General features: G+C 56.0%; 21 protein-coding genes across 26 annotated transcripts in view; 10 read left to right on the forward strand and 11 right to left on the reverse strand.

Annotated features, from left to right (window-relative positions):
- Positions 1 to 3,547: 3,547 nt before the first annotated feature.
- DDX49 (DEAD-box helicase 49) lies at positions 3,548 to 8,306 on the reverse strand. The gene is made up of 13 exons (XM_088535703.1): positions 8,170 to 8,306; positions 7,932 to 8,055; positions 7,392 to 7,477; positions 6,895 to 7,016; positions 6,634 to 6,821; positions 6,361 to 6,501; positions 6,031 to 6,106; positions 5,855 to 5,931; positions 5,397 to 5,494; positions 4,934 to 5,008; positions 4,291 to 4,379; positions 4,012 to 4,083; positions 3,548 to 3,729 (listed from the first exon to the last, which is right to left on the reverse strand). The coding sequence occupies exons 1-13, from the start codon at positions 8,282 to 8,284 to the stop codon at positions 3,553 to 3,555; spliced, it is 1,440 nt and encodes a 479-aa protein (XP_088391829.1). The 5' UTR covers positions 8,285 to 8,306; the 3' UTR covers positions 3,548 to 3,552.
- Positions 8,307 to 8,576: 270 nt separating this feature from the next.
- Positions 8,577 to 12,290, forward strand: COPE (coat protein complex I subunit epsilon). Its single transcript, XM_088535754.1, has 10 exons — positions 8,577 to 8,681; positions 8,788 to 8,850; positions 9,085 to 9,185; positions 9,403 to 9,555; positions 9,973 to 10,026; positions 10,541 to 10,622; positions 10,820 to 10,975; positions 11,229 to 11,297; positions 11,657 to 11,731; positions 12,225 to 12,290. Exons 1-10 carry the CDS (start codon positions 8,577 to 8,579, stop codon positions 12,270 to 12,272), a joined length of 906 nt encoding a protein of 301 aa, XP_088391880.1. The 3' UTR covers positions 12,273 to 12,290.
- Positions 12,291 to 14,454: 2,164 nt separating this feature from the next.
- On the forward strand, positions 14,455 to 23,176 carry CERS1 (ceramide synthase 1). The gene is made up of 7 exons (XM_088535755.1): positions 14,455 to 14,691; positions 19,682 to 19,841; positions 20,283 to 20,463; positions 20,751 to 20,912; positions 21,700 to 21,847; positions 22,633 to 22,778; positions 23,134 to 23,176. The coding sequence occupies exons 1-7, from the start codon at positions 14,470 to 14,472 to the stop codon at positions 23,174 to 23,176; spliced, it is 1,062 nt and encodes a 353-aa protein (XP_088391881.1). The 5' UTR covers positions 14,455 to 14,469.
- A 1,779-nt stretch (positions 23,177 to 24,955) lies between these two features.
- Positions 24,956 to 26,714, forward strand: GDF1 (growth differentiation factor 1). The gene is made up of 2 exons (XM_010214738.2): positions 24,956 to 25,264; positions 25,904 to 26,714. The coding sequence occupies exons 1-2, from the start codon at positions 24,979 to 24,981 to the stop codon at positions 26,695 to 26,697; spliced, it is 1,080 nt and encodes a 359-aa protein (XP_010213040.2). The 5' UTR covers positions 24,956 to 24,978; the 3' UTR covers positions 26,698 to 26,714.
- A 4,030-nt stretch (positions 26,715 to 30,744) lies between these two features.
- On the reverse strand, positions 30,745 to 46,915 carry UPF1 (UPF1 RNA helicase and ATPase). Of its 2 annotated transcripts, none has more exons than XM_088535716.1 (24): positions 46,660 to 46,915; positions 41,355 to 41,497; positions 40,816 to 40,905; positions 40,470 to 40,637; positions 39,807 to 39,987; positions 39,009 to 39,170; positions 38,691 to 38,775; positions 38,437 to 38,535; positions 37,906 to 38,023; positions 37,572 to 37,731; positions 37,336 to 37,454; positions 36,865 to 37,029; positions 36,492 to 36,606; positions 36,177 to 36,320; positions 35,589 to 35,802; positions 35,325 to 35,442; positions 34,872 to 35,028; positions 34,057 to 34,199; positions 33,193 to 33,367; positions 32,521 to 32,602; positions 32,000 to 32,161; positions 31,480 to 31,697; positions 31,094 to 31,216; positions 30,745 to 30,975 (listed from the first exon to the last, which is right to left on the reverse strand). In XM_088535716.1, exons 1-23 carry the CDS (start codon positions 46,882 to 46,884, stop codon positions 31,097 to 31,099), a joined length of 3,363 nt encoding a protein of 1,120 aa, XP_088391842.1. In that variant the 5' UTR covers positions 46,885 to 46,915; the 3' UTR covers positions 30,745 to 30,975; positions 31,094 to 31,096. The 2 variants fall into 2 exon arrangements, with proteins under 2 accessions (XP_088391842.1, XP_088391843.1); XM_088535717.1 differs by having other exon boundaries at positions 37,906 to 38,014; positions 46,660 to 46,914.
- A 15,126-nt stretch (positions 46,916 to 62,041) lies between these two features.
- On the forward strand, positions 62,042 to 151,852 carry COMP (cartilage oligomeric matrix protein). The gene is made up of 20 exons (XM_088535709.1): positions 62,042 to 62,670; positions 64,031 to 64,116; positions 66,034 to 66,085; positions 67,017 to 67,189; positions 68,057 to 68,194; positions 68,692 to 68,769; positions 68,917 to 69,075; positions 69,584 to 69,688; positions 69,811 to 69,918; positions 70,234 to 70,393; positions 71,524 to 71,642; positions 72,408 to 72,460; positions 72,881 to 73,074; positions 73,363 to 73,541; positions 73,757 to 73,805; positions 74,058 to 74,254; positions 74,393 to 74,565; positions 74,732 to 74,871; positions 75,015 to 75,106; positions 151,838 to 151,852. The coding sequence occupies exons 1-19, from the start codon at positions 62,595 to 62,597 to the stop codon at positions 75,071 to 75,073; spliced, it is 2,298 nt and encodes a 765-aa protein (XP_088391835.1). The 5' UTR covers positions 62,042 to 62,594; the 3' UTR covers positions 75,074 to 75,106; positions 151,838 to 151,852.
- Positions 86,103 to 120,420, reverse strand: CRTC1 (CREB regulated transcription coactivator 1). The gene is given in 17 exon segments (XM_088535715.1): positions 86,103 to 86,129; positions 86,131 to 86,256; positions 86,258 to 86,316; positions 86,775 to 86,955; positions 87,744 to 87,830; positions 92,525 to 92,626; positions 95,048 to 95,299; positions 95,925 to 96,058; positions 97,616 to 97,836; positions 97,940 to 97,983; positions 98,308 to 98,393; positions 99,645 to 99,739; positions 100,456 to 100,517; positions 101,472 to 101,609; positions 105,082 to 105,129; positions 106,494 to 106,610; positions 120,253 to 120,420. Coding segments are annotated over 17 exon segments (1,905 nt in total). The 5' UTR covers positions 120,379 to 120,420.
- On the reverse strand, positions 126,158 to 143,221 carry KLHL26 (kelch like family member 26). Of its 3 annotated transcripts, none has more exons than XM_088535711.1 (4): positions 143,174 to 143,221; positions 135,136 to 135,318; positions 130,655 to 132,218; positions 126,158 to 126,322 (listed from the first exon to the last, which is right to left on the reverse strand). In XM_088535711.1, the coding sequence occupies exons 1-4, from the start codon at positions 143,218 to 143,220 to the stop codon at positions 126,275 to 126,277; spliced, it is 1,842 nt and encodes a 613-aa protein (XP_088391837.1). In that variant the 5' UTR covers position 143,221; the 3' UTR covers positions 126,158 to 126,274. The 3 variants fall into 3 exon arrangements, with proteins under 3 accessions (XP_088391837.1, XP_088391836.1, XP_088391839.1); XM_088535710.1 differs by having other exon boundaries at positions 130,641 to 132,218; XM_088535713.1 differs by lacking the exon at positions 126,158 to 126,322 and having other exon boundaries at positions 130,635 to 132,218.
- TMEM59L (transmembrane protein 59 like) lies at positions 148,268 to 151,226 on the reverse strand. Its single transcript, XM_088535757.1, has 8 exons — positions 151,080 to 151,226; positions 150,529 to 150,634; positions 150,338 to 150,432; positions 149,383 to 149,529; positions 149,156 to 149,249; positions 148,691 to 148,781; positions 148,474 to 148,591; positions 148,268 to 148,389 (listed from the first exon to the last, which is right to left on the reverse strand). The coding sequence occupies exons 1-8, from the start codon at positions 151,224 to 151,226 to the stop codon at positions 148,270 to 148,272; spliced, it is 918 nt and encodes a 305-aa protein (XP_088391883.1). The 3' UTR covers positions 148,268 to 148,269.
- A 2,902-nt stretch (positions 151,853 to 154,754) lies between the features above and the next one.
- CRLF1 (cytokine receptor like factor 1) lies at positions 154,755 to 160,553 on the forward strand. 2 transcript variants are annotated; one of them, XM_088535707.1, is made up of 8 exons: positions 154,755 to 155,032; positions 157,807 to 158,085; positions 158,575 to 158,704; positions 159,083 to 159,252; positions 159,334 to 159,491; positions 159,566 to 159,734; positions 159,809 to 159,987; positions 160,516 to 160,553. In XM_088535707.1, exons 1-8 carry the CDS (start codon positions 154,969 to 154,971, stop codon positions 160,537 to 160,539), a joined length of 1,173 nt encoding a protein of 390 aa, XP_088391833.1. In that variant the 5' UTR covers positions 154,755 to 154,968; the 3' UTR covers positions 160,540 to 160,553. The 2 variants fall into 2 exon arrangements, with proteins under 2 accessions (XP_088391833.1, XP_088391832.1); XM_088535706.1 differs by having other exon boundaries at positions 154,845 to 155,032; positions 159,809 to 159,991.
- Positions 160,554 to 161,184: 631 nt separating this feature from the next.
- REX1BD (required for excision 1-B domain containing) lies at positions 161,185 to 163,819 on the reverse strand. The gene is made up of 5 exons (XM_088535701.1): positions 163,779 to 163,819; positions 163,201 to 163,277; positions 161,895 to 162,099; positions 161,595 to 161,683; positions 161,185 to 161,311 (listed from the first exon to the last, which is right to left on the reverse strand). The coding sequence occupies exons 1-5, from the start codon at positions 163,779 to 163,781 to the stop codon at positions 161,239 to 161,241; spliced, it is 447 nt and encodes a 148-aa protein (XP_088391827.1). The 5' UTR covers positions 163,782 to 163,819; the 3' UTR covers positions 161,185 to 161,238.
- Positions 163,820 to 164,322: 503 nt separating this feature from the next.
- On the reverse strand, positions 164,323 to 166,028 carry UBA52 (ubiquitin A-52 residue ribosomal protein fusion product 1). Its single transcript, XM_088535760.1, has 4 exons — positions 165,910 to 166,028; positions 165,753 to 165,839; positions 164,609 to 164,711; positions 164,323 to 164,420 (listed from the first exon to the last, which is right to left on the reverse strand). The coding sequence occupies exons 1-4, from the start codon at positions 166,010 to 166,012 to the stop codon at positions 164,327 to 164,329; spliced, it is 387 nt and encodes a 128-aa protein (XP_088391886.1). The 5' UTR covers positions 166,013 to 166,028; the 3' UTR covers positions 164,323 to 164,326.
- Positions 166,029 to 167,476: 1,448 nt separating this feature from the next.
- On the reverse strand, positions 167,477 to 169,829 carry KXD1 (KxDL motif containing 1). Its single transcript, XM_088535692.1, has 4 exons — positions 169,708 to 169,829; positions 169,451 to 169,603; positions 168,145 to 168,191; positions 167,477 to 167,725 (listed from the first exon to the last, which is right to left on the reverse strand). Exons 1-4 carry the CDS (start codon positions 169,800 to 169,802, stop codon positions 167,490 to 167,492), a joined length of 531 nt encoding a protein of 176 aa, XP_088391818.1. The 5' UTR covers positions 169,803 to 169,829; the 3' UTR covers positions 167,477 to 167,489.
- Positions 169,830 to 170,256: 427 nt separating this feature from the next.
- On the forward strand, positions 170,257 to 174,583 carry FKBP8 (FKBP prolyl isomerase 8). Its single transcript, XM_088535691.1, has 9 exons — positions 170,257 to 170,355; positions 171,006 to 171,305; positions 171,617 to 171,786; positions 171,910 to 171,998; positions 172,092 to 172,309; positions 172,390 to 172,562; positions 172,640 to 172,717; positions 174,142 to 174,273; positions 174,497 to 174,583. The coding sequence occupies exons 2-9, from the start codon at positions 171,032 to 171,034 to the stop codon at positions 174,581 to 174,583; spliced, it is 1,221 nt and encodes a 406-aa protein (XP_088391817.1). The 5' UTR covers positions 170,257 to 170,355; positions 171,006 to 171,031.
- Positions 174,584 to 175,478: 895 nt separating this feature from the next.
- On the forward strand, positions 175,479 to 215,962 carry ELL (elongation factor for RNA polymerase II). The gene is made up of 12 exons (XM_088535690.1): positions 175,479 to 175,617; positions 192,489 to 192,536; positions 197,439 to 197,560; positions 197,853 to 198,016; positions 200,314 to 200,567; positions 203,417 to 203,541; positions 205,615 to 205,711; positions 208,721 to 209,207; positions 211,937 to 212,003; positions 213,601 to 213,772; positions 214,628 to 214,672; positions 215,500 to 215,962. The coding sequence occupies exons 1-12, from the start codon at positions 175,483 to 175,485 to the stop codon at positions 215,602 to 215,604; spliced, it is 1,821 nt and encodes a 606-aa protein (XP_088391816.1). The 5' UTR covers positions 175,479 to 175,482; the 3' UTR covers positions 215,605 to 215,962.
- Positions 215,963 to 219,736: 3,774 nt separating this feature from the next.
- On the forward strand, positions 219,737 to 225,378 carry ISYNA1 (inositol-3-phosphate synthase 1). 2 transcript variants are annotated; one of them, XM_088535698.1, is made up of 11 exons: positions 219,737 to 219,779; positions 220,946 to 221,070; positions 221,142 to 221,303; positions 221,382 to 221,511; positions 221,595 to 221,788; positions 221,872 to 222,021; positions 222,089 to 222,304; positions 222,374 to 222,538; positions 222,607 to 222,720; positions 222,801 to 223,018; positions 225,158 to 225,378. In XM_088535698.1, exons 2-11 carry the CDS (start codon positions 220,957 to 220,959, stop codon positions 225,366 to 225,368), a joined length of 1,674 nt encoding a protein of 557 aa, XP_088391824.1. In that variant the 5' UTR covers positions 219,737 to 219,779; positions 220,946 to 220,956; the 3' UTR covers positions 225,369 to 225,378. The 2 variants fall into 2 exon arrangements, with proteins under 2 accessions (XP_088391824.1, XP_088391823.1); XM_088535697.1 differs by lacking the exon at positions 219,737 to 219,779 and having other exon boundaries at positions 220,919 to 221,070.
- Positions 225,379 to 226,617: 1,239 nt separating this feature from the next.
- SSBP4 (single stranded DNA binding protein 4) lies at positions 226,618 to 236,992 on the reverse strand. Its single transcript, XM_088535740.1, is given in 19 exon segments — positions 226,618 to 226,647; positions 226,870 to 226,968; positions 227,055 to 227,083; positions 227,902 to 227,980; positions 228,284 to 228,354; positions 228,440 to 228,494; positions 228,577 to 228,612; positions 228,688 to 228,733; positions 228,846 to 228,913; positions 229,008 to 229,078; positions 229,192 to 229,252; positions 229,368 to 229,427; positions 229,513 to 229,596; positions 230,423 to 230,512; positions 234,267 to 234,307; positions 234,310 to 234,350; positions 235,017 to 235,078; positions 235,209 to 235,281; positions 236,867 to 236,992. Coding segments are annotated over 19 exon segments (1,152 nt in total). The 5' UTR covers positions 236,923 to 236,992.
- Positions 236,993 to 239,114: 2,122 nt separating this feature from the next.
- On the forward strand, positions 239,115 to 240,773 carry LRRC25 (leucine rich repeat containing 25). Its single transcript, XM_088535758.1, has 2 exons — positions 239,115 to 240,031; positions 240,575 to 240,773. Exons 1-2 carry the CDS (start codon positions 239,115 to 239,117, stop codon positions 240,771 to 240,773), a joined length of 1,116 nt encoding a protein of 371 aa, XP_088391884.1.
- A 1,674-nt stretch (positions 240,774 to 242,447) lies between these two features.
- On the reverse strand, positions 242,448 to 243,383 carry GDF15 (growth differentiation factor 15). Its single transcript, XM_088535759.1, has 2 exons — positions 243,071 to 243,383; positions 242,448 to 242,869 (listed from the first exon to the last, which is right to left on the reverse strand). Exons 1-2 carry the CDS (start codon positions 243,372 to 243,374, stop codon positions 242,448 to 242,450), a joined length of 726 nt encoding a protein of 241 aa, XP_088391885.1. The 5' UTR covers positions 243,375 to 243,383.
- Positions 243,384 to 255,173: 11,790 nt separating this feature from the next.
- Positions 255,174 to 265,132, reverse strand: PGPEP1 (pyroglutamyl-peptidase I). The gene is made up of 5 exons (XM_088535704.1): positions 265,056 to 265,132; positions 262,355 to 262,407; positions 256,815 to 256,931; positions 256,089 to 256,321; positions 255,174 to 255,746 (listed from the first exon to the last, which is right to left on the reverse strand). Exons 1-5 carry the CDS (start codon positions 265,087 to 265,089, stop codon positions 255,554 to 255,556), a joined length of 630 nt encoding a protein of 209 aa, XP_088391830.1. The 5' UTR covers positions 265,090 to 265,132; the 3' UTR covers positions 255,174 to 255,553.
- A 553-nt stretch (positions 265,133 to 265,685) lies between these two features.
- LSM4 (LSM4 homolog, U6 small nuclear RNA and mRNA degradation associated) overlaps positions 265,686 to 270,051 on the forward strand; it is a 5,875-nt gene continuing 1,509 nt past the window's right edge. The window contains exons 1-4 of the mRNA XM_088535718.1: positions 265,686 to 265,705; positions 265,785 to 265,826; positions 265,902 to 266,000; positions 268,448 to 268,631. Of these exons, the coding sequence (XP_088391844.1) occupies positions 265,703 to 265,705; positions 265,785 to 265,826; positions 265,902 to 266,000; positions 268,448 to 268,631 (328 nt within the window). The 5' untranslated portion in view covers positions 265,686 to 265,702. The remainder of the gene's footprint in view (positions 265,706 to 265,784; positions 265,827 to 265,901; positions 266,001 to 268,447; positions 268,632 to 270,051) is intronic.

Here is a 270,051-nt window from a genome sequence, read left to right on the forward strand (position 1 = left end):
CGTGCTCTTCCTCGTGCCTTCCTTGTTTATGCTCCTTGTGCTTGAAAAGGGAAAAACGCCGTGTCACAGAAGCCATCGCTGAACAGCAAAGCTGCAGTTTTGTGTTTGCTTCTGCCTCCCAGTAACAATTAGTGTCAGCAGCTAAATAACAGCGGCTTCCTCGCCGGGGGAGAGAGGCTGCTGCCTGCAGGTACCTTGAGAGACCTAATTCTTTTGGCAAATGAGGGTCTTTATTAATGTTCTGCCCATGAATAATTAAGAGAACACGGAGGGAAATGGTTCGCGGCAGGGAGCGGGATGAGCAAACAGCCCCGGTTCGGAGCAGCGCGGGAGAGTCCTGGCCCTCCGGGCCGAGGCCCTTTGGAGCGGCGCAGCAGGAGGAGACGAGCTCTGCTATTGCCAGGAATAGAGCCTCGGAAAAAGGATGTGTCTAATGCAGACGGCACGGGGCAGATGCCAAGAGGCTGAACAGGGATGTAAATGGGAGCCGGAGCGAGCGCAGTCGGAGCGGCTGAGCACGACGCGCTGCAGCCTCCGGCACCGCTCCAGCTTGGATCCTCCTCCTCCCCAAAGGCCATAACGCCCCTTCCGAAGGGCTGGAATTACCAGCGCTAGAAGGTGCCTGGAGAGCCAAGGAAAGGGAAGCGCAGGTCAGAGCAGTTAATGCGCTAAGTCCATGGGTGCTTTTAAACTAAAATCTTTGTTTAAGAGGTCCTTCCTTTTAAACAACAAAGTACCCTAACAGATTGACTTTGATGTCTGTATTTTGTGAGAGGCACCATCGTGGATGGAGCAAGACCTTAGCGGAGTGGGAAGCAGCAAGGCTCTTCATGCTAAGTAGCAGAATGTTCCAACTTAGGGGAATTAGTAATTAAATGGCACCAATAAGAGAAAATAGGTGCCTTAACCTGGGTGAGCTCCCGCCTCAGGCCTGGGGAGATCAGCTGCTCCGTTACTCCCAGGACAGGTTATTTTTAGGTCAGAAATGGCCTGTTTGCACTTGGCAGCGCAGGCGAGCGGCCGGGGGTGCGTAACCCCTCGCATGCACGTGCTTTCTGCGCAATTAAACGTGTGCTGTGGAAGGGGGCCCATAAACTCAAGCAAAGCCCCGAGCTGCAGGGAGGTTTGCAAGCCCCTCTCCAGAGCAAAGGGGAATTATTCCTGGTGTTAGGCCGGGGTGTGGAGAAGCAGGTCCTGCTCCCAGGGAGCCCTGCACAAGCTCTCGCCTCCTCCAGCAGCTTCCTGCCACCGTAGCAAAAAAGGAGCCACCAGAATAAGGCTGGAAATGAAACACTTGAAATGAGGCAGGGGGAAAATCCCCGCTGTTTCTTCACTGTCTCCGTTTTGCGGTCTGGGCAGCGGCAGGGAGGAGACAGGGCTCCAGCATCACCTGCATCAAAGCTCCACGTGTCCAGACAGCTGCAGGCGAGCCGGGAACGAGGGAGCGCCGCAGAGGAGCTGGATTAATCAGCAAACCCTGGCAAAGAGGTGAAGGTGCAGCAGGGAAAGGGCCGGAGCGCGGGGGAGCCAGGCAAGGCTGGAGCGCCGCAGGGATGCGGGATGCTCTGCTGCGCGCGGGGCTGCGGCTCCCACATCTCCCTGCTCTTCCAAGGGGATCCGGGGGGCTCCGCTCGGAAGCGAGGACGGAGCCGCAGGGAGAGCGGCCGGAGCTGCCACCTGCCGGCTGAGCAGCCGGGAAGCCCGGGCTCCCGCCAGCCGCTCCGAGGAAGGCTGGTCCTGGCGGGAAGGTGGGTTTTTTTTTAAGGCTTTCCATACAGCTAAGCGCTCCCACACACAGAGCTGGCAGCGGGAGACAGGGAGAACTCCCCGGGAAGCGCAGCCGGGGCCGCGTTATCCGGCCCGCTCCGCGCTCCCGCTGCTCCGGCTCTGCGGAGCGCCCGCGCTGGGGAGGCCTCGGCGGGCAGGATCCTCCCCTGCAGGTATGGAGCAGGCGGCATCGCCCTGCCCCAGCAGGCCCCAAAATGTCCCCGTTCTTCCCCAAAGCGAAGACAGGAGGGGGCGGCTGCGGGAAGTAGCGGATCTTTCCCAGCAGGAGCTGGATGGGGGCCCGGCTGGTCGTTGCCCCCGGGGCTGTGGCCGTCCCTGAGCGAGGGCAGGGGGTGAGGAGGTGACCGAGGTGTCACGGGTCGGGCAGGACGGTCCCCTCTCCCGCGCCCCAGCACAACGAGAGCGGCAGCCGAGATGCCTGGAAAGGGTTTCCATAGGCAAAGGTTTCCATAGCGACGCAGCCAGGGACCCCCTCCCAGCCGCTCGGAAGGAGCAGCTGGAGCGTGCGGAGCACCAGGAAGGACACAGCTCCCGCACAGGGCACAGGGAAGGACACGGCTCACGTACAGGGAAGGACACGGCTCCCGCAGCCCCGCGCTGCAGCCATGAGGGAATCCCAAGGGTTTGCGGGACCGCCTGGAAGCCCCGGGCTGGCACATCCTGCTGCTGGACTGTACCAAGAGCACGGACAGAAACGTCACCAGCCCTCGGCAAGATGTAAATTCCTAAGGTGGGAATAAAAGGTGCTTTTCTCATCTCAGCTAACCCAGCAGCTTCCTTTCCGCCTGCAGAGCTGTTGCTTCCAGCGCGTGGCACCGAGGCAGCACGAGGGATGGAGTAAAAGGAATTCCGAATAAAGCTTCAGGACAAGGGCCTTGCTCAAGCCCTGCGTGTCCCACTGCGCCAGGAGGAGCGAGCGGAGCCCCCAGGTGAAGCAGAGCAGCCGGCTGGGGAGACCCGGGGCTTGCGGGTGACACCAGCCCCTCCTGACCCTGCTGTGGCTGCTGCAAACAGGGGCAAACACGGGCACGTGCAGGGGCTGCACATGGGCAAACACGGGCTGCACATGGGCACGCGCAGGGATGCACATGGGCTGCACACGGGCATGCACAGGGGGGGCTGCACTCAATCCCCCAGCCCAGGTACCATCCCGCTCCCCAACAACCCCTCCACGGTGGCAGAGAAGGTCAAACATCCCCTCCTTTTCTGCAATATTTATTTGGGGCCTGACCACAGAAACTATTTTTGCAAATCAGAGAACAGAAATAACATTTTAGAGTCCAAAGAGAGTCCAAACCAAGGCAGGGAGCCACAGGGGCCACGTAAATGTATAAAAAGCAGCATTATGACAGGTGAGCCCCCAGGTCCAGCCTCCCTCTGTTCCAGGAAATTCTTCTCTCAGAAAACCCCGGGCTCTGCCGGGCCAAGGGGCTGAGCTTATCTTGACAGAGTATTTTTAGACTCTGGCTCAGGGGAGAATCTGTTGATATAAACAAGTGTCGAGCACCACCCCTTGAAAGGGAAAGAGCAACAACTGAAGGCAGGACAGCTCCTGTTTCCCTTCACATCACCCACAGCCCCTGGGGAAGCACTGGGCTTTTGAAGGACACTTCCAGGAGACGGATGCAGCCTTTCAGGATGGCCTCAACCAAGCAGCATTGCACATGGAATGGTTTTTCCAGAGGCTCCCATCCTCCCTCACCCACTCCCCAACAGAGATGGATCAGCAGGACACACAAGCTGCCCCGGAGGAGCCCCAGGACGTTATTTCTCTTCCTTTGCACGCCGCCTCTCCTGCCGCTCTATCCTCTTCTGCACTTTCTTCTTCAGCTGCAGTTGCTTTTTATCCTCCAGCGTTTGCTGGATCTTCTCACGGAATTGCTTGTTTTTCTTCTTGATCTTGGCCAGTTCTGCCTTCCTTTTGGCCTCCAGATCTGGATCCTGCAATGGCAAATGCCAGGGTATTAGTCACAGGCACAGGGACAGTACCAGCCCCTTGCCAGGTGCCCACTCTACTCCCTTGCCCTTCACTGAATAGGCTGCAGAAGTCAGGCACTAACCCAGATTATTTTTTCCGTATCAGTCGCCCTTTAAGATAAATTTTACCTCCAAAAGGGAGGCAGACAAACTCGAGCAGTGAAGAAAGAACTGTCATTCCCTTCCCACATCAATGGTGTTATATCAGCTACTGATCAAAGCAGTTTACACAGCAGCAGTTCTCACCTTCCCTTCAAGGATCAGTTGTTTCCGCTTATTTATTTCTTTCTTTTCATCAAAATCCATCCCCTCCAGTTTCTGTCAAAGCAAAAATACAGCGGGGCAATCAGCAATCGAGCACCGCGAGCGATGCAGAACAGCAGGACTGCTCGGAGGATGAGCAGAGCCCCCCTCGCTCCCCCAGGCGCCCCGGCAGCCTGCAGCCCTTCTCCCCAAGGCAGCGCTCAAGGGAAAGAAGCCTCCGATTTCCAGGGCTCCGACCACAGGGCTTGCATTTGCACTTACTATTTCACAGTCCCTCCTGGTGATGTACACCTGGGTGAGGATGTCCAGCACAAAGCGCTCCTCCACGGAGAACTCCTGCAGCTTCAGCTCTAAACATTTACAGAACATGGTTCGCTACAAAACACAACTGCAGATCCTGCTGCAAACCAGCACAGTTCCACTGGCTGTCAGTGGCACTGTTGTCACTTGCTCTGATCCCTGTGGCTTCTACAGCCCTGCAACGCAGGATCAAACCCTTCCCTCTGCCCACAGTTCCCAAGAGCACAAGGTGCTGCACTTGTATTTCCAAAAAACAGATGAAATCTGAATCTCCACCAAACATCCACAGCACTGTGCCAGGCAGGAAGGAAAGCAGGAGCTGGTTGTCACAGAGCGAGCTCTCCAGACTGTTTCTCCTGCACTAGAAACAGCAGGGAGACAAACCTGCCCCTGCCTGGCACACACTGCAGCAAACCCAGAGCTCACAGACCCAAGAGCTTCTGCTCTTCTCCAAGCCTCGGCCACACAAACAGGGAACAGAGACCCTTTTTATATCAATGTTCCGGCTCACACATCCTATCTGTGAAATCAGGGCTGCAAGCACCACCGGTACAGAGGAGTGTGCATCACCCCTTTTTCAGCAGCACCAACGCTCCCTACTCACTGATTTCGTCCTCGATAGCGTGTACCAGATGGATGTCGTACTGCGTCACCATCGTAATAGCCAGTCCGTGCCGACCTGCAGGATGACAACGCTGATGTATGAATCTCGACAAGCAGAGGAGACGAAGCCTGATCCGTGCCAGCTTCCATCCATCCCCTGAGTCAGCCTGGCACGCTGCGGCGACGGGATGCTCTGAAGCAGGACCTTTATTTGCTCTGCAGAATCAATTAACCACTGGTGCAAACCAGCCAGGGCCAAGGTGAACCTAGGGCAGGCTGCTGAGCCAGGGATGTGAGCAGCTCCGACGCCGGCTGAGAGGACTGCACTGCAGCTGCCCCTTCCGTGAGCATCCTCACGCGTTTCGGGACACAGCCCAGCCCCGGGATCCCGTTACCTGGGACCGGGGTAACCCCAGGTTATCCCACAACCTCGCAGCAAACGGCACGTGGGGTTCCTGGCTCACCTGCACGGGCTGTGCGGCCAACCCGGTGAATGTAGATTTTTGGCAAGCCTGGAGTATTGTGGTTGATGACAACTTGTACTGTAGGAATGTCCAAACCTCTAGAATGCAGTAAAGGAGAAGGAAGTTGAAAAACACCATTCTATTACTCTGCTTTCCCCAATATTCTCATGAATATCGCTTTCAGTAGCTCCAGCTTATTCTAGGAAAAACCCTCTCCTCATACTGCCCTTCAACAGCCATAAAAATGGATGGCCTGATGTGCACATCACCCTGTAACCCACTGATGGCCTAACATTCCCTCCTGGGGACAAGCTAAGCCCCACAAAATCATTCCCCTGCTACAATACATGCACATGCTCCTGCTGCAGCAAACAGGCACAATCAGAGCTACTTCACCCACAAATTAGCTCGAGAATACAGCTAAAAAGCGTTCCATAATCACAGCAGTTTTCCATTACCTGGCAGCAACATCAGTGGCAATAAGAATCCTAAAGATGCTGGACTTGAACTTTGCTAAAGCTGCAAATCGCTGCCGCTGTGAAGGGGAAATCCGGATCAGAGACCCTGCTCGGGAGCCGCGTGGCCTGGGGACACAGCCAGACGTGTCCCTCTCCCCAGCCTGCCGGCCACTCACCTGCTTCATCATGGAGTGCAGAGCTACAGAGGGAAAGTTGAACTTCCTGAGCATCATGTTCAAGACCTGGCAGTCCCTAAAGGCAAAAATAGCCCTCAGCAGAAGCAAGGGAAGATCAAAGGGGGCAACGCAGCAGCCCAGAGCACTGCGTTTCTAGTCAGTTCTTCTGAATCCGACTGCCCGAAAGAAAGGGTGCTCATCTGCCACATGTCAGCATAGACTAAGGAAGCAACTGCTGCCCCAGCCTAGCAAGCAATAAACCCGAGGAAGAAACACAAAGCCATTTCTGCTGTCTACAGCAAGAGCATCCCAAGGAGCAGCTCGACTCACTTGCAGGTTTTGGTGAAGACAATAATAGACCAGTCTTCGTGCTCGTCCTGGAAGGTCTGGATCAGATGGACCAGGTACGCGTCCTTGACCATCTCCGGCACGAGCAGGTAGCGCTGGTCCAGCTCATCCACCGTCCGCACCCTGCAGCGAGGGGCACCACAAAAGTCCAGGTTTGACAAGCAAGGGAGGAACGTGAAGGAGACAAAAAACAACCAGGAGACAAGACAAGACAAGAGAGCGGAGGTCCCTGATCCGGGCCAGGTGGAAACTCACTCGGACGTGGCCTCCCAGAAGAAAGGCTCGTTCGTGGCCAGGGTCTTGAGCTCCTTCAGCGTATCGGTGAGCGTGGCGCTGAAGAGCAGCGTCTGCCTCCGGGCCGGCACCGCTGCCAGAATCACCTCCAGGTCCTCGGTGAAGTCGGTGCATTCCTGCTCCAGCAGCCGGTCAGCCTCATCCAGGACCTAGGACACAGAGCGGCCCGTCCGCGCTCGCTCCGAGGAGCCGGCAGCGGAACCGCCCTGAACGGAGCCTCACCAGGAACCGGAGCTTCTTGAGGCTGAACGTGTTGGAGCTGCGCAGGTGATCGGCCAGCCTGCCCGGGGTGGCGATGACAACGTGGGGCTTCCGCGACAGCTCCAGCGCCTGGGCCACCATGTCTGAAACGGGAGCCACGGAGCTTACGGCAGCCCAACGCCCTAGATAACAGCGGGCATCTAAACCGCCCTGCATTTAAAAACCTAAGGATTTTAAATCCATAATGGTGTTTGGGTAGTTTTGTAGCACCTGGCTATAAAAACAGACGCTTGCAAATAGGGGAACGCTCCCAGTTTAGGGATAAGTCACACAGGCTTCTATCCCAGGGCCAAAGAGTGACCCAGGCAGGTTACCCGTCCCCACATGGGTGCCGCAGGGACGGGCAGTTACGGGCGCTCGCTCGGCTGCTCCTGTGCCCGTCCCGGCCCCGGTGGCTCCCCAGCCGCGCGGGGCCCATCGGAGCCCCCGGCCCCATCGGAGCCCCCGGCCCCACTCACCCAGGCCGCCCACCACGACGCAGTCCTTGAGGCCGAGGGGCTTCCCCAGCACGCGGAACTGCTCGGCGATCTGGTAGGCGAGTTCCCTGCGCGGAGAGGAGAGAGGGCATCGGCGAGGGACACGGCGGGGGGACACAGCCGGGGGATGGGACACACCGGGGGGACACAGAGCGGGGACACAGCCACGGGGGGACATGAGGGGGGACGCGGCGGGGGGGGACACGGTGGAGACGTGCAGGAGGGGACACGGCGTGGGGGGGACATGAGCGAGGAAGTGGCAGGGGGGTCACGAGGGGGGACGTGCAGGAGGGGACATGGCGGGGGACGGACGGACATGAGGGGGGACGCAGCGGGGGGGACACGGTGGAGACGTGCAGGAGGGGACACGGCGGCGGGGGGGACACGGCGTGGGGGGGACATGAGCGAGGGAGTGGCAGGGGGGCCACGAGGGGGGACGTGCAGGAGGGGACATGGCGGGGGACGGACGGACATGAGCGGGGACGCAGCGGGGGGACACGGGTCTCCCGGCGCCCCCGGCACCTCGTGGGCGTCAGCACGAGGCAGAAGATGCCGTAGGGGTCCTCGGAGAGCGCCTGCAGCACGGGCAGCACGAAGGCCGCCGTCTTGCCGCTGCCGGTCTTGGCGCAGCCCAGGCAGTCGCGACCTGGGCGGGGGGCAGAGGTGCGGGGAGCCGTTAACGGCCGCTAAACGGCCGCGCGGCGCCGTTACCGGGCCACGCGGAGCCGCTGAGCGGCGCGAGGGCCGCTCCGGGGCTCACCCTGCAGCGCGGGCGGGATGCACGCGGCCTGCACGGGCGTGGGGCGGCCCAGCCCGACCCGCCCCGCCTGCTCCGCCAGCCACGGCGCCAGCCCCAGCGCACGGAACGCCGCCATGCCGCCGCCGCGGCCTTCGCTTCCGCCCGCAGCCCTTCGCTTCCGCCCTCAGCCCCTCGCTTCCGCCCGCAGCCCCTCGCTTCCGCCCGCAGCCCTTCGCTTCCGCCCGCAGCCCTTCGCTTCCGCCCGCAGCCCTTCGCTTCCGCCCGCAGCCCTTCGCTTCCGCCCGCCCTCACCCGGCGCCGCGCTCTCATTGGCCGCGCCCATGTAGCGTCATCGCCTCCCGGCGCGCTCATTGGCTGTGAGGGGGGCGGTGCCCGGCACTGCCGCTTCCGCAGACGTGTGGTGCGGGATGGCGGCGGCGCAGGGCGGCGGTGTGGACGAGCTCTTCGACGTGCGGAACCTCTTCTACCTCGGCGCCTTCCAGGCCGCCATCAACGAGGCGCAGCGCGCCAAGGTAGCGCGGCCCCGGGGGGAGCCCCGGGGGGAGCTCCGGCCGGGAGCCCCGGCCCGCGGCGGCGGCTCCGTGCGGCTTCGAGTCACATCTCTCGTTCCCCCCTCAGCCGTCCGGCCCGGAGAAGGAGACGGAGCGGGACGTGTTCCTGTTCCGCGCCTACATCGCGCAGGTGAGGCGGGAGGCCGTTACCGGCGGCGCCCGGGCCGGTCCTACCCGAGTCCTCCTCTAGAGGTGCTTCTTTACCTTAAAAAAAAGTGCAGGGAAAATCCTCCTTTATATGGTCTGTGAAATCCTGCTGTGCTTGGGGAGCGTGATGGGAGGTATAAAGTAGCGGTTTCCCTAGTTCTTATAGACCAAACCTTTGTGCCTGTTGTCTGAAACCTCTGCATTTTGTCTGTAATAGAGGAAATATGGCGTTGTTCTGGACGAAATTAAAGCCAATGCTAGCCCTGAGCTCCAAGCAGTGAGAATGTTTGCAGAGTATCTTTCCAACGAGAGTCAAAGGTAAGCGTGGTAATAAGTTACAATGCTCGAATGCTGTCTGTCAGGGAATGTGCTTCCCTGTGGGAAGTTTCCAGGGGGAGTGTGCTGTGTCTGTGCACTCTGCTGTCTCGTTCTGCAGTGAATCACCAAAAGTGGATTTTTAGGGGGTTGAATCTTTTTGCATTTTTTTTTTTTTAGTAATGAAATAACCCCAAATTCATACTGTTGCTCTTCTCAGGGATGCAATTGTTGCCGAGCTGGACAAAAAAATGGCCAAAAGCGTTGACGTGGCTAACACTACGTTCTTGCTGATGGCCGCTTCCATCTACTTCCACGACCAGAATCCCGACGCGGCTCTGCGCACCCTGCACCAAGGGGAGAGCCTGGAGTGGTGAGTGCGGCCGCGCGGCGCCGTTAGCAACGGCCCTGTTATCCAGGCAGGGTCCGGATCGTCTCCAAAACGCTTTGGAGCCCTTGGGAAGCTCTGTGGAGGATTGCCCCCTAAGGAATAAGTGGCTTGGAGCTTGTCCTATAAAGGGTATCAATCTCTAGCAATACTTAAGAATAGTGCGTATTCAGGGTTGCTGAACGAGCATTATGACCCTACAGCAATGGAATATTTAGGAAGCAGGAGCGAGCTTCCCTGTTCTTTGTCCTAGTGATTGTTCTTCCTGCTTTGTTGGTTTTCCTGCTGCAGGAAGACGTGTCCGTAGTGACTGCTGACATGTCCCTCTGCTATGCAGCAGGTTCCCCAGCAAAGCGTGGGGAGCAGTAAAGCCCCCAGCTGAGTCTGCCTTTGTTCTTGCAGCATGGCAATGATGATACAGATTCTCCTGAAGCTCGACAGGCTGGACCTGGCCCGGTAAGTGTGTCCCTTGGGTGCACCCCTTTGTTTCTAAGCAGTGTTCTTGCAGTGGGTTTTTAAAAAAGAAATAGTAATAACAGCCCTTGATAAGGGAATTTTGGTCACCTAGCAAAGCTTTAGCACCTGCAGCGGGTGGAATAAGCTGTGTGTGGCTGTGGATGCTCTGTGCAATATCCTTGTTCTCCATGATGCAGGAGCTTTGGGGGTGATAAAGCTAGATACAGGTAAAGGAAGAACCTCTCCCAGGCCTAAGTTCATGTGTTCTACATTGTGGTTCGAAGCCCCAGCCCTGGATTATTGTCTTCATTAAACAAGGTTAAATGGGGAGGGAACACTGTTCCACTGGTTGTTATTTCATCAAAATATAAAAGCTTTGGGCCACGTTACCAGGTTTCTGTGGCCGTTGTGCTACAAGGATAGACAGAGGACACTGCAGCCTTTTGTGTGTACCTGAAAGAACTCTAGAGGATCCGGTGTGTTTCTGCTACCCCTCCTGCTTTTGCCTCTGCAGCAAGGAGCTTAAGAAGATGCAGGAGCAAGATGAAGATGCGACTCTCACTCAGCTGGCCACTGCCTGGGTGAATATAGCCTTGGTGAGTGTCCTGGGGAGGGATCCCCAGCGCACAACAGCTCAGGAAACACTGTCCGCTTTGGAACCTACTTTTTGGTGGAAACATCAACCTTTTGATGGTTTAAGTGACTCTTGTTGCATCCTGTTCCTTTCACCCGCAGTCTCAGAGTGATCTCCTGTGTGTAGCAGAGCAGTAGCTCATTTGTCTCCTCTCTGCAGGGTGGTGAGAAGCTGCAAGATGCCTATTACATCTTCCAAGAGATGGCAGATAAATGCTCCTCCACCCTCCTCCTGCTGAATGGACAGGCAGCCTGCTATATGGCCCAGGGCAAGTGGGATGATGCAGAGGGGGTCCTTCAGGAGGCCCTGGACAAGGTATCTTCTGTTTTGTAGGCAGGCTGGTTTGATTTCAAACACCTTCTATAGGCACGTGGAGCAAAATAACATGAACCTGCTTCATGAAAGCCTTGCCAAAGCTTGTACTGTTACTGCCTATCTTCTCTTCTGCTTTGCCTTCTCCAATAAAGTGAGTTAGGAATTTGGTGTTTTTTGCAGCACTGTGCAAGCCCTTAAAACTAATCACAGTAGAGGTTAAGTCCAATAAGCAGGTGATTATTTTGTTTTTCAGGACAGTGGCCATCCTGAGACGCTGATTAACCTTGTTGTCCTGTCACAGCATTTGGGCAAGCCACCAGAGGTGAGACTTCCCTGATGACCTCGGGGAGCAGAGTCTGGTGAACCTGTCCCTGCTGTGGAAGTACATGGGGGTACATTGTGGAAGTAAATTTCTGTACTTGAGAGGAAGGTCTGGATGGAAAATTAGCTCCCGCAGTGTGTGTCCTGTTTTCACTGACTGTTATTTTTGTCTTGCTATTTAAGGTCTGCTTTAAAGTGTGGGGTTTCCACAGTTTCACTGCTTTTACTTAGGGCTATGAGCATTGCAAATCATGTGAAAATTAGATCATAACCCCTGAAACTGGGTTTACTCGAGTGTCTTGTTTTAAACCTTGACTTTTTTCATCTTAATACTTACATTTCCCTATCTCATCCCTTCAGGTAACAAATCGCTACTTGTCACAGTTGAAAGATGCACATAAAAATCATCCATTCATAAAGGAGTATCAGGCAAAGGTACTAGTCGCTTCTAAACATAAAAATGGATTTATTGTGGTGCTGTCCTGGTGTCTGATGGAACAAGGAGATTCTTGGTTAAACATGATTACAGTTTTGAGAGGGGCAAGTCTGTTCTTCCTCTGGTGTCATGAGAGATGTTGGGAGATGCTGGCCAGAGGTGAGACAAGGAGAGATGTGTCTGAACCTAGTGACATCTTGAAATAATAGTTCTGTGATTGGAATTCTTACCATCAGGTACACTTAAATAGGAGGGACATCGTTCTAAAAGACAACTTGGAGAGGAAACAGGAGGGTAAGGATAATAGGAAAGGGGAATAGAACAAATAAAAAAAAATGAGAACAACTTGATAGAGACAGTTGAGCTTTTTAGAATTTTTTATGCCTTAATAAAATGGGATCGTGTCTCTGGAGCTCAGTGGTGGTGCAGAGCTCATTAAATTTACAGCTGAGCTCCAGCTTTGTTCCTTTTGTTTCTGTTTTTGCCTTGAAGGAGAATGACTTTGAGCGGCTGGTGGTGCAGTACGCGCCCAGCGCCTGAGAGCAGCGCCGGGGCCTGGGAACGGGGCGATGCACGCGGAAAAACTCCCTCTGCGAGTCGGGCTGGCTCATCTCGGCGCAGTCCTGCGCTGCAGGGTGCTCATCTTGTAAATAACTTGTAGCCATTTGAATTTGGTATCTGAGAAGCCTGTGTTCTGACTTGGTTGCGTGTCTTGAACTCGGTTTAAATTACAGTGCGGATCCACAGTTTGCAACACTGTACCTTAAACATTCCTAATAAAGCCTTTTCTGGATCTGTGTGGAATCCAAGCAGTCCCTCTCTGAGCTCGGTCACACGTACTGAGGATGTGTTTGTAGGAAGAATATGAAGGCTTATTTTTTAAGCCTCTGCCTTCAGTACATGGGTGATTCCTGAATTATGGCTGTTGTTTCAGTCTCCAGTATCCCCTGAAGAAAGGATGCTGTTGGCAAGAGGAAAACGCTTCCCTAAAACAGGATCAGCTGTGAACTTAAGGTGGTAAAATCCAGAAGTTCATGTCTAAAACACTAGTTCTTCCCTTAACAAAGAACATCCTGCAGTTGCAGTTGTTGAAGCTGGCCCGTGTTGGAACACAGTGATTCAACATCACGTAAATGTGGTTTTCTGTAGCCTTTGACTTGTGTATGGTGTTTTAGCCAAGTGGCTGTGGTGAGTGAGGGTGTTATATGAGAAATGCAAAGAGCAGATGTCCAAGCGGAGCCCTCAGCTGAGACCTGCCCAGCTCTAATATTAATCTTTGGAGTTGTGCTTGGGGAGGGGAGGGGGTTTATGCTGCACTGTGTGTCTAACTGGCGTTTCCTTTGTGCCCACCTCCCCCGAGGGCTGTGAAAGGGCTCATTGTCCCTCTCCTTGGCTTGTTTAGTAAGCAGCTCCTTCCAGTGAGGGGTTATTCATGGTCCAGCCTTGAATGAATGTTTCCTTTGTAGAGCTGGCCGAGGGAGATGTGAAAGGGGCTTGTGTTTCCCCTGCAGCCATTACCCACTTGATGGGCCATGATAAATTGACTTAAAAATGTAAACAATAAAAGCAAGTGCCATAGTAGGAGCCAGGGCTGTCAGGGTGAGAATAGGGGAACATGTTGTTCAGGCCTCCACCAGGAATGAGCTTGTGTTTCTCACTGATGGCCCAGACCAATTAGAGAAGATGCAGAGAACCTGATGGCAAAAGGGCTCTCCCCAAAGCAGCTGAGATCAGAGCAGTGACTTGTAGCGGGCACAGAGAAAGAGAAAACAGGAATGGACTCTATCACCTTGGGTCAAGGTAGTTCCACAGGTGAGTTTTCCTGAGTGCCTTATGATTCTTTTTCTGTCCCTGCTGCTCCAGAGCTGCCATCCAGTTGCCCTGGGGCACAACCTGACACCCTTTGCCCCTCATGGTCAACGCTCAACTCTCCTCTGCTCCATGGTTCCTGTTGGGCCCTAGCATAACAAAACTTGGAGTTCCAGTATGTGAAGAGGATCTTCATGTTATGCTCGTGCTACTCCTCGCCGAGGCAACGTCCATGTTGGAGTTTTGACTCTGTGTGTGACTATGGGTGTATTGCATTTCATTTTAAAAATAGCCGGAGTGTGCTTTGTGTTCCCTCCTGCCAGGAGCGCAAACCGCCTGACCGGGGAGAGGGCGTCACGTCGTGCTCAGCTGGGGCTACCCCCTTCCCGCGCCGCTCTTTGCCTTCCCGCAGGTGCAGGGGACCCGCTCCGGTTCCTTGAGCCTTTCATCACTTACCGGGAGCAGGTGCCCAAGTTCAGCAGCGGGATGAAGGCAAAACAGCCCCTTTCTCTGCACACAGCTGCCCCTTGGCCCCCACATCAGCAAGACAGAAATCTCCCTGCCCTGCTGAGCTCTGGGGGAGGTTTCTTTCAGTTTTTAACCCCGAACTGCTACAGGGCACAGGGTGTTGAGACGCACAAACCCCTGTCCCACCTTCCTGCCCGTGGGTCCCTCGCGGCGCCGGGAGCGGCTGCACCGGGGCAGGCACCGCCGGTTTCCGCCGTTGTCTCCGCTCGATAGTGAAACCCCGGGCCTGGCCCCCCTCGCGGGGCCGGGCCGGGGGCGGCCCCTCCGCCCGGTGCCGCCGCGGGGAGGGGGTGGCGCGTCGCGTCGCGCCGCGTCGGTGGCGCCCGCCCCGCGCGGAGCCTGCGCGGTGCCCGCGGGGCCGTGGGCGGCCGGCGGGGCGAGCGCGGCGGGACGAGCGGCCATGCGCGGCCCCGAGCCCATGCCGGGCTACGGGCAGCTGCTGCGCCGGGGCTACGGCAGCCTCGCGGCGGCCGCGCGGGGCTGCGGCGACTGCGGCTGGGAGCTGGCGCGGAGGACGTGGGCCGAGAACGCGCAGCTCGGCTGGCGGGAGCTGCTGCTGGGCGCGCTCTGCGCGCTCGGCTGGACCGCGCTGCGCCGCCTCGCCACGCGGAGCATCCTCGCGGTCAGTGCGCGGCGCGGGGGGGGCGCGGGAGGTTCCGCCGCGTGGGAAACGCTGCTCCCGTTGCCGCATCCCGGGAGGGCTCCCGGTGCCCGGGGGAGCCCCCTCCGCTTCCCCGCGCTGCGTCCCGGGGTTGTTTCTCGCGTGGGGCCGCATTGCTGCGGGAGCATCGTCCGCAGCACACGCGGTGCGGGGAGCGCGGGTCGCGGTGCCGCAGTGCCGGCCGGGCTGCGGGGCCGCCGCTCCGGCAGCGTGAGCGGCCCTTCCGTGCGGTGCGGAGCCGCTGCGCTTCATTTCCTGCAGCGAAGAGCCTTGCAGTGAAACGAAACCTTCCTTCTCGTCCTGGCGGCACCGCCGCGGCAGGGAGGCTTCTCCCACGTTGCCTTTCCCGCGAGCTGCCGCAGACCTTGCGATCTTCCTTGGCCTTGCGAGGCCAACGCACAGAGGGGCTGTGTTCTGGGCCAGGTGACAATCCTGCAGACCCACGTACGGTGGCCCATGGCCCCGAGCAGCGCGCGTGGCTCCCTGCGGCTCTGCGGGATGATCTTGTTCCCTGGAGACGCTGCTCCCTTCAGAGGCTTGGAAAAAAAGCCACCAGGAGCTTCCCCTTGCCCACCGTAGTAATGAAGCTGTCAGAAATTGCTGCTTCCCTTTCTCTGCCCCGTCAGCTGCTGAAAATGGCTCTGCCTTGGCTGGTGCCAGGTTAGCAAGGACAAATCTGGGCCCCAGGTGATGCTTGTCCTGCGCAAAGGTCCAGTCCGAGGCCTCCGGAGCCATCTGAAGCTGCTAAAATGGCACGTGGGAAAGGAGCCAACATGACATGTTTTATATGGGACTGAATGGCCCTTAGTACCTGCATGGGCAGTGCCGAGTGCCTGGAAATGCCTCCGAATGAGCCTGGAGGCGCCTCCAGTTGCCCCTGGCGCGGGACGGGGCTCGGCTTCGCGGAGCGCTGGCGATCGGAGGCTGAAAGCAGCTCCCGGGAGGCCGCTCGGCGCCTGCGGGGGCTCTGCCAGCCCCGGTGTACGATTCCCCAGGGAAATGGGTCACAATTGGAATTGCAGAAGAACGAGGCGAGGTGGTGGGAGCCGGTGGCTGCGGCTGAACCCGAGCGCGCCGTGATGAGATTCCGTGACGGGCGATAGCATCGGGTTCCTCCCAGCGCGTCGGCGGAGGGGTAGCAGCAGCGAGAGGAGGCTACTTCATTGTTAGTATCATTAAACATCTGAAAATTTCCATTTATTCTGCTGACTTGCTATAGGAAAATTTGGAAGTTGTGGCTTTCCCCTAAAAGCTCTAGTGTTTTTTAAGAGATCGGTTTTTTTTTATTGCATGACTGCTGTTGCAGGTAGGAGAGGAGTGGGTCGTTCGGCAGCAAAGTTTCCATCACCCAGGGAGGAGGGAAATGGAAAGAAAAACCTCACGTTAAACCTCAGAACAGACTTTGTGCAAGAGAACAGACTCAGGTGCAAAGAGGGTCCTTCCTCATGTCACATCCTTGATGTTCTTGGCAAAACTGAGGCACTCGCGCTCACAAAATGAATTCATTCAGTGTCCTGCGAATGCCACCTTCCTGCGTGTTAGTTATAAATAATAGATCTTGCCGCTTGGATTGTAATTCTCTGCATCTGAAGAGGAAGTGAGTCTCACCACAAGACCTTGAAGTGCACCTTACCTCTCTGTAAAACAAGTGCCTTAAAGCAATATACGTCTTCCTGTGTCACCTGAATCATCCCATTTTCTTGGAGGGGGTGCAAGGACAGAGTTTAGGTTGATCACTCTTTTTTCTTAGGACCCTGCTGCAACGTCTCTGTCAAAAACCGCCTCACATCTGGGTAGAAATGGCAGAGCCTGTGGGTGCAATGGGAGCGTTTTGGGCAGGATTTGAAATGTGGACTTAGGAGCGCTGGGCTCGTATGTGGCTCCTGCAGGCGGGGATGGCTCCTGTGCAGGAAAGATCCCGGTTGGGCCCAGCGAGGGGCTGGCTGGGGAACGGCCCTGAGGGCAGCGGTGCTGCGGGCACGGACGTCCCTGCGCGGGTCCGAGGACACGGCGGCGCTCTGGGGCCTTCCCTTTGTGCCGCTGCTCCTGGTCCCGCTGCCTCCGCGCGCTCCACGTCCCCGGAGCAGCCGCGCAGGCGCCTCGGAGCCCTGCGCTGGGGGACACCCTGCGGGCAGCTGGATCTGCGCTGGAGCAGGACCGGGCATCTCCTTGGGAGCGAGCCGGGGAGCTGGAGCTCAGCAAGCCCGTGCTGGCCGGCTGCCTTCCGAGCGGGGCCGGAGCCGTCAACCTGAATGGGTAAAACTGGGAGCGCGCCCAGGAGACCCTGTGGCCCTCGGCGGCCCCGGGCCAGCTCTGCAGGTCAGGTCCTCGTGGTGGGCACTTCTGCCTCTCACCTTGATGGTGTTTGCCGGGTGCCACCTCTGTCTTTCGGGGCTGTGTTTCCTGCAAGGAAAGATGCAGTGAGAACTGGAATGTGAAGGACTCTCTGCACAGGGTTCTAGGCACAGAAATGTGCTGAGGCTGCAAAGCCCTCGGCCCTGTCGCCCCTTCCAGCGACCTGCCCAGGTTGGCTCCATCCTACGGTATTGTCAGGGCCCATTTTTCCAGGTTTAAGCGTGTCCCCAGGACCCAGCGCCCTGAGACCTGACCCGTCTCCTCCGCTGCAGCGAGCGGCTCCGAAGGCTCCGGCCCCGGCCCTGCTCCGCTGGCCCTCGTGGCACGAGCCCTGCCTGTGCACGGGGACAGAGCCGCAACAAGGGGCCCTTTCTGCTCCCGGGAATGAGGCTGCCGCGTCCCGGAGCGGGGGCCGCTGTCCCTGCGCCCGCGCGTTGCCCTTCAGGCACGACAAGGTCCTTGAGCCCCCGCAGCGCCGCGTCGGCTCCGCTCTGCCAGGGGTGAATCCGAGCTCCGAGACAGCCAGGAAGGGCGAACGCAAGTTTGTAGCGAGCGTCGGGATGTCCTGTTTGCTGTGTGGTTATCTGGAAACTTCCCCGGAGCCTAACGGGGCCGAGCTGCAGCGCGGGTGGCGAACGGAGGCAGCGGGAGGCTCCGTGCCCGGCGCAGGGATGGAGCCGTGATGGAGCTGGGGGTGTCGTGGTGTGCTCAGCTCGCTGCTGTTCCCCGTAAGGGTGACAGCTCCTGTCCTGGGCCCGGGCGCCTCTTCCCTTTGGGTTTAGAGCAGGTGGCGTTTGCCTGGACCTGCCCTTCCCCAGCCAGGGCTGGATGCGGAGGGGCTGCAGCCGCTCACGGTGCAGGAGCTGCAGCGCTGCCGGGCTGCATTAGAGCTCTGCTTGCTCGTCCTCATCCTCCGCACGGAGGAAAAGCTCCTGTGAAGCTGCCGCTCCGGCGCTGCGGGCGCCGCGCTCCAGCCGCTCCGCCGGGGAGGTCGGACACCGCTCGGCTGCTCCCGCGCTGGGCAGGTGGCCAAAGGGACGACCCGGGGGACACGAGTGCCTCAATTCGCACCCTGTCATGCCGGGCGCAGCAAGGACGCGCGGGTCGGGGCGGGCGGGCGGCCTCCCCGCAGTGCCGCAGGCTGCAGGGAGGGAGCGGGCGCCGCCGCGGGCGCTTTCCTGGCGCTCGAGCAGGGCTGCGGGCAGCGGCCGTTTCCATCTGGTTTCTCTTTCTGGAGCATCTCTTGTGGCGAATGCGCAGCCACCGCCTGCCCTGTTCCCTCGGCCGCCTTCCCCGGGAATTCCGAAGGGGAATCGGAAGAGGCCTGTGCACAAGGGCAGGGGAAGGCGCCGGGCCCTTTAAGCGCAGCCCCGTTACATCACTCGCCAGCAGCCCTGGGCTCCGCTGCTCCCGCGCAGCCCCCGTCACCCTTGGCAACAGGCATCTCCGCACCGTTGCCATGGGAACGCAGCTGGGTAGCGGGAGGACATCCCCGTCACCGCATCCTCCACCGCGGGGACAGGGAGGTGCCTGGGAGCCCTCCCAGTGCCCCCCGGCCACGCAGAGAGGGCCTAAATTCCTGGCACGTTTAGTGGCCACCCATGAGAATGGAGTAGCCCTCGCTGGGTGACCTGCCCTGCGGGTGACCATGGGGACGATCACGGTGTCCTTCTCCTTTACGCCCAGGGAGCTGCGGCACAGAGGGGTGACAAGTGCCTCGGCTGCTGACGTGCGCTGGGCTGAGCTCAGCATCCTAAAGCCAGCCCAACCGCAGGCACCAAAGGGACTGAATGAGTCGCCTCTTGGTGGCCCTGGGGCTCTCCAGCTTGCTCTCATGTGGGAGCTCTTCCCATATCCGAGCTGCTTCTGTGCTCCGCTTTATGGAGGCGGGAATAATTCATGGCCCTGGGGACTTAGTGCCTCTGCATTATTCATTCACCCTTGGCGCTTCCTCCCGTTTTTCCTGCTGGAGCCAGCCTTGCCAGCAGCGTTCCCAGGCAGGGCCGCGCGGCGGGGGGAGCCCTCGCTCCCGCAGGAGCCTTCGGCGCTTGGCAGGACTTGACGGGGGAAGCTCCAAGCTGGGAACAAGGCGCTCCCAGGCTGGGACAGCTCCGGCAGGGGAGCCCTTTGCAACTGCGACACGGAGAGGAGCTAAAAGCCGGGCCAGCCGCAGCCTGGGGACAGCTGGGGCCTTAATATAGCCCGGGGGTGCCGGGCGCTGCTCCCTGGAGGCCTTTAGTCTGCACCCTGCGCTGCGCCGGTCCCTAGGGAGCTACATGTAACCCCGGGGCGCTGCGTCTGCCGTGTCCCGAGGGCATCTCTGGCCTTGGCGGCCCCTCTTTCCTGCCGTTCCCGCGCGAGTGCTGGGAGCTGCGGGTTATTCGGGAGCGCAGGAGTTGGGCGAGGAAGGTTTGGTGTCAGTGCGGGCAGGCTGCAGCGGCGCCGGCCTCCCTCTGCTCCTCCAGCCGTATCCGAGGCGGCTTTGCCCCTCGCTCCTGGGATTACCCTGATTCCTGGAATACCCTGATTCCTGCGGGGCCTTTGAACCTCCCTGGGCTCCTCCCTGGCTGACGGTTCCTCTCCCTTCTCCTCGCAGCCCTTTGCAGAGTGGTGCAACCTGCAGCCCAAGGATGCTGCCAAGATGCCCGAGAGCGCCTGGAAGCTGTTTTTCTACACCTTGTCCTGGTCCTACGGCATCTACCTGCTCTTCTTCACGGACTATACCTTCTTCTATGACCCTCCCTCTGTCTTTTACGGTACAGTGAGGACGAGGGGCAAGGGGCTGGGGATGCCCGGGGCTGAAGGAGGGGACGGGGCAGAGCAGCCTGCCCGTCCCCATGGGCGCAGGAGCCACCCGCAGTCACGTCCCTGCAGGGAGGGTGTCACCTAGCGGCTGGTGCGGGCAGGGGACACCTGGCACTGCCTGGCGCTGCAGAGGGGACCCGCGCGGAGCAGCCCGGGGAGGGAGCCCGAGCCAAGGTTCCCACATGCAGGAGCGGGCCTGGCGCCAAGGGCAGGGAGGGAGCCAGGACTCCCGCTTCTCTCCCTGCTTTCGCCTCCTTTCTGTGTGCGAGGGCTGAGCCCCGGCTGCTGGCGGCAGCGCTGGTGCCGCCTGCCCGGCGCTCTCGGCTCTCCGGGGCCGCGGAGGCTCCGTGTTTGCGGCTCTGTCCTCACCGGGGCGCCCTGTCCCACCGCAGGCTGGAAGAAGGGCATGGAGGTGCCCACGGACATCGCCATCGCCTACCTGCTGCAGGGCAGCTTCTACGGACACTCCATCTACGCCACCGCCTACATGGACACGTGGCGCAAGGACTCGGTGGTCATGCTGCTCCACCACGTGGTCACGCTGACCCTCATCGCCTTCTCCTATGCGTTCAGGTGAGGCCGCAGCCCCTCCGTGCCCACGTCCTGGCCTTTGCCGGGGGGATTCCTGCCAGGCTGGAGCAGCTCCCCCCTGCTCCGGGCTCACCCGGGCTCAGTGGCAGCTCTGGAGCTGCTGCACGGCGCGAGAGCCGCCCTGCAGCGCATTGCACGCTGCGCCACGCAGGCCTGTCCGTCACAGCTGCGTTATCCGGAGCCTGTCCGTCCCCGACGCGATCCGTGCGCCCCGGCTGCCAACACTGACCCTGTCTCACGCATCTCCCTCCCCGGCCTCTTTCCCGCAGGTACCACAACGTGGGCATCCTCGTGCTCTTCCTGCACGACGTCAACGACGTGCAGCTGGAATTCACCAAGCTCAACGTCTACTTCAAGCACCGCGGCGGGGTTTATCACCGGCTCAACGACGTCATCTCCAACATTGGCTGCCTCACCTTCAGCGTCAGCTGGTGAGTTTGTCCACCGGCCTGACCCTCATCCCGCTTCCAACCGTCCCTGCCAGCTTTTGCAATTCCCCTGGTGCCCCAGGGTACAGCCTGCTGGTTTTGTGTGCATGGGAACAAGCCGTTTCTATAAACTGTTTGGGAAGAGGTTCCTGCCGAGCCTGACCCCATGCTGGGCTTGGAATCCTTCTGTAGTCACTTTGCCGTCTGTCACCACAGAAGTGCCTGTGAAATCTCACTTGCAGCATGACAAATGACCCCCGGGGAGGAGGAGCTCTTGCCATTTTCCCACTCGTTTGATTTTAGCAGCAAGAGGCATTTCTGCAAGAAGGAAAGAGGACAGGGTTCTGTCCCAGATTCCAGCCTGGGTGTCCCTCCTGGGGCAAGGCAGGAGAGACAATGAAGAGCAGGGCTGCGTTCCTCGCGGGCTGTCCCTTTTCCTTCCTCTCCTCAGCCTGCTCTGAAACGCAGGGGTGGCAACAAGACCCTGGCTCTGAGGGGGGACAGCAGGGATGGATGGGACACGCGGGGGCCACGTTCCTGCCCCGTCCCTCCTCCAGCTGAGTGGATCCCTGCATTGTGAAGCTGCCTCACTACCCCGAGAAGGTCCCTTCTCTGTCCTGCCGTGTCTGCCCATTAGTGTTTTCCCTTCATTAACCCCTTTCATGGCCCTGGATGGAGCCCTGTGTAGGACCAGGCGTTCACTGAGCCAGGAGCGGGGGCTGCCGGCCGGGAGGAGCGGGCGAAGCCGCCCCGGGCCCCCGGTCCCACCGCGCTCCCTCTGCCCTGGCAGGTTCTGGTTCCGTCTCTACTGGTTCCCCCTCAAGGTGCTCTACGCCACCTGCCACTCCAGCCTGCAGGTGGTCCCCAACATCCCCTTCTACTTCTTCTTCAACGCTCTGCTCCTCATCCTCACTCTGATGAACATCTACTGGTTTCTGGTGAGTGCGGAGGTGCTCGGCAGCCCCGGCACCAACCGCAGCCCCACTCGGCTGCTCCCGCGTTATCCCTGCTGCCTTCCCGCCTGGGGAGGCTGTGCCCGGACGGGAGCTCTGGCAGGATGGGGCAGCCAGGGCCTCCGTGCCGGAATTCCGGCCGTCTGGCACCCGGGGATCCGCGAGCAGGGAGCGGCGCTCGGGAATGCCGTCCCCGCGGGGGATCCTTGGCAGTCGGCAGAGGCTGCAACCTGATAAGGGCGTCAATGCCTTGGCATCCCCCGAAGGCTGGAGGAAGGCGAGGAGGAGGAAGGCGAGGAGGAGGAAGGCGAGGAGGAGGAAGGCGAGGAGGCTGCGTGTGGCCACGAGCGGCCTCCCTCTGTGCCCCTACATCTTGTAGGACCCTCTGCCTCCCACTGAAGTGGGGACGTTTTGCTGGAAAGAAAAGCTGCTGCTCTAGGAAAAAGAGATTGGGGATAAAGAGTCCTAGAAGGGCTAAGAGGGAACTCTTCCTCCGGGTAAATAGAGGTGGAATAGCTGTAATCCTGCTAGCGGCCCTGCCTTGCCCTCCGGGATGTATCTTCTCTGCCGGGATGTCAGCTCCATCCCAGGGGAGCAGGTGACATCTCTTTGCACCTATGGGTGCCAAAGATGGGCAATCCGTATTCCAAAGATTGCCCTTCTGGGGGCTGAAGCACAGAAAGGCTCTGACTAGCAAATGGGAGTGAGCAGGGGGGTTCCAACAGCTCTGGCGCTTGGGGCTTGTGACCGCTGTTCCTCTCGCTCCGCAGTACATCGTCCTGTTCGTGGCCAAGGTGCTGATGGGGCAGATGCAAGAGGTGAACGACGTGCGCGAGTACGACGTGGTGGACAGCAAGACGAGCCGGGCCAAGAAGAGAGCGGGGGCCCTGCAGCTGCCGCGGGCGCTGAAGGACGGGTGAGTGCGGGGGGAGGCAGCGCCGGCGGCAGCCGCGGGGCTCCCGGGCCCTGCACCCGCACTGGGAAACGGCAGGATCCTTCACACAGGGTGCAAACCCTTGGTGCGGGGCTCAGGAAGAGCTTTGTGTCTCAGCATCCTGCTGTGTCCTTCTTCACATCCCCTGAGTCCTTATCCATCCCATCCCCGGCTCCCGTGCACAGCTGGGTGCTGCTCTCTCCGGGCAGCACCCACGGTCCATGCGACGGGTGATGCTGGATCCCGCAGGCAGCCGGGATGTGGCCGGCAGGGGACCAGGCTCAGATTGTCTTCCTGAACCTGCCGGGGTGACGTTTGGCTGCGCTCTCTCCCGCAGGACACACCTGAGGAACGGCCTCGTGAAGGACAAGCGGTTGTAGGGGCAGCGTCGCTGCTGCAGCCTGGCTGGATGTGGGGCCTGAGCCGGACCCGACACCCCCACCCCGCACATGAAGGGCACGAGGAGACCGTGTCCTGCCCCTCCGTGCCACTGAAGATGCCACTGGCAGGGCCAGGCCTCGCTTGGGGCCTGCCCGTGGCCAGGCTTCACCTGATGCCCATGGGCTTCTGCCACCACTCGCTGCGGGTTCCCCTGGGAGGCCGGCGGCTTTGCTAGCGCGGCCCAGGTAGGATTTGGAGCTGGCGTTAGGTCCCCTGGCCTTCCCTCTGCCCGCCGTCCCTCGGCTCTTCCCCGTCCCCTGTGGTATCCCCCATCTTTGTTGGATTTCCCCATGGACCCTGTCCGAGCAGTCCTGGGGGGTCCTTTGACCCCACTGTCAAACTGGGGGGAAACGGCCTCTCCTCTGTGGGCAAGGGGAGCCCAAAGCCGGCTCTGCTCCCGCTGCGCGGCTGGGACCCTGGGACGGGATCAGCTCACCGGAGCCGCGCGGCCCAGGAGGGGACACGGCCACGGAGCTGCCACGTGCGGGCCCTGCCTGGAAACCCATTCCCGGAGCGTTATTCCAGCCGCTTGCCCTCCAGGATGAGGGCTGGGACATCCACTCGCTTCTGCTGCTTCTGAGTCTTCTAGTTGCTTGGAAAGCCAATCCTAGGGACGAGCCCTGCAGGTCCCTGCTGAGGGGGCATCCGAGTGTCGCTCAGCAATTTCTGCGCTCCAAGTAGAGGACAGAAGGGTCTCGGGGGTTGGTTTTCCAGGCCCTGCACCCCGTGAGGGCCCCGGGATGCTGCAGCCCCACAGACTGCGCTCGCCCCACGTCGCTCCGTGTGGGGTCAGCGCCCGCAGCCCCCCGGGAAGCGGAGGAAGCAGCCAGGAGCGGGGATTGATTCGGAGCATCAGAGCGCGGGTGGCTGTTCTGCTCTGCGGTCTCTCATGCTGATGTGACCCTGGGAACCGTAGGGGAAGTTTCTTGGTAAACAACAATCAAAGTGTCGCTTTGGCTGATGGAAATGGCCCCAAACTGTGACAGGATCTGTCACCTCCTCACTCCTCACCCCACAGCGGGTGTCACCAGGGGCCCGGTGATGTTCGGCCAGCTCCGGCCTTCGGTTTCTCGACTCTCCAGCTGGGTTTGAGGCGGGTCGAGGCCGGTCACCCACGCTCTTTTGGTGCCGTGGGAGGCATTTTGGTGGGGTTGGGGCCAGCAGCCCCTCGCTGTGTCCGCGGGTACCTGCACTGCCCGCCCAGCCCGTGTGCGTCGGTGCCACCGCCGGCCTTGCTGCCCCGGGCGGGATGGGACACGTGGGACGGAGCTGGAGAGCAGCGTTTGGAGACGGGACGAGCTGGAAGGCGACAGCGCCAGGAGGAGTGTCCGAGGCCGGGCACGAAGAGCAGGATGGAAGCGCCGCGAGGCCGCTCACCATCTCGGTGACACATGCACGACGTCCCCGTGGGCCCAGCTTGCTGGCGGCTCTGCAAAGGGGAGGGAAGGAGCCGCCTTTTTCCCAGCGTTGGACCTCAGTGGAGATGCTGGAGACAGGGAGAGCTCGGCAGGAGGAGGGGACCTGCCCTCCGCGGCCTCAAAGGGTTAACGGGCGCCTGGAAGGGCAGTTCGCACCCCCGGCCCAATCCTGGGAATCCCTCTGTGCTAATTGAGCACTAACCTGATCAAAGGCTCCAATCAGGCAATCAACACCCCCGGCCTGGCCTCCATCCTCCGAGTGTCCTCCGAGTGTCCGGTCCCCAGCGCGGCCCTGCTCTTTGTGTGCGGAGGGGAGCGGAGCGATGCGGCCCCGCTCCGTCCGCGCCGCCGTCCGCGCCGCCCTGGCCTGCTCTCTCCTCGGTGCCCTCCTGGCCACGGAGCTGAGTCCGCAGGAGCGTCTGCTGCTGAAATCGCTGGGTCTGAGCGCCAAGCCCAGCCCCAAACGCCCCGGGCCGGTGCCGTCCGTGCTCTGGAGGATCTTCCAGAGGAGAAGGACGGCCCCTTCGAGCAGCGGCGGCCCGGAGGATGCGTGTAGGGTGGAGGAATTCAATGTCCCTGGCAACATCATCCGCGTCTTCACTGACCAAGGTACGGCAATGCCATGGCCCTGGTCCTGCCCTGGCAGCCCCTCGTTTCCCGTCCGCGGGGTGGCAGGAGGAGCGAAGCTGGGGGGGGTCCCCAATAGCTGCTGCTGCTCTGTTACCTCCAGCCCTTGGAGTGAGGAGAACCGGGACCTCCTGGGCCCCGGCTTGGCACAGGGACGGGGGGGGCTGCTCACCTGGGCCCCTCCTGGTCCTTTGGGTCCTCTTCCAAGCAGCCCTTCCAGCCGGCGGCATCTCTAAGCTGTCCCCGGTAATAGGGGTCCTGTTTGCTCAGTGCCCCCCGTGTCTCGAGTCACGGCCGGGCTCACCCCGCTCGTGTTTTGTTGTGTCCGAAGGAACTCGAGGGCTGGCTCCGAAGGGCGGCTCCCCCTTGTTTCAGTTTGCTGCTCTTTGCCCTCGGTCCCCCCACAGCACCTCCCTGTCCTGGGAACGATGTTTTGGGGAGCGGGTTAGAGCCCAGCAGAGCAGTGGGGCCCGTGGGCACTCGCAGCCCCCCCTGCACCGCAGCCAGCGGCTCCCGTGGCTGCTCCGGCCGGTCCCGCCGTCCTCCAGCCGGGCCCTGCGGGTTGTTCCCGCTCCGTGCGCGGCTCCGGCACCTCCGCCTCTCTTTTCCCTTCCCCATCAGGGCACTTTGTTCCCCGCGCGCCCGAGCTCTGCCTGCAGAAGCGGCTCTTCTTCAACCTCTCCGCGCTGGAGGAGGGCGAGCGCCTGACCATGGCGCAGCTGGAGCTGCGGTTCAGCCACAACGCGTACCCCGCGCCGGGCCGGGGCGCCGCGCTGCAGCTGCGGCTGTCCCGCAGCACCGCGCTGGCGCTGCGCGAGGGCCCGCGGCCCGCCCGGGCGCTGCTGCTGCAGCAGTCCCTGGCGCAGCTGCACAAGTCGCTGCTCTTCAACCTCAGCGCGGTGGCCCGCGAGTGGCGAACGCCCAGCAAGAACCTGGGCCTGATGCTGGAGATGGCGGCGGGCGGCGGCGCCGGGGGGCGGCCGGGCCCCTGCGATGCCTTCGTGGATGCGTCGCTGCTCGTGGTGAGCCTGGCGCGGCGGCCGTGCGGGCGCCCCGCGAGGAGCCGGCGCGGCGCGGCGCCCGCCCCGGTGACGCCGAGCAGCCTGTGCAAGCCCCGGCGCCTCTACATCAGCTTCAGCGACGTGGGCTGGGAGAACTGGATCATCGCGCCCCAGGGCTACCTGGCCAACTACTGCCTGGGCGAGTGCCCCTTCCCGCTGACCGCGGAGCTCAACAGCACCAACCACGCCATCCTGCAGACCATGGTGCACTCGCTGGACCCCGAGGGCACCCCGCAGCCCTGCTGCGTCCCCGTCCGCCTCTCGCCCATCTCCATCCTCTACTACGACAACAACGACAACGTGGTGCTGCGGCACTACGAGGACATGGTGGTGGACGAGTGCGGCTGCCGCTAGCGGAGGCTCGGGGCGTCCGTGTGAGGGGCCAGGTCGGTGCGGAACGCCAATGGAATAAACCCCACCGTGCTGTGTCCCCTCCGCGCTGCTCTCCAGGGACTCTGCTCCCCGTGCGGATCCCCCCGTCTCCACGCTGCCCCCTGCACCCGCAGCACTGGGGCGTCCCTCCCGCCATCGCTCGGTCCATGGGGGCTGGAGGCCGTGGCCAGCGCGGCCGTGTCGGGGTTATGACCAAGGCGGCTGCCGCGGAGGCGACGGCGGCAGCGCTTTGCGAGCCCCGACCCGCGCCGCTGCGGGGAGCAAGGCCCCACGGCCCGGTTGCAGCCTGGTTGTGGCCTACTCCACATCCTGGTTGTGGCCTGCTCCATGGCCTGGTTGTGACCTGCTTCACGGCCCGGTTGCGGCCTGCTCTGCGGCCCAGTTGCGGCCTGCTCCATGGCCTGGTTGCAGCCCAGTTGCAGCCTGGTTGTGGCCTGCTCCACGGCCTAGTTGCGGCCTGGTTGCGGCCTGCTCTGTGGCCTGGTTGCAGCCTGCTCCACGGCCTAGTTGCAGCCTGGTTCTGACCTGCTCCATGGCCCGGTTGTGGCCTGCTCCATGGCCCGGTTGCAGCCTGGCTGTGACCTGCTCTGCGGCCCAGTTGCAGCCTGCTCCATGGCCCGGTTGCAGCCCGGTTGCGGCCTGCTCCATGGCCCGGTTGTGGCCTGCTCCACGGCCTAGTTGCAGCCCAGTTGCAGCCTGGTTGTGACCTGCTCCATGGCCTGGTTGCAGCCTGCTCCATGGCCCGCTTGCAGCCCGCTTGCAGCCCGCTCCGCTTTCTGGCTCAGCCCTGCTGCTCCTGCCGCCGGGGGGCCGCGCTGGGACAGGGACGATGCTCGCGGGGGCCCGTGCGCTGCCGGGGACGCGGCCTGCGCTCACCCCCGTGCGCGGTGACACCCGTCTCCCTCCTGCGCCGCCGGGGCCGTGGGGGTCCCCGTCCCTCGGTCGCGACGCGGCCAGGCCCGGGGCGCCCTGCGGCAGCTGGACCCGTGACACTGCGTTCACGGGGCTCTGCAGCTCCGCAGGGCCGCTCGTAGGTATTACTCTTTTGTGGATCTTGTTGACTTTTCCTTTTTTTGGGTATTTTTTCAGCCCCAAGGTCGAGCCTGCAGCTGGTGGCGGTTCCCCAGCCCAGGGCCACGCTCGCACCTGGGCTGGCGCTGGGGACCCGCCAGCAGCTCCTGAATCCCGGGGCTGCAGCCCAGGATCCCTGGGAGCGGCAGCAGCTGCGGAGCCACCTGGTTCCTTCCACCTTCCCGTCCCGAGCTGGGGCCGGGGGGCGACACGGGGGCGGCCCCGGTACCCGAGGGCTGATGCAGAGCCCCGGGGCGGCCGAGCGCGTTCCCGGGGCACGGAGGAGCCGGGAGCGCTGGATTCGCGGAGACGGGACCTGCCCTCCGGCCCACGAGCAGGAAGGGGTGTGGGGGGAGCACAGGGGTCACTGTCCCCTCCGCTTACAGGGGACAACGAGCTAGGCCAGGAGAGCAGCTTTGGCCAGCATCAAATCAAAGGCAGCAGCAGCCTGAACCCTCCCGCGCTCCTTACTGCTCCCCGGGCCCGCGGGCTAGTGCCAAAAGCAGCCCCGTAGCCCAGCACTGGCTGCAGCAGCCGAGCTTGAAGGCCCCTTTGGGCCGCACAGAGGGACCTCGGGCCCAGGTACCACCCGACAAAGGGCAAAGGCAGGATCAGAGTTTGCAGGGAGCCCGTCCAGGCCGCCCCTGCAGCTCACGAGGCCACAGAGGGGACATGGGGACGGTGGCACCGGGCACTCGCTGCACCAGGGCTGCCCTGCACACACCACTTTTGTACTAGGCTGTGTTTAAAAAAGTAATAAACTTGAAGTTTACACAACGAGACGACGCTTTAATGGATGCTTCACGGGGTCGGCATTGAAAGGGAGGGGCCACCTTGAATGCAAGAGCTGTTTATTAATATTTTATTGATGACAAACAGGTTTAAAACAAACTGAGACAAAATCAAAAAAGAGTAACACCGTGCTAGCACTGATGTCTGGATTTATAAAACTCAGAGTAACTGCTACAAAGGAAAAGAAAACAGCACGAAGCAGAGGCAAGCATGCCGATCCGTGAAATCAAGGGGTGGGGAGAGCAGGGGGACGGGACTCCATGGATTGCCTTGCACAAGGGGGCTACAGCTTAAACCTATCTCAAAACTATGCAACTACGCAGCCTAACCAGAAGGAAAAAAAATTAAAAAGCCCTTCGGCAATGTTAATAAATAAAACAGTCCATCTTACAAGGAAGGAAGGTGGCCTGTGTCTCCATTCTTTCACATTTTGGAAGTCTAAACTCTGGAGGCTTTTTCTGAAACAAGAATGGGTTTTTTCTTTGTGGAAAGTTTAGTTTCGGGTGCAGTTCTTGAACTACGTTCACTGCAGGACTGGGAAAAATATCCAAACAGCTGCTCCGTTGTACGCGCACGCGACATCGCGGCCGTGCTGGGGGAGAGACACTCCGAAGAACTACAGCAAATACAGGGTATGAAAGCGGGTCAACAATCTACAAGGACAGTAATGAAAGGGTTTTCCCCCCCAGTTACAAAAAGTGGGGTTTACATCATTTTAAGTACATTCATATGAGAGGTATTTTTGAGTTCCCCCCCAAAAAAAGACTAGAAACACTTGGAGCCCTTTGAGTATAAAGCTAACTTAATTCAAACTTTAAAAACATCTAGGTTAGTAATTCACACTCTACTGATCTTAGCCAATTAGGAAGGAAGAGGTTAGACTAATTTAGGGGTCTGATAAAAATGGGTTTGTAGGAATTTAAGTTCTCTGCGCTGTTTCTAAAAAGGTTTAGACACAAATAAAATGCTCCCAGTGTTCCCATATGACTTAAGACATGGGTACAACTTCGAAATTGGATGGCTTCTTTTCTGTGCTGTTCTCAGTTTTGACTTCCAGCTCTTTCTCAAGCCAGCATTGATGGCACAGCCGCGTCTACTACCTGACAAATAGGCTCCGGGTTCGTTTTCCAACACCTGAATCTTTCAGCTCTCTGCATTAACCACTGAAGAAGCCACACAAAAGCCTAACCCATTATCTCTAATTATACCCGTCTATCAGAGGCCACCTTCCAACAACTGCCTGCTTTTTCCATTTTTTTTCCAACCTGCTTCGGTAACATTGTAGAGTCTTTACTTCAGAACCAATATAATCCCCAGTTTCCACTACTTCTTCCCCGGACGTGGGAGTGAACAAAGCAGGCCTAGTAGCATCGTTTCCTCCAGGGCCGAAGGGCACAGGAACCCATCCCCTTTGAAGCGCACAGTTCATCTTACAGAAAGGCTTGTTTTTCAGAGTAGAGTCCAGACAGTAGCCAATTAAAGCATACAGAAAACACTTTGAAACCCTCCTCCTGCTCAAGCGCGCAGGCTCCTTTCACTCTAACTGCTATCCAATGTAGGAAGAAGAGGCTGATTGCTGCAACTTTAAATCACACAAAGTTCTCAAGGTTGGTGCTCTAATTTGGTTTGGTTTTAAACTTTAAGCTTCTCAGAACAAGGATCTCCCAGGTCCACCACTAAGGATTCAGAGGCAAACTTCTAAAAATTCAGTGCTCCTTTGAAAGCATCTCTTTAAAACCACCTTGTCACAAAGACCCGTTCAGAATGTGGGCGACACGATGACACTAGGATTTCAGAGCCAGTGCTGGACAACAAAACCTGCATCTCAGAGTTGAGCATCAGCTGGGACCTGCTGGATTTCTGCTTGGCTTGCTGTCGCTTAGTCAGGAACTCTGTCTCAGATACTCTGCTTCTAACGTGTAAACAGTTACTGCTAAAATATAGTACCCCTTTTAAACGAGAACAACTCTGAGATGAGGGTTTTCCTCTCCCCGCCTGCTCTGAAAAGTAATGCCCTGCTCGCAAAGAGAAGGATGGAATGAGGTGCCACCTGCCAGGGCCCTTCTCTGGAGCGTGCTGGCCTGGGGGAGCAGGGACGCAGCCGGGCGCGCTGCGCGGTGGCCGGGCCGCCGGCGCTCGCTCTCCTCTCCGGTCAGTCTCCTTGTCTCAGTGAGCTAGCAGTGGGCTCTCTCGCGCGCTCCCTTCTCTCTCTCTCTCCTCTCCGTTGGTTGGTTTCTTTCTCCTGTTGCTCTCACACAGTGGTGCTTCAGTTTTAGCAGTGGAAAACAGGTATCCATTTTATTTTATTTTTTTTATTACCCAGAATAAAATGCTGATGAACTAAGCTCCACACAAGCTTAGCTCTTCTTCCTCAACCTGAAAAGGCAAGAAGGCAAAAGAGCGTTTGCGTTAGGTGCTGCTGGTGGGACAAGCACTGCTTTTTTTGAAGTTAAAGGAGGGAGTGGGAAGCAGGGGACTGAACTCGGGGCCTTACACTCTAATACTGTGACAGTCCCGTCACTCCGCCATGTTGATATGCACGTTCACCCTGGTAAGTAGAGTCCTGTGACAGCGCCACATCGATCTGAGACTTAAACTCATCACCAAGGTAACTGTCCTGCAAATGAGAGCAGTTGTTAGGCCTCCAACGGGTCATCAAGCCCAAGCGCTCCCTTACAGGGCGCAAAGTACCACCTAGCAGCCAAAGTCAAGGATAAAATCCGAGAGCAGCTTTTAAATCTACTTTTCTGCTGCAGAATTTCTACAAATCAAATTGAAATCCATAAGCATTAAGCTTTTTGCAACAACCAGCTGCTGAAGAAGCAAGCAGTCAAACCCCAACATTTCAGAAAGGCAGCGTGTAGATAAAATTCTGCTTACCTGTGATAATTCTGGTTGGGAGAGCCCAGGCTGGCTCATCTGCGACGGCTGACTCATGGAGATATACCCCTGAGTCAGGGGGCCCTGGGAGAACGGCTGGGACACCACATCCTGGCTCGCTTGGCTGTTTGGAAGGTTTGACTGACTAGTTCCAGGAATCGCAAAACGGTTTTTCTGACGCCCACCGCGCCCGGTCTTTCCTTTTGGTGCCCCGCGTCCTGGAAAAGGGTTTATCCCAGCCATCAGAGAGAGCTTTCACACACAGACAAGTGCAGGAATTAACTACTCGCATGAAGACTCGAGCAGTGACTAGCAAGAGGCAATACTTTTATGCATTCAAAGCAGCAAGTGCAGGGAATCGAGAGGCAGGAGCGCCAGGGTAGACAGGGCAAAGCAACTCAGTGCTGTATTTGCATCCAACACAACTAAGACTCGAGCACATCGTCACCTGGCTTCAACCTGCAAGGGGAGCAAAAGCAACTCCAGGGCTTCTGCCCCGCTCCACCCCTGCCCCGTGTACCTGCAGCTGGTCCGTTGGCCTGGCCAAAGTATCCCGGTGGTGGCATGGGTGGCATCACGAGGTTGAAAGGGATGGGAATGTTCATAGCAGTGACGTGGCTGGGGCCAGCACTAATCATCCCGATCTGGTCGTGGGTTTGGAAGTACATGTTGGATGGGCGCCCTAGGGAGGGGAGAGAGGGGAAAAAGGACACAGTGAATCCAGTTCACTATTCATCCTGCACTGCCAGCTTTCAGGGATGTCTGTTTGTCACATATTTGCCTTTTATATACACCCTTTATTCAAAAACACTGAAACACGTGCACACAAAAGTCTCTCATCTTATATTTGCTTTGCAGACATTATGGAAGCCTTTGCAGTCTAATTTAACTAGGCAAGAACCGAGGGATTTTGCTCTCCAATTCTGATTTTTTTCTGTAGCAACTCTTAAAAAACATTCAAAAACTGAAGTCTGCAAGACACCATCCCCCAGGACTAATTGAAAAGTCTATAAAAACGTTGATTTTGAGAGCTGCTTCTACCTTGGCTGCTCCGGTCATAGACAGATCCTGGAATAATGGCCTCACGTGCGTCGTACATGGCAGTAGTCATAAAACGGGCACCCTGGAAGCAACACGGGAAGTTAGACAAAGCCTCTGCACAAAACTAACACCTGCCGTGCAACCCGAATAAGCTTTTTGGATAAGAATACAGTCAAGCTCTGCAGGCAAGATTGCCTACTTCAAAACTGCTGAGAAAAAACAAACTAGTTCCAATACAGTGTGATATTTTCCATTTTCAATGAGACAATGAAATAAACACTTGTGATTTTACAAACAACTCATTTTGCACTGTGAAATATTTGATGAAATTCAGTCTCAATTACTCATGTCTAATAACCTTGCTATTTCCACACAAAACAATGATTTGATGTTTTATTCGCCTCAGATTAGCTCCTACATGAGCTTTTTTTTTTTTTTTTTTTTTTAACTAACTGCAAAATAAAAACAGAAAAGGCTTTTCTAGAGAGCCCTTGACTTAAACAGCTGAAGAAGCAACTTTTACTAGAACCCAGACCAATATCTAAGGAGCAAAATGGAAAGACAGGGGTGTGTGAGGTGGTCGAGCGTGTGCTCCATCCTTTTGGAACTGGTTATCTAGCCCCAAATCTCTGCCTACAACAGGCACCTGCAGGACAGGGAACACCAGCTTACAGGATTGATGGTGTTGACAAGTTTCCGGGGCTTGCTGAACTGCATGAGACTCTCCCGGAGGTTGTTCAGTGGTCCCTCCACCAGAACCTTCTGCTCCTTGTAATAGTTCAGCAGGTGGTTCCAGAGTGGTTGTTTAGACAGCGCTTTTGGGTTCCCAACAATGATTACTCCATACCTGTGGAACAGCAAATAGACAGAGAAACTAAAGTCAATTTTGACTAAAAATAAGTAGTACTGTATATTAGTGTCAGAACAGCCTGATTCAGCAGACTGTTCTGCAGTAAATCAAGGTACTTTAAGAAGTGCATGAGGTCAGTGTGAGACCCTGAGGCAAAGGTTATGTTTACAAGAAAATATTTTTGCAGTATAACGATACTCAAAAGGAGGAGAGTGCTGCAGCTCCTCAGGAGTCACACACTTTCTTCTGCCACTCCTGTCTGGCAGTGAACTCAACCCACCACTTCAGTGACAAAAGCTTGCAGGAGACACGGAAATCCAACACAGTATTGGCTTCATACTACCACTTTCTGTGATCTCAGCATGATTAAATCTGTTTAAAAGCAGCATTGGTAAAGAAGGAAGGGCTAGAAGAACAGTGGAAACAGGAGTTCATCCATCCTACAAACATGGAAAAGGACATGCCTGCTTCCACAGGCTGCTGACACCAAATTAACACTGATAAATCTTAGATTGCTCTCGTACACTGAAGGACATGTGGAAATCATTGAAGGGCCCCTTAAGTAGGGGGGAAAAACAAAACAAAAAATGCAGAAAAAGAGAGATCTCTCATTAGCCAGACAGCATTAACACTTTATCAGCTTAGCTGTCCAAAATATATATGAAATACTCTTAATTTTACTCTACCTTGCTCTTGTAAGAGCCACATTAAGACGCCTAGGGTCATTCAGAAATCCTATTCCTTGGTGTTCGTTGGCCCTTACACAAGAAAGGATAATAAAGTCCTTCTCTCGGCCCTGGAAGGCATCCACGCTCGCGATTTCCACTTCCTGAAATGAAGGAAAAACATGTACACCACGGAAGCACGGTGCAAAACAGTTGTGCTACTAACAAATATTACAAAACACTTTGGCTGCACAGTAATAGAACCCATCATTTAACAAAAATGTTATTTTTTAATCATGTTGAATGATTTGATAATTCCACTAGTCACTAGCTTCCCCTAAGGGAGAACAGGGAGTCACAGTTTCGGACAAATTACTTTTATATTCGCTGCTTTATGATTCTCACATTTCCCCCAGGCTAACATTTGCACCACAGAAAGCATCCTTTTTCTGGGTATGTTGCCAAATGATCCCTGACTCTTCCAAAGCCTTGTAGTAAGGCAGCTCCAAATGAGCACTGCTGCTCCCAGCTGAGAAACCTCAATCAGAAGGACAGATCATTCTTGGCAGAAGCAAGTTATTTCCAAGGTTTTCTTCAGTAAAAACACCAAGTTTTCAATACTGCAAAAGAGACTATATTAAATATAAAATTGTCTGAAGCTCTCTCCCTTGGTCACTTTTAACTGAAATCGGCTAAAACCCACAGAAGTTTGCAGAGAAGCATAAACACACGCACTGCCAGACTCAAACGAGCACACTATGAAGTCTCACAGTATCTGAAATTTCTGGCTTCTTTGTATTCGAGTGTTATCTTAAGCCTGTGCAGCTGCTCCATACCTGGTAAAGTTTTGTATGCAAGGAACCACTGAATTGCATGTACTGCACCAGGTAAGATCGTTGACCTTCATAGGGAGTAATAATGCCAATCTGATCTGGTTTGGCACCAGCCTTCAATAACTTTGTCGTTATCTTCTCCACATTGGCTGCTTCAGTCCTACGAGAAGAGATTTGTTTATCTAAGGAGAATGAACGCATCAGACCTAACACAGCTCTGGCAAGTTACTGGCCCTAATAAAATTAATTCTGTGGTGTAGAGGAATACTTAGATATTTGGTATGCAGCAGAACTGCTATATTCCACTCCCCTTCCACTCTCTTGATTCTGACTTTCTCTCCTAGGGAGGTTCCAGAATCATTAATAGATTCATACAGGAATCTTCCTTACATTTGAGATGCACCAGAATGAGGAATTGCTAAATAAGGCTCTATGTCAGTGCTGAATTTTGTTTACCTGTTTAAATAAGAGGTGCCTGAACTGGCAATTTCCTCTTGTCCTTGTGTAACATAGAAAAACATTGGTTTATCTGGCTGCGGCCACTGGAAGTCAAATCCCTTTTTCACACGGTCAGCTGAAGAACACACAAAACAAACAGTAAGGAAAAAAGTGAAGTGTGCACAGTAAATAGGCACAGCAGGAGTTTTCTTTAAGCGAATTCATTTAAAGATATTCTCCCTACAACCCTTAAATAGCAGAGAAGGCAACTTGTAGGTTTACCTGCAGTAACGCCGTTCTGGAGTGAACCCTCATAGAAGATATTGGATGGGAAGGCGCTGAGCGCGGGATGCATGCGGTACTGCACCTGCAGGCGGATGGGCCGGATCCCCAGCACCACGAGCCTCTCGAAGAGGGACTGCGACAGCCCGGCCTTGGCTGCCTTCTTGCACATCACCACGGGCCCCAGCTGGCAGTGGTCACCCACGAGAATCAGCTGCGAAAAAAGGAAGATTCGTTGTCGATGACGATGTCAATACCTAAGCGCAGGTATTCTAAAATCTGCCCAATAACTGGAAATGATAGCAGTATCTTAATATAAAATAGATTTGCAATTGATTTATCTTGTAATAAACCTCAGATCTAACCTAAGGCTTATCAATCTTAAGTGAACTGCCCACTTGTATTGCTAGTTTTTTAAAAAAAAAAAATTATTCAGTCTCCTGTTTTAGAGGGACTAACAAGATTATACCAAAGAAACAGAAGAGCTGTGTTATGAGAAAGCCTTCCAGAAAGAAAAGGTTTTTGTATTCTACACGTCTATATCGTGAAAAACACTGCTCGACTTTAATGAAACGCAACGGCTCCTACCTGTTTTGCTCCCAGGACCACGGGCACCATGCACTCCGGCTCAGTGGCCTGGGTGCTTTCGTCAATCAAAATGGAGCGGAACTGCATTTTTGCAAGTCTTGGATCGCCAGCTCCCACACACGTGCAACAGATCACGTCTGCATTCTGAGACAGAAATACAACGGATATAATACATCTGCACGGAGAAGTATCTGATACCACTTCAGAAATCCCCCCCAAAGTTAAAGTGTACTCTGAACTTCACCAGTAAATGGTAACTAAGCCTCAGGTGACAAGATGTGAGTGTGTACAATACCAGAACCACGAGAACCCTACCATGAGTAATTCACGCTCTGCCGTTCGTTTCAGTGCCCGGTAACGTTTCTCATCAGCAGATGACAGTTCTCCAGTTTCATCTTTAAGCTGCTGCAGTTTCTGAAGCTCTGGCATACTGCAAAACCAAGGGAATTTGCTTTACAACCCTGTTAAAAATCTGAAGTTCTATATTGTAAAAAGTTATCAGGCTTTTTATTGTGTCACGTCTTCAGAATGCCAGTTCACATGGGAAATCTTTACACATCACCACAGAAACTAAGAGCTTATCTGCAAAGCTGAAAGTGACACACACACACACACATATGGGAGTAAAGAAAAGAAATCCCAAGTCTATTTTGTTCCCCCTCCCTCTCCACTTCCAACATTTTCATACCTATCCATGTTTCTGATTTGGTTGTGTAATGCCAAGAAGGACACAGGAGAGTCAATTGCCTCACGACTTTTAGCACACAGACGAACCACTTTCAGTCCAGTTTGGTGAATCTTCTCAGTCAACTGATCTACAGCTATGTTACTCGGAGCACAGACCAACACAGGCCTTAAAGATTAAAGAAAAAGTGACAGATAAGTCTCAGTGAGTTACAGCCTTTTTTTCCCCCCGAAAGGATTGCAACGACAGCAGAACTGTGTTGGTAAGCACAAAAAAAATAGGTGACTGTCCCCAAAAATAAGTTACTATAGAACCCTTTACAAAAACAAGCACAAGTCTTTCCTGAAGAGTATACTGAAAAGGTTTTCCAGATGTTTGAAGTGTCAACTTACTTTAATGTTCAAGCATAAGTTGACTATCTGACTAAGAATAAAGTAACTTTAATATATAAAAAAATTAGAAAGGAGTTCTTACCCATTGCCCTGTCTAGCCAGATGATAGACAATTGTGGCTGATGTCACTGTTTTTCCTGTACCAGGGGGACCCTGAATGAGACTCAGAGGCCGCTGCAGGACAGTCTTCACAGCATAAACCTGATTCAAAAACAAAAGTTTGCTATTTCATGTGTAGGCAGTTACAAAGTTGCTCAAGCTCTGTTCATAAGTACTTTATCATATTCTTTGTCTGTTGTGGAAGTGGAATGGGATTACCTGAGAATGGTTGAGATCAGGAAGTCCTTGTGCTGTAAAGCGCTTTGGCAATTGGCATTTAATAATTACATCTTCTACCTCATGGCCTAACAGCTTGTGATAGATGTACCCAGACACTGAAGTCTCATCCACAGCAAATGTTTTTAAAGCACTCTGCATTCTGAAATGAGGCAAGGACAGAAAAAAACAGTATGAATTAAAACATAACAATCCAAATTTCCCAACACAAAGGTTAATCAGGCAAAATGCACATCAAGCTTAAAAAACAAAACAAAAAAACCTCATAGCATTCTTTAAGTTAGCACCATAGGGAAGGAAGATGCATTCCAAGTACCTGTCAAATGAAGTAGACTTCCACACAAAATCGACTTGGAAGTTATGAGTAACTTCCACAGGTGCTCCAACGCTGCTTCTTAGCTCGATGGCTATCTCGTCACCATAATCTGTAGAACCTCGTTAAGTAGTAATCTAGAGCAAACATCTGAATTTTATTTTTCCCTATTTTGATTTATTTAGCAGCTCCCTGTTTGGCACAAATTTAAATGGTTTCAAAATGAGGGTTTAGCACTCCCACTGTCAGGAGTACAGATGTGCTTTGTAACTTTTAATAACTTTCCATGGTGAATGTTTAAGTTTCTGTTTCACACATTTTACAGAGAAGAAACTTTTAAGAAGGGGATTTTCCAGTCATGTGTATTTTGCTTACAGTACTGGAAGTAGTAATAAGCAGAACTAGGAGAAATCTGTTTCTTCTGAAGTATTGCTTGTGTGCAGCTGATATTCAAACTGATGAAACTACTTAATTCACAATGTCACTCCCTGTGATCTATTAAACTTCCTTCTTAAAAGCTTAAGTAAAGGATACTATCAGGAACTTTGATAACATGACCAATTCCCTTCCACAAAGGAGCCAGGTCTCCCTTATACCTCAAGCAGATCTCATCTCCTTGCATAAGACGCATATCTACAAAGGAAGAGAAAAATTCTCAGAAAATCCAACGGTGAGATTCCATTTCGGCAGAACTATTTTACACCCCAGGCCAGATCACCACAGTTCTTTAAACACTGAGTGTTTTCATCAAATGAAAAACACACAAAACCTAGAGCTAAGGAAATTACCTGAATCAGTCTTCGGCAAAGTGAAATAAGCAATTCTTTTCTTGTTCAAGCCTAGGTCCCATCTGACTGTGATGTTATCTTGAGTCTAATGGTAAAGACAGACATCTATTAGTTCTTAAAGAACTGCTAACTACCATAGTTCTCAACAGCTTTTTTTTAACCTCCTCCTCTCCCTCACAAAAAAAAAATATCCAGCAGTGGAGAACCACAAAACTCCCACGACTGCCACACGACAGTTAAATATGTGCATTATTCTTGAGCTTCGAGCCCTTAAGGATTTGAGCAGAAATCTCTTCAAACATATTTCAAGGACACTACCTGAGACTCCTTGAGTTTCTTGTCATAGTCCGCCTCAAGCTTGACTAGAGGCCCGAATATATTTTGGTACTGATAAGCATCTTCGTATCTGAGAAGGACATGCTGTGGCTCTTCATCAACACCTGGCTTTTCTAAATCCTCCAGGGTTGCAGACGGATTTTCCTAGAATTTAAAGCATTAGTGTTTTATATTTGTAAGAACAGAAACCAACAAGCCTTCACTGCACAACAGGAATAATAAACCCCATGAAAAACCATTATATATTCGAAAGACTTATTTTCACAAAAAATACAAAAGTAAAAGTGTTGTTCCTCAATTATTTCAGACTCAAGATTTGTTTTTGTCTTTTTAAGCTAGACACTGCCAGTTTTCAAGTTTACATATCACTGCTGCCACAAGGTTATACAAGGCATAATCCTAACCCGTTACAACAAACATCCAGTTGGATTTGTTCTACACTGAAAGATGTAGAGGAAAAGTTCTTTAAAAGTATTAACTGAAAACCAAGTGTGGACATGCAGTTCCTTAGTCACTCAGCCATCCTTTCAAGAACCACAGACTGAAGGACTATTAATATGGAGAAGGAAAGTTGTTTCTGCAAACTGTTGTTTTTCTGCAAATAGTGCAGTTCCAACTGAGCTGAAAAACCTAGGGATGCAGCTTTCCTGATTAGATAAGTGATCCCTTGAATTCTCTGCTAAATTCACAGTTGCTAAAACAATCTTGTCCCCTCCTTCACAAAACCCACAAAATTAGCACTTGGTTAAATGCCGCAGATATGTAAAGAGAAGCTGATACCTTCCAAAGTTCTTCCAGTTTGTTAATCTGCTGAGCTGTAATCTGACGTGCTCTCAGCTGTTCCTGTTCAGATGGAATCTTTACCAGCCACGAAAGGAAACAGCGGTCCTGGATGAGAGGCTGCCACTGGGAACTGTCCCAGTTAATATCCTTTAAACTGCTCTGACTGGCACATGGTTGCCTGCACGACCAAGATTTTGAAAAACAATTATTAAATTAGACAACTCTAGGAACAAGCTTAATGTGTGAAGTACGTAAGATCATGTTTACCACGTTTTTCAACACCACAAACACCTCAGGTATGAATAGGGGGAAAAACCTACACTGTAGCCTGCTGTGCCAACTCAATTACTATTTCTTCTACTCGCATTTCAACACCTACTATCAATTACCTTTGGGGGAATGCATTTATTCCATCAAGAACAGCTTCATTTGTAAGAGATCCTTTTTGTACTACTAAGACATCTGCACAGCATAACAAAACATGTTTTTATTACATTATCTACTTGTGTACAACTCCTTAAGTCTGTACAGTCAACCAAAGAGTAGCAAATTAGAATATAAAATACATTTAGGTACAAAATGAAAGCAGGAATTGCCCACTAGAATTAAGATGACGCAATGGACTCGATAACAGGTGTGCCAATAAAGGCATTCTCTCACCTGCACAGCAAAACCACCACAGAGTCTGCCTTGGCTGGAATAAAGCCCAGGAGAAACACGTTACGACATCCGCAGTTGTAACACTCCAGGACAGTCTCTCCCAGAGGCCCATCCTTATGGAGAGTCACCTCCTTGCACTTCGCTCTCACGAGATGGTTAACGATGTGGCTGAAAGCAGAGAGGATACACATTTTTATGAAGTTAATGCTCAAGTCAGAGTTAGCCCCAATTTAAGAGAATATAGCAGTTAACATTAAAGAGAAAAGCAGAACCTAGAGAGCCGCTTTGAAATGAACACGTTCTAGAGCAAGATTTTGTCACTGTCATTTCCATCACTGATCTTTACCTGCCCGAAGTATTTCCACGTCCATTACAGAACCATTTTTTGCTGGTGTTGCAGTAAACCACACAAGCTGGGTCATGGATCCCACAGTAGCTAGGATTGAGAAATAAAGAAAAAAGAAAACAGGAAGTGATTAGATGACTGCTTCTAGGAAAATTCAAATACAAAATTTCAAGTATCCAGTATTGTACAAAAACAAGGAGAAATTAAAAATTAAAGCACCTGAGTGGTGGCAAAAGCAGCAATTAAACTTTGGTTTTGAGTTATAAATACTTTAACATTTCCCACCATCACCATCCTGAGCTGGCTTTGCCTTATATTCCTCTATAAAGGTCAAAGCTCTATTGGAAGTAGAAGTGCAAGGAACTCAAAGTTCAAGGAACAGCTCACCAGAGGGCACTATTTTCCTGCCAGTACACAGATGTTATTCTCAAATCCCAGAAATCCTCTAATTTTTCACTCATGCAAGCTTGCTATTGAAGTTCAGAGACCTGTGCTCTTGCCCTCTGGAAACACGAGGCTGGGCCAGCCCTGGGTCCTACCTGCAGGCATGCACAGGAAGGTCCTTTGTGTAATAGGTATCTTCCTCATCTTCCTCAAAGTTCAGCTCTGCCAGAAGCTGGCTGGTTTTAGCCACGTTATCATCCACAGCTCCATTCTGCAGAATGCCGTCAGGCCCATTAACCTGAAACGCACAGCCAGTGTTGAAGTTACAAAATCAAAGTGTACTCTGCAAATCATAGAGCTGAGGTCAGTAACTCCCACCCTGCAAAACAAAAACCTGTGTAAGAGCTGGAATACATAACTTAGGCAATCAACGTTTATTGCATTCACTCCTATTTTACTGGAATATTTAAACCCCGAGTGATGAGTAGAAAGAAGTTAGTAACGCAGGCAATTGCTTTTCTGCAGAATACGCTTCTCCCTACGGTCTTACATTACACAAAAAATCCATTCAAACAGTTCTAGCAGTATCAAATATTGCTTTTTCATTACCCTTATTTTACCATAGGAATTGACCTTAAAACACAATCTTTATTGCATAGGACTTCCCTCATCTACTTTTGCTGTTCTTTATCTACCAAACCACCTCTTGTCCCCCCGCAGGGTATCAGGAACACACCTCCAGGCCACAGGGACAAAGAGCAGGTTAACAAGAAGCCTATTCTCACATAAGCCTAGCAGGAAATAACAGAAGCTGTTTCTCAGCAGAGCATTTTTCAAGCCTCCCACAGGTGTCTAAAACATACCTGCACAATACATCAAGTATGACAATTCCTATGTAATATTTTTTCAATTACTATGTAATTTTCTCATATTTAGCTATGATTTCCATTAGAAGGCCTCACAATAAATTATCCAAGAAAACTGCAAAATCATCAAAACTAGTTATTACATCTTACAAGTCCTCAGAGTAAAGCAAAAGTGCAAGGAAGCTGCTGCTCTTTTGACTAATGACACACTAGCTGCCAGGACCATGAGTTATGCAACATCTGGTGCTGTGTCAGCAAACTTTACACAGTTTTAGTCATGTTAAAATATATGTTTTTCCTTGTATGTTGCTTTTCGACACAAGCAAAAAGTATAAAGAAAGCAGGTACCATATAACTACAGTTCCAGAGACATATTGAATTCAACTTTTTAAATACAATACTTTCCAACCAGGAAGAAGCATCACACTTGATTTTAGCATAGCTGAAGCAGCCATTGCCCCTAGGGAATTAGAGGTATTATAATTTAATTCCACCGCTGCCTACTGTATCTCCACACACTAACATCTCAGGGAAGCTTCAGCAAGTCAATATGCTGCTGTCAGGGAAAAGCTCAATTCAATAAGCAATCCAAAACAGGCATTCTCTGAGTCCCATTTAGATTCTATGCTAATTAGTTTCATTTTTGAACATTAAATTTTAACACACAAGTTTAATTTAAAAAGTTTATGATGCTTCACATTTGCCTTCAGCGACAGAGGACCAGACTCAACGATACCAGCTTTGTATTACTGCCTTTAAAAAGGCATGAGATGTTTGTTAAACATGCAACCTAACTGGTAGGACTTTCTATTGCTGTTATTCTTATTAAAAGCAAGTCCTTGGAGATAATCAACCAAGGGGCACCCTCTGCATAGAGGGTAAAGAAAAAAAAAGGGAAAAATAAACTGCAGCAACATAAGAAATACATTAGAATAATAGCCCCAAATCTGATAAACTCATTGCATAACCATCACTGTAGATGTTGGAAGATAAATATCCATTTTAAATATAAAGTGCCACTTCACAATATACTAAGACAATTTATTAACTGCTCACGAAACATGCAGGATACTGAAGCTTTAAGCCAGTTTGAATTTCTTTCAGTCTGAATAGTGAGCATTTACAGGTGCATCTTCCATTTCCTATTCCAAACCACATTCTTGCACACACCAGGGGCCAGGCTTCATCGGTGTCTGGATGCCCACAAGATGCTCAGGTTGCCAGGTGGGCAGTTACATGTCACACAGCTGTACAGACCTTGATAACGGGCCAGGAGACCGGGTCCCCGCCGAGCCGCACGGCGCCGCGCGGGCCTCGGCGCGCAGTGACTGCCCTCGTGTTCGAAACCCCGCTGCGACGCTGCCCTGTGTGCAGATTACCACCAATCTGGCACCATAATCTGGTTTAGGAGGAGAGGGGAGGGCGCACGCTTCCCTGCTTTAAGAGAGACTTTGCCAGGGCTGAAGCTTCTGGCAACACAAGTTTAGCAGCAGCATCGAGCAAGCTCAAAACTCAGGAGCTCAAAGGCACCAGCCCCTCTCTCTGTTTTCAGCCCTAAAAATACAGTCCAGAAGGCAACGATCAGGCAGTGCAGTTCTGTTTTAGAGAGGCACAGCCCAAGATATAGAAGTAAGAATAGTTAAATACATAATTTGCTAGAAGACTTATGAGACTGCGCACCCATCAGTCATGGCAACGCATTGCAACACTGGACAGCAGGCCCTGGGCACCCAGTCATGCCATCCTAACTCAGGTGAATTTCCCCATCAGGTTGATCACTTGTTGTTTGTAATATTCTAGACATTAAAGCTATGGAAAAAAGTATTTTGTCTTGCTATTATCTATTATTTGTTCTCCTTTTCAAAATATGGAAGCATTACTGAGAACATTCAGCCTGCAAAGCCTCCAAAGCAGTGAACAAAAGCTGCATTTGCAGATGGGGAACTGAGCAACAAGCAGAAAGTCATTCTGATACAACAACAGAGTCTTTGGTAGAGCTGGGAGTTAAATCGAGTCCCCAGAACCTGTTCGCTGACCCATCTTCCTGCAACCACTTGCTCAAACAGCTCAGTGCACAGTAGACAAGGTGCCTGGGTCGTCACCAAGCCAGGAACACGTGGCTGCTCCTGACCATCCTAAGTCCTTGCCTAGGAGGGCTGGGGAATAAGGAATAAATCAGAATTTAGCTTAAAAATGCTGAAATCGAACATCTTAATTGGTCTAAATGTTACATGTAAAAAAACTAAAATACTGTTTTCTAAAGAGAAACAGCAGAATTGCTTCCACACTATTAGCCTCTCACTATCTTTTGTCCACTGCACCCTAATCTATTGCAGCAACATCCTCTTACATACATATATATATATATATATGTAACTAATAATTTATGTGTGTGTGTGTAGGTGAAGAAAGCTCTTGTGGAGTAGTTAAGCACATTTTCTTAAGAAAAAACAGGTGCTCTGTCTTGCTTAACTCATCTTTTTAAACTTTGGGGCACTAAGAAACTATCAGAAGATGGAACAGCAGGGCAAGATGACATGCCTCCAATGTTTATCAGCTTTGAATAAGGATTATACATTTAATTAGCTTTAGTTATAATTACAGTAACAAAAATTTACTAAAGAAAAATGGATGTAAACGATTTCCAGGTCTTACAAGTCACATTTTTAACATCTTCGCCGTCAGAAAATACATGGCAAGTTTACATTTTCATTCGAAGTAACAAAGCGCTCCTCAATCTTTAAGAATACATAATTCCTGATCTTATCTCAGATGAGACTGTTGAAATGCACAGGTCTGAACAGATCAAGGGATTTGGTTTCTGGAAGGTACTGTTACAATAGGTCCATTCCCCTCTCCCTAAAATATGATTTCTGGCATCAAGTTGAGCATCAGCAACATTTTGCAAAAAGCACCTGAAAAGTATTCAGTAGAACAAACAAAATACAAAGTCATCTTCATTCCTGCCCCCTTGCCAGGATGGTTACAAACTTCTTCACACCTCAATGAGCTCTCCTACTTCCCCCCACCCCCCCCCTCTACTTCAAAGACTTTTCAAACATGTTTAGACAAAATAAAAAATAATCCTCTAGTCTGGTCTTTCAGCATAAGCTTATTTCAGGGCTAGGTTTTTTGTTCTCTTGGATCAAAGTTCTCTACAATGAGTTCTGGAAAGATCACAACCTACTACAGCATTAAAAGCTAGGATTTTATTAAAGCCACCCTTTTAACCAATTATTGCATACACTGACTGTATGAAGACACATGTTTTATTAAGATTTAATAATTCTGATGCCTAAATAGGCACAAGATTTACCTTGCCAAATCCAAATCTGAGCTGTTAGTGAATATAAAATAAAACAACCAGTGCATGGGGACACATTTGTAACTCCCCCTTTGCCTACAGGCACAAACCCCCTAACCTGAAGCAAGTCACATCACAGCAGCTACTCCCAGGGGGTATAAAAAAGCACCTTAAAGCAGGAGAAAGTTACTCAATTCACCTGGGACACACGTGCTATGGCCGGAACAGCCTAACACCACTTTCAGCCTCATTCTGCACACCTGTAGATTTTCAACACCTGAACAGCTTGGCCCATTTTAATTTTGCTCGTTTGTGTAGCCACAGCAATACCATTTATGGAACCGAATCAGTCAGTCTTTGCAAGTAAGAACTTTTCTGGATTAATAACTTACCTGCAGCATTTCAGCTCATCTTTAAAGTCATATTTTAAAACAGGGGTAATTTACAATCACTCCATTGCTATCAATAGCCCTACACAAGCTTTATTACATCCAGATAAGCAAACGTTATCAGGACATTCCATTGTCTTTTATGGAAGAACCCCATTTCACTTTTTTTTTTCTCCTCTCTTACAAACACATCCAAGATGCAGCACAGAGACAGGCACATTTTCATGTAAAACACTTCCTGCCGTGCAAGTACAACACCCCAATTCCCTCTTTGCTTTCACTTCTATAAAGCCATTTCTATCAAAAAATAGTTTATAATAGTCACTACTCTAACAATCTTCAGAGTTCATTAATAAATAAATAGACACATTTCTTTAAGGTATTGGAAATGCGACCTCCGAAGGGAGCGTAAGGCCACGCTGCTCCCGTACGGGGGGAGTGACTTTGGTCACCCCTGTACCAAACCAAAACAAACCCGCTTAGCGACCGCGCAGGAGGAAAGGGGGCAGAGAATAAGGACAAAAATGCATTAAAAAAAGATAAACCAGACAACAACAATTAATTCTCCTAGTTTCAGAAGGTAAACAAGAAAGGAAAGGAGGCGATAAGCCAGAGGGCGGGATTTCCACGGGCCGCGGCAGCTTTCGGTAAGCGGGTCCCGGCCGCAGCGGGATGCGCAGGGGAGCGGGGCCGCCCGGCCGCATCCCGGGGCTGCGGGGCCGCTCAGAGCGCCCGCCGCGGGCCCGGCCCCTTCCCGGGGCTCCTCGGGCGGCCGAACGGGGCCGGGGCCGCCGCTCCCCCCCGCCCCGCGCGGGCACCACGCGGCCCCGCCGCCCGCCCGCCCCTTCCGGGCCCCCCCGGTGGCGGGGACACCCCCCGCGCCCCGCAGCCGCGCTCTCACCTGGGCCTCGATGGCTCCCGGCGGGCCCTGCCCCGCTCCGGGCGGGCCTTGGCCCTGCCCCGGCGCTGCCTGCCCGGGCCCGGGCGGCGTCTGCGTCTGGCTGGGGAGGGTGAAGTCGGTGAACTCGAACTCGGAGCCCTGCGTGTCGGCGCCGAGCAGCTCGGCCTCCTCGGTGTCCAGGAAGGTGAGCGTCTGCGAGCTGGGCCCGTACGCCTCCACGCTCATGGCGGCGGCGCTTCCCCGCCCCTCCGCGCAGGCCCGAGCCGGCCGGGCCTCACCTCCGTGCGGCGCGGCGCCTACGCGAGCGGCTGGATCCGCGGCGCGCACCAGGCCGCGCCCGCCGACGGAGCCGCCGCCGCCGCCCCGCTCGGCGGCCGAGCCAACGGCGGAAGCGAGCGCGCGAGAGGGGAAAGGAGCGAAGGAGGCGGCCGAGCTCCCGCCGCCGCCTCAGCGAGCCCCGAGTGGAACCGTCCGGCGGCCGCGGCGCGCGCCAGGCCCGGAGCGGTGACGCGCAGCGCACGGAGCGGCGGCGACGCCAGCACGGCGCGTGCGCGCGGGCGGCGTGACGTAGCACGCACACACCTGGGGAGGGGCGGGCGCGGGGCGGGGCCTCCGCGGAAGGCGCGAAGAGGCTCGCGGCGTCCCCGCCCCCCCCCCCCCCAATATGTCACTATATCTGATTTTATCTCATAAATCAAATAAATCAAATATAACCTCACCAGCCGCGCGGGACCGAACGAAACTGGGTTAAGAACCACCTAGAACTGACGCTTCTTATTTGGAAAGCATGCAGGGGGTATTTCCATAAAGCAAACTGGAAATGGACTGTTTTATAGTTCAGCGAAAAGTTTAACTCTGATAAAATAAACTCCACATTTATATGAAACAGAAATGAAGGGGAGATTTATAAAGTCATTTGGAACAGATACTTGTTTATTAATAAACGGAACGTGCATCAGCTTTTGGCTGGTTCACAAAATCCTCAAAATTTTGGACACTGATCAAAGGTTTGATGTGTTGCTAATGGTCGCCTGTTTTTTCTCCCCGTCCTCTGCATATTATGGAAAATGAGAATGTTTTCAAGGGAACGTTAGCTGGAAAACATACGGAGAGCTGCGGGCTCGGCGTGTCACCGGAGCGGAGCAGCGAGGGAGCCCGCGACACGGCCGCGTCCCCGTCCCTGCGCCCCGCGTCCCCGCGTCCCCCCGTTCCCCCGTCCCCGCGTCCCCGTCCCCGCGCCCCCCCGCGTCCCCCCGTCCCCGCTCTCCCGCGTCCCCGTCCCCCCGTCCCCCCGTCCCCCTGTCCCCGCGTCCCCCCGTCCCCGCTTCCCCGGTCCCCGCTCCCCCGCGTCCCCCCGTCCCCGCGTCCCCCCGTCCCCGCTCCCCGCGCCCCCCCGTCCCCGCGCCCCCCCGTCCCCGCGTCCCCCCGTCCCCGTGTCCCCCCGTCCCCGTGTCCCCGCGCCCCCCCGTCCCCGCGTCCCCCCGTCCCCGTGTCCCCCCGTCCCCGCGTCCCCCTGTCCCCGCTCTCCCGCGTCCCCCCGTCCCCGTGTCCCCCCGTCCCCGTGTCCCCGCGCCCCCCCGTCCCCGCGTCCCCCCGTCCCCGTGTCCCCCCGTCCCCGCGTCCCCCTGTCCCCGCTCTCCCGCGTCCCCCCGTCCCCCCGTCCCCCCGTCCCCGCGTCCCCGCGTCCCCCCGTCCCCGCGTTCCCCCGTCCCCCCGTCCCCGCTCCCCCCGTCCCCGCGCCCCCCGTCCCCGCGTTCCCCCGTCCCCGTGTCCCCGCTCCCCCCGTCCCCGCGCCCCCCCGTCCCCCCGCTCCCCCGCGTTCCCCCGTCCCCCCGTCCCCGCTCCCCCCGTCCCCCCGCTCCCCCCGTCCCCCCGCTCCCCCCGTCCCCCCGCTCCCCCGCGTTCCCCCGTCCCCCCGTCCCCACTCCCCCCGTCCCCGCGTCCCCCCGTCCCCGCGTCCCCCCGTCCCCGCGTTCCCCCGTCCCCCCGTCCCCGCTCCCCCCGTCCCCGCGCCCCCCCGTCCCCCTGTCCCCCCGTCCCCCCGTCCCCGCTCCCCGCGCCCCCCCGTCCCCGTGTCCCCCCGTCCCCGCTCCCCCCGTCCCCCTGTCCCCCCGTCCCCGCGTCCCCCCCGTTCCCGCTCCCCGCGCTGCTGTCTGCGGTGCTGAACGCGAGGGCTGCACCGGGGTCTGCGCATCCCCGGCCCCAGGAGGGCCCGTTCCCGCCCACGCAGCTGAAAAGGAAAAACCCCCCTGTGCTGCCGTGGAAAAGCTCCAGTTCACTCTGTTTCGGCAAGGGCAAGCTGGGTTCAACCGGCACCTAGTCACGGCCACCGGGCTCCTGGTTCATGTGTTTATACCAGGGTAGAGGCATGACTTCGAGGGAGGCCCTATCTGTATCTCATAGCGTAATTGTTTAATCACAGTTCTGGAAAATGCCCAAGAGAACAGATATAGAAGCATTTTAAGAGGATGCTTTTGCTTGCTTCCAAGAATAAGAAAGTTTAAACTGTTTATCTTGAAGATTTCCCTATACTGTAAGTGCAGAAATTCTGTGTACTGCAGGTTAGCTGGTAGAAATAATTCAATCCTGTCTCAGAATCATTAGCTGTGCCAAAAGAGTTTCCTTGAAATCCATTTCAATTCCAAGAGAAATTAGTGCTGGGATTTGCTAGCATCATTCAGGAGTGCACAAGAGAAGCGTGAAAAAGCTGCTACAAAACCAGAGCGGAGTGATTGGTCTGTGCACACTCCAAGCCTTGGAGACAGTGTTGGGAAGCGTCGCGGTGACGTGCAGGGGGCAGAGCCAATCAAACTGCACACGAAAAAGCTTTGCGGAGCTGCTGCTTTGCATGGCAGGGTTGGCTAAAACACACAAGTGTTCTTATCCTGGGGTAAAACAGCTCTGGTTAGGGGACAGGAAGTATAAAGCGCGTTTTTGTGTTATCTGGTGTCCATCAAGTGGAGATCGCATGTTCTCGACAAAGAATTCATAAGAAATGCTCACACATTGCAAAACTCTAGACAATCATACAAAACTCTATACGTGATTTTGCAGTGCATTAAAATATTATATGAGTATAAACGTAATCAGTAAACTTATTTTGCATATTTAGTCGCTTGATTGCCTGTTTTGTCACTCCCTCCTGCATTTTAGCACCTGTTTATTTCCTTGTCAAAGCATACTGAGAAATTTTAAATATCAAAGAATCTTGAAAGAGAAAGTCTTTTAATGAAAAAAGCACAAAAATGCTGCAAAAAAGCAAAATTTGGAAGACTGTGGTGTAGCCATTCCATTGCAGATGTTACACTTCTGCTCAGTCACCACAAGAGGGACATAGAAGGAAAGCTAACAGAGTGTTGGAAAAAGAATCCAAACAGCTTTATGCAGATTCATAGCAACATATATTTTTCTTTTGTTTGGGAGGGTCATCTGGGATCATAACATTTCGATAGCTTCCATCATCCCAAATAATCTCTAAAAAGCTTCATGGACTTTATAAAATGTGTTAATAAATATTAAGAGCTAAGATGGATCTTTTCCCAGAACTTCATAATCTTTCCTGACCTTTTCCTATTGGAATGTAGTGGTGTCGGGACACAGAGTGGTTGAGCTGGCTGTATTTTTGTTCCATTGCTAGCTGTTGAACCTACAATATTGGAGCATTTATGAGGCATTTTTGGTTTTGTTCATTTGTATTTGATTTCTACTTGTATTTGGTTTTCAGGAACTAATGGCTGATGCAAATATCATGAGAACAAATCTCCTATAAATGCCTTCATGAAACAAGAGGACCATTTACAAACCCTGTGCAGATGTTGAAAGGTTTATGGGACTCTTGCGGAATTAAAAGACACAATCCTAATCCGCACTAGATCAAAGGTAATGCAACACATATATTTAAGCACATGCAATCTATGAATCCCTAATGTCAGCAGAGCTTTAGCTCCAGTGCTGATGAGACAAAGGCACCTCTAGTTGGGTGAACTGCTTTGTTTAGGAGATCTGCACCAGCCAGAATGCCTAAAAACACCCTTTTTTAATACAGAAGTTGAAATCCTTCCCCTTTGCCCAAATATATTTAAATCTTTCACAGCTCCTTGAAAATAGCTGTGTGAGTTTGAATTTCAGAAGACTCTGTTCATCATAAGCAATACCACAATAACACAGGATCTGAATTCACAGAAATAATGCAGGGCAAAAAACTTCTTAAGAACAGAACTTCTGCCTTTGTGCACAATTTTTGGTAACAAAAATACTAGATGAATTGAGCTAGCTACTTCTCTATAATGGGCCATAAAATTCATGTTGCTAGCAAAAAGGCATCATCTTTAAAATCCAAGATAAAGCACTGGAATTGATGGCTATATTCAAGAGGATACTTGAGAGCAACTGTTGCCTATTAAGACTTTCTTTGTAGGAGTTCTGGAGGCAACAGACTTGTTAAAAATATTCTGTTTGTAAAGGGGCATCAACAGTTCTTTAAACAGGATTTCTTCAAAACAGCTGTTGTTTTATCTCAGCTTAAAAATATAATTTGAAGCTCTTGATTGACTACAAAGACTGTACATCTTTCTTTGTTTTAATTTCTGGCAGTTATCCTAGGCAGATGGAGAAGCAGTGAGGTTATTTTGGTATAATGTAAAATCCAGCACTTCACAAATGGTTTTGATGTGTCTGAATTCTGTGGACTGGTGTGTGTCCCTCTGCTTTAGTGGGTAAAATGTAAGAGTGGTGAATTTTTAGGTTATCTCTGGTATTTTATTTAAGTTTATAAATACTTCAAGTTTTAGCAATATGATTTCCAATGCGATAACAACCTTCTTCTCCAAGCTCTCCTGCTGGACGTGTTTTTAATTTTGGGGAATTAAGTTGAACAGGGTTAAATGTGAGGCTGTTTTTTTGTAAACAGTATCTTAAGAGAACAAATTGTTTGAAAAGCAGTATTTTTTTCAGGCCCACCCCATCTTTTTCCTTGCTAGCTGTTTGAGTGCATAGCATGGCTCCATTCTCAACATATGTTCCAAGTAAATCCTTCCTCCTGCTGTGGGAGAAGTCTGTTAGCTTGGCACTTCTCTTTACTGGATTGCTTGCATTATTTCATTTTTATTAGCTGTGTTACCTTCTGGGTTTTGTTAATAGGTATCTAAAATTTTCTGGAATTACATGTAGGAACATGTAGGAATATGTTTTAAAGCATATAATGTGGCAATATGACATGTGCACCCAAGATGATCCTTGTCCTGAAATACTGACCGTCTAATTTTCTGCTTGCCAGCTCACAAGAATTACTCTCTCTGGCTTTCTCACTGCCATGTCAGCTCCTCTGGTGTGAAACACATAATCTACAGAACCAACTAGTGCTTGTCTTTCCACTGAAAAGTTCAGAAAACACTAAATATATGATGTTCCATCCTGCAGTAACTGCTACAGGTAGGACAAGTAATATTGGAATTTGTTTTTCCTCTCTCCCTTGCCTCAGAAAATGCAGCTCTATAATTGAGGGAGGACAAAGGAATTAGGTGTTGCAGTATCTTTGCCAGCATACAAAAAGCCCTGTATTTGTGACGTCTTGGGGGTGAGTGCAGGGCAAGAAGATCCTGGGGGTCTAAGCCAGACTGGTTTCAGGTTGGAGAGGTTTCCTTGGTGTGGGAGGAATGTTTTCCTTGCAGAATGCTGTGGGTTTGAGGAGGAACCAAGCCAGTACTGAGCACGGGCCGTGAATGGTGACAGTGTCGCTGTTCACAGCTCCCCGCAGCCCCGGGCTCCTCGGGAACGTACCCAGGCGCTGGTGGGATTCCTCAGCAGACCATGTCCAAGAGGACGGCGAGCTGCCGGGTTTGCAGAGCTTTGGGGGTTCATAATGTGTCGGCAGCTACTAAAATGGCCGGGCAGTCCCTCCAATTCCTGTAGGCCCACGGCAAACCTAGGAACCCATCGCGAGGTTCGGACACTGCAATGGGGCTGTGTGTGCCAAACAGGGAAATGCTGCCCTTGATTTATGGTCAAAGGAAAGCTTTCAAACTGCTCCGCAGTTCTGGTCTGGAAATTCCCGAGCCTTACGGCGTTTGGAAGAAGCCAGAACACAGAATTCTTTTAGGCAGTTGTGAGCAAATGTTACTAAGAAAATGAAGTGTTGTTGAACTCCTGTGGCCTTGATTTCAGCTACAGCATGAAGGCAGACAAAAGATGCTATGGGAGGTGAGTTAGTGGCGTGCCAGTCTCAGGCAAGATACTCACATTAGGCCACCTTGCTGGCACCAGACTACTGGATGATCCTACTGGAGGAGATGATGGTAAAAAGGACCTGAAGAAGGTCTGCAGAGCAATAATTCTAAATAGCACTTTGGTAATGATGTCATTTAAACAAAAAGAGTAACATTAAACACTGAACAAAGGACGACTTGGATCAAGAGCAATGCAAGGCCACCAGCCAAATGCAGAAGACCTTCTACAACGGGAGAAGTTGCACAGAGTAATAAACAGCTTGTGGAAAGTCCAAAGCAAGCCAAGATCGAGGATGAAAAACCCAATTAGAACAATTCTGTAGCAGGAGAAATAACACAGTGTTTTCTGTGAATATAAGGGCTTATTAGAAAATGGAGGGGAGCAGGATTGTCATCCTACTCAAATAGTGCGTTCACTTATGATCCATACTGTGGGAGCAGAAATGCTGAAGCAAAACACAGGGCACAGGGGACCTGATAACCCGATAACCATCAGGAAACCTCATAAATGTGGTTAAAGACTGTATTATTGTAGGTCTTTTTCAGTATAGCGGGACCCAGAAGGTCTGTCCGAGTAGCCGAGGGCCTCCTCAGCCCTGCAGGAGGCTGCCCGGGCCTCCCTCCTCTCCCTTTTTCCTCCTGTTCTTCCCATGTTCCGCTAGAGGCCACCACAAACCTCATCTTAAGGAAAAAAAAAAGAGGGGGCACCTGCAGTATTCGGTGGCCAAAGCTCCTGTTTCATAGGGAGATTTAGAAGTCAAACTTGGATCTCCCTAGAACGTTCCTTCCCGCTCTGTGAGTAACTCCCAGATGTGACTTGAAGCCAGCAAATGATCTCAGGCGGTGAGATCAGATTTTGCTGAGTATACAGGGCTAGTTAGACATGTTCATTACTCTTTCCAGAAGGTCTCCTATCCAAGCCATGCATGGAGACTTGACTTCCTTGGGAAACGTAGGCCTGTGCCGTAACCTCTCCTGCATTTTATACAGAGACCCTCACGGTTTCAACATCGGTTCCTGCCTTGCCAGCAGAGCTGCTTTTTTGTGGTTGCTATTTATTCACCTGAGGCGTGGGGTTCCTGGAATTGTGTGCACTTTCCTGGAAGAAGCGCTGGGGTTGTAATGACTTGTGCAGGGAGCACTCAAAGAGCGAGCCGATGTCAAGGAGAGGCAGCGGCGCAGGGAGGGCTCTCGCATTCCGCTCTCATCATGGGTATTTCTCTGGCCGTTGCTGTCTCGGGAACTCGACGTCGCTTACACCCAAAGCGTTCTGGCTTGAGTAAAGGTTAATGGAAGAAACTGCCTGCTCTGCTAGCCAAGAGCAATTGGCCTTCGCTGAAGGAAGCGTTGCAAAAATACAGAGGACCAAACTTCTGGTTTCCATGTGGAATTGAAATTACAGTAATTCTGACTGTTGCAACCAGTCAGAATATGTGTCCTTGCGATCTTTGGATGGGAAGAGCAGTTTAAATGAAATAAGGACTAACTCTGAATCTTTATCCAGTCCATGGCACTGAAAAATATTGTGAAAAAGATCAGTTTTGCTTTTGTGGCTGTTTCTTCAGCTTTGGGTGGGGCCGGGAAAAGGAATTGCCAGAATCTCCAGAGCCAGTTCATTCCTCTGAGATTTCTGGTCTGATATTTTCTTGAAAACTCAGGAGGTTTGGATCAGCCTCCAGACTCCATCTTTCTGGAGCCCTTCCCACCACTTGTGAGCCTGTGTACATCCCTGCCATTTTTCCATTTCTCTAGGGGGGGAAAAAAAACCCCATGGTCTGGATGATGTTGAATTTTCCTCTGAGTTTATACACGATGTACAAAGAAGCACAGATTTCAAATAGAGACATAATCCGTAATGTCTCAAAGGTTATGAAAATAGAATGTGCCTGTGAGGAGAGATGTATGATAAGATAGAGGGACAGTTGGTGTGCCAGGAAAAGCATTACTAAAGCATTTAGTAGCCAGTAGCTCCTTTGCTTCCACAGCCAGTGAAACAAGCGGCGGGTGGAACAAACATTTTCACAAATCCAACTGCTTAAATATGAACAGAGCTTTTGAGATGATTCCTTTGGCTCTTACCTGTTAATAACCTGCGGTCGGTCTTGGCCAGGTAGCACAGACATATCCCTCAGCATGGGGAGAGCTGCAGCTCGGGGGCCGTCTCTGAGCGTTACCCGTCTGCTCCGAGGGCAGTGGGTATTGAACGTCGTTATCTAACGGCGCTGGGCTGCCGGCGCTCCGCTTGGTTCGACGCCTGGCCTTGGCATCACGGGAGATTTCCCTTCCATCACGGGAGATTTCCCTTCCGACACAGGAGATTTCCCTTCCGACAGAGACAAAGTGCTGCTGCTCCAGAGGCCGGGGCTGTCCATCCCACCCGCGGGCCATGAACACTCTGGTCTCTTCATGCCTGTGACAGCCATAATTGTCTTTGACAGAATGCCCATGGAATGCTGCAGGGGAATCCTGGAAGGGACAGCAATGTGGAAGATCCGCTGTGCTACAACGGGGTCTGGAGGGCCCTGGGTTCATCATTCCATGCTCATCCTCAGCCCCGTTGGTGGCCAAGACTCTGGGGGACAAAGGCCCGAAGAAGAGTTTCCAGGAAGGAATTCATTCTTGTTTGCTCAGATTCTAAGAAAAGTCACAAATGATTTGAACTTGGGTGTAAGCTTGAAATTCTGAGAGACCATATTCATGACTAGCACCAACATAAGAGGAAAAATTATTTTTTTTGTGGAATATGAAGGCTCTGCTAAAACAATAAACCTTTTTTTCATGTTCATGATTCTCATTTTATGTATGGATAATGAGATAACTTTAGCGTACAGCCTTGGCAACCTGTCATGCATGTCCACGTTGTTTGCGCCCTCCACGAAACTCCGTCCTCGTGATTTCCTGGCCGCTGAAGGAAGCACCTACACCAGAAGAATTTTCATCGTTAATTCCTAAAGACTTTCCCCCCACTTCCCTTGCGCAAGAAAAGTCATATTTCTGCTTGTAAGTATTAAACCACTCATATTAAAGCTGGATTTAAGTCTGTGTTCTCTTCCTCAAGTATGGAGTATTGCGTCTCGTGATCAGCTGCTTTTCCCTCTTTCCCTCTCCCATCCAGTGTTTTGAAGAATTTAATTTGGAGAAAGCAATGGTTAGATTTCGGACCTGGCCCTTTCAGCATCCCCTCAGCCAGTGGTGATGTGAAAAATATTAAGTTAGTTCAACGTGATCTATCCTTTCTTCTTTGTACAAGATAATTCTCCTTTTCAGCGCTGGAAAAAGGTCCCATCTCTTGTGACAGCTGACTGCAGGCTGTATTTTCACGGAGCACCTCGGCAGCAGTGTCCCGAAAAGACCTGCTAGCTTGGTGCTGCTCTTGCTTATTTCCAGCTGTTAAATCATGGTGGATCTTTTCCTTCTGTTTTATGGTGGGGTTATTCTTAATGTAAGCAGCAGAGCTAACTGATATGGAGAGGTTACGTGAAAATGAGCAAATGGGAAGAAAAATGCCTCCTGTTACAGTCAGTGAGAGCGGAAGCGTCGAGAGAACTATCGTTAATCTTGAGTCAACACTTACTAAAAAGCTACAGCTTTCTGCTGCATGTGTCCAAGAGGCCTGAACTTCTCCAATTAATATAGCTTCTGGCATGGAAAATTTCTCCGTGTTCCCTCGAGATACCTGCAGAAAGGACAGCCTTGTGCTCTGTGGGCAGTTAACAGAACTGCTGCTCCAACGTGTTGGAACGGGTAACTCGCCGCTTCGTAGCTCCGGGGCAGAACAAACGGTGAGGTTCACCCTGCCCTGCGGTCCGGGGAGGTGACAGAGCGGAGCGGTGTCCGCTGCGGGGGCGCTGCCCATCGCCGGGCTGTCCCCATGCGAAGGAGGTTGGCTCTGCAGCCCAAGCAGAACGAGTCCCTCGTCTTGCTGCTCGGGCTCTGCTCGGGGTTTGGCAGCGCGCGCTGTCCCCGAGGGGTCTGTGCTGGTGCTGGGAGGCGTGAATGGACCGTCAGCTTCGGTGGGATCTTCCTTGCTGAAAGGCCCTATGGAAACTCGGATCTTTTTTTGAAGTTGCGTGGAGAAGGACTGACGGCAAGTGCCAGCTTGTGGCTGGAAGGTGGGAATTTGAGGACAGCAAATAGTGGTTTGTGTAATTCTTGTATATACAGTACAGAAATAGAATAATTTATAGACAGTATGTGCATTTATGTGTAGCTACTGAACTAACCATGTGCAGACAGTTCCAGCAACATATCAGGGTAGATATTCAGGGTCCCTTAGGTTCAGTATCCTGCCTAGGAAGGGGTCAATAGCAGACGTTTCTCTTGAGTTCATAGTTTTGTAGATGATCACAAGCACCTCGGTGCTCCCCAGGAGAGGCCCGTCGAGCCTCCACAGCGAACGTGCTGTCTGCCCACCTACACGCTGATCTCAGAGCCCTGAGCACTCCCAGTCCCTCCTGCAATGAGACAATTCCTGTTTACACCATTGCTGGAGACCCCCAGATTGCACAAGAGCAGCTCGGAGCACAGGGATGGATTATATACATCACGGAGGGGAAACAAAACGCCAGCCTGTTCAGAGCGGCCTTTGCTCTAAAGCTTTGCCATCCCTGAGAGTTTTGGGAAGGGACTCAGTTACATTCTGAGCAACGAGTGAAAGCAATCAGTAACACTGTGTTATTGTCATTAGGACTCTGTCTTTTAGGAGCAAAAACCAAAAAGGAGACCACGGCCAAAGCAGTTTTACTGAAAAAAAACCCCTGCATACTCTAAGCATTAATGATACTCCCAACAATAATTCCCAGCGAGACATGATGGCTTAACCATAGCATCAGTTTGCATCTCTCTTGGTCAAAACAGCCTTCAGTCTTCTCCTTTTTTTCCAGTACAATTCAGTTAATTATTCCCAGTTCCCTCAATGAGTCTGAGCTCCCGCTGGCTCCTGGAGCAATAGTAGCTCATTGTTGCAAATGAGTTTAATCCAGTGTTAGAAGTCTTTATTGTCCCTAATAGAAAATGGCATGAATAGTAAGGGAAAAAATGTGAGATGTTTCCTGTAAGGCCTTTAACAACCCTCCTGGGTGTACGATTACAACATGTGCTAGGGAATAGCTCTGAGCAGGGTGGCGATGGCGAGTGGGAGCTCTGGCAGTGTTTTACACCCCCATCTGCAAGCCTCATTACGACGAGAAGCTGCTCTTGAGCTGAGCAGGGCACCGCTTCTCCACCCCTTGGGCTTCTGACTCCTCCCTTTGTCTTTGGCAGTTTAATTGAGAGGCAAAGCAAAACTGAGTGAGGGCTGATAGGAAATTTGGGGGTTTATAAAAGCCCTTTGGCCTCCTGCCTTCCATTTTCTAAATAGAGTTTTAGTCTGAGGTATTCTTCAGACGATGTTGACACCATGTCTGAGGCATTTTGGAAACTGTAGGATTATCAGCGCAAGACCCAGAATTGCAGAACATCTGACAGTGCTGTGATCTTTCCACAGATGACAAAGAAATTGCAGTATCAGAATCCATCAAGGCACTGGAAGCACAAGAACACATTTGAAATGGAGCGCAGCATCCAAGGCAATCTTGTGTTTACCTTCAGATAGATCAGGTTTTATCCCGGGCAGACAGAAGACTCCAGGGCTCCCGGGAGCAGCCGGGGAGGAGGGAATCCAGCCCTTGGTTGCTCTTGGTGTTGGGTGCTGCATCTGGAGCTGCTGGGAAAGGCCCCGCTCAACCGAGGCAGCCCCGAGGATCTGCCCGGCCACAGCTGGGGCCTCCCGTCCCCGACCCGTCAGCCCGGGCTCCGCTGCCCTCAGTCACTCGCAGCGGCTCCGTTCACGGCGCTGTCTCTCGCTCCATCTCCTCTCGTTCCTCGCTTTGTCCCCGGATGGACCCTGGCCCTGATTCGCCACCTCTCCGTCCAGGCTCGCTGATGGAAGCTCTTGGTGCTCCCTGCTCTCCTCCCAGGCGCCGTGAGCCCATCCCGGCGCAGGAGGCCGCTGCCTCCGGCCTTGCCTTCCCCAACGGGGCAGCCCTGCTCTTGCTGCCCCATGGAAACACACGGGAGTTAGAACCGAACTCCTTCACGGATGCGGTATTGCCATAACGCAGCAGAGTTTAAACTTGTGTAAGTGGCTTCGCAGGTATTAGTTAAATTTTGTTAACTGATAGAAAACAACAACAAAAAGGAATGGTCGAGTTCGCACGGTGCACTGCGAAGCCACCAGCGCTCGCTCGGTCTGGCGGGATTGATTCTGTCATTGCAGCCTGCCGCTGGTTAAATGGAAGAAATATTAAAAGTGCTTTTAATAGGTCTTCAGTGACATTGTATCCTGCTTCTTGGAGCGAATTACAGCTGGAGACATGGAGCAGGCTGCGGCAAGCTGCAACTCCTCAAACCCGCGCGCGAGCACGGCCGCCTGCGCTCCGGCATCCCAAAATCCCGGCCGGGGCCGGGATGCCGCTTCCTGCTCCCTGTCGGAGCTCCCAGGCTCCCTGCTCTGCCCCAGGCCCTTCTGCATCTGCCTTCCTCAAAGTGTCAGTGCTGCTGGTCCAAAGTTGTACCTCAACTTTGCTACCTCTGCGTTACAAATAGTTCTAAGTACAGATCATTCAGGAATCCTGTTTGTTAAGACTGTGTTTTAGCAACGGATGAAATAAGTACTGTACATAACCAAGCTGTAAAACCTTGATTTTCAAAATGTTACGAAAATATTAGGGTTTTTTTTGTTTCTCTTGTTTTGGCTGGAAGCCCATACTAGAAAGGTAGGACAAAACTGAAGCGTCTGTTGGCTGTAGGACACCCAGTTTCTCACTGCCCGCTCCTTTGCACAACGGCTATCTTAGGAATTTACAAGTGTTCGTCACTGAGCTGTAAAATTCTGAGGTTTTAGGCTTCTTACTGATCAGCTAGTTGATAATGAGTGGAAAACAGATGGATATTGGGAAAATATGTCAGGTTAGTTCAACTTCAGATGTAGTGCTGCAGTTGAGCAGGACAGGTAAGGTACCTTCTGTGTCACTCTGTGTCTTCTCCCCCATCAGGGGAGGCTTTTAAGAACAGGGCAGAGAAACCCTAGTAAAGAATCATGGAATTCATTGATCCTGCATTGGGAAGAGGTGGAGAAGATGACCTTTGAAGTCTCTTCCAGTCATCTATTGCATGATTTGTTCTGTTATGGCCATAGGTGTGTAAGAAACACTGTAAAACACTTAGCAAACTATTTCAGAGGGTGTAGGTGTTTTCCACTTATTTTTATAATTTGACCTTACAAGATTGAAAAAAATCACTTTTTCCTTCTGACTTTTGTCCTTCGCTTGGCAAACATTAGTTAAAAACAGAGAAATGGAAAATATTTAAACTTTAAATTAGCAGGAGCATTACTTCGTGTTGTCTGTTTGTGTGCTAGTTTCACTTGTGATGTCAACTCCAGGGAAAAAGGTGTAACTATCCTGGCACTGTTGGAGTTCAAAAATATTGTTACACTCAAGCCTAAATAAACACTAGCTACTGCTCGTCTTTTTTTTTTTTCTTTTTTTTTGTATCAGTAATCCTTAAAAAAGTAGTATTAACAAATCTGGAAGATATTTTCCACACCAGATAATAACAAGTTCAAGATATATTAGCTTATTTTTAATTTGACCTTTTTAAACAGTTGCAGGCCCCCAAGACGGCCAAGCTCTGGCTGAACACTTTCTGATCTGCTACTGTGTGCTCAAGAGCAGTGATTTACAGGGATTTCTAGTCCTCACATCTGAATATAGAAAGATGCAGAATGATTCCAAGGAAAATAAGGGTAGGAATGACCTCACCCTGTGGAGACACCGTGTCTTGCTCAGCTCCAGGAGGCTCTGTGGAATCCGCGTGTTTCTTTGTACAGTTATTTTGCTACCATCAATGAGTAGAAGTGATTCCAGAAACTGTTGCAGACCAAAGAGAAATGGTCTTGGGTTTCTGGAAAAAGAGCATGAAGACATACGATCACTGCCTTCATATGCAGAAAACCTAATTGTTCGACTGCTTCTGATTGCTGTAATTCAGACGCAACACGCTCTGCTTGGTTTTGCTCAGATGAAGCGAGCAGCGCGAAGCGTTGCTGCTCCCGGGCAGCCAGCGCAGAGGCCTCGAGCAGAGTGGAGCCGGTTCACAGCAGCACCCTCAACACAAGGTGGGCAGCAAGGACTCGCTCTCTGCACGCCGGGTGCAGCTTTCATTCCTCCCCATTCATTGCTAGAAAGTTATAATTATCAGTAATATTTCCCAGAGCACCAGGAGCAGCATTGCTGTCATATCATTGCTGATTTGTCCAGAAGGACCAGAATCGTCAGGCAGTGTGAAATGCAGCGGTTCTGTGTCCCAGCTAAACCACCTACACTCACCACCAGCACCGAACAGGCACAGCCGGCTGTTACCTTTGGGTTCACAGCAAGAAGCCGCTCACTGTGTGCGACACGGATGATGTGTTCTGGTCAAGCAGAATCACCCAGATAATTAGCTTTAATTTCAGTATAAACATGCTCTGGTGCAAGGAAATGTAAACTCCGCTGCAGCATTCCTGCAATACGAACCCAGTGTTGGTGGCTTTCTCTGGGGACATGCCTGCATGCTGAGCAGTGAGCCCGAGGCTGCACGGTTACCCACAAACCGTGCACGGCCACACGGATGAAAAGTCCTTTTCTGAACATGGGAGGTCTCTGAAGTCAAAGCTAGAAAAAAAGGTTGTATAAATATGCTAGGATCCCGCTGCTCTAACGGCTTAAAGACTGATCTACTGTTTTCTGTGACTTTCCTGTTTATGGTGTCCCCAAGGATGTTGTATGGTCATGGTGCTGGCACATGGCACAATTGAGCAGTGAGAATGAGAATATTTCACGGGTCTTTCTTTCCTCAGACTAACCTTTCTGCAGGTCATGGTTATCCTTGCAGTCTCTTTGATGTACTAGCTTAAGACTCTTGTATGAACAGGTTTGCTTTGGCTGCTCCGAAGGGATTTCTCAATCCGCTCTGTGTCTTCTGCTGGAAGGTGCTGGATTGAGCCTGACTGATGGAAAGTGCTGGATCGAGACTCATTCCTTCAGCCAAGGAACAGCAAAGTCACTGCTGTGCTGCATCCTGCCCCTAGAAACCCCGAGGACAAGAACATCTGTCCTGAGGGCCAGTACCTTTGGCTGGTCCATTTCTGAAATAAGGTGCAATAGTTTCTCTCTGGAGTTAGAAGTTGTTTCAATAATTCTAGCACTGTGCATGAGCTTAAATTGTCTTCTGGGAGTTAAAAGAGCCTTTTCTGAAATTCTAGGGAAGTCCAGATGTCCCATAGCTTCTGTGAGCAGTCTGAGAAGGAAAAGACTGAGAGGGATGGGTCTATGAATCATCTGTCTATCCTATGTCTATGAAGAAGAAATAAAAACTCTGATTCCAAAAGAATCCATTTAATTCTGGAATTTTCTGACCTATTTTGGTGCATGCTGGACTAAAAAAAAAAAAATTAAACTACTGCTGATGACTTTCTCATATTGTTTACTTTTGTAACGTTCTCTGTGGACTAGCAGCCAGAAATGACGTCCACCCCTCGTCCAGCATCAGAGAATAAGAACTTCAGAGGAAGGAATGCAACTTCATAAATAGCAAACCACAGACACTAATGGGGAGCAGAAGCAAACCTGCAGGTTAAAATTCATTGCAAGAGAAGCCCGTGCATCCAGACTGCTTGTAGATGCAAGGATGACTTCAACTCTAGCCTTAGTTTTTCTCCTTTGCCTCTCTTGTCCTTTTTCATCAAGTCAGCAGCGAAGAGCAGGTAAGTGATTTTAATTAGCTCTATGCTTTCTGTACTGCTGTGTAAATTCTGTTTTGCAGCAGGGAAATGAAGATGATAATGTTTCAACTGCATCTGCTGAAGCCTGGGAACAATGCATTCAGATTTGTAGTTTCATCTGAAATTTTAAGCTGAAGTGTGTAAATGTTCACTCTGCTTCCTGCCTTCCAGCTCACCTTCTGAACAGTGAGGATTTTTAATTGGGGAAAAAAAAAGAAGAAAAAAGAGTCAAACGAATGCACATTTTTGTGTCTCTAGCAGGTCATTAGAGAACGTAACTTTATGTTAATCTGCATTTTGCATGTGACTGAGTTAGACACCCAGCAGCTACCGAGTGTCCGGTGGCAGGATCCTTGGCTATTCTATTTGTGTACACAGAGCTTAGGGAAACCCAACTTCTAGGAACTTATTCCCTGCCGGTTCCCTGAGCAGCTCTCCCTTCCCGAGCAGCCTGGCAGGGGGTTGCTCGTGTCCAGGAGGAGCTCCCAGATCCGGCAGCCTCCGCCTTGAGATCCCGGCGCAGCCGTGGGGCTGTGCGAGCACGGGGAGCCCCAGGGAAGGGTGCACAGCAGTGTCTGCAAATGCACAGATTTCTGCTGGAATTTGTTTCTGAGTGGATGACCCATTTTTGTGAATTTGAATACCTAAAAAGAACCACATCCTTTTCTTTTGAAATACATCTTGTTCCTAGGGGTAGAAAATTCTTCCTAGGTATAAGAGAGGCTGCCTGGACCATTCATGCAGAGCTTATGCAAAGTCTCCGTTTGAAGCTAGAAATCATGCGGATGTTCCTCATCTTAAATAAAAAGTCCCTTCATTCATTATTTTTGTCTCAGACTGACACACTGGTGTTGCTTTCAGTTTAGTTCCCAAACTGAGATGTACTGAGAGGCTCCAAACACTCCCCAGGTCCCTTCGGTTCCGTGCAGGAATCCCCAGGCTCCCGGGTCCTGGGGCTGCACTCGGCAGCGAGCTGCCCTTCCCCGGCTGCCGCAGCCCTGAGTTCTTAATTTGCTGCCTTTGGCAGAGGTTTCCTACGTGAGAGCTGCTCGGAGCACGGCCGGGCGCCCTGGCACCTCCCGGGCAGGCACGGCTCATTTTCCTGCTCCATCCTGCCCGGAGCAAATCGCAGCCTCTGTGCAAGACTGTTCCTTCCAGCAACCTTGTAGGAAGTTTGCTTCCTAAAAAACGTTAGGAATTGGGAGGGAGTTTTGGTGTGGAGGATTCTTTATCTCTAGTGTTAAACCGAGGTCATTAATACCAGTTGGTTTGTGCTGCTAACAGCTCTTCTGTCTTTTGGAGCTTTTGTTTTTAATGCCTCCAACCAATGTGTTTTTCACAGGAGTTGAAGTTGGCCCTGAAATGCTGGAAGAGATGAGACAAACTAACCGGGTGCTCATGGAAGTTCGGGAGTTGCTAAAGCAGCAGGTGGGTGAGGAGGGGACCCGCTCCCCTCGTGCAGAGCTCGCCGGGATGCCCAGCACGGAGCCCTCCTCTCTGCGGGAAATTGTGGGTTTTCCTATGACGATGGGGAGCAGGAGATGGTCTTGCAGTCAGATGTGTAATTCCGGGATAAAGTAGATTCATTTGAATGCAAATTTTGTTCCTTAGAAGTATGTCTACTGAAAAACAGCATGAGTGGAGAAAGAACAAAGATGTGAGTACAGCAGGCATATGTTTTGCTGGAAAAACAAGTCACTTTTTCCTTGGTTTTGTGGGCTCATGAAATTGGTAGAGAGAGGCCAAACCTGGGAGATGGAGGAGACCTTTCAGCCGTCTATCAGGGTCCTGGAACGGGAAGCCATACGGAGTCTAAACAAGGTCTGCATTCACTCCGCTCTCTTTTTGCTTTAATCCTAAGCCTGTCTGGCTCCAGTAGTTTATAAGGGATTTTGGAGCTTCTTGGGTGCTTAGATCTTTCCCCGTTCTAACGAGGAGATGGTGGTTTGTCTGGTCAGCTCTTTAAAGCACACAGAAAGGCTCCATTCTCCCTTTATCCGCTGCGGGAGCCGAGGGCAGCGGCTCTGCCTGCCAGATGATGGGAATGGCAGACGGGTCCCTGTGCCAGGGCAAACTGGGCAGCCTCTAATCTGCAAAAACATCTGTTGCATGGAGCTACTCTCACATTTCAGGCTGCTGCATAAATACCCAGTGTTTACTAGGAATCAGGTCAGACATGGTTCCTGGCAGCCTGGAGCAATGATTTCCAGTATTCCCGTCCAGCTTAACAGTGCTTCTCCATACAGGTTTTATATTTGTTCTTGCTCTTGCCACCTATTTTTTTAATCAATGGCCTTTTTCAAGGAAAGTCCCACTCAGAGGAGAAACTCGCATATGTCACTGGAGAGCCAAGGTGGCAGATCATAATTTGTTAATATATGCAAAGATGTTTTAAAACGTGTTTTTTTTTCTTGAATCAGCATTTTGAGATGGCAAAGGAGGCAAAAAGGATGACATTTTTGCCATTAATGGTGCCAAAAAGAGGAGTAATAAAAGGCCAGATCTGTTTTCCTGTTGCACAGGATGACACCAAGCCACGTCGGAGGTTAGAAAGAACCTAAGGTAGAATAAAAGCTTGCTGTTATAGAGCTGGTAGGGAGCCACAGGCAGAGGATTTCATCAGAGCACAAAGTGAAGTGATTCACTGGGGGAAGATGAAGCCCTCAGGTGTGGCAGAGAGCTTGAGTAACCGCTCCGGAGCATCCGGGACACTTTTGCAGGACAGACTCCTGCTGGGATTGCTCTCGGAGCAGCCGGAGGAGCTCCAGCGCTGGCCGGTGGGTGAGGAGCTTCCCCGAGCCCGTCCCGTGCTCCTCACGGCCACGGAACCCATCTCCTCGGGGCTGGTGCTGCAGGTTACCTGTTTGCTGGAGCAAACCCGGAGCAATAGCCTTGAGATGGGGGAAGCCTGGAGAGAGGAGCCCCTGAGAGGGCTCCGACGGATTTGTGTCTCCCTGGCTTCACCTCTGCGGCGCCTGGACTGTGGGCAAGCAGAGCTCCAGGATGCAGCTCAGCATCTTCCAGGGTATAGGACCCAAATACAGCAGATTCCTCATTCTTTGTAGCACTTGTTTTCTATGTTTTTAAATCCAGTGCTTCATGCATCTGCCATAGAATAATATTTACCTAGTTAGGCTATAGAAACACTGCACCAGGAGTGACTTAGGGCAGAACAAGCCATTCCAGCTGCCAGGGAGTCTGTGACACAGACTTGGGATGAGGGTTGATTTGCCTGTAAGTAGCTGTGCAGCTCCAGGGAGCCGGCCCCTTTGGCAGAGGGGCAGTGGGTTTGCGTGGGAGTAAAACTCATCCTTTCGCTAAGTGGCAGTTCTTGTTTGCTTCTAGATTAAGGAGATAACATTCCTGAAGAACACGGTCATGGAGTGCGATGCCTGTGGTGAGTTACTGAGTTGAAATGCCCAGTGTGCAGCTGCCTCGTCCACTGCTTCATACATTGATGTCCAAACAAGTAGTAAATCACAGAATCACACGGAATCCCGGGAGGGTTGAAGTTGGAAGGGGCCTCTGGAGCTCATCCAGTCCAAGCCCCTGCCCCAGCAGGGACACCCGGAGCAGGGGCACGGGGTGGCAGCCCGGTGGGCTTCGAAGAGCTCTAAATCCCTCTTTACTCTCACCCTGCTCCTGCTCAGTAGATATTCAGGGGAATGCATGGCCAAATCACAGTTTGACTTTGTGTGCCTTCTACATATCAAAATACTGCTCGAGAAGAACGTTACAAATACCTAAAACAATTCAAATGTAATTAAAACCAGAAAAATCAAACAGCAGTGCTTTGGATCGCATCCTGGGAGCGATGTGTTAATAACACATGGATTTGCATCTGCCAGGACGAAATGCAGTTTCCTAGCGCAAGGGAGGTGGCAGGTAGCGCGTGGTCCGTGGTGCTGGTCCACAAAGGCCTCGTGACCCACACGCGGAGGGTGTTCTGGCTCCAGACCAAGCTGACCTGCTGGGGACACCCGTCTCCCGCAGCAGAGGCCGAGTCCGGTGCCGTGTTCCCAGCCGGAATTCTGGTGCCTGGCTCCTGCTGCAGCCACATCGCCCAGGGGCTGCAGGAACCAGGGAGAACCGACCCTGTGGAACTCAACACCAAGGGCACGAGGCCAGGAAAGAGGGCAGCATGACAAGGAGTTTGGCCTGGGAGTTAAACCCTGCATTGGTTTGGGTTTTTGTTTGTGTTCTCCGGCTCAGGAATCCGTCAAACTGCTGCTTTGGGCTTCATTTTGCTCCCTTTGCAAAGCAGGGACAGGGCTGCCGAAGCTCCTGCGCGCGGGCCGTGCTGAGGGGACGCTCCTCGTGTCCCCTAGGCATGCACACCGAGGCCACCGGCCCGCTCGTCACCGTCACGCAGTTCAGCAGATGCGTCCCCAATCCCTGCTTCCCGGGAGTGCCCTGCACCGAGACCGCCACCGGCTTCCGCTGCGGACCTTGTCCCCCGGGTTATTCCGGCAACGGCTCCCAGTGCACGGATGTCAATGAGGTAACGACCCGGCGGGCTAGCTCAGAACTCACGGAATTGCCTCTCTGCTCCCGGAGCGCCGTGGGTTTGTCCTGCGGCTGGTGCCAGCGCTGCAGCTCCCTTAGCAGCTGAACAGAACCAGCATTTCACTGGAAGGAGTCTGTGTCCCTCACCTCGCCTCCGGCTCCGTTCCGTGGTGTCTTTAGGTCTGGTCTAGCTAGGTATTTCTTTCCAAACATACAGCGCTTCACACAAAATAAACCCTTTAGTCTGCAACGCACAAGAAGGTGAGTTTGGAGAACCCAACCAGCCCCTTCTGCTCCCACAATCTATTGAGCTTCTAGTTGATGAGTTGTTAGAGATGAGATTTATGATGTGTGGAACAGAATGAAACATTCCACAAATACAGATGTGTGTATACAGTAAATATTACTGTTTAGATTGCTTCATTTGCACCTTTAAATCAAACCTTGCTGGGTAGATCTGGGGGAAGGAGGGTGGTTTTTCCTAGCTCTTTCTCGAAATGCAGTTTTCTCTCAAGTTTGCTCCCTGCATGGTTAAGGCTGTCCGTGGCTCTTGCTTTTGCACGTCCGTGAGATTCCTCAGCTGTGTTGTTCTCAAATCACAGCCTTATGACACTTGGCTAGTCCAGCAGCCTCTTGTGCCTTGCAAAGCCCCATCAGCTCCATAGAGCTGGAGTAAAAAAGAGTGAAGCTAAAGGATCCGTGCGAGATTGTGGGGTTCATGGTAGAACGTTAGCTCCCAAAACATGGAAGCTGCTGCACTAATGCAATGCTCTCCCAGCACAGAGCTCAAGAATTCAGTGAACATGGTGTTTGCTATTCTTATTCTTGCTATTCTTATTCCCTTGCACATCCTTTTTTGCAGTGCAACGCAAACCCCTGCTTCCCGAAGGTCCAGTGCATTAACACCGTCCCCGGCTTCCGCTGTGATCCCTGCCCTCCCGGCTTCACCGGGCAAGCGGTCGAAGGGGTCGGACTCACTTACGCGAGGGCCAACAAACAGGTAAGGCCCAGAAACACCCCTGCTTCCTCCCGAAGCCTTTAACTCTGCTCTGCAATTGTAATCCAGGGATTGCAGAGCCCTCAGAGATATGGGAGGGAGATACGTGACTGTATGTGTTAATGGGAAGGCGGCTATGAAGTGGTAGGAAAAGCTTTTCACAGATATTGGGAAAAAATAAAAAGGAAGAACTGCCTGTGGCCTCTGGTTTTCAGAGAGTCATAGGACTGGTCACAGGACACAGTCTTTTATCTGTTAAGGATGAGCTCAGCTCAGAGCTAAGCTATTTTGCCAGGCTAGAATCACTGCTGACTCTATAGGGGATGAAGAACTTGCCTGGGGCGAGCAGTATTGCTGGGACCCCTGACCTAGGGAAGCTGGTAGATATGGGTCCCAGTAGGGCACGTCGGGGGCTTTACACCTGCAGCTACTTGGGCCCTACAACCCGACAAGGTGGGTACTTACGAAGGAAGTTAATGTCTCTTGTTCTTTCTGGACAGGTTTGCACTGACATCAACGAATGTGAGACAGGAGCTGCCAGAAACTGTGTCCCAAACTCCATCTGCATCAATACACGGGTAAACATTACTGGAAAACCTCGCGTTGGTCTCTCTTTTCCTCCAGGCTGTAAGGAATGCTTCCCTCTGTCAGCTGCTGAGGACAGCTTACAGCAAGGTGTGCTGGGGCTCGCGCTCCTGTTAATTCCTTGTTGCTTTTCCTGGCAGGGATCCTACAAGTGTGGCGCTTGTAAACCTGGCTTCGTTGGGGACCAGAGCACGGGCTGCAGGAGCCAGACAGCAAGACGCTGCCCCAACGGGGAGGCCAGCCCGTGCCACGAGAAGGCGCAGTGCGTGGTGGAGCGCGACGGCTCCGTCTCCTGCGTGGTGAGGCCTGCGCGGCGCCGCGCGCTCCGCTCCCCTGCCCTGTTCCCGCTCTCCCGGGTCTGCCACTGCCCTCTCCTGGAGACGGAGCCTCGGAGCGCGGCTCCGGGGGCAGCTCGCCCGGAGGGGCAGCTCGCATGGAGGGGCAGATCGCCCGGAGGGGCCCAGCGCTCCCGCAGCAGCGGCTGGTGCTGCGCAGGGCACTGCCCGTCCATCCGGAGCCTCCGAGCACTGCACAGCAGCGGAGAAGGGGAAAATCCTGCTGCATCCTGCTGCAGTTTTGCTGCTCTGTCTGTCTGTGTAGGCTCAGGAGCAAGCAGAGAGTTTGTATCTGAGCTGCCTAAAGCACTATTTATGGCACGTTGTCTGTTACGGACAGTGTGTTTCCACGCCGTTGCGCACCCGGCTTTGCGATGCTCCGTGCTGTCCGCACGCAGGACTGCAGGCGGGGAGGCAGCCGCGTGTCGCAGGACGCGGCTGCAGCGCCGCTTTGCTGCTCTCTGTCTTGCAGTGCCTCGTGGGCTGGGCAGGGAACGGCTACATCTGCGGGAAGGACTCGGACATCGATGGCGTCCCCGACGAAAAGCTGCGCTGCTCCGACAAGAAGTGCCGCAAGGTGAGACGCGTTCGGCTGCGATGAGGTTCAGGACTTCACCCTTCCCTGGTGCCACCCAAAGGCTTTGGAACGGGCACGACCTGCCAGCAGGCCCTGGAACTCAACTGTTGCTTTTCTTTCAGGATAACTGCATGACTGTCCCCAACTCCGGCCAGGAAGATGCAGATAGGGATGGGATTGGAGACGCTTGTGATGACGATGCTGATGGAGACGGGATATTAAATGCTGAGGTTGGATTCTAAGGCTTACCCTGACCCCTAAGTGTACCCAGAGGTCCTGCCGATCACTGGCCCACGTTTGGTGAGAACGTGAAGAGCCCGCAGGTCACAGCACACACTGCTCCCTCCTTATCTGAATAGTCTAAGACGCAAAGTTCTGCAGCCTGTGCCTGAGCTCGGGGAGGCCGAGCAGAGGGATCTGGCCGGGCTGCACACGGAGTGCGGGGCTGCCCAGCGCCGCTCTCGCCCGTCGTCCTCATCCCCATCCCGCTCCGTGTCCTGCCCCGTGCCCAGCACCTCCGCTGAGACGCTGCCTCTGTCCCGCAGGACAACTGCGTGTACACGCGCAACGCGGACCAGCGCAACGCGGACAAGGACAACTTCGGGGACGCCTGCGACAACTGCCGCCTCGTGAAGAACGACGATCAGCGCGACATCGACGGCGACGGAAAAGGAGACGAGTGCGACGACGACATGGACGGTGACGGTAAGAGCCGCTCGGCATCTCCTCCAAGGAGGCACCTGCACCGGCGTGAGCGCAGAGAGCTCCCTGGTGTCCAGATGTGGCTCCTAGTGCCAGGGAACCTGCTTATGCTCTGCAAAAATGGAGCTGATTTCAGATAGGATAAAGCAGAGCTCAGTTTTTAGATACCAAGATCAACAGTCAAACCACGGTCAGTCACAGTGCAGCCCTCGCAGGGTTTCAAGGGCTGTCACACGTTATTTCCAGGCTAGTTTTTGCTGGCATGCCCACTGTACGCGCTCAGAAATCAGTGCTCGGTGGCCTTCAGGAAGAAACACGTACCAGACAACCCAGACAGGGACACTACATCATGCTGCAACTTAAACTTGTGAAAAGGACAGGGAAATCCATGTTGTTAGAAGCTACTGGCTCTCAGGGCAGTGTGTGTCAGGGCTGCATTCAGGGTGCGGGGAAGCAGAGGAAACTAGCTGGTTTTAGAAACAGTCTATGTGCTAGTAACGCTTTATTTACACAAAACCCGCTTTCCAAAGCCAGAAATCACAACTGCTGCTGCCCTGACACACGCATATTTATTTACACATTATTTCCAGTGCATCTAGTGCTGTTTGGGTCTTGCTGCTTCCTGCCAAGCAGCTCCCTGCTGGCATGATTTGCTGCTGTAGTAGGTAAATGCAGAAAAGCAGCAAGTGAAGTCATAGAGGTTGCTGATTAGATTGTTCCTGTCTGTCTCAGGCCTTGAAAAGGCACTGTCTAAATCTTCCATGTAAAACAGCCAAAGTTAACCTTGACTTACTTTATAATTATGTAGCAGTCTGCTTTGGAGGAAAAAGACTCTATTATGGTTTGGGGAACTGCAGACAGCTTCATCGTTTTGGCCTCTCATGCCTGCAGGGATATGGTGCCAGTTTGGAGCAACATTCCTTAGTTCCTTAGCTTTCTCTAAGGAAAGCAGTTAGGGTCATTTCCTATTTCAACAGTGTGCTTAGACACCCGTAACGGTGCGGTTTGAAGTATGGTTTTAAGATAAGTTGCTGCTCTCTTCCTCCTCCAAGAGTAGCTAGGATCTAACTAACTTAGATGAAAATCCTAACAGCATTAATGACTTGATGGGTCCATTTTTGTGTGTTCTACAGGAGTCAAAAACCCAACAGACAACTGTAAAAAAGTCCCTAATCCAGATCAGAAGGACGGTGACGGAGACGGCGTGGGCGACGTGTGCGACAGCTGCCCAACAGTCAGTAACCCCGACCAGGTGAGCCGGCGCTTCCCGACGTGCCATCCCAGTGCTTCCCGACGCGCCATCCCAGCGCTTCCCAACGCGCCGCCCCAGCGCTTCCCGACGTGCCGTCCCGGTGCTTCCCGACGTGCCGTCCCAACGCTTCCCAACGCGCCGTCCCAGCGCTTCCCAACGCGCCGTCCCGGCGCTTCCCAACCTGCCGTCCCGGCGCTTCCCGACGCGCCGTCCCGGCGCTTCCCAACGTGCCGTCCCGGCGCTTCCCAACCTGCCGTCCCGGCGCTTCCCAACGTGCCTTCCCAACGCTTCCCAACGCGCTGTCCCAGCGCTTCCCAACGCGCCGTCCCGGCGCTTCCCAACCTGCCGTCCCGGCGCTTCCCGACACGCCGTCCCGGCGCTTCCCAACCTGCCGTCCCAGCGCTTCTCCTGCTGCAGACAGGGCTCACGGTGCTCTGGGTACCCTGTACCCTGCCAAAACTGCCTCTTGCAACTTCTACCTACCATCCTGTAACACTGAAGGCAACACCTAGAAACCAAAACTCTCGTTGTGCAGAGGAATATGACAAAGAGGGAGCTTAGCATTTTGCATCTATCTCGTCCTACCCTGCACACTGGTGTTTTTTGCTGCTTCAGTTCATCTGGGCAACTTGCAAGTGCTTGTGAGGTCTCTTTTTGATCAAAACCCTGTGGCAGTGAGGCTAACCCCTTTATTAGTTCTCCTTTACTCCCAATTATCTAGTTTCATCTATGGTAAATTAAATGCTTACTGCTTTCTTTTGCTAGAAAGACACCGATCATGATCTCGTGGGAGATGTCTGTGACACCAACCAGGACAGGTGAGAGCTTCCTGCAAAAATTCTGCTTGGACTGCATGAACGCTGGGGGAGGGCACGTTCTGTAACTCTGCAATTAAGAGCGGAGTCAAGGCGAAGCCTGAGCCTGTTCCGTTAGCAGACCAGGGAAGAGGGAAGTTTTCCTGGGCCCTCGGAGAACCGTGCAGTGGTGTCATGGGCCAGCTTGCTCACAGCTTTGCTTTGCACTGCCTGTCTCTGCTCCGTTCAGACTGCAGCTGGAGTTCTCATCTATTTTACTGTGACTCTGACAGCTCCAGACTCACTAAGGCTCAAAATCAGCAGCGTTCCCCGTTCGTGCTGCACTCCACTGCTCGGAAGCGGTGACGTGCTTCCCCCCGAAGCACCACCCCAAAGCCTCCTCCTGACCCGTGTAACGCGTTCCCTTGTTTCCCCACGCACCAGTGACGGGGACGGGCACCAGGACACCCGGGACAACTGCCCCTCAGTGCCCAACAGCTCCCAGCTGGACTCGGACAGAGACGGGCTGGGAGATGAGTGTGACGATGACGACGATGACGACGGGATCCCGGACCAGAAACCCCCAGGCCCTGACAACTGTCGGCTTGTCCCCAACCCCGGCCAAGAAGACTCGGACGGTGAGGGGACAAACACGCTGGCTCTGCGCGGGCTGTGACTGAAGCTGCTGCTTCCACTCACAGCGTTTCTGCAAGCAGGAGGGAAGGGGTCGGGGTTTCTTCATCGCCAACTCATAGCAAAGAAAGGGTGCAGGAGCGCAGCCCACGCTGACCACCCCCGAGCCTTGCGTGGACAAAGTCACCTGAAACTGTGGGAGCCAAAAGCTCGCCGAGTAAAACCTGCATGCCAAGGAGATGGGGAAAACAAGGAAAGTTTAACACTTCTTTCATTCCAACGTGTTCTCGCAGGCGATGGTGTGGGAGACCTTTGTGAAGAGGATTTCGACAAGGACATGGTGATCGACAGAATCGATGTGTGCCCAGAGAACGCAGAAGTGACACTAACAGACTTCAGGGCTTTCCAGACAGTTGTTCTGGACCCTGAGGGTGATGCTCAGATTGATCCCAACTGGATTGTCCTCAACCAGGTAGGTGACTGCTCCAGGACTGGACAGTCAGGTGGTGCCAAGGCTGTGCCAAGCGGGATGCAGTTTTCATTAAAACCATTGCAGGTTTAATGCTACTGTACAATAGTGCCCTATTCCTGCAGTCTCACCCCTGGATATCTCTCCCCTGACTGGTTAACAGGAGTGTAAATCATAATGTTTGCAGTATAAACTAAGTCAACGCTCATCTTTCACAGGGCATGGAAATAGTTCAAACCATGAATAGTGATCCTGGTCTGGCTGTAGGTGAGGCTCTTATTTTTGTTCTATTGCAAGATTAAGGCTCATTAATGGGGTATCTTTTTTCTTAGTGCAGCTTTTAAAAGGATTTCAGTCACTACTTAATGATTTCATCCACTTGCCCCATGTTGGAGGGGAGAATATTTTCTGTACAGAGAGCAGAATCCTCAGATTTGCTTAGCACAGTCTCTGCTTTTGGAGGAAGCAATCTGCGTTTTCCCTCCAAATACAGAATATTTGTTTCGCTACCACCTAAAGGTTACACGGCCTTCAACGGAGTGGACTTCGAGGGCACCTTCCACGTGAACACGGCCACGGATGATGATTACGCTGGCCTCATCTTTGGCTACCAGGACAGTTCCAGCTTTTATGTGATCATGTGGAAGCAGATGGAACAAACCTACTGGCAGGCAAACCCCTTCCGAGCGGTGGCAGAACCTGGAATCCAACTGAAGGTAAAGAACGCAGTGCCTGGAAGTCCCTCATGGATCTTGGCCTTTCTCCCAGTTCTGCTGCTTTCCCCGTAGGCCGAGATGGCAGCTCTGCCCGCTCGGGCTGTTGCTCACGATTGCCCCGTCTCTCCTCTCCATCAGGCAGTGAAATCCAAAACAGGCCCAGGGGAATATCTCCGCAACTCCCTGTGGCACACGGGAGACACCACGGACCAGGTCAAGCTGCTCTGGAAAGACCCCCGCAATTCCGGCTGGAAGGACAAGACCTCCTACCGCTGGTTCCTGCAGCACCGGCCTCAAGTGGGATACATCAGGTCAGGGCTCCGCGGGTTCCTCCCTGTGGCCGAGCTGGACGTTTACCACACACATGAAGTACCTTGGCTGCAGCGTGGTGGGACGGCACGGGATCTCTGACACAGGTTGGAGAAACTGCCGCCCTCGGCTCCCGCTCACGCTCCGCGCGTGCCGCTTCTCTTGCAGAGCTCGCTTCTACGAAGGCCCTGAAATGGTGGCAGACACTGGAGTTGTCCTTGATACAACTATGCGCGGGGGCCGGCTTGGAGTCTTCTGCTTCTCCCAGGAGAACATTATTTGGTCGAACCTGCGTTACCGCTGCAATGGTGAGTTGGCTTCGGAGGCCAAGTTCAGAAATTTTGGCCCGTTTGTTTTCCTGGTTAGCGTACGTATAACTGTAACAATCATGCAGCAGCTCATTCTGATTTCCCCTTCTAATCTGTGTGTGCTTTAATCTCATCTTCCCCAGATACCATTCCTGAAGATTATGAAACATATAGAGTTCAGCAAGACGAACCTCTGCCTTAAATGTCTGTCCAACAACAATTGCTTAAAAAAAAAGTGCTCGGCTGCCCCACTCTGGCCCCTGGTATCTGTATAAAGAACTGTAAGTAACGTACCACTGCACTCTGCACACCCGCTGCCTGAGCTGGCATCTCTCCTAAAGCAGCAACTTTCTTTAAATGCTACGAAAACGAAGTGCAATTGCAGAGGTGTAGACACCGAGTGTAAATAGAAGCCTATGCTGCTGTAAACACTAGCTCTCTACACTGCGTGGAACAAGGACGTGCTGAGGAGCTACCAGCAGTAGCTGGGATTGTTGAAGCAAGTTTAGCGTGGATGTTTCCCAGGAATCTGTCCCTTCCTTGGAGGCTCTCAAGAGTGTATATTATTCTTTGCAAGACCTACTGCAAACCAACCCCAGCACTGGTCGGAAAAGCATGTTGCAAGAGCAGCCTATGTCCAAGTTGCTCACAAAAAAAAAGCACTTTAAGGAGAGGATCTTTGTTCTGGAATGTTGAGTAATAAATACTCTAATACACTTGTACTTGGTTGCATGCATTTTGCTCTTTCCTCTTCCAAAACACTTCTTTGTATGACTGTGTAACAAAGAAGTCCTCATAAGCTGAAAGCAGTAGAACTTCTCCAGCAGCCCCAGCTGAATTAGTAACTCTGTAGGCAGTGTGAATGCACAGGATCTTTCATTCAGGAAACTCCCTCTGCCACTACCCTGTTCTGCCAGATCGTGGCAGCTGGTTCAGAATGGTCAATGAAGGCTTCATGGTAGGTTTGTCTTATGACACTGTGCCAGGAATCTGGAAAAAAAAAAAAAAAAAAAAAAAGGGAAAAGGAAAAAAGGAAGACAGGTAAGGAAATGGGGAGCCGAGGGTATCAATCCCAGGCGCTCCCCTGAGCTGGACGCACGGATGTGCCACGAGGGCGTCTGTGCTCAGCACCCCGGGCGCTGCCGGCCTTCCGCAGCCTTCCCTGTGCCCGGGAGAACATCCCGGCGGGAAGGGACCTGGGGCCGCTTCCCTGGAGCTGGCCCAGCCTGTCGCTCCGGAGGCAGCTCCCGAGTGCCCGCAGAACCGCACGGTTCCGAGTGCCCGCAGAACCACCCCGCTCCGAGTGCCCACAGAACCGCACGGTTCCGAGTGCCCGCAGAACCGTCCCGCTCCGAGTGCCCACAGAACCGCACGGTTCCGAGTGCCCGCAGAACCGTCCCGCTCCGAGCGCCCGCAGAACCGCACGGTTCCGAGTGCCCGCAGAACCGTCCCGCTCCGAGTGCCCGCAGAACCGTCCCGCTCCGAGTGCCCGCAGAACCGCCCCGCTCCGAGTGCCCGCAGAACCGTCCCGCTCCGAGTGCCCGTAGAACCGCCCCGCTCCGAGTGCCCGCAGAACCGCCCCGCTCCGAGCGCCCGCAGAACCGTCCCGCTCCGAGTGCCCGTAGAACTGCACGGTTCCGAGTGCCCGTAGAACCGTCCCGCTCCGAGTGCCCGTAGAACTGCACGGTTCCGAGTGCCCGCAGAACCGTCCCGCTCCGAGTGCCCGTAGAACCGCACGGTTCCGAGTGCCCGCAGAACCGTCCCGCTCCGAGTGCCCGTAGAACCGTCCCGCTCCGAGTGCCCGTAGAACTGCACGGTTCCGAGTGCCCGTAGAACCGCCCCGCTCCGAGTGCCCGTAGAACTGCACGGTTCCGAGTGCCCGCAGAACCGTCCCGCTCCGAGTGCCCGTAGAACCGCACGGTTCCGAGTGCCCGCAGAACCGCCCCGCTCCGAGTGCCCGCAGAACCGCCCCGCTCCGAGTGCCCGTAGAACCGCACGGTTCCGAGCGCCCGCAGAACCGTCCCGCTCCGAGTGCCCGCAGAACCGCCCCGCTCCGAGCACCCGCAGAACCGCCCCGCTCCGCTCGCTGCACGGGGCTCCGTGCCGCAGTCCGGACAGGCCGTGGCCAGGCCCTGTCCTCTGTGTCCCCAGGCACTAAGGAGGGGACAGAAGTTCCTGCTCGCAGGTGGCTGCACCTCAGCGGGTCCCTCAGCACCTGCACTGGAGTCTCCCGTGCTGGAGGCAGGGCCCGAGCAAAGACCTGCTGAACTCTTGCTAAGCGGCTCCCTCAGAGCGTCACCTGCAGCTCACAGCCCTCGGGGCAGCTTCAGTTCCAGAACACCCTGAAACAGCCATTGAGCTGATTCCTCCTCAACAGGAAGGACCGCAGAGGGGTCGCTGCAGATGTACAACCCCTCGGACGGGGCTATCGTCCAGCTCGGACTGTGCAGGCCCAGGGCCGTGTCAGGAAGCTGGAAGCAGAGCGGAGCTCCCAGCACCGAGGCAGGCGCTGGCCCCGCTCCGTTTCCCTGGATAGAAACCACAGAACTGGGGGGGCAGCCTCCCCTCAGCCCTGCCCCTCCGCTCGCAATAAGGAGCGGTAAGAAAAAAGGATTAATTCAGCTCCAAAGAGCTGAGCCGGGGGTTACCCTGCCCCGCTGAAGAGAAGCAGCATTTTACTGACCTGGACTCCTGGCTCCGGGGACCTCCTCCTGCCGCTGCCGGGCAGGCCCAGCGCTCACAGGGACCTTCTCTGCTCCAGAAAACAAGTCACAGGTTGGAAGAAACCCCGGAGCTCCAGAACGCTGCAGAACGCCCCAAAACACAACCCACCCGCGGAGCGGAGCGGAGCCTCCTTCCCCTGCCACCGAGAGCCATGAAAACCGAGGGGGCTGCAGGGAAAGAGCTCTCAAGACTCAACACAACCCTTGGCATCGTTCAGGCCACTCTGCATTTCCTCCTAAAGGGGAAAATGGAATCCAATTTAACCAAACTTAACCAAAACCATTCGATTTTGATGTTTCCTTTTAAACACGAGCACTGAAAACATCTTAGTATTTCAGCACTGAAAACCTGCAGTCAAGAGAAACCAAACCCAAAAGCAAACAACAAGCAGAACTAAGAAAAAGCTAAGCAGCCAGAGACAAAAACAGTTGAACTTTTATTACATTTCATTTACAAATAATGCAAAGATACAAAGACAAAAGCCTTCACACAAAAAAGAAAAGATTGAAAAGAATGTACATTTAGTTGAGCTGCTTTTTCACATCATTTCTCAGATTGCAAACACTTAAAGCCAACTTCAGTTTTCCACTTTACCTATAGAAAAGCACAATAAATAGAAGTTTTATGTCGCAGGGACAATTTTTCCAGAGTTCCTGTGCCACCAAAGCTGTAGCTGAATATAGGATTGCATATATCAGTGAAATAATCCACAAATTATTTTAATAGAAAAAGTTTTGCTTGTAAAGGACAGTATACTATACTGTCTCTGAAAATGCATAAATCTGACATGTTTCTGAAGCTCAATGAACTACATAAAGTTGTTTTAGCTGCCAGTCTATGAGAGAAGCTGCCCAAAGCAGCTGTATTTAATTTTATTAAAATCAACCTTTCCTTTCACACACATTAATACATTTTACTTCCACTTCTAAAAGGAATCCTTCCACGGCGGGGGGAAGAGGGAGGGAAGGGGGAAGAAGGTGTCTCCTAAGGTAAAAATACTCCCTAAATTCCTAGTTCCTCCCAAGATACGAGCCCAGCGTGTCCCGTGTTGTTGGTGGGAGCTGGTTGCAATAGGGTGTTTCAGGGGCTGCGCAATGCGCCGAGCAGCGCGGTGCACGGAGCACATCCACACACGGAGCTCTCTCCTCTGCCTCTATCGCTGCTCATGCCATGAATATTCAGGATCCAGGAGGCAAAGAAAGATTTGTTTAAGCTTTGTTATCCCCCCAACACGTTGCCCCATAAATATTATCACATTACTTTTATATTCATCGTTACTCTGCAGGAACAAACATTTCACCTATTCTCAATGTCTCCGAAATTCCCAAATGGAGCCAAGCTTCATCTTGGCCTTTCAAATGGAGGCTTCTATCATCACACTTAAGCAAAGATCCTTGATAACTGCGTGATGTTCCTTCCTGACGAATAGCCAGAGCAGATTCTGTTTAATAAAAAATTGCCCTTTGTATGGTATAATTCAACTCAATTCCTGTAAGTTTAAGCCTGTAAAATTTCTGAAAGAAATACTGACACTTCACTGTTACAGTTGCAGAAATTAGTTCTTAAATTAGGTTTATAAATGGAGGCCTTTTAATCCTTTTCTTCTAAACCACAGTATAAAAATTGGATTGAATAATCCATAGGACATGTACAAATGAACTTTACATTTCACTGTACAAATACAGCAGTTCAAAAGGCAGAGTAAGACGCAGCATTCGGAAAGCAGATGTCTCTAATGAGAACCAACAGCCTGTACAGCATTTTGTTAATATATCACTTTGTACTTTGCTTTTTCAACGCTACTCCATGAGCCTGCCTCCCCAGGCCAGCCCCTGCCCTACTTGCACAGATTTAGCCGAGATTCATTACAAGTGTAAACCTCTTAGCACCAGCTGAAGCCTTATCCGAGACTTCCCTTAGCCATTACTCAATTATGACAATTTAAGCTTATTCAGGGGAGAATTTTTATTGCACGCTTAAGGAAAGAACTGAAGGATGGATGAATCTGCACAGGTCTCAGGATAATCTTGAAATCAAGATTTAGCAAAATTTGAATGGGGGAGAGAATAACATTCCCAGGAGCAGAATATGCACTTTCCCATAACTCTGCATTTTCCTATTTCAAAATCTCCCTGCCCTTAAAATCGTCTCACCTTACTGGCAGAAAAGGGTGCCCTTCAGCACATTTTAAAGCTTTATCTGCACGAGGTTGTAACTATTTGCAATATTAAAAAAAAAAACAGGAAACAGAGCTTACAGCCAGGGGAGTTGGTACCTGCTGCCCGTGTTGTCACAGAGCTGCTCCACCGGGCGCGTTTTCCAGCACGGTAGCCCCAAAGCAACACGACCCGGCCCAGGGTCCCCCTGTCCTGTCCTCCCAGCCCCGGGAATCATCTCCCGCGGGACGCGGTAAAACCGGGACAGCTCCCTGGAGCCATGGGGCAGCGAGCAGAGCCCAAGCCCAGACCCCGAACGTGGCCCTGGATCGGCTCCGTTTAGGCCGAGCGACCCCCAGGCTTTTAGGATCTCTGCTCCCGAGGCTCCGATCCCTCCGGCAGCAGGACCCCCACGTGGGGCTGTCGCAGCAGTGCCGGCTATTTGGGGTTGTGCCTCGTTTGCAGCGGCGCTTTTGCGAGCCGAGAGACTTTGTTCGTTAACGTACGGCCCAAACGCAGCTCCCATTTGGGGAAGGGGAATTCGCAGGGCCGGGGGACGGCGCCGGGTTCTGCCCCGGCTCCTGCTCATCCTCACGCACTCGCTAAGGTCGGAGGCCCGAGGTAGCCGGGAGGTGGAATCTTGATACCAGGATTTGAGGTGTTTTATTTGAAACGGCCTCCCGGGGTTTTGCAAGCGTTTAGCAGAGGAGCAGAGAGGGTCCCGGAGACAGCGAACGTCACCGCTCTCCCCCGCCGCCCCCGGAGCCCGCGGGGCCTCCTGGCCCTGACGCGCCGGCACACGGCGAGGAAAACGCCCTACACGGAAAGCTCGACCCAACGGAGCCGCTGGGCACCGCAGAACCAGCCGCCGCGGAGCAACGGGAGCCCCGCGAGCCCCGGGCGCCCAAACTCACCCCGGACGGCCCGGACGGGGACGCGCGCGAAGGTCGCCCACAAAGAGCAGCTTCAAACCAAGGGCAGAGGCCAAGCCGGGCCCTGCGGCGCCCGCGCCGACCGCTCCGAGCCGCCGGCGCCGCGCGGGGCCGCTCCAGCTCGGGAACGCGACGTCCCTCCCGCACGTGGATAACGGTGGCGGGCAGGGAAGTTGCTTCAAATAGATTAACCCAAGGGTTAACTTTCCCCACGTCTGTATTTCAAGCTACTGCTCAAGTTGTTGCTGAGTTAAGAGCTCAATAAAAAGAGCAGAGCGCTAGGGACAGACGAAAGGTCGACCTGTCCCAGCTCCCAGACAGACTGCTCTAACGTGGCCCCTCTGCAATGACAGAGCCCAGCGCCCCGAAGGAGATGAGGGTGGTGGGAGACCGTGACGGGTCCCTAACCCCGTGCACTCCCCTGCACAGCTCCTGCACACACTAGCATTATTTTGTCTAATGATATTTTTATCAGTTTTATTCCATTAAGCATTAACAGCCATCAAGAGGACAGATTATTTGCAAATTTTAAGAGGTAACAGACGTATCTGGAAGTTCCATAGGCTGAAGACAGGCAGAATCAAGGAATACAGAGCCTGAACTGTGAAAACCCCACGATTAGATCACCACGATTCTGCTCGTGAACAAGCAGAAAACACATACCAGAAAATGCAACACGTGTCGAGCTCTTTATGCTCCTGTAGCTACTTATTAGCAAAATTTAAGTAAAAAGAGTCAAGACCAAACAGAAATGTTCTTTAAGCATTTCCCTGCCTCCTGCTTAGTGACGAGACGTGATGCGTCACCTTGAAGAAGTGGCCCCATCGCTGCCCGAGTCCTGCGGGACGTTGTGTGAAACCCCCCGCTCCTGCCCTCCGAGAGGGGGTACGGAACGGACCCGGGACACCCCGGGAACGGCCCGGCCCAAACGCAGACAGAAACCAGGACGAGCTTCCCGAGCGCGGGACGCTGCCGGAGCGCCAGAGCAACGCGGAACCCGCGCGAACGCGCGGGAGGAGATTCCCATTCCCACCTTTCCAGGCAGGGAACCCCCTGCAGCGCCAAGCGCCTGCTTGTCCTGAAGGAGCAGACATGGATTTACTGTCCTAAGGGAAAAGTGCCGAGCAGGTGCACGGGAAAGGGCTAGACGAGGCTCCTGCTTCCCGTCCCAGCGTCCCTGTCCCCGAATCCCGCTCGGGGCAGCGTTCCTGCTCCCTGGACTTACTGCATCACGCGGCTGCGTTGCCCTTCCTGCAGCTCCTCTGTGGTTCACATTAACCTCCTCTTTCTGCCTCCTACCGGGTGCTTTTCTGCAGCAGCCCCAAGTCCTTTACTGAAGAAAACAGCAAACAGATTTTACCCCGTTAGGCCTTTATTTTGATAAAACTGGTCAAGCCCACATAAGGCAATGTACACCACAGTTAAAACCACCCGCCACCCCCCCACGAAATAATAAAATAAATAACACAAATGAATAGAGTACTTAATGTAGTGCTTTGTTTTGAAGTATAGAAATTCCACACAATGATTCTGTTTAAAAAGGTAAAAATGATTTATAATACACAGTTATCATGTCGTCACGGCGCCCGCATAGAAACCCGACATGCAACCCATGCCTACACTGCGCAGTATAAATAAAACGCAACTAAAAATACAAAGAACAGTAACACTACAAATATATATATATTTTTTGCCTTTTTTGGGTGTTTTTTAGAAAGAACACGCACACGTAACGACCGCTACCTGCGCTTTCACATTGCCATCACAGTGAGGGCTCCGCGCGCACAGGAAGAAGGGCTTTTCCCCGGCACCGCGGCGCCCGCTCCGACCTCGTGCGCGACGAGGGGCCTCTCCTCTTCCTCACTGCACTGAGGGGTCCCCGGGGAGGGCTCGAGCTCGAGGTCCTGGGGTTACGGAAAACGGGAGCTTGGAAAAACCAACAGGAGCAGCCGGGTTTCCGGGAGGGCGAAGGGTTCCCTATGGGACCAGGCGCTGCCAAGGCAGAAGGGCAGTTTTTTCCTGTGCGGGGGAAGCGTTTTTGTGGTTTGCACCGAGGTACTCGGGCACGCTTTGGGAAAATTAACTGCATTTTAAAAGCAGCTGTAAAATGTACAAATGATTAATAACTTTAATTAATTTGAAGCCTCTTTCTGGAAACCTTTTTCCCCTCTTAAAAAATAAAGCTCGAGGTCACTGGCAGAGGACAGCAGGGCCCCCGCGGCCTGTGCAGATTCATGGCGAGGGGACGGGGACGTGGACGCGGGGCCGGCCTCCCGCAGCATCACAGTATTCCACACAGAGAGCCGATTCCTATCATTTCCCCAGGATATTGGCAAATGCAACAGTCTAGCTTGGGAGCATTGTTTGTTTTTGTAATATCTATAAAAACCCATGTTGGAGGGAGAGGAGGGGATTCGCTCGGCAGGTACACGGGGACAGCAACCCTTTGAGACACCAGACAGGTTCAAAAGTCTTTAACCAAAATAAAGTACTTCTACTTTTGCCAAATGGTGCTTTTTCCTTTTGCTCTGCAGTTTCATCCAGCCCTGGAGCCTAAGGGCCAACAGCTCTCGCCCCGCCGTGCAGAGGTGAAAATGCAAACAGCACTGACGGCTTTTACGATAAAACACTTTGCTCCGAAATCACTGCGATTCCCCCCAGGTTTCCATCTGACAATTTAACAGCTTGGTTTGGCTTTCAATTTAGCCGTATGGATATTGAATGAAAAATTAAGCGGGGAGGAGGAGAAATCCCCCCTTGCTGGAGCGGAGCTCGGCCGTGATGCTCCCGCAAAACGCAGGATGTGTGGGAAGAACCGCTCTGATTCCCAAAGGGTTCCTAGGAAAAGCGGGATGAAGCCCCTTCCTCAAACCCACCCCGGCCTCGCTGGAACAAACCCGGTTACTTCTCTCAACGAGATGGTCCCTAAATTTGACAGTTGCATCCAGACGTGTTGTTTTTTTTTTTATTTTTAAATTAAGGCCATTTTAAATGTCTACTTACAAGTCTAATAAACAAGATCTCTTATATACACACGGAGTTTAAAAAAAAAAATCAGCAGGTAGCATTTAGCAACAGCTCCCTGTAAAAGTCTGCAGCGAGGAACGCAATTTCCCACTCGGATGCTTCATTCTGACGTGACTCTGCTTTGAAAAAATAGCCCACAAACAAGAATTTACATGCAGAAAAGTTATCTGAGCGAGAGGGACAGAAAGGCCCCGGGGGACTCACAGTAGTGCCAGGGGAGGAGGTGACCGGCGCAGCACATGCAGCTCGCACCATTGCCAAGCAAAGGAGTCCCAGTCCCTCCTGCTCTGCTAGGGGATCCTCCTGTTTGAAGCTACCTTCTTTCTTGCCTTTTTTTCCTCTTAAATTGAAAAAGCATTAGCAATCTGAAATAAGGAGACATCAGGAGAACATGGAATACTGGCCCCGCATCTGGACAGACGTTTTCCACAAAGACACGGGATGATCTCGCAATCGGAAGGGGTAGGAACAAACGAAAGAGACAAACACAAGCTAAGAGATGGAAAGAAAAACAGTAACGTTTTTAGTGCAAATGGTCAACTAATGGCACAACGTGAGCAAACGCGCGGCCGGCACCCAGAGCGGCTCCGCTCAGCAGCGGCGGCTCGAGGCTCAGGACAGCGGCCTGCAGCTTTCTGGAAGCACACAGAAACCTAGTATAACTCATTAAACCTCGAGGAGCTCGTTAAGCCTCGTCTAACTCATTAAGAGGGGGACTATTGAGGGAGATTGGGAGGGAGGGGAACTGCTGAGAATTTTTCGCTTAAAATCCACCCGAGAGCCAGGGAAGAACTGGCACATCCTGCGCTAGGACACCAAGGCTGGGAGCACCAGCCCGGAGCGGGGGCAGCAACAAAACACAACTCGTCTGCACGAGGAACGAGAACGGCTCTTTTATTCGAGAGAAGAGTTCACAAAAACGTAGCTCGGCGTCCCAGCCCTCCTGCACGGGAATGCTTTCCTCTACAGCAGGGATTCAGTCACCTTACACCCAGGGTATTTGCGTAACGTGACTTGTATTTTGTTAATGAAACGCAAAATAACTCGATAATAAGTTAATTTGTAACTTCTGCATGATAGAAGGGCCGTTGAGGCGGAGGTGCCCCTGCTGTGCAGCCCACGGTGGAACGAGGGGCCGTTCCGGCAGCGCTCCCAGCGCTCCGGCCTCCTCACACCTCCTCAAACGCGGTTTGCCAACCCGACCGAGGCCGAGGGGGCAGATCTGGGGATCACCCCAAACCTCAGCCACGACATTTCAGCGAAAACCCCCATTTGGATTCATTGGACCCTCATCGGGATTCATTCACCCTGCCATTGATAAAGTGTCGTTCATCATCCTGCTACGCTGCAGCACGGAGTATCAACAAGGACTAACAGAAACAGTCTAGTTCAGTCTCGCAGAACCTCCACCTGGCCCAGGATACAGTACTAGGTCACTGCAGAGCAGGCTGCTTCTTCCCCAGGGGGACAGAAGGAATACCGACGTTCCTGCCACCCTACTTTGACTATATAAAAGGAAAACATTTAGACTTGCCTTCGGCTTCCTTACTTCTGCTCAACATCTGTTTAAAATTCCAGTTAGTTAAAAATACCTATATATATAATATATATAATATATTTCTGGAATAAAAACACAAAAAAGATGTACTGTACAAGTATTATGTAGAGTGCTTCAATTGGCGGTATGTAGTTTAGCTACTTGTCTAATATCCAAATACTTAAATTAAAAAAAAAAAGTCATAAATAATGGTAACAGAAAAGTAATGATAAGAATAAAAAATAAAAAATAGTCCTCATGATTTGAGCCAGGCATCGCTGTGCAAATGCCCTTCCTGTTGCCCAGGAATCTCTCACAAAGTAAAGGTTAGAAATGTGCTCTGCAAGTTAGGTCTCCTATATCTCTTAGCTGCTTTAAAAGGTCCTGATCCTTCCTCCACGCTAATCAAGTAATGAATTATATTACTTTTTTGTGTGCTCAGAAATGCTCTCTATATATATGCATACATATATAAATATATATATTACACATATATATAAAAGTTTGGAAATAGTGTTTACAGTTGGTTTTCCTTCTTTTCCCTCTGTTTGCAGTAGCTGCAGAGGCCGCTGGGCTGCCAGGCTGCTTTTCTCTTTCCAGGACACGGGTTTGCTCAGGGCATGAGAACAGGCGGGACGGGAGGAGGGCCGGGAGCGGGGAAGCGCTTTGCTCTGCGGAGCGGGGCCGCTCCGGAGCCGGGAACGGGGCGGGATGGCCCGGGGCTTCCCGCCCGGCCCCGGAGCGCCCCGTTAGTGCAAAGGAGGGCAGGGACGAGCCGGGAGCGCCCGGCCGCGGGCAGGGGCGGCGCGGGGACGGGCAGAGCGACCCGCCGCGCTCGCGCCGGCGCTCCGGGCCTCACAGCCGGTCCATGCGGAACGTGTCCCTCCGTGGCGGGGTCGGCCAGGACCATGTCGGGGTCGTTCAGCATGTGCAGTCCATCCAGGGTTAAGGGGTCAATTTTGAGTTCATCCAGGGGGAACTGGGAATCCGTGTCAAAGCTGACGTCCCCCCACGCCCGCCAACGAGCTCGTCAGTTCCTTGGATAAGCTGGGAGGAGACTCTCCTGTCACTGCAGGGAAGGGGGAGAGAGAGGCCTGAGCACACCCTTCCTCTCGAGGTGGACGTTGAGGCAAAGCGAGAAAACAGCTTGCAAAAACACCTGGAATAAGTTCCCCAAGCTAAGACTGAAGCTCAGAAGAGAAAAACCTAACCCTACACCCATCCGGATGGATTACAGCTTTGTCAGAGATCTCCAAATCATAATAATGACATAAGACAAAGGAAAACTCATATATTTGGGCCTGCGAACTGGTGCCACTACAGGCTCTTCTACCCTGTAAACTCAGCAACAGAAACCCTCGTTTCCATGACCCTCCTCAGCAAGAGGCATCGGCTGAAACATGGACCGAGTGACCTGAGCAGAGGTGGTTGCCCACGTGCAGCCGTGAGCGGATCCGCCACCCTCCGTGACGCCGCGACCCCCTCGGCTGCACCGGCGGCCACGGGGGAGAACGCGGCCGCTCCTACCTGTGAGGATGATGTTGGGGATGTTCCCGTGGCTGGAGTAGTTGAGCTGCTGCGAGTCCTGCAAGCTGCCGTGGCTGCCGGTGAGGCCCATCATCGCCGCCTGCGAGTAGTTGAGCGTGGAGCACGGGCTGTACAGGCTGTTGGAACTAATGGCGTTTTCTATCATATTAAACTGTTCAAGCTGAAGACCAAGGCACAAACGAATTATTACTTCTAGTCACCAGGAAAGAGAGCAAAACAACTTACAGGCCTCGCGTATGGGAAACGACATTGAAAAAGACAGGCAAACAAATTCATCTTTAGGTTTTGTTCATCAAAATATGGTCCGTTTTCCACTTCACTTTCCAGAATAGGTCACTGCCAAATTCAGAGTGCAAGAGAAGGAGGGAAGGGTGGGTGCCAAAACAAAACTGTTGCTTTCAATAGCATAAGAACAAAAGAAAAGATAGCTTTAAAACAGGTGAAAACCAAAACAAAGCAAACAATTCATGCCACTGAAGGAGGTATCTGCCCATAAAGCTTTATCTCTCCAAAAACATCTATTTTTTTTCTGCTACAAGAGCACATTTATCAGTTGAGGGAAGTGGCTGGCCAGACAAGCACAGGCCGGCCTCGCTGGTCACTTTGGGTACAAAACGCAGCTTGTTGGCCAATTTCTGAAGTACATTTTTGTTACCACCTACAATCGAAGCCTTCCCAAAGGGAACAACTGTCAGAAATGGTTTTGTTGTTTGCATGATTTTTAATCCCACAGACTTGGCAGAACACCTTGAAAAACATCTGCTATAATGGCTAGGAGGGAGCAAGAGAAGGGGGGGGAAAAAAGAAAGCAAGAGGAGTACCTGAGTATTGCAAACTGAAAACATGAACAAAACGTGATCCCACATTAAATAATCCCAAATTGAATTATACTATTTTAAGCTGAACGTGGCCAAAATAGAGCCAAAAATTGGAGATGAATTTGCTCACCTGATGGGATAGGGCATTAGCCTGCCTAGCTGTCATCTGCTGATCATAATAGGAGTCACCAAATACACTCCCCAGAATGGAAGAATGCTGAAAACAAAACAGAGTCTTTATGGTGCAAGCGTCCCACGAGAGCCGGCCCCACGGGCAGGTCCCCCCGCCTGGCGGGCACCGCGCGGCGCCGCCGACCTCGTGGCCAGCACGGAGCCCAACAAACTGCCCCGCGGGGGACGGACGACATGGAGAACTTGGGACCATGGATGCAGACAAGGTGCCGGGTGACACGAGGGATCGAGAGCGCGCCGCGGCGCGGACACGGCACGGACAGGGGCTGGGAACGGCGGCGGCTCCGGGGCCGGCAGCGCCGCGGTCTCCACGGCCCCCTCGAGCCCAGCCGGCTGCGCTGGGAATTCTCCACCGCCCGGGCGTTATTCTGACCCGGAATGCGAGGCCAGGCAGAGAAGCCGCACATGTACAACTCCCCAAAACAAGCTCTGAAATTCCAGCTGAAAACAAACAAACAAAAAAAATCTACTCGCAAAGAGCCTCCGGCAAAGCCAGCGTCCATAAAAGCCAATTTCCATGGAAAGTTTGCATCAGTCTTGGGGGAAAAAAAAAAAATGTAAATACCTTGCATAGCATTTTCCAGCTGTTTTGTCTACACATTAAAACACTCAGGCTACAAATTTCCTCCTTAGAAAAGCTAAGCAGCTCATGAGCTTAGAGCCTGGTGAGCGTGAGGACAGAAGACGCTGCGGGGAGACAAGCGCTGCTGGACACGGCCCAACACCCGGCCCAGCCGCGAGCAGCTCCGCGCGGAGCCGGCGGTGCCAGGGTAGGAACAGGCAGCACCGACCTGCGGACCCTCCTAGGGCGGACGGCCTGAGCCAAAACCAGGACTTTATGGATAAAATTAAAAAAATCCTTCACGGGATTCACCTTCCTGTGCATTTCTGAACTGTCGTAACGGTGACCACAGAATAGTGACTGTCTCCCTGCCATTTAACACCCTATTCGATGGCCTCATGAGAAACAGGTAAACTGGAAGATTCTTCTAAAATGGAGCTTATCTTCCAAAACATCCTCCACTGCACAAAGTTATGTGGCTGCTCTGTGCCGAGACAGGACCATGAGGACAGAGCCAAACACGGCACCTGATGGGAGAAAAGCAAAGCGCTACCGCTAATTTGTATTTCAAAAACACCTTTCCTCTCCTTTAAACCACTCACCTCTTGCTTCCTGCATGATTGCGTTTTGATTTACACATTTCATAGCTACTTCGACCTGTTACTTATGTCACTTAAAAAAGGAGGGAGACCGCAGAGCTGCCTTGAGCGAGCAGCGAGGTCTGGGCAGCCCAGTCTGTGGTGGCAGTCGTGTCCCCATCCCCACGGCAGGCAGGGGATGCCCCTCCAAACCTGCTGCTTTGTGGCTTTCCAGTGACAAACATGCCCTCGGGATGTCACACAGCCAGGCCAGGCCAGGGCACACCAGCTCCTCTGCCATCGAGAGCTCCAAACAGGACCGGAGTGGGGTTTTGTCCTTTAATTTGAGCCATTTCATTTTTACGGGAGCTTTCCCAAAGCAGGGTACAAATTAAAGCTGTTGTATTCCACCGCATATTGTTCCCATCCTAAGAAGCTGGGTAACATGGAACATAATGAACAGTAGGCCAAAATCTATTTGTGCAAGTCTGTATTAATAACCCCTAACAAAATGCAGAGGCCTCTCTCTGCTCCTCTGTTCTAAAGCACAGAGGTTATTGCAGTTGTAAGCACTGAAGCTCCCAAAGGAAATCAGCTGGAAACAACATTACTTCAACACTTCGGAGTCCTGGAATAATTTATCAACAACTCTGGGGAAAAACACCTTGCTAACAGCATCGCCTACAAAATACTAGATGAGGTCTGTTTTGTCAACAGTACATCTTCTCGGGTTAATGATGTGGTGACTGGAAGGAAAAAAAACACCCAAACCACAAAATCCCTGGCTTAAATTGCTGGTCTGAAAATACATACCATCTTATCCAGTATTCAGCCATCCTACTAAAAAAGCAAATTTCTATCTAATTGGAACAGCAGGCCAGGTGTTAGAGGAGAAAAGCCAAGTAGTCACCAACAAGCCCCCGGCAATGACAAGCCATGCAAACACAAAGCTGGGAGCTACAGGCAGAGCTTTTCAATCCGTGTTTTCACGGGAAGGCCTTCGTAGAGCAGCAACACAGCTAAAACACAAGAGCAAGGAGATTTGGAGATGGGGAAAGATGAGGAGGGATTCTGGTGAATGAACCGTACGTGATAAAAATCAAACCACAGATTTCTGGTTTTGGAATGCACCGCTCATGTCATATCGATACCCTGCGAAGTGGTTTAACCTAAAATTAATCGGAGAAACAGGAGCAAATGGAAGACGCCTACCCGGTCACACCTACTTTATTTCACTCTTGTCAGCCCGTGCCAGACTGCTCCCCCACGGGTGTATTCTGAGGTTGTAACCAATCTGCCTTTGCTCCTGGCAGATGATGCTGTTGTCTAATGGATCTTGCTATTTGGACGCTGCCCCCATAATCATAACCCAGATTTTTCTTCCAATCTGCTTTTTAATTCCCCCATGGCTTCTCTCCACGCTTAGTATTTACAATCTTAAAAGATCCGCTACGACAGAGAGCTCTCGGCACTGCTACCTTTCGGCTCTCTGATGGAGGTAGAAAAGCTGTATTGCTTTCAATTTAACAAAAAAAAATAGCTATTTTCTGGTGCTTTCCTTCAGCTTTTGCTTAAAGCTTCTTTTCGGAGGGCAGGACACATCTGCGCAGCGCTGCGGCCTGAGCGCTGGCATCGAGTCCGCGGGCAAAAAGGGTCCAGAGGGGGTTCTGGAGAGGCTGGGGGTGAACAGACCAAAACCGAACCCGGGGGGCTGCACGTTGGCAGCAGGGCTGGCGGCCCCTCTGCCCTCCTTGCGGCCCCTCTGCCCTCCTCGCCGCCCCTCTGCCCTCCTCGCGGTCGCTCTGCCCTCCTCGCGGTCGCTCTGCCCTCCTCGCGGCCCCTCTGCCCTCCTCGCCGCCCCCTCTGCCCTCCTCGCCGCCCCTCTGCCCTCCTCGCCGCCCCTCGGCCCTCCTCGCCGCCCCTCGGCCCTCCTCGCGGCACCTCGGCCCTCCTCGCCGCCCCTCGGCCCTCCTCGCCGCCCCTCGGCCCTCCTCGCCGCCCCTCGGCCCTCCTCGCCGCCCCTCGGCCCTCCTCGCCGCCCCTCGGCCCTCCTCGCCGCCCCTCGGCCCTCCTCGCCGCCCCTCTGCCCTCCTCGCGCCCCCTCTGCCCTCCTCGCCGCCCCTCTGCCCTCCTCGCCGCCCCTCTGCCCTCCTCGCCGCCCCTCTGCCCTCCTCGCCGCCCCTCTGCCCTCCTCGCCGCCCCCTCTGCCCTCCTCGCCGCCCCCTCTGCCCTCCTCGCCGCCCCTCGGCCCTCCTCGCCGCCCCTCTGCCCTCCTCGCGGCCCCCTCGGCCCTCCTCGCCGCCCCCTCTGCCCTCCTCGCCGCCCCCTCTGCCCTCCTCGCGGCCCCTCTGCCCTCCTCGCCGCCCCTCTGCCCTCCTCGCCGCCCCTCTGCCCTCCTCGCCGCCCCTCGGCCCTCCTCGCGGCCCCCTCGGCCCTCCTCGCCGCCCGCTCTGCCCTCCTCGCGGCCCCCTCTGCCCTCCTCACAGCCTGCAGCGGGGAGGCCGCTCGCTGCTTCGGCCACGCGCACAACAGGCAGAACCCGCAGAAGCAGCACAGAGGAGTTAAGAAGCCGCTGAGCAAGGGTTAAAAAATCCAGCCAGTCCTGACACTCGGGCTGTTGCTGAGCTTACCAGCGACCTGTCTCTGGCTAATGGCAAGGAGAGACGAAGCTTCTGCTTTGGAACCATGAAGGGGCAGCACTTATTTAGATTGGATCCTCCTTACAGCCTTCGACATCAAATGATGAAACAGAAAATGTATTTTCAGACTCTGTTGTGATGCTCTGTACAAATTCCCTGCACCTTGTCGCTACAGGTGGCATTTGGGAAAAGGGCAGCCCTTGGCTGCCTTCCCACAACATTAGATTTTTGTACTGAAAATGCATTAAGCTCCTTACTTCAGGGGTACCCCCAAAATTTGCCTTGCTGTTTTTTAGCTGTCTTACAACTAGCAGATAAAAATTCCCCTTCACAGCTTTACATACATACCAAATTTGACTCGTATATAGGATTCAAAATTAGCAATTTACATATATATACAGGAAGAAAAAACAGCTAGCATGCAAGAAAGCATGTTTGCTAATCCCTTACTTTCAAGCCACAAGATACGGTTGCTAATTTTAAGAATGTTTGCTGTGTTTTCTTTCAAAGGGCATTTTCCCACATGAAAAAGGCCCCGTTTTGAAGTCACTGGGTCCTGAGCGTGGCCGTCAGTGCAGCAGGAAGCTGCTGGGGGCACTCAGCAAGTTTGCACCTCTCTGCCCCTACCCTCCCAACCTCGTGTGTGCACCCCTAAGCGATGCTGTGATGGAGAGGGACCTACCTGGAGCTTTGGTCCACCCGACTGCCCCCAAAATAACTGGATTTTAACAGCGTTCCAGTAATAGCTTTGATCAATAAAAAAGGCAATTCACCAGCTATTGAAAAACTCTGGCTCTGAATGGAACTGCAAACGAGATGAGACATCAGTGATGCATGAGGCACACACGGTTACAGTGAGACGACTATGGGTCAGTGATGGAGAGACTCGACTGGAAACACACACGAGAAGCGAGGCCTGGGGAAGCAGAGAGTCCCTTACTTGAGGGGAGCTGCCAGGAGAGAAGCCTTGATTGGAGACAGGAGAGGTGGGAGACTGGTTGGCTGGGGAGCCAGCATTACTGCGGTACTGCTGGAGTGAAGCCTACAGAACAACACAGAGTTAAAGACCACGGCATTGATGGACAGCTGGAAAGTCACACGTTTCTGTGAGCAGCTCGAGGAAGGTGGCAGAAACCGTCATCTTCACCAGTCCTGGGCAGCTCTGAGGACACTAGAGCTGTGCAGGAGGCCGCAGGAAGGAAAGGTCCCGGGCTCGACCGCGCATCCAGGAGCGGGGCACTGCTGGTGTGTGAGGAAAAAAGCTTTTCCCCCTCTGTTTTCAGTTGTGTTCAATTAGAAAAAAAAAATCTGGTCGGCCAACAATTTAATGGAAAAGTAGTCTCCAAATCTGGGAATAACTCTAAAGTAATTTACTTTAAATTCAATTGCCATAGCCACATTCTCCACTTCTGTAGAGCTAGCTTAGGAAATCCTTGTTATATTTCACACCCAGGCTAAGGGGAATTATCTGGCATTTTAGCCCAGTACATGAAACAGACACGGTCTGAGAATCTACACTGTCCTGTAGGTTTATTTTAGCTACATTAACACTGTTCTCAGTCTTCCTGAGACTAGATTTTCAAAGATTTTCCTTTGTTTTTTGGCAAAGAACCCCGGATCTGAGCAAATGAATAATCTTACTGGCATCTGAATAGAATGTCACCCTAATTAACATAAATAGGAAATAGAGCTCTTTGTCTGCTATATTGTCTTTAGAAATTAACAGATGATTGAGGAAAACCTGTAATCCGGGGCTTTCTGACACAGAATTCTGCGGATATCAAGAAAATATTTCTTATATATATTACTATCCTTTAAACAGACTTCCAAAGTAGAGGAAAATGCATTTCAATATTGCTTTAAAGAAAAACAGCTGTGTAAAAGTTGTGAGACTGTATCATAGCTCAAGCGGCTTTTCGAAAAATCTGATTTAAGTTTACTCATACACAATTTTAGCTGCTTTAAAAGGTAAGCACAGGACCCTGAAAAGTTAAGGTCACAAAGAAGTTTAGGATGAGGAAAGCAACACAGAAAGCAAAGAATGAAAACTAGAATAAACTGGATTGCTAACTATTAGAATCAAAATATTCAGATACATTTGAATGGGTCAAGCATCTTTTCCACTGCTGGATTTGTCCTTCTTTCCCTTCTATGGAGGGAAAGCAGCTTCTTTCAAGAAGCACAAACTTAAAATCTCACCCCCAGATGAAATTCATGATTCAAGGGCAGATCAATAGAGAAAGAACTCTTCTCACCACCAAACCACTTACTGTCACTACAACACTGCCAGGACAGCACAACAGGTCAGACATCCAAGATCCTTAATGCTGAGCACAATGCCCAGAGAATGAGCCATGGACTTCCTCCCTGGCTAGCCTGTTATCCTCTCCTGCTCTGCATTTGGGATTTTCATATGTGGAAAAAGGCAGAACAATTCACAACAGACCACAATAAACCAAGCAAGCAAAAAAAAAAAAAAAAAATCTGTCCGTAAATCATCCCAATATGTATTACACTCCATTCTTTAGGGGGAATCTAAAAGCAGGCACCACAAATCTAATTTTTGAGGATAACGTATGCTACAAAATTCCTTAAAACGGAAGTGTTCTAAATATAGCAACTCTATCCTGTGTCTGATTTCCTCCAGCTTTTTGAAAACTCGTTAGGTTTACCAAGTCCTGTTAACTCCTTAGCCTGAGTCTGCAGCACTCCACACCCCACACACAGTGTGTTGGAGGTGCCTTGTATTCAGTGCCTTGAAAATTCATCTGTGTAGCAGCAAGGTATGAAAAAGGGGAAAAAAAAAAAGAAAAATGCTGATATCCCAGTCTAATCAAACATAGGAGGTCAGAAGGGGCACAACTTTAAACTATGGCCACCCTAAGAGCACAATAAAACCAGGTTTTATCTTTAAAACCTGGAGAGTGACTCAAATGAACCCCGTTCTAGGTGCACGGGCAGTGTGAGGAGCGCTGACGCTGCACTGCACAGTGTCACAGTGTCACCCTCCCTGGGGAGGGCTGAGGCTGCACAGTGTCACTGTGTCACCCTCCCTGTGGAGTGTCACCCTGTGGAGTGTCACCCTGTGGAGCGTCACCCTCCCTGAGGAGGGCTGAGGCTGCACAGTGACACAGTGTCACCCTCCTTGTGTAGTGTCACCCTGTGGAGCGTCACCCTGCGGAGCGTCACCCTCCCTGAGGAGGGCTGAGATTGCAGTGTCACAGTGTCACCCTCCCCATGCAGTGTCACCCTCCCTGAGGAGGGCTGAGGCTGCACAGTGCCACAGTGTCACCCTCCTTGTGTAGTGTCACCCTGTGGAGTGTCACCCTGTGGAGTGTCACCCTCCCTGAGGAGGGCTGAGGCTGCACAGTGTCACAGTGTCACCCTCCCCATGCAGTGTCACCCTCCCTGAGGAGGGCTGAGGCTGCACAGTGTCACAGCGCTGAGCCAGGCCCCAACCTACCGAGTTGATGTCTATCCCCATGGCCGGCTGGCTCTGGCTCCCCGGCGGCGACTGCGGGATGGTGGACGGGACGGTGACCGCGAGCGGGGGCAGCTGGGCTCCTCGCTGCAGGGCCGAGCTCTGCAGCAGGGGGGTGCTCTGGGGCAGGGAACTGGCCACCTGCGGCTGCTGCTGCTGCTGGGAAGTCGTCTGGGTGAAAAACGGGTACGGGGGAAGCTGCTGTTCCAGAGACAACGCATCCATAGCCACGGCCTTGAAGAGAAGAGACGACACAAGGCATGCTGGCGGGTAACTCCCCTTAATATTCAGTCATTTAAAGGTCTGAAATCAGTTGAACAGGACTAGGCAATTCTAAAAGTTACCAAGTCTTATATTTCAAACAAACATTTTTTTCAATTAAATAAACAACATGCATTTACAAAACATGCTTAAGCGGCCAAGAACATGTTTCAAGGGACTTCGTATCACTTCCAGCATACTATAAACACATACTCTGTCTAAAGGCCCAGCTGAACGCCTGGATCAGGAGCTGACAGCCCAGTCAGTCATGAAATCAAACACAGAAGTTCAACACTCCAGTGAGCTGCTCACTCGAGCTAGAGAAATGCCTTCCAAATTCCATGACTAACTTTGGGGCTGCGTCCCTAGGAGCGTCTTAGTGGCATTTGCCAAGGTTCTGCAACTGTGAAAGCAAAATCCATGTCCTCTACAATCCACTCTCTTTTTGTAAAAGGAAATAAAGACACAAAATTAGTGAATACCTTTAAAGAATTAAGTTACACAGCAAGAAAGACGAAGTTAGAGCTAGCTTCTCCCTAGGCAGAGTGAAACAAAATCAACTATGGTCTATAATTTCATTCTCCAAGCAAGTTCCTACCTGAGTAATTGGTGACAAAGGGGACAGCGTAGGAGACATCTGCTGTGACTGTGGCCGCCTCGAGTCGCTCAACGAGAGGGGGCTGACGGCCGGCGGACGGTGCTGCTGGGACGGGGCTGGCGTCGTTGTCATTCCTGTGGGGAAGGAAGAAACCAGCTCGGATGGGAGAATGGATTATTGAGACCTGTATGGAGGCACTGACATAAACTACGAGAAATGAGTGACTGGAGTCTACAAACTCTTAATGCGAACACTTAGTGCTGAATGTGCCTGTGCTAACGAGGCTCGCACACCCTCTGGGCTGCACACTGCCAAGGAACCTGGGGAACCCGGCTCTGTTTTCCTTCTAAGAGCTCAAACTTCAGGAAGAAGAAAACAGAGCGTGTAACAAGAGTAAGCAAGGGGCACCTGTAACATTAAAAAGTCTATTTAATGTGAAGAAAACTGGTTACACAGGAAATACGCTATTTTGGAAAGCATACTAATGCACAGCGAGGCAGGAAATATTCTTCACACTCCAAAGAGCTGTGACCCAGCACAAACCACGTTTAAGATTAACAAGGGAATTGAGGCAGCAAAGCTCGTATAAGAATTTAAAATCTGTATTTATGACAGCTCAACTAAAGAGCAATTCTTGGAGCCATTCTAAAACGTGTCTCTGCTCATTTCCACTATCATACGGCCCAGAATAGATAAACACAGATGCAGAGTCGACAACACCTGAAAAAACATCTCCTTGAGCTACCTGGCAGCTAAACGTTGTGATGCCTTCAGGAGCTGCAAAGCTTTTGTTCTTAAGCGAAACAGGAAAACAAGCATCACCCAGGAAATAAGTAAAAAATGCTAAAGAAAGAAACAGTCTGGGACCCTACTCAGAGCAAGGGACGTTTCTGATAGGATGCAGATGATGTATCCAACAGGAGTTCATCAGCAGAAGATAGTCCTTCACAGCAAAATTTCTTGGGGTTGATAATTAGAGCATTGTCATTTTGTTTAAATTCAAAACAAAAGTACTGAAGTTTTGAAAGTTGCCATAAAATGTTTCCTATTTTCTCCTTCACCCTCACCAACTGAGACACCCTGGAAAGTGGTTTCAGGACAATCCAGCAAGTGAGCTGTTCTTCTGGAGCTGCCAGAACGGAGGAATTCGCAAGAGCCTGGGAGCTCCTAGGCACTTGGCAGCTGCTCAAGGCTTCCAGGCAGGCTGCCAGGGAGCCAGGAAGTCCAGGCTGCCAAGGAGCCAGCAGGCAAACTGGCTACAATTGAGCAGATTATGAAGGCTGCCTGGTTTCCCGTAGAATGTTTTCAAAATCAACACTGCCTCATGGAACATGTCAGCGAACCAACACGCTCAAATGCACAAACATGTACTCTACATTTTTGGTATTTCTTTAAAACCCAACAGGTGCTTTTCCCCACCTTTTCTTGGGGTTGCTGAGGGCATGTTTGTACAATGCACAGTTCCTGCAAAAGGTTCAAAGCATTTATGCTTTCTGCTAAAGAGTTAGATGCCTTCTAAAGGCTTTATAAAATTGTGATTGCCCAGAAGACAACACTTGGTGAGCCCACTGGTCGATCAGCAGCGAGGTAGGGCACCTGGTAGCTGAAGCAGCAAGACAAACTGCTCCCTGGGTTATCTCAGACAAGTGACACATGATGCACGACCTGCAAACCTCTCCTTCCAGCCTTACCCTGATTGGCAGTGCTGATGCCCAAGTGAGTCAGGTTGGCAGCAAGATTTCCGGTACTGTTGGAGCTACTCAGGGCTGGGAATGTGGATTCCTCAGGATCCAAAGGTGTTGGGAGAGGGGAAGGGAAATGGATGTTTGTCAGGTCTGGCAGGGAGCCGCCCGTGTTATGCGTAGCAGGAATCAGCGTTGTAGTGTTTTCTTGGTCGGCTGATGGAAAGATGCTAAAGAGGGGAGAAAACTCCAAAGTGAGAGGATTTCCAAGCTACAATATACTTTTTAAAGATCACAATGCTCAGAAAAGGGGAAAAAAAGCTGAAAGCTTACTTGATTCCTGGAACTTCACATGATTTAGGTCTTGAAGACCCTGTCTAAAATAGAGAAAATATATTTTAAAGGCAAGGATATTGTTAGAAATTAATGTTTAGGATAAATTTTAATCAGTAAATTTAATACACTTGTACAGAAGGATTCTATGGAGCTCTTCAGACAAGATGTATCATCATTGCTGCTTAAGGCATACACACATTAGATCAGAAAGGCAGTTTGTGTGCAAGTGATTTGCAGCTAAATATAGCATTTAATCTCTAATCCTGGCAAGTAGTTTGTTTTGGTTAGCAATATTTAGAACATTTGTTTACCCAAACGTGTTTAGACAAACAAATTCTCTACGCTTTGAAATACAAAATTTCTACCTTTTTAGTGTCCCATCCTTGTTTAGAGAGGGTTTTGTCTGCCTCAGAGGTGGTTTCCTCCATGCCAGGGACAGTCAGTAATAAAACTAAAAAAAAAAGAGCACGGAAGAAATCATGTCATAATACTAAGCTTTTTGTAAAGAAATCCTCCATGTAGGTACGGAAGCATTACAAATACCTTAAGTAACTCCCTTATCAAATCCACACTTATAGAATCCTACTTCAGATGATCTCCATTCAATGCTATACCGTTCCAGAAGTGTTATGTGGAACACCTAACACCACAGCTACAGCACAGGGCACATGGATCCGACTGCCGTGTGCTCCTCTATCCCTGGGTACACGTTTAAGGATTAAATTTCTCAACGCAGATTTAGGAGCTTTTCAAACATTTCTCAAGCTGACGTCAGAAAGAGGGGCCAGCAGAGGGCACCAAAATTGCTAGTTCCTTGAGGCTCCGCTTCCAAAAGCTTGACCTGAATCCCCAAAAAACAGATGAAATCCTGCTACCATATGGCATTGTATCTTAACTATGCCCAGTTATTTCTGTTGCTTGACACGGTGTTTAGGCAAGAGGTGAGCTCAGGAGGGGAATGTACAGGTAGAATCACAGGTAAATATGAAGAATCTCAAGGGAAATTTGGGGACAGATTTACACTGGTCTGAGGTGGAAAGTCAGGTACATGTTAGGCAGGTTACTAGAAATAAAATTCAGCAGTCCTAAATATCTCAATGTAAAATCGATTTTCAGAATTTAACTTCTGACATTTTAATGGAGTTGCCAATGCGAAACTTGTCCTAAGTCACTACAATAAAACTGACAAATTACTTCCAGCATCTGAAAGAAACTTCTATTATAACAATTTTCCCCATCAGAACTACTGATATTATTAAGGGCCTGGAGCATTAATTAATACCTACAACTATATGAACCATATGCAGGGAAAGAAAAATCTCACTGTTGCCCACAGTATCCAGCTGTTCCTAGACCCACCTGGAATGACAGTGTAGAAGTTACTGCACTCTGGAAACCTCTAGAAGCCCTGAAAAACCCGCCAGGATCCCACCAGGCCCAGATTACTTTTCCCTCTGGGCAAGGCCTTAGAATGACAGGATATGGGATCCAGGACATGCTCTGCCTTTGCTTTTATGAACTTTTCTGCATTGCAGTACCCTTAAGAGAAAATTAGGTCCTTTGTCCCAAATCCCATGTAATTTCATTTCGAAATTTTTTTGCATACATGTGCATACAGAAGAAACAACCATCAATATACAGACATATAAACTAAAGAGAATTCTTTGAATGTTACAATTATTTCACTGTTTTGTCCATTTACCTCTTTTCTGCTGCATGTCTTGAGATCCTCCCGAAAACGATTCTTGTTGAGTTGGAGTCATAGTACTCTGGTGCAGGGCAGAATCAGAATTTGTCCTGAGAGAAACGCAAAAACATATTTTTATTGTCAATTTATCTAAGTAACAGAATGTTTAATTTCAAAGTTAATCAACTCAGGAAAAACTTCATTCACTCTGCACTAAACAATTAAAAACAAAATCTGTCTATGGTCTACACCATAATTCCTTTATGGAGCACAGTTTCCTTACAAAGCAATCAACTCTGAGAACAAATGATCTCATGTTTGAAGAGTAATTGTTTCAATTACGGAGCTTTTATCAGTTTTACCAGCCTAGGAGAAAGCACCCCTGTTTTAAAGGGAGGGAAAACGGCTATTTCAGGGATGCACATATGCTGTGGAGCTGGGAACCACAGGGTCCCATAGCCAACAACTCCCACATGATGAATTGTCCTTCAGCCTGCGGTCGTTGGCCATCACTCTGGCAACTCAGTTTCTGCACAGTGACAAATATCCAAGTCCTTTAGGGTTCAGCAGCTCGGCGGGATGGGGTGCAAGATTTACCTTCACAAAGGTTACTCTAGCTGACACAGCTAAAGTCTAAAAACCAGTCATCTAAAGAATAAGCGTAATAATAATAAAAAAAATCAAGGTCTAAATTCAGTAAATCTTAGCAGTTCAGATGACCAGCTACTATGGGGAACATTCAAATCTGTTTTTGCACATGAAGATGTTAACACAGCATCAGAGAACGCAGAGCAGACACTAACGCACATGCAGTTATGCCACCAACCTTCTCCAGCTCATGTCGGACGGCGGGGACAGGTACACGGTCCCGTAGGGGCAGCTGTCCACGTGACGGCAGCAGTTAAGGGAAGAACGGCACCTTCGCACCGCCAGCCCGCCTGAAATCCTCTCGGAAATAACTCAAATTACCTGCCACAGGCACTAAGCTTAAAAGGGAAAAGCAAAGTAGATTCCCCATGGAGAAGACACGGATTTTACCAGGACCTTCAAAACAAGATACACATGCTTTACAGACGATGTAGAACAAGAGAACGCTCTTCAAAACATCCCACCTGTCAATACAGAGAAAACTTCCACCTCCTAAACCAAAAGGAGCCACCTTAGTGACTCCCTAACTTCTCGGTCCTGGTTCTTGGCCACTTCCCCACTGGTTCTGTTGATCCCACGTTGCGAGGGAGGGCAATCCTCGAGGAGACCCTACAACACGTGTGGTGGGACCCCCTGCCCTGCTCCTCAGCACCCTCCTCGTGCCCCCAGGCAGCTGCTCTCTCCACTCCCCCACTTGCACAAGCCCTTTTGCCCCTCAATCCAGCCCCAGGGCAGCACCATTTAAGCCAGTCAGCAACAAGAACCGAATTCATTTTCACAAGTGACAGGAAGAACAGCGCCTGGCAGATGCTAACTCAGGAATCAAGTGCAGGAAAAATGCACACTGAGCTGCAGGGAATTTTGCTTTGGATTTCCTCAATTCTGAAGGGAAATCCAGTTTTCATCAATACTGTCTTGCATGTTTCATCAAAGGATTTTGATCCCCCTCAGCTTCGTGTCTATCATTACCCCCATTTAGAGCTGAAGAAACCAACACAGAGAAAGGCAAACGCTGACTTTACGGAAGAGCAGATATTTATAGCTGGATCACAGTTCAGGAAAGTAGATGACATGAACTGTTCAGAGACGAGGAGCATCTCTGATGGACGGGCCGGGGGAGCGAACTGCAGCACCCCAGCAGTGCAGGCTGCTCAAGAGGAAGGTTTCAGCGGCACCTCCTGAACCAAAGGATATTTGTCTTCCATGTTTATCCACGGAGAGAGGGCGGCGGTGCGGAGATCCAAGACGGTTTCTGTCACGATATACTCTGTCCACCAGGCCGTGGTGCCGAGTTGTTCTGCTCGTATCCAACCCAGACGACTGAAAAGGAGTCTAAGAGAGATGCACAAAGTTCTAAGCAGCAAAATATGCACGAGCTCTCTGCCCACAAGTTGTCGGTACTGTATGCACAGTTGTGTTATTTTAAGAACTATAACTCAAAAAAAGACATGGACAAACTGCACCATGTGTATTTTTCCGTCACTAATATTTTCCCTATAGCCATGGAAAGGAATTACCAAGGCCATCTCTTGCAGACAGATTAGAGAGCAGGGAGATGGACTCGGCTAGGCCGGCCCTCTGGCAGGGCAGCACTGCTGTCCGGGCTGCGTGTCCCCAACCCGGGGCTGCCGGTGACAAGAGCTGCTGCCAGCTGCCATGCACGTCCCCTCGGTGCAGCATGCACGGGGAGGTGACAAGGAGCTGCTGCCAGCGGCCGCGCACGTCCCCTCGGTGCAGCATGCACGGGGAGGTGACAAGGAGCTGCTGCCAGCGGCCGCGCACGTCCCCTCAGTGCAGCATGCACGGGGAGGTGACAAGAGCTGCTGCCAGCGGCTGCGCACGTCCCCTCGGTGCAGCATGCACGGGGAGGTGACAAGGAGCTGCTGCTGGCCGCTGTGCATGTCCCCTCAGTGCAACATGCAGCATGCACCGGGAGGTGACAAGGAGCTGCTGCCAGCCGCTGCGCACGTCCCCTCGGTGCAGCATGCAGCATGCATGGGGAGGTGACAAGAGCTGCTGCCAGCGGCTGCGCACGTCCCCTCAGTGCAGCATGCATGGGGAGGTGACAAGGAGCTGCTGCCAGCCGCCGTGCATGTCCCCTCGGTGCAGCATGCAGCAGGAGGTGACAAGAGCTGCTGCCAGCGGCTGCCACGTCCCCTCAGTGCAGCATGCATGGGGAGGTGACAAGGAGCTGCTGCCGGCCGCCGCGCACGTCCCCTCGGTGCAGCATGCAGCGGGAGGTGACAAGGAGCTGCTGCCAGCCGCCGCACACAGCATGCTGCTGCCCTCGGTGTGGCATGCAGCATGCACCCAGCAGGAACGCGCCCGCAGCCACCGGGACAGCAGGTGCAGGAGGACGATGCACAGGGACCCTAAAAGCCCCAGCTAGATGTTAGGGAACACTCCACTCTCCCCAGGACAGAGCAGGGGACACTGACAGAATGCGACAAAACAAAAGAAAAAAGGGGAAAAAAAAAGAAAAAAAGAAAAGCGGTTTCCTTCCTCTGTCCAGAAGAAGTTAGAGCATTCAATATTCTTGCAAGCCGTGTTTGCACAGTGAGCCTAGATGGGTCATTTCCACTCTCTGAATCTTATCCTGACAGTGTTTACTTGTCAGCAGCTGACCTCAGAGAATGTGAGGACAACACAGGAAAGATAAGGAAGGTAAATTTCCACTCGAGGCTGGAAAACTTCTGTATTTTCAAGGCGCAACCCAGTGCATAGCTGGAAAAAAAATGACCAGCCTCTCCGCACGCTTCCAAACCGATCCACGGGCATCCAGGGAAAGCAAGCTAAACACTCTGCCGTTCCCTGCCAGCGTGAACAGCTTTGCTGAGTCCCTCGACACCATCTGTTTGGAAACCCAAAATTTGCTCCTCCATTCAGGTGATGCATGTGGCAAATGCACTGTCCTGTCTGCCAAGCCATGAAACCATCTGGCTTCCCTATCAATCTGTAAAAAAATGTCCACTTAGGCTGTTGAAGTGACCATTTCTTAAGAACCTTTTACAGTGAAATGTTCTTCCTGTAATAACTTTTTTAAAGCATCTTTCTAACATTTTAAACTCCATTCTGTCCAGCAAATACTGGCATCTCCCTCCCTGCACGCCCGACCTGAGCACACAGAACGGTGCAACGGGGCCGTGTTGTTCATCCTCCTGCCTAAGGAGCTCCCCTGCATACGCAGCGGGACGCTGCTCAAGTCCACACGTAGGCAGGAAAGGAGCCCAGGAGCTTCTGCCTCTACTCCCTTCGCTGCAATGGGGCCATCCTGCTTCACCCTGCGAACAAGCAGGACTCTGTACGAGGACAGGGGGACCGCAAATCACAGCGTCTTGAATTCAAGTGGTTTCAATTGAGACTTGTTGGTTTAACCTCTGCTGCAAATACTGAACAATGACCTAGTTCTACCGAACCAGCCCTACACAGAAATGAAAAAATATTCCTATTTCCCAAAACACCAAAAAACAGCTCAAACTCTGCTTTGTCCTCTTAGAAGGACCAATTCCACCCCAAACGGCAGCAAGATTTCCAAATGAATGCATGTGTGCTCGGAAGATCAACGGGAGAAGCGGTTTCCCATGTGAGTGGTCCCAACCACAACGTTACTAAAAAAGGCAAAGCCGCTCCGAAGTGCACAGAACGCAGCCCCCACCTGCAATTTAAACACAAGGCCATGCAAACGGGCACACAGGCATAAAGCTGAATGCAAAGATTGTTCTTTCTGCAGTTTCCAAGTAGTTTTATGGCACACCTTCCGTTTAAAAGAAAAATCAGAGCAAAAATCTGATTTGGGTGTAAGAGTGGAAAACGTACACACGGCCCACGGCCCGGTCACAACCAGGGGTTACACTTTATGAGAACCAAACTTGCTTGCAAGGAACTTGGGAATAAGGCAGTTCCCTGCCTTTCCAGGAACCAAGATCCAAGCGAATCCCTAATTTGCTTAGGGAAATCACAAAAGAAGGCAAAACACCTGAGAAAATGGGCACGGCCTCCAAAAGTTCTGGTTTCTCTCAGCAGCCGCTACATGAAACTTGATGGGGCCCAAACCCCAGGCCATCCCCTTCATTAAAAACCCATCCCGGGAAGGCCTGTGATCCTTAACTATCCCGTGAAACTGCGAGGGAATGGAGACAAGGTGTTAGGTGTACCTGGGCTGTGAAGAACAACAACTGCTTCACTGCCCTGACACAACCCGGAGATCCGCGACCACAACCCCACCAACAGCTCCACAAGACACTGAAAGACTGCTAAATACTTACAGACAGGAAGGAAAAAGCTCCATGCTCTGAAGCAGCAGTGTCCCTTTGCGGTCTATGAGGGTGATTTAGGAATAAAACCAAGCAGGGGGGACGAGGGGGAAGGGGACGGAGCGGCACCCGCCCGCGGCTCCCGTCTCGGCGCCCCTTGGTCCCAGCAGAGCTTTGGCCTCCCTTGGCCAGGGGGTCGACATGCAGGCCAAGGGCACATGCTCGGGGACTGCTTAAAGCCCAGGCCAAGCCAGGGCCAAATGAACCACCCCCTGCAGCAGATGAACCCCCCATAGGGCACAGCTAATCGCATGGCAGACCGCAGCAAGTCCGGGGGTCCGTACACGAGTTATTATGCATGTTCCAGACTGGGATGCATGGCAAAACCTGTATTTATATGACAGACCATAACTCCTTCGGAGCTGTAACGGTGAATCAGATAAATACTGTGCATACCAAAACAAGTGTAACGTGCTAAAATACGTATCCACCTGGGCAAAGAGAACGCCACCCCTAAATACGTATTTGCACAAACCTAAATGTTTGTTTACCAAAGAGACAGGAACTGCTCCAAAGGCTTCTGCCAAAGCTCCGTTGTGCTGCAAATGCAAGAACCAAGATTCTCAGGTCACCAACCCGCTAACGAGGGGCACCCGCTAACGAGGGGCCCTGCACGGGCAGCGCCTCATCAACACATTGTGCACACAGTTTTGGGAAGCGCATCGGACCCCAGCTTGTAACAGAAAACGGGAAACCATTCGTATCTGATAGAAACAAGCACATAGTTTGATTTTGTTGCCTGTCACCATTTATCAGCCGTAATGGTATCCTCTTTTTTTTTTTTTTTAACTTTGTTTTTTAGAAGAATGTATAAAGACCCAGAGTTTAAGGACTGGGTTTTTTCCATACCCTCCTCCATTCATCCATGAAGTTTTGAGTACACAGTTTTAGGCACCAAAATAGTTTCAGAACTAAAAAGATTCCATCTAATAACAGAAGTACTCAAATACTACTGCCTATAAAGAACAATAATCATTAACCTCTTCAACAGAAAACTAATGACAAATATCTGTGGATCCTGAAGAGACCTGATGCCCATGGACTAAAGTTAAAGACTTCGTAATATCATAAAACTCCGCATTGCACTAAAACCAACCACATTAAAGCAGCTCTTTGCTTGTCCTCCTGCCCAAAATTCAGGCTCTTAAGAACTTCTGCAAATTCACCTGCCTATGTGTATTGCAAAATGCGCAGTTAGAGGCTGTCATCAATAGTTTCTCTGTATTTATTAAGCCAGCCTTCATCAGAAAAACCACAAACTACCGAATTTCGTTCTAACCACATCCTTGTGAGACAAATTCTAATTGTTACTGTTGTAAAACAAGAAAAAGCGATACGGAAATTTTAATTGCTTTGAATACCCTTGATCACCTAACTATAGAAACCAGCAGTGCCAAGAGCATCGAGCACCCAGCGCTGTCCTCTGCTCAGCACGGCCCGTCCAAACGTGCTCACCCACAGCAACACGGGCAGGCGAGACCCGTTTTCTGGCCACGGGGGGAAAACAAAATAACCACAGCCCCATACTCTCCTTTCAGACCGACCAAATAAAGTATTCTTGTACTAACCTGTGCTCCATTCCCCGTTCCCTTCTCCTCCTAAACCCATGCATGGAGCCTTGGGTTCTCCTCGTCAGGACCCCCATCTACCAGCACTTTCTACAGCACCTCGTGTTATTTAACTCCACTTCTGCTTTCAATCTACAGGGTCTGTGCAGAAGGGTCCATTACAGACTCAAGGCAGGAGAGGGATGTCGCTGCTTGACCCAAAAGCGCCGCGATGGAGCCCGACGCGGCAGAGCTGCGCCCGCTGCAGGAGCGACGGCTGCACCATCCCTGCGAGGAGAAGGGAACACACGCGCTGCAACAAGGAATAAGGGGAAAACGTAGATAACCAAACTCACCTGGAAGGGCAGGTCCATGGCACTGTTTCCAATCTGATTCACATTTGGCAGCGACCCTCCATAGTACTGGCCACGGCTCTGCCCCAGTTGCAAATATTGGGTTTTCTGCAGCTGTAACTAAAAGAAAAGAAGGGGGAAATGTAAGAGCAACTCCTCCTCCTGCAACACTGCTAAGTAACTGTATTCTACAACGTGTCAGGTGGCACTGGAACAGATGCCTTCTACACACAGCACGAATCTACCTTCAGAGAGCGGGTGTCAATCTTCTCCGTTTAAAGTTAGCGACTTTTTTTTTCTCTTATTTAGTAGTACCACTGTTTAAAACTCCTTCTGGTGAGCTCCTGTAACGCTCCTCCTCAGCGCAGCCATGTTTCATGGCACATTGCCCTGCTCCACGCTGCGAAAGCAGAGCCTGGCAGCACTCGTGTACGAGAGCCTTGCTCTGGAGCTGCATCTTCCCGGGATTCAAGGCACACAATTAAACCAGCAGAGAAATGCACTTACATAAGTCCCCTCCCCGCCCACTGTGGAGGAGTAGGTATTTTATAATGTATGTTGTTCCTCGCTAGATGTCAACTGGCTGTTTTTGCACTCTGAAATGCAAGAACATTCCTGGATTGGTAGCAAAGGCCTGTTTAAAGACTAAATGTTCAGATCTTGGACTAGCTGCAGGTTGGTTGCTAAGGTACGGCAATGTGTACATCAACAAATCTGTTGTCGTTTCATTCAAATAGATCTTAAAGCCTTTGCTGCGGAATGCCAGAATTCTGAAGAATAAAGTTTGGAAAAAAATAATAGAAAATGTGGCATCCACGAAACTGGATGTTTGCGTGGTCTGCTCTCCTTACGATTCCTTAGGCCAGGGGAAGCAGCAGGGTGGAAACGGGCGCTCTGCCCTTGGGCTTTAGCACCGAAGCGAAGCTGCTGGGAGCAAAGCAGAGGGAACCCCACAGCAGCGACACCGCGGGCAGGGTGCTGAGCGGAGCCGAGATGAGGGATCCACCACATCACACCCCGAGAGCACCGCGGCGCGCGGAACGGGGAGCAGGCGGCTCCCACTGTGTGTCACCCTTTAATGTGTACTTTAGGACACCCCTAAATACAGCAAGGAAGAAAAACACATATAAATATATGAGACCACCCCACAGAAAGAAGTGCATGCATTCTTAGGACTTCAAAATTATCACCAGGAAAGCAAGTCAAACATCCTTCAATGCCAGGACTTCCCCTAGAAGCCACAAGTTTTCCAAACTTGGAGTTTTCCAAAACCTACTGCTTTATCCGAGGGACGGATCCAGAAGTTACCAGGCAGCTCTTAGAGACGAAACCGCTGCAAACAGGCAGCCTCCAAACAGCTGCGTACAGAATATCAAGTACTAAGTGCCTGATGGTTTGCCTTTTATTATTAAAAGGACATATAAATCCCCTCAGCCCGAAGACGTATGAAATATTCATAGTGTGCAGTGTCAAGAGGTTCAAAAGGAGCCCATCTAAAAAGCGAGAAAGGAGCCTGGTTTTCCGCAGTCTCGCGCCATGCAACGAGGATGCAGCTCCTCGGCAACACGTGAACTTGGGGACCCGCTCGGTGCCGCCGTCGCTGATCGGGTCACCCCTGGATCCGGGAGCGCTGGAAGCAGCACCCAGACCCGGCCGGGCCCTCCGCGGGGTCTCCTTGTTAATGGCAAAAAGGAAGCCCAGGGCCTGCTGGGCCTGCGCCAAACACGGCACAATCCGCTCCACCAGGCGCGGGTAACGGGGACGAGCGGGAGCGTCTGCTTTAGGGTTTTTAGGAAGGATTTGGGTTTTCCTGGTCTATACGAGGTATAATGCAAGGCAAGGGTCGAGAGCATTCAGCCTTACACGGTGGTGAAATGCAGGCACGAAGAAACACTATATATATATATTTATATATACATATGTAAGGGCAATTCAATTCACTACACCAAACTATCCCATCACCTCCGCTTAAAAAAGCCATTTTTGTCTTGTTTTGGAATAGTTTGCAGGGGCTAAATTTGAAGACAAGGTTTTTGTCGGATTTTATCTCGGAAACCAACCAAACAACCTCTTCTTAATAGAGAAATGGAGCCTAATCTTAAACATTTCACACGACAGCTCCAGCTCCAGATTCAATTAGCGGCAGCTTGCTCTCGGGGTGAATTCAGATAGTGCAGGAAGATAATGGATTACTTAGTGCTCACCAGATGCATTAATTTCTTGGGCCACAAGAACTTAATGAATCGACATTACAGCTTTTCCACTTCCATATTACGTGTCCAGGATAATGGCTGCTTGACAGTTGAAAATATTGCTAAATATTCCAGTTCTTTCCTGAAAAAGCTTTTGGTAAGGAAAAAGCTTTTGCTTGTTAAATCATTTCTTTCTCCTTGGCATGCCCGTTGAGAAGGAATGTTTCTCAAACGGATCTGAAATGAATCAGTAATTTCCCTTCCACCAACATTTCTCTTACACGACTTAAAATAATTTTTTAACTTAAAAATATATATACGTATTTGCAAGCATTTGCAAGCCTTACATTCTTAGCTAACGCTGCAGCAAATCTACGTGATCCTGCTCAGGTCACTAGAGCTGCTCTGGACATACACGACTACAGCAGGGAATCAAGAACTGGAGATTTATCCCAATTACTGACGTGCTGTCATCACTAACAATGCCATATTCTTCTCAGTACTCTTTTCTAATGGGAACCCACTTACACAAACTACCTCACTGTTTCCACTTAAATTGGGTTAAAGTTTCAGGCTATACAGCTGTGTTTGCAGGGAGGGAATCAATTGTATAATAAAAAAGGAGAGAAACCTATTCCTAAAAGTATATCCAGTTTTCCTGCACACTTCCTAGAGTGTCCAGAACGTGCCCATGGGAATCAAAGGAAGCATTTATTAAAATTCAACACTTGAACCTCTAAATTCTTTGCCAGAAAAATCTAGGCAAATTAGAAACTTGTGGACGGAACTCAGTTATTGTCAAAACGTGTATTTTACACAGAAATTAACTCATTCAAAAGCCATTATAACTGCTTCTTCAAAAAAGCTCCTTTTACACGCGAAGATTTAATTCCCGCAAGCGTAATAGAAGGGTGGAGTATCCTTTTGATTAAAAAAAAAAAAAGAAAAAAAAAGAAAAAACCCTAAGCTATCTGATGAATACAGGAAGCGAGATCTCACGATAACGGCTCTTTTGCTGCTTTGCAGTTTCCATGCCCAGCTTTCTTCTAAATTCAAGTTTTTCCACTTTAAAAAGCTCTTTCGTGTGTTGAGGCTAGTGTGCAGGAAACTGAGTGCAGATTAAGATGACAAATGCAATATTAAGGCTTTAAATTGGAAGTTAACTTAGGTTTAAAGGACTAACTGCAAGTCTGAGGACCGAAGAGCGGGTAAATCCTGTTGTTCCCATCAGTGCAAAGCTTCCCAGTTGGATACACTGGAAGTTCTCAGGAATGCTTTCTCCTAAAGCAACCGGGGAGAGGCAGGAACCGCCACAGAAAATAAGTTATGGTGGCTTGGGAGCTTTTAAATTGGCTGGGATTGATTCGGCATCCCATTTACATGTCACTGCTATTTGCTAGGAATGAGCTCACAGCCCGATCTCGGTCCCCCTCAATGAAAATCACTGAACCGGCTCTTCTGCTGAGATGAGTCAACCAAAATGACAGAAATGGACAGGGACCGAGCACCGTCTTATCCGGAGCCCCGGACTTTTCCAGAGGGAAGTTTTCCCGGCCCGGCGTGCAGGCTCTGCCGCTCCGTGAGCAAACAGAAGGCAGGAAGACTCCAAAACTGATCTGACTTTTCTCCAGCATGGAATTAAACACTAAATTAAACAAACCCACAAGGCAAGTCAGTTCCTCAAAATCCCAATGGAAGTATTTTCTTCAAAGGGAGATTTCTTCCCATTCACAATCCTCATGTTGATAAGAAAAGCAAATACAGTCTTATACAGAAAGATAAGTTAACATCAATTTAATGATTTACAGTTATTGCATTTAGACTCTGTGGCAATATAGCCAGTAGCTAAAAATCACCTAATTAGTCATCTATTAAATTTCAGTTCTTCACTTTTGTGTCTATGTTGCTGAAAACTACCCAACAATTAACTAAGTGCTCTGACCAACAACACATTTGCCTTCTTCCCACCCTTCATAAAAGCCTTTCAAAATATTTTAACCTTTACAATATGAATTTCAGAATTTTGCCACTTTTAAAGCCCTGCACTTCCTTTCCTAACCTGGCCCTTCTCCTGGCATCTGAACCACGTGCTTGAAGCAGCTGAGCTAGCAAGAGATCTTCGTGCCGTTTGCTCACTGTTTCTGTCTTGCTTTTGCCACCAAAGCTCCTTCCGATACTACATGACTGACTAAAAACATTCTTCAGGAGCAATAACAGCGTGTGTATATGAGAGGAGCTTCTCTTCCATCCAAAATGTGTCCTGATGGACATGAAAAATAAACCATATTATGTAAAAACATTCTGTTTAGACTGTATTTCAGAGCATCTAATGCTATGTTGCAATATGCAATATTAGAAGGGACCATGTTCTTTGATTTAAGGCACTGATTGTCTAGAAAATGGCTTTCCCACAGAACCAGACTATATATACACATCCATATACACACAAAAGTATACAGTTTGCTCTCAGCCTCTTAAAGCTAATTCATGCTGCAGATATAAATGGGAGACTCGGAAAAACCTGTGCTACTCAGAAAGCCCAGGCCACCCGTGAACATCCCTCTGCAGAGCCAGCGACGCCGCCGGAGGATTCCTGCGCACCCAACCGCGTGCGATGGCGGCAGGCGGGCGTGCAAACCGCGCGCACGGCGAACGCACGAGCACAGAATGGCCCCAGCGCGGCGCCGCGCGCCAGGCTGCGCAGCCCCGTTACCCGAGGAAAAGCAAATCCCTGCATTTCTCCCTCACCCGTGCTGTCACGGTCAGGAAGAAAGTCCATCAAGGCAGCTTTTTAAAGTAACTTATTTCCTGCAGTTTCAAGTCCTGATCCAACAGCAGCAGCGGGTCCAACTGCACAGCTGTTGCTCCAGGAAGACTGGTAAAGGAAATGAAGCCTGAAGTTTGGAGGAAAGGTATAATCTGCAGTGATAGCAGCTGCTCTGCCTGGGCCACTGGGGATTTAAAGTATTCCACCACCAGCTTTAGAACAAAATGCTTTGCAATTTTTTTGAGTTTTAGTATGTTTTCATTTTCATAAAAGTGAGGATTTTAACACTGCCTAGAAGCAAGTGTGGACAAGCAGAGCGAAAGTTTCCCTCGTTGCCTCTGCCAATCATCCTTGGCCTCCCAGGGCTATTAGTGTCCTCGCGCAATAGATATTACGGAGAAAAATACTACCAAGCCAAAACAGGAAGCCAAATGTCTACTACAAACTAAGTGAAAATTACCACAAAAAATCCAGACATATGGGATGAACTGGATTTGACCTCCTGCTTTTAGAACTGCTGCATCACTGTTTACTCTTCCATCACTATAACTGTCACTGAAGTCGCTTTCAAGTATTTGTTCCATTAACACATGGGCATGTCGGGATGCACAGGAAAAAAGAACCCTACAATTCAGCCCAAGTATATTCAGTAAGAATAAAAATTAAAGGAGAAAAAGAAAAAAAAAACAGGGACTTGTTGCTTTTTTGCCTTTGGGAAAGAAACCCGGAATTTAGGAGGCACAAAAGAACAACCTTGGTTTGGCCATGCTGCAGCACTTCCAGCCAGGACGCAGGAGGAGGGACAACAACCCACCTACACCTAAGATTTTACAAACCCGATTAAGCGCAAGCGGGAGGAGTGACTGTTCCAAGAGGTGTCTGTATTAGTTACAGCATCCTAAGGATTTTCCCTTAGGAAAGTCATCTTGGGCTCTTGTCTGATTGACGCTGCAAAGAGCAGAGACCAGGAGAAGCAGCAACCCTGGACGCGCCGGGCCCATCCGTGGCCCGGGTGGCTGCACGGAGTTTAGCTGCAAAAGGCACAACTGCAACTCGAACGAAGCTTCCTGTGCTGCTAACTGAAATGCTGCTTTGTTCCAGGCATTACAGCCCAGTAAATAAATTCCATTCACAGACCCAAGATCCGTATTGATCGGCAACACTTAAACAGGAACCATCTGAGTCCCTGCCAAGCAGCGATCGCCGCGCTCTGCCTTCCAGAGCGCCAATCATTACTCATGAGTTCATGATGTTTTCTTCACCTTCCTGTTGAAGAGATTATTTCAGACCTCAAATCACTTAACTGGATTGCTGTGTCCCGTTAGGAGCCAGCTACCAACTCCCCAGCACCGTGAGCGTCCTCCCCGCGCTGAAACCAAATCCCTGCCTTGTCCCAGCGACGGGACGGGGTCCCCAGGCCCAGGAGTCTTCCAGCATTCACTGCCGTTCCCGGTTCACTGCAGCGCTGGGCTAGGAGGGCCAAGGAGCGCCGAGATCACACCTTGCAGCATTTGTAAACGCAATACGAATGTAAAATACAGCGGGATACGCGGGCTCGTATTCCACGCTTAAAAACACTCTGCTATTTCTGGTGAACAAAAGTTTACAGTTTAAAATTTAACAGTCACAACTGAGTAGCAAGTAAAAACAGGATACAGCCCAAGTAGAGACTTAAAATAGTGACTATTCTTCAGAGCTCTGGCTCTATCACTGGGCGTGGAGCCAAGCTAAGCTACAATATGAACCAAACCTGATTTGCACTGTTTTCTAAAAACAAACCAGATCCCGTGTCGGTTCTGCAAGTGCCACCCTTCGGAAAGGGTTTCAAAATAAAGCATGCACGTTACTGATAATTAAATATAACACTCCACAGAGCATGAATACTTGAAGTTTGCTGATTATTTGGTATCAAGAGAGAATTTTTTGCTTCCCTGAAATATTTAAATCTAGTGCTACACTTTCACAGCCCCAAGTATCTTACTGATCTTGATTAGTTAACAGTGGGTTTTAAAGAAAACGCTCATTCTGGGGAGGCCAACACATCCGTTTGCTGGATGATGGGCAGTATTCCGAGTATATACGGAATGAAGTGTCCAGCTGAAAAAAAAAATCGCTCCTAGACCATGCCCGCATCTCCTACAAAAGCGCTTCAGAAAAGATGAAATAAAAGCAGAGATGCCCTCATTAAGCAAGATAAAAATAGCTTTTATGTTCCATTTTTTATTTTTAGCCAAAAAATGAAAATTCGGTTATGTAACCCGAGGAGTTTCATAAAGGCAGACAAACAGAGCACACGGAGTCTCTGGAGCCTGGCAGCGGCCAGGAGCAGCCACCCTGCGCGTGCGGGCGCCGCGAGCGCTCCCGTACAGCACCTCTGCTACGGAGAAAAGGGATTCGGGCACGGCCCGGCATGGCCCTGGGTCCCACACGGCCAAGGTCACTCAGCGCTGACCCCGGGGTAACGCTCCAGGCCCGAGCACCACACGAGGCTTCCCGCAGCCGGCCCTCGGGAAAAACACCTGTCATTAGAGCCCAGATTCGCAGAATGCAGAAAGCTCGTGCGGTGTCATCGCTCCTCTGCAAAGAGAAAAACACCCGATTGCAACAGGAGCTCAGTAGGACACGTGAGTGTGGGTAGGCTCGGGCACACCTGGGCAGCACTGAGGGTGTCTTGACCCTTCCCTCGCTCCGGAGGGATGACACGGAGGCAGGTCCGGGCGGGACGTCTGCATGACACGACACTGTGATTTCCAGGAATGAAGATGGAAACACTTCAACAAGGACAATCATGTCCACGGAATATATGGAGAGTAAAAACAAAAACCTGGTAACAACACACTGGTAATTAACGGCAGGGAAATCACAGGTGTTTTCCCATCACCATGAAAGTGATAGGCTAAAAGCCAAGAAATAAGATACCCATTTTAAGAACACTTGCTATAAAAGACAGGCTTCTCTACTAGGAGCATCAAGTGCTGTAGAAATATATTCATTTGTAAATAACAACAACAAAAAAGGACTCCTCTACTTCATGCTTAAGACCCACTTTTGTTAGTGGGTGGCAGTGTTGTTTTTATTGCAAAACATTGCTCTGGTACCTGCAAAAAAAATTAGGTCCTGGGAAGTAATTTACAAAACAAGATTATCAACACTCAGTTACAAGTTTATAATTTATAAAGCAACAGAGAGATCATACAAAAACATCTTTGGTTGACAAGCACGCTCTTTTGCAATGCTCCTTTGGCTCAAAAACCGCCACTGGAGATCTTGACAAAAACCTCCTTCCCGGGGATCATTTGCACCATGCTAACCACGCTCTGCAAACCATTTAGAACAAATCAAAGCAGCATTTTAAATATTAACTCCCACACGCTGTCAGATACACCGATCTTAGCTAATCACTTAGCAGATACTTACAGTTTAGCTACCACCTCAAGTTCACAACAAAAGCCTTTAGGACAGCACTTGTTTACTGAAACGCAAGTGCTTTAGACCAAGAGAAAACAAGGGAAGCAGCACAAAAATCCCTCCAGGTCTCAACAACTTGAGTCTTCTCCCCGACTTACTCCAAACCCAGCAGCTACCAAACATCCTTGTCTGCAAATCAAGAGCCACCCCACACATGTACAAGAGCAGTGGGGTAAAATCCCAGCCATCACAACCAGAAATGTGCTTTTAAACACAAAACACCTCTTTCTTTTTTAAGGGACAGTATCACATTCGTGGGGAAGTGCACTGAAGTATACTTGAGTTTCAGAATGTGCATTAGGAGCAGAAACATTGATACCAGCATGGACCATACCGTTATAGACAGACGGGTCGATGCTGCCAGCGAGATTGACAAAAACGCCTGTAATTCTGCCCCTTTGCAATCAGAGATAGGTAACAGTAAGCCAAGGCAAATATTTAGCCTTTAAGACATTTTGCTTAAATTTCCGTTGATCTCCCTCGCATCTAGGCCGCGCTGGCTCTACAATGAGTTTCCAACGCGGCGCATTCCTGAGAAATCCTCCCAGGCTCCCGCTGCACGGCCTGGTCCTGCCGCAACGCTCTGCTCGTGCAGAGAGTTCCTCTGTGTGCGTGCTCATGCCAGTCCGGAACGCACCCGCTACGGACTGAGCTCCTGTTCGCCCAATTGTCAGGGCTGCAACTGCTGTGGGAGGGGTGGAACTCACATGTTTTGCAATCAAAGTCACCAGAAATACAGTTTAATTTGCAAACGCAAGGATGAAAAACAAAATCGGTTCCCAAACCTTAATCTTTTCAGCTATAAGCCAAGCTAATTTCCACCAAAATGGCTTTCCAACTCAGTAATTCACTTCAAACAGGCCTCTCCAGCAGCTGGAAGAGCTGACCATACGTAACTTTGAGAAGGCATTCTCTTACAAAATGTGTGATGTTTACACATGCACTACTGCAAACACGTTCCCCCACTGAAGGATCTTCGAAATGCAGCAAAATGAAAATTCCACCTTATTCCTGGGAATTACAAATAGTAAATTGTGTGACTTGGATATATTTTGATATCATTTTTGTGCCCAAAGATCACAGACTTGTCAGCTCCCCAAAGAAGCTGCCACTGGCCAGGAAGAGCCTCTCTCCTAGCAGAAGCAGCTCTAATGCAGGGCTACAGTGGAATAATGAAAAAAGCCATTGTCTCCTCAAAATAAATAATAAAAACCCCACACCTGAGTCAGTTTACAAGAAGAAATATCACGCTGCTAAATAAAGCCCGCACGTTCTCCAGCACGGCATATCAAAAGTGGCCCTGTGCTGTTTACCTTGGACAGCTCAACAAGGTGAGGAAAGCAGAGGGCTGCAGGAGAACAGAGCCTCTTTGTGCCCTGGTGGGCAGTTCATCTTTACATTTCACTGTCTCAATTACAATAATTCTTTCAAAGAATTAATGACAGGGCACCATTATTGCAGGACGCTCGGTTCGCTTGCTCGCCTTAAGCCCGCGGGGATCCAAAGAACAAACAGCCCCTGGGAGAGCAGCAACGTCCCGGCCGGAGCCACCGACCTCCCGAGGGTGACAGGGGAGGCAGCAGCAGCGCCCAAAGGACCAGGCTGGGGCTGTGTCCTGCTTCACCAGGCTGTTTGGGGAAGGGTCACGGCGGAAACCTCAGACACCTCTTCCTTAGGCTGAAAACGTGCAAACACAGGGCACAAACCCTGAATTCCAGAGACGAACCAAACAGGGAACAACAAACACACACCACATAGTGCTAGAAGCCAAAATTCCTATTTCCATTTCGGAGAAACTCACAATACTACTGACTGAACGAAACTACTTCCAGTTGAAGGCATTAACCTCCATGCTCGCAGAGCCTAGCCCCGATTTTGATGTATTTCTTTAATATCTTTTAGGCATACAAAAATACTATTACCTACTTATGATTTTTTTTAAATCAAGTTATTTAATAACACTCTGAATACATTAGGAATCATTGTAACACTGTTATCATTCGTATTCATCATTTTTAAAAGTACAGATTAGCAGTGCTGATTTAACTAAGCTTTTAAATACTGTTTTGCAAAGTATCTCCATCTAACTGCACGATCTGTGAATGTGCCAAGAGACATCCGGATGTTTTCTGCAGCAGGGAGAAGTAAAATAAAGCAGCAGAGCATCATGTGGATTGACAAGGCATTGAATTACTTACTTTGGAACACATAATAAATTACATGACAAGGAGGAACATACCTTATTATTAGAGGTCCCCTAATAGTGCAGTTCTGAGCAGCAAAGCTCACCAAAACACCTCCCGCACGGCAGGTCTGCACGGGGGCTTGGGGGCACGGAAAGGCTGTACGAACGGTGCTGGGATTTTGGGGAATATCTCCAAATACTCCTATGAATCCCGTTTGCTTCCTTCCCCCTCCACGCTCCAGGATCACCCAGCGCAGGAGGGCTCTCCGGGCAGTTTGGAAGCAGGAGGTAACTGGGGCTTCAGCTGTTTTGGGGGTTTTTTTGGGAAGGGGGGGGTATTTCTCTTAGGTTACGCTGCAAAGTCCATAAGAGGGAGCTCAAACACAGCTCTGGCTCAAATCCCTCAAAACCAAGTGATTTTAACAAAATACGAAAGGAAAGCCGAAATCCTGAGAACATTTCCAACAGAGTACGAATCACCTTTAATAACAGCCAGGGTCACAAGCTGTGCCCACATTTCCTTAAAACGCTGGACTTTCCAGCATTTGAAGAGCCATGTTTGGTTACTCAACAGTATTTGTGCTATCCTGTACGTTAGCTTTTTGATAAATATGGTATTAAAGGGCAGCTATTGCCTTGCGTAAGGAAATTCATGCAAAGTAGCAAGAGTAGCTGGGCTCTGCTATAGCAAAAACTGAGAGCAGGCCCTGTAAACAACCTTGAAACCCGCACCAGAAAATGTTCTACAAGTTCATGCCTTAAAAACAAAGAGAGCAGGCCCTTAAGCGCAACATAGGAGTCAATGTCATTGAGGAAAAATAATCCTATTTTCACCTGCTTTGTTACTAGAAGACTCACAGAAATCTCTGGATTATAAACTCAAAGGTCCCACTTGCAAGACAAGTAGCCAGATCCAGTGCTTCGATCAGCCCCCCACCTCCAAGAGAAATAATTTTCAGGGTGTATAGCGAAGGCGAGAGAGAGCAAAGGAATTAATATTGTGCTCTGCTTCACACTGGGCAAGAAAGATGCATCGTAACTTAAACACCTCAGACGGACTGGCCAGTATAAATCGGTGGGAGCTACCGAGCCCGAAGGAAAGCTCAGAAACGATGTGTGTACACAAGAAATGGTGGAACAGTAGTTCTCTGCTGCTGCTGCTATGATCAGTAACTAACAATAAGTCAGACGAGAGGGTAAACACTGCAAAAAGACAATTACTAATAATGAAAAGGCAACAGAAATTTTGGGCTGCTTCCACAAACTGAGTAACGCATTTTCAAATTGACAGCAAAGTGTCGGCTGCGAAATGAGAATGAGAACAAAGTTGTGCTTAACCCCTTTTGCTTTTATACCGCATTTTGAAGGCAGATGAAATCATGGAATTTAAAAGTTTAAAAAAAAAAAAAAGTCTACAAAGGAGACATTTTATTCAGCTATTTGGTCACTATTTCCATCACTTCAGTACCCAGAATCCTCAGAAAACTTCTTCATCTTGGGTCCTTTCTCAACACAAGGTTCCTCAAAATAAGAGCCTTATCTGCCAAACTTAGATTAGGAACACTCGGGCAAACCTGAATTATAATTCTGACTTCTGAACCTCCTTACCTTGAAGAAGGTGAACGCTAAACAGTAAGAGTTAATTAAGGGACAGCCTGTAATTGCAGATTTCAAGGACTCTCTGCCTAAGGACTATCCGCCTCTGGAGCAGCATCCAGGGATGGATCATGAACAGGCTAAAAACGTGGGGCACGCGAGCAGAGCAGGGCCAGGACCAGGAGGGAGCAGCAGCTGCGAGCGTTGGCCACACCGTCCTCACCGTGCTCGCACTGCGCGAGCACCTGCACGCAGCATCCCCTATGAAACAGCAACAAACAGTTTAGCACGAACGAAGCTTCGACCCTGCACCTTGCCCAGCCGCAGCGTGCCTTCGTTTTGCATCTGACCAGCAGCAGCACGAATTCCAATCAAATATTTATTCTATTCTGACACAGAGGAATAAAAGGAAGCATTTTACTGCAAATTCAACCCTCTGCTCTCCTGTGCCCGCTCCTGTTAGCATGCAACCGCAAACAAGCTTGTAAATTTTCTTTAAGCAGTTAAAACAGAAACAAAGAAAATGTTGACACGAGCAGGTGAAACAAGAAGCACACAGAAAAGCTCCGACACATAGAGCTAAACCAGCAAACCCATGTGATGATTGGAAAAACGCCTTCATTGCGCCGCTAATTTCTAGTGATGTGGTTTGCAGAGATGTTGTATGGCAAGGAAGATTTGGGAGCGCAGCAGTTTGCACCGGTGACAAGCGGGGCATAACAGGAACTGGCATCCGCGACACTAAGTGCAGCAGCTCCCCGAACGTCTCCGCACGCCCGGGGCTCCCTGCGTGGGTTCAGCTGCAGGCAGGGCCCGGGCCCCGCGCTGCTCCCTGCGGCACCGGGGGACACGGCGCTGACGTGGGCGGCCCCGCAGCTGGGACATCCCCCCACACAAACAGGGTCTGGCCCAAAAGAGAAGAGTCCCCCTCCGCACACACACACAAAATGCCGTGGGGCTGCAGGCCTCGAGCTGGCCGTCACCCAGGGGAGAAAGGGGGGGCCCTGCCTCGGGACATGCCACCCCCCAACCAGGTCCCGGTCTGGGGGAGCAGGGATGAACCCCCAAAACGCGGGGCCCACCCAGGGCGAACAGGGCTACCCCATCAAGACCTGGGGCCAGGCCTGGGGACCAGGTCTGCCCCTTTTCTCCCCCGCCATAAGCGGGGGACCAGGTCTACCTTATTCCCCCCATAGCCGGGGCCTTCCCCGGGGGACCAGCTCTACCCTCCCCGCACCCACTAACCGAGGGGGGGGCACGGAAGAGGGAGCCCCCCCCCTCTCCCCCCATCCAGGCGCTCTGCGGAGGATGCGGCGGCCCCTCGCCAACCCCCCCCGCCCCCCCGCACCCCGGGCGGGCCGGGCCGGGCCGGGCGGCGGGCGGGGGCGGAGGGCGCGGGCCGCCCCCGCCAGGGGGCGCTACCCCCATCCCGGCCCCCCCCCCCCGGCCGCCGCCGCTGCCCCCGGGCTGAGGGGAGCGGCGGGGGGCGCCGCCCCTCCCCCGCCCGCCTCCTCCGCACGGCGCGGGGGGCGCGCGGCGGCGCCGCGGGCTCACCCGGTGCGCGCGGGTCAGGCTCAGGTCCTTCATGACCTCCTCGAAGGCCGCCGTCTCCTCCGCCTGCTTCTGGTTGTGCAGCGCGATCTTCTCGCTGAATTTCCGCGGGTTGTTCGAGGCCGCCATCTTCCCCCGTCCGCATCCCCCTCCCCGCGCCGGAGGGGGCGAGGCGCATGCGCCGCGCGGCGAGCCCGGGCGGGCGCGGGAGGTGCCCAGGGCGCCTGCGCGCCAGCGGCGCGGGGCGGGCGGAGGGGCGGTGGGGCGCATGCGCGAGGCCGGCGGCGCCGCGGGAGGGGCGGGGCGGAGGGAGACGGGCGCCGCGCGTGCGCAGCAGAGGAGCGCCCCCGCCCGCCGCGTCTGTGGGGTGCGCGTGCGCAGTGCGCGCCGGCGCCGTGAGGCGATTCCCGCGCGCGGCGCAGCGGCCTCCTCTGCTGCGTCTTTCTGCCCCCCAAAATCCCTCGTATTCCATGGAGCTGCCGCACTGTCCTCTCTGTACCACCGGCGGCCAGTCTGGAAGGGAGCGGGCTGGAAAAGGCGGTGCTGGAAGTGTTTTTTTGGGGGAAATGCACGTGTGCCATCCCTCGCCCTGCAAGTCCTGAGGCAGGGAGTAAACCTAAAATCTCAAACAACAAAAGTAAGAAAGTATAGTTTTAAACCAGCATGTTAAAGCCAAGCTTTGGCCGTTTCCTCCTATTTTTCCTGTGTGCTGAGAGATCAGTGGCGTACTTCGGGGGCTGCTTTTCCCTCCTTCTGTAAATGGAGCTGGGAGAATTTTGGGCTCTTCCCTCTGCTCCTCATGCAGACCTGGCCCCTCTCAGGATCCCCATCCTCAGCTCAGTCAGAGTGATAGGGAAAGCAAGATGGAGAAAAGCAATTAATTAGCGAGACATTCGACATAAGCGATAGTTCCTGCTTTCTGCTCGCCGCCTCTCCACACACGGATAGAGATGTGAGGGAAAGTGATGTATGTGGAGCGAAAATCAGTGCCAGGATCCAAGCCAAGGGATACCCAGCAGAGCTTTGGGAATCAGAAGCCCCCGTTTTCCTGGGATGTTCCAGTGCAAGGGGCAGCTACTTCCTGCACCCTTCTGTGTGCTCTCCTGTGCTATTCGGCACGTGCAGCGCTCTCAGGATGGGAATCCAGAGCCTTGAGTTCCCATACGGAGCCGCCAGGACCTTGGATGGGCAGCGACGTCCCTGCAGGGATGCGAAGGGGCAGTTGCAGGGCGCGTTTCCAGCTGGGAGCTTGGGCTGCTCAGCCAGCAATTCCAGCTGCGTTCGCATCGGACTGGTGCAACGGCTCCGGGATGCGCAAGCCACCCTCACCAGACACTAATAAATCCTGACAATGCTGCTTCCCAACACCCACGCACTGGCCTTTACACTTTCCTTTTTTACGAAGCAACAGCGGTAAAATGGGCGTTCTTCTTTTTTCAGCGCGTGACTCTGCCCCTGCACAGTGCTCGCTCCAGTAACCGAATCCTCTAATGGTTGAACTGTCAGAGCAAGGAAATTAGACTCTGCTCTCGCTGCTACTACTGATGGGCTCCGTGGCCTTGTTTTAGTCAGTGTGCCAGGCTTTTACAGGCATTTCCTGCCCACCTAACAGTAAGAGATTACGACTATCTAGCACTGCAAGGCTGTTGGAGATGGATGGATGGAACTCGGCACCATCAGGATTAGCATTCACAACCAAGTCACATCTTACCCTAAGAATCTAGTTGCCGCCTTGCACATAAAGTGTTTATAATCCGCTAAGAGTTACCATCAAAAAGTAGAAAATAAATTGCAAGATCAAGGTCGAGGCCACCCCCTTGCAGGGCCAGCCACATCCGTGTCATCGGCCCGACCTGTCCCTGCACTGCTGACCGGGAGCAAGCGAGCAGCACCAATATCCCGTTGAGGACTCGCTAGCGGCGTACGTGAACAGCGTTTGACCTGCAAAACTGGTCTGTCATGCTAAAAGCATGTAAGTCTTGAGATTTAACACCAAGATATCTACTAAGTACATTGCATTTTGCTTGACAAGTGGGAAGTAGATAAAATAGTTTGTTAAGTTATCCTGGATTTAATGCTCTAGGTGATAATATCAAACATACTGTAGATCCAGCTGTCAGACTGCCTTTTTTTAACCACCAAAAGATTAAGTGCCTAAGATGAGACTTGATAAATTGTCCTCTCTCGCATCTCCGGAGATTGAACAGAGAGTGAAATCTCTCCTCCGACGGCTACTCCTGTTCTTGGTTCACAGGGAAGGAACGCAGATGGCCCCAGGAGGGAGGGGGGTTACAACTTCCTCCTTTTAGAGGACTCCCTTTTCTTATTGTTTTGCCTGCATTGCTTTATCAGATTAAATTCCAGGGTGCAACCTGGATCCCACTTCTGTTCTTCAATTATTTGATTAAAAAAAAATAATGATTTGCTTAATCAACTTCTCTTTAATGCAACGTTCGTGTTGGCTGATCCGCTTCTGGAATTTCTCACCCACTCACGGCTCCGCGTTTTGGGGTGTGGGTGGATCTGAATGGCTGCTGAGTGCATGACCTAGCAGACAATATAAATCTTGACTGCATTAAGGCATTGGCAAGGAGACATTTTAGATTGGTGCCAGGTTTCCTTCTTCCTCCACCGAAGGAGATATGCCATGCCTTTGACAAAATGATGAGCTCATACCCCAAGTATTATTTATGTCTCCTCCTGTTTTCACCTTGAGCACATATGGGGCCATGCGAGAACAACTTGATCTCACTAGAAAGCTGCGATGGGATCCCCTGAGACAGCAGCTCTATCTCCGTCCGCCTTCCAGACATGTGTTAGGAAAAAGTTTCTCTTAACGGAGAATCAGCGCTTTGTTCTGCAGCAAACAAAGGAGGCACTGGAGGAGCAGGGTGTTGTGTTCACATCTGCTTGCGCTGCAAACAAGCCCGCGCCGAGCAACCTGCAGCTTCCTAGCGCAGATGCAGCCGAGAGCAGCGGGCTGCAGGGAGGAGGGTTTGTTTACTTATCCCGTGTTTGTTATCCTTTGGAATCGCTCCGGCACATGAGGTCCAGCTACTTCCCTCTTCTCCCTAGCGACTTCAGGGGAAGGCGTGAGGTTGGAGCACTTACACAACAGCAAACATGAGCTTGTGCCTTGACCAAGAAAGAAGCTGCCACTTTTCACTTACAGACAGGAAGATTTTATCTCCTACCCGTCCTGCTTAATGTTCCCATCAGCCTCCAGAAGGAGCATGTTGTGAAAGCCCCAGAGCCCTCAGCTTCAACTGTATTTTATAGCTAAGCTCCAAAATGTGCTTTCTGTGGGAAAGTTTTCCTTTTTGCAGTTGGAATTTGTGCCCATATCCTTAATTTTAGCTGTCCTTATTTCCCGTAAGCAGATAAAATCCACCCAAATTGCCCTCTCTACACTATTCACCAAGTCTGTGCGTCTCAGCTTCCTCATCACACCAGACAAACTAATTTGCCACCATACAGAGCTCTTGGTTGTGCTTGCTTTGAGAGAGGGAAGAGGTGGTAGAGAGGGAAAGAAAAAGGGGGAAAAAGCTGTATTCCCCAGATTATATCACTGTCATCTTTCCAACTTAGTTTCTTTCCCATTCCCCATAAATGCCAAAATTATGGAAAGAGAGCAAACACAACTCCTAAAAGAAAGTATTCAAATTTCTGCAAGTCTTATCTGCTGGTGCTCTGTAGAGCTTTGGCAGCTACACAAAGGATTCTGTTACGGCTCTTTTTTTTCCCAGATTCGCGGTCTGGATCGCGGCCACGCTGAAGCAAGACGTGCTCCCAGGCCGAGGTGATGCGGGAGCCGCTGGAGCGGGGTGCCCCGCCGGAACGGGGTAAGCAGCGCTCTGCACCGCGGGGAATCACGCACTGCATTGCAGCAAACAGGAAACTGGGAAACACTTCTTAGCACTAACAGATTGCCCCGCTGCAAATCAAATCGTAGATCAGACACTGAAGCACATCAGAAAGCAAGATATTTCCTTCCATAGCCTTCCATCAAATCAAAGCTCAGAAAATATGGTGACATTCAATCATATAAAGGTAGCAAAAAATATTTTGTTTTTAAAACTCGTGGCTCAGCTTGAGGTACACGTGCTAAAGGGGTCGTAAGTAACAGACTTGAAACCAAAGTGTTTTGCAGAAGTTTCCTGAGCGCTCGTTTGTTATAAAATAGCTGTAGGCCAGGCAACAATGATTAGTGTGAAACTCCTCGAGGAGCAGTTCTGGTCCTGCTGGCTCCTGCTGTGCTTCAAGCAGACGTACAAGCAGCAGAAACACCAGATTTCCACTTGCTCCCACCGCTAGAACTTCACACAGTCAACTACCTGGCCCCTTCCACCCCGGGCCGTAAAGCAACCACCACTCTTTCCATGCCGTAGAACAGATGTTTACCTATAGATTAAAGGCTGAAGTTATTAAAAAAAAAAAAAAGAGGGAAGAAGAATTCAGAAACTTTTTGCAGATACCAGTAATTTTTGCACACCCGGGAGCAAGACAGGCAAAAGGAGCCCAGGTTCCAGCACCAGGAGGTCACCTGTATAGGGCAGGATTGCTGGAGGGCTGCTCCACCAAAGCATTTCTTCCGCAGATGCAGCCATGCTCACAAACCTCCTTTGTGCAAGTCAAAGTGCTGCCTTTCTCCTCCCTCTTCCTGCCACCAAAGCAAAACAAGCTGCATTGAGAAACCTGCCTGTCAGGGCAGTTCAATGGGGGGAAAAACAAATTTTTGGCAGTTGGAGGAGAGGACAGACCCCCTTCTCCACTCAGAGTTACCCTGCAAGGTCTAGCACAGACCTGGCTGCTGCCTGTGGCCATTGCAGGCTGCAATTCAGCAAAACCTAGTGCAGAGCAACTTCAGCCACACAGTTATTACCACCATGATTGGTTCAAGAAAACGCCTCAGCGTACATTGAGCAGCAAACTGAACATTGAGCAGCACCAAACGACAGCTCTGAGCACGCTGCAGCACGGGGTGCCTTGCGCCTGAGAGCACGTGCTTGGCAGATGAAGGATCCGTACCTTGAAAAAGCACAATTCTAAGAAACTCATTTCAGGCTCCTTTGATAGCAGCAGCTCATTCACTTGAACGCTCCTCACTGCTTTGCAAAATCCTCAAAAGGAGCAGAACAACTTGTTTTTCGCTGTGCAGCTGACAGGTTCCCTGCTGCAAACTATTACCCTTCAGCTGAAGGCTGCTCAGCATCTGGCCATGGATCAAGGTTTGCTTTTCTGGTCCTCTACAAGGTGCCGTTCCAGCCCTGATGGTGCAACAGGCAGACACATTTCTATGTCAATACTATCAGGAAACGAAGCGCAGGAAGGACAGACTCCCTCCCTTCCTCCTTTATCCCCAGTGTAACCAAACGCAGCCGCTGCAGCCCCAAAGAGCCCACACCTGCCTTTCTGAAAGGCTCGGATACCAAAGGGAACCCTCAAACACGGCAGAGCCCTCAAGTGGAGACTGCCCCCAGCACAGCACAAGTGCCCCAGCCCGCAGCAGGGGGGGCAGACAATACAGCTGATGCCCCCTCGCCCAGGACTGAAGCTGCCCCTCTGCCGTGCTTTCCTCTGCTTTCTAAGGAATGGCAGGCTCACATTTTTGTCATGAGAGAGGTGACACAAATGAAGATAGGGACTCACTACCTGCACCACAGGACAAGCTTCTCTCTTCAAACCTCAGTGAACTTCATACGCTCCTTTCTAAACCCAGTTGCAAACCACTGTCCTTACACACTAACACTTGACGTCTGCATCCAGGAGGAGAATCGCGTGTTCAAACAGGACCCCAGGCCACAGCGAGGGGGAAAAAGTGTGTGTGTTAAAAAAATCATTGCAAACTCGTTGGGAGACACAGCCTAGCAGCCTGAGAAGAAACATCAGACAACCACGTGTCCCGGTACCTTTTCAAAGCAATGTGGCGGGAAGATAGAGATCAAACCCAAATCAGCTGAAAGGATAAATTCTGCTCTAGGTGCTCCAGCGTTAATCTAGTGCAAGTCCAGGGACTTCAAAGGAATTACTCCAGATATAAAGCAGTGTAGCCAGAAGCAGACTGGCTGGTGGCCTGCATAAACAAGAGAAGAAAAAGGAGATTTTTTCATTTTTCTAAGAAGCCATATAAAACACTTTCAGCTAATTACGTGACAGGGGCCTGGGCGTGAAAGAGCGACTGCAAAGCCTCAGGGACCAAGCCAAGAACCCTTGATTTGCTCTCTGCAGCTTATAAAACCTTCCTAGTACCTCTTGCCACAGCAGCTTTTCTATTTTCCACTGCAAGCTGCACACACTAATATAAGCCTCCCCTGCCATTGCTCGGTGCTGAATCTTCAGCCTTAGTTTTACAGCTGAGGGTAATTTCAGGTTGTGCAGCTAGAGCAGAAAGGCCAGGCAGGGTCTGCATCGGTGCACACAGCATTCGGGGCTGGAGCAGCTGATATCGCAACTGTCCCATAAATAAACTTTGAAGACTTCTCCATAAAGCTCCCGACAGTTGAAATACTCAACTCAAAAGCACCAACCTTGCGTTATTGAAATTCAGTTATTAGTTTGGAACGAGAAAAAGGGTTCTGGAGTCTGTGGGATGATCCTGTGCCTACTCAGTGTTCAAATGCATAGCAGAATCCAAGCTGTCTCTGTAAAAAAATAACATTAAGGGAAAGATAGATATATTCATACGCGCTCCCAGGTGAAGTTCAAGATGGCAGAGACTTGGGGGAAGGCAGCGCTAGCGGCTCTGCGTCCTCGCCCGCGCCAGCGCCGAGCTGTAAATCTGCTCCGTCCCGCTAACTTGCCCTGCTCCTCCCGTCACAAGTGATGAAACCTCATTCATTTGTGCAAGCAAGCGAAAGATTGATGGTAAATAAAGTTCTGCACATTACACAACTGGCTAAAAATCATAATTAGAGTTGCGTTGGGGAACACGTTTTATTTATTTTGACAGTAGCCTGGCTTCGATAATTGTAGCATGATGAACGTCCCTGAAGTTTGCAGCATTTCAGCAGCTCGAGTCGTCGCGGCAGCCCGCGCGGCTGCGGAGCCGCTGCAGCGGCGCAGGGGAGCCCGCAGCGTAGCAGAAGGGCTTCCCTTCACCCTAAATCAACGAAACGAGTGTTTCTGCCCCGCTAAACTTCAGAGACAGCCGCGCGGGAGCCTGCAAGAGGCAGGGAGGCTCTCGCGTAGGCAGAAGTGACAGTGCGATGCTGAGCAGCAGACCCCTCGGCAAAGGGTCAGCGACACCATTAATCAGATGCAGCCGTTCCCCATCTCTCGCTAGTCTGCGCCCTGCCAAGAGCTCTAGTGCTCTCCTTCTTTATAGTTTTAAGTACAATTTCAGGCCCATAAAACATCAGAGAAGACAGAAGCTGTTATGCCGGCCGTGACAGGAGTCCCCGAGGGGACACGCATACTCCGCAAATACCAAGAGCTAATGATGCTGGGCTTTTACTGCTCCCCATCTGTTCAAGGGTATTTTAAAATGTACCAAATCAGGTTTACCCCCATAACGTTTATTGCTGCTCTGAGACTAATAAATGACTGCGAGTGCAATCAAACATTTATTCAGCTTTGTTCATTCTTAAAAGCAGAGCGGAGCCCCGGCCGGGGCAGTTCCCGCAGCGCATCCCGCGGAGCGTTTTTCCAGCTGAGCCAGGCAGCGCTGAGAGCGGCCGCTTTGCTCTGCATCCCACCACAGCAAAACAGTGCTCGAGATCACGGCGGCCTTCACGCAGATCCCCCCTCGGCATCGGGTTGGTTCAGGACAAGAAAAGAGTCAGAGCAGTTTATTTTCAGAACAATTCGCAGCCTGTGAACGTAACAGCTCAGAGCCGTGCTTTACAGGAGTAAAACTTTATTATCCATATGGATCACATGCATTTTCACAAATATTTTAGCCAGTCTCTGCTAAACTAAGAACAGCTAGAATATTTCTAGCTAACATTATGAAAAATAATTATTTATATTTCTATAAAAAGCACATTCCTTTAACAAAGGGAGATGGTGCACAGCAGTGCTCTGTCCCAAGTCTCAGGGAGAGAGCCCGGATACCTTCCCCGGCGCCGTCCCGCCGTGCCCGGGAGCGGGAAGGCAGGTTCCGAGCTCGCCGGCATGCAGGCAACACCTGTGTGTTTGTGGAGCTGCACTTCAGAATGGCTTTGGGAATCCTCCTGTCTACACAGCCACCACTCCAAGACAAATCAATACAGAGGTCAAGGCTGTTTTTGCAAGGTTGACATTAAAAGTAAAAACCAAACACAACCTTTCAAGGATTTTTTTCTTTTTTCCCCCTTCACAATCCCCCCGTACACACACATACACATACCTTAGAAGTTTGAAGTGAAAATTAAAACAGTTTCCTTAGGAAGAGCTGCTAACCATGGCCACAGCACAGGTTCAGAATGGCTTGTGAGCACTTCAGAAAATCTCCATTATTAGAGAAGATCCCAAACCATCAGTTGCTGCCATAGAAGGACTATTGGCAGGAAGATTTAAGTAAAAGAGGGAAGAAAACTGAAGAATACTGAGCATTTTTGGGAGGCAACCATGGGGGAATGGCACACTGACAAAAGCTGAATCATATTCTGCAAAAAGGAAAGCAAGTAACCCTCTGTTTGTTATTCACCTTGAAAAAAACAAAAAAAAAACCACTCCTTCCATAAACATAAGCAAGCATTTATATTTAAAAATCCATTATTCTGCAACTTCGGAGCTTGTACCGAGTAACATCTATCCTGTTCAGACTGCATTTGATATCTGCCAGGGCTGTTTTGCAGCATTTCTAACTTCCATGCCAGACCAAATGAACAGAGAATGGGGTAAATTAACCACCTAGAGCTAGCAAGTGTCTTCAGCACACTGCTCAAAACCAAGGACTGGCCGTTCATTCATTATTGGCAAACCAGCCAGTAGAGAGAAACACGGATAAAACTACACACCCCTTTAGCTAAAATGTAGATGCCAAGCTTGACTGAGAAGCGTGTGTCCTCACTCCGTCATGTACAAAGTCACTTCGATTCAATTATCAGAGAAAGATATCTTTAAGTGAATCTGAGGTATGGAGTTCATGCTTTAAATAGACCTGATCAATGATTCATTAGCAAAACAGACATTACATTTTGTCTCTAAAGGTTACAGCACCTTATTTATTTAACAGAGAATGCAACGGTTTGTCTAAAAAAGGGGGCTCAAAATCAGGCTTACAAGGATACAAAACAAAGCCCTTGAAACAGAATACCTGATAAAAAGGAGAAATCTTCAATTCCTTGATCAGCCAAATTAATTAGAAAAAAATGACCTAGAGGAAAGCTTAAGAAAGAGCATAAATGTGCATTCAGCACACAGAACAGTAAACAGGGCTCTAAACAGTAAACACCTCTGCTAATTTGGAGTACTCAACGGCAACAGAAACCATCCCGCCTTCCTTCCATCCTCCCACGGCACCAACTATCCATGGGCCAGGGAGAAGCCTTGAGGACGGTGGCCAAGCAGCACCAGCGCCTTTGCTGCAGGGAGGTTGGGCTGGACACGGGCAGGGGAAGGCCACAACCACCCGGGACAGAGCCCTTATTGCCACCCACAACCACCCGGGACAGAGCCCTTATTGCCACGCAAACGATCGGCAATTATCCAAATCCTACGTGATGAACCTGCCAACACGGCCTTGGTGCTGCCAACTCTGCGGGTCCCAGTGAAGGGAGAGTTTCTAGACTGGACTATCATGCTACTGCCTGGAGGGGATGAGGGAGTGATTTGAAACTGCAAATAATCCAAAGCAGGAGAAGCAACAGCAGGTAAGTACTGCCCTTTCAGGAAAAGAAAAGAAACAAGGAGTGAGAAACAAACCCTTTGAAAAGCAAGCACATGCTTTCAGAAACCAAGCACCTGAGCTCCCCTCGCTCCCATTGTCCCCTTATTGCTTCTGGAGGTCACTGTGTTATACAGATTTTGGTTTTTGTTGGTTGAAAAAGAAATAACAAATTGGCATACAGTGATTCTTGGAACTACTAATTAAAAAAGAAAAAAAAAATCACACCTGAACTCTTTTAAACATACCACAGTACTGAGTTACTCCTGAGCTGTCAAGGCTTGCAATGCGTAATGTTGTTAAAATGATGGAAAGTTGGCAAAAATTCACTCCCCCCATCAAAAAAAAGAATAATAATAATAATAAAAAAGCTTTTTCCAGCTGTAACATCTGTTAAGTCTAACTAGCTGACAAGTGCTTCTGAGGGAGCGCGCGCGCCAGAACACCGCGGAGGAGGAGCGGGGCCGTCGCGGAGGAGGCACCGCCAGCGCCTTGTCCCCCGTGTCCCCGCAGGATGCACAGCCCCACTTGCCAGGAAGGAGGGGACCCGCGTCCCGCTGGCACGGGGCGACCCCGCGGCTACCTCTGCGTTGTCACCTGCGGCAGGATCACGGGAGCGCAGGCGATGCCAGCGAAAGACTCCGGGAAGTGCAGGTCCCTCTCCCATTCGTCAGTCTCCGTGTTGTAGACCTGCACAATGCTCGTGACATTGTTCAGGTGCCAGTTGTAGCCTCCCACAATATAAATCTTTTTCTCGAGCAAGCAGCAGCCGGCTTCCGACTGCCCCGCGCGCATGGGGCTCACGGTTGTCCACTGGTCCGTCTCGGGCACGTAGTACTCCACGGCCAGAACGTCGAAGCAGCGGTCCACGTGGTCCATGCGGCCCCCCAGAGCGTAGATCCTGCTGTTGGCGCTGACCATGGCGTGCAGGACCCTGGGCTCGTTCATCGGCGTCTTAAACTCCCACTGATCCGCTGCGGGGTCGTAGCAGTGCAGGGCTTTCTTGTCCTCCACGGATATCCCGTAGCCGCCCGATATGTAGAGCCTGTCCCCCACGGTGGCTCCGGCGTGCCCCCACGTCCTGCGCTTCAGGGAGCACACGTACGTCCACTCGTTGCTCTTGGGGCAGTACTTCTCCACGGAGGCCAGGCTGCCGGAGCGGTTCCTGCCGCCGGTGGCGTACACCATCCCGCGCAGCACGTTCAGCTGGAACTGGATGCGGCTCTCCTGCATGGCCTGGATGCGCAGCCACTGGTTGAGGTGCGGGTCGTAGCGGTAGCAGATGTCCACGGCGCCCTCGCCGCTGCGGTACTGCAGGTGCTGCCCGCCCACGACGTACACGAAGTTGTCGAGCACGGCCACGCACGAGTGGCTGCTGCCCACCTCCATCTCCGTGAGCTCCTTGAACTGGCGCCCGCCGGCGTCGGGCAGGTAATAGACCTTGCAGCTCACGGTGCGGTCGTTGTCCGTGTAGGGGGTGCCGCCAAAGGTGACGAGGGACAGCACGTCCGAGCGGATGGCAGTGCGAGGCGACTGCATCTCGTGCTGCCGGAAGGGCAGGATCTGGTAGTTGAAGGCCTCCAGCAGGTACTGCCGGCACAGGACGTCCTCCACCATGATGTCCAAGGTCTGCACGCTGTCCACCAGCTCCGAGGACTTCATGAGCGGGAAGCGGATGTGGCACAGCACCTGGCTGGCGCTGGCGCGGCGGCCCGGGTCGTACTGCAGCCAGCGCACGGCGGCGCGGAACAGGTCGATCTCGCTGCAGCTCTTCAGCTTATTGCTCTGCAGGAAGAAAACGAGGCGCTCGAGGGGCAGGTGCAGGAAATCCTCCTCCTCGGAGATCTGCAGGAAGTGCCTGAAGGTGAACGCATCCACCGACTCCTTCAAGGACGCGAGGCTGAAGGTGGTGGCCATCTGCCCGATGTTGAGGCACGTCTCCACGCTCATGGCGGACTTGAGGAACTCCTCGCAGAGCTCCACCACAGGCACCATCTGGAGGAAGACAGCGGCTCCCAGCACGTCCTGAATGCAGTCGAGGTCGAGAGTCACTTCAGCGCTGTAAGCAAAGTCTATGATGTGCTTCAGTCCTTTTGCAGAGACACCTTTCAGTTCGATCACATCTTGGCTGGCTTCTCGCATCCCTCCTGTGAACATTGCCCTGAAGGTCAAGAACACAAACAGAAAAATTTCCCCTCTCTTACACATATGTAAATGATGCATCAGTTCAAGGCGTTTTTCTTATTTTTCAGCATATTGATTCTTTGGGGGAGAATGAGGGAGTGAGAGGGGAAAAAAAATCAAGGTTAAAGCTCCAAAAGCCAAGAGAAATAAGAGTTACTTCTGTAAAGCTTGCACGAACCTTGCATTGGTGAGAACATTCAGAAAGCCAGAAACGTTAAGCTCTTCAATCCTGCAGCTGCTGACAGCATAAGTAAGAGTGGTCCACAGGACAACGCTCCAGGAAACAGGCAGGGCTCTAGCAGCTGGAAGCACAGCGCTCCGGACCAGCGAATCCACAAACCTACCAGCAAACGGCTACGCTGGGATCTGCAGCAGCAACCTGGCAACCCTGGACCTAAACAGCCGAGTTTTAAGCGTGCAGGAGCCGGGAGCACAGGGAGAGGAACGTGCTGGAAGGTCGGCGATGCCGAGCGGGGCCGCGGGCGCTGTGTGAACCGCGGGTGCAGGCAGAGCCGCGCAGGGCTCCGGCAGCCACGGCCAGGCCTCCTCCACGGCTCGCTCCCAGCACCTGGGAAAAACATGGGCCGCAGCCGCTGCGGAAAGCAGCTGGTATGGTGCACAACAACAGCAGGGGGCTAGCAGGCAATTAAAACAATCATAATAAAAAGACTCTCCTCCTGCAGCACAGCTGCAAGCACATCAGTTGACCAGGCCAGGCAGAGCTTAGGTCCTAGATGGCCTCCTTGGGAGGCTCCGAAATTCCACAGGAAGCACATACCAAGCCAAGGGCTGCGCACAGCCAGCCCATAACGCGCTCTCCTGGAGCCATGCTGCTTCCCAGATACAGGGCCTGTGGGTGCGATGGGGATAAAACTGCAGTTTTGGTTTTTAATACGCTTACATTAAATTTCAGCAGTTTTGGTGCATATAGGTAGCTCGGGGCCAAAGGTTTGTGCTGTTTCTGCTGCTCACCAAGTAGCAGCAGAGCGGTTCTGGGGAATGCAAAGTGAGAACAGGTTGCTGGAAGGGCCGGGACAGGCCCCTTCTCCAGGCAGTGCCGCTGCACAGACACCACAGCCAGACTGCAGCACAGAAACCCTTCAGACCGAGCGCTGCTGCTGCGCATCTGGGGCCGTCCTGCCCACGTTGATACTTCTCAAGCACAAAAGAGGGAAAATCTGGATGTACGACACCATCAGAGCGGCTTTAGGAAGCTGCAGGGACTCCAAGGTGCAAGTTACTCAGAGGAAAGGCTGAACCTCTTCTGCATCGACACAGGAATAGAGAATAGCTTGGGAATGCTGTCAGGAGACAGGAGTTCCAAGTTTCCTGTCCAAACCATGCTCAAAGAACTGCTGCAGTCCAGCATAAACTGAAGAAAAGCTAAATGACCTAAATCGGGAAATATCTGCGTACGAAATCAGCTTTCCACAGCCGAGTGACCAGGAATACTGGTTGCAGGAATTCTCTGTCCATACAGCAGATGAGAGCAGCCTGCTAAAACCCCCCTGCGTATCCCAGGCCACAGAACAGCGCACGGCCCTGACCCCGGCCCCAGGGGACACGGGGACGCGTGGGAATTCACGCGTTAGCTGCGGAGCTCGACGTGCACGAGGAAGGAGAAGCACCGTTGTTGCTATGATGAGGACAAATCATCACACAGAATGCAATCCCTTTAAAAAGTGTTATGGTTCTAAAACGCTGATTATATAAATGCCTCTGTTCCACTCCTTTCCCTCCCTCCTTGTGAATAAAAACAGAGTATTTTCAATAGCTGGATTATTCTGCCATTGTTCCCCAGGACAGCCTTACTTAACACAACAGAAGTTACAGCAAGAAACCTACTCAGCAATTATACTTCGACAGTGAAAACACACTAGCAGGGCACTGCATACAGCGTTGCTGAATACAAATAGTGCTATTAGCATCTGGTGGCAGATCAGCTCCATCATTAACTGCACGCCTGTTCGGAAGAGCAACGAGCTCCGTTACCGGGGGAGGGAGGACAGAGGAGGCTCCTAACGGCCTCGGAGATCCCAGTGTGCGGCAGACACCACCGGAGGAGCGGGATAAGCAGAGCTGCCCACCCTCGAGGCCCCTCCTGGTTCCCTGCTCAGCAGGCAGTGCTCGGGATGGGGGCTCCCCCGTGCCGATGGGCTGGCGAGGCCTTCACCCCCGGATCACATCTAGATCATCAGCCAGCTCCCGCGCTCCCCGCGTCCCTCCCCGGCCCGCAGCCCGTGCAGCAGTTGCAATTGCTCTGGGTATTGCCAGGAAAGATCCCTCTCTGCCTCAAGAAAGAGGTAACTGCAAGTCAAAGAGAAGCTGTCGAAAGGGTTGGAAAGACAGGGAATGGATTAACAATTGTACTCAGCTTTCAGCACAGGACTGAATTCTGGCTCAGCACTTGGCTCATTCGGCGTTAATTTGGCTAAGGAAACTCATCTCTGTGTCCTGCTGACACAAGATGGGCAATTCCTCCCCATCTCCCAAGCGTCCAGAGAGAATACACACAAAGCAGACAAGAAGCGTTCCAGACAGAGCAGTGGTATTTAACAACAGCATTCCCGTGCTTTCCAGCGGGCACCGTCCTGCAGGGCGATGACTCACGGGGAGCCCTCGGGCCACCTCGCCATCGGGCCCGTGTCCCTGCGCAGGCAGAGCCGCCGCTCAGCGGCCCGGGGGCTCCAAGGCTGCGGCACGGGACGTTGTCCAGCCGCTGCGGCGGGACACGGACACGGGGCTCCCGGCCCGCGGCTCTCGGTGGCCACGGGGCCTCCGCAGGCTTTTTCCTGTAGAAGAGGAAGGAGAGAGCGTAGGGAGGGAAGGAGGGGGCAAACAAACCAACAGCAAGGGTAAAAACGCCTGCTTCTGCTTCCCTATCAGATTCTCACCTGAAATAGTCACTGCAGGCAGCCAAGACAACTTTATGAACCTGAAACACTTCATTATTTATAGTGAGGATGACATCAAGCAGCTGAGCCTGAGCTCGGAGCGAGGCCAGTCCCTGCAGCAGAGTGGTGCTGTGGCCAGGAGCAGAGAACGTGCATTTCAGGGTGCTGTTCTTGTCAGCCATGCTAAAAACAGAACAAGAGAGACAGGCTGGTTTTAAATTAAAACAACATGTGGTTTACCTACAAGTGTGCTGGGGAAGATGCTTTTCCACAAAGCAGTTTGAAAGCAAATTCCCAGCTCAAAAGCCACGTGGGACATCACAGCATCGGTGCCTTCGTTGCATCCCCTTCTCCCAGCGCAAAAGACATTTTAAATTCCATTTTCATCTTACTGAGGCCTGTCAACACTGCAGGACACACGGGCTTCAGGAACCATCCAGCCATCAGCAGACAGGGCCACGATCTCCCCACACGCCGCTGTCCCCGCCGGGCTACCCCAGAGCCCGCTCTGACCTTGACCTCAACCACCAGACTGAATCAGAGCTGCTGCTTCCTCTCCCTGCCCGCCCTGGCCGCAGCTGTTATTTGGTGTGCGCCGTGGACAGCCCCGCTAACCCTGCTTGATCCTGTCCTTACGCGGGACCCTCCGAGGAGGGCGAGGGCAAAGCTCTGCACAGCCCCGGCTGCTCCCCACGCCGCCAGCTGCCCGGCGCTGTGGACAGTCCCCTCCCAGGGTCAGTGTTTCCTCGGTTTCCCCAACGCGTCCCGCTGGGCGCCGCGGGACTCCCTCGGCCGAGCGGAGCACTCCGGCGCAGGCGGACGAGGCCGGCGGAGGGCCCGTGCCCCTCGGAACGGCCGCTCTGCCCGCGGGGCCCGCGCCAGGCGCCGCAGGGCACCCCGGCACCGCAGGGACCGGCACACGGCCTGCGGGGCCCTGGCCTGCTTTCGGGATGGACACGCCGCCTTCCTCCGGGTCTGCCTGGGAGCAGCAAACGGGCACAGGAACCATTCACAGGAGGATCTGGATTGCCAGAAACAACCTGCTATTTGGTCTCAGAAACATCTCATGGAAGAGCCAGAGGGTGACACCCAAATCCCAACCGGATCCCTGGAAAGCTGCTTGGATAAAGCACTCGCTGCCGGTTTACGGGGAGCTTCGTTGCTCCCCACGTGACGAGCGCAGCCAGGAGCGCGTGTATGGGGCAGCCCCATGGCCCAGGGGGTGACACCGGCCAAGCACAGGAGAAAAGTGCCCGGGCCCGGGAGCCCCGGCCTGCACCCGGCCAGGAGCCGCGTGGAAGCCCAGCTCGGAGACGGGGCAGGGGATGCGACAACAACACTGGGGACGAAAACAGGCCTCAAACAATAAGCAGCAGCGCCCAGGGCTCGCTGCTTCCCAACTTATCGCGTGGCCGTTTCCTTCCTTCCAAGGAGGCGGGCGAGGGAAGCCTGGGATGCTCATCAGCCTCGGTCCGCGCGCTCCGGTGGGACGCGGATGCGGGAGCCGTGCTCCGCGGCAGAGCCGCCCCTCGAAGCCCCGCGAGCTGCTCCGGACAACGCACGAGTATCCGTCACGGCACACGCGTCTCCAAACCGCCTCCGGGCTCGAGGGAGCCGCATCCCGAGAGCGGCTCTCGCGGCCTCGTCCCCGCTCCGCTGGCGGCACCGCCAGCCCCTGCGACCACGTGGGGCCAAGCCGCCTTTCCAGCTAATGAATCATTTTTACCAAATCTTTACTGGTGATTAAAAACATCAAAGCTGGAATTAAAGGCTTACCAAGCATAAGTTCATATTTCAGCGCGTTAGCGACTCCCGCACGAACGGGCAGGATGAAAACAGGCCGGATTCCAGCCCTGCAGCCGTGGAGCGGAGCGGGAGCAGCACCAGCGCCTGCCCTCTCGCCGCTTCTCCTCGTTCCAGCGGCCTCCTCGGAGGGACAGACAGCCCTGTCGCTCCCAGGGCTCCCGGCATCCCAGCTGAGCATCCCGGCAACATCCACCCACGTTTTCTCGCTCTGGGCAGGCGGCGCTCGACAATTTTTCATCCAGGAGAAACTCAAGGGGGTTGGCAAGATTTCCAAGCGGGGCAGGTTTCCAAGAGGGAGCCTCGGCGGCAAAGACGAGCTCCAAAGGCAGAGGCCGGCGGCTGCGGCGGGGGACGGGAGAGGACAGCGGGAAAGAAGGAGCCTGCGTGTCAAGCAGGGCTGCCCCCGCTTTTCCCTGGAAAAACAGAGGACTTTGGATGGCAAAAGAGCTGACAGGGCCCCGTGTGAGCACGCGAGCCTGCGGGAAGAACAAGAATTACCGAGAGCAGCACAATTAGCAGAAAGCTGAGGAGTGACTTTATTTAGAACCTACGGGATGAATATTAAGGGCCTTCTCTGAGAATCTTTCAAAGGCCGCATTATAGGTATTTTAATCATGCAAATCATTTAATGCCTTTGGTTTCATGCCTAAGTAAAAAACACATTCAGATTCTGATTTTTAAACTACAATTAAGACACTTAAAATCAAAACAAAAGTCAAACTCCCTCGGAGAAGTCGCTGGTAGCCATGGTGACTGCAGCGCTCGGCTCCGCAGCGCTCACGTGCGCGGGATGAGCTCGCAGCGCTCGCGCTACCGCGCGCGGCCGCGGACGGGGCCACCCCGGCCCTCCCGGCGCGTCGGGAGCAAACAGGGGCCCTCGGGGCAGCGGGAGGGCCTGGAGCTGGGCAGGGAAGAGGAATTGCTGCAGGCGGCGGGACCGACCTGCCCCGTTAACCCGGCTACGTCCCCCAGCGCCCCCAGGAACCTGCCCTCGCCCCGGCCAAACCAGCAGCGACAACGATCAGACTAGTTAAATAGGAACACATCCAACAGCGGGGACGGCTTGCAGGGAAGCACAACCATCCTTAGGGAAAAAGGAAAGGAAAAAAGGAAAAAAATCATCCATTTCTCTGCTGCCTGCTCTACCTTCCTTTAATTTCTGCTAAATTCTCTCCTCTGCCTCCACTCGTTTTCCTCTCCTGACACCTTCTCCTTCATGAGAAGCAATAAATACTAGTAAAAAGCCTGAGACTAATAATACTATTTAGAAGTGACTGGCAATTTGGAGAGCTCAAATAGAGATATTATAAATGACTTCAAGCTTTAGAGGCAGTAGTATCTTCTGGGGGAAAAAAAAGAAAAATCTTCTATAAAATGTCTGCAGCTGAACAGGGAAGAGTGGGACGCGTTTGGAAGTCTGGCCTTCCAGCTTTTATACTTTAACTCCCAAAACGTAAGAAAATTTAACCCGAGGGCTTTGTGATCCCCATCTCACGGCCCGGGGCTGGACCTCACCCAACTGCAGGACCATGGGTGTGCAAATCGGCCCGCACTTAATGAAAGCAATAGTTAAAGACACATTCACAGCAACCAAGGGAAGGCATTCCCTTGGAATATTTTCCAAGCACTTAAAATGCCAGGATCCCACTGATCCTAACCCTATTTGCCTACCTGCATCCTACTCATCCCAAGCTGCAACAAAGGGAATCCCCAGAACCCAAAGGTAAGGGAGCAAATTAAAGCAAGATGTTTTTGCTAAAGGTTGGACTGTTTTCTTTAGCCGTTACTCTTTTGTCCCCCGAGGGGTCCCAGATGCATTTCCAAATCTCTGTTTTTCTTTCTTGCCTTTCTTTCCTGAGCTGGACTCACACAGGGCCCAGCAGACGCACACAAATATCTGCTGCTCCCAGACTTCAGTCGGGAGGTTGTTCCCAAGCCAAAGGAGGTGGGATCCTGCTTTCTGCTAAAAGCACTAATAAAACTGGATGTCTGTCCAAAGGCGGCTGGCCTGGCCCAAGGGAGCAGCGGAGCACGGAACAGACCGGCGCGGCGGGTGCGATACTGAGCACGGCAACCGCAGTGCCACCGCCGGGAGCTGCGGCGCGCGGCCCCGCACGGGACGCGCCGTGGGGACGGAGCGCGATCCCGAGGAGCGGTGCTGTCCCGGAGCCAGCTGCATCCGCACGGGCTGCGGGAACACACGGGAAAAGCCGCTCAGCTGCCGAATGAAGAGGAGCAAAGCGGCCAACGCGGCTCGCGAGGACGGGCCCTCGGCTTGAGGGCAGGATTGGCCCCGATAGGGTCATCTGCTCTGCGGGCCCGCGCAGAGCCGGGGACGGCACGCGAGGAGGACGCTGCCGTACCCCGAGGAGGATCCTCCCGTATCCCGAGGGGGACGCTGCCGTACCCCGAGGAGGATCCTCCCGTATCCCGAGGAGGACGCTGCCGTGTCCCGAGGAGGACGCTGCCGTACCCCGAGGAGGACGCTCCCCTACCCCGAGGAGGACGCTCCCCTATCCCGAGGAGGACGCTCCCGCACCCCGAGGAGGACGCTCCCGCGCCCCGAGGAGGACGCTCCCGCGCCCCGAGGAGGACGCTCCTGTATCCCGAGGAGGACGCTCCCGCACCCTGAGGAGGACACTGCCGTACCCCGAGGAGGACGCTCCCGTACCCCGAGGAGGACGCTCCCGCATCCCGAGGAGGACGCTCCCGCATCCCGAGGAGGACGCTCCCGCATCCCGAGGAGGACGCTCCCGTACCCCGAGGAGGACGCTGCCGTACCCCGAGGAGGACGCTGCCGTACCCCGAGGAGGACGCTCCCCTACCCCGAGGAGGACGCTGCCGCATCCTGAGGAGGACGCTGCCGTATCCCGAGGAGGACGCTCCCGCACCCCGAGGAGGACGCTCCTGCACCCCGTCCCCACCACCGCATGCCTGGGCACAAGGAGCAGCGACCAGCGCGAGCGGCGCCGCCGCGGCCACGCCGGGGAGAAGAGGTGAAACCCAGTCCAACTTCATAGCCCCAAACTTGATCTCGCAGAGCCACGGACAGACTGAGCAGGGATAGAAACCGTCCCGAGCGGAGGAGCGATTCTGGCAGCCACGTGCAGCGGCGCCGCGACGAATAAATCAGCCGCGTGGCGCTGGCGGGCCGGGCGGCCGCACGAGCAGCACCCGGAGGACGGATGCTTTTACACGTGTAGGATTTGCCTGCGCAGCTCTGGCATGCGGCTCCCGCCACACTCAGCGCTGCCACTGACAGCGCGGCCTTAAACAATTCCATATTCCCCCACCGCATGCACAAATTATCGCTGCTGCCCGAACGGTCAGAGCCAGCCTCCAGGAGAGGGAACGGCAGAGAGGAGCTAAATCCCAAGGAACGCGGGAGAGCAGCATCTCTGCGTGGCGCTGCCCGCCGCCGCGCACCTCCGCTCGCAACGGCCGAGAGGCACCTAGCGGTGCCGGCAAGCACAGCAGAGCCACCCGGGGGTGACACCGCGGCCGGCCCGGCACGGCCCGGGCCACGGCACCAGGGTGACACCACGGCCAGGCTGGCATGGCCCTGGCCATGGCACCAGGGTGACACCGCGGCCAGGCTGGCACGGCCGCACGGCCCTGTCCATGGCACCAGGGTGACACCGCGGCCAGCCCGGCACGGCCCTGGCCACGGCACCAGGGTGACACCGCGGCCAGCCCGGCACGGCCCTGGCCACGGCCCCGCTGCGCCCGGAGCTGCTCCTCGCGGCGCGGGTTTCCCTCCTCCGAATCCATCTCCATGCAAGCCTCCCCAGACCGCCCGGCCACACCAATCCCTTCGCTTCGGGCCTTGGGGAAAACGTGGGAAAACCCCGAAGTGGGGGAGCCTCCCGCGCGGGCAGCGTGTTCCCTGCTAAGGGCACAAGCGGCGCTCGGCCTCGTCGGCCCCGTCCCGGCCCCGTCCCGCGAGCGCCGCTCCGCAGCGCTGCCGCTGCCCTCCCTCCCCGGATCCCCGCACTCACCGTCGGCAGACGCGCGCCCACGCCGGCCACGGCCGCGTTTCCCCCCGAGCGCCACCCCGCCGGCATGGCCGGGCAGCAGCGCCCCGAGCACCGCGCGGAGGGAGCCTTTCCTCAGCGTTTATCTGCCACAGAAACGAGAGCCTGGAAAAGATTCCTTAGCCATCGTCCCATGATGCAAGCCTGCTCCTTACCACGCTGTTAGTGCTAAGCAACACTTGGAGGGCAAGACAAGCACTTTTAAGGACTCGCTGAAGTTTACTTTTAGTCTAAATAAAACCTCTGGCTCAGAAGCCTTGCAGTGTTGGATACGAAAGCAGCAGTTATTTTTACAGCGATTCAATTAGAGCATAAACATTTACACCACGTCTACCAGATCTCGCATCTAAAATCTGTTTAAAAATTGCCATGTGGCAGAGTATAGAGTAGAAAAAAAACACATAAAGCAGAACTTTGAACAGTTTCAAAACAGCGGTGTCTGATTGAATACTAAAGATTATAGTAACGCAAAAGCAAAGTGGACTCGCAGCCTGTATTGTTATCTTCCACTTAATTCTGTTCTACCCCCCTCGCCCTGCACATTTGCTCCCTTTTCCAGCAGTTTTTCATGCGGAATCGGGATGGGGGAGTGCCGATCTGCTTCCTCGGCACGGGCACCGAGACGCGGGTGCTTTCAGATGAGGCAAACCCGCAGCTCTCCCTCGCCCAGCCGTGCTGGACCGGGCAGGTGGAACTGCTCTCAGCGAGGAAGGTTTGGGAGAGCGTTTACACAGCCCAGCTCCCTGCCCTTCCTCCGGGATCCATCCCGGCTCGGAGGCCGCCACAGCAGCAGCTCTCCGGCATCGGAAGAGGTTTTTCCGAGATCCGTGTCCCCCTCTGAGCAAGTTCTGAAGCCACTTGCCGTGCATGAAATTCATCCACACGAAAACCAGGACACTTCACAAGAGAAGCCTCTCTGGATTTGGAACTTATAGAAAGAAAGTTTCTTACTATGTGCTTTAAAGAAACAAAAAGCAAGAAGAGGAGTTGGGGCACAGAGCACCACGAACACACGGCTCGTGCCGGGGCCCTTTTCCTGCGCAGCTCCCAGCAAACCCACACGTGCGGCAGCCTCCTCTCCCGCTGCCGAAGGGCCCCGGCGCTCGCTGTCCGCGTTGCCCGCGCGGCCCGGGCGCTCCAGGCTCCGCAGCCACCAAGTTCATTTTCCTGCTCTTTGGGAAGGTTTACGGGTCCCTAGCGCCAGCCACGCGGTAGCAACTCCAAAGATGGAAATTCTGCGGCGGCTGTTTGAGCAGCGGCGAAATGGCATGTGTGCATGTGCCAGCGAGCTGTGCCCTCTCGCCTCACACAGCAAATACTCAGCAAGCGGGGGAAAAAGGAAAACATAAACATCAAAAGTAAAGGCCTGCAGAAGCGCCTAACAAGGAATTGTTAGCTGATAAGAAACGGCCTTAAAATTTCCCCCAAGTTTCCCATCTTGCTCTATAGAGACTGTCCCATGTGCAGACTCTCCCCCAGGCACCTGCCGAACACTTGTGGTTCAGGAATCGGGAGACCTACCAGAAGCACCCACATTTCAGCAAACTTTAATTTAAAAACCACAAATCCAGGGGTGCTGCACAGGGGCGCAGGCGACTGCGGGGCAGGGAGCAGGCGCTGGGAGACTCCTCACGGATCCGCAGCAAACAACTCCCCCAAAGTCCCCAAATCCCTCCAAAACTCCCCCAAACTCGCCCAGTCCCCCCCAACACTGCGTGGGGAAAGCGCAGGGGCCCCGTCAGGCCCGGCCACGCTGAGCTCACGCAGGGACGGGGTGATTTGGGGTGGAAACTGTATTTCGGCACCGTGTCGGCCCCAGGGAAACCTGCTGTTTTTAAGAGCGGACCCAAAACCCCCCGGAACGGGGGTTCCCCCCACGGAGGGCAGGACAGGGGCTGCGGGAGGGGACACGCAGGGCAGGTGCTCGGGGACGGGGCAAAACCCCCCGCGGCCTCCGGAGCCCCGAGCCGCGAGCGGCGGCGCCGGGAAATGGCGCGGCCGGGAGGCCCCCCCGGCCCGGGGAAGCGGCGGCGCCGAAAATGAGGGGGAAAACGCGGCATTTGGGGCCGGCCGGAGGGCGCGGGGGGCTGGAAGGGGAAGGAGGCCGCGCCGGGCCGGGCCGAGCCGAGCCGGGCCGCGGCGGCGGGGGCGGCCCGCGCGGAGCCGGGCCTGGGCGGCGGCGCCCGGGCCGCGCTCACCTGCTGGGCCGCTCCGCGGCGAACTCGGCCCCGCCGGACTCCGCCATCTTCGCTGCGCCGCCGCCGCCGGGCCCGGAGCTCGAGGAGGCGGCAGCAGCAGCAGCAGCCGCCGCGTTAAAGGCGCCGCCGCCGCCGCCGGGCCCCGCTCCGCGCCGGCCGGGCCTGGCGACGCCCCGGGGCCCGCGGTGGCCCCGGGCGGGCGGAGGGTGTCACCTCGGGGCGGCCATCGCGGCCCTGGGGGTCCCCAGGGACCTGTCGCCGTCCCCGGAGGGCGGGATGACTCCCCCCCCCCCCCGGGGACGTGCCACCCCCCCGGCATGGCTGTCACCGTTTGGGGGGACCCCAGGGTCCTGTCACCCCTTTGGGGGACCCTGCACAGCCCCAGGGGTCCCAGGGACCCGTCACCCCTTTGGGAGTCCCGGGGCGGGGGGGTGTCTGTCACTGCCATCAGGGGTCCGCGATGCCCCCGAGGGACCCGTCATGGTCCCGCGGGCCACGCCAGGCTGGTGTCATCGGTGTCCCCGGTGTCCCCTGTGTCCTCGGTGTCCTTGTCCTGACACCGGGTCCCCCGGCCGCAGGGTGATGGCCGGCCCTGGCACCCCCCCCCCCATCTCCCTTTATCCCTGCAGGTGCCATCTGGGCCACCAAGGTGGCCAAGGCACCATCCCCGCAGCCAGGCTGGCCATTCCCACCCTTCCCAAGGCTCAGCGGATCCCGGTGTGCCAGCTTTCCCTGGAAAGGCCATGTGTGCAGGAGCAGCAGTACCCTCCAGAGGGTGCCCTTTTGTTGTCACAAATTGCAGGTTTGAGTTTTATTCTTTCCCCCCGCCCCAACCATTTCCTTTCCTGCCGCATCCCGGACACATGGTCGGCATCAGCAGTGGCCCTTCCCAAAGTGCTGCCGGCCCGTGTAATCTGCAAAGCCGGGACACATCTGGAGAGATGCGAGGGGGCCGAGGGCATTGCAGTTGTCGCTGGGAATCCGGGAATTCTTCATGGCACGGCCGGTGCCAGCCAGCACGGGCGAAGCGCTTTGATTTCCCATGCCTCAGTTTCCACATCCGCACAAGGCAAGCAGGGAATGTGTGCATGGGAATAAACACGCTTAGAAAGCCATGAAAATGCTCTTTCAAGTTAGCCGGATGAAAACTTCATGTTCTGCACTTCTACACTTCAAGGGGAGGGATCTGTTTTCAGAGAAGCTCTGTATTTTTCTTATTTAAACCTTCTAAATCTGCTGGAGCATTAAAAGAAAAAAGTATTTGGCATTTCCACAGCACATGTCATTCCCAGCTCCAAATGCATTTTACAGACATTCATTAATTAAGCCTCATAAAACCTTTGGGAGAGAGGAAAGCCGTGCTTATTAATTCGGTTTTTGTATTGCCGCGGCGTACGGAGACCCCAGCCAAGACCTTGGGGCCCTGTTATTGCAGACACCTACGCGGCGGTGGAGATGTCAGCACGTCGAAGCACCGAGTTATCAGGTCGGGTTATCAGGTCCCCCGTCCCTGCTTCGCCCCAGGGCTCGGTGCGATTCCTGGGGGCTCCTGCAGCCCCTCGAGCGCCGTTTTCCTCGGAGAGCGTCTCCACTTCGTTTTTAGGCATTTCCCTTTCTCCCAGGCTACGTTTTACAGCCTTGACTCCACGGCCTGCACAAACACCCTGCTCTAAAAGGCACTTTCGCTTGATTTTTTTTTATTCATGACTCCGTTTGCTCTGTGCAAAGTCATAAACCAAGCGGTCCTGCCGTGCTGCCCGGTGCCGGGGGGCTCCGCGCGTCGCAGCTGGGAACGTTTCCCCTCCGCGTCCCTGCAGGAACAACCGGGCTGCGCCGTGTGCTGGGAATGCCTCACGTGTTCCCCAGACCCCAGTTAAACTGAACCCCGCAAGGTCTCTCCAAGCATGAAAAAATGCATTTATAAGATGCTGGAAGGAAGATGTTTTCCATAACTCCGCTCGTGACCAGGCGTGCTGACTCGTGTCACGCGGAGAAAGAACCAGAGGGGAGTATTTCATGTTATTCCATATCACGGATGGGATTTTATCTCTCACAACAGATCCAGAAACTTTTTAGCTGCAGTTATTGTTTTATTTTATGGGCCATTTGATATTTGTTTTTATTTCTCTTCATTATTCGTTGAGTGCACTTAGTCCCTTCCCCAAGGAGCTTGCCTTATATCTAAGGTGATTTTTATGGCCCGTGTTAGCACAGCGCCTGAGTAACTCGCGCAACTCCAATATATTTATCCCCCCACACAGCGTATGGGGCCGCGCTGTTATTCCTACCGTGGAGCTCCTTGTAATACCAGGTGTTCAACTCGCTGGGTTAAAGACGGGAGAACGGGCCCCAGAAAAAGCAAAAAACACCAAACGATTTACGTTCTTTCCGGTCTTCGTTTGAAGCCCTCGGCATGTGCCCCAGTGTTATTTCCCTTTCTTTGCTCTTTTTGCCCCAGGAAGCGCGGGCTGGCAGCGCCGCTCCTCGCCGCGAGCCAAGGCCGGGCGCAGCACAGGCCTCCGCCAGCTGCGGCTGCAAAATCTGCGTCCAGCCCTGTGAGACGAATGATCAAACGGGAGCTGGCGGCGCGGGCGAGAGGAGCCGGCCCGGAGCGGCGCCGGGCACCGCGCGGCAGGGATGCTCCGACACCGCGAGCCCAGCGCCTCCGCGAGGCTGCCCGTGTGCCCGGGCATCGTCCGGCATCATCCCTGCGGCATCGTCCGGCATCATCCCTGCGGCACCGAGCGCTTCCCGGCGGCTCCGGCACCTGGACGCAGCGGTCGGTGCCGCACTCGCTTTGGCAAAGCGGCCGCCAACCGAGCTGGCCGCGCTCCTCACCCACAGCAGAAACAGGGCCACGAAGCCGCGCCGGGAGGCCAGCGTTCCCGGGAGCCGTGCCGCCCCGGGAATGGGAAAGGCGCCTCCCTTGGCGGCGGGCCGGCCGCGGAGCCGCTCCGGTGCCGGCCGCGGATCCGGCGCGGCAGCTGCGCCCGCCCCGCCAGCGGCCTGGCACTCCGCTCCCGCGTGCGAATGGGGAAAATCATTTGGCTTCGTTAACACCCCCCCCTTCCCGCCGGGTCCCTCGAGCCCCGCTGGAATGTGCGTGGTAGGGACAGAACCAATCCCATTAGCACCAGCAGATTGGTTTTCATGGGGCTTGGCGGCGGCCAAGGCGCCTGGCCCGCGCGGGGACAGTCCCCTGCTCGCAGGGCAGCACTGCCCGCTGCTGCTCCAGGAGCCGCTCCAGGCTCCGTCCCTCGGGCTGCGCGTCCCTCTCCGATGTCCTGGCACCAGGACGGACCCCCAGGCCCGGCCGTCCCCCTTTGGCCGCCTCCCCAGTGGCGATTTCCTCGCGCCCTGCGGATGCGCAGGAGGCACCCGGGGGTGCCGGCGGCTCCGGCGCGGGGGGACGAGCGGGGGCCACGGTGGCTGCGCTCCCTCACGCAGCTCCTTGTTTGGACGCGGCTCGCGCCGGCGTCCCGCTGCGGCCGGTGGGAGAGCGGGGCCACGGCTCCCCCCGGCCGGGGCCGCCACCGCCACCGCCTCGTCACCGTCACCTCCTCATCACCGCCACCTCATTGCGCAGCAGGCGCGGGCGGCACGAGCGTCCCCAGGGGCCCCGCTGGCTCCGAGGCCCCGCTGGGCTCCCGCAGCGCTCAGGAACGCGGCTGCAGGCCCGGGCGCGAGCGGCGGCGCTTGGCACAGCGCGGCGGCACCGCGGCGGGCGGGCGCCGCGCCAGGGCACGCGCGCGCCGCGGGGGACAGGTGCGACGTGCCCGCGCGCGGCACCTCCGCACGGGCGGGCGGCCGGGGCGCACGGTGCAGCAAGACGCGCGGGAAGCAGCGGGCGCGCGGGATCGCGTGCGCGTGCAGGATCGCGCACGTGCAGGATCGCGTGTGCGTGCAGGATCGCGCGCAGGATCGCGCACATGCAGGATCGCGTGCGCGTGCAGGATCGCGGCCGCGCGCACGTGCTCGCGTGCAGGCATCCTCCCCCGTGCAGGCATCCCGGCCCCAAGCTGGGTTTGGCCTCGCTCTGCAGAACAGCCCAAATCGGGAAGCCAGGCCTGTCTTGGCGGCTTGCAACGCCGGGATCGGAACCACGACCACGGATCGAAGGAACCACAGCTGCTGCCAGGACTGGCACAAACCTTTATTCCTCCTCCTCCTCCTGCTGTGCTCCTGGAGCTGCGTCGGTTCTTTTTCACCAAATGGGTGGCATTTTGCCCCAACATGTGGCTCCGCGGCCACTCTCACCCCAGCCATCGCCAGGCTCCATCCCACGGCCCCACGGACACGGATTCTCCAACCCGAGCGGAGCTGCCAAAATGCCACGGCGGGAAGGGAACCCCCAGCCCGTCCCCCCGATCTGTTGCACGTGTGACAGTGACAAGGAGCAGCACAGAAGCACCCGAGCGAGCGGGGACACCGAAGGACGGGGTGTCAGGGAGCAGGTTACCTGCACAGGGGCACCCAGGGCAACTCAGAGCACACAGGGACGCAGGGAATCGAGGGATGGAGAGCGGTGGCAGGGGAGACCCGTCCCCACCAGGGTGGCACTGGGTGTCCTCGGCACCCGGAGCGGGAGCCCAGCCTGGAGGGGACCTGGGATTTCCCACCTCCTGCCGGGGTTCGGGTGCATCCCAGGGGCAGCCTCGTCCCCCTGTCTTGGGCCTCGCTGCCTTGGGGACACGGGGCTGGCCCGTGGGTGACCGCAATGTTGTCACCTTGCGGAGCCTCGGTCTGGGGCTGGCCTGTGGGGGACCCCAATGGCATCACCTGGATGCAGGTCCCCGGGGGCCAGGGCTGGTGCCAAGGAGGCTGCAGAGCCAGGAGGGGCCGGAGCTTCCCCGGGAAGGGGGCGGCTGGAGCCAGCGCTGGGCACGGCGGGAGCCGGAGCCGCCGCTCCCCGCGGCTGCCGACGCCAAATCCATTCGCCACGTCCCGGCTCTGGAATTCCCAGCGCCGGAGCCCGCGGGGAGCCCAGCCCGGCGCCGCAGCGGTGCCCACGGCGCCTCCGCCGCGGAGCAGCCGCAGGGGCTCCCACTCCGGCCCTGCGGCGGGAGCCGCGCGCGGTGCCGGGGCGACGGGGGCGGCTACAGCAGCGTCTTGTCCAGGCGGAGCGGGGGGCGGGCGGGCGCCGCGGGGCGCAGCGGGACGGCCAGGACGGGCGGCAGCGCCGCGGCCCCCGCCGGGCCCTCCTGGGCCCCGAGCGGCTGCGAGAGAGCCCGGGGGGTCGGCGCGGCGGCGGCACCGCAGCGGGACCCCCCGTGACGCTCGTGTCCCCCGTCCCCCCGTACCTGGGTGCGGACGTGCTGCTCGGGGGCCGTGACGAGGCTGGCGCAGCTCAGCCACAGCATCACCGCGATGGAGAGGAGGAGGCAGGCGGCCAGGATCCAGCGAGGAAGGCCCGAGCGCCTGCAAGCCGCCCCCCCGCGCCAAGGGCATCATCGGCACCGCGGGGACCGGGACGGCGGCCGCCCCGCGGAGCGGCCCCGCGGCGCCGCCTGCCCCTACCTGGCCATGCAGCCCAGCAGGTCGTGCTCGGGCGGCGGGGGCTCCGCGCGGCCCCCCGGCTCCGCCGCGTCCGGGCCCCTGTGCCGGGTGCCTGCGGGGGAGGCGGCGCTGAGCCGGCTGCGGCCGTCCCGTCCCATCCCCGTCCCCATCCCCGTCCCATCCCCATCCCCGTCTCCATCCCCATCCCCGTCCCCGTCCCATCCCCATCCCCATCCCCGTCCCCGTCCCCGTCCCCGTCCCCGTCCCATCCCCGTCCCCGTCCCCATCCCGTCCCCATCCCCGTTCCCGTCCCCATCCCCGTCTCCATCCCCATCCCCATCCCCGTCCCGTCCCATCCCCATCCCCATCCCCGTCCCCGTCCCCGTCCCCGTCCCGTCCCTGTCCCCGTCCTGTCCCGTCCCCGTCCCTGTCCCCGTTCCCGTCCCGTCCCCGTCCCCGTCCCGTCCCCGTCCCCCCGTCACGCACCCACGCGGGGGCCGGGGCCCGGCCGCGGCCTCTCCGCTCGCTCCAGCTGCTCCGCCGGTGCCTCCGGCACAGGGTACTCCAGTTCCGGCTGCGACTGGCACCGAGAGAGGAGGAGGAGGAGGATGAAGGGCGGTCAGTGAGGGCGGCCCGGTCCCACCGGCAAAGCGGAGGCCTCCGGCCCATCCGCGCCAGCACAGGGATGCTCCAGAGCAGCGTCGCGGCCCTACCTGGAAAACCAGCACTTTGCCGTCATCCGCCTGCAGGGAGAAGGTCCAGGTGGAGGAGATGAAGCTCTGGGCAGAGCTGACGATGCCGGAGCACAGGGTGGAGAGCAGGTCGACCACGGAGAAGGGCCCCGGCGCCAGCCCCCGGCTCTGCAACGCGCCGGGCTCAGCGGCGGCCCCCGCGCGCCCCGGCCCCATTCCCGTCCCCATCCCGACAGATGCTCCGTGCGGCGGCGATGCCGCGGGCACTGCTCCGCTGGCAGCGGCCCCTGCCCCGGATTCTTGGCTGCGGCCGCGGGTTGTTATTTTTAAAGCCTCCTCGCTGGAATCTGCTTGGCCGCTGCTGCCGCTGCCTCCCAGCATTTTCCGACAGCCCCTCGCACGGGCAGGCCGGCAAACAGGAAACAAACAGGTCGGATTCTGCGGCTCGAGCTGGGCTCGGCTGCGGAGCCGCCTGCCCTGGGCACCCGGCGCGGAGGCCGAGCGGAGGCCGCGGGGCGCAAGGGGAACACACAGGCTCCGGGGCCACCGGCCGCTCCAAAGGGATGCGGCGACCGCTCCAAAGGGATGCAGTGGCCGCTCCATTGGGATGCAGTGCCTGCTCCGATGGGATGCAGTGGCCGCTCCACTGGGATGCGGTGCCTGCTCCGATGGGATGCGGCGGCCGCCAGCAGTGCTCACGAGTGGGAGGTGCGGGATTTTGCCAGGTCCTCCCGCTGCTTCCTCCCAGCATGAAGCCTCCCCAGGCCGCGCAGGGCCAAAAGGCCCCACCTTGGGCCAGAGCCTAATTTAATTAACTGGGCAAAAGTTGAGTTAATTAAACGTAGGAGGGAGAGTGTTGCTGATTGCTGGAAAGGAGAACAGCCCCGGCCGGGGGGTCTGCAGGGCCAAACCTTTCCCGGGGGCTGCGGCCCCGCTCCGTAAGCAGCGTTGGGGGACACGGGGTCCCGACCCCCACCTGCTCCGGGCCGCTCTCCGCCGGGAGCTGCTGCTGGCGGCAGCCGCTGGCGCAGCCGAGCTGCTCCTGGGCTCGGCCGTAGGCTTCGGCACAGGCTGCGGGCGGGAGGGGACGGCGTGAGCGGCTCCCCGGAACCGCGGGACGGGGAATCGCGGGAGCCGCCGGCTGTGCCGGGGCCGCCAGCGCGTTACCTGCTTCGCACTGGGCTCTGGTGGCGTCGAGCCCGGCGCCGGCGTCCACGAAGTGACAGATGGAGAACAGCCGGCAGCCCCGGTAACAGGCGTTGAGAACCGCGTCCTGGCGGCGGGAGGAGGAGGAGGGCCCGGGCTGGCGCGAAGCAGGGCCCGGGACGCAGCCGGCACGCGGGTCCCCGCCAGGACTGTCCCCAAGGAGGTGACAGGGCCCGGCGGGGTTCGCACTGGGCATTGGGGTCACCCTCGTCCCCGTCCCGCCGTGCGGCCCTGCGGGCAGCTGTGGGTGATGGCACCGGGGGCTCCGCAGGGCGGCTGCCACCACCGGGACACCCCGAACCGGGGGCAGCTGCTGCCGCCCGCCCCGGGCAGAACCGAACCGGGCAGAACCGAACGGAACCGCTGCCCCCCCCCCGCCCCGCCCCGGGCCTCCCTCCCGCGGCAGCGGCGGCTGCGCGGGGCCGCCGGGACCCGCGATGCTCGCGGCCCCCCCGCCCGGTGCCGCCGGTGCCGCCCTCCCCCCGCCGGTGCCCGCGCCCCGCGCCCCTCACCGCGGCGTCCCGGCGGGGGAGGCTGCGGCCGCAGCGCTCGCGGCAGCCGCCCGTGTCGCCGAGCTGCGGCGCGAAGGGGTCGCTGGCGGCGGCGGCGACCAGGGCCAGGCCGAGGGCCAGCAGGGCCGGGGGCGGCCGGGCCGCCATGGCGCGGAGCGGAGCCACCGCCGCCACCGCCGCCGTGACGCGCCGTGCGCCGGGCGGGGGCGGCCGCGCCGGGGGGGCCGCCGCAGCGATGCCGCAGCTCGGGCGGCACCGGAGGAACCCCCCGCCGCGGGGAACGGGGACGGGGGGGACGGGGACGGGGGGGGACGAGGGGGGACGGGGACGAGGGGGACGGGGTGAAGGTGCCACGGGGGGGCGCGGGGGGACGGGGGGGCGGGACACGGGGGGTGTCGGGGGCTGGAGGACGCAGGGGGAGGGGGGTGGCACTGGGCTTGGGATGCAGGTGGATACAGGAAGTGGGGGAACAGGGATGCAGGAGACAGGGATGCATGGACAAGGATGCAGGGAGACAGGAATGCAGGAGACAGGGGTGTAGGAGACGGGGGTGTGGGGGACAGGGACGCAGTGGGACAAGGATGGAGGGAGACAGAGATGCAGGGGGACAGGGCACGCGGGAGGATGGGGTTGCACAGGGATGGGGGACAGGGAATGGGAGATGCAGGGGCACCGGGGCTGCGGGGAGCCCTGGGGCTGCAGCTGGTCCAGGAGGCGCATGGGGACCCCGGGGCCGCCCCGGCCTGGTGGGCGCACAGGGACCCGCTGCCCCGACCGGCAGAGTGGGGCCGGGGCCAAGCAGCATCCCGGGATGCAGCAGCTCCGTGTTGGAGCAAGGCCGGTCCAGCGGGCCGCACATTCCTGCGTGATTATCCGGCAGCGCCGGGAGCGCACGAGGCCGCCGGGCTGGGGGCGGCCGCGCTCTCCCCGCTCAGCGACAGCCAAACGCTGCCGGGAGGGGTAGAGGACGGGACAGAGGCTGCAGGAGCTGCTGGGCGAGCGCACGATCCAGATTTACAGCCTTGATTTTACGGGTTCGGAGGGCACCGGGTCTGTCACCTTGGTGGCTGTCACCGCCAGGCCCATTAGCATTATTTATGGCAGCAGCGATGGGGTTGCAGCGGCGAGGAGGAGGAGGAGGCCGGGGCCTTCGCTCGGCTTCGCCCGTAATGGGGACCACATGGCCGGAGCCGGCGCCGCAGCCTCCTTCCCTCCGTTCATCCAAGCGGGGCTGGGGGTGCCGGTGCCAGGCGGGATCCCGCCCGTCCACCCCTTCCCACCGCTTGGCTCCTGGCCAAGGTGCCGCCCGGCCGCCCCGTTGAGACGCGGCCGCGGAAATGGGAGACACTGGGAGCTGGCGCCGGAGATCCCGGCACAGCGGCCGGGGCAGCGCGGGGGTCCCGGCGGGGCCGGGCCCGGGGCGCTGGGGGCCCCGCGGGCTCCTGCGCTCCGCACCTGCCTGCAAGATGCCTGGCGCGAGCCGGCCCCGCGCTCCCCGCATTCCCGCGCCGTTTAATAGCCAAAGCCTTCCCAGGCCATAATATTCCAGTTGGCAAATATTTGCTGCCGGGGAGTTCCCGGCCCTCCCTCCTCCTCCCACCCCTCTCCAGAAACACTCGATGCTCTTTTTTTCCCTCGCGTTCGGCGCCAGCGACCTACATTTCCCTACATTTCCTCGGGGCGCCCGCGCGGCTCCCTGCCCGGCCCCGGCACTCCGGCACCCGCCTCGGCCCTTGCTGCACATTCCCCTCCGCTCCCTCTGGATCCGCGGGCACCTCCAGGGACTGTTTGCTCTTCCCATGGCCAGCGCGGTGCCCGGGCACCGCGGCCACCACGAGGATGCTCTCGCGCGAGGGGCGGCACGGCAGGGGTTAAGCGGGTTATAAATTACCCACGGAGGGGGAAATGTTGCTGGGAAGGACGCAAAGCCAACCCTGCCTGCCGGATTCTTTGCATTTCTAGCCGCTTTATTTTTCCCACAGGTCACTTTAAAAGGATGCAGACAGTAAGACGCAGAGCTCCGCTGCGGCTTTCCCGGGGCTTTTTTCTGCGTTGGCCTTTTGGGTTGTTGTTTTTTACACCCCAGCCCTGGAGCCAGATGCTCGCGCCGTCCAAGGACTCCGCGGAGTGAGCTCTGCCTGGGAACCGCAGCCCCTGGATTCACCCGGGACACCGGGCCCAGCACGGGCCGGCGCGGCCAGGGCAGCGGGACCCGCTCCAGGCTCCGCGTTGGGATCCCGGCTCCATGCCGGTGTCTCTGGGCGTTCTGCAGGCGAGGGCGAATCCCGGCCCTGGGAAGGGAGGCGGCCGCAGCGCCAGGACGGAGCCCTCACGCGCTCGGCGCTTTAAAGGTCACTGTCAAAGGGCAGCGGGAACCGCATCTGTTTCCCGCCGGCCGCACTGACTCAGAGCGAGCGGCGAGCGCAGCGCCGGCATTCCCGGCATCGCCCCGTCCTGCCTCTGGCACCGGCCCCCGCTCCCTGCCGAGGCCGGGGATGCAGGATGCTGCAGGGTGGCCCATGAGATGGGGCACGTGCCACCCTCGCCGTCCCGGGGGTTTCATCCCCATCTCCCAGCACGCGGGTGGGAAAGTGCATGGAGCAAACCGGGAATGCGCTGCCTTTCCCGGCCTGTCTCCTGAAACAAATGGCCTGGCCAAGCTGCTCTTTGATCCAGGTGAAAAATGGGGAGGCGCCGCCGTGGTCCCTGCCGGGGATGCAGAGGGGGGAGAAGCAGATGTGGGGGGGAGGCAGCGGCCGCCGGCCCAGGTGCCGTGTGGGGCAGGTGGGCGCCGGGACGGCCCAATCCGTGTGCCAGGGGAAGCTCTTCCGTGTGCCCCCTCGTGCTGCTCCCGCTCGGAGAGGGGCTCCCCCGCGAGCCCCTTCCCAGCTGCGATTCCCTGTGCCAGCCTCGGGCTGACATCTCCCGTGCTGCGCGGCTCCCCCGGGCTGACATCGTTTGGGAAATGTCAGCAAAGACAAATCAGAAGCTCCCCCAAAGCCACTGGATATTGGGTTAAAAAAATGCATTGTGTTTCCTCTGCATTGAAATCCGGGCATCCCCTTGGAGGAGGCAGCGACTGGACCCTCCTGTGGTGCCAGGGCAGCTCAAACCTCACTGGCCGCCCCGGGGTGCCCGTGGGGGGGCACACCAGTGTTCCCCCCCCCGTTCCAAAGCTCCTCACGCTTCAGCGATTCCCTGCCCCGACGGCAGCTCTCTCCCCCTGCACAGGGACCCCCATCGCCCCGGACGCTGCAGGAGAGACAGGGAAGAGCAGATGGAATTGGGACCATCGGGATTAGAAGGATGGGGGGGAGTTGTGCCCAGGAGGGAAACGGGCGGCGGGGGCCGCCCGGGGGCTCCCCCTCCCCTTTCGCTGCCCGGCGGGATCAGCGGGCCCGGGGGCTCCCGGCGGGATCGCGGCTTCCCGGGGCCGCTCTGTCCCGTTCGCGGGGGGCCGGTCCCGGCGCAGCGCCGAGAGCGGCCGGGGAGCGGCGGCGGCGGCGGCCCCGGGGGCGCGGGAGCGGCCGGGAAGGCAGCGCATGAGTCACCCGTGGGAAGGCGGCTCTTACGCACCTACCGCGGGGCTGGGGGGGAGCGGGGCACTGCGGGGGGGTGCGGGACATCGCGGCCGGGCGCGGACACGCGTGGGCGCCGCAGGCCGGGGACCCCGCGCGGCGGGGCGGAGGGCGACGGGCCCGGACGCCGGGGCCCCGGGTCGGTGCCTTTCTGCCCCCCCGGGGGCGGTCCCGGGCCGGGCGGGGCGGGGCCAGGGCGGCATTTAGGGCTTTGGCAGCCGGGGCCGCTCAGACTCGCTCGGGCCCCCGCCGGCCGCGTCCGCGCGCTCCGCCGTCCCGGGCCCCGACGGGCACCGGAGCCGGTGCTGGCCATGCTGCTCCTGGCGCTGCTGCTGCCGCTCTGCGCGCGCCCGCTCCGCGCCGAGCCGCTCGCCTGTGAGTACCGGGCGGCTCCCGCAAGGTGGGCGCCCCTCGGGGCCCCGGCGGGGATGGAGGGACGGGGGGGTCCCCTCTGCCGGGGCCGCCGCTCGTGGGCGGCCGCGCCGGGGGCAGCCCCGGGCGCTCCTCGGGGCTCGGCCCCACCGGGAGCCGCTTTAGCCCCCGCGGGGGGGTGGGAGCCCCCCCTTCCTCTGCTCCCCGCGCGATGGGCAATGGCGGCCCCCCCTTCCCCCCATAGCGAGCACCAGGGCCCCCCTCTCCTCTGCCCGCAGAGAACAATAGGGAAAGGTCCCCGTGTCCCCCGGAGCGGCCGGTCCCCCCGCCGGGAGCGCGGGCTGCCCCCTCCCCGGCCGGAGAACAATAGAGCCCCCCACCTCTGCCCGAGAACAATAGAGCCCCCCCTGCCCGGGCCGCCTCCCCAGCCCCCTCCTGCCGCAGAGAACAATAGAGACCCCCCCGGAGAACAAGGAATCCCCCTTCCCCATCCCGAACAACGGGAGCCCCCCGGACAAGGGGACCCTCCGGGATGGGGGTTTGGGGCAGCGCTGCCCTTCGGGGACTCGTGCCCTGAGGCAGCGAGTTGGGCTGAGCCACCTGTGGGCTGAGTCCAGCTGGTCTCAGCCTGGCAGATGAGGGCGGCCGCAGGGCTCCCTCCCTGCCCTGTCCCCCTTGCCCCGTAGCCCGGGACAAACCCCATCCCGCAGCAGGAAGCTCGGCTTCCTCCTGGCCACGGGAACGTCTCGAGGCGACGCTGGCCGCAGTGCCGGGAAAGCCGGCGGCTCCGGCACCGGGATGCTGCGGGATCGACCCGTTCCCACACTGCCCTGTCCCGCTGCTTGGAGCCGGGGGAAGGATCCAAGAGCAGCGCTTGGAGCAGGGATTCCCGGGGGAGTCAGAGCCGGAGCAGGAAGGGAAAATCCCCTCCGAAAGCCCCGTTGCAGGAGCCTCGGCAGCGAGGCCGCGTCCCAGGAGCCCCGCGCCGGGCGCTTCCCAGGCACCACAGGGTTAATCCCGCTGGCAATTCACCCTGGGGCAATTTGGGATGGCGCCGAGGCTCCCTGCGGTGCAGGGGGGACAGCCAAACCCGCTCCATCCCAACACCCCGACCTGCACCCGGACCCTCGGAGCAGCCGGGGCCGTGTGAGAGCGGGGACGAGCGTCCGTCCCGCTCGGCCCTGCCGCAGCCCCTGGGCTCTTCCTCACTCCCATCCCGCCCGGATCTGGGCAGGAAAAATGCCCTGGAGAGAAGCGCAGTAGAGGGAAGCGCACGGGACCGGCGGCCGCTCCGACCGCGTTGCTCGCGGCTTCGCGGCGCTTTGAGCGCGTTTCTCCTCGCAGCACTCGCCTTTTGTTCCCCTTTTTGCTCTCTTTTGGATTTTCTTCTTCCTTTTTTTATTTTTATTTTTTTCCCCCAAAATCTTCTGCAGGTCTTAATAAATCCTGAACCGCTCTCGGCCGTATTTTATCGGTGGGTTTCTCCTTTGCTTTCTCGGCCGCTTACAGCACCGATATAAAAATAAAATGAAACCCGGCCGTTGGCAAGAGAAGCGCAAACGTCCCCGACACCTTGGAAATGTGGTTTTACTTTATAGCATTACTTAGCACCTGATCAGCGTTTTTTTCCTTTTTAAATAGGAAAGCAATAAACCTTCCAGCAGGTATTTTGGGTTGGGAGCTGCACATTCCTCCCGCGCGCTGGGTCTCTCCGGCCCTTTCCTCTCCTGGGCTGCGAACTTCACACTTTTCCCTTTTAAAACACATGTTTGGTGTTGGGAGCATGCGGAGAAGGGGGGAAAAAATTGCTTTGTGGGGGGAAAAAATGGCTCTGCAGCTTGGGGAGCGCCTGGTTTATGGCACTAGGAGGGGTTTTGAGTGCTGTTTGGGTTAAGATTTGCTAGAATTAGGGCCCAGCGCGTTGGGGCTCCCGCGCGGCGCCAGCTCCACCGCTCTCCTCCGGCTAATGGAGCCGGATGCTCCCGGGGCCGCTCCGGCCGCGTCGGGGCTCGCGCTCCGGCCCATCCCGGCGGAGGGGCCGCTCCGTGCGGGAAGCGGCCGCCGGGGCCGGGGTCGCGGCGCTCGCCGGGCGGTAATCGGGGTGAGGGCGCTGGCACGCGCGGCCGAACGGGCCGATAAGGGTGATGGATGGGAGGACGGAGCTGCGCTTGCCCTGCCGCTTCCATCCCCTTTTCTTTCTCTTTTTTCCCCTGCTCCCTCCTGCTGCGATCCCGTTTCCAGCCCCGCACTTTGCAAAAATAAACTGGCTGCCTTTGAAGCCCCTCCATGGAGGCAGCTCCACGTTCGGCTCACTTTTTTTTTTTTTTCTTTTTTTTCTTTTTTCCTTTTCCCTGGAGGAAAAAAAAAAAAAAAGAAGCCCAAACCGCACTTCTCCTTTCCCTTTTTCCCCCTCCAAACTAAATAAAGGGGATGGTGGTGGCAGCTTGTGCTCGGGAGTGGGGGGCTGCCGTGGGGGTGGAAGGCAGAGGATAACAGAAAAGGCGGCTTCCGTGGTTGCTCCCACAAACATTTTCCTGGAGGAAAGGGGGGAAAAAGATCTCTGCAGCCATGCCTGCGGAAAACCCCTTTGTATTCCCAAAAAGATGGAGCAGCTGGGGAGCACCCCCATATCACGGACATTCCCCATCACTGGAGCAAGCGGCAGCAACGGTCCAGGACCCCTGTGGCCGAGCCGGCACTTTGGGCTCTGCCGGGGGGCTCCGGCCGGGATTTTTCCATTTTTTTTCCTTTTTTTTTCCCCCTTTTTCCCGCTGCAGACCCCGCCGTCATCTCCCCGCAGGACCCCACGCTGCTCATCGGCTCCTCGCTCACGGCCACGTGCACGGTGAGCGCCGGCTCGCGCCTGCGCGCCCAGGACCTGTACTGGACGCTCAACGGGCGCCGCCTGCCCGCGGCCTCCTACGCGGCGCTGGGGGCCACCACGCTCAGCGTGGCCCTCGCCCGCCTCAACGGCTCCAAGCAGCAGTCCGGGGACAACCTCGTGTGCCACAGCCGCGACGGCGGCATCCTGGCCGGCTCCTGCCTCTACGTCGGACGTACGTCGTGCCGCCGCCGCGCACGCTGCTGCTTTGGCACTTCTGCACAGTCTTTTTTTGCACTTTTGCATTTTTTCACTTTTTTTGTGCTATTGCAATTTTTTTGTGCATCTTTGGGTTTTCTGCATTTTTGCACTTTTGCTTTTTTTTTGCATTTTTGTGCGGTTTTTGCAATTTCACACTTTCACAATTTTTTGCCCTCTTTTTTTTTAATTTCTTGCACTTTTGTCTTTTTTTTTTTTTTCCTTTTGCACTTTTGCATTCTGGCCTTGCTGGGGGGCAGCCCCCATTCGCCTGGGGCTGGGGCGGGTTATTATCAGTCACGGGGAGCGAGCGGAAGGGAGCACCTGCCCTGGGGCGCTGCTGGCAGCAGGATTAACGCCCGGATTGACACCGGGGGTGGCGTTTTGGGGCAAAACGGGGCAGGTCGGGGCAGGGCGGCGCTGAGCGTGGGCCGGATTCAGCGCAGCCGCCGCTCTCCTCCTCCAGTGCCTCCTGAGAAGCCGGTGAACATCTCCTGCTGGTCCAAGAACATGAAGGACCTGACGTGCACGTGGGCACCGGGCACCGAGGGGGAGACCTTCCTGCACACCAACTACACCCTCAAGTACAAGCTCAGGTAGGGCTGTTGTCCGCGGGGCTGTCGCACAGCCGCTCTTCCCTCTGCGGTTCCCGGGGGTTGTGAATCTCCCGGGATTGCTGTGGTCCTGCTGCATGGCCGAGGGTCCCATAGGATTCCTGTGGTGTCACGGGGTCCCTTGGGGCTGTTGAATGGTCCAGGTTCCCCTGGGATGGCTGGTGGCTCCTGGGGTGCTGACGCATGGCTGCTGTTCCCATGGGATTCCCGGGATGCCGTCGCACAGTTACGGGTCCCTCGGGGCTGTTGCATGGCCACAGATCCCTCGGGATGGCTGCTGGCTCCCGGGGTACCATCACCCAGCCGTGTATCCCGGGGGCCGTTGCTGCTCCGCGGCTCCCACGGGCTGCGTTCCCGCAGGTGGTACGGCCGCGACAACACGTGCCAGGAGTACCACACGGCCGGGCCCTACTCCTGCCACATCCCCAAGGACCTGGCGCTCTTCACGCCCTACGAGATCTGGGTGGAGGCCTCCAACCGCCTGGGGGTGGCCGTGTCCGACGTGGTCATGCTGGACATCCTGGACGTGGGTGAGCGCGGGGGTGACACGAGGCCATCCCGGGGGACACGCGGGATGGGGGGGGTCCCGGTGCCACCGTCACCTCCCGCAGTGACCACGGACCCGCCGGCCGACGTGCACGTGAGCCGCGTGGGCGACCTGGAGGACCAGCTGAGCGTGCGCTGGAGCTCGCCGCCCGCACTCAAGGACTTCCTCTTCCAAGCCAAGTACCAGATCCAGTACCGCGTGGAGGACAGCTCGGAGTGGAAGGTGGGGTGAGGACGGAGCGGGGGGTCCCGGCCCGCGGTGTCCCCCGTCCCCGCGCTGCCCGGCCGTCCCTGCAGGTGGTGGACGACGTGGGCAACCAGACGTCCTGCCGCCTGGCCGGCCTGCGCCCGGGCACCGTCTACTTCGTCCAAGTGCGCTGCAACCCCTTCGGCATCTACGGCTCCAAGCGCGCCGGCATCTGGAGCGACTGGAGCAACCCCACGGCCGCCTCCACCCCGCGCAGCGGTGAGTGTCCCCGCTGCGTCCCCCCGCGCGCGCCGGGGACGCCGCGGGGGTCCCAGCGGCACCGTGTGCCGCAGAGCGCGCGGCGGGCGGCTGCGAGCCCAAGGGCGGCGAGCAGAACAGCACCCTGCGGCGCGAGCTCAAGCAGTTCTTCGGCTGGGTGAAGAAGCACGCGTACGGCTGCTCCAACCTCAGCATCAAGCTCTACGACCAGTGGCGCGTGTGGCTGCAGAAGTCGCACAAAGCACGGAACCAGGTAGGTAAGGACCCTTTTCGCTCTTGTTTCTCCCGTCCCCGCTGCCGGCGCAGGGTGGGGACGGTGCGGGGTGACGATCAGGGCCGTGGGGACCGCACGAGGATGCTCGGGACCGCGATGGCCCAGGGCCACGCTGGGGAACCAGGGTACCTGTGAGGGGACGGGGGGTGCTGGGGATGGGGGATGCTGGGGACAGGGACACCCCAGGGGGGATGCTGGGGATGGGGACACCGCGGGGGGATGCTCAGTACGAGGGCTGTGGGTGCCCAGGGAGGGCGGTTGGGGGTGACGCTGGGGACCAGGGTGACACGAGGCAGCGCTCAGCGGCTGGGGACAGCACAGGGTGTCACACAGAATCCGGGCACCCCTGGGGGACGCTCAGGGCGAGGGGCCGGGGGGTGATGCCTGGGGACCATGGTGCCATGGAGGGATTGCTGGGCCCTCGAGGGGGCCGCTCGGGGCCGGGGCACCCACGGGTGCCGGGGCAGCCGGCCGCGGCCTCGACGCAGGGCTGCGCTCTCCTTGCAGGTGCTACCCGGAGATAAGTTGTAGCCCCTGCAGTGCCGAGCGCCGGCGGGACGGCGGCCGGCGGCGCCCGCCCGGAGCCCCCCGTGTCCCTGCCGGGGCGGCCGGCGGCTCCGCGGCCCCCGGGGCCAACGTGTCCCTGTCCCGGGGGGGCTGCCCGGGCCGCGGCGGGGGCCGGGGGGCCGCGATGCAGCTCCCGGTGCCGGTGCCCGCGGGGCCGTGGGCCGGCGGGCGCGGAAGGGGCGTCCGGCCCCGGCGGAGGCCACGGGGCTTCGCCCGGTGCCTGCGCTCGTCTTGATTCAAAGCAGCCTCTTTTTTTGGTTACATTTCAGTCAATTAGGAACAGATTTGAGCTTAATGCCAATAAACCGCTGCAACCCCCCCTCGGGGCCTGCGTCAGCCGAGCGCGCGGGGACGGGGACGCGGCGGGCAGCCAAGGGCTCGTGCCGCCGCCGCCAGCGCGCGGGGCCGCACCGGGGGCCGCGCGCACCCGCGCGACCGCCCCCATCACCCCCCGAGTCAGCCCCCTTCACCCCACACGCCTCAGCCGGTGCCAGGGCCGTGTTTATTGGGGGGTCTCTCGCATGGGGTGCCCCTCTGCACCGGGTGATGCCCCGGCGGGAGCTGCAAGGCCGCCCGGGCACCCGCGTCCCGCCGTGGGGCTGAGCGGGGCCCCATGGCACGGGCAGCGCCGGGCCCCTCGCGCGGCTCCCCCGGGGACACCCATCACTCGGCTTCTTCCGAATCGTACTTGAGGTCCTGGAGAATTTCGCTGATTGCCTCAATGGTTTTAATTAGCCTAGGAGAGCGGATGGAAACTATAAATAAAGCGCATATGGAGCGTATTAGCCGGGCCGCCTCGCCTGCCCCGCGCTGTTTATGAAACACTCGGCCCCGGGCGGCGGCCGGGCCCGCGGCACCCCCGGCGCGGTCGGAAGCGCCGGCTGGGCCCCCGCGGGGCCGCGCGCGGGCAGCCCCTCCGCTTCCCTGGGGTCCCCGTGTCCCTTTTCCCAGGGGACGTTAAGGTGGGAGCTGGTCCCGGCCCCCTCCACGGCCGTCGGGTCCCCTCTGTTGTCACCTACTTGTGTTTGAGCTCCCGCACCTCCTGCTGATGGGCGTCCACGCCGGGCTCGTCCTGCGCGCGCTGCCGGGCCAGCTGCAGCTGCGCTGTCTGCAGGGTGACAACAGGACACTGGCTCTGTCCCCAGCCCGGGCACCATCCCCTTCCTCATCCCAATCCCCCTTCTAGCCTTGGTCCCTATCCTGGTTCCATTCCCTATCCCGATCTCCACACTGCTCCTGGTCCCCATCCCAGTTCCCAGGGCAGGCCCCAGCCTGGTCACGGTCTCCGTGGTGGCTCCGCTCCCCACCGCGGTCCTCACCAGCTGCAGCTTCTCCTGCTCGCGCTCCTGGATGCGGACGAGGTGCTGGGCGAGCTCGGGGCGGCCGAGCTGCTCGCGCAGCCGCCGCTCGATGCTCAGCACCTCCCGCGAGATGCCCCCGAAGGCCACCGTGAGCTCGTGCACCAGCTGCCGGTAGCGGGGGAAGTCGTAGTGCGGCGCGGCGCTCAGGTACGCGCGGTGGCCCCTGGGGACGGCCGGGACGGGGCTGGACACGGGACCCGGGCACCGAGCCCCAAAGTGCCCAGAGCTGCCCCCCCTCCCCTTGGTGGCCCTCCCCCTGTGGCCACTTTTCCCGGGAAGGGCTCACTAGCCCCTGGGCAGCTTAACCTGCCTGCTCGCCCACATGGGGCTCTTTGGCCACGCAGGGTTTTTTGGTGCCGTTTTGGGTTGGTTTGCCAGCCCCGCACGTAAATCATCCTGTGTGCGCTGCTCAAATGGGATGCAGGGCCCAGGGTGCTGCGTCCTGCTGCCAGCTGGAGCTCGTCAGCCTGCATGGCATGGCCAGGGCTGCGGGATGCAGGGATGTGGAATGCCGGAATGCAGGATGTGGGATGCGGGCTGCCCAGCTGTGGAGCGTAGGGATGCAGGATGTGGGATGCGGGATGCACGATGTGGGATGCGGGATGCATGGCTGCTGGCTGTGGGGTGTAGGGATGCTGGATGCAGGACTGCAGAATGTGGGATGCAGGATGTAGGATGCGGGCTGCATGGCTGCCGGCTGTAGGGATGCTGGATGCAGGATGTGGGATGCAGGATGGGGGCTGCAGGATGCAGACTGTAGGGATGCAGGATGCTGGATGCAGGACGGGGGCTGCAGGGATGCAGGGATGCAGGCTGCAGGGATGCAGGCTGCAAGGCTGCAGGGATGCGGGCTGCAGGATGGGGGCTGCAGGGATGCAGGCTGCAGGGATGGGGGCTGCAGGATGCAGGATGGGGGCTGCAGGGATGCAGGATGGGGGCTGCAGGATGCAGGCTGCAGGGATGCGGGCTGCAGGATGTGGGATGGGGGCTGCATGGCTGCTGGCTGTAGGGATGCTGGATGCAGGGCTGCAGGATGTGGGATGCAGGATCGGGGCTGCAGGGATGCAGGCTGTAGGGATGCGGGCTGCATGGCTGCCGGCTGTAGGGATGCTGGATGCAGGATGTGGGATGCAGGATGGGGGCTGCAGGATGCAGACTGTAGGGATGCAGGATGGGGGCTGCAGGGATGCAGGATGGGGGCTGCAGGGATGCAGGCTGCAGGGACGCGGGCTGCAGGGACGCGGGCTGCAGGCCGCACACTCACTCCTCGAGCAGGCGGAAGGCCTCCACGCGCTCGCCCTGCAGCCGGTAGAAGCGCCGCAGCAGCGTCTGCGCCGCCGCCTCCGCCTGCGGGGAGCCGGGAGGGCGGCCCGGGCCCGGCCGGAGCCCCCGCGTGAGACCCCGGCCCGGCCCGCGGGGGCCGGTGCCGGTCCCGGCGTTCCCAGCTCCCCAGCCGGCACCGGGAGCGGCCGGACCCGGCACCGCGAGCAGGGGCTGGGCCGGCACGGACCGCCCCCCCGCGCCAAGGCAGCACCGGCACCTCCCACTGCCCCCTCCCACCCACGTGGACCGGTATCGGTACCGCCCCCACCCCCCTGCGCACGAACCGCCCCCCCGCTAGCCCCGTGCACGGGGATCGGTACCGGGAACCCCTCTCCCCGCCCCCAACCCCGTGCGCACGAACCGCAACCGGGCCCCACCTCCCCGCCCGGACCGGAACTCGACCGCCCCCAGCCCCGCGCGCACGAACCGGAACCGGCTCCTGCCCCGCGCCCGCGCAGAGCCGCCCCCCCCCCCCCCCCCCGCCCGGTGCCGGTGCCGGTTCCGCCGGGCCCCGCTCACCATGTCCCGCGGTGGCGACCGGGGCGCGCGGGCCCGGCCGGGGGCGGAGCCAGGCGCGGCCCCGCCCCCTGCAGGCCCCGCCCCCTGCAGGCCTCGCCCGGTACCACCAACATCCCCCGGTACCGCCAATACCCCCCTCGGCGGCCCCAGTAATCCCCGGCACTCACCTCTGAACCCCCCTAAACCTCCCCTGCACCCCCAATACTTCCCGGAACCGCCCTGGTACCGCCAATACCCCCCGGTACCCCCAACAGCCCCCCGGTACCGCCAATACCTCCCAGTACCACCAATACCCCCCGACACCCCCAGTACTCACCTCCAGTCCCCCCTAAACCTCCCCCGCGCCCCCAATACCCCCCGGTACCGCCCCAGCGCCCACCCGGTACCGTGGAGCGCCCTGACCCGTCCCGCTCACACACACGACACCGCACACACACTGCGAGGCTTTATTGACCGCGCGCCCGCGGAGCGGGGGACACGGGGGGACACCGGGGGACACGCTGGGGACGTGTCCGGGACGCGGCGCGGACCCGTCGGAGGCGGCGCCGCTACTTGACCTTCTTCTTGGGGCGCAGGTTGTTGGTGTGGCCGCACTTCTTCTTGCGGCAGTTGACGGCGCGGGGGTGCAGGCGGGCGTAGCACCTGCGGGGCGACGGCGGCGTTTTCCCGGGATCGGGGCGGGCTCCGAGCACGGATAACCGCCGTGAGCAGCGGGAAAACAGCCCCGTTCCCAAGCCCGGCAGCTCCACGACTCCCTGCAGGGACGTCTGGAGCTTCCCGCGCGGCTCCGGGGGCAGGAAAGGAGGGACAAGGGGAGCGGGGGCACCTACTTGCGGCAGATCATCTTGTCGCAGTTGTACTTCTGCGCCAGCTGCCGCAGCGACGGCTCGATGATGCCCCCGCGCAGGCGCAGCACCAGGTGCAGCGTGGACTCTGCGCGGGACGGAGCCGCGTGAGCCGCGCAGGGACACGCGGACACCGCGCGGGGACACGCGGACACCGTGCGGGGACACGTGTGGACACACGGACACAGCATGTGGACATGTGGACACCGCGCGGGGACACACGGACACAGCGTGGGGATACGTGTGGACACACGGACACAGCATGTGGACATGGTGTGGGGACACGTGGACACACGGACACGGCATGGGGACATGTGTGGACACACGGACACAGCATAGGGACACGTGGACACCGCGCGGGGACACACGGACACAGCGTGGACACACGGACACAGTGTGCGGACACGGTGTGGGGACACGCGGACACCGCGCGGGGACACACGGACACGGCATGGGGACATGTGTGGACACACGGACACAGCGTGGGGACACGTGGACACAGCGTGGGGATACGTGTGGACACACGGACACCGTGTGGGGACACGTGTGGACACACGGACACGGCGTGGGGACACGTGTGGACACACGGACACAGCGTGGGGACACGTAGACCCAGCGTGGGGACACGCAGACACTGCACGGGGACACGTGCGGACACACGGACACAGTGTTGGGACATGCAGACACTGCATGGGGACATGTGTGGACACACGGACACGGCGTGGGGACACGTGGACACGTATGGACACATGGACGCTGCATGGAGTCACTCATATGAACACATGGACGCCGTGCAGAGCCGCACGTGGACACACAGACTGTGTGGAGCTGTGTGTGGACACACGGACACCGTGTGGAGCTGTGTGTGGACACACGGACACCGTGTGGAGCCGCTCGCACGGACACACGGACACCGTGTGGAGCTGTGTGTGGACACACGGACACCGTGTGGAGCCGCTCGCACGGACACACGGACACCGTGTGGAGCTGTGTGTGGACACACGGACACCGTGTGGAGCTGCTCGCACAGACACACGGACACCGTGTGGAGCTGTGTGTGGATACATGGACACACGGACACCGCGTGGAGCCGCACGCGGCCGCGTGGACGCCGCGCGGACACCGCTACCTTTCTGGATGTTGTAGTCGGACAGCGTGCGCCCATCCTCCAGCTGCTTCCCCGCGAAGATGAGGCGCTGCTGGTCGGGCGGGATGCCTGGGGGGGACACGGGGGTCAGGGCGCGCGCGGGGGCCGGGCGCGCGGGGGCCCCTCCCGGCGCCGCTACCTTCCTTGTCCTGGATCTTGGCCTTCACGTTCTCGATGGTGTCGCTGGGCTCCACCTCGAGGGTGATGGTCTTGCCCGTCAGCGTCTTCACGAAGATCTGCATCTTGGCGCCGTCTGCGGGGGGGTGTCACCGCATGGCACCCGGGGGACCCCGCACGGGCCCCGGCGTCCGGGACCCCCCGGACAAGGGCCCCAAGCCCCGCACCCCGCCCAAAGTGCCCCCCCCCCGCCCCGGGGACCCCCCCTTGGCCAAAGGACCCCCCCCCCCCCCCCCGCGGGGTCCTGGCCATGCGAGCCCCTCCCCCTCCTCCCCGACCAGGGAACTCCCCAACCCCCCCCGGGCATCGGAGCCCCGTCCCCCAAAAAGTCACCCCCCCCCCCTCCCGGTTCCCGGTGTCCGAGCCCCCCCCCTCCGCCGCTTCCCGAGCTCCCCCCGCCCCCCCCCCCCCCCCCGCGGTTCCCGGTTCCCGAGCCCCGCCCCCTCGCCGCTTCCCGAGCTCCTCCCCCTCTCTCCCGGCCCCCCCCCGCCGTTTCCCCCCCCGCGGTTCCCGCCGCCCCGCGCACCCGCCCGCCGCGCCGCCTCGCCGCGAGGAAAGGGCCGCCCGGAAGCGGAACCCGCCCCCGCGCGCGTCACAACCGCGCGGCGCTGCGCCGCACTGCGCACGCGCCGCCCCGCCCCGCGCCGCACTGCGCACGCGCCGCCCCGCCCCGCGGCCCGGCCCCAAAACGGGGACTCTGGCCCCAAAACTGCCCCTCCGCCCCCCAGCCCCGCGCTCACCGCCCCATAGCCGGACCCCAAACCCCAGAGTCTTGCCCCAAAACGGCCTCAGCCCCGTTCCCGTCTCATACCCGGGCCCTGCTCCCCCTGCTCACCCCATAACTCGGCCGCATGCCAGGCCTGGCCCCACATTTGCCCCATAGGCTGGTCCCAAACCCTTGGTTACTGCCCCCAAACGGGCCCTGACCCCTCCTGGCCCCATAGCCCAGCCCCACACCCCCCGCTCTCCCCAAACCCCAGGTATCTGCCCCCAAAATCGACTCTGCCTCCCCCACCCAGCCCCACACCCCCCGCTCTCCCCAAACCCCAGGTATCTGCCCCAAAACAGGCTCTGCCCCCCCAGCCCCTGCGCTTGGGCCCTGGCCCAGCTCCTCGCAGACCCCCCTGGTACCTCCCACCTCATCCAGAGCCCGAAGGAGCCCCCGGCCGCAGCCGCCGTCGGGATGACCGGGCACGCAGGGACCGCGGGCACGGAAAGGGTGGGAAAGGCAGCGGCCTGGGCACCTCTGTTCCGGAAAGCCAAAATCTCCCCCAAGTTGGGGGCCTTGCGGCTGTCCCGCGCACACCCCCGAGAAAGGACAGGAGCGGTTTCAGATCCACGCTTTACTCATCCGCCCGTACGGGGGACGCGCTACGGAGGTGGGTCAGAGGCTGAAGGAGCCTCCTCTTCGCTCGGCTGTCCCTTCTCAGCCATCACTTCCCTCTTCCCCCAAAAAACAGCGGCCAAGCAAAGACACGGATACAGACACGGGACGGGGAGTCCCGCCGTGCAGGGGCCGGGCTGGCCGCGGCGTCGCCTCCCCTAGTCCAGGTCATTGGGGGCTTCTTCGTCTGTTAGACTCGGTCCGTTCACGGCCGGCGAATGGCACCGGCCTTGCGATAAATCCTCAAAATCGTGACTCGTGGTGGGGGAGATGATGTCGGGGCTCGTGTCGCAGGACTCGGTGCTCTGCTCGGAGGTAGCGATGGTGGTCGTGGTGCTCTTGGGAACCGGGTCGAAGTCGTCGTCGTCATCGAGAATCGGGGACTCGTGGATGTCTGCAAGGGAAGACGCTCTTGGTTTTGACGCCGGGACGACACGCGGCTCCATAACCCCAGGGACCCCCAGGAAGCAGAGAAGCTCCGGCACAAGCCCCACAAAGAACCCGCATGTTCAAGCTGTGCCTGCTCACAGCTCATCAACAGGTAACTGGTGTCGCCTCAAGCAGCAGCCACGTGCAGCTTGTAGCCTCACACAGGCTTATTTAAGAGCACAAGGACTTTTCACGTGGCTTTGTGCTCTCTCACAAGTGTGCTTAAAAGAATAAAGCCCTTTTGCAGCAGCAGCCATGTGCTGGGTGTCTCCTCCCATAGAGGACCCAACTCCCAAGAATCCTGTGTCCTTCAGGACAGGATTCCGCCAAAAGCAAGCGGAGCCCCGAGCTGCGAATGGGATCGAACATGAAGGAATCACTCACTGCTGAAGGCCTCGGGGTACTGCTTGGCCAGCTTCGCCTTCAGCGTCCTGCGAGGACAGAGCAGAGCACGACCGTGAGGCCGCCGCGCGCTCCGTGTGCGCAAAGCTCGCGCCCCGGCCCGCCTGATCCTTGGAAGATGCTGTCCAGCTCCCCCAGCCCCACCTGATCCTTGGAAGATGCTGTCCAGGTTCCCCAGCCCACCTGATCCTTGGAAGATGCTGTCCAGGTTCCCCAGCCCCACCTGATCCTTGGAAGACGCTGTCCAGCTCCCCCAGCCCACCTGATCCTTGGAAGACGCTGTCCAGGTTCCCCAGCCCCACCTGATCCTTGGAAGACGCTGTCCAGCTCCCCCAGCCCGCCTGATCCTTGGAAGACGCTGTCCAGGTTCCCCAACCCCACCTGATCCTTGGAAGACGCTGTCCAGGTTCCCCAACCCACCTGATCCTTGGAAGATGCTGTCCAGGTTCCCCAACCCACCTGATCCTTGGAAGACGCTGTCCAGGTCCCCCAGCCCCACCTGATCCTTGGAAGATGCTGTCCCGGTCCCTTGGCCCCACCTGATCCTTGGAAGATGCTGTCCAGGTTCCCCAACCCACCTGATCCTTGGAAGACGCTGTCCATGTTCCCCAACCCCACCTGATCCTCGGAAGATGCTGTCCATGTTCCCCAACCCACCTGATCCTTGGAAGACGCTGTCCAGGTCCCCCAGCCCACCTGATCCTTGGAAGACGCTGTCCAGGTCCCTTGGCCCCACCTGATCCTTGGAAGATGCTGTCCAGGTTCCCCAACCCACCTGATCCTTGGAAGATGCTGTCCAGCTCCCCCAGCCCCACCTGATCCTTGGAAGACGCTGTCCAGCTCCCCCAGCCCGCCTGATCCTTGGAAGATGCTGTCCAGCTCCCCCAGCCCCACCTGATCCTTGGAAGACGCTGTCCAGGTTCCCCAGCCCACCTGATCCTTGGAAGATGCTGTCCAGGTCCCTTGGCCCCACCTGATCCTTGGAAGACGCTGTCCAGCTCCCCCAGCCCACCTGATCCTTGGAAGACGCTGTCCAGGTTCCCCAGCCCCACCTGATCCTTGGAAGACGCTGTCCAGGTCCCCCAGCCCACCTGATCCTTGGAAGATGCTGTCCAGGTTCCCCAACCCCACCTGATCCTTGGAAGACGCTGTCCAGCTCCCCCAGCCCACCTGATCCTTGGAAGACGCTATCCAGCTCCCCCAGCCCACCTGATCCTTGGAAGATGCTGTCCAGGTTCCCCAACCCCACCTGATCCTTGGAAGATGCTCTCCAGGTTCCCCAACCCACCTGATCCTGCGGAAGATGCTGTCCAGGTCCTTCTTCATCTCGACCAGCGTGCGGGTGTGGTGCAGGAACCGCTCGCTCATCTGCTGCATGCGCACGCTCGAGAGGTTGTTGAAGTTGAGCAGCATCTCGTTGGTCTTCTCGAAGCGATCCAGCCTGCCCGGGCGAGACGGCGCTGGGGAGGCGCCCGCCGGGCCCCCGCGCTCCCCGGCGCGGCGCCCGCGTCCCCGCGGCGCCCGGCCCCGCTCCCGCGCACTCACATGCTCTTCTGCGCCTGGATGATGGCGTTGACGTCCTCGGCGTTCACCATGCCCAGCACGCGGCTGCAGAAGACGCGCGAGGCCGAGGGCTCCATCGCGCGGCCGCCTGCGGGGCCGGCAGGCGGCGGGTCGGCCCGTGTGGACACCCCCGGTGCCGGTGACGCCCCCCCCTCCCCTCCCGGTCACGGAGCCCCCTCCCGTGTCCCGATGCTGCTACCGGAGCCCCCGTCCCCGCTCCTCTTTGGGGGCCCCCCGGCTCTGTCACTTGCTGCACCCCGGCCCCTCCCCCGACAGATCCCGCCCCGGTACCGGCGCCCCTCCCTCCCCCCTTCAATATCCCGGTAATGGAGCCCCCCCGCATGTCCCGGTTCCCGTTAACCCCATCGCCGGCGCTGCCATATCTGGACCCGCTAGCGGAGCCCCCGCCGCCCCCCGGGCCGCACCTGGGACCGGAGCCCGCGGCCTCACATGGCGGAGGGGTCCCGGCACCGGAGGGAAGGGGGGGGGGGGCTCGCCGCGCTTCCGGGGTGCGGGTCACGCAGCGCGCGCCGCCGTAACGTCAGCGCGCCCTTGCGTCACGGCGCCCTGCCGGAAGTGGCGGCCGCCGGCCCGCGGGAGGCGGAGCGCGGCGCCCCCCGCCCGCGCACGGTAAGACCCGCGGGGCCCCGGGCCGAGAGCGGCCCCGCGCTGCTGCCGCGGCGCCAGCGGCCCCGGGCCGAGGGGCTCCCCGCGGCTCCGGGGGCTGCGGCGCGGTCTCTTTAAGGCGTCGCGGCGCCGCGGTGACGAGCAGCGGCTGCGCCCAATGGCGTCGCGGCGGCGGGGCGCGACCGCCCAATGGGGGCGAGGGGGCGGGGCCGGCGGCGGCCGCTCGCGGGGCAGGTGGGAGAGGCGGGGGGCGCGCGCGGCGGCTCCTGTTGCTAGGGGGGATCCCCAGCGCGTGACGTAGGCGGTGACGTAGGGCGCGCGCCGGCGGGAAACACGTGGCGGGGACCCCCGAACGCGACGGGGGCTGCGCCCGGGACCCGGACCCTCCTCGGAGCTTTTGGGGCATCCCCCGCCCCGTTATCCCCGTTACCGGAGCCCGGGACTCTCCGTGGGGCTGCGGGGCGTCCCTTCCCAATTCCCGGGGCAGCCCCTACCCAGTCCCCCCTGTTCCCGGGGGCCGTCGCCTCCTCGGGGAAGCCCCACGCGGTCCCCGTCCCGTTCCCCGTCTCCCCGTCCTCGGCGGGAGGGTGGGCACCACCGTTACCCCTCGCCCGTGGAAGCACCGACGTTTCCCGCTCTCGCTTCCCCCGCAGCGCCCTCCTGTCCCGGCTCCGCGGCCATGGCGTCCAGCGGGGAGGAGCAGAGCAGCAGCTCCCCGGACTGGGGGGACAGCGGCACCGAGCTGTCCGCGGCCGAGCTCGCCGGGGCCGGCACCTCCCCGCTCGACAGCGGGGAGGACTTTGAGGTGTTGGAAGAGGAGGACGACGACCTGAGCGAGCTGCCGCCGCTGGAGGACGTGGGCCGGGGGAGGACACCGGCCAAGGAGGGGGTCCCGGCGCCAGAGCAGGCCCCGGCGGGCGCCAAGGACCCGCAGGAATGGCTCGATGTCTTGGGTAGGAGTCTACGGAAGCAGCCTCTGCCACACCTTCCGCTCCCATCTAGGGTGCTGAGCTGGCCCTTGGAGCCGGGAGCCTTTCCCGGCGGGATGTGGCAGCGCAGGAAGGACCGGACAGGCGGGTCTGCGCCCGGGGCAGAGGCTGCTCGTGGGTTGTGGTTTGCAGGGAGCCATCGCTTGGCGTGGCGACCTGGCGGCTCTTCCCGCTGTGGGGATGCCGGCCGGCGCACGGCAGAGCGGGATAACGCGGCTCGGAGCCAGGCTGTGCCCCGGCCCCGCTGACGGGTCTCCAACCTCCCCCTTGCGCAGGCAACGGTTTGCTCAGGAAGAAGACGCTGGTGCCGGGCCAGGGGGAGGACAGCCGCCCGCGCAAGGGCCAGGACGTCACCGTGCGCCTCAAGGCCACGCGGGAGGACGGCACCGTGGTGGAGCAGGAGCCGCGTCTCACCTTCACCCTGGGGGACTGCGACGTCCTGCAGGTAGGAGCCGCGCGGGGGGAATGGGGGCGGCTGGAGGGTCCCGTGCCACCTCGTGGGCTGGGAAGCATCTCCGGAGGGGCAGGGCCCTTCGCTCAGCGCCTGGCGCAAACCTCGACTCCGCAGGCGCTGGACCTGTGCGCGCAGCTCCTGGAGATGGGAGAAACGGCCTTGATCGTGTCGGACGCCAAGTACTGCTACGGCTCGCAGGGCAGGTGAGCGCGGCGGCCGCGCGGACCCGGCGCAGGGCACGGCCGCCAGCCCGGCCCTTCCTTTGCGGGAGCCCTGAGGTGCCCTCCTTGACGCAGGAGCCCCGACATCCCGCCCGACGCGGCCCTCACCCTGGAGGTGGAGCTGCTGGAGGCTCGGGACGCGCCGGACCTGGAGCTGCTCCCCGGCAAGGAGAAGATCGCGCTGGCCAACCGCAAGCGGGAGCGCGGCAACTTCTACTACCAGCGGGCAGACTACGTGCTGGCCATCAACTCCTACGACATCGCCCTCAAGGTCGTCGGCTCCAGCTCCAAAGGTAGCCGCCGTGGCCGTGGGCCTTCCAAACGGGAAGGCGCTCCCGCCTTCCCGGCTAAGGGGCCTCGGGGATCCTTGCAGTGGATTTTAGCACTGAGGAGGAGGCCGAGCTGCTGGACGTGAAGGTGAAATGTCTCAACAACCTGGCGGCCTCCCAGCTCAAACTGGACCATTACGAGGCGGCCCTCAAGTCCTGTAACCTGGTCCTGGAGCACCAGCCTGGCAACATCAAGGCCCTTTTCCGAAAGGGCAAGGTGAGGCCGGGCCGTGCCGGGGCCGAGGGGAGCGGGCAGCCCCCGGCCCTGCTCAGCGCCGTGTCCCCCCGTCGCAGGTCCTGGCCCAGCAGGGCGAGTACCGCGAGGCCATCCCCATCCTCAAGGCGGCTTTGAAGCTGGAGCCTTCCAACAAGGTAGGTGCAGGGAGCACCGCGGGGCTCTGTCGGCCCTGGCTCTGCAGAACCGCCACGTGGCCTGAGGACAAGGACGGAGCTGGCAGGGCCCTTATCTCCGTGTCACGACGCTCCCGCTGCCCTTTGCTCCTGGCAGCAGCGGGACTCGCCGCCAGCGCGTGCCCAGCACGGGGTCCCGGCAGCCCCGCGGGGCCGGGCGGCCGCAGCGCTGCGGAAAGAGCGCGGCCGCGGCCCCGTGTCCGCCCCGGAGCTCGGGGAGCAGCCCCGGAGCCCCGGCCCCTCCGTCCAGGCGAGAGCAATCCCGGGGTTGGGAATTCCCAGCTGGTTAATGATCAGCCGCAGGGATGGATGCGGAGGGCAGGGAGGCGCTGGGGGCAGGGTGCCCGGCTGCGCCAATGGACTGCACTCCTGCCTTGTTTAATCCGCCTTTTCTTCAGGCATTTCACCGAGCGTCCTTATTAGCATCACAATTTTCCATCCTGGAAGGCCATGAGCAGGATGGGACCCTGGGAAACAAGGCGCTCTGTGGTTGGGAAGCCCCCATTCCATGAGCTTCCCAGGCAGCAGGATCCCGGGGAGAGAGCAGAGCGGGATCGCGGTGGAGCCGCTCACTGCGAGTCCGGCTATCCCTGCGCCAGCCTGTTTGTGTGAGGCTTTTAACTGAAGAGAGGGGGAAAAAAATACCCAAACACCCAGCACGGAAACAGCAGCTTCCCGGCTGCTCCAGCTGGTGCCAGGGATCAGGGAAGTGGCCACATGCTCCACATGGGCTCCCAGGGGTGGAAACGGAGCCAGGATGAGGAAATGTGGGTGCTGCGGGGCTGCCGGCTGCCTCGGCACCAGCGGGACCTCCCGGCGAGCACCCCATCCGTGGGGTCCCTCCGACCAGCGTCCCCAGGGCGCGGAAGTCCCGGTGTCCCCGTGGGATGCGGGAGGTGGTGACTGGGATGCGGGAGGTGGTGACGGCGGCGCCCGGAGCGCGGTGTCCCCAGCAGAGGGCACAGTGCGGCCGCGCTGGCGCCGCCCCGTCCCCGCGCCCGGCGCCGACGGGGACGCGGGGCCACGGCCCTCGCTCTCGGGGTTCGGGAAGAGCCCCCCGGTGCCGGGCTCGGACTGCAGCGCTCCGAACCCGTCGTTCCAATCGTTGCTGGGTGGCAGCGCTCGATCCCGCGGAGCCCCCTCCAAACGCAGCAGTTCCTGCGGCACGGAGCGCTCCGGCGCGCGCTCGCCGCAGAGCAGCGGGATCGATTCTCGCTGCCATCCCACGTCAGCCGGGGCTCGGCCTCCTGGCCCGTGTCCAGGCAGATGCAGCTCTGTCCCTGGGGCAGGAATTACCGAGTATTAAAGTAGGAAAATCCCGTGCCTGGTGCCGCCGTCCGCGGCGCGTCGCGAGCCGTGCCGGCAGCGCCGTCCCCTCTCCGCAGACCATCCACGCGGAGCTCTCCAAGCTGGTGCGGAAGCACGCGGACCAGAAGAGCGTGGAAACGGAGATGTACAGGAAGATGCTGGGCAACCCCACCGGCGCGCCGGCCAAGTGCCGGGACAAGCTGCCCTGGGTAAGGGAGCCGGGAGCCGCGCTGTCCCCGCCGGGTGCTGGCGGTGCCAGCTGGAGCCTCCGGCCTCGCTGCCAGCTGCTCCGCTGGCGCTCGCGGCCCCGCGGCCGGCGCTGGCACATGCCGTCCCCAGGGCCGCGCTTGCCTTTTTGGGCTGTGCTGTCCCAGCGCGGAGGCCGCGGGTGTCCCGGCCCGTCGCCTCACCGCCCTCTTCCCTCCTCCCCAGGCCATTCCCTGGAAGTGGCTGTTCGGCGCCACGGCCATCGCGCTCGGTGGCGTCGCCTTGTCCGTCGTCATCGCGGCCAGGAACTGACACGCGCTGCCCCGCGGCCGTGGCCGCGGGAAGGACGAGCTCCCGCCGGGGGTGCCGGAGCCCCCCGCCGCCGCCGCAGGAGCCTCCGCGCCCGGGCAGCTCGGCCTGGCCCTGGCAGCGAGCGAGGAAGCCAAGGAGCGTGGGGGCGCGAGGGCCGTGTCCCCCCCAGGGCCACTACATTCCCCCCAGGGCGCCGTGTCCCCTGTCCCGGCTTGGCTGCCTGTCCCCTCATGACTGTGAAATTCCCAATAAAGGACAATTCCGTCACGGCTGGGGCTTTATCCTGGGGGTGCTGAGCCCCTCGGGAGCTGGAGCGCGGGGACCCTCTGCCTGAGTCTTAGTTGCACTTTGGAGGGGGGATCCCGGTGCGGGTGGCTGGCCGCGCCAGCTCCCGGGAATCCCGTGCTGGCTCCAGCACCTGCTCCGCGACCGGAGCTCTGCACGGGCCCCACGGTGCCGCCATCCGGGGTTGGGGCTGACCGGGCCGTGCCCCCTCCGCGGTGAGGAGGGTCCCGAGGCCCCGCGGACCCCCCGCTCCTGCCCTGGGGTGATGCCGGGCGCCCCCCGCCCCCCAAGGCGGCCGTTCCCGGGGGGGGGTCCCCGTTAACGCCCCCCCCGGGCCTCCCGCGCTAGAGGGCTGCCCCAAACCACCCTCCCCGCCATGCCCCGCGGCTCTCATTTGCATATCCCCGCCTCCTCCAGCCACCTCCCAATGGGGCGCGGCGGCCCGGCAGAGCTGGCCAATGGCAGCGCGCGCTGCCCACCTCCTTGCCCCAGCAACAGGCGCCCCGAGGTGGGCGTGGCCTGCGGGCGCCTCATGAATAATGCATGAGGCGAGGGGGCGTGGCGGCGGCGGGCGGCCCCGGCGGCCCCGGCGCGGAGGGGGAGACGGTCCCAAGATGGCGGCGCTGCAGGCGGAGCGCGGGTACGGGCTGTCGTGCGGCCGCCTCGGCCGCGGCACCCGCGTCTCCGTGTTCCACGTGAAGCTCACGGAGAGCGCGCTGCGCGCCTTCGAGAGCTACCAGGCCTGCAAGGTGAGCGGCGGCGGCGCCGCCTTCCCTGCCCCGCTTCCCTCCCGCCACGAGGCCCGCCCCGGGCGGCACCGGCGTCGCGGGGGTTTGGGGGGCGGGGGGGGCGCTGCCCGCACGGCGGTTGACGGGGTCGAACGCGGCGGGGGGGGCCCTGGGAGCGCCGGTGTGCGGGGATGGGGGGGGCGCTCGCTGAGGCCACCGGGATTGCCCCCCCCCCGCCCCGGTAAATGGCGGAGGACATCGAGGAGGGCCCCGTTACTACCCACCCCCGGCCCGTGCCCTGCCGGGATTGAGGGGTCTCGCTGCTCCCCGCACACGTTAACGCCTGCCGGGGGGGGCGGCTCGTCCTCCCCCCCCCGCCCCGGGAGCTGCCAGGCGGTCCCGGTTCCCCCCCCACCGGCGGCCGCACGGGAGATGGGGGGGGCACCGGGTAATTGACGGGGCGGGTGTCGGTGCCCCCCCCCCAATAGGTGGCTGAGGAAGACCGGCCCCCCCAGGAGGGGGGGTCCTTCCCCCTCCGACACCCCCGTTAGTGCCCGGGGGGGTTGGTGTCTTTGGGGGGCCCTGGCGCCCCGGCCTGTCCCGCGCTCCGTCCCTTCCAGCGGGGCCGTGTTTTGAAATTTCCAGATCGTCTCTGCCGAGATATTTCCTTGAAACGCGTCCAGAGAGCTTATTAGTCACGTAAATAGGGAATACTGGGAGTTCTCGGCCGCTGTCCCCGCGATGGCACTGAAAGGAGCTGGAAAGCCACCCTTCTATTAGTATTATCGCTGCTAGGAGTCTTTTTTCCCCTCCTCCTCTGCCCTGGCTCCGGGTGGCTCCGTATCCGTCTCCTCACCTTGCCAGGGAACCGAACCCGTTTGTCATTAGCAGCGTCCTGCCGCCAGCTTCTGTAGGATAAACCATATGTTGTCACAACACTATTTTTAATTTAGGGTGTTGGTTACATCACATCACTGAGTTGGGCAACCTCTGTATGAGGACGAAGGTAATTACTGTTCCAGGGTTTATCAACTTGTATTTTAATGAGTGTTCATCAGCATTATGACAAGTGAGTAGCAATAAGTGGATTGGACGTGGACTTGGTTGTCAGCTTTTTCTCCCCAAAAGAAGAAATAAGCCTGAAGAAACAGCCTATGTATTAGGAAACCCTTTTCTTTTGGGGGAGGGAGGATAGGAAGACTACAGGCAGCTGTATTAAATATTTTGGGAAGCTATTCCGAGTCCCTGTCACACATGAATAGTGGTGTTTATTTTCTAAATGAAGTCTGGTCTCTGGATTGTTTGGTGGCCAAGGGCCACTAATGAACTTTGCTTCCTTCACCACCACCCAAAAGAGAAATAGTCAAAGGCTACTGGTGATTAAATGGGCAGGAAAGGATAAGAGCAGAAGCGCTCGCTTGTTTGTACAGTGAATAACGCAACAATTAGTGGGCTATTAAACACATATGCTCATTCTGCATTTGTTCTATAAACAGTTTCTCCAGCTTGTTGAACTTCTCTGCTTCCTCTGAAGCGCTTGGCTAAGGAGATGCCAAGAAGCGCCTCCGAACGCACCGTCGGAGCGTGTTTGTGGAGACCGGCCTGGATTTAATTTGGGTCTGCAGTAGGGAAATGGAAAAAAAATTTGCGAAGGCTGCTGCTCAGTGGGGTTTTAAATGCGGTATAACTGACGACAGGGTTGTGTAATGTGGATAATAGCCTGGAATCCAATACTGTTTGCGTTACCTTCTGCCCGACGCGCGTGCAGTCTGACCTGTTTGGTGCGCTGGGAGGGCGCGATGGCTGCAAGCGCCCTGCGCGCCGCCGGCCTCCTCCGCAGCCACGAGCTGCTTCTGGGGCTAATAACCACGGATTGGGGTTACATAATCCAGGAACGCTCCCCCGGCCGGGCTAGCTGCCGTGGTGCCTCGTGTCCCTCGTGCCACAGCGCCTGCGTTCCGGCGTGGGCTGCCGCACGCGTGGGCTGTGCTGCAGGATTAGGGAGAAATTATATTTGGCTGCTTGAGGCTCTCCTGCTCGAGTCCCTGCTGATTTGCCCTTGTCCCAGGGAGGAGAGCGCTGCTCATTCACATAGTGATATCCAGCTCCGTGTTTCAGGAATTTGCTTCCGTGTTGTACACAGAGAACGCGCAGAGAGCGGCAGAGGCCCAGGTCGCAGGGCTGCGTGTGCCTGTTGGTCCATAAGGGAATTTTCTCCAGATATTCACCTGGAAAAATGTACTACTGTCCTTATGGGGGGGAAAAAATAACATTGGCATCGTATGGGCGCCCCGAAAAGGTTGCGCATCTGCCCCTTGTGTAACTTGCCACCCCGGAACGGCTTCCCGCGGTTGTGAAATGCTGAGCGCTGCAGAACGAGTCCTAAGCAAATTTGCCCGGTGATGAAATGGAGCCATTTTGGTGTTTCAGCCTAAAACGCCTCCCGGTTCTCCAGGGCTGCAGTTCTCGGTGAGCCTGGCTTTCCTTGGCGTTTCCTCCGGGTGCAGGTGCAGGTTGTCCCTCGGCTCCGCAGTCCGTCCCCAGCCGTCTCGCTGTCCCGGGAGAGGACCCTCACCTGCCTCTCTCGTCCTCTTTCGGTCTTTATCCTGGATGCTGCTCGTGCCGTTTTGACGGGATGTCGTACCCGTCGTCACCTGCTGCACCTAGGTACATCTCAGCACGTGCCATTCGTCTCCTGCTTTTCACACCCGCGTTTTTAGCGGCGTTTGGGGGGTTCTGGACAAGCAGCGACGGGAACGCGCGGTTCCGGGTGCTCCTCGGCGGACCTGGACGTCTCTTGGTACGTGGCCTCGGCGCTCGCGGAGCAAGCAGCGCTCCAGCTGTTTGTTCCTGGAGCCCTGATCGGGGAATTCCCAGCCTTCGAACACTTCAAAATCTATTTTTTTTGTGTGGTTAAGCAGCAGCACTGGTGAGCAAGCACGCCGGATAACCTTTGACAGTAAATGACGTGATTCTTGCACCGCGTCCTGCGTTTCGTGGCCCGCGTGGTGACCCGAGCGTGCCGGGACGGTGCCCCACGCCAGCCCTGCCTTGCAGGATGCGCGCGCGGCGCTTTGCAGCGACGCCGCCGGCCCGTTTGCTGGTGAACAATATGCACAATATCTATTGGGGCCGAGCTGTGCTAACCAGAGCACGTGCCCTGTGCTCCACCGTCCGCTCTGCATTTGGGAACCTTCCCTGGCAAATGTGGCTTCCCCGGGCTCGGAACATCCTGCCTTCCCCAGGCTCCTTTTAAACCAGGAATGGCGGAAGTAGCGTTTTCCTAAAGGCTGCAATTCAACCAAATCCCGTAGAGCCATCTTCCACACGCACAAAAAAAGGACTTTTATTTTAGAGCAAGGCACTAGAGATGCTGTGGCCTTACTGTGCTCAACATAGGAAATGCCAAATTAAGGCCGTTGCCGTCAGTACGGGGTCTTTAGGGTAAAGCTCCTCTCTGGGCGCTGACCTGGGGCGCGAGGGCTGCTCCGAGGAGTCGGAGCACAACGTGCCTTCGGAATCAAAATCCACTGAGTTCCCCGGTAGCCTTTTGCATCGCTGCTCCTTTCCTGTAACCTGTTTTTTCCTGCCCTATTAATTCCCTGACGCTGGAGTCTGTCAAAGCTGGAGCTGTTATGACATCAGTAACATGAGCCGGTGACATTAGCGGGTGAATCAGCGGGAGGAGGCCGCGCGAAGGCAGCGCATCCCGGGGCAGGATACGCGGAGCATCCCGGCTGCCCAACTCCTGCGGAACATTCCCGGCGCTGGCCTGGCTGGGCAGGACGCGGAGACGTCCAGCGTCGTGCGCAGGAATGCTTCGGCCTGGGGCAGTTTCAATTATTTAGGGTAGCTTTTTCCCTCCACCATATACCATTTTTGACCATATACCATTTAGATCTGCTCAAATTATAGATTGGTCTCTATAGTTTTCAAATTGCATGGGAAAGAATTGTCTGTAATTTACATCTAAAGTGACGTACAGTTGCTATGGGATTCAGTGGCAAATTATAAACCCATCGTGCTTTTTTTTGTGCTGGTGGTAGCAGACTAAAGAAGTAGGTCTAATTGGTGACGTGCCAAGGGAAAATAGAAAGTTTGTGACAAAATCCTTGTGACTGACAGCGCTCCCCTGCCTCAAACACTATCTGCTTTTAATCAACAAATCATATGTCTTAAATGGGTGCTGTTAGTTGGAGGAGCTGTGTTAGTGCGTTAATAACTTTTTTTTGCTAACACTACTGGGGAGCAAACTTGAAGTTCATTAACCCTGTAGGCTTTTCCCATCTTATGAGGCTGGATTTTTTGGATGTTTTTAGGGAATAAAACCGGAGTGTTTTGGCACTTGTATCAATAGATTTAGCAGCTGGACCTTGGCAATTGTATTCGTCACCTTGCAAGACTCGGCCCTCGTGCCGGTCCGTTCTGCAGTTTCCTGCTGCATTTGAACAGCAGCAAAGGGAGCAAGGAGAGTCATTGTAACGTTTTACTCCTGCGTGAAGCCCCTCTGACCCAACGCATTCAGGTAGTCCCTTACAGACAGTGTTCCGTGGCCTCCCGGGTGACTCACGTCGCTGGCAGATCGTGCCCTGCGTGGCGTGTCCCGCCGCCCGCGGTGTCGCCATGCCTCACGCTGCAGCGTCATCGGAACCTGCTCCGTTGGTTCTGCCCTCGCGCAGCCCCGCGGTGCCTCCTGGGCGCCTCTGCTCGCTCTGCTGGGCTGGCAGCACCTTCCCCGCTCGGGAGCGAGGGGAAACGCGTTCCCAAAGGCACCTGAGGGCATTTGGACGTGTTATCTCCCTGCTTTGTGTCAGGCTCCCTCCGCTCTGTAAATTCTAAGCGTGAACTTGTGAAGCGTCTCCAAATCCCCGGTGTTTGTGCACGCTGAAAAATGGGAAGGGAGAGACTGCATGCGTCACCCTTGCACTAATTTGTGCCAGCTAATCCATGGGAGAAGAATACGTTCTGGCTGACTTAGTGGTTTTGCTGCTAATGCACAGGAGAATGCGTTTGAATGGATGGAGTGGCCGCATGGCTTTAGGTGGACTCCAAAGAGATGCCGTATGTCCGAGTCCTGTCCTGAACTTTCGGATTTTGACTGCAGCAATTAACATATTGGCTTGATTTTCCTTTGGTGGAGCGAGAGGAGGGGTAGAGGGGGGCTCAGCTCCGTGTCAGGCATGACTTGAGGAAGGATGAGCTCAAGTTACCTCTGAATAATTAAGGTAAATGCTGTTTCTGGAGGAACCATCGTTGTAAATGACTTTAATGGAAAAAAGCTGGATAACTTGTACTTTGCTAATATTTTATCCACAGAATGGATATGGAAGAGCTATCACCAGAACTAGTTGTCTTCGTCCACCATTCCCTAGCTTGACCTAGATGCATTATCCAGGAAAAGAGCTTGGATTTGCTGATAAGAGTTTCCTATAGTAGCCCATGTGTTGCTTGGAAACATCCTGTGCACATACGGCGATTTTTGCACGCCATGGTAACCCAGTATTGCTTTTTGGCTTCTTCTTTAGAAAAAGCCCCGCGATACCCGGCGGGATGATAACGCTCCTGCGGCCGCTGTGCAGCCTGCCGCAGCGCATCCCTGCAAGCTTCCCAGATCCCGGCCTTTCCTGCACTGCTCCAGCAAGGAGGCAGTCTAGAAAAACACTGTTCCGTGCGCTTGGTCTCTCCTTTCTTTACATTGGACTAGTGCCTTTTTAATTTAAAGAAACCAACATTTGTTTAACTCGAAAAGAGGTCAGTGCTTGCGAGCGTGGCTCGGCCCGGCTGCCCACCTCCACCCAGCGCAGCTCCAGCCTGCCTGCTCTTAACCCTCTATTGCCCCCTTTCCTGCCTTAGGCCAAGGCCAAATCCAGGATTTTGGAGTATCCCGGGGACATTGGGATCTCAGGACGGGCATCCTCTCAGACCCGTCCTGCTTGAAGCTTTTCCAGCCCTGCGTAGTGCACTCCATGGGATGCCCTTTGGTAGGGGAGAAGTCCCCCCGTGTCCAAGGGACTTTGTGCCCACCAGATCCACGCCATGAGAAGAGTTTCAGCTAATTGTCATTATTTAGCGAGAATAAATGTAAAAGCTTAGCAAAAAGCCAGCAGGATGGAAGAAACGCTCACCCAGGCAGTATTTTATGCCCCAAAGATCCGTATTTTCTAAAACTGAAGTGGAAGATATTAATTTAATCTCTTTTCTGTATTCTTGCTGGTGGAGGGGCTGTTCTGTGATGGGCTGCAATCAATACATTATGTGCCAGTTGTGGTTATTGGAATCGTATTTCCACATTTCAGTGTCTAGACTTGATGTTTGTGTGAGCTTTGTTGTACCTTTCCAGCTCCGGCGCTCATTTCAGTTGTTTTTGGCTCCCAGGTTCTATGAGAAAATGAACTGGGCTGTGTTCTGTCTTTCCCAGTCCCCAAAAAGAAGGGAACATGGGAACTGGCAGGATTATTCCTTTTAGGCTTTTTTTGCTACCATTTTTCTCCCTTCGGAGAGACCCTGTGTGTGGATGAGCTGCATTCTGCCACTTGGTGACTAGTAGGCAAAAGTGAAGACAAATGATCCCTGTCTGGAGAGAAATCCCTGCGCGGTGCTCGCGCAGGAGAACGTGCTGTGCAAGGGGTGATCGCAGCGCAGGAGCTGAAGGAGAGAAAATGGAAAAAAATAGACCTTTTGGGAGTGAAAAACACTGTAGAAATCAGCATAAGGGCGCTTTGCTGTCAAAAAGCCCTCCTTCATTCTGGAAGCCAAACCCTTGGCCCGCAGTAGGTGCGTTTCGGCTAGGCTGGTGAGATGAAACGCTGCCCCCAGCTCGTGGCGATCCCGCAGCGCTCGCTGCCGCGGTATTCCCAGGACGGAGCATCGCCCCTCCGGAGGCTCCCGGGTCTGGTGTGTCCTGCTGCCCAGGCCTGGCCTTCCCCATCCCGGGGCTCCCATCCCCGCAGAGGCTGGTGTCGCTCCTTCCGTTCCCTACGGATTCAGGGGGTGCTCTGCGGATCCCAGCCCGGGCGCAGCGGCAGGGAAGCGGAATCCGCGTCCTGGGAGCCATGTAAGGCGGTTGCCTCGTCCAGGGTCCCCTTCCCGCGCTCGGAAAAGCCTCGGGAAGGGAGCAGCCCTCGCCCCGAGGGGCCGCCCGGCCTCGGCGTCGCTCCGGCCCTGCTCCGGCCGCAGCGTCGCGTTCGCTCCGTCCTTGCGGGGCTCCAACGCGCTCTCCGCACGCGGATCCGCAGCCTCGCGGGGCGGGAGCGGGAAGCAGCTCCCTGCGGCTCCCCGCGCTTCCTCATTTCCTTGGGCAGCGCCGGCCACGGGGGCTGCTGGAGACACGCCGGGCCGCGCACGGCTCCGCTCTGCTCGGAAACGCGGGTTCCTCTTTTCTTAAAACAGCCTTTAAAGAAGTCTGCGGGCACCTGCCCGAGCTGCAGGGCCGCTCGGCTGTGAGAGGGGGCGAAACCCGAGCTGTGACCGAGAGCCTCCCGCGCTGCCCGTAAGTACGGGGGAGCCTTACGGGCAGCGTCTGCCCGCGGGGACACCTGTGACACTGCTCCGTGGCCTCCGCTCCCGTCCCGGGGAACAGCCAGGGAGTACAAAGTGCCGGAGTTAGCGGAGGGCTTCTGTGCCTTCCCCTGCTTGGGCTCCTGGCAGGGGGATCCCCGGACAGGGGGCTGTGACGGATGAAGCAAACGATGCTCCAGGAACATTTATGGAAGTAAACTCGTGAACTGAAACCTGCTCGAAACGTGTACTGTCCATGTGGAGCAGAGCGGGCATTCAGTTTCAAACGCGTTTCTAGAGGCGCGATGCTGGAATCCTTTGTGAAAATATCAAGGGCTGTGTTCATCATGCATTAAAATGGTGCCGCGGTGACTACTGCATCAAAGTCTAGAACGTTCCGTTTTTGTGTTTCTTAAAGCAAGAAGGAAGAGATTTATTGCCTACCAGGGCTGGTATTGTAGTGTCAGGCAGGTTTCCATGACCTTCCCACTGATACTCTGCAGTCGTTTGCACTGGAGATGCCTCTAATGCAGGTGCTGCCCGGATCTTGCTCCAAGTTTTCGCTTTCTCCTACAATTAAAACAGTTGAATGCGACATAAAGGTCCTTTTCTTGTCACTAAGACTAAATTTAAGGACACTGTCCTCCGGAAGAAACGTTATTGTAGCCTCAGATGGGCTCAGTTCAGAAAGCAAAGGGTTTGAGCGAGCTGGAGCTCGTGTGGGTTGTTATACCGAGCCCCCCGGTTCTGGTGGGCCCGTCTGGGGACAGCTCGCTTGTTTTACCCCTGCCCGTGTGCGTTGGATCAACTGCCCAGGCTCGCTCTGCGCTCGGGTTCTCTGTCTCAATGCACAAGTCTCCGGGGCTCGGCCGGCTCTGTGCCCGCTCTCCGGGGGTGTTTTCACTGCGCTGTTCTTAAAACTTCTCGTGTTCCTTTTCGAAATCGGTTGTGAGTTCAACTTGCACAGGTGTCCTCGGAGGGAGCAGAGTGTCGCCGGACTTGGTGTTTTTCAGGGGTTTTGGCGGTTTAGCAGAGCGTGCGCTGTCTTTCGCTGTTTGTCGCTTTATTTTTGGAGCGGGTTTGTTCCCAGCCAGCCTGGCAGTGCAAATAAAAACGTGGCTCAAACAGAGCGGGTTCTGTGCCGGCCACCCAAAGGCTCCTGGGGGAAGCTGAGCTCCGCGGTGGCTTCTCCAGGCGGCTCCGTTCACGGGGCGCTCGGAGGCACCACGGAAGGATGAGGCAGAGGACGGTGCTTAATGCACCGGGGTCGTGGCGTGGTGGAAAACCGTGGCTGTTTTGCCAATATCCCGGTGGGTTTTGCGGGGATTTTGTTGGGATGCTCTCGTGGCGCTGACAGCAGGAGCTCCGGGGGCTCCCGTGGGGTTCAACTCCGCAGCCCCTCGGTGCCGGTGCCATTGGGCTGCCTAGGGATTCCACTCCCTGGAGGTGCCACAGGGAACGGTCGGGACCGGGACAGGACTGGCCCAGACTTGTTTTCCGGGAGGGTTGATCTCTCCAGTGCCTTTCTGTAGTTCCTCCCCACGAAAAGCAGGAAGACCGTGCGGAAGCGCGGGATCGCGGTGCTGATCCAGCAGCCGGTGGAGCTCGCAGCCCGCTGAACCGGCCCTCGTGTCCTAACGCATCCCAAACCGCACGGGCCTTTCCCAAGCGGATCTGCTGGGCTGCAATGGCTGTGTTTTCATTAAAAGGCCTCGGTGGGGAGAGCGTCGTTGCAAAGGCAGCCCGAGGCTTGTGTTGTTCATTAACTGATAGTCGCTGCTGTTTGCCCTGCGCGATAAGTGCAGGGGACCGATGCCGTCACAGCTGCCCTTCACTGAGAATTACCCTTTTTACGGCTTGCTTTACCCACAGGTGGATTTTTTTTTTTTTAACTAAAATAAATGCAAACAAGCAGCACATACCTCTCCTAATGGAGGATACCGAGCGTGCTTTCTGTTCTCGACTGCTTGGTAACGCTCCGCTCGGTACAAAGGGCACTTAAAAATGTGACATGTCCGGCCAGCAGCATCGTGCTCCTTAATGAGGCTTAAAAGCAGCGCGTGGCCGCCCGGCAGAGGCGGCTCCGGCGGGATGGGGAGAGGAAAGCGGCCCCGGAGCGGCTCGTTGGGATGGCGCTGCTCCGGCCCGGAACGCCGGCGTCTCGGGAGCCCTCGGAGCCGACGCGTGTGTTGTGCTTCGGGACTGGGATTTTTCTCCTTGTGCAAACGAAGCGCAGGTGTCTGACAGCACATTCCTGTTCTCGGGAGAAAGGCAGCTGAAATAGCGTGTTTTTTTTTTTTTTTTTTCCTGAAAAAGCTACATTTTAAGATACTTCCCTCCCATGTTTCATACGTGAAGCTTCAGTCCTCCGTGAAGATACCTTGTGCTGGAGGAAGGACTTTTAAAATATTAATCTAAGAGAATCTAAAACCCCTTAGTGATTCTTGGCTCGTAGAACTGTTTGAGTAAAGCCTCTGGGGAAGAACAGAACTGCCATTCACCTTTAACAGAGCTGGGAATTTGGGATGATTCAGTTTCCTTCTGCCCTTTTCTTTTTCCAGTCCGTTCCCAGTTTAAGGAGCTCTCCCGATAGCTGCAGTAGATCCTGCTGCAGAAGCAGCCGGTGCTGCGTGTCCGGGTGGGCTCTGCAAATCCCTCGTGCTGCCGACGAGTGCGGACGCTCCAGTGCTGCGTGGAGGATGATCACCAAACTGAAGGAGTGTTTCGGATGTGTGTAGACCCCGCGGGGCTGCTTTGGGTGGAATCGTGTGTTTCCTGGTCAGATTTGCCCCGTGTCTCCAAACCAGGTCCATGAGGTTCTGCTTTCCTCCGCTTCCAAACACCAGTGTTGGGGTGACCGCGTCCCCGGCTCCAGCGCGCCGGGGAGCCTCGTGCCACGTGTGGCTGTGCGGGACGAGGGGGGTGACCTCCATTCCGACTGCATCGCTCGCTTTAAACCTCCTCCTGCTTTCTAAGCAAAGGACTGTGGTTGCTGCTAAATGAATAAATACAGGTTAGGGGCTGGGGTGCATCAATTTAACATCAAATGACTTCTCTGGGCTCTGTTCAGTTCTTGGAGAGTACCAAAGCGGTAGAACTATTTCTAGTTTTGGGTTTTGATTTTAACCATGCAGCACAGCATGGTAAAAGTGTTCAAGTGCTTTAGGAAATACTGTTTTGGCTTGTTTTATGCCTTCCCTGTTTTGCCTCTTATTGTTACAGAGGAAAAATCTCTCTGGAAAATAGTAATAAAAAGAAATATTTGGGGGAATTTGATACAGAGGGGGTTAAAACGCGTGGATTTGGCCATTTGCAGAACCTCAGAGTAGCCCGGTTTGGTTGGTGTTGAAGCTGGGCAGAGTTCTGAGGTGCTTTGACTGCCGATAACCCCCGTTGAGCTCTTGGGGCGCTGGTGGCCACGTGGCCTCTCTCGTTAGCCCGGGGCTCCCCGGGGGCCCCGCGCGGCGCGGCCGCCTCTGGGGACATGGCTGGGCTCTTGGCCTTGCCCTGGGTGTCCTCGATCCTTTGTGTGGAAGCACAAAGCTCGCCCTGTCTTTGGGACGCACCATCGCGTCCTAAAGCGAAGCCCCCTTCGCTGCCTGTTCAGATCGTTTCCCTGCGTTTCTTGCCTTGGCTCCCTGCTCTTGCTCGCCGCTGGCTGCTCGTTGGGCTGGAATAGCAGTGGAGAAGCAGCTTCGAGTCGTGTCTGGGGTCTGTGGCCATCGCACGCAGCTCAGGATTACTGCAGAGCCCTCCCGTGTCCCTGTCCCCGTTGGGAGCTCACTGCCTTGGAATTGCCGTAGGAATTGGGGAAGGGGGCTGCGAGAAGGCACTTGGTGGCTGCCTCTTCTGGCAAGGGATGTGGCAGATCCTGGATCCTGCTCATCCCAGAGGGCTTCCCGGAGACCAGGGTTGGGTCTTTTCGAGCCATCGGGATAGCCGTGCTCTGGAAGATGCATTAGGTGTCGGGCAGCCAGCACGTGCTAAACCAAAGGACGTTCGCTTAATCGCCGCTTTTTAAGGAATCGATCCTCCCCTTAGTTGTATTTGTGGAAGCACATCCAAAGCGTGTGCGTTCGTAGCTTGCTTCCTAGTGGAAAACTACTGTGCCTGGCGCCGGCCGAGCGCCTTGGCGAGCCGGCGGAGCGGCGCTCCCGGGCCCTCCTCCCGGTCCCCGTGCCCGCCGGTGGCGCTGGGGACGGTCCAGGTGCCCTGGTCTGCGTCGGAGACGTCTGCTCCCGTTCCAGCACGTGGAGATGCGTCCCGGCGCAGCCGCTGCTGCCCCGGGAAGCAGGGATTCCCGGGAAGGTTTGCCGGGATCCGAGGAGCGTTTCCGCCGCCGGGATGGCCGGCTCCGCTTGCAGCGTGGCCGAGTCTCTCCTCTCCCCTAGTTCCTCTTTAGAGGAAACTTCCCTGCCTCCGTTTTCAGACCCCGGTTCCCTTCCGCCTCCTCCCTGCGCCGCTCCCTTTCGCTTTGGGTTTCCAGGCGGATCCTGCGGCTGGTACCGGAGCCCAGATCCGTTGCGCCGTGTTCGGGGGGAGCTCTTGAACCCCGGTTAGCCGAGACGGGAGCGTCGCGGCGCACGCGAGCCGGCCCGGGCCCTGCTCACGGTGCTGTTTAATCCTCCGTGCGCTGGTTCCAGCGAGCGCCCGAGCTCCCGCGGTGCGCTGTGTGCACGGAGCGCTCCGTGGGCCGCTGGATTTCACCCCATCCCGGGCTTTCCTCTCCCCTTGCCCAAAAGCAGCAGTTTTCCGTGTCCAGAGGGGCCGGCCCCCGCCGCCGCGCCGGCTCCACGGAGCAGTTTTCCTGCCGGGCTCCTGGGAGCTGGAGCTCTCTCCGAATGACCTGGGGTCTCAGGAGCGTCACAGCTTTCAGGCTCTGTGCTCACATTTTAATAGAAAACTTTGGTTTTCTGTAGGGCTCCTGCTTCTGAGCCTGGACTTTCAGATTGCTGCAGAAGTGACGTTCGTGCTGTAACAGCAGATTTAAAATAAGGCAATTATAAACAAGGCATTTAGTATGTATTTTTATGTATTGTTTAGCTGTGTGATATCCAGTGTCCTTGGTTTTGGAGGGCTCAGCTCTGCCCGCGTTCCTGACGTTTCGGGGTCTCTGCAAACCCGACTCCATCCACAGCCTCCACCAGGCCTGTTGGGAGGCCTTAAATTGCCCATGCAGGGCAAACTGCAGAAAGACAGGGCTTTAATTCCATCAGTAGTAGATGTTGCACCCTAAAGATGTTCAAACGCTGCGCGGCTGGTAGGCAAACACGAGCGCTGAAGACTCCTTGGTTGCTCCTCTCGGGAGGCCAGCTTTGCTAATTGCCTCCTAGTAAACTTGCCGTCCCCCTGCAGCGCCCTCGTTTCGCGCCGCCAGGCTCTATTCAGAGGTATTTCCCCGGGGATTTATATATTTTGCTACTTGTAATGAACTTTGGGCCGCCGCCATACGAGTCCCTGGAGAGTCTGTGCCAACGAGGCGCTGGATGTTGCTTGTTTTGGTGTGTCGCTTTGCAGGGACCTTGCAGTGTGTCCAGAGCAGGACGGTGGGAGCGCAGGTCTCCGGGATGCTCCGTGGGGATGTGCGCGAGCCGCGGCCGGCACCGCCTTCGTTATCCACCCTCATCACCCTGCAGCTCTGCTGAGGAGCAAGGGGATGTCGGGGAGGGAGTTTATTTGCACCTACTGCACAGATGAAAGAGTTTTATAAACCAGGAATAACCAGAGAATGAAAGAGCAGCCTCGCCGAGTCGGGATGTTAGTGTGAAGTGCCGGAGTTTGGTGATTTGGTTTTTCTTATCTTTGCAGCTGGCCCTGACTAGGCAGGAGAGCTGGAAATGGCCCTGCTGGCCTTGGCGTTAGGTGATTGTGGAGCTGCTCTGTGCGTTGGAATCCTTGCTACTAATTTTAAATGTTTGTGAGAAGCTTTGCGTTCGGAAAATAATTCCCTCGTTCCAGCATAACGAAGGACACGCTTTCCTTTGCTCTGTTTGCTCTGCAATTGCCACTCTCAGCATCCAAGAAAACAGACAAATACCCCAATACTGAGCACAGGCAAATATTTTCCATATAGCGCTGCCTGCAGTACAAATTCCCGTAAATGCAGAACTCGTTGGAACGCTGCGTTTAACTCTTTGCCTTTCCCCAAAGGAGCAGGGAGGTTCCCAGCCGGCCGCCTGACCGGAGCGTTCCGGGTGTCGGGACCTTCGTGTCCCGCTCGCGGAGCAGCGTCCGCCCGGCCGCGCGCTCCGTCCACACGTGCTCCCGACGCCTCATTCCCGCTCCCAAGCGGGAATATCGCAGCACGGGCTCCTGCTGGATGTTGCTAGAACCTCGCACCAGCTTCCTCTGATCTTTCCAGGAAAGTATTTGAAAAGTTTTGTGTTGCCTTTTGTGGCTCTTATGGCCGTTTTGGAGCACGCAGATCTGCCACGTTCTGGTGTTCCTGCTGTTGCTCCGTGTTGTGTTACCCCTCGGAAGCAGAGCTTTTACTCCTGAAAATCAGAAGCTGTAAGTAGCTGTAGGCTTATGGAAAAGCTGGGAGGGGAGTTTGTCTCCCATTCCTGGGGAACCTGTTACACCGCGAGGCGCCGGTGCGCAGCGCTCGACCTGCTGCGTCCCTGCTCGGAGGAAAAAATAATGGGGTGATTTATGTCTTCATCCTGTTCATCCTCCCATTGTTATTCTTGGCTCCATTAGGTCTTTAGACTAACAAATTTCGGCTTTGTTCCCCCGCAGGACGAGCTGCAGACCCATTTGCTGCTCTTGTCCTGCCTCATCTGCACCCGGGCACCAAGTCCCGCCAGGATTCTGGGTTTCGGAAAGCTCCGGGTGAGGGAGATGGGGCTTGCAGGGACACTGCAATAGGGCACAGAGCTGCCTTTCTAAAATAAAACACATGTACAATATTATTTAAATTGTAATTTATATAATGTAATTTATTGAGGAATGGAAAAACAGGCAAAAGAGCTTGTTAGTGGCCACTGAAGGTGGGTGGTGGGTGGTTTCCCTGGGGAAGGGGACTTGGCTGGCTTTTCAGAGGATGGTGACGTTTTTTTGAAGTGACAAGAACTCTTTCCAGCTGGGGTTTGCGCCTGCTGGAGCATTCAGGAAAGTTAATCCAAATAAGCTCAGAATATGAGTTGAAATACGGCTTTAATTCAGTGCAGCTTAGTTCATCTGTTTGCTTTTGTTCTGAATGAAGGTGTCCACCCAGGAATTTAATTTTATCCAATACAAGTATTAAATTCAATTCCCTAATTGTGCTGGGGGGTGCGTGGAACCTGCTCCCAATCCTCCTGTCTCCGTTGGGATGCCGGGATCCCCGGGATCTGCCGTTCCCGTGGGCACCGGGCGGGATGGAGCCGCGGATGCCCCTGCTGCAGAGCACGGGAGGTGGCAGCCTCTGGGCACGGAAAGGGAGCTGGGAATGGAGTTTTCCAGGAGCGCAGCGGGGTAAAGCCCTGCTCAAGCTGGCCATTTAACTGGCACGGAGCCTCATCTCGGAGTTAGAGATTGCACTTCCAGTTTCCAACCATGCAAAAAGGAGAGTCGGGGATTTGTACGTTCCGCAGTTAGAGCTTGTCCTGGTTTGTGTAGCAGTCCTTTATTCCATCACCTCTTCATTATTCCCCTTACATACCTCACATTATCTTTTTATTCCACGTGGGTAATTCTCCAGATTTACACGGAGAACTTCATGACGTTGTAATTAGCAGTACCAGATATTTCCTGCGATTTCTTTAACGCGATTTTCTTCCGTGCTCTCCGCAGCGCGTTCCCGTGCGCCCGTGGCCGCGCACGCCGACACCGGGAGCACAAAGCTGGCCGGGCCGCCGATGAGCCGCGCGCTGTGGTATGCGGTGTCGTGGCACTCGAGGAATTTAGTGATCTCTGTACGAAGAGCAAGAAGTTGTTTATTGTTTCTTCATAAAGGTTATTTCATGCCTGCAAAATTCACTGCACAACTCAGCAAGTGCTGTCAGCTCCAAGCAGATTCTTACTTGCTCGTTCAGTTTAGAGATCTAATGACTTTGGGTGCGATGCAGAGCTTTTAAATTCTATTAGATTGGTTCTTAAAAGGCACTGAAGACTTTGCCTCGTTACGAGCTTATTCATGTGCAGTAAAGGATTTTTCCTTGCTAGTGACGTTGTTCTTTGCCACGGCCACCTTGCCGTTCCCTGGACTCTTCCCCCTTGGGCCGAGGCCTTTGGAAGGCTGGGGAACTCGGGGGCTTTCCAGCTGTTCAGGTTCTGCTGCTGGATGGAAATGGGGGTCTCTGCAGATCTGCAACCCTTCTGTGCGGAGCAGCGCGGTTCTGCGTGGGCGCAGGCGTCACCCCGGCGCGGCCGCACGCGCGGTCCGAACCTGCTTGTGAGACGTCGGCGTTTTACGTGTGAAAACGTCTCTGCTGCACGTGGCAACGTGTAAACCCTTCACAAACCCTTGTGACCTCGGGAGGGCTCAGCGTACCCGCGCGGAGCCTGGTTTTCCGCTGCGGAGCGCGCTGCAGGAATGCTGCGGATCTTGGGGATTCTTGGAACGCTCGACACGGCTTAGGAAATAAAACCAACGCCGTCACCGTACATGCAAAATTAAACCCCCCAAGCCCTCTATCTTAGCGTGATTTGATTTCATGAATTCTCTGTCCCTAGAGTAGAAACCTCCACCACGGGTTGGAATTGGAAAGCCTCGGTGATCGCTGCAGAATCCCAGCAAAGCAGCGCTAAAGACCAGGCTTTAGTGTCTTGGCAAAACGACCAAATAATGGAATTCAGTCGTGTTGCTGCCCTGAGCAGGCAGTAATTTAACTTGCCAGGAGTGTGGCTTCCCAAAACGTAAGCAAATTGGTGTAAAGGCAGAGCCCGGCTCCTACGTGGGCAGTGTGAACACAGTGTTTTGCAATGGTCGTGCTTTGCTTCTGCCAGGTTCCTGTTGGGGGAAAAAAGGTAATTTGTGTAGTGCCTGCTCACACCGAGAACTGTAATATTTTTTTCCCTTAAACATCCCGTTTTAACCGCTGCGTTAGGTGGGAGCTGGGCATGGGCAGCCGAAGTGTGCGCTGGAAACGGGGCGTAGGGCTCGGCGAGGAATCCGCACGGAAACGGGCCCGGGGCGTTTGGCCTCCCCTGGACGGGGTGGACGGTTTTCTCTTTTGTGGTGATTATTTAAAGCAGAGGTAAAACAACAATTTTATCCCTTGTTACGTACAAATGATCATTTCAGGAGTGTGTGTTTTCCCACTTGGAATTCTGCGTATCTCCTAGAACCCTTTCCCTTAAAAAAAGAAAAAATATTGGTGAAAAATCAGTGGTTACCAATCAATGGTTATTTTGACAGTGAATGTTGGAACTTTTAATTTCTCTGAGGTAATCTGTCTGTCTTCTCTTTGTAGGATGCTGTGACATCAAAACCAGTGATCCAGTTTCAAGGAAGCCAAGGGGTAAGTTTGTGCACGAGCTGCCTTGGGAAGCCCTTCACCGCGTTGCTCATCCCCTTGACAGTGAAATCCCTGTCTGAACGTGCGTCCCGTGTAGCTCAGAGCAGTGCTGGGATTCCAAAAGATGTGGAATTCCTACGTGGTCCAGGCAAGAACATTTGCTCGTTGATTACGTGGGTTATTTCTCAGTGAGAACTTCATTTCCTCCCCTGAATTTTCTAGCATTGCTAAATCCACGGCTGTGCGAAGTGATGCAAGTGTGGCTGGTGGTGAAACCTCCTTTTATAGGGGCAGACTGTTGTGTAGGAGCTGAAAGCGTAGCGAGGTGGCAGTGTCCTGAGCACAGCACTCATGGAAGCACCACGGGAACACCCTGCCAAGCCTGGGAAACCTGGCCCAGGAATTTGAGGCTGCAGATGCCTTGCAGGTAGTGCTTGGGGGTGTTACGAAGCAGCTGTGCAGCTTCTTTGAGCATCAAAACCCTTTTTCTATTTAGGAGTCTAGTTTCTCTAAGTTGTGTTCCAATGACTGAGCTCCTCCGAGGTATTTATAGAAGTTTGAGACTCTCTGTCGTTCCGGCTTCTGACAACGCAGAGATTTAATTGCTAGTTTTTCTATTAAAGTAATGCAACACTTCAGGGAACTTTAAAAATGTCATTTATATGTCTTTTTAAGTACAAAAAAGGTGTGTATTAACTTGGCTGCTCTGCATAAGAAAGGGGAATATAATTTGGTGTTGGCTTCACTCTAAATGTGCTGCGTGTTGATGTGTGAGAATTGAGTCATCCTCAACGTCGTGTGCAGAGAGGCTTAGGGATAGGAAGGAAGGAAACAAAATGCCACTTCAAACTCCATCAGAATATGTTGTAAATTTTCTAGTTTGTGTTTTTTGGAGCACAATTAAGCTTCCAGAAATGCTGAATTAAGAGCATATTACAGTCTAGCATGTATGTCCCTGCCTGTATTTTGCCTTGTGCTGTTAGTGTCACCAGCTCCATCCTCCTGTAACAAAAAGGAGCAGGAAGGAGCTGGTTAGCAAAGTTCAGAAGAAAAGTGCAGACCTTTCTGTCACGCTTGATAAAAGAGCAATTTTTTTCCCTATGTTTAGAATTAAACTTTCCAGAAAGCTTAGATTAAAAATCTGCAACTAAAGTTTCACGGAATTCCCCAGGCAGCAAACGGAGCTTGTGCGGATGCGGATCTGATGTTCCAGGCGAGCCGCTGGCCCCGTGTGCGCCCTCCTTCCCCTTGCAAAGCCCCAGTGCAGCTTTTCCTGCAACGGCCGGAGCTCCCGCGGAGCCGCCGCTCCTGCCTCATCCCCCTGCTCCAAGGTGGGACAAACTCCAAAGCGTCCCGGAGCGGCGGGAAGCGCCGGCTCCTGCGGCCGCGCGGCGCTCCAGCGCCTTCAGGCCTGGCAAAGCCGCCCAAAAAGCAGCGCGGTTGCCTAAAAAAGACCCCTTTGCGCCCGCGCCGCGTTACAGCCGAGGCCGCCGCTTCCCCGGACGAGTTTCCGTGGCGGGAGCCGTCAGCTGCTGCCGTCGATGCCGGAGCCGGCGCGGAGGCTGCCATTTAAAGAGCAGAGCGACGCGGGGACACCGCGGGGACGCTGGCGCGGCGCTGACCTCCGCGCCTCGTTTGCAGCTGTTTAATTAATTGCACTGTCGAGTAAAGGCCAAAGGTAGGGCTTTCAAGAAAGCACAGAGCGGCTCAATTGGGGCACATAGAAAGAGCTCTTTGTCCCTTCCGTATTATTTTTGCAGGGTATGACAAGGAGCTGGCAGCTGCGTAACCATCTGTTTTTAAGCGTAGTACTCATATATGTCAGGATTGAGCCTTGCTTTAAGGCATTAGCAGCAGGGCTGTGAATACTTTCTGGAGCGTGTTCCGTAATTTGGGCTGAAAAGATAAAGCTAAACGCAGGAATTGAGCAAGCTCTCAAGTTCGGATGATCCCAGCAAAACTCTTTTCTTTAGCTGCTTATTTTTGCAATACTTTTTTCCACGCACTCAATTATTTTTTTCCCTCTTTGCCTTCCTATTTCACTTCCTAATAAATGTTGCTACGGAGACAATTTCTGTCCAAATTTTGAGGCTCTGGCACAAATGTCAGCATGTGACTTGGAGGAGTGTGCAGTGATACCAGATTTTGAGAGTGAGCCCTTTCTTCCTGGGTAAATAAATAGCCCTATTCCCAGTAAATAAATATCCCTCTCCCTCGGGCTGCCTCTCCTCCTCCGGGAGCCTCCTTATTTACTGATCTCGGTGTCTACGGAGGGTTCTGCTCGCTGTGTCCCTGTTTTCCTGGGCTGTTTCCAGTGCTCCGGCACAATGAACTCTGCCAGGGAGACTCTGAGCTCTTATTTCCAGACAACAGCTCCCATCCTCAGTCCAACGGAGCAGGGAATGGGGCAGGAACAGGCCGTGGGGCCGGGCAGGACAGTCCCTGTCCCCAATGCAGAGCTGCAGCTCCTGGGGTTCGCCTGAGGAGCACCGCGTTTGTCACTTACCCATCCCCAGCTGCTGCTTTTCCTCTGGTTTTGTAAATTTATATGGAGTTTTGCTTAGAGAGATGCACGTAAATCAGCATTTTAGAGCTCCAGTACCAAGCTGTTATAAATGGTAGCAGTTGATGCGGTGCAGAACTTTACAAGAAAGACTAAAGATGTTTCTATTTTGGGTAAAAGTGTCTACTGAATTGGAGATGAGGCTGGGTCGAATTTGCAGGTGCTGACTTGAAAAAAGCGCCAGGATGGGGGGAGGAAACGGGCTCCAAGTACGTGCGGGTGCCGAGTTCTTAAATGTGACTGTCGGGGGGGGAAATAACAAAACGTGATTGGAAAAAACTGTATTTTCCCCCTGTTTCTTGGCATGCCCCGTTGGTATTAATAGAAGGTGAGATTGCCGTTCAGAGCGAGCTGTACACAGATGAATGTTACTTGAAAGAAAAAGCAGCGTCACATCTGCGCGGGGCTGTTCTTGGGTGGCTGCACCGGGTCCCTCCGCGCCGTTACCGGGTTCATTCGCTGGCTTAAGAAACCTTCTGTTTCAGCTAAAAATAATTCCTAGATAACGGCCATTTTGCATATGCTACACTTTTCAGTACTGAAACAAGCCAAGTTTAACGATAGTGCGACTGCGTCACTTCTCATTTTGTCCTTTGAAGAAGCTGCCCTGGCGGGTACAGAAATCATGCAAAAATGCCAAGGTTCAGGGCTCTCGTAGCAGCCAGTTGTAACTGCAGCAGATCAGCGTCGAGCAGGGCGTTATTTTAGGATGTGAGTTTATGGTTTGGTTACATTTTAGCGTTTTTTTGCAGAAACCTGTTGCATGCAGCACAATTCTAGTGTGGGTTGAGGCGGGTTGAGCGCCCTGCTTCGCTTCGTGCCTGTTTGCACTGTGCCAACGGGCCATAAAATGCCATAAAACACCATGGGATACCCGGGCTCTGCTGTTTGTGCCCGGCCCAGGCTAGGGAAGGCTCCTGCTTTGAGTCAGGAGCAGGGCCCAGTGCTGGGCACGGCCGATGGGGCTCGCGGTGGCCAAATCAGCGCCGGGTATTTTTAGACTGGGACACTGGGACACTCGTCCTTCCGGTGCCGCGCGGCTCCGGTTCGGGGCTCCTGGCGCTCGGGAGAGCCCAGCGCTTGGATTTCCCCCTCGCTGCTCTGGGACACGTCCCCTCTCGCTGCGTTTCCAGCGCTGCCCGTAGCGGAGGCCGTGGAAAACCACCCAAACGCCTCCGGGAAGCAGCGAGCGCCTTCCCAGCAGCCCGGAAGAAATTCCAGCCGCTGTTCGCTCCGCGGCATCCGCTGGAGCCGCCGCGACCACCCAGCCCCGAGGTGGTGGCCGAGCTGGGAGCCTCGGTGTGCGCCAGCGCCCCGGCCTCCATCCCGTGCGGAGTTCGCCGCTGCGAGCCGTGAAATCTCTGCATGGAGTTGGAATCTCTCACGGAAAGAACGAGCGTGCTACCTGGTGACCCGAGCCGTGCTCTCCTTAGTGCCGGGTCACCAGCCCCAAAGAAACGAGGCCCGAGCGCTGCCAGCGGAACGCGACCCGCGGGAGCAGGTCCGTTCCGAGCCCGGGTCGATCCGGAGCCGGGTCAGCTCCTCCAGCAAGAGCGTCCTGGCCCCACGTGGAGAGGCAGCGGCCACCAGCCCCTGTCCTCAGACAGCCGGGGCTGCCCGTCACGTCGCTATAGGGTATAGGGTGTGTATATACGTGCGTACATATACACACACATACACGTGGCTATAGGGTATAGGGTGTGTATATACATGTGTACATACACACAAACATACATGTGGCTATAGGGTGTGTATATACGTGTGCACATATACACACACACATACATGTGGCTATAGGGTATAGGGTGTGTATGTACATGTGTACAAACACACATACACGTGGGTATAGGATGTGTATATACGTGCATACATACACACACATACACGTGGCTATAGGGTATAGGGTGTGTATATACATGTGTACATATATGCACACACATACACGTGGCTATAGGGTGTGTATATACGTGCATACAAACGCACACATACACGTGGCTATAGGGTATAGGGTGTGTATATACGTGTGTACAAACACACACATACACATGGGTATAGGATGTGTATATACGTGCGTACAAACACACACATACACGTGGCTATAGGATGTGTATATACATGCGTACATACACACACATACACGTCGCTATAGGGTGTAGGGTGTGTATATACGTGCGTACAAACACACACATAGACGTGGCTATAGGGCAGCGCTCTGCTAACTCGCGTCCTGCCCTCGGCGCTCCGCGCAGCGATCCCTGCGCCCCGTTTGCCGGGGCTCTGGAGCGCCGGAGCGGCCGCGGGCGTCGCGTCGGTGCCTGATCCTCCCCTCTCCCCCCGAGCAGCACATCGCCATCCCGAGGCCCGACCGCCCGGCCGAGCTGCGGACGTTCACGTTCTATCTCTCCAACATTGGCAAGGACAGTCCCCAGGGGAGCTTCGACTGCATCCAGCAGTACGTGTCGAGGTGAGTGGCAGCCCGAACGGAGCCTTTTATTTGGTTTTATTTTTGCTACTTCTGTAGAATCATCACTCACCAACTTGAGCAAACTGCAGAGCATGTTCATTAGTTCTTTCTTTTTTTTCCTAATCGTTCTGCACACTTGGCTAAGGAGGTATTTGCAGAAGATCTGTTCACCTGTCCCAGCTTCTTTCTATCTTGCACGTTTAGAGGAGGCAGTCTCCGTTACTGGCCAGCCATGGCCCTGTCCCTGTTTGCAGTGCCGGGGCGCTCTCTTCCATGCTTTCCTCTTTTGCAGCAATGGCAACATCCATCTGGACTGCCTCGGGAGCATACAGGACAAGATCACCGTGTGCGCTACGGACGACTCCTACCAGAAGGCGAGGCAGAGCATGGCGCAGGCGGAGGAGGAGACGCGCAGCCGCAGCGCCATCGTCATCAAGCCGGGGGGCAGATACGTGGGTAAGCGGCAGCGTCGTTTCGGAGGGGCAGCCTGGCCGCGGCAGCGTGGAGCAGGTCTGGCTGCAGGTCGTGGTGCTGCTGTCCCCGCGCTGGGCGTCCCCTTGTCCCTCGGCTTGGCTCTGTTGTGCCGGGGCTGCTCCTGAGCGGGCAAATTTCGTATTTGTCCCCTGGGGCCATTATGTGTGTCCTGCTGAGGCACCGGCGCTGTCCCACGTCGGGCGAGCGGCGCTCGGGACGGTCACAGCAGCATCTGGAAGCAGGTGGGAACAGGCCGTGTTAATCAGCTGCCTGCAGCCCCCGGGATATCGAGGAGGAACCAGAAATGTGATAAGGAGCAGCGGGCTGTACGAGGAGCCTGTGCACACCCAGCGTTGGGCTCGGCTCTCTGCTTGCCTCGCTCCGGACGCGGTGCTCACCAGAGAGCAGCGTTTCCCCAGAGCAGCACTGGGGTTTTCCTTGGAGCTGGCTGCCTTTTCCGCAGCCCGTGTGCTCTGGTAGGCAGTTGCTTCTCGGAGGATGTCTGTGATGAGAAGGGTGAGTTGCAAAACGTAGAGCTGCCCCTGACTCATTGTTTTATCAGCCAAGTGCTCAAAGCGAAGAAATAAGATAGTAATCAGGAAGGAAATGCATTGATTTCCTGTAGACTAGAAGATTATTTTGTTTAGCTCATATTTGAGAACATTACTGTAAGTGGATGAAGTTGTTGGGCTTATGAGAGGGAGAGAGAGGGGGAAAAAAAAAAAAAAGATGATCAGAGCAAATTGCTTCCCAGAAAGATACAACAAAACTTTGGTCTTAAAATACCCTCAGTTACACGTTCCCCACTCCGAAATGGAGGTGCAGCCCTGTAAAAAGCCCGTGGTTTTCTCCGTGCTCTCGCTGCACGCTCTGGCCGCAGCCCGAGGTGGAAATGTCACAATGTGTTTTTGCTGTTCATGACCTGGCAGGAGCCAAGGCAGTTCTAGAAAGCTTACGAATCTTCTCGTGTCCTGTTTCTGGAAACGCGGTGCGGGCGAGCTCAGTTCTGGGATGGTTCGTGTGGGAACTGTTGTTTTTCTCCCTCTCGCCATAACTCGGCCCTGCCGATGAGGGGTCAGACTTACTTGCATCAAGCTGATGTGTAATAGGAACCTAGGGGCTCTGGTTATGCAACCTACATTTCAGTAAAACAAACATTGCAGACCATCACCGGCGTCTTTAGATGACTCAGTTGAAAACGCTGCTTCCCAGCCGTGGAGAACTGCCATGCTGAAAGAAAACGCCAAAAAAATCTTGCACTAAGACACAAATCCTGCAGTGCTCTTGGTGTCCTAGGGAAGGTCGCTGAGATGAACCAAGGTGAGTGCTCGTTGCATCTCCATGCACCTGCGCCTTGGCACCTCTAAACAGCTCTGACCTGCACCTTGGCACCTCTAAACAGCTCTGACCTGGTGTTTTTCTCTTGGCAGTTGCTGGCAGGGACCTGGCGTTGTCTGTGCTGTAGTAAGTGACAAAGTGGGACTTTGAGGACTCTAGTCATTCTTTTTGCTTTTTAATGGTAGTAGGAGGAATGAGTTCTGGAATAACGGAGCCAAAAGGGCGAATGGCATTTGGGATGGAGTTGCAGCAGCTCGTAGGGATGATGTGAGTTTTTAGGCCAGCTGGTGCCTTCCCAAGTGAGTGCAGATCCAACGGGAGGGCGACGCGGTCGTTGCTGCGGTGCAGAAGGGGTTAGTCGTTAGCGTGGCCGGCACACTAATGAATAGATCAACGTACGGGCCCGGCCCGGTCCGTCCTGTGCGGGCCGGCGGGGGAAGGGACGTGACCAGCCCCATAAAGTTGCTATTGTTCCAAAAGCAGAAACATCTGCGGGAGCCGCCGTTTCGCTGAGCTCAGCAGCAGGGAGCAGCTCGTTGACTGCTCCGGGTCCTTCCACTCCATATTTCGACTCTTCTGCATAATAATGCAGAATTTTCCTCTCGTTGGGAGGGGGAAAAATGGCTAGATTAACCGTGGGGACGCGTGCACTTGTGGTGAATAGAAAGCGGGCGAACAAAGAGCGCTTTATGCAGGCTTGGAGCCAGCAATGCCCAGGTCCGCAGTGCTCGGTGTTGCTGTTTGCTAGTTACAAGCTTGTCCCAAATCATCAAATTCCCGGGTGGTTCCTTGCTCCGGCTGCGCTCCGGGACCCCGCGGGTGCAGGTTGTGTTTGTCTTCCCTTGTATCTCAGGTGCTCCGCGGTGACCTCTCCTATGTGCTGCCACCCCCTGGCCCTCGCGAGGTGGCTGCTGCTCTTCACTCTTCTCATCTCATTTTAGGCAAAAAAGTTCAGGTGCGTAAACCTGCACCGGGAGCTTCCGATGCCGTTCCGTCCAGGAAGCGCCCGACGCCCGTCAACCTCGCCAGCGCGATCAAGAGAGGCAATAGTGCCATTTCCCAGAGACCCTTCAAAGACAGGGTTGTGCACTTACTGGCACTAAAGCCTTATAAGAAACCTGAACTTATTCTCAGATTGCAGAAGGATGGACTTTCTCAGCAGGACAAGGATTTGCTGGACAACCTTCTGCAACAGGTTTGTACTCCGATGGAGGCAACAGTTTAGGTAAAAGGAAGTGTCTTCTCGGAACAGTAGTAAATTGCTTATTAGTAATGTGTGTGTGTCACAGCTGCAGCCTATTTCTTTTTTTCTTTAAAAGGAATGCCAAACGAGTTACAATCTGGTACTAATTTTTTAAGAGGTAGTGGAAGGTTCTCCGTGTTGTATACTCACCTCATCTTGGGTGCACGCAGCTGGGTTCAGCTCACCAGATCAGTCACATAAGAGGAATGCTTCTAGCTATTCTGGAGAGCTCTTTGAAATATTATAACCTGTAAATCTATTGCATTTTCATTAACGTGGACATAAACACGCTGGCTTTAGCAGTGTTGCTCGTGAGGTGTGAGGATCATGGAGCTCCCTCTAATCACACAGTTTGTGTGTTGGGAATGGGATCCCTCCCTGGCTGAATCAGGGCTTTACCCTTCGAGCCACGTTGAAGGTGCCATTTCAGGCAGTGCAGTAAATACCTTTATTGCTTTCACAGTGTAAAACCCATCGTGGATGTTTATTTAAATGCTGCAGCTACCCTCCTTTTGTATTGGAATTCTTTTTTTTATTCCTTTCCATGACTGAGAAGAATGAGGATTTAGTTTGGACAAGGGCACAGGCCAGATTGTATTGAAAACGGAATTACTGCTGGCATTGCTCGCTCTCGGCTTGGATATCAATCCTCTAGCTCCATTCCCTTAATTTTCCAGCACTGCTAGAATTATTCTGAGCACTTTTTGAATGCTATAAATATGTCAAATCCTGGAAATGCTGTTTTGGGTAATCATCTTTTATTGGTGCTGTTGCAACCCGCAGCAGCCTGGCACTGTGGTCAGTAGCGTCTCCAGCGTCAGCCGGATTGGGGTAAATGCTGATTTGGCTGTAAATATCTTGCTTGTAAACTTATCTCCTTTCAGCACTACCAGGGCTCCCGTCCACAAGCAGGCACAGATAAGCTAAAAATTACAGGCTGTATTAAAGCTCCATGTCTAAATACGTCTAGGTGTGGGTTTCCTGGTGCTCCCGCATCTCTCGCAGGACTCTCTGTTCCCGCTGGCCCTTTTGCCTCGTTTTGCAAGGTTTCTATTTCGGGAGGCCCGGGGTGGAGCTTGCAGAGTCGCACACAGCAGAGCAGGGAGGCAGCGGCCCCGGTGCAGGGAGCAGACACGGGGGGTTTTGCCGGAGCAGCGGCCGCGTCGCGCAGGGAGAGCAGCCCCGCGTGGGGAAACACGACCTGGCCCCGCTCGCGTCCCCGGGGCCGGCGCGCTGGCGTTTCTGCGTGTAAAACACAGCTCAAATTCTTCTTGTGTTTTGGCTCAGGATTTTGGAAAGCTGACAGAACCGAAAGGAAAAACAAAGTGTTCGTCATGTAAACTGATAACTTGTGCTTTTTTATTTTTTGCTTATTGGGAGTGCTTTGCCGTAATTACTACTCGAGCTTTCTGCTTTCAAATTTGTAGATTTACAATATTGGGTGAAATGCTCTGTAAAGCAAAAGCAGAGGAATTAACAGCATCTTCAGTTAATTCAAGATTATTTTCACTGCTTCATTTGCTTTTCTGAGGATATCTTCCAGCTGTGTGGATAACACCAATTCATAAATGCAACCGTCTCCTGAATGGAAGAGCATTAATCCTTAAGCAGCATCTCCACTGACTGAATAAAAGCATCCTCCAGTTTCAAGTGTAATATTAATATAATGGTCAAACCGAGGGGCTGAAACTGAATCTGAGACTCCGCTCTTGGCCTTCCCAGTGGCTCAGCACAGCTGTGAGCATCGTGCTTGGCACTTGTGCCTCAGTTTCCCTCTCTGTAATGTGGATTCAGTACTTGGTTTTGTCCAAGCCCAGTGGTTCCTTCCCGATTCCGAGTCCTCTGCAATCACCAAGCAAAGGTTGACTGAGGCTGCACAGAATTCGTGACAGTTTAGTTGCTACATTCAGCAGAGCTTTCTGTTTTGTATTAACATTGTGTTTTCATATGAGTAACCTTCAGAGGTTAAAATTTCAGTCAGGCTGTGGAAATACTGATTAAAGGGATAACTCCTAACAAGCTGTTTCCATTCCCGTACAATTCTGCTGGTTCCAGCAGTGTTTCCACGTAGGCTCCGTCCCGAGTTTTATGGGGAAAAACTCCACATGATAGAGTTGGATGAAGCGTAGAAAAGCTACCCGCGCGTCTGCGCTGAGCTGGCTGCAGCACATGAGATAGGTGCGAGCAGTTAACTGCAAACCCTGGATTACCAACTGGTGAGCACAGGGTTTGCTCTGTGAGCCCCCAGGTACATCAGATTTACGAGATGTTCTCTGCTGCTTCTCCAGAAAGCATCTTTCCTGTTCTGTTTTATTTGTTCATGAGGAGCCCTCGTCTGGCAGTGGTTAACCAGCCTGTCCCCAATTAAGTTCCCCTGTTGGCTGGTAAATTGCATCATAAGTTCCCCTGTTGGGTGATAAATTGCATCATTTTAGCTCTCGGGCAGGCTGGCTGAGTGGGCTGCTGCTCCCCATAGGGTCACTTGCCAGGTATTTCCATAAACTCCCATTGTGCCATTCCAGGCTATGCATCCGTGCTAAATAATCTCTTTACATATGTGACTTGCTTCCCAGGAAATTTGCATATGCTTTGCAAATTAATATTAAACTACTTATATTGACAAGTAAGGCAAAGGCGCAGTTTTATTTATGTTTTGGAAACAAATCATTTAGTATTTACTTGTTCACTGACACCACTAACTACAACTAAGTCTGCTGAAACTTTGCCAACATCTTAGATAGTCTTTAGAGAAAGTGCCCAAGTTGCATCCTAACTGTTTTTGCAAATTGTTTTTGTTCCAGGTGGCAAATCTGAGCGCCAAGGACAGCACTTTCACACTGAAAGACACTGTGTACAAGGAAGTGCAGAAGGACTGGCCTGGCTACTCTGAAGGAGATCAGCAGTTGCTGAAGAGGATCCTTGTTCGGTGATTATTCCATTTCTGCAGTATCATTTAGCGCTTGAGAATATCAGGCCAGGTCAGCTGCTCTAGATCAGAGCAGCAGAAGTCAGTTGGGCTTCAGTAAACTGGAATTACTTTACCATAAAGTCTGGCTGTCGTCCAGGCAAGTGCAGAAAGTGACGGAATTTGGAAATATCAAAGAGGATGCAGCCTTCAGTCTCTATATGTTCTTAAATTACTAGGTTGCAGCAGATTTAATATGTTATAGCAAAAGCTACACAAGAATGTGGATGGGGAGAAAAATGTTGCTATTAAAAGCCAACAGTGGTTTAGAATCCTGGAAGAGGAATGGATTAAGGCAAATGTATCCAGTTCCACTCTCCATTGAAAGTCTCCTTCCCGTTTTCCGTATCTCCGCGTACGCGGCTTCCTGTACAGACCACCTTGGTTTTGTTAAGGCAGCAAGAGAGAAATGACTCTGCAGTCGTGTCCCCTCGCTGCCATCATCCCTCGTTGTCCTGCTCAGCTCCTTCTGTGTCCTGCTCACGTGCATTCTCCTGTTCTTTGAGCTCGCTCTTTGGAGACTTTGCCACCTAATTTCTGTAAATTCTGCTATTTGGATGCCTTTTATTTTCCCTTTTCTGCTCGTCTTCTCTGCGTTGCAAATTCTATTAGGTATCACAGAGTCAGATCCCCTGCAAGACTGAGGCTGGGTTGTAAAAAGGGATGCACGAATGTGGTTGAAAAAGCACAGCAGAGTTTAGTTCTGCAGAACTCCGATTTGAGCCGTTTTGGGTGATTCGAAAGCACAGCTGGCTCCAAGATGAGGCTGCGTTAAACCAGTGAGATTTTACACTTGGTGTTCTGCAGTGCTAAAGGAAGATCCAAGTGGGGTAACTAATTTACACGGCCTTGATCTTGAATGGTAATTAAACAGCAAAGTAAAGTGCCATGTAATCTTTTTGGCTTCCACAAAAGTTAACTTCTCCCTGCAGAAAGCAATGTTTACTGCTTTTTCTAGAATTGTGGCATTCAGTTATGCTGCAGGTCTAAAAATAGACCTTGGAAAGGATGTATTCAACTGTACAAACAAAGACCCACTCAGCCAATGCAGGTAATGAGGCTACAAAATGGAAAAAACATGTAGGGTGGAAGGCAGCAGAAAACCACTCGCAAACAGGGCCCGGGCAGCAGCCGTGGAGCTTTGGGCACCCGCTGCCGGCGGCGTCGCCGGATCCGCACGGATCCTGAGTGTCCCTTCTGTTTCCAGGCCCCGTTGCCGCTTGATGGTTGAACAGTTGCAATAATTAACACATCTCAGAGCCATTTCTATGCACTAACGTTGGCTGGGTCTAACCTGGTTGCTTTTTTCCCCTTCTTTCACCACTGTTCGAAGCCTTTCCGCTATTCCAAGAGCTACTGAGCTGACAGTAGCAAACTTTCATTTACTGCATTTTTTTTCTTTATTCTATAATTAACATGTGAGGAGAGGTGGTAGTAGAGCTACTTGCTATGGTGTTTATGGAATATCCCTGTTCCCGAGTCAGTCCATTGCTATCGAGATTGCTCTAAATAAAGTGAACACAAGCAATAGCTTAAGCCCGAAGGACAGTCAGGCTGTGGCATCCAAACACTGCTGCACTACAGCCAGTGGGTCAGGTTGGAAGAAAATCTTGCAAAGATCTCTCTGAAATCATCTTCCCAATGTCTGGAAAAAATAGAGGAATGTGCTGGGAAGCCGATTGTAGCCTTGGAAGCAGGAGAGGGATGTCGGTGGTTCGGCCGGTGCAGCTGGTGGCAAAGGGACGGCCGAGCTCGTTCATTAAAACCTCCACCCCGTCCCCCAGCCCGGCAACTGCGGCCGGGCGGCTTCGGAGATGGGCTCCCTGGCTCCGAGTCCTAGGGCAAAGCCAGGGCTCTCCCAAACTTTGCTCCGAGAGCTGGAGCGCCCCGCTGGGGAGCGGGGATACCCGGCGGGAATGGGAATTATCACCCTGGCGCGAAATGGGTTCCGCCGCCGCCTTGCTCGTTCAGCTGCCTTTGGAATCCCGGTCTCGCTTGCTCGGGATCCGAGTAACCCTGTGCTCTCCGTTGCAGGAAGCTGTGTCAGCCGCAGAACAGCGGCGCGTTCCACGCCGAGGCGCCGTCCCTGAGCCCGCCGAAGGAGCCCGTCAGCTCCGGCTCCCCGCCGCAGGTGGGTGTCCCCGGCTGCAGCTCCTGCCTCCGGCGCGGGCAGCTCCACGAGTGTCTCCCGTTTCGGTTTTCCCCCAAGTTAGGGCCTGTTCCTAGGGTTCCTGCAGCTCTGTTTCTCCTCTGGATTCAGTTCAGCAGCGGAGTTTGGGGAGGCTCTCCCACAACGTGCTCTCAGGTTTCATTTTAAGGGATACATTTTAAAAAGTACCTATAATTCCTTTGGGCAAATGTGAGCTTGTGTTTTACTCGCTACCAATAATTGACTGGAAAGAAGCAGTAATAAGCAGCTCCCAAACACAGCTGAGTTATTAAAAACCTTGACCTTTTGCAGTCTAATTGCTGTGACGGATCAGGGGCAGGTTGGTCTGCTCTTTGATTTGTTAGGATGCCAGTGCGTGAGGCTGTGAAAAGCACCGTTTCTGGTCACTGGATATCCTGGAGATGTGTCCTCTTACTGGCGACTCGGCCTGCTGCCACCTTCCTAAGACTCATGCTTTTCAGGTGGCCTCTCATATAATGTTAGACAGCTGTTGAAGATCTTTCAGAGGCGGAAGAAACTCATAGCTAAACATTTTATTTGCAAACATTTGTGCGAATAAGCTGGAAATATTTTTATTTTTGGCTTTTTCTTCTCGTCAGTACAGCCTGTCCCCGAGAGAGCTAGCCGAGCACTTTCTCTTGGAAGCAGCTTTTCTCACTCCAGCTCTGCAGAGCTGATGCTGTTGCTCTCTAGTGGCAGTAGCTGTTGTTCAGTGATGATAAACCACGGAAGATCTGTGTGTTAAGCAGAGCCTGTCCTTGTTTTTCTGTCTCAGTATCTTTTTGTTCAGGCGTTTCTCGCTAGGATTGCGAAACCTTCTTCCCCTCTCCTGTGGGTCAGTCCAGACAAGTCGAGTATTTATCCTGCTCCTGCCAGTGGAATGTGTAATGCTTACTTGTCTGGACAGACGCGCGGAGGATTAGTGGCAAAGAATATTAGCAGGTAAGGAAATTATGTGCTTTCTGGCAGCAAGAGGGAAGCAATTCTCCATTGAGAACAAGAACTGTGCAACTTGTTTGCCAGGTAGCTAATTCCAAATGCTCTTCTGCAGTGGGTGTGTTGCTGGTGAATAACCAACGATCCCGTTCCTCTGAGTTAACTTGGAAAGGCCCTGTGCTGCCAGGAGGTGAAAACCGTCTTGCTTCTGGCTTTACATATTTCTGAAAGACGTGAGAGGCTGTAGGGATGTTTTGGGTCGCTGTGATTACATGTTAGTTCATCAAAACCTTGGGCCGTTGATTCCCTGGGATCTAGAAAAGGGTAGTCAAAGAGCAGCAACTGAGCAAGGGGTAGAGGTGTTGCCGGCAGCACTTCTGTTGTGGCTGCGAACCACAGACAGCTGCTCATTGCAGGGGTCATTTGTTGATGCTACATAAAATGTAGCTGCAGTTTCTGTTTAGAGAAAGGACGCTGTTCTGGTGGTTGCTGTCCCGGGAGAGGACGAGGATTTGATAGCCTTAAATGCAAATTGTTTGGAAAAAAAGATCAGGAATGAAAGCAAGAAAGCAGTTGGTGGAGTAATTCCCGAGAAGCCCGTGGCAGAGCAGCGAGGAGCTGAAGCTGCTGCCAGTGGGATTCGATGGCTTGAAGTCAAGGTGGGTATAGACAGTAGCTTAGATCCAGGACCTGCACTCGGGCGAGTGCTCCCTGCTCTTGGAGAGACGGACACGGCTTGGACACGGCTCGGGACCCGCGCGGGGCAAGGAGGGACCCGGCGCTGCCACAACTGCACTTTCATGACGGAACAAAAGTTCCTTTTGCAGGCGCGTTGCAGCCCTGCCGGAGACAGTAAAGAAAATAATGCAACATCCAAAGGAAATATCCAGAACTATCACTTGTCTTCCGCTGGGCACTAAATAATCTTTCCTCAGATGTTGTGCTGCCAGGCCGGCGCACGCCGCCGTGCTGATAGCTGTCCAAGGTAATTTCAGCTGCCCCAAACTGGATTGAGCCTGACGACCATAGCGTTTTGGCTCTAAATTGAGGTTTGTTTTTTTTTTTTTTAAACTTTGCTGCCTGGAGGCTGGGATCTTTCAGGGTAACTTCCCCCGAGCTGACCTTAGCCTGTAGACACGCACCTACATTTAGAAAACAGGCATGCAGAGCTTTCTTCTCCTGTGGCTGCCCAGGTAGGGCTGATTGCCCACATGGAAACCGCTGCTCTCTTTTTTTTTTCCACTTAAGGAATGTTAAAGTTCTGCTGGACCATGAGAAATGGCATTGAAAGCTGCTCCTCATGTTCTTTTTTGCCTTAAAGGCTGGGCATTTGCACAAATGAGTTTCTCCCCTGTTCCAGGAAACGTCCCCCTTGAGAAGGGCAAGGAGTGTGGTGCAAGGGTAAAGTTGTTGGCCACAGAGTTGGTGACAATTAGTTGGGAATAAAATGCAGAACCTGGGGATCCCTCTGCACGGCAGAGGCCCGAGCGCGTCGCTCCTCCGCACCTCGGACAGACTCCTGCACCCGTGGGTGTTCTGCAAATGCGGGGCAGAGGACGGATGTTTTCATGGGGGTTTGTTCTCTGCTAATAGTTGGAAGCAGCAGGGAGGAGGAGGAGGAGGAAGCTTTACATTTAAAGGGTTAAACTGGGGAAAAAAAAACCTCAAAGAGGTCAGATGGGTTGCATGGTTTGCACAGGAATAGCGTAGAAGATTAAAAAAAAATTACTTATCTGACTTGCGGGTTTCTGTAAGCAGCCCCAGCGCTTGCCCCGGGCTCCCCGGCGGCTCTCGGGGTTTCAGAGGGTGGTTAGGGCTGGGTTGTCACCCGTGGGGTCCCACCGGGGCATCCGAGAGCTGCCTCTGAGCGGGGATTTGGCAGGTCCTTTATTTTTAGCAGGGCTCTCCCTGTGTCGACGCTCCCGCACCTCCATCTAGCGGCGGCCGCGTGCGGAGCGCGTGTCCTCCCCGCTCCCAGCACGCTCCTAAGCGATCGTTCTTTTGGTTTTCTTGTTCCCTTTTGCCCTCTCCCAGAAACGCTCCCAGCCTCTGGAGTTCATCGACCCGCTCGCCAACAAGAAGCCGCGGATTTCGCACCTGGCCCACCGCGCGCAGCCCACCTTCAACGGGAAGCTGAGCGCGGCCAACGGCAGGGACGCGGGCGCCGCGGCCGCGCCGCCCGCCGACGCCGTGAGCTCCAGCTCCGGCCTCGCGGCCCCGGAGCTGCCGCGGCCGCACGATCCCCTCGCGGACGTGAGCAACGACCCGGCTCACAACGGCAGGGACTGCGAGAGCGCGGCGCCGGCCGACAGGCTGGGCCACCCCCTGCCCACAGACTGTGCCCAGAGCAGCAAACACAACTGCGGCTCCTACGTGAAGAGCAAGAAGAAATCCAAAAAGCACAAAGACAAGGAGAAAGAGAGGAAGGAGAAGAAGAGCGAAGAGAAGTGCAAAGAGGAGACACAGGACTGTGAAGTAATAAAAAATGCTGACTTAGTTAGTGTTCCCCAGGATGTGGCAGGTATGTAAGCTCTGAAGCATCCTCCTAGGTGGTGTGTGCTAAGAGAATAGCAGTGTCAGCTGCGTGTTGCTTGTGCTCAAAACACAGGACAGAGGTTGCCTGTGTCGTTCCACTGAACGAAATAATATTGTTGTCCCTACCTGCAAATTGACGAATGGTTCCTCTCTAAAAAGAGGATATCAAGTTTTCCCTCTTCAACCTTTTATGCTGCTTGGAACTACCTGAGATGGTGCCATGTTTCTCGTTGTTAAATTAAAAGCCTTGTTAGTATATGGGGATGAGTAACGGACATCAGGATCCATTGGTGGAGTGAAAAAAATGATGCTTTTTGATTGCCTCCTGCTCTTGTGCCTGTGGTTGGTGCTGGGATGGTTCTTGTATTGATTTTTAACTCGGTAATGAAAACTGAGTCACAAAAGCTTTTAATATCGGATGCAAAAGAAACGATAGACAAGTCTTAGATAAAGCACTAGTGGAGCCAGCTACGATCTGCTCTCTTACACTGCAATAACTTCCCGTTGTGTCCAACCATGAGCTTGATTTTTTTTTTTTCCAAGGATTAACAAAATGCTTTCCATCGAGATGGTGCATTTCCAAGTCAGTTCTGTGTGCTCTTAGAAACTAGAGGAGAGAATATATGTTGGCTAGCCCGCCCCGTTCCCGTGCCAGTGCCTGCTGCTTTCCTGTTCTCTGCGGGTGCATTAGGCCTTCTTAAAATTCTCCCAAGCAGTGGGACTTCCTGCGCTGGCTCCAGCAGCACTGCAGTCTGGAGCTCCTGCTATATCACATCCATCTTCTTTTCCTTTGCCCCATTATTCCTCTTGTTCACTAAACCCCTCCTCAGGCTGCTGTGTGAAAACCACCCAAATTTGGCTCAAAAAAGTAACTTGCAAGTGCAGCTGACCCCTCCAGCCCTTGCGAGAGGAGCGGGGCTGCCTCTCCATCGCCTCTGCTGTATATTTTACTTGTTCTCCAGTCATTTTTAGCCAGGCTTATAGTTCTGCTCACTATAAACAGGGAACCTCGAGGTGCTGCAGACCAGCGTTCTGAAAAACCAGATCCTTTTTTTCCTTTGAGCTTGCTTTTGTGTGAGGTTTTTGCGCGTTTTTGAGTTGCTCTCCCCTCTCTTGCATCCTCATCCGTAGCAGATACAGATAGTTACGCATTACACACGCTCTGCCAACACCTCTTGCTTAATAGCAGCTGCTGGGGCTTCTTTTCTTGCCCGGCGCTGGTGATTTATCCCTTTTCCCCGTGCTCTCCTGACCCGGTGCCCGTTCGCTGTCCCGCTGTCGGCAGCGGATGCTCCCGGCCGGGGAGGCCGCGTAAACAGGATGTGGTCGGGCTGCCCGGGGCCGCGCGGCCGTCCCGGCGCCGCTCCGCGTCCCGCTGCGCGCGGCAGCGTCGGCTCCTTCCGCACCCGCCGGCAGATCCCGCGGCTGCTCCCGGGAGGTCTGGCCAGGCCACCAAGGGACCTCTGGGGACATTTGGCAGACAGTAGGTGGCACTCACAGGCAAAATAAATCTTCTTTTCTTGCTTCTCCCTCTCCCCGGGGCTCTTCCTTAGCCCTGCTCCGTGTCTTGCACTGGAGCACCCAGGTGAGGAGGCAAGAAGCGTCACCAACACGTGCAGCAGGAGCTCGCGCTGCTCGGAACGCTGCTCTGTTCTTCCCTTCTGGTCAGGAGAGCCTTTCTGAGTAAATTTGGAGAGAATTGGATATTTTTAAAGGTATAATTAGGTTATTGCTGTAGGTGCCTGTTAGTGCTTTGGCGTTTCCTGCTCCCTGCGGTTTCCCATGGGGAGGGTTAGACAGACCCTGCCCGTCCCGCGGGGTCTGCGGGGAGCGGGTGACCGAGGCAGTACCCGCTCTGCAGACTCGCACCAAGGCACTGAACCACTGTGTCTTTTTTTTTTTTAATGTAAAAGAGATGAGTTAAATTCTTGAAACCTTCCCTATTTGCCTCTGATTTGTGCTGTCTTTTCATAGATTTCCAATTAGGCCTTTCAGTAAAATACACCCTTCATGGATAGAGTCCTTTTTCAGAATTTATCCAACTTCTTTCCTTCCTCCAAATTAGCAATTCAGTATACGGCTTATGTTGAGGATGGAGGCTGTCCTGGGCTCGCCCTCAGAAGCCCATTCCTTCTGAAGTCTTCATTCCCTTCACCTGAAGTCCTCAATATTCTCGGTTGAACCTCCCCCTTAGATTTCCTCAACTTCTCAGAGCGCTTGGATTCCTCTGCAGGGCCAGGGGCTGTACAGGGAGGAGCTGTGTGTCTTGCAGATCTCATCTCCTATAGGAACCTGTAGTTTGAAAGTGCTAACCCATATGGTAAGAAACTACAGAATCAGGGCAGGGGAAGGTGCACCTTGCTCTGATTTGTTCTGCTCATCTGGACCCATAAATTTCCTTTGTGGTTTAGTGTTGATATCTGTGTTCTCCTTCCCTGCAGGCGCTATTCATAAACCAATTCCACTAGGCTGTTTTGCTGCTCATGGCATTGGCTAATGTTGATATTGTTTTGTTGACAGGCAAATATTAGCAAAGCCTTGAAGTTCCAGTCACCTCATAATATTGTATCTTCTGTTTTCGGTCAATGTAAAGCAAAACAGAAATTCTTTAGAATGCAGTGAACTCTATTTTGGAGATGGGTTTATGAGTTTGCAGTTTATTTGCCTATAGCTATAAGGTTTAGGAATGTTTCTAAACAAGTGTTTATTTTTCAGGTTTAAATGGAACATGCAATAACTCTAGTGTACCAACATCGACTTCAGAAATGCCAGATTATTTATTGTAAGTTGCTCGATTACTGCTCATATTTATCAGTTTATCATTTGGGGATCAGGCTCCTAGCTATTGCGCACTCTGTGCTAGTGATTCTGCTGTACCTGTTACTTGAAAAAAAAACTTTGCAAGATGAGTTTAAAAAAAGCCAGAAAGGTGAATCTGATTTTAGGAATATTTCCTGAAACGAAACGTAGGATCTAATCTGTTCCTTCCCTTCTTATGGAGTTCAAGGTTATCTTCCTATAAACAAGTTGCCCGAGTGCCTTAGGAAACTCCATATCTGAGGAGGGTTGGAAAGTAGTAAACATGTCCATGTTGTACATAGACTAAGAGGAGGCGATCTGCTTTAATGTTATTAAATATGGTGATGGGTGCGGGTCCCTGCCGCGCCGCGGCCCGGCTCTCCGTGCTGCCGGCTCCGCTCTGCGGGACGCTCGCTGCTCGGGGCCGTGCAGGGTTTGCTGTGGTCACAGGGCTGGGGTTTTGCTGCTCTCAGCCGTTCAAAGGCTGCTCGGAGCGGGTGCCGTTCAGAAGCAGGAGGATGGCTCGTGTTTCTGCAGCACCGGTTGTGCCGCGCGGATCCAGCCTGCACAGAGATCCCTGCTCTGAAAGCTCAGGCTGCTTGTGGCTCCTTTTGTGCAATCCCAGTGTTTTGGTGCTCAGCTCCTTAAAGGGGAGGGTTGTCACTGCTCTTGTGGTGACACCTCGTACTGCTGAGGACAGCTGCCCTCTGCACTCAGGTGCTACTCCAGCCCCTAGCAGGAACTCAGAGGTCTTGAAGGCCAGAGCTGCCTTAAGTTAAGGCAGTGATAGTTTTTCTCTGATTAACTTGATACCTAAGCTGGACTATGTGTGTTCTTGCACATAGCTATCACTATTGCTGACAGTAAGGAGGTAAATTAGAGGGGTCACCTGCGAAAAGCTGAGTGTTGCCATCGGAGAGGACGCGCTGCTGGGCTTTCTGTGAAGTGTCAGGTTTAATAGGCTTTTGTGGAGCTGAATAACTTCCAAAGGCCTCGGAGGCACATCTGTTAGCCATGAGCTCTTGGTGTTGCGTTCCATTCACGCTGGGTATCTTTGGAAAGGAGCAGGGAGCGATTCAGTCTATTCAGCATGGTTTCTTACCCTGCACTTGCCACGTAATCGTCCTGTGAGCGTTTTGCAGCGATAGCCGAGTGTTGTTGTGTTCCTTCCCTTCACACGCTCCTAGCACTGGAAGCATCGTATTCCTGCTGTTCCAAGGTCTGGCACGGACGCAGAACTCCATGTTCTGCGGACAGCAGAGAGTGGAAAAGCTGTAGCAGAGCTATCTGAGCGTCCTCCTCCGCCCTCGGCCGCTCACGTGCTTTGCTGTACCTGCATATTCCATCCTGCCCTGCAGAGATGGGGAATTCTGGAAGCAAACACTGCCTTGTTTTGCCTAGAGGTCAAGGCCGTAATCCTGACACTTATCTCATTGCTACCATAATGAAATCCCGAGATTGTATTAGCTTTCAAAATCAGTCACCTGATTTTGTCCCCCTGTTTTTGGCACTTCAGTCATCTTGCTGCCTGGAGAGAAGAGTTAATTCTAAACTGATTAACTGAATTATTTTCCCTCTAGAAAATATGCGGCCATTTCCTCTTTGGAGCAGCGTCAGAGTTACAAAAATGACTTCAACGCAGAATACAATGAGTACAGAGACTTGCACGCCCGGATAGAGAGGATAACTGGACGCTTCACGCAGTTAGACTCCCAGCTGAAACAACTTTTGCAGGGCTCTGAAGAATACAAGGTATCAAATTTATATCTGTCTTTCAACCCTGGGTTCTGCAAGCAGCAGCGCTGCCGTTTGTGGCTGTTCAGCGGCTGGTTCTGCTGGGCTCGCTGCAGCCCCCGTGTCCGGCGTCGGAACGCGCCGCCCGCGCACGGGAACGCGCGTCCGGCTCGCAGCGCCGAGGCCTGTTCTTAGAGCAGCCCCGTGTTCTTCGGTTTGCGAGCTGGAGCGCACATCATGGGACTTGTTGACAAGGAAAGGCCTCACTGAGACAATTGGCCTCCTTAGCCAAAAGCTGCTGGAAGCCATTAGTGTATCCCAGCCAGCAAACTCATATTCGCACATATGGTAGCGTATCGGGGCTGGAAGGGGAGTTAGTGCAGGGTCATCTGTTTCTCTTGAATCTTTGATCTTAATAATGTAGCATTATTCAACTTGTCAGACTGATTTTTTTTTTAAGAGCTTTAACTATTCATTATCGCGAGAAAATAATCTCGTTGAGTACAATAAACAGCTCTTTACAGAGCACCTATTGTAGCAGCTCCGCTTCCTCCCTTGAATATCCTTCTTTTTCTCGGAAATCTTGTGATTCCTCCCTCAATTATTTTTACAGTCCAAGCAAAATTAATCAGTGAAGGTGTCAGGTACCTGGTCAATCCGAGTGGCCGCTGCAGTGGGACAAGTGCCAGGGAATCGCGTTGGGGCTCGTGTTGTAGCGGTCCCATCTCCCACGACAAGGGGTGGAGGGAGTCGGTTTGAATCTGAACTTGGGCAAAACGTGGAAATGAAGCCCTCAATAAATGCTGAGCTGCTACAGTGGGTTGCAGAACTACTGGCTGTTGTGAAAATAACTTGTTATCTTTTGCCTTTTAGACGATCCATGATCAAATTTTACAGGAATATCGGAAAATTAAAAAGGTAAGTAAACATATTCAGCTGTGAGGAAGGCTTTGGGAAAGTGTCTGTAGTGGCGGAAGAAGTGGGTAGTTGGCCAAGTGGAAAAAAATAAATCCAGAACTTTCTGAGGAGATGTCAAGTTTACTCAGCTAGAGCTCGCCTGGAAAGGGGTCTCCGGTCACGGGGAGTGGAGGCTGCTCGTGAACGTGTTTGTGTCCATGGCACGTTAGCAGAAGAATGGATACGTTCGTTTTTGTCGAGCAAGATTGCAGCTTGCATTTGGAATGGGCAGGCTGAGAGGTAACGGCATCCTCTGCCCGGGGGATGTTTGGGAGCGTTTGAGCTTGGCCCTGGACCGGGGCTTTGGGGCCCGTTGTCCCGTGGGCCGGGGTCCCACAGGGCTTTCCTGGCAGCCCTGGGTGTCTAGAGCTGACGTTTCTGCCCGGAGGGATTTGGGGCTGGATGAGGGAGCAATCCCGATCCCGACGGGATCCCTGCACCAGGCGCTGTTGTCTTGTTTCTGGTGGCCCATGCGTGGGGCCCTGCTGTCCTCGAGGGGTTTGGGAGCTCCCTGGAGCGTTTCCGTGTGTCGTAAGCCCCGCTCTGTTCCTCAGCCTTGCACAACGCGGTGCTGGCGCGGGGCGAAGGGCAGGGGACGGGGCTGCCGCGTTCGGGTCCCCCCGCGCGTGTCCCTGCCCCGAGGGGAAGGAGGGATCTGCCTCCTTGGGCTGTGCCGACGGAGCAGCTCCGAGCTGGAGCCCCCGGGCACGTCCTCGTGCCCTGGGGTCAGGGATGTCACCGAGTCCCAGGAATCACCTCCTGTCACCGCATTTCTTTTCTCTTTATAGACTAACCCCAATTACAGCCAAGAGAAGAACCGCTGCGAATACCTCCACAACAAACTGGCCCACATTAAAAAACTCATAGCAGAGTATGACCAACAGCAGTTTTAGCTGGCGCTGATCCGGACTGGTAGGGCAGAAACAAAGTCACCTGGATGTTACGTTCCCTTTCCTACAGCTAGCTTCCTTTCAGAGACGAGCATTAATCCCTCGTGCTTGGAAGAACTCGGGGATCGCTTCCGATGCCGAAGCCGCCGCGCCAGCGCCGGAGCCAGGTAGCAGCCCCGCGCCTGGTGTGGTCCTCTCCAGCTTTAGCCTCTCGGAATGTCGGGATGTACCAAGTGAAAAGCCGCTTGTTCGAAGCCAGCGTTTGACACTGAGGGAAACTTAACGCGAAAGAAGCTCCCAAAGGTTCAGAATCGGTAGTTTTCATGGATTAAAGTTTGGCATGAAGTATAATTACCCCTGACCCGGCCCCACGGGGTTGCAAATTGTCCTTCAAATGGTGAGGAACTGGAATGCTGCTAGGTTACCTCCTCCTCCGGCACCTGCGACTGTTCCTGCGCTCCCCACGGCCCCGCGCAAACGCCCCACGGCCCCGCGCCCTCCTCCTGCCCTCGTCACCTCCGCTCCGTGTCCCCGCGAGGCCCGAGGACGGGGACGGCCCGGGAACCCGCGCGGTGGGAAGCGCCAGGGGCCTCTCCGGCACGCGCCGTCCCGGCCGCTCGCGCTCCCGGCGCGTCCCGGGGCTGGGAAGACTGAGACCTGTCTGTCTTTGACTTTTATAATTTTATACCAAGGCAGCCAATTTTATTAATTGCTGATGAGACTATGGTCTATTTTTGTATAAAAAGAAAAAAAAAAGCATCTTTTTTCTAAAACTGTGCCTCCCTTTTCCTTTTAGGCCAAGTGTTTGAGAACCTTTCCTGTCTCACAATTGCAGTATTACTAAAGCTCGCTGGATAGTTACCCAGAGAAGTTATTTTATTACCTGTAAAGGCCCCTGAGGAAGGCTGGGGGTGGGGGGCGATGCTTTCTTGTTCTGTTTTGTGCATTTCCAAAGAAGCTGCGGCAGAAAATCCCCGTTCTCGGAGCAGGCGCCTGGGCTCGGGACGGTCAGGTAGCGTTTCCACGCGGGTCGCTCCCGCTGTCGGGCTTCATCCCGCCGGCTTCTCCTTGCAGTCTGTCTTCTCCGTTCGTTTCGGACTCGAAGGGAACACTTCAGAGCGCGGCCAGGGCGCGAGGAACACGCCAAAAAGCACAAAGGTGCCCTTGAACTCTGCGATTTCTTTCTCTTTCTCCCCAATCCCGCCTAATCCCGGCAGCCTCGGCGGTGTCCCCGGATCGCGGCGTGGAGGAGCCTGCGGTGTCCCCGTGCCGGGAGCCTTTCCCCCCTCGCGCAGGGAAATGGCAGAGTTGAGGAGGGAAACGGCTCCTTTGCGAGGAATATGGCGTTTTTCCACCGGAAAACGTGGGTCCACCTGCTGTAAAAACAAAAAAGACAAAAATCCCCCGTTCTGGCTAGATGGTCCCTCGCGCTCTCCCTCCGGAGCAGTTTCTCTCCCTTCCTGCCGCGTTGTCCCCAGCCCAGCGGAGCTTCCCGGGATCCTGGCGCTCCCGCCGGGATCGGGGCTGGGAGGCGCGCGGGGACCTGCGGCCCTTCCAGGGACAGGAGGCGCCGGCGGCCGCGGGAAGGGGAGACGCTTCCCAACGGGAAGGGCATGGGGATTCCCGAGGGCTCCCGTCGGAGCCCGATCCCAGCGCCCTTCCTGCAGCCGCGCGCTTGTCCGGCGCCGGATCCGGCGGGAGCGCCGGGATTGGGATCCGGAGCTGCGTCCCCACAGGGACGGGGGACGGGGGTGGCAGCAGCTCCATCACCGCGATGGGTCAATTCTTCCATGGAAACACCTCCCTTCTCCTGGTCCTTCCCGTTTCCCATGGGGGGTTTGCCTCTTTTTTTTTTTTTAATTATTATTATTATTATATTTTTTTGGGGGGAGGGAGGGATAGAGATGGATCTCAATCTTTATACATCTGCTATAAGATATTTTTGCAAACAGAGTTGTATACAAAGATGTATTGTGTACATTTACGTGTATATTCTGGAACTTCTAAAATTTGAATATAAAACTGAAAATATTTAATGAATATCCAAACTGTGAGACCCAATTAGCATTCAACACCTTTCTGCTTCACTTTTCTTTTGGACTGTGTTAAAGAATTGTAGTCAAACCTGCCTTTTTTTTTTCTTTTTTTTTTTCTTTTTTTTTCTTTTTAGAGATTATGAAGCTAGGCAAATTTTGTGCTTTTTGGGTTAATAGAAACCAGTTCTAGGTGATTAAGTATGATCTTAACTTATTGATACTGTGTTTTACTTTGTAATATTGTACTGTGGATAAAACTATATTGAGCCATGGAGTTGGAGTTTACAACAGAGCTTTTCACTTTGCCAAAATGTTACAGTTTAAAGGCAGCATAGTCTTCAGCTTTCCTAATCTTTTCTTAAGAGCTAGTGTCTTTTTTGTACACTAAAAAGCTGAATGCTGATTTTGCAACATATAATAAATTCACTGTATTGGAAAACAAGCGAACAATAAGGTTGCATGTTTCTTTTCAGTGCTTCTTGCAGCAGGAAAGCGCAAGGTGATAAACGCCCGGCTCGGAGGCCGTAAGTTTGGAGGAGCCGAGTGCTTTGGGCTAAAGTGGCCGAGCCCAAGGTAGGAGAGGTGGGAAGGGAGGGAAAAGGGGCAACGGAGGCCGCCCCGCGCGGGCAGGGAGCAGCGCGTTCCGTGACGCGCGGAGCGGCCGGGGAGCTCCGGTTTTGGGGTGTTATTGAGGGAATGGGGTGGGATGGGGGCCCCGGCAGAGCGGCAGGGAGGGGGTCGCGGGCGCCGCTGCCCCCGGCTCCTTCCCTCCCCTCCGGCCCCGGCCGGGGGCTCTGCGCTCGCTCCGGAGCCGCCGAGTGGAAAGTTACTGGCTGCTCCGGCCGTGCCAGGGCCAGCCCCGTGGCGGCCGCTTCCCGCGGGAAACCAGGGCCCCCCCGGCCTCGCGGGGAAGGCCGGGAGCTGCCGCGGGCACCGCCGCTTCCCGCGGCCCCCGGGGCTTTGCTCCCGTCTCCATCCCTGCTTCTGTCCAGCCGGGATGGGGCTGCGGGGGGATGGAGCGGGACAGGGAAGCTCAGAGCAGGGATGATCGGCCATTCCCAGCCTGGCCGCCCCCTTCCCTCCGCTCCCGGCCTTGGCGTGGGACAAGGCCAGTCCTCCCGAGGGGAGCCGGGAAGGAGATGGCAAAGGAGCCCGGGGCAGCCACAGGGGATGCTCCGAAACCCCTGCCTTGACTCCAGGTGCCGAGGTGCGAGCCGGGCCCCGGCGCTGGGTACCGCCCGGAGCGATGTTCCCGGCCGGAGCGACGTTCCCGGCCGAGCGCCCCCGGCCCCGGGGCGGCTTCGTGGTGCGGGGCCAGCGCTGGCAGCGGGGGCGCGTGGGCCGCCCGCCCGTGCTTGGCCCATTAGCGATTCGGCACAAGGGAGCCCCGCGGGCGCTGCGGGGCCGCGTGGGAGGAGGCGAAGGCGGCGGCGGAAGGAACAATGGTGGGAGATCTGCGAGGGGCGAGAAAGGAAAAGCAGTGGAAAAATACCAGGCGCGGGCGCTGGCAGCGCTGCCCGGACCCTCCCCGCCCCAGGATTATTGTACAAAGAAATGTTATTTTTGCTGCAATAATGTGCTGAGGCAGCGGCATTCCAGCGCGGGGCTCACATTGTCCCCCCGGCGCCCTGGGGACGCCACGTGCCCTCGTGGGTGCTGAGCGCTGGGTGCTGGCTCTGCTGCCCCTGCGTCCCCCCTGCCACGGTGGCCACAGGGTGACAGGGACCAGTGAAAGGTGCTGGCGGCTGTGGTGGCACCCGGGGGCTGCTGGTGTCTGCAGGGGCTGGGGGCCAGGATGCTGGTGGCTGTGGGGAGGCCAGCAAGGTGCTGGGGACACCGGGGCGCTGGGGACACAGCGGCCAGGCGGTGCCCGTGGCTCTGGTGGGCGCGAGTCCCCACGACGGGGCTGGGGGGCTGGGGACGGCGGCTGCCCGTGGCCGCGGTGGCACCGCAGGGTGACAAGGGCCGCGGCGGCACCGTGGGAAGCGGCGGCGCAGGAAGGCGGCGGCGGGGCCGTGAATGGCCGGAAGGCGGCGGCGGGTCCCCCCTCCCCGCTCCGCTCCGTCCCGTCCCGCTCCGTCCCCGGCGCCACTTCCCCTTCCCGGGTCAGAGTCGCCGCCGCTTCCCGTCCTGGCGCCGCCGGTAGGAGCCGCCGCGGCCGCTTCGCACCTGCCGGGGCCCCGACGGGGCGGGCGGCGCCGGGCGGGGGGGCCGGAGCTGCCCGGGGGGGGGGCGGCGGGGACGGTGCCCCGGGGTGGGGGGCGGGGGGGGCGGCGGGGCCGGTGCCCCCCGGGGTGGGGGGGGGGGGCACGTGCGGGCCCCGGGGGGGCGGCCGGAGGGGGGGGGGGGATGGAAAGTTTCGTGGTGGGCGGGGCCGGGGGCGGGGCCGGGGGCGGGGCCCCGCCGCGCATTAAGCGGCGGCGGCGGCGGCGAAGCCCGAGCCGCGATCGCAGCGCCCCGAGGGGCAGCACCGGCCCCCGGCGCCGCCGTCCCCGCCCGTCCCGCTCCCGACCCGGTCCCGTCCCGGTCCCGGTGAGTGTCCGCGCCGCGACCCGCTCCGGGGGCCCCGCAGGGCGGGAGGGGGCAGCGCGGCGGCCCCGGCCCGGCGGGCGCTGCAGCCCGCGGGGAGCGAGACCGTGTCCGGGAGTGGGGACAGCCCCGCTCCGTGTCCCCGTGTCCCCTGCGCCGCTGTCGGGTGTGGGGACAGCCCCGCTCCGTGTCCCTGTGTCCCCTGTGTTGCTGTTGGATGTGGGAACCCTGCTCACTGTGTCCCCGTGTCCCCTCTGTCGCTGTCGGGTGTGGGGACAGCCCTGCCCTGCTCCGTGTCCCCGTGTCCCCTCTGTCGCTGTTGGGTGTGGGGACAGCCCTGCCCATGGTGTTCCCGTGTCCCCGCGTCCCCTCTGCCGCTGTCGGGTGTGGGGACAGCCCTGCTCTCTGTGTCCTCTGGTGCCTCTGCCACCACTGGGCTCGGGGACAGCCCCGTGTCCCTATGTCCCCTCCGATGCTGCCGGCAGTAGGACAGCCCTGCTCCCCACGTCCCCTGTCCCTTCTGTGGCCAGCCCCAGGCTGCCCCTTAGGGGGAGGGGACAGCGGGGACAGCGCCGCAGCCCTTGGGGACACTCCCCCACTGCTTCACTGTGCCCCAGCACTGCTTTGGTCCCACTGCCAGGGCCACCCGGTGCCACCACGTCCCCAGGGCGCTCGCGGGAAGGGACCGCGGTGGCCGGGCCATCCCCGGCAGGGGCTGGCGGGGGGCCCAGCGTGCCCGGCGGCGCCCGCGCGGTGACACCCATTTCCTGCCATTGCAGCCTCGGGAACAATGGCCGAGCCGTTCGTGGTGGAGAGCCCCGACGTGGCCTACAGCAAGGACTTCATCGAGGCCAAGTACACGTACAGCACCGTACACGTCTGCAAGGAGGGCGGCCTCACCAAGGTAGCGCGCGGGCCGGGGCGCCGCGGCGGCGCCGGTGCCACCGCCCGGCCTCGCGCTCGCTCTGCCCGCAGGTGCGGCCCTGCTCGACCCGCTTCACCTTCCGCACCGCGCGGCACGTCCCCCGCCTGGGCGTCATGCTCGTGGGCTGGGGTGGCAACAACGGCACCACGGTGACGGCGGCCGTGCTGGCCAACCGGCTGGGGCTCTCCTGGATGACCAAGACCGGGCGCAAGGTGAGACGAGCGCACGGGGACGAGGTGCCACCCCGCGTCCCCGGGCCCTGGCCTTAGTCCCCGCGTCCCTCTCCGCAGAAAGCCAACTACTACGGCTCCCTGCTGCAAGCCTCCACCGTGTGCCTGGGCACCGGCCCCGGCGGCGACGTCTACGTGCCCTTCCGCGACCTGCTGCCCATGGTGCACCCCAACGACATCGTCTTCGATGGTGAGTTGGCCGTGGAGGCGGTCGGGGGGGACATCCTTGGGCCGGGAATTGGGCCAGCGTTCCCATGCCGTCCCCTCCCTCAGGCTGGGACATCTCCTCGCTGAACCTGGCCGAGGCGATGCGGCGTGCGGAGGTGCTCGACTGGCAGCTGCAGGAGCAGCTCTGGCCGCACATGGAGAAGCTGAAGCCGCGGGCGTCCATCTACATCCCCGAGTTCATTGCCGCCAACCAGGAGGAGCGGGCGGACAACGTGCTCCGCGGCTCCAAGGCTGAGCAGGTGCCGGGGGACAAGGGGACAGCGATGGTGCCCAGGGCTCCCCCTCCATCCCCGGTGCTGACGCAGCCTCTGTTTTATCCCAGGTGGAGCAGATCCGCCGGGATATCCGGGACTTCAAGGAGGCCAGCGGCGTGGACAAGGTCATCGTGCTGTGGACGGCCAACACGGAGCGCTTCTGCGACGTGGTGCCGGGGCTCAACGACACCGCCGAGAACCTGCTGCGGGCCGTGGAGGTGAGGGCGGGCGGCCGGGGGGCGCGGGGCCGCGGCGGGCGCCGCGCTGAGCCGCCCCGTCCCGCAGCGAGGCCTCGAGGTGTCCCCGTCCACGCTCTTCGCCGTGGCCAGCATCCTGGAGGGCTGCGCCTACATCAACGGCTCGCCGCAGAACACCTTCGTGCCGGGCGCCGTGGAGCTGGCCGCCCAGCGCCGCGTCTTCATCTGCGGCGACGACTTCAAGTCGGGCCAGACCAAGCTCAAGTCGGTGCTCGTGGATTTCCTGGTGGGCGCTGGACTCAAGGTACGTGGGGTGGCACCGCGGGCGGCGCGCGGGCCGGGAGCCGCGCGTGACCCCCCTGCCCTGCCCTAGGCCAAGTCCATCGTGAGCTACAACCACCTGGGCAACAACGACGGGAAGAACCTGTCGGCGCCGCAGCAGTTCCGCTCCAAGGAGATCTCCAAGAGCAACGTGGTGGATGACACGGTGCAGGCCAACCCTGTCCTGTACGGGCCCCAGGACAAGCCCGATCACTGCGTGAGTGGGGGGACGGCCTGGGGGGACGGCCGGGGGGTGGCCGGGCGCTGACGGGGCCTCGCTCGCAGGTGGTCATCAAGTACGTGCCCTACGTGGGCGACAGCAAGCGGGCGCTGGACGAGTACACGTCCGAGATCATGATGGGCGGCACCAACACCATCGTCATCCACAACACGTGCGAGGTGAGCGGGGCGCCCGCGTGGGGACGGCAGGGACGTTGCACAGGCGTAGCGGCTCAGCCCGGGCCCCTCGTGCCCCCCAGGACTCCCTGCTGGCCAGTCCCATCATCCTGGACCTGGCCATCCTCACGGAGCTGTGCCAGCGCATCACCTTCTGCACCGAGAGCGACCCCGACTTCCAGGGCTTCCACAGCGTCCTCTCCATCGTGGCGTTCCTGTGCAAGGCGCCGCTCGTGCCCGACGGCGCGCCCGTCGTCAACGCCCTCTTCCGCCAGCGCAGCTGCATCGAGAACATCCTGAGGTACCGGCCTTGCCCGCTGCCCTTCGCCCTGCCAGCTCCATGGGTATCCTGCCCGTCTCAGTGGATCCTGGTGTCCTGTGGGTCCTGGTGTCCTTCAGAGCTGGTGGCCCCGTGCCCAAGGACGCTCAGGGTGCTGGCGCACAACGCCTGGGGTGGCTAAAGCCAGCGGGTCCCAGAGGTGGCCGGTCCCCATACCTGAAGGTCATGGGTCTTAGTGCTCAGGGACCAGGGTGGCCAGTGCCACTGGGTCCCGGTGCCCAATACTGGTGGGACCCAATGCCCAATTTCCAGTGTGCTCAATGCCGGGGTGCCCAATGCCTGCGATGCCAGTGCCCAATGCCCACGGTTCCCCATGCCCAAAGGATCCCCAGTGTCCAGCACTGGTGGGTCTCAGCCCCCAACGTCCAGGGGATCTAACAGCAACGTGCGTGGGTGCCCCATACCCAAGGTCTGGGCTGTCCAAGACTTGTGGGTGTCCGTGCTCAATGCCCAAGGTGACCAACGCCAAGGGATCCTAATGCCCAATTTCTAGGGTGGCCAACGCCAATGGGTCCCAGGGCCCAAGCTCCAGGGTCCCCAATGCCAATGGGCCCCAATGCCCCATGTGCAGGGTTCCCAATGCCAATGGGCCCCAATGCCCCATGTGCAGGGTTCCCAATGCCAACGGGTCCCAGTGCCCCATGTGCAGGGTCCCCAATGCCAATGGGCCCCAATGCCCCATGTGCAGGGTCCCCAATGCCAACGAGTCCCAATGCCCCATGTGCAGAGTCCCCAATGCCAACGAGTCCCAATGCCCCATGTGCAGGGTCCCCAAAGCCAACAGGTCCCAGCGCCCCATGTGCAGGGTCCCCAATGCCAACGAGTCCCAATGCCCCATGTGCAGGGTCCCCAATGCCAACGGGTCCCAGCGCCCCATGTGCAGGGTCCCCAATGCCAACGGGTCCCAGCGCCCCATGTGCAGAGTCCCCAATGCCAACGAGTCCCAATGCCCCATGTGCAGGGTCCCCAATGCCAACAGGTCCCAGCGCCCCATGTGCAGGGTCCCCAATGCCAACGGGTCCCAATGCCCCATGTGCAGAGTCCCCAACGCCAACGGGTCCCAGTGCCCCATGTGCAGGGTCCCCAATGCCAACGAGTCCCAATGCCCCATGTGCAGGGTCCCCAATGCCAACGGGTCCCAGCGCCCCATGTGCAGGGTCCCCAATGCCAACGGGTCCCAGCGCCCCATGTGCAGAGTCCCCAATGCCAACGAGTCCCAATGCCCCATGTGCAGGGTCCCCAATGCCAACGGGTCCCAGCGCCCCATGTGCAGGGTCCCCAATGCCAACGGGTCCCAGCGCCCCATGTGCAGAGTCCCCAATGCCAACGGGTCCCAGTGCCCCATGTGCAGGGTCCCCAATGCCAACAGGTCCCAGCGCCCCATGTGCAGGGTCCCCAATGCCAACGGGTCCCAATGCCCCATGTGCAGAGTCCCCAACGCCAACGGGTCCCAGTGCCCCATGTGCAGGGTCCCCAATGCCAAGGGGTCCCAGCGCCCCATGTGCAGAGTCCCCAATGCCAACGGGTCCCAGTGCCCCATGTGCAGAGTCCCCAACGCCAAGGGGTCCCAGTGCCCCATGTGCAGGGTCCCCAATGCCAACGGGTCCCAATGCCCCATGTGCAGGGTCCCCAACGCCAACGGGTCCCAGTGCCCCATGTGCAGGGTCCCCAATGCCAAGGGGTCCCAGCGCCCCATGTGCAGAGTCCCCAGTGCCAACGGGTCCCAGTGCCCCATGTGCAGAGCCCCCAACGCCAACGGGTCCCAGTGCCCCATGTGCAGGGTCCCCAATGCCAAGGGGTCCCAGTGCCCCATGTGCAGGGTCCCCAATGCCAACGGGTCCCAGTGCCCCATGTGCAGAGTCCCCAACGCCAACGGGTCCCAGTGCCCCATGTGCAGGGTCCCCAATGCCAAGGGGTCCCAGTGCCCCATGTGCAGGGTCCCCAATGCCAACGGGTCCCAATGCCCCATGTGCAGAGTCGCCAACGGGTCCCAGTGCCCCATGTGCAGGGTCCCCAATGCCAAGGGGTCCCAGCGCCCAGGGCCCCATCCCCAGTGTGTCGCTGTGCCCCCCTGACCCCCGCCGTGTCCCCGTCCCGCAGGGCCTGCCTGGGGCTGCCCCCCCAGAACCACATGCTGCTGGAGCACAAGATGCAGCGCGCGGCGCCCAGCGCCAAGCGCGCCTGCCCCGCGGGCGCCGCCTGCCCCGTGGCGCCCAAGAAGGCGCCCGCGCAGCTCAACGGGCACCCCTGCGCGGGGGGCGCCCGCCACGGCCCCCCCCGGCCCCGGCTCCACGTCGACGGCGCCGACTAGACCCGCCCCCCCCTCCAGCTTCCGAACGAGGGGGGATGCGCAGGGATGGGGGGTGCAGGGGAGCCCCCCTCCCCAATCCCGCCGGGTGCATCCCGGCTCCGACCCGACACTGTGAAGCTCCAACGCAGCCGAGGAGAGACCCGGAGCGAGGGGTGGGGGGGGTGGGGTGGAAACAAGAGCCCAAACCGTCGGCTTCTGAAAAAAAAAATCAAATTACATTTATTGATGCAGGTTTTTCTGGGTTTTTTTTTGGATTTTTTTTCTTTTTTTTCTTTTTTCCCTTGTTTTGATAAGCAACGTGTGGCTCTGAGGAGTCTCCAGTAAAAGGCGGGGGTCCCTACGCGGCAGGACTACGCGGGGGCTGTACAGGGGGGCGCGCGGCGGGGGGGTCCTCCGGACAGAACGGGGCCGGCTCCTCGGTGGCAGCGTCGCCGCGGGGGCCGCTCGGGGACAGGAGGGTCACAGTGATGGCCGAGCACCCAGACGGGGCGGGGGGGCTGCAGCGCATGGGGGGGTTATGGCTTGGCCCCCCCTGCCCTAACGGGGCTGCATTGGGGCTATGGCTCTACGACCCCCCCCTACCTTTGATGTCCCCCAAGGATTTGGCAGGGCCAATTTGGGGGGGGGGGCAGCGATGGGACCTGCCTTGAGCCCCTGCCCAGCAGGGAGGGATTCGGGGGGGGCACTGGGAGAACTGGGGTTCAGAGTGGGGGGGGGGGGTCGAGTCCCCCCCAGGCTGTGAGCATCGGGGCGGGGCGGGGGGGGCACTGCTCATTAGCAGCAGAGCTAATTGCAAATGAGAGCACGTGCCCCCCCCCCCCCCCCCAGGGCAGGTTTGGGGGGGGGGGGCGGGTTGGCACCAGCCCCCCAAATAACCCCCCCCCCACGCTGCCCCCCCCCACCAACGTGGGGGGGCCGGGCCCTGCGGGGGGGCCAGGCCCGGGGGGGGGCCGCCATTGTGCGGCGCAGGGGGTGGCCCTGCCCGGGGCGCAGGGCGGGTGGCCGCTTCCGGGGGGGGGGGGGGGGGACGGTTCTTTTTCTTGGCGTTTCTTTGTTTTCTCTCATTTTTGCTCAGTGCCGGCTCCTTTTTGGGGGCAGTTCGTGTTTTTTTTTTTTTTCCCCCCCTCCCTGGCGTGTGTTTTAAATACAGAATGGGAACCGTTTTGGGGGGGGTGGGGCGGGGGCGTCGCGGGGGGGGCTCGGCGGGCGGCGGCGTCGCAGCCGGGGTCGCACGCTCATTGTCATGGGGTCACACGCTCATTGTCATGCTGGGCGAGTACTAGAGAGACCGGAGACACCACAGGGTTAGCGGCGGCGGGGGGGGCCGGGGGGTGGCGGCGGGGGGGGCTCACGCCTCCATGGGGCTCGGGCAGCGCGGGGGTCCCGGCGCCCCCGGCCGGCTCCTGCGCGGGGCCCCCCGGCCCCCCCGGGCCCCCCGCCCTCGCCGCCTGCCCGGGGGGGTGCCCGTGCCCCCCCCCGCCGCCGCCACGGCCGCCCTTACGCTGTCGCTTTGGAAGGGGGTTAGGAAATTGGCGCCCATGTCGCCGTCGTCCCGCGGCGTCCCCGGCGCCGCGCTCATGGCCATGGCGCCCGGCGAGCTCTGCGGGGACGAGAGGGCCGTGAGCGCCGCGGTGCCGCCGGCCGGGCCCCCCCCCCGGCTCCCCGCCGCGGGGCCACCCCGCTCACCTTCGGCAGCCCGTCCATGTCACCGGAGCCTGCAAGGACAAGCGGGGACGTCAGCGGCAGCCCCGCCTGGCGCCGGGATGGCGCAGGAGCGGGGACGCGGCACAGGGACGGTGGTGGCCCTGTGCGGTAGCCCTGTGCAGTGGCCCTATGCGGTGACCTGTGCAATGGCCCTGTGCGGTGGCCTGTGCGGTGGCCCCACGTGGTGGCCTTGCACGGTGGCCCTGCACAGTGGCCCCGCGCGGTGGCCCCGCGCAGTGGCCTTGCACAATGGCCCCGTGTGGTTGCCCTGCACAGTGGCCCTGTGTGGTGGCCTTGCACAGTGGCCCTGCGCGGTGGCCCTGTGCGGTGGCCCTGCACGGTGGCCCCGCGCGGTGGCCCTGTGCAGTGGCCCTATGCGGTGACCTGTGCAATGGCCCTGTGCGGTGACCTGTGCGGTGGCCCCACGTGGTGGCCTTGCACGGTGGCCTTGCACAGTGGCCCCGCGCGGTGGCCCTGCGCGGTGGCCCTGTGCGGTGGCCCCATGCGGTGGCCCTGCACGGTGGCTCTGCACGGTGGCCCTGCACGGTGGCCCTGTGCGGTGGCCCTGCACGGTCCCCGTCCGCCCGCAGATGGAGCTCTCGGACCGCAGGCCGCTGCCATCGCGCTCTGCCGGGTCCCTGGTCTCAGGGCCACCACGGCCAGGGCGACACCGGAGCACCCCGCTCGGAGGGCACCACTGCCACCACACGGGGTGTCCCCAGTGCGTCCCGCAGAGCCACCTGCTCGCTCATGGCTCCAGAAGGGACAGGGGGACAGGGAGGGGGTCCCGTGGCGGGGGGGGACGTCCCCGCCGGCCATCGCCACCCACCTAAGGATCCGTTCATGTGATGCGGCTCCATGGCGCTCATCCCGCCCAGGGGCCCCTCGGGGCCGGGCCCCATGGGGAACTGCAAGGCAAAGAGCGGGTGAGCGCGGCGAGGAGGGGACAGCGCGGGGACCCCCGGGGGACAGTGTGGGGACCCCCGGGGGGGACAGCGTGAGGACCCTCCGGGGGGGACAGCGTGGGGACCCCCGGGGGGACAGTGCAGGGACCCTCCAGGGGGGGGACAGCGCGGGGACCCCTGAGGGGACAGCGCGGGGACCTCCGGGGGAAACAGTGTAGGGGATCCCCCCGGGGGACAGCGCGGGGACCCCTGAGGGGACAGCGTACGGGATCCCCCCGGGGGGACAGCGCTGCCCCCGGCACTTACACTGGGGCGGCTGCCGCCGGGGCCGAGCGGCGTCATCATGGAGTAGATGTTGTCCCCGGAGCTGGTGGAGTCTGTGGGGGAGGACATGGGGGGGGGGTCAGCGTGGCCGGAGGGGGGGGGGCTCCCCCTCCCCAAACGCGTCCCCATCCCGCTCACCTCCGGGGCTCGGCATGAGGGGGGTGCCGGGGGGGCCGCCGGCGCCGGGGGGGCCCTGCCGGGGGGAGACAGGATCAGGAGGGGGTCACGGGGGGGGGTCAGCCCATGGTGCCCCCCCCCCCCATGGATACTCTCACCACGTAGCTCCCGGGGGACGAGGAGGAATAGGCGATCTGGGGGGGAGGGAAGGGGTTAGCGGGGGTGACATAGAGCCCCCCCCCGCCCCGTTCCCCCCCCCCAGCACTTACAGAGTTTGCACTAGGGCTGGGCCAGGGCCCCCGGACGCCTGGGCCCCTGCAAGAGAAGCGGTGGGAGGTGGGACGGGTCCTGCCCGCCCGTGTCCCCCCCCCAACCCTGGGGGTCCGGTGGTGTGGGGGGGTCACGGTGGGGCGGGGGGGGCACTTACATGTTCATGGCCGGCATGGCCGGGCCGGGCAGCGAGCCGGGGGGCGGCCGCATGCCGCTGCCATAGCTCTGCAAGGGAAAAGCCGGAGCTGTTGGGGGGGGACAGGGACAGGGACAGGACGTGGAGGTGCCCCCAACCCAGCGGGACCCCCCCCCAGCTCACCTGGGGCGCCATGGCGGCCATGGCGCGCGGCGGGGCCATCCGCGGCACCGGGCCCCCCATGCCGGGATGCCCTGCGGAGAGGGGAGCGCGGAGTGAGCGGGGCCGCCGGGACCCCCCGTTGGAGCGGGGCCGGGGGGGGTGTCACCGGGGCAGGGGGACACGGCAGGGGGTGGCCCCGACTCACCCTGCGCCCGCACGCCGGGGTCCATCGTGCTGGGCAGCAGCGCCGGGGAGCCCACGGGAGCCTGGGGGGACACGGACATCAAGGTGCTGCAGGACACCCCCCGGCACAGGGAAATCCCCCCCATCCGCCCCAAAAACAGTGTTTTTCCCCCTCTCCCCGTGCCAGCAGCATCTTACCTGGCTGGGCATCCGCAGCGAGGGCCGGGGGCCGCCCGGGTACCGCGGGGACATGAAGGGCTGCGGGAGAGAGCGGGGCCGGGGCTGAGCCCGCTGCGGGGACGGGGACACCGGGGACACTGGGGACACTGTGGGGGGGCCTTACCTGGCTGTGCGGCCCCATCATGGGGGCGCCGGGCGCGTGGGGCGGGGGCTGCGCGTGCGGCGAGGGCTGCGAGCCCGGCGGGCCCTGCGGGAGCAGCAAAGCGGGGGGTGACGGGGGCACGGGGCAACGACGGGGGGGGAAATGGGGCAGCGGCAGGGGGACACGGGGCAGCGACGGGGGGCACAGGGCAGTGATGAGGGGACACGGGGCAGCGACGGGGGGACACGGGGCAGCAATGGGGGGCACAGGGCAGCGATGGGGGACACGGGGCAGCGACGGGGGACACGGGGCAGCGACGGGGGGGGAAATGGGGCAGCGACAGGGGGACACGGGGCAGCGACAGGGGGACACGGGACAGCGACAGGGGGACACGGGACAGCGACGGGGGGACACGGGGCAGCAATGGGGGGGCACAGGGCAGTGATGGGGGGACACGGGGCAGCGACGGGGGACACGGGGCAGCGATGGGGGGCACAGGGCAGTGATGGGGGACACGGGGCAGCAATGGGGGGACACGGGGCAGCAATGGGGGGGCACAGGGCAGTGATGGGGGACACGGGGCAGCGATGGGGGGCACAGGGCAGTGATGGGGGGGCACGGGGCAGCGATGGGGGGGCCCTGCGTGCGCCCCCAGCCCGGGCAGCGCAACGGGGAGGCCTGCGGGGATGGGGCAGCGCACACGCGGGCAAGCAGCAGCGCGCGCACCCGAGCGGGTTTGCACACGCGCGTGCACACACGCACCCCCCCGGCCATGCACGAGGTGCCCCCGTGCTCACACGCACCCGCGCTGCACCGAACACGCGCATGCGGCAGCACCAAGCGTGCAAACGTGCACAGGAGCGTGCATGGGAGCGGGACGGGGTGCAGCGGGGCAGGTCCCATTCCGGAGCGCGCGGGCGGCTGGTCCTACCTGGAAGAAGGCGGGCGGGATGGGCCCCCCCGGCAGGGCCTCGCCGGGGGGCAGCGTCCCCATCACCGGGCTGGGCGCCGCGGCCGCGCTCTGCGGGAGAGGGACACTGAGCGCGCGGGGACGCGGCCCGGACAGGGTGACAGCGGCAGCAAATGTGGGGCTTGTTGCAAGAAATGAGACCTGACCCCGGCTTGGGCAGGGGGGGCACAGAGGGACATGGGGGACGGGGACATGGGGGACATGGGGACAGCGGGAGCAGGTGGCACCCGGCGCGACCTCCGCAGCTGCTCCGTGCTCGACCCCGCATCCCAGGGGCTCCCATGGAGGGGGGGAACGAAGCACACGGAGCCCCCCTGGCTCCGCTCCAGCCGCCCGTGTGCTCCCTGCGCGAGCAAGAGGGCAGCACGGGGAGAACCCCCGACTCCGCTCCGCTCCCGGGGCCGGGGGCGCCACGTTGGGGGGGTCTGGCTCAGCCCAGGGGCTCCCCGCTGCGGGGGGGGCGGGCAGGGGCCCTGGCCCCGCTCGTCTGCCGGCCCCGCTCCGAGGGGAGCTGTTAAACAGCAAGGAATGCGCTGGCTTTCCGGCCCGGCCCGCGCTGCCTCTGCCACAACTGGTTTCAATTTGGAGGGGAGGAGACGGGCGGGGGGAGGGACGCGCGGGCCCCTCCGAGCCCCGGACCCACGGCCAGGAGCGGGTCCTGCCCCGCGCTGGGGACGCCGGATGCGCAGGGGACGTCGTGGGTGACGCCGCTCGCGTGGGTCATCCCTGGCACATGGGTCACGCGTGGCACACGGGCCACGTCCAGCACCCGAGCCCCAGCGCTGCACAGTGACGCCCGGTGTGCAGGACACGTGTGGCCCTGGGTGACATCACGCACACGGGTCCCCAGGACGGTGCCCACGGGCTGTGCCCCCATTCGCAGCTCCCGGGGGTCTCCCCGGTGCTCGTGGGGCCGTGAAGCCCCCGTGCCCCCCCAGGCTCCTTTATCAGCGGGGGGGATCGCGCGGCCGGCGCAGCTGAACTCACTTTGCGCCCTGCACAACCATTTGCAAGACAATGGCGAGTCTGTGCCGCGGCCAAAACCAACAGCGCCGCGAGCGCCGCGCGCGGCCCCCCGCGCTCCTCCGGGAGCCTCCCGCCACCGCGGCCCCCCCGGGCTGCGGGGACCGGGGACAGCGCGGGGTCACCCCAGCCCTGCGGGGAGGGACCTGCAGCCCCACGGGGCCGGAGCGGGACCCCCCCCATCCCGCTGTGTCCCCCCCGCCGCCGCCTCCATCCCCAACATCCCGCTGTCATTCCCGGTCCAGTGATGCAGAGCAGGCGTTGCCATGGCAACAGGTGGGGGGGGGGTTGGGCAGCTCCTGCAGGAACTGGGAATGGGGGGGGGGGGGGCACAGGACCCCAACATGGAGGCGGCGGCGGGGGGGGGGACATCCTGGGCTGGTGGCTGCTGTCCCATGTCCCGTGGGATGCTCGGAGCGTCCCCACCTCCGTGCAGGATTCCCCATCCGGCAGCGGATCCCGGGGCAGCGGTGCCAGGCTGGATGCTGGGGAGCTCCGGGGTCCCCCGGCACGCGGCTTCGGCGGCAGCGCCATGGCAACAGGGCCAGAGCAGCCTCGCCGAGAGCCTCGGGAATTCCCGCATGGAAAAGGGCTCCGAGCGGCGCGAGGCCGGCGGGGGCTCCAGGCCGGTGCAGCCGCAGGGGCTGCTGCAGGAGAGCGCGCAGGGCGAGCGCGCCGGCTCCCGCGTGGCCGTCCCGCCGCGCCGGCTGCTCCCGCCGCACTCGGCAAACGCCAAGGGACGGGTGGCCCCAGGGCCCGGAGCGTGGCGGCGGATGGGGACGGACACAGGAGGGCTCACAGCATCCCACATCCTCCCCCATGGCATACCACATCCAACCCCATCCTGCATCCTGACACATCCTGCATCTTCCCATGGCATCCTGCATCCCACTGCATCCTGCTGTATCCCCCCCCCCCCACCATGGCATACCACATCCAACTGCATCCTGCATCCCAACACATCCTGCATCTTCCCAATGCATCCCGCAGCATCCCAATGCATCCCGCAGCATCCTGCATCCCGCCACATCCTACATCTTCCCATGGCATCCCGCTGCAGCCTCTGTGGCTCCCCAGAGTCAGGATCCACATCCCAGATTCCTCTCCGCCCATCCCGTTGCATCTCCAGCGGCCCCGGAACCCGTCTCGCTGTGTCCCCCGTGTCCTCGGCCACTCCAGGGCCAGGCAGCTGCGGTGACGGGGCGGCCGTCACAAGGACACCTGGCCCGTGACCACTCGTCACACGGATGCCTGGCCGCGCTGTTGACTCTGCACCAATGATTAACCCGGCAATAGGGCCCGTAGGGAGCTCAGGGGGGGCAACGTGCCCCAATGTCCCCCTGCCCAGTCCCATGGGGCCAGGGTGGCCTTGGGGGGGACCCCAGCGAAGCCACCGCGGGCCCCGGTGCCAGCCCTGGTGCGGCGCCCGGGGCCAGACGCAGCCGAGAAGTGGGAACATATTTGGTGGCTGCTGGCGGCCGCCGAGGCGGCTGCCGGGGGTTAATGCTCTCCAGATGTCCCCACACTGCCGGGGGGCCCCCGCGCTGAGAACGGGCGCTACTCATTACACACGCGCTGAGAACCCGCCCGCTCGCTACACATGTGCTAAGACCCTGCGCCGTTCACGGCACGTGCCGAGAACCCACACCGCTTGCTACACGAGTGCTGAGAACCCACCCATTTGCTACATCCATGCTGGGAACCCACGCCGCTCACACACGCGTGCTAAGAACCCTCGCGCTCACTCCATATGTGCTGAGAACCTGCCCGCTCACTGCACGCGTGCTGAGACCCCACGCTGCTCGCTACGTGTGTGCCGAGACCCTGCGTACTCGCTGTAGGTGCGCTGAGAACCTGCCTGCTAGTTACAAAAGCGCTGAGACCCCCACGCTGCTCGCTACGTGTGTGCTGAGACCCCACATCACTCGCTACACATGCGCTGAGACCCCACACCACTCACTACACGTGTGGTGAGACCCCACGCCACTCACTACATACATGCTGAGACCCCACGCCGCTCACTACGTGCACGCTGAGACCCCACGCCGCTCGCTACACACACGCTGAGACCCCACGCCGCTCGCTATATGTGTGCCGAGGCCTCACACCGCTCACTACGTGTGTGCTGAGACCGCACATTACTTGCTACACATGCGCCGAGACTCCATGCCACTCGCTACATGTGCGCTGAGACATGCCGCTCGCTACGCGTGTGCTGAGACCCTACACCGCTCACTACATACACACTGAGACCCCACACCACTTGCTACATGCGCGCTGAGACCCCATGCCTCTCACTACGCGTGTGCTGACACTCCATGCCGCTCGCTACACGCGCGCTGAGACCCCACACCGCTCGCTACACATGTGCTGACACCCCACGCCGCTCACTATGTGTGTGCTGAGACCCCACGCCGCTCACTACGTGTGCGCTGAGACCCCACGCCGCTCACTACACGCACTCCCCATGCAGCCACGAGCGCCAGCCCGTCCGCACAGGAGGCTGGAGCGGGGAGGCCGGGAGCAGCGCGGCCCCGGCTCGCTCGGGTCACGGCGCCGCGCGCTCCCTGCTCCCGCCCCGCGGGATGCACCGGGCCGGAGCTGCCGGGATAAGGGGGGATGGACGGGGATGTTCCCGCAGGGCCGCGCTGGGGTCCGTGGATGGCGGGGGACAGCGCGGGGCCCCCAGGGATTAACCCCCCCGCCCCGCCGCGCTGTGTAAAATAGGTCACGGCGCCGCGGAGCGCGTTAACCCGCGCGGCGCCGGCGCGGCCCCACTCACGTAGTCGTGGAAGGCCTTGGCCTCGCTCGGGGGCTCGCAGGCTCGCGGCGGTCGGGCGCCGCGCAGTAGAGGTCCCAGAAGACGCTGTGGGGACAAAGGGACCGTCACGGACTGGGGGGGGGTTGGCGCCTCCCCAGCATCCCCCCCCCTCCCCGCCGCATGGCAGGCTGAGCCCTGCCGCGCTCGTGACACCTGCACACGGCCCCTTCCCCGGCCGCGGCCCCGGGGCCTCCCGCCGGCTCCGTGTTTTCCCTGGAAACGGTTGCTACGAACATCAGCTGGAGCCCGACGCGGATTCCTGGGACTTGACATCAGGCAGCAGCATCCCGGGCTGGGGGGGGGGCCAGGGATGCACCCCCCCCTCCATCCCTCCCCCCGCCCCAGCCTGGTCCCTGGGGATTTCCCAGCGGAGCGCGGGACGCTCCGGGGTGCGGCGGTCCCGGCGGGATCATGGCAGGGACAGGGACAACGCGGCGGCTCCCGGCTGCTTCCCAGAAACGGGACAACACGTGGGGGCTCCCTGCCGAGGGGGCCGGATCCGGGATCCCCGCGGTGGCTCCTTGGCTCCAGCGCTGGGGGGGAGGTGGGAGCCCCCGCGCGCCACCCCCCCCGACTCCGGCTGACTTTTCGGGGCCGCCCAAATTGGATCCATATGGAGCAGCCGGGCTTGGCGGGGCCCGGCCAGGGCGGCCGGGACGTATCCGGGAAGCGGGATGGGGGCAGCGGCTCCCGCGAGTCCCCGGCACTCACCACCACCACGAGTGCAGGAAGCCCGGGGGCTCTCCCAGCGTGATGTTCTTCTCCCATCGGATCTGCGGGGCAGAAAAGCAAAAAGGGGGGGTTATCTCCACCCTGATTTCCCGACTGGGAAGCTTCATGGGGGGCAAGTGGGATCCGGCAGCTCCGCCGGGAGCCCCCGGGGAGGCCGTCGCCCGCTCTCACCTCGGACAGGAAGGTCTGCGCCGACTTCTGGGCGCCCACGTGCAGCAGGTACTCGTAGACGTAGAGCGCGAGCCTGGGGGCGGGCGGGCGTCAGCGCGGGCACGGGGCCGGGCACGGAGCCCCCCGCGTCCCCGCTGCCGCCCCCGGCCCCTCGTGTCCCCACGGAGGCTGCAGGGCCCAGCAGCAGCGCAGGGCATCCCCATGGGCTGCCCCGTGCCAGCCCCCGCTGCCCCCGGCCCTCCAGTGCCCACGAGCTCCGTTATCCACAGAATCCCGAGCGCTTTTAATGGCCTCGGAGGGTGTGGGATAACCCGGGATAACCGGGGGTCTTGGCACCTCCCCGGTGCCAGGAGGCTCCAGCCGGCCGTGGCAGGACCATCCGGCGGGCATGGAGCCGCCCCACAGCACATGGATCCCCCGAGCATCCGTGTGCCGCGAAGGGTAACTGGGCCCGGGGACGACGCTAGGACTCCAGTTACAGGTGGATGCTGCCTGGAATAAAACGGGAGAACAAGGTCTCCACGGCTCCTGCGGCTGACGAGCCCGGACAAAAGGCTGGAGCCGTCTGGCATCCTCCAGCTCCGCTCCGTCTCCCGGGGCCGCCGGCTCCGGTGCGGCTGCCTGGCATCCAGCCTCATCCCGGCAGGAGTGGCTCATCCCGCGGGGCCTGGGCAGGAGCTGCCCTTTCCTCCATTCCCGGAGGCGCCCCAGGAGCTCCAGAGCAGCACCCTGGGGGTGAAGGATGTGGCGTCCCAGCCGGGACACCCGGATTTGATGCTGCACAGGCTAAAAGGAGCCGGAGAGGGGGGCGGCCGATGACCGCAGAGCGGAGCCGGGGGTGCTCCAAGGCCCCGCTGTTCCCTGTGTCCCGACGCGGGCGGCTCGGCGGGATGAGTCACGCCAGGGCAGCGGCAGGCTGGGCATCCCGCACGCATCCTGAGTGCATCCCGCACGCATCCCGCACGCATCCTGAGTGCATCCCGCACGCATCCTGAGTGCATCCCGCATGCACCCTGTGTGTATCCCACATGCATCCCGCACGCATCCTGAGTGCATCCCGCACGCATCCCACCGGGCAGCAGGACTGCAAGGTGCTGCACGGGGGGGATGAAGCCCCCTGTTCTGGGCCGCCCCGGGGAGTGGAGCGTGGGGACGGACAGACGGACCCTCCAGAGAGGCCGCTCTGTGGACCCAGCGCCCCGAAAGCACCTGCAGGGTCACCCCGGGCGGGGGCTGGCGCCATCCCTGTCCCGCGGCTCCCAGCACCGTGTCCCGGGGAGCTGCAGCGGCCCCCGGGGCGCCCCGAGGTGATGCCGGGAGGGGAGCCGCGGGGAGCGGACACGGCTCGGCCAGACGGAGCGGCCCGCGGGGACGGGGCGGGCGGCCACAGGACGGTTCCGCCGGTCGCGGCTGCACGGGGGTAACCGGGGCCGGGGGGACAACGCGGGCCCGCAGCCGTCGGGGCGGCCCCGCTCGCAATCGGGCACCGACCCGCGGCGCGACCGGGCACCGACGGGGCGGAGCCGCCGCCTCCCACCCGCCCCCCCGGCGGCTCCGCCAACTCCGCCCGCCCGGGCAAACTTCCGCGCGCCCCCCCGCGCCGTCCCCCGTTATCCGCCGCGCTCCATCCCGTGCCCGGCGCCCGGTGCCGCACTCACTTCTCGCGGGCCTGGCCGTCGGAGGGCACGCCGGAGCCCTTGCCCTTGCCGTACATGCTGGGGCGCGGCGCGGGGGCCACCACCACCTGTCACGGCGCCGGCATCGCGGCACCGGCACCGGCACCGACACCGGCCCCGGCAGCGGCTGCGGCTGCGGCCGCGCGCGCCCGCGCGGGGGGGGAGCTTGAAACCGCCGCGCGGGGCCGGGGGTCCCCGACGCCGCCGCGCGCGCGCGCGCGCCCGCCCCCCCCCCCCCCCCGCGCCGGCTGTTCCAGGAACGGCGCCGCCTCCCCCGCCCCCCCGCCCGCCGCGCTGCTGCTCTTAAAAGGGCGATGGCGGCGCGGGTGGAGGGGGCCCCGCGCGGGGAGATGGTAGCGGGGGGGGCGCGGGGAGGGAGGGGGGGGGGCGCTGATGTGCGGGGGGGCTGGGGGGGCGGGCAGGGACAGGGACACGGCGGGAGGGGAGGGAGGCTGGCGCGGGGACAAAGGATGCGAGGACACACACGAGGGACACCGGGGCAGACAAGGGGATGCAAAAGTAGGGGGGCAAAAGGCAAAACTGGGGGGCAAAAGGCATGGAGAGGACGGGGACAGGGATAGAGCACAGGGGGCATGGATGTAGGGGGAGGGAGAGACTCGGTGATTTGGGTCACGGGAACAGACAGGGGACACCGCTATGGGGGACATGGGCAGGGGGACATCGGTGCTGCACAGGCCTGTGTGCACTCCTGTGCAGCTCTGCACAGACGTGCGCACATGCACACACACACACACACACACACATAGTCATGCACGCATGCACACATACGCACATGCATGCGCACAGATGCACAAGCCTGCATGTGCATGCACATATGTGCGTGTTAATACACACACACCTTGCATGGAGACCACGACCAGAGCCTCGGGGTGCAGGAGACCCCCGGGACGCCCCGCGGGTGCCTCCACGAGGGGCCTCGTCCTGCCCGCGGTGCCGTCCCCGCTGCAGCCGGGGTGCACAGCGACCCCCCCGCCGAGAATAAAGCGTGTGAGCGAGTTACTGCCAGAGACCGAGCGCCCTGCGGGCTCCGGAGCGCCGTGGTGGGGAGGGGGGACGGTCTGCGGTGGCGCCCCGACGCCGGGGTGAGGGGCGCGCGTGGGGCCCCGGCAGCGCCGGGTCCCCGCTCGCCGCGGCCTCGAGCCGCCGGTTGGCGGCGGGGGGGCAGCGGATGGCGGCAAGAGCGGCGCCGTGACCCAAAAAAGCCGCCACGGAGCCGCCCGCGCCGGCCCCAGCCCCGGCCCGCCCCGACGGCGCCCGCGGGGCCCCGCGCGCTGCTCCGCTTCCCGCCCGCGGGGAGCTGGAAACAGCCGCACACGGGAGCGGGCACGCGCGTGTGCATGCAGGAGCACGCGCGTGTGCATGCAGGAGCACGCGTGTGTGCATGCAGCAGCGCACTGTGTGCATGCATGCAGGCTGGAGCGCACGTGTGCAAGGGAGCGCACACATGTGCGTGCATGCAGGAGTGCTTGTGTGCATGCAGCTGCACATGCGTGCAGGGATGGGCGCATGTAGCACATGCGGGTGCATGCATGGCGCTGCGGTGCGTGCACGTGCGCACGCATGCGGCAGGGTTCATGAATGCGTCCGTGCGCATCCAGGCACGCAGGAGTGTGCGGCGGTGGAAGCAATGCCTGCACGTGTGCTGCCGTGCAGCCCCCTGCACCACATGCTGTCCCTGCAGTGTCCCAAAGGGGAGAACATCCCCTGAGGTGGCCAAGGAGGGAGCAGTGGTGGCCGGGGTCACTTGCTAACAGACCGCTCGGTGCTTCCCTCACCGGCCTGCAGATGTCATTGGTGCCATCCATGTGTCGAGCTGTCCCCAGTGCTCGAGGCCACGCGCCAGCCCCGGCCAAAACTCGGTCATCTGGGGCCTTGGGGGCTGCTGGGACCAGCTGGGTGTCATTGTCCCGCCAGGATGGGGACCCTAAGGGTGGGTGCAGGAGGGGGTGTCCCTGCTGTGGCCCCCATGCTCCGACCCGTCCCCCACGGAGCCTCGGGGTCTCACTAAGCCTCATGTGCGGCTCAGGCCCTGGACACTGGAGCCACTGCCCGCCCAGGCACCCCCAGCTGTGGGGACAGCCAAATTGAAACCGGGGGCCGCAGTGACCGCGTTCCCGGCCCCCTCCCGCCCCGGCTACGCCCCGGCACCGCAGGGATCCGCCTGTTCCTCTTCCCACCGGCACAGACGCGGCCGGAGCAGCGCGGGGCCATGGGGCGCCCGGCCGCCCCGCCGCTGCTGCTGCTATTGCTGCTGCTCTGCGCTGCCACCGCCGGCCCTGCCACCGCCGGCACTGCCACCTCCACCCGCAGCGGCACCGCGGCCCCTCCAGCGTCCTGCTTCAACATCCCGCCGGGCAATGACACCGTCTTGGACCTGACCAACCGCACGTCCTCCTGCCCCGAGCTCGACTGGGCGCCCTTCGCCACGCGGCGCGTCGTGCGCCTGGCCCACAACGGCATCGCGGCGCTGGCGGCGGCGGCCCGCGCCGGCGAGGCCCTCGAGCTGCTCGACCTGTCGCACAACGGGCTGCGGCGGCTGCCGGCCGCCTTCCTGAGCCGGGCGCCGCGGCTGCGCGAGCTCTTCCTGCAGCGCAACGAGCTGCTCGAGCTGCCGCCCGGCTTCTTCTCGGGCGCGCCGGCGCTGCAGACCCTGCGCCTGGACGGCAACCCGCTGCGCGCGCTGCCCGCGCTGCCCGCCGGCCTGCGCCGGCTGCGGCTGCCGTGCCGCTGCGCGCTGCTGCGCGCCTGCGCCTGCCGCGCGCCCAACTGCACGGCGCCCGCCTGCCTCTGCCGCGCCGACGGCGCCGACACGGACCGCAACGGCACCGAGTTCCAGCGGCTGCACTGCGGCGGCGGCGGCGTCGCGGGCGCCGTGGGCGCCGGGGTGGCCGCGGCGCTGCTGGTGCTGGCGGCGGTGGCCGGCGCCGCGGTGCTGCGGAGGCGGCGTCGCGCCGCGGTGTCGGGCTCCCGGGCCAAGCGGGACCCCGCGGGCGCCACGGCGCAGCCCCGGTACATGAGCCGCGCGGCCGAGCCCCCCGGCGCCTGCGCGGCGCCCGACTACGAGAACGTCTTCGTGAGCCCCGCGGGCGCCGCACCGCGGCCCAGCTGGACGCCGGCGCAGGGCAGGTGCGTGATGCGCTGGGGCGCCGTGTCCCGTCCCGTCCTGTGCCAGCCCTTCCCACCCCACGCCATCCTCTGCTGTGCCTTGTTGTCCCGTCCTGTGCTGGTTCCACTGCTTCCCTGCCCATCCTGTGCCATCCCGTCCTGTGCCAGGCTGTCCCATCTCATGCTGTGAAGTCTCATTGCATCCCAGCGTGTGCCATGCCATCCAACCCAACCCATCCCATCCCATCCCATCCAACCCATCCTATCCAACCCATCCCATCCCATCCCATCCAACCGAACCCATCCCATCTAACCCAACCCATCCCATCGCATCCAACCCATCCCATCCAACCCAACCCATCCCATCCCATCCAACCTATCCCATCCCATCCATTCATCATCCATCCATCCCACCCCACCCATCCAATTCCAACCATCCAACCCATCCAATTCTATCCATCCCATCCAATTCTATCCATCCATCCCACCACATCCACCCCCAGACCAGACTTGGGACGCTTTCCCGGGCACTTTCCCACCATCCTCATCCCACGTGCTCTGCAGGTCCGGAGCGGTGTCCATGCAGGCACCAGGACCCCACATGTCCCATGTGTCCCACGACGCCCCCAGCCCGCAGACGCCACCAGACGACGACGACTATTTCCTGGAGAGCGAGGGCAGCGGCGGGGAGCAGCCCATCTACGTCAACGCGCCGGGCCCCGGCGGCGGCGACGACGACATCTACATCGTGCCCGACAAGTGAGGGGCGCCCAGCCATTCCGCAGCAAACAGGGCAATTTTTTTTTTTTTCCCTTTTTTAATTTTTTGCAATTAAAGCAAAAGCCCGTTGCACTTCCTGCCTGCTGGGGAGAAGCTCGGGCACTTCCCACCCCGAGCAAGGGCCGCTTCTGCCCGGGCTTTCCCTGCACGTGGCCGCCCCGCACCACGGGGCTCCTTCCGACCCGGCTCCGGGGCTGCGGCCGGCCGGCGCTTCCTGCCGGGGGCTCCGTGGAGGCCGGGCCCCCGCCGGCCCCGGCTGCCGGTTTCCTCTTCCCCTTCTGGTGCAACAGCCCCGCGGCCGCCGCGGTCCCGACGGGCAACAGTGGGGTGGGGGAGTCCTTCCCCAGGCTACATCCGTGCATCCCTTCCCAAGCTGCATCTGTGCATCCCTTCCCAAGCTGCATCTGAGCATCCCTTCTCAACAAGCTGTATCCATGTATCCCTTCCCAAGCTGTATCTATGCATCCCTTCCAAGCTGCATCCCTCCCAAGCTGTATCTGTGCATCCCTTCCCAAGCTGCATCCGTGCATCCCTTCCCAAGCTGTGTCCGTGTATTCCTTCCCAAGCTCTATCCATGCATCCCTTCCCAAGCTGCATCCCTTCCCAAGCTGTATCCCTGCATTCCTTCCCAAGCTGTATCCGTGCATCCCTTCCCGAGCTGCATCCCTTCCCAAGCTGCATCCCTTCCCAAGCTCTATCCATGCATCCCTTCCCGCACATGGTCCGTGTGTCAGTCCCCAGGCCGCGTTGGCTGCCCTGGCACGTGCAGGGTGGCAGCGCCTGGCAGAGCCGCCTTCGTTATCTCCTCGTGACACCCAGGGTGTGATAAAGGCACGGGAAACCCGGAGGAGCAGCAGGACCGGGAGGTGCCGGGCGCGTTCCCGGATCCCGCGGGGCTCCCTGGTGTCCCCAGAGGCTCCCGACACCGGTGTCCCCAGGGCAGAGCTCCCCGCCGGGCACATCCACGGGCCACGTTCCTGCTCCCGGCCGGCCCCAGGAGCCGCTCGGTCATCCCGGCCAGAGACACCTGGAGCTCGGGAGCTTCCCAGCTCGCCGGCCCCAGGGTCAGGGCTGAGCTTGGAGCAGAACCGAGGCCAGCGGCGGCTCAAAGGTCCCTGGGCCAAGTGCCTGGGCATTACTCAGCGCCCGGCCGAGTGCCAGGGCCTCCGGAACGCTCGGCTGGAGCAGCCTGGCCCACCGAGGAACCCCATTCCCAGCGCCCCATAACTCCCAAGGACTGACACAACAATCAGTTTTATAGAAATATATAAAATACAAACGGAAAATAACAACACTCCCATTCCCAACGAGGTGTTTTCCCAGCCATAAAATACAATAAATTAGCAAATAAATAAGAGGACTGCATAAATAAGTGTCTAGCGGAGAGGTGACGGACTGCCAGGCAGGCTGAGGCCACCGGTCCCGCGCAGCGGCGGCTCTCCCGGGTGGGAAGACCAGACCCCACCCGGGCAATAAAATAAAAATAATGGGGGGGGGAAGAGAGAATAAAAATAACAAGGGGCGAAGAAGTCCCTGCTTCCTGCGGAGGGTTCCTTGCATGCCAGGGAGGGCTCCCTGCATCCCGTAGCGGCATTTTCTGCATCCCAGGGAGGGTTCCCTGCATCCTGCAGAGGGTTTTTTGGCGCGGCGGCACCCGTCAGGCGCAGTGGCACTTGGTGACCAGCATGTCCTCGAAGACGGTGGAGACGAGGCGGCCCTGGGCGTCGTAGTGCATGAGCACCATGGGCTCGTAGGCGGCGGGCACGCAGCAGGGCGCCGGGGCGCCGCGGGCCAGCGCGTGCACGCGCGCCTGCACCTGCGCGTGCATGCTCGCCGCCCTGTAGTTGTGCGGGCAGGAGCCCTGGCAGAAGCGCATGTAGTAGCTCTTGGGGGCCACCACCCAGTCGGCCCAGCCGATGTCCTGGAAGGAGACCTTGAGCGAGCGCAGGCAGCACTTGCCCTCGCTCTTGCCGCACTCCTCCTCCAGCCCCCGCGCTCGGCGCCGGCGGCGCCGCTCCCGCCACGGACGGGGGACGCGGGACTCCCAGGTGCCGCGGGGGGGGTCCGGGTGTCGCTGCGCTGCGGGGACAAGGGGGGGTGAGAGGTGACGCGAGGTGACGCGGAGCCCCCCGCCACCCATCGCGCATCCCCCTCCGGGGCCGCTTCCCGCCGCCCTGGGCACAAATCCCGGCAGCTCCGAGCGGAAACTCCTCCCTCCGCCGCTGTTCATGCCCGGTCATGTCCCCGGTGCGCGCGGCTCTCGGCCGCCCCTCCGCTCACCTGCTGTTGGTGGCCAGGACGCGGCACCCTCCGTGCGGCTCCGGTTGCGCGCGGCCTCGGCCACGCTCCGCTCGTAGCGCCGCAGCGCGCGCCGCAGCGCGGCCGGCCCCGGCACGCGGCGCCCCGCGGGGACAGCATCCCTGCGCGGACGGGCCCGGAGCGGCCGCTGGACATCCCGGAGCTGGGATGAGGGCTCCGGGCTCGCCGCCGGCGGCTGCGGCTCCGCGTCCGTCAGCAGCAGCAGCAGCAGCAGCAGCAGCAGGAGGCAGGCGGCGGCGCAGCCGTCCCGCAGCGCGCCGGGCATCGCGGCGTTGCCCAAGAGCCGCTTGCGCAAAGGCCCCGCGTGCCGCTCCTTATCGACGCCGGCTGCGCTCTGAGCGGAGGTGCCCAGAGCTGGATTTATAGGAGCAGGACTTTGCCCGCCCTCTGCCCCCCCCACTCCGTCCCCATCCTGTCCCATCCCAGCCCATCCCGGACACACACGAAAGCGGCTTGTGGGCGACACCGATGTAAACAGTTGGCAGGACCCGTGTGGGCGCTGAGGTGGAGGGGACGCGGGGGACATCCTGGACCTGCTCCGGTGGGATCGTTGCAGTCGGGGGGGATGCTGAGTGTTTTGCATGACAGCATCGTCCCCAAGGTGCCACGGAACTGGGAGACACTGGGATGCAGCCCCTGGCTCCTTCCCATGGCAGCACGCGGGGGATGCATGGGGGACACATTGCAGCTGGTGGCACAAAGTGCGCCACGTCCCCACGTCTCCGGTGCCAGCGTTCCCTGAGGCACCTTCGGTGACCGGCACCGCCTGTGCCCTGGGCTCCTGAAGTAACCACGGGGAAAGTTGCATCATTCCCGGGTGGCTGAAGACAGCCGGGCCACTGGCACCACTCCAGCTCAGCCGGGGCTGCGGGAGCCTCCGGAGCAGCCGGGTGGACGTGGCCAAGCGGGAGCTCATGGGGCTCCCTGGCACCGAGCCAGGTGCCACGGGGAGGATGAACCGCGGTGCTGCAGCCTCGGCCAGGTTAAGTGGGTTCATCCTCCTCCAAGGGTTAAGTGGGTTCATCCTCCTCCAAGGGTTAAGCGGGTTCATCCTCCCTCCCCGCACACGAGTTCGAGCCTCCTCCCTGCCGCTTCCTCCCAGGGCTGCAGAGGCTGCCGGGCTCCCTGAGGCCGAGCATCCCGCCCGGATGATGCTGGTGAGGATCCTGGCAGCACCAGCCGCCTCTTGGAGACCATTCCTGGCTCTGGCTCCATGGGGATCCTGGCTGCTGGATGTAGGCAGAGGGAACAGGTAGGAGCTAGACCCACCTCTTGGAAGAGCTCCTGGAAGTTCCCCTCTATGCTACAGCATCCACACAGCCCTTCCTGACCTGCCTCCATGCATCCCTTTCCAGCCTGCGTCCATGCATCCATCCCCAGTACACATCTGCACATCCCTTCGCAGCCTGCATCCATGCATCCATCCCTGGAACACATCTCCGCATCCCTTCCCAGCCTGCATCCATGCATCCATCACCGGCACACATCTCTGCATCCCTTCCCAGCCTGCATCCATGCATCCATCACCGGCACACATCTCCACATCCCTTCCCTGGCTGCATCCCCTGCATGGTGGGGCCAGGACCCACTCCAAGAAGCCAGGGGCAAACACGGTGTCTGCACCCACCCCATCCAGGCTGGGCCACCCCCAGCACAGCACAAGGTGCCAGCACCCATGGGGACCTCGGTGCCAGCCGGGTCCATGTGACACCCCCCCCCAGTCGCCAGCCTCGTGTGTCCCCGTGGAGCAGGAAGAGGCCCAGGCGCCTCCGCGCGCTCCGGTTTGGCAACGTCCCTGCTCCGTGCAGGCGCTCGCGGTTACTACCCCGAGTGACGCGCGCTGTCGCTCGCTTGCGGAGCAGCAAAGCTCGCTGAAGCCGGATGTTTTCTTCCGAAAGGCGCCATTTACTGAAGCTGGAGATTTATGGTCCAGCAAGGGCCATAAAACCTGTTGCATTCTAACAGCAGCATTTGTGAGTGACGAGTGGCCGCTTAGGAAACCTGCCGGTGTCCTCAGCAGCCGGCGAGGTGCCTCGTCCCGCAGCGGGTTCCACAGACTCGGCCGCCCATGTCCCGGGTTTCCCTCGGTCCTTGTTCTCCCATTCGGACACAGCGTGTTGCATCTCCAGCGTGGAGCTGTTCCCTCCGCGTTTAGGAGCAGCCGTTCCAGGGCGCATCCCCGGAGCAGCGCGCGGGTCACGGCATCGCGGGCGGCCCTGCGCGTGGTGGGTGCCGGGACGGCCGGGAAGAGGAACACGGGCACGAGCCACTTCCCCATGAGACACAGAGCCAGCGCCAGCCCAACCAGCCTTGCTGCAGGAGCCGGCGAGCTCCGGCTGCTGCAAAAGCTGCTGCTGCAGCCCAAACCCGCGCAGAACCTCCCGCTGCTTTTCATACCCATCTCTGCCACCGAGAAGGGGGGGATTTCCCCCCTCCTGGATCCAGGTTCTTGCCATTACTGAGCAAGTGGCTTCCCAAAGGGTGCCCGGGGACAGCCCTGGTGTCCAGAGTCCTGTGGGGAAGGGAAAGGGCCAGTTACAGGGGGGACAAGGCAGGGAATATTTCCACTCGGGGCATTTCTTTCCCAAAGCGTGGGGAAGGACACGGGGGGCCACCAGCACTGGCCTCCCCTGCGTCACATCCCCTTCCACAATCCGCGTCCAGCATTTTCCAGGTGCCTCCTGCCATGGCAATGAATCCGCACGCTGGAATCTTTCTTGACCTTTAGACGTTTCTAAATAAAAGATAAACAAGAGAAATCAGGTGAGCAGAAAAGAGCTTTTACCCCATTGCAGCAGGCATCACGTTTCTCTTCCTCTGTTGTAAGTTTACAGCATTCACTAAAAACGAAGCATCTGTCCCACTTGGGAACTGCACTTCTGCCCTGACCTCACTCCCGGTCAAAGATTAACTCGAGTTCCCAGACTCCTTTGCCCAAATAGTGCCGGAAATTACCCAAATCCAGTCACCAAAAATAGAAACCACCCTTGTCATGCTCTCCCTGGCTGTGCTGGGAGAGCTCCGGCACGCGATGCCGCAGGCGCAAGGAGCTCTCCGCGTGCACCACGCGCCTTCCGGGCCCCGGATGGATGTGATCGGGCACAAGGGGGACGTGACGCCTGCTCTAAATGGCATTTCCCCTTCCCTGGCCACAAAGATGCTGCAATGCCCTGAAATCATCCCCGGGCCACCCACTCGCCCTGGCAGGACCCCAGTAAGGCCTGTTGGGAGAAGCAGTTTTAGACTAGTGTTTCCATGCTGTGCTTCTCCTTCCTATGGAAGAGGGATTGCAGTTCCAACATGCCCAAACAGCCCCAGGTGTTGGGGTGCAACTAGTTTAGAGGATCCACAGTGGAAATTCTAATTTTCCACCTCCGTCTTTCGAGGAAATGCCCCGATCCCTCACACAACCCCAGGATCCACCTCTCCTCGCTTCAAGGCTGCTTCTCTGCTGGCTGCTATGGGGCTGTGCAGCCTCCCGCTCCGGGCAGGCCACATCCTCCCGCTCCTTCCACATCCCAACACCGATTTCCCAAAGTTATCCATAGTCTGAGCTTTCCAGGAACATTTTGCCGGAAGGTTTCTGCCTCTGCAGCCTGCATTGCTCTTTCCGAGCGCTTTCAGGTCCGTGGGCTTGGAGCCGGACCAGGCTGTGCCGGGTCCGGGCCCTCTCCCGCCTCCGGCTCCGGTCAGGAGGAGATTAGTCACCTGCGCGCGGAGCGGCGCGTGACTCGGAGTGCCCGGAGCGACGCGCGGGGCACGGGACGAGGCGGCTCCGGGTCCGCACGAGCCGGAGGAGGCCACGTTCAGGCGTGCAGCATGAATCTGTGGCCGAGGTCCCTCCGTACCGGACACGGGGCTCGTGCAGGACGCTTGTGCCAGGAATCCTTCCGTGCGCCCCGGGATCTCGTCCGTCACCAGCACAAGGAGCTGAGGGTGGAAGAGGCAGCGAACCCTGACGGGGAACCTGCCCGCTCCGCATGGGGAGATTTTGGCTTCCCGGTTGAACTGGGCTCCTCCAAGACCTGAGCCATCGCGTGCCGCCAGGAAAGGCACCGCGGCGGCTGCTCCCGACGCGGAGCAGGCAGGAAATTCCAGCCATTCTCCCATGGCAGAGCTGCAGCTGCATTTTTCTGATTGAGGCCTGGGGAGCCCTTCGCAGGCACCATTAAAATAGAGGGTGGGTTCTCCATCACCTTCGTGTAAGGTCAGCTTTGATTTGCAAGCCGGGGGAAAATGTGGAGGGCTTGGGGGCTGCCAGATGGAGGCTGTCCAAAAATCCCACCTCATTTACTGAGGGTTTGGAGGACTCGAGCAGAAGGGGAGGAAAAGAGAGAGGGCCACAGATTCTCGGATAGACAAAGCTGCTGTAAGAAAGAAAGCAAATGCGTGAAGATCTATTAGGAGCCGGGCAACTGGAGAGATCTCCTGCTGGCTTGCTGGGGCTGCGGCCAAGAAATCCAGGCGGGATGCACTACCCGCTCCGCATTGCTTCCTCGCGCGGGACCATCATCCGCTTGGGTTTCTCCCTCTGGAGCCTTCTGGTTGCAAAACGCCCTTGTCAGCAACTGGCTCGCTGAGCAGCATGACCTCATCCTGGAAACAACACCTTGTAGGAAAAGCTTATCACCTTATAAAACAAATGAAACCGAGAGTGATTTCAGCAGCGGCACGAGAGGGGTTGGCTCCGCGGCTCCCCATGGGGCGCGTGGGCTTTGCAGGGCAGGAGTTTGTCCTCCTGCAAGGGCAGAGCAGCAGCGAGGGGGCTTTGGGGTCCAACCTCCGAAAGCAGCAGCGGGTCCCGTGCGGGCTCCGCTCCCCGCGGCATCGGCAGCCGCTGCCTCCCGCAGCTCCCGGCATCGGAGGCGGCAGAAGGGCGGCAATGGCTCGGGAAGGAGCAGCCGAAGGAGGCGCTGGCTGCTCTACCCGCCTCGTTCCTCCCGCGGGACCGGCGCGGGTGGAAGCGGCGCCGCGGGCGGCCCGGAGCCGGTGCCGGCTGCTTGGCAGCACCATCCGGTGGCACCGGGTCCCCGCTCGCCTCCCGCGCGCTCCCTGCCCGCCCCGGCCACCAAGAGCCCCGGTGGCTTCTGCCCATCCTCGGTCCGCTTGGGATCCAAGAAATCACACCGGGAAATTCACTCTCATCCTTTCTCAAAGGCTTTGGGGAGGTTGCAAGGGGGTTTTCTCAGCCCGAAGATGGAGCCATCCCTGCAAGCGCCCCGACCTCCGCTGCGTTTGGTGGCACTGGGCAGCAGAGCCCACAGGGCTCCGTGTCCGACGTCCTGGGGAAGCAGCTCCGGCTCTGCGGGGTCTTCAGCCAGCAGAAGGACAAGACCCAGCAGGGACATTTCCCCAGCAGAACCGACGGATCTGGAAGAGACAGCAGAGAGTTGGGGTTCACCAGGCAGCACAGGCTCTGCAGCACCCAGCTATGACACACAGGCTAAACACAGGCTTTGCAGGAGGCGGTTGTGAAATGGAGGTGAAGAGGAAAACCGCAGGCAGCGACGGCCGAGCTGCGCGTGTTCGGCGCCCTGGTTCACCACAAAGCGCTATCGGACTCTGACACGGTGCGCGAGGCGGCCCCTTCGCAGCCCGCAGCACCGTGTCCGCGCGCCGGGGACGCTCGGAGCCCTCGCGGGGCGTCATTGACCTCCCCGCGACGCTGCGGACACGCGGCTCGGCAGGAAGTCTAATATTACATATAGCCCCGTTCCCCTCTGCCGCACGTTCATCCGAGATGCTCATGGGAAGAGCGGAACAGGGGAGCACCCCAGGCCCTGCGGATACTTAAGAACACAGGGGCAGGAGTTATTATCTATTTCTTTAAAGAAATGCACCAATTCCAGCTTGGGATACACAGGGATAACTCCAGGCTCGGGAGGAAAGCGGCTCCTCAAGAGCCAGGGAGAGCTGCGGCCAGCTCTCCACCTCGTGAATAATAGTAATAAATAAGAAAAAAAAAAGCTCAGTAGAATTGACATTTTTGGCGTGAAAACTGTCACGGTGGATTTATTAATTAGATCTTTCCACCCCTCCCTGCTGGAATTATTCAGTGTGAACAGGGTAAGGCTCCAGCGTACAAAGAGAAAGGGCTCAGGGGCTTTTGCTCACCGAAGCTTTTGGGATTATTGGTTCATTGAGACTAACGGTGCTGCCGGGCACCTCCAAGAACCATCAGGAAAGCCCGGACGCATTTGCTTGGCCTCTGTATTTTAATACCAGTAACTCATCACTGCCCAAGTGATGTTTTGGTTTAACACCGTGTGTCTTTGGGCCTTACCTGTTGCGAGGAAAGGCTGTATCTTGAGGCAGCTCTCCCTCAGCTCGGGAAGCCCAGTGCACCGGAGTAAACTGTGTAACAGAGAGCAAAATTTCCCCATCCTCATCTAACGAAAGCGACACGGACATCCACGGCACGCAGCTGCGGTCCGACAGGATCGAGCATCTGCTCCATGCAGGAGAGATCCACGGAGCCCGTCTGCAACAGGAGGAGGGTTCCAGGGGTTGGTGCAAGAGCGGGACAAACCGACTGTTATCAACCCCCTCCACGATGGTTGAATGTCATTTGAGAACACCGTGTCAGAGAGCTACAACCCTGCAAAGGGCATCTCAAAGCAAACCCTTGAGGACGTAAAGCACACCACGAGGCCGAGTTAAACTCTTTATTTACTTTGAAATATCAGTTTAAATTTTCAGTTACAAAGTCCAGTCTAGCAAGAGCAAGCTGAAAGTATGTTAACGGTCCTTTATTACACAGCCCTTTTGTGACCCACGGGATTGTTTGGTTTTACAAGGCACTGCAAGAACACGCTGAGAAGAACAGAAGACCTATGGATTGGAAATTGTAGCTCCAAGAGTCCTGATGAGCACGAGGCCGCCGACACCTGAGATACCCAAACGGACAAGTGTTTAATTCACCACAATTAACAAAAAGGGGGACCCCAAGGGCGGAGCGAGGCTATAACATGCAGAACCATGTCCAAACAAAGCGAATACAGTTAAAGGACGGGCAGAATAACCGTAAAGAGTTGGGCCAAACTAGCCAACAGTGACGAGCAGGTAGCAAATATTCCGCTTTTACTTTGCCAGGTCTGAATGTGTTTCAGAAAACGCTCCAGAACTCCCTTCAGAGAGTCTCTAAAGAGCATGACGTGGGTCAAGGGGACACTGAGTAAGCTCAGCAGTTTCTCCCCATGATAAAAACCCAGTTTTCCACCCAACAGAGGGGCGATCGGCTCCTCTATCCCCATCACTGCCTTGCTGCTTCCCAAACATGAGCCCAGGCCGGGACAAGGCACTCCCTGCTCCATCCAAGTAAACATCTGCAGTCCAAAACCTGGTGCAACATAAACCTGAACGGGTATTTAAGTAGCACGGAGTTACTTAAGGGCAGTGTATAAGCCTCATTTCCTATATCTAATTCCTATTTATTGGGAGGCATTTTGTTCTCTATTTTATCTCTATTTTTGTTCTCTATTTTGGCCTTAAAGTAGACCAAGCAGAAGAAGACCTCAGGTTTCAACTAATAACATAAAGAATTAACAATATTCTCAGCTTTGTTTCTACTTCGCAGGTTTGACGAAACTGTCCTTTAATCACATCAGATACTAATCAGACATGAATATAATTTTGTTAGGAAAAAAGTGCATTTTGTACTGCAAAACATTAGGGTTTCTGGTCCAAAAATAGCAAATTCATCTACACTAGTTGAAATGTGTACTTACAGCATCAATTAGCGATATTTTCACATTTTATTTGCTAGCATGGATAAACCAAGTCTCTGCAGCTCTGAAATTCATTACAATACTATTGGATAACATATTAAAGTAAATAAAGGAGACAAGAGGAGGGAAGTTACTCTGTGAAAGTATGTTCTAAGCCTACAGATCCATTGCTAACAATTTTAATATCTGTACTGCAGGATGAATTCTGAAAATCATAATTAAAAAGATACACGATTGAACTTCCTATATCTAAATACCGGTTTCCAGTCACTTTCCAAACACCAGCACTCGCTCTCGAAGCAGCTTAGTGCCATAAATTGCATGGTTAGAGAGTTAGAAACACCCTACAAGTTAAGGAGAAACACAAGTCGCACCTAGTTAAACCATGATACAACATGGTGAAATCGTAACAGCTGGTCTAGCCTAGCGCTAGCTCTTGGGTTAGTCGGGAATTCCCAATTCAATTCATTTACATATAATTATACCCTTCTTGGCTTTAGGAAGCTCTTCCTACTGCAATTCCTTCGATACATTTCATAAGAAAGCCTGCATGCAAGGTCAACGAATCCCACACTCAACCCAATGAACATTATTCTAGTGTCCAGAGAAACTTTGCAGACTCTTAAGCTTGTACAAACCTTTCCTTAAGGAATATAACAACACCGGGAGTCTGTGCTGTCCATCTGCAAGTCCGCAGGCCTGGAAGCTCTTGGATTCTCACTCCAAGCATGTCACGGGGTGGCACAGCCTGGAATAACATCCTTTGCCAGCTGATTGAGGCACTAAAAGGTTAGATATTGCCTGCAAGGACAGACACGCTGCAGTGCGAACGCTACGTCTAAGGGAGACCGTCCAGGCGAGCAAACACGAGCACGGAGCAGGGCTTCCTACCCGACCTACCACAGGCAGCACAAGCCTAAAGGAAATGAAGGTAAGGTGACATATTAGACCAGATGAGACCCCCAGCAGAGCAGGGACAAGCTGCAATGCTTGGAGGTGGCACTGGGTGCAGCAAACACCCTCCCCGTGTCCGCAAGGAGGGGCAGGGAGCTGCATTCCCTCCACATTCCCACCTTGTCTCCCGATTTCCCTCGTCATCGGGGTGAGGGCAGAACCACCGGCCCCTTTCCTAGTCCTAAACTCCTCAACATCCTCCTTGAACAGTCAGTTCCTCCTTGAAAAACCCTTTAAGCTGAACCGTTCCTGGCTGCAGCCCCATGTCACAACCACACTCAGCACCTCTAACCATCCTCATGACTTTTCCATCCTTTCCCACTACTACCACGTTTAAGAGGAAGCCATCCGATTGGGAAACACTCCAAATAATCACGGACTGTCCCACGTGCTCTTAGCAATCCTGACATCCTGCTCAAAAGCAGAGAATTTCTGGACAAAGGTCAGGCACAGCCTCAGCAATCTTAAGGTAGGGAAGCTCTCAAACCCACAGGATCTTTCTCCTGTGTTTCATAAATTATGGAACATGGTAGGACACATGGATTACCGTGTCCTACCTCAAAGGAAATATCTCCTGACATCACAGTTACCAACTTATGAAGGAGTTCAGAAGGATCTGGAGTTCCTCAAAATCCTCCGCAGCATTTAACAGCTGAAACAATTAAATTGTCATCAACAAACTTCACCCACTCATTAGCCAATCCCTACTCCAAGCTGTTGGCAAGCACGTGGAATGACATCAGAGCCAGTACAGCGGAGCCTCCCTCCTTCTCTCTTCTGCACAAAATATTCCCACACCCCGTTCTCAGGGAAGTGCATTATCAGATCCAAGTTTGCAGTCACAGGATTCCAGGACATTATCAGTGTTTGCATTTTATACATTGCAGCAGTAAACTAAACCTGAACTTCCTACACTTACTCACTAGCACAAGAGTTCTTGTGGTTGGCAACAGGTCTCCCAGTCAGTGCAAATTAGCAAATTCTATTTATTGATGAGCTGGAAGAGAAGGCAGATAGCAAGCGTTACACCAAACATCAGCTCTCTGAAGCTCTGCATTGTTTTTATGCCATATTTCCAAAGAAAATATGCAGCTATAGGAAAGACACAATGAATAAATGATTTTAACAGAAAAAAAAAATTAAAAAGTATTTAATTTAGGATGAGATTAAATAAAATTAGTTTAATGCCATTTAAAAGAGTTTCACTATACAAAATATCTCTACCACCAAGACACCCTTTACAAACACAAACTCTGATGACTAATTCTCAAGAACAAAAAAGATTACAAAATAAATAACGTTGCCTAACAAACTGATCACACGGAAGCGTCACGAAAGCAGACTAGGAAGAAACACAGTTTACAGTGACCCTCAAAGCAAAGTATTGCTGAAAATGAGAAATTTAACACTGACACGCAGAAGGTCAACTACTGCAGTTCTTCAACACACAGAAGTCACCGAAATGAACCCGGATTTTTCCTTTGAATGGCAGGGAGGACCAGAGACTGGCTCCTGGTAGAGACGTTTATTGGTAACGGAGCACAGGACTGACCAGGGATCCGCCTCGGATATCAGAGGATGACCCGGGCGCTCAAGCCGCGACGTGAACCGGGTTTTACTCCACTTTTACTCCGTCCAACCAGCCCTTGGGTGGCCACTCAGCACCTCGTGTCCACGGTTGCCTTCTCACCTCACTAAACTGTGAATCTTCCCCTCCCATTTTACTCACAACTAGGAATATCACATGTAAATTAAACAGAGTTACTGAAAATTACCTAAATCAATTGCTGAACTCAGCAGAACACACGAATTATTTCTTTTTTAGAAACTTTAGCAGCTAAGATACACCAATGACAAAAACTTCTTACTAAATAAAGGAATAAACCTACAAGAAGATAAGTACTTTAACTATTTGCAAAAATGCGTCAATTACCAATATTTAAACAAAACATTAAATATAATAAATTACTAATCAGAAAGCCTGCCTGTTTGCTGACAATCTGACAAGTGCTACTTTATATCTGAATGCAAAGGAGAACGCTCACTTTGAAGGCAAATCCTTTTGATAGAAAGCACAGTAGTATTTTGCTTGGCAAGCCAGCAGTACATCCAAACACCCCCCAACACAGCCCCCTTCGCACAGCCTGCATCCTCTCTCCAGAATTACAAGGAGAAATGGCATTTTCTTCTTCACTAAACTTCTACTGGAAAACAGCAAGTTAATAAGCAGCTCTCACTGAGAGATACTGTAGCAGAATCACCCGTGATTAGAAAAACTAAAATGATATTACAAGTTTCAAAATGTTGGGTTTTTAAATATATATATATATATATATATAATATTTGTAAAAGTATTAGAATCAAAGTACAGACCGTCTCCTTTAAGTGACTCCTTAATGAGACATCCTGGTCTTCAATTACTAATTTTATTTCTGTTCCCACTATGACATCCTCTTGCTTTCACTGTAGTCTTGTAATTCGGAACCAAATGATGCTCCTAGTGTATGGAGCTATTAGAGTCCTGCTCATAACCTGCATGCAACTTTTCCCAAATAAACTACTTGGAAAATCCACACAAGAAGCAGCGTTTCACACCCTCCCATTGGGAGGGGGCACTAAAATAGCCTCGAATACTCATTCTAGGCAAAACTCCTAGTTTTCAAAAAAAAAAGGCTGGTTTACAGAAACTGGGAACAGCTCTAAACTTAGAGTATTTGATTTGAATGAATATTCTTTAATCTACATGTTAGCATATTTATGCCTATAATAAATTCTAAGTTGCTACCTTGATTTAAGTTAAACATTACTCTTCATCTAACCTCTAACGAGAATGAAAATTTATAACTAAGGAAGTTATAAATTACTCAACCTTCACCTAAAAATAACAGCTAGCACCATGAGTCTAGGATTAAGATCTCCTGCAGAGAAAGTGGCCTTTAGCAAAGCTATTTAACCGCTAATGATTTGCTTTATACACGTACGAAACAATGTGTTTTGTACAGGAGGTATATGGTTGATTTGAGTGAGGAAGGTGGCATCAAGAGCATAATAAAAAAAGACATTTGGAAGTATTTGGCGCAAGTTAGGTTCATACTGGGTACAAAATGAACCCAAAACACATCCCTCCTATTTGCAGCTACCGGTTAGTCAGTACATTACAGAGAGCCCTACTAATATTTGGACATTGCGGGGGCTGAGAAATCAGTGCCTAAAATATTTTTTGATTTTAGCAAAGCAATTTAGAAGACTCCTTGTCTCCAAGTACCGTTTTACGGTGGATTAAACCCACATTGTTTGAACTATTTTCAGTTATATCTTTACAACTACAACTCGGGTCCAAGAGGAAAATGAAAACAAAATGAAAGCAAACCTTTCAAAAACTAGTCATTAGAAGATGGTTTTATCAGTTCCCCACACCTGAATGCCAAATCCTCATGAGAAAACTTCCATCTGTGCTGCATTTGACTGGTCAGTAGCTGTCACTTGACTGACCCATATGCTTTGGATAAAGCAAAGCAAATATACTCCAGTCACTTCAGAAACGAGTAGTTGTGGGTGTTTAAAAGGAGAGATTTTGAATCCTTTGTTGCCTAGGCTGAAATGCACATATTTGACAAAAAAAATGTCAATTTCTAGAAGTGGAATTTTCATTTTTGAAGTCTCCAATTCTTGTTCTGTACGTTTCAGACAGACCGTCTTCCCCAGTACTTCTGTAGCAGGGAAAATTTTGGAAGTGCAATACTAAAATAGCTTCTGCCCAGTTTCAGTGTTCGTGCTGGCAATTGATTTTTTCATCAGAATGCTCCAAAACATCCAGCATTTCTTCTATTATAGCCTGTAGTGCCCGGCCCAGCTGTTCGGCAGTATATGGTTTTCCCAGTGGAGGTACATGAACAAAAGCAGACCTCCCACGGCTCTGGTACAAGGAAGTATAGTAAGTGAAGTCACATAGGTATCTGAAATATAAAAATAAAACTTATTTAGCAACAAGTAACAAGTACAGTGTGCAACTGCCTGGCAGGACGAACTGTATTCTTATCATTCAGCATTGCATCAACATCCTGCAATAAAACGTGATGTACAAGCCACATATTGTCAGTTGGTTAAATTGCTTTAATTTAACCTAAGACTACAAAACATTAGAAACTCTCCTCTCCCACATGACAGCGGAGGAACGTGTGGAATTGCTGGCCCCACTGGAAAAGCACATGAATCACATGGGCCTCAGTGAGCTGAGCATGAAAAGAACATGTTCTGCATCCTGAGTCTATTTTCCCCGTTGATTATCCATCCCATACCTGCCCGCATCCTTAGATATAGTGACAGTGACGTCCAGCTCCAGGGCTGAGACTCTCTTGCAAACTGTGTCCATGTCAATAATGGAATCGATGCACTCGGGGCCGCCCTCGACGCAGCACTGGGAGCCTGGGCAGAAGCGGCAGTTGTCTAAGCCTTTGTAGCCCACATTGTGGCCACACTTCTCCAGAGTTACAGTTGTAGCCATACCCGAAACACCTACATGGACCACCAGCTACGAGAGAAAAGAGACAAGTTAGATCAAACAAGATAGAAAACGGTGCAGAATCAAGAGCCCATCATTCCCAGTAAAATACTGATGAGGTTGCTGCAGGAATTGCCAGTGAACTCGTGGGTGCAGCACAGAACAATTCTGCTGATTCCACTCCCTCCCCAGGCTAAGTTTCACTCACGGAAAGGTGAATGTGGCAGAATCACAGCAAAACCCACTGCTGGAAGAGCCACGGTGGCACAGACCGAGCCGCCCACACAGCCCTTTGCAGCAGCCACTTCACACCAGTCGCTGCCAATAAAGAGACCACTCTATTCTGAGCTATAAAATTCTACAAATTCAAATGTCCTCGCAACAACAACAACAACAAAAATCTAATGAGGGATTACAAGTCTAAACACACATTAAAAAATGTGACTTCACATTATACTCGTTACTGTAAGAAGGACAGATCTCAATCACTTGTTCTGTCTTTCGCCCTCTTCACTCTACTCACTTGTGGACTGTGCTTTTTCCATAATGCAGGAATTAGCCTTTGCACAGTCTGATATTCAACCGGGATTTCATACACATGCAGATCCACATCATCTCGCAGTCCTAGTTTCTCCAGTTCCTAAGAAGATACGGAAATAAAATTCAAGATGATGAGACACAAATTCAGCAGAGGATATACTTCTGAATGGCTTTTTTTTTTTCTCCAGAAAAAAAGGTTTTTCTACCCTTCTACCTTTGGACAGAGAGGGTTTGCTGTGGGGGACTGGTATAGGCTTATATTACAGGTTAAATAACCTTATAGCCAGCACTTGCAATGCCTTCCTACTCCCTGAGGAGCCAGGAAGAGGGAGCTATTGGACTAACATCTCTCCAAAGTTACAGAGGAAAGGGGGGTTAATGCTGCTATTTAGTTCAGCTGGTCAATACAGAACCAAAACAGTTTTCTACATCATACCCTGCACTGTCCTCAAGTCAAAAAAAGAGAGAAAACATAAAGGAGGAAGCACAAAGGCATCTCCTGCACCTGTGTTAACAGCCTTCCCACAGGACCCTTTGTTTTGTTCCCACTTGTGTGCAACAAAGAAATCCACATTCAACTGACAACAGTTACCAGCAATGAACACACAAAAAGAAAGGGCTGTCTACAATACTCTTAGAAATACTTTTTTTTTTTTTTTTTGGAAAGAACTAAATAATATATAAAATCGGATTGGGACAATTACATTTGTAGTCTAATTTGCTCTCTTGCAGGGTTGCTGCGTTGAACAGCAAGTTTTCATGTTTGTTTACACATAAATAAACAACAACTCTCACCTCCAGTTAGCAGGAGTAAAAGGCAGATTGACTGCAATTCTCTACAAATATTAACAAACACTGCTCATAGGAAAAAAAAAAAACAATAAAACAGAAGCAATATTGGTACACCCTCTGCAACATATTTGTTTTTATTCTTATTCTGGCAGAATCAAGAGATAGAAAGCAGCTACTTCCAAAATAGAAAATGGGCTTCCCTCGCTGGCTTTCCCTACACTATCTTACACCCTGTACTTAACTTTGCAACATTACCTTGTACATTTTTAGTGATTCAACTAATGCAGTGAACTACTACTTCTCCTGCAAGGTTGACTGCAGTCATGCCCTGAAACCATCCCGCCCAAACGAGCCGCAAACTGAACCAACTTCCTTAAAGCCTGAAAAACAAAGAGTCCGTTAAATATCTTGCACACACTTCTTTAGTGCAAGGAAAGACGGAAGAAAAAAGGATCTTTTTTTCCCCATTCTTTTCTGGCAGAAAAGAATGCCGTTTCATTCCAACATGCACTAAAGATTCTCTAGATCCAGCATATGGTCTTGAACATTTTCCAGCTTGAACAGTGGGATAATTATGTTTTATAGGAAAGGGTAAAACTGTAGATCACTCGCTGCTTAGTTACAGAATGCAACAGCAGCAGTAAATGTGCCTCCCAGTGCACTGCCAAACAGCCTGATCTGGTCCTTTTTCTTTTCTCCTTTGCTCTTCTCTGGTCCTCATCTTGCTCTGCTCCCTTCTCCCCAGCACAGTTTCAGGTAGATGCTTGCTCATTTGGTACTTCAGACTTGAAAAGTCTAGCCCAGAATAGGACTTCATTAGAAGGGAAACTTTCTGGACCTATCAAACCCCAACTTTCAAAACCTGCAGGAAACAATAAACCCCCATGGTCTAAAGCCTCTGAAAAAAAAAAAAAAAAAAAAAAAAAAAGATGTTCTTAAGCTAAATCCTCAGAGGAGCTTCAATCCTGTGTTTGTTTAGGAACCTTGTGCAGGTCTGCACTAGGAGGCACCTTTCCACAGCAAGTGCTTTGGACGTCATCCTTGCCAGGTTTCAGTAGCATCTAACGCTAATTATTTTTTTCCTCTAACCACAACAGTAAACTTTGAAAAACTTTACAGCTGCTTTTCAAGGCTGATAACTGATGGTGAATGGCACTAAAGCCAATAACCCCAGCTGGAACCATCCTATACCTTTGCCCTCTCCAGGAAATGCAGCAAATATATTCTCTTCATTGAAGCACCTCTGCTCTTGCAGCTCTATTGCTAAGTCTGCATTTTAGTTAGAGTTACCAGCAGGAGCTTTTCATGAGCTGATATTCTTGCGGGGCTTTTCTCCTCCCAGACCCAGGCCAGTTGAAAAATGCAATTCTACCCATGCCAGAAGCTGCTTTAACTGCGAAGGAGCTGCATGCACAGCAAGGAACTAGCCTGAAACTCACATCCAGAAGCAGCCACAATTGTCTTCCTGGGTCTCAAACAAACCCAGCAATGCTAAAAAGTGCCAAACTGTCAAAGGACACTTTAAAATATGCTTGAATTATTAAATTAGCTCCATTGCAAGTTCTAATCCTGCAGTGAGTCAAGAGCTCCATTTTTATGCAATTCTTAGGCTTTATTTCCCTGTGAACAGAGCTTATACTTGCAATTTTGTATTACGAAGTGCAGATTAGCTATTTTCCATGAAGCTTACCCTGTTTCAAATTTTATTTTTCACTAGGTTTAAAATTCTTTTAAACCAAAGACAGTTTGAAGTTCGGGAGAAGAGAGCATTCAAACTTGCATGGACATACATCGACAGGTCCATGCAATCTGTAGCAAGATTTAAGATAACTAAAACACGCAGAAAAGACAAGAGACTTTCACAGACCGGCAGATAGGAGCAACAACAGTGATAAATCACTTGCTCCGGCTCTGAGGGCAAGCCTGGTATTAAAGGCTTGCTGTATTGATTAGTGTCTGGCACACACAGACATTCATTACCAGAGATGGATGCTAAGTGATGCTTCATCACATCTCCTTTACACAAACCTGCCTCCGAAACGCTAGCTAGTTTATGTGCTGCATTAACCAAATAAGTAGTTTACAAATTAGAGCATTTAAATACTAGTTAGCCTCCTTAGAAAAACTGCAGAATGTTAATGGGAGGGAATTCATCATCGCTTCCCAGGAGCGTGAAGCGGCTGCTGAGGAGGAATTGGGGAGATAAGAGTTTATCCAAGTGCTCCCCTGCCACGGCAGCCAGGCCGTCCCCGTGCTCCGCTCGCAGACGCCCTCGACGCAGTTTTACAAGTTCTCGGCGCTCTTTTAACCAAACGCGGCCAACACGCACTGCCCTTCAATAATAAAGATGTACTCTGGCCCCCAGACAACTTATTATCCACAGGCTTGTATACCTGACAAATATAGAAAACCCAACGTGTTTGACCCATTCCCTGACCCCGCCACAATGGGCTTCTTTGTGAGCCTTTAATATCCTTATCAGGTCTGTCTAGACACCCTGACAGCAATTGTCCCTAGTAATGCCAAACGCACCCTGACCTCGCTCCGCGGCCTCCGGCTCGGCCAGAAACCCTCGGAGGGGACAAACACAGGGGCCAATTAGTGTCACCCTCCATGGGATACACCTGTGTGCGCCCCGGCCGCAGGGCTGCTCCGAGCGGCTTCTCCAAGGAAAAGTCTCTCCCAAGCCAAAAAAAGCGCAGCGGGAAAGCCGGCCTCAAGGGAAACCTTGTGAAGTCTAAATGACGGGACTAAAAGCATTAAAATCTCCAAACATTTAACCTTAGCATCATCAGAATGTGATGGCAAATATTTAAGATGCTCTACATGTTAACCACACGTTAAAAAAAAAAAAAGAAAAAACAAAAAAAGCCCCACTTACTTTTCAAGAAATCCAAGTAACTATACTATAAGTTCACTGCAGACAAAGGAAAAAGACACACACCACATTCGTGTTCAATTTAGAAAGTCATATCAGACCAGGAAAAAAAAAAAAAAAAAAGGAGTAGAAAGAAAAGAGAATTTTATCCTGAGGATGCAGGATAATAAAAGATGTAATAAACCAGAACTAGCTTAGCCCTAAAGCTAGGAAGGATTTGCAAAGATTGTTTAATTGATTTTTCTTCTATTAAAATGCAGATCACACTGTCTGGGATTCAGAAACTCAGACACGCCTTTGTGTCCCCTCCGCTCCATGCAGTCCCTGTCTGAAACTCGCACAATGCCCCCCTCGCATGTGCTCAAAGACATGCTGTTCCTTTTTGTCTGGGCTTCCCCGCGCCCAGACGCGCCAAGGAAAGGCAAATCCTCCACCCTGCCCCAAAAGTTTGGGTTTGGAGCTAGAATCTAACACAAGCTGCTAAACAGGGCTCGAAGGAAGACCGGGTTCAACACGGCAAGGCTCACGTCAACTGCACTTTTCTATTTACAAACACCTGCAAGGCCATACGCTGAATTCGGAATTCAGGGGATTGCTCCATCCATCAGCAGCACGGCCAAGCAGCCGGTGCCCCGAGCTGAGGAAACAATATGCAATTTCTCTTTCTACAAATTAGATATCAGGTCTGTTCTCGTGAGCAGCATGTGGACACTCACTACTCTCTCTGTCCCAGAAGCACGACAGCCTTTTTTGTACCTTCTCTAGAAGCAGTTTGTTTACAGCAACTGATCTGAGTGAGAACAAACCAAATCAATTAGGCGCATTGCTACATTTTAATAACAGGCTGATTTTTGTCATATGCACAGCTTGCATTTTCCCCCAAACTCAGGCTGAGCAAATCCTAACTCCAATACACTCAGCTTCCAAAGGCTCAGGGAGCCAAAGGTTCAGTCTTTTTGTACCAGCCAGCGCATTAGACACCCGGACATTAGTGGACTGTAATTGATTATAGTTGTGATTTAATTTAAAAGCATTCCAAAGAAGATATTAATCTCAGAGCTCTGAAGGAAAGAGAGATGTGTTAGGGAGGGAGACAGATTTAATTCCCTGGGCAACTGTGCTAAAAGGTAGCCTTGCATTGCCAATAGTTTTGTCATAAACCACATCCAGAAGGGACACAAATAAGAAGTGGGATGATGTGGCAGCACAGGCCCAAGTGCAGCTCAAGCAAGGTCCAGCTCCACGGGTTAGTCACAGAATTACAGAACGGTTCAGGTTGGAAGGGACCCCTAGAGATCACCTAGTCCAACCCCCTGCTCGAGCAGGGACACCCGGAGCACGGGACACGGGGTCGGTTGTTGTTGCTTGCTTTGGGGTCAGGGTCCTGAAATCCAGACCCAAACGGGACCGCTCTGCAACGCACTCGACCCCACAAGACTGCCACATATGATCTCATTCCAGATGTCCAGCTTAAAGGTTAACTAATTTGTCCAGATTCAAGTTAGAGCTGAGAGAAAAACATAAAGTTCCTTATGGGTTTGTTTTTGATTCTCTACAGGATATTAAGTCACGGATCATTCCAGCTTTTCTCACACTTGACTCATACAGAGTTAGCCTATGAATTCTTTACTTGCTTTAGCTATATTAACTCAGTCTCATTACATTCTACTAGTTAAAGGATTGTTTTTGTTTTCTAAGAAGTGAATAAACATTAGCCATGTCTCCATCTAGGTATCTGGAGCGAGCTGGTCTCGGTGACAAACAGCTTATAACAGACTTGCAAACCAAAATCCGTAATGGGACGTTATCAGCCTGACTCTGTGTTTTAACCTGCAAAAATTAAGTTTTGTTACCTGAACTGCAATCCAGCTGGCATTGACAGCATGTTCTCCAAATGGACCAAACCCTGAAACAGAAGCAAAAACTCAGTGACAAAGTCATTCTTACAGGTTTGACTGCACACTGCAAAGTGCTTTGCACTTGCCTGTTTTATACTTGAAAGACAAGCCACTTCTTACAATACTCAATTCTGATTTACTTCCCACCTCAGTATGAAACAAGAGCCTTTCACAAAGAGGATTGAAGTATACACCTTTTATTGTGAAGCAAAACAGCAGCTTGCCTCCAAAGAAAACTTGTTTTCCCCATCACACAGGGGCAAGTGTATTTTTTTCCCCCTTGACCAGGTTAGAAAAACTTATTAACAAGTTGGCTGATGTCATAGAACAACAACCATGATCGGATTTTCCATTCCTGACCGTTCCAGTCCACAACAGCTGCTTCCACAAGTACGGACAAGTCTATCTCAAATATTTCTGCTCTACTTGGAAGGTCTTCACCAAGATCTCTATTAGCATCGGTTCTGCTCCAGGAGGAGGTAAACAGCACATTGCTGACAGCCTTATAAAAACACTCACCGTGGCTAAATTTCCTAATGAATAACTTAGAGTTAACTAGTAATCCATAACATCTTTTCCTGAGCAAGCACACAAAGGTTAGGTAATTTATCTGGGTACAACATCGATATGCTTTAATTTAAAATGTCAGAGTTACACTATGAGCCTAATGCAATTAGAAGACATAAATTTTGTCTAACTTGTGAAAGGATCCGAGAGGGACTACCAATATTATATGACACGTTAATGGGAACATGCTATTTGCTATCAACAGCAAGCTAAGCCTGAGGCTACGCTGCTCACAGCCACATAAAGAATTTGCCCAGCAGGGGCTCATCAGGAACTACATTTTTAAGGAATTCTCCCACTTTAACCCGTGCCGATATCTCCTCCAAATTAATCTTCTTAAGTTTTCCACTTCGATCAAACATTGGTGTGCTTTTTATGCTCTATGGGCAAACCTCCAATATAATTAAGATAATCAACAACCACAGCATAGACTAACAAGGCTAACAAACAAATGACTTTGCAGCTGCTTGCACAAGTCAGGGATGGACTAAGCAACTTTCTGGAAACAAATAATCACAAGTCTCCATGCCTCCTTCCTAAGGAAATGGTAATTGTCATATTAAAAGGAATATCTAGAGCATCTCTTTCTAACAGCTTCAGCTACAAAGGAAGTGCACTGGAAGGGTGAAATTCTACAGGTGTCCAAACACGCGGCACAACCGTCCTGAAGGCAAATGTGAACTGGTGCAAACAGCACAAAGGGCTGTCGCTCCTCTGACTCATCTTCTCTTGTCCTTTTTTTTTTGTCTTTTACAGAAATTAACCAACTTTGAGGGGTCGCATCACACTCGACCGAGCGCTCCCAGGAGCTCTGCATCCACAACAGGGCCCTCCCAGGCTCATTAGCAGTAAAGCAGCTGCCGGGATCGTTATGGGATGTCCTTAAACAGTTCTAAAAAAGACACTGCACGTAAATAATACTTATCCTCAGCAAGCATGCATGCGGAGCTGCGAGGGAACACAACCCCGCTGACAACTTTAAAAAGGGGAATTTAGCGTGACATCTATGACAGATTAGCAAATAGCAAATACGGGCAGAGCTGACAAGATAACTGCTGAATTTTAGGAACAAGACTTCCTACGAAACCAGGAGAAAAAAAAAAAAAAAAGAGCGAAGCGGTGCAAGCAGCAGGGTATTTACTGACGCAAGTTTTCTGTTTAGTCACTGCTGAGAGCAGCCACTTAGCACCATATTCCAGGTTGGAAAAGGCAGGATTTGCCACCTGCTCCGTGCAGCCGCTCTCTTGCCTGCGGTTAAACGCGCTCCGGTGCGTGGGCAGCGAGGAGCCCCCCGGCCGCTCGCTATTCCCCCGCGGCCGCCCCCGGAGCGCTCCATGGTTCCAAGTTGCTCCCCATTTGTCACCGCCTTCCCCACAAATCACGCTGCTCCCTTTGTACCCTTGGAACCGCCAGCTCGCGAGGGCCTCCCGTGCCCCCCTCCCCGGCCGTGTTATCCCAATAAGAGCGCGGGCTGCGCCCGGGGCTCCCGGCTCCGCACGGGATCGCTCCCGTCTTTCCCATGGGATCGCTCCCGTCTTTCCCCAACACGCAGGAGCGTTGGCGGGTGGAAGCCCCCAGCATGGAGCAGCCCCCAGGGCATCCCCCCGACCTTGGTTCAGCCCCCTCAGCTGCCCCCAACCACCCCCCTTTCTCTTCGGGGCAGCTCCCCCATTTACCCCCCTCAATTACCCCCCAGGGCAGCCCCCTGCCCCAACCCCCCCCGCTGCCTGCCCCATAACACCCCAACCCTTCACTTACCCCCCCCCCCCCACAACCAACCCCCCGTTACCCCCCAGGGCAGCTCCGACTGTTCCCCCCCCATTCACCCGTCCCCCAGGGCTGCTCCCCCCGACAACCCCCAATTACCCCCTACCCCGACGTAGCTTCCCCATTTACCCCCAGCTCCCCCCTCCCTGGCTGCCCCACAAGACCCTTCCCCTCCATCTCGGCCCCCGGGCTCCCGGTCGCTCCCCCCGGATTCCCGGTCGCTTCCCCCCGGGTTCCCGGTCGCTTCCCCCCGGGTTCCCGGTCGCTCCCCCCGGGTTCCCGGTGGCTCCCCGGTCCCCCCCGGTTCCCGGTCCCCCCGTACCGGTCACCACCACCGCCCGCCGCGGCCCCTCCATGTCTCGCTCCGACGCTGCCCGCGGCCGCCGCGCTCTGAGCGCCGGGCCCCGCCCCCGCGCGGCCCCGCCCCGCCCCGCCGCCCCCGGGCGCCCTCCCGCTCCCGCTTCCGCCGGAAGCCGCCGCACCGGCACCACCGGCAGCCCCGGGGGCGGGGGGCGAGCGGGCGGCCCCCCACCCCGGGCTGTGGGATCGGTACCGGGAATGTGCCCCGTCCCGGTAACAAACGGGCAACCGGCGGGAGCTGCTTAAACGGTGGCGAAACTCAGTGTTTTTGTCACGGGGGGATATTACGGGACTCCAGCATGGCGGGCAGGGGACACCGAGCACAGCGCGCCGGTACCGGCAGGGGCCGCGGGGCACTCTGGGTACGGCGGCGGCCGCCGCTCGCCTTGCAGCACTGTCGTGAAAGCGAAAGGGCCGCCCATTCCCCGCGCCTCACGGGGCTGGGGCGCCGCTGCGGCGCTTTACGGCCGGGCCCGCACTCCGGGCGCTGATTGGCTCCGCCGGCGCGGTGCGGCGCTCTGATTGGCCCCGCCGCCGGGGCGCCGCGCGCTGATTGGCCCCGCGCGGCGGCGGGGGCGGTGCGAGCGGCGCGGCGGCGGCTCCGGCACGATGGTGAGTAGCGGGCGGCGGCGCGGGGCCCGGGCCGCGCGCGGGCCCTCACCGGGGCCTCGCGGCTCTCTCTCTCCCGCAGCTGCCCCTGTCCCTGCTGAAAACGGCGCAGAACCACCCCATGGTGAGTGCCGGCACCGGCGGCGCCCGCGGCCCCTCCCGGCGGCTCCGTTACCGGCTGACGCCTGGTCTCTTGCAGCTGGTGGAGCTCAAGAACGGCGAGACCTACAACGGGCACCTGGTGAGCTGCGACAACTGGATGAACATCAACCTGCGGGAGGTCATCTGCACGTCCCGGGTACGGCGGGGAGCGGGGGATCCGCGTGTCCTGGGAACGGGGAGGATCCGCACGTCCTGGGTGCGGCCAGGAACCGGGGGGGGCGGGATCTGCACGTCCCGGCTACGCCCGGGAACCAGGGGGGATCCGCAAATCCCGACTATGCCCAGGAACCAGGGGGGATCTGCACATCCCGGCTACGTCCGGGAACCAGGAGCAATCCGCACATCCCGGGTACGGCAGGTCCCCCGGGGATGCCGGGGGCATCCACACGTCCCGGTGCCTCCCGCTGCTCCCCAGGACCCGTCACCCGTCCCTTTGGGCTGCCCCATCCGTGTCCGTGCCCCAGGGCCGACCCCCGGGCTGTGCCGCCCTTTGGAGAGGTCATCCTGGTGGTCCCGGGCGTGGGCAGCCCTTGCTGGATGCATCACGGAGGTTTGTGTTCCCCAAAGAACCCCCTGGGAGCGCGCGGAGCCGCTGCGGTCCGTGCCGGGGCTGCAGGAAGCGCCGCGCGGGGCCCCGTTCATCCATGGGGGCCGTGGGGCGCCGGGCTGCCCCCGGGGACGGCGCTTGGCCGGCGCCTCGAGGCAGAGCTGGGTGTTGGGAGCCTCCTCGGTTACGTGCAGGCGGCAGAGCCGGGTCGCCCCGTCCCCTCGGGTGCTGCGCTGCCCCTTAATAGCTTCCCCGGCTCCTGCCCTGCACGTCTGCACACGAGGAAGCCCCGGGAGCCGGTGGTTTATCCGCCCCGGGCTTGGCCGGCGCTCTTGCCATCGGAGCTGCGGAGATTGGGATCTGCGCACGGGGCCTTGACCTTGCCCAGCAGTGCCCGGTCTTGTCCCCGAGCAGCCGGCGCTGCAGCGGGGCCGTGCCGGCGGCGGCGGCTCTGCCCCGCGACGTCGGGGGCCTTCGGCAGGGAGAAACCTGTTGGAAGAGACCACATCCTCCAAAACCTCTCCGCAAACCCTGCGGAGCAGTCGCTCCGTGACTGGAAAGTTCTGACCCTCGTATCTGGGGCGTGTTACCACACACAATGCGACAGCACAGAGATCAGGTCGGCGAGGCCTGGGGAGGGTCTGTGCTGGCCGGGCAGCGGCGCTGGGGCCTTTGCGGGCAGGTCTTGGCCCGTGGCAGGACAAGGAGGACGGAGGACAAAGCCCTGCCGGCGCTCACGGCACAGGTAAAGTTGTCCTTTAGGGGCTCCTCTTTGGGATGGAGCTTTCTGTGCTCGCTGGTGGCAGCAGCAGCGCCTCAAGTTCGCAGCCCTGGGGTCGCCCACGGCTGTGTCTGCCCTAGCAGAAAAGCCCTGGCGCTTTGTGGCCGCGTTCCTGCCCCGCTGCAGCGCCAGGTGCCTCCCAAAGGGCAAAGGCTCCGTGCGAGCGGCGGTGGCGGCGGTGGCAGCGGTGGGGACGGCCGCTAGATGGCCCGGAGCGGTGCCGTCCCCGCCTGGGAGGCTGCTTGTTTACTCCGGAGGCCGGAACGAGGAAGCAGGGAGCCCGGCTGGATCCTTTCCTGCACCCGGAGCCAAAGCGCAGCTGGGAGGATCCGAGGCAGGGTGGGGTTTGCTGGGTGGCTTTTGAAGGCTGTTTCTCTCTGTCCCGTCTTGCGCGGGATGGACTTGTTTGCGCACGCAGAGTTGCCCCAAATAACTCCCGAGCCGGGACCATTTTCTCCCCAGGGAAGGGGAACGTGTTGAGCCCTCCGTGCCGGGACGCTGCTGTGGGGCCTCCTCCCTCCTCCTGGTCACACCACGAGTTGTTGTCGGGCTCCGATGGTCCTATCCCCATCCCGCCGCCCTGCAGACGTCCCGAGCCGGTTAAACTCAGTTAAACAACTAACGGACAGAACACACGTATAGGGACGACCGTCTGCTTCACAACTTGGCACCTGAGGACCGGTTATTTTGTACGTGATCTGGGAGCTCCTTGTTTTCCACAGTTCCTCCGCAGCTGGTGGGCACACACCCCGCGTCCAGCTGGCTCCGGATACAGCCCTGCTGCTCAATCCACACCCCAGAGCAGTGAGATATTTAGGTGACTCCCAGCCGAGGCTTCTGGAAAAGAAATCTTTCCGGGCGTGCGCCTTTGCTGGGACTGCGTTTTGTTGTGGCAGTTGTGTGTGATTTACCACGTTTGCCTCTCTGGTCCCACTTTCAATTCCCTTCTTATGAGAGAAGCGAGGAGAAGGCCCTGCTTCCTCCGCCTGTTCTTTCTCTGTGTTCTGCTAGTGTTAAAAGCATTTGTGGAACAAACTGAAACTTCAGGGTATGTGGCTAAATGCCCTTTCTGCTCCCGGGTTTTAGGGATGGGTGCTTTGGAGAAAATCCATTTTTGCGCCTGCATATGGATAACGCTGTCAGAAGAGGTCGAGTAACTATCACACTCTCCAGAACTGATAGAAATCCTTGGATGCCAAAAAATAGTATAAATATGTCTTCCTGTCCTCAGCCTAATGTTTTGTTTCCCTGCCAGGATGGTGACAAGTTCTGGAGGATGCCCGAGTGTTACATTCGTGGCAGCACCATCAAGTACCTGCGAATCCCCGATGAAATCATCGACATGGTGAAAGAAGAGGTGGTGTCGAAGGGCCGCGGCCGCGGCGGGATGCAGCAGCAGAAGCAGCAGAAGGGCCGCGGCGTCGGAGGGGCTGGACGAGGTAACGATCCTGCCCTCTCCTCCCGCGGGATGAGGTGCCGTGCGGGGGACCTGCATTTAAAAGTGCGAGAAGCGGTTGCTGCTTCCCGGCTCCGCGGAGCTGGCGCGGAGCCGCAGCCGCCTCCGTGCGCGATGTCGCTGCGCGAGCGCGGAGCCAAGGAACACAAAGGAGGCGACGAGGGGAGGGCCCTGCCCCGCTCCGCGCTCGGCTCCTTCCCTCCCTTCTGGCTCCGTGCGGAATATGGGCTCCAGTTTGTGTAGCTGAGCAGGCCTGGGGCACAAGCAAATGGCTGTTTTCTTCGAAAATCCACGGGGCCCTGGTGGTCACAGTGGTGGAAAACATCATCTTCCCTGATAGTTGTGCTTCTGATCTTCTGACTTGCCTTTTTTTCTATGTATTTTTTAATTATATTCGAGGATTTATGTTCTTCCTGCTCTACACAAATAATTCATGTCTCTGATACGAGGGGAGGTAACCACTTGTGAAGAAATAGGTCACAAAAACAACCCTTCCTTCCCCTGTCCTGCTGAAAATAGGTTGTCTTGGAGTGCTTCAGTTTAGGGGTATTTCTGTCCCCTCTCCTTTTTCTTTTCTCTCTTTTTTTTTTTGCCAAAACGGTTCTCCAGGAAGCCTGAAAACCACTTCTCTTCTTTCCTGCTTGTACCTCCTGCCACAGCCTTGAGATTCGTTTTGTGGTCGGCTCCCTGGGCCCCTGTGCCAGCCTCAGGGCTGCTCTTGGTGCAGGATTTGCCTGCAGTAGGAGCTCCAGATCCCGGGCTGCGACCAAACTGGGCTCAGCCCCAAAAACTGAGCTCTAAAAGGAGTCCTGGGGCCTGAGCCAACGAGGGGCGACGTCTCTCTGGACTCCTGGTAGGACAGCAGTGACCCACCGGGGCTGTCCCATCACATGGGGACCCGTGAAGGCCCCGTTTCCACCTCCTGGGACTTCTAGAGGGAAAAACCCCTGTGGTTTCTGCCGCCCGTGCTGTCTCAGCGCTCTGAACACGCACAAGTGACCTTTACAAATCTGAAGGCGCCTTTATTTTCTTTCCCCTCCTTCCCTTCTCGTGTCCAAGGCTCTTGGCGGAGCAGCCTTTTGGACAGGGTTGTTTGCAGAAACGTTGCAGCTGCGATGTTTTCTCTGCTGCCGGTGCTGTGGAAATATCCACCTTGTGGACGCAGCGCCGGGCCCTGTTTGAGGCGGAGTTCCCCGCTGTTTTGATGTGCAACTTAAATGAGCTGATGGAATATTTTAAAGGGAAGCTTCGGCATTTGCTAATTAGCTAAAAGGTTTGGCGCTCATTACTGAGACATGAAGGGGAAAAAAAAAAAAAAAAAAAAAGCAGGACAATTTGGCTGGGAGGCCGGCAGGCAGAAGTAGAGCTATAATTGTGCGCACAGTTGAAAGGATTATTGTTCT

This window comes from Tinamus guttatus, unplaced genomic scaffold (assembly GCF_059628265.1).
Source record: "Tinamus guttatus ecotype Peru unplaced genomic scaffold, ASM5962826v1 Tinamus_guttatus_pri_ptg000643l, whole genome shotgun sequence".
In the NCBI taxonomy this organism is placed as follows: Eukaryota; Metazoa; Chordata; class Aves; order Tinamiformes; family Tinamidae; genus Tinamus; species Tinamus guttatus.

Coding starts and splice junctions, on each gene's coding strand:
- PGPEP1 (XM_088535704.1), bottom strand. CDS start 265,089: ATGGAGGGGCCGCGGCGGGCGGTGGTGGTGACCG. Junction 256,932..262,354: donor CCAGCTGGATTGCAGTTCAG/GTAACAAAACTT, acceptor GTATCTTCTTAG/GAACTGGAGAAACTAGGACT. Junction 256,322..256,814: donor GGAAAAAGCACAGTCCACAA/GTGAGTAGAGTG, acceptor TTTCTCTCGTAG/CTGGTGGTCCATGTAGGTGT.
- CRLF1 (XM_088535707.1), top strand. CDS start 154,969: ATGCTGCTCCTGGCGCTGCTGCTGCCGCTCTGCGCGCGCCCGCTCCGC. Junction 158,705..159,082: donor ACCCTCAAGTACAAGCTCAG/GTAGGGCTGTTG, acceptor GCGTTCCCGCAG/GTGGTACGGCCGCGACAACA. Junction 159,735..159,808: donor CGCCTCCACCCCGCGCAGCG/GTGAGTGTCCCC, acceptor CGTGTGCCGCAG/AGCGCGCGGCGGGCGGCTGC.
- GDF1 (XM_010214738.2), top strand. CDS start 24,979: ATGCGGCCCCGCTCCGTCCGCGCCGCCGTCCGCGCCGCCCTGGCCTGC. Junction 25,265..25,903: donor CCGCGTCTTCACTGACCAAG/GTACGGCAATGC, acceptor CTTCCCCATCAG/GGCACTTTGTTCCCCGCGCG.
- KXD1 (XM_088535692.1), bottom strand. CDS start 169,802: ATGGAGCCCTCGGCCTCGCGCGTCTTCTGCAGCCGCGTGCTGGGCATG. Junction 169,604..169,707: donor ATCCAGGCGCAGAAGAGCAT/GTGAGTGCGCGG, acceptor TCGCCCGGGCAG/GCTGGATCGCTTCGAGAAGA. Junction 168,192..169,450: donor AGCATCTTCCGCAGGATCAG/GTGGGTTGGGGA, acceptor CTGTCCTCGCAG/GACGCTGAAGGCGAAGCTGG.
- UPF1 (XM_088535716.1), bottom strand. CDS start 46,884: ATGAGCGTGGAGGCGTACGGGCCCAGCTCGCAGACGCTCACCTTCCTG. Junction 37,455..37,571: donor CTGATCTCAACCATTCTCAG/GTAATCCCATTC, acceptor TTTTTGAATCAG/GTTTATGCTGTGAAGACTGT. Junction 36,321..36,491: donor CAGAGCGTGAATTACTCATG/GTAGGGTTCTCG, acceptor TTTCTGTCTCAG/AATGCAGACGTGATCTGTTG.
- CERS1 (XM_088535755.1), top strand. CDS start 14,470: ATGCGCGGCCCCGAGCCCATGCCGGGCTACGGGCAGCTGCTGCGCCGG. Junction 20,913..21,699: donor CTCACCTTCAGCGTCAGCTG/GTGAGTTTGTCC, acceptor CTGCCCTGGCAG/GTTCTGGTTCCGTCTCTACT. Junction 21,848..22,632: donor TGAACATCTACTGGTTTCTG/GTGAGTGCGGAG, acceptor CTCGCTCCGCAG/TACATCGTCCTGTTCGTGGC.
- KLHL26 (XM_088535710.1), bottom strand. CDS start 143,220: ATGGCGGAGTCCGGCGGGGCCGAGTTCGCCGCGGAGCGGCCCAGCAG. Junction 135,319..143,173: donor GCCGCGGAGCGGCCCAGCAG/GTGAGCGCGGCC, acceptor TTCTGTTTTTAG/CATGGCTGACAAGAACAGCA. Junction 126,323..130,640: donor CCGCAGGTGACAACGCAGAG/GTAGCCGCGGGG, acceptor TTGTTTATGCAG/GCCACCAGCCAGTCTGCTTC.
- ELL (XM_088535690.1), top strand. CDS start 175,483: ATGGCGGCGCTGCAGGCGGAGCGCGGGTACGGGCTGTCGTGCGGCCGC. Junction 205,712..208,720: donor GCTCCGGCTCCCCGCCGCAG/GTGGGTGTCCCC, acceptor GCCCTCTCCCAG/AAACGCTCCCAGCCTCTGGA. Junction 212,004..213,600: donor GAAATGCCAGATTATTTATT/GTAAGTTGCTCG, acceptor TTTTCCCTCTAG/AAAATATGCGGCCATTTCCT.
- COMP (XM_088535709.1), top strand. CDS start 62,595: ATGACTTCAACTCTAGCCTTAGTTTTTCTCCTTTGCCTCTCTTGTCCT. Junction 68,195..68,691: donor ACGCGAGGGCCAACAAACAG/GTAAGGCCCAGA, acceptor CTTTCTGGACAG/GTTTGCACTGACATCAACGA. Junction 73,075..73,362: donor CGGCCAAGAAGACTCGGACG/GTGAGGGGACAA, acceptor GTGTTCTCGCAG/GCGATGGTGTGGGAGACCTT.
- GDF15 (XM_088535759.1), bottom strand. CDS start 243,374: ATGCCCGGCGCGCTGCGGGACGGCTGCGCCGCCGCCTGCCTCCTGCTG. Junction 242,870..243,070: donor GTCCTGGCCACCAACAGCAG/GTGAGCGGAGGG, acceptor TTGTCCCCGCAG/CGCAGCGACACCCGGACCCC.
- LRRC25 (XM_088535758.1), top strand. CDS start 239,115: ATGGGGCGCCCGGCCGCCCCGCCGCTGCTGCTGCTATTGCTGCTGCTC. Junction 240,032..240,574: donor TGGACGCCGGCGCAGGGCAG/GTGCGTGATGCG, acceptor CGTGCTCTGCAG/GTCCGGAGCGGTGTCCATGC.
- COPE (XM_088535754.1), top strand. CDS start 8,577: ATGGCGGCGGCGCAGGGCGGCGGTGTGGACGAGCTCTTCGACGTGCGG. Junction 8,851..9,084: donor TCCGCGCCTACATCGCGCAG/GTGAGGCGGGAG, acceptor TGTCTGTAATAG/AGGAAATATGGCGTTGTTCT. Junction 10,623..10,819: donor CCTGGGTGAATATAGCCTTG/GTGAGTGTCCTG, acceptor TCCTCTCTGCAG/GGTGGTGAGAAGCTGCAAGA.
- FKBP8 (XM_088535691.1), top strand. CDS start 171,032: ATGGCGTCCAGCGGGGAGGAGCAGAGCAGCAGCTCCCCGGACTGGGGG. Junction 171,306..171,616: donor GGAATGGCTCGATGTCTTGG/GTAGGAGTCTAC, acceptor CCCCTTGCGCAG/GCAACGGTTTGCTCAGGAAG. Junction 171,787..171,909: donor GGGACTGCGACGTCCTGCAG/GTAGGAGCCGCG, acceptor TCGACTCCGCAG/GCGCTGGACCTGTGCGCGCA.
- UBA52 (XM_088535760.1), bottom strand. CDS start 166,012: ATGCAGATCTTCGTGAAGACGCTGACGGGCAAGACCATCACCCTCGAG. Junction 164,712..165,752: donor CGACTACAACATCCAGAAAG/GTAGCGGTGTCC, acceptor CGTCCCGCGCAG/AGTCCACGCTGCACCTGGTG. Junction 164,421..164,608: donor GACAAGATGATCTGCCGCAA/GTAGGTGCCCCC, acceptor GTCGCCCCGCAG/GTGCTACGCCCGCCTGCACC.
- ISYNA1 (XM_088535698.1), top strand. CDS start 220,957: ATGGCCGAGCCGTTCGTGGTGGAGAGCCCCGACGTGGCCTACAGCAAG. Junction 221,512..221,594: donor CAACGACATCGTCTTCGATG/GTGAGTTGGCCG, acceptor CCCCTCCCTCAG/GCTGGGACATCTCCTCGCTG. Junction 222,721..222,800: donor TCATCCACAACACGTGCGAG/GTGAGCGGGGCG, acceptor CGTGCCCCCCAG/GACTCCCTGCTGGCCAGTCC.
- TMEM59L (XM_088535757.1), bottom strand. CDS start 151,226: ATGGCGGCCCGGCCGCCCCCGGCCCTGCTGGCCCTCGGCCTGGCCCTG. Junction 149,250..149,382: donor GCAAAGTGCTGGTTTTCCAG/GTAGGGCCGCGA, acceptor TCTCGGTGCCAG/TCGCAGCCGGAACTGGAGTA. Junction 148,782..149,155: donor GGGCCCCGGCCCCCGCGTGG/GTGCGTGACGGG, acceptor CCTCCCCCGCAG/GCACCCGGCACAGGGGCCCG.
- DDX49 (XM_088535703.1), bottom strand. CDS start 8,284: ATGGCGGCGTTCCGTGCGCTGGGGCTGGCGCCGTGGCTGGCGGAGCAG. Junction 8,056..8,169: donor CATCCCGCCCGCGCTGCAGG/GTGAGCCCCGGA, acceptor CCCCCCGCCCAG/GTCGCGACTGCCTGGGCTGC. Junction 5,495..5,854: donor GCCACTGATGTTGCTGCCAG/GTAATGGAAAAC, acceptor ACTGCATTCTAG/AGGTTTGGACATTCCTACAG.
- REX1BD (XM_088535701.1), bottom strand. Junction 162,100..163,200: donor GCCTTCCGCCTGCTCGAGGA/GTGAGTGTGCGG, acceptor GGCCGTCCCCAG/GGGCCACCGCGCGTACCTGA. Junction 161,684..161,894: donor AGCAGGAGAAGCTGCAGCTG/GTGAGGACCGCG, acceptor GTCACCCTGCAG/ACAGCGCAGCTGCAGCTGGC.